The sequence below is a fragment of the Musa acuminata genome, chromosome BXJ3-11, assembly GCF_036884655.1.
Source record: "Musa acuminata AAA Group cultivar baxijiao chromosome BXJ3-11, Cavendish_Baxijiao_AAA, whole genome shotgun sequence".
NCBI lineage: Eukaryota > Viridiplantae > Streptophyta > Magnoliopsida > Zingiberales > Musaceae > Musa > Musa acuminata.
Window position 1 is genome coordinate 7,199,204 of NC_088359.1, and position 250,792 is coordinate 7,449,995.

Sequence of the window (250,792 nt, forward strand, 5' to 3'; positions counted from 1 at the left end):
TTATATATAATAATTTGAGATATAAAATAAATATGTTTTTAAAATTAAAGAACTTGATGAGAATATTTATCGTTTCTTCATCTGTGTTATAATATTTTATTATTATAACTCTACTTATATAAGATGTCGGATGAAATGATAGTATATCTCCATATGTTTGGAAAGTTAGATTCTTTGTTATTGTAATTATGATTTTTTGTCATAAATTATTTCAGTTATTTTTTTATTCTTAATGAAGATATATGGAAAGTCTTTCAAATCATATTGTTTGGTAAACTAGTTACAATTACATGCTCATGGTGTTGACAATATAGTTTGAAAATATTATTTGAAGTATTCTTTCTATCAGCCAAGTCAAAGCTCTTGCCTGTTAGTGAAATTAAATAATTTATATTTAAAATCATGAGAATACTAAATGTCATAAGTAGTTCTAACAATATAATATATAATTCTTTTAACAAATATGATGTTTACTAAAATTATGTATAAACCTAGATACTATATCAATAGAAAATATAATATATGGTTGAGTTTGAGTTAGATTAACTAAACCTCCAACCAAGCTTTTATAGTATTTTACATTTGTTAAATATATATCTTTAAATTTTAATTACACATTTACATTCCTAGGTGTTGCGCTTTATAATTAATCATATTAAAATTTTTAAATATATCTATTATATATTTTCTTTATGAAATAAAATTTTCATTTGATATTTGTTTCGTCACCAACCTAAGAAAAGAGTATAGTAGATTGAGATCTAATATTTTAAATTTATTTATCTTATATTTTTTAAATTCTATCATAAGAGAGACGAACATATATATATATATATATATATATATATATATATATATATATATAATCATCAATATAAAAGAAAACCATAAAACAATTATATTTACCTTTCTTTTTTAGATAAAAAAGTAAATTTATTATTGCTCCTCTTAAATCTATTTTGATGAAAATAAAAATTAGTTTTATTGTATTATAACCTTGGAGCATGTTTAAGCATATAAAGAATTTTCTTTAGCTTATACGCTTTTTCTTTGTCTTTTACCTTCAATAAGTGAGCAGTTAAAGCCAAGAATATCTTTTATTTAAAAATGTATATTTTTATATCAAATTGATAAATAAGTTAACTTAAGTGAGTAACCAAAGTCAAAAAAGTTCTTATGGTTTTAAATCTATCAATTAAAGAAAAAGTATCATCAAAATTAATATATTATTGTTGTGAATATTATTTTGCTACAAGCCTCTCATATTTCATTCTTCTTAATTGACTTAGATTTTTATTTTTATTATTTTTTAGTAAAATCTAAAATAAATAAAATAAATATTGAATCATAAAATTATGTTAGTAATATGAATTTTTTTTGGAGGGGTTTCATCTGAGAATCATACGATAAATTTGAAATGCTATGAGGCAACTTGCTAAAGCTATATCTATTACTTGATTTTGTTAAGTGTATAATTTTATTAGAATATAAATTTATTTTTTACTAGTTTTCTAATTTCAACTTTCTCTTCCATCAAATATAGCATATAATAAGTTTACTAATAATAGGATTATATAATTAATATACTTTGGATTATAAAAAATAACTAATTAAAATATATTTTTTAGATGTTTTATCAAGCTTATGATGGTTTTGTAAATTTAACAAAGCATAAGTAATACAATAAAAAAAATTTAAATGACTATAATTTTGATTCATAACAACTTTTGTTGATAAAATATTCAACAAATAAACTACTATTACAATTGTTTGTATCTAAAACTAACTTAGAAAATACTTTTTCTTAAACAAATTCTTATCATTTCAACAATAGTATGATTTTTCTGTTCAGCTATACTATTTTACTTTAAGGTATATTATGCTATCAATTCCCTAATAATATTATCTTCATCAAAAAATTGAACTGATTATATAAGAATTCATAACCTTTGTTTATTTGAAGTGTCCTTATGTATATGCTATTTTATCATTTCAAAAGTACCTTAAATTTTAAAAAATTATCAAATATTTTATATTTTAATTTTAAAAATATCTAATTTATGAGTTTATAATCATCAATAAATAATAAAAAAATATTAAATTTTACTAAATAATTTTAAATTTATAGATCCACATAGATCAACATAAGTTAATTCTAGACAAGTAGATGCTATTTATACTTTTTCAATAGGAAATAGTTTTTTTATCTTATTTGTCATAAATACATCTTTTACATATATCAAGTGTATTAATTTTAGATAATTTAATTTAATTTTTTTTTTTGCTTAACAATCTTAAACCTGTAATATTAAGATGTTCATATCTTAAAAATCATAAATTAGATATATTCAGTTAAGTTGCACTAACAGTATACTTTTAAATATTTGAAACATTAGATGAAAATATCTTGTTTTGAGTTATGCAAATATTTACTATAATCAAATTAGATTTCTTATCTTTAATAGTACATGAACCATCCTCAAATATAACTAAATACTCATTATTCATCAATTGTCTAACACTCAACAAGTTATGTTATATTTTTTATAAAAATAAAAAAAATATTATTAAGATGTTTTACCTTCTCTCGACTTGTCTTCGTCTCAATTATTTTATTCCCTTCTACTTAGATTTGATTGTTATCTAAAAGTCTAACTTTTAAGTTTCATTAAGATCTCTAAACATTGATCTTATGTCTGATATATAATTAAAATATTTATTATTTAAAAATTAAATATCATCTGAGATTTATTAACTTACGAATGAATTATAAATAATTTACTAGTTTCTTTATTTTCCTTCACATAGTTTATTTGTTTTTCTCTTTTCTAACAACTTCATGTGATCAAACTGTTTACAATAATTTTTTGGCAATATGACTTTATGTGATCAAATTGTTTATAAAAGTGGCATTAGATTTCAATCTTATATATTTTTTATCATAATTTGATTACTTTTATTTATCATGCTAATTAATATGTCATCTTTCTCTTTTTCTTCTATTCTCTTTGTTTGTTTATTTTTCTATTCTCTTTGCTAATCTTGTTTATTTTTCTATTTCTTCTTTTGAAGTCGAAGATGCCCTCTTAACTTATTTTATGTGCTTACAAGAAATCCATTAGTTTATCAAATAAAAAAATTAGATAAATCTTTTAACTTCTCAATTACAATGATAAAATGATCAAATTTCGAAGTTAAATTATTTAAAACTTTTGTAATAATAATATGATCATGAAGATGTTCATCATAAAATTTTGTTTGATTAATTAGTTCAGTCACTTAAGAAACAAATTCTTGCACTGATTAATTAATTTTCATAAATAAAATTTTAAATTCATAATGAAGAGTTTAAAATTTTATCGTAATTATTTTGGATGAGAATTAAAATTTATTTTGAAGTATTAACTAAACTTGTTTTAACATTATAATTGTTCTAATTCTTGAGATAGTCAGTCTCATGTATAGCTTACTGAATGAAGAACAATATTTTTGAGTCATTCTTTTTATTTTTCCTCGACCTAATTTCTTGTCTATATATCTATTCTCTATCAAATCATGAAAATCCTAAGATTTAAATAAGTTTTCATCTTAATATTTTAAAATTTATATCATTTACTCGAGAAGATGAGAATAATGGATTAAAATAATTCAAAGTCATAATACTTAATTCAGATTGAACTTGACTCTCATACCATAAATATTGAGGACGAAAAAATAACAAAAATAAAATATAAATTAAAAAAATATTTTGAATCAATAAAATTAAATTAATATTAATTAAGTGATAAAATTAAGAACACTTATAATATATTCCAATACATACACTTTACTTCATAAACCATGATCATATTTATAGAACATAATGATAATTACCTCATATCTCATATAATTTATGATTAAGTATAATAACTAACTTCTCATATCGTAAACCACCTAGATAAATTACTCAAAATATAATTAAAAATATTTAAAATATGATGACTATCTAGGATAATTATCTATAGATCAATTATTAATTATTCCTACGACATGGTCATCGATATATGATTGCACCAGTGGTGATCGCTGCCCGATCGACGGCCCGTGAAGGTCTTGTCGGGCCCACCAATGGCTACTTGCTCAGAAGGCATGATGGTGATCTCTTAGGAAAGTCTTCGTCCCATATGTCTAAGATCCTTATGCCAACCCAATAAGTACCTAAGAGCAACTTCAACCCTTCTCTCTCTCTCTATCTCTCTCTCTCTCGGGGACAAAAACTTCGGTTTAGATTTCCTCGGTTAGAAGAACTTAGGCAGATTAATCTATTGGTCTTTGCTTTGTGTTTATCAATGGCCTAATTAATGACGGTGAGATGGACTGTAGTTATCTTAATACATACATACATCATATAATATATTGGGTGGCAATCGGAGGGGGGATTTGGGGGAAGGCGTGATCCGTTACGTTCGGTGGATGAATCGGGCAGCATTGGGAGTCGCGGCTTAGCTTGCGGAGACTTGTTCGCCTCCTTCCTTCGATTAAGATCTTGGATTCTGGACCGTTTGATTTGTCCGCTGGAGATGTGGACCGTCGTTAAGACCGTCTTTTTTGCTTGAATTTTCGTGTGCCGGACTTGCACGCAACTCTCAGCCTATGTGACGTTGGTCCACAAAATTGCAGACGCCGCTGTTTCCGTTGACTGAAGGTTCAAAAATAATAATAATCGAGTGACGTGGTCTCTCAGGCGCCTGACACGTTGGATCAATATGCGGGTCCCCAGGTGGATATTTTTAGGGTCCAAAAGTTTGGAATGCCATTTGGGTCCGGCGAAGAGAGGTTGAAATGTCAAATAAGATGGGTGCGATAGCGGAACGGAGACCACACATATATGAATACACAACTTGACGGGCCAACTAATTTGTTGGGAAGAAAGTAATAAATAATTGAATTCAAGAAATTATCCAAAAATCAATCAACTCATGGCACATATCTCAAAGTGCGACGGGGACGATCCCGATCGGAGACGGAAGCAGTAGGGGATGCAGGCAATTCGAAACACGAGGTCTGATCCGGATCCGAACTAGTCTTGTTGTGATGGCGCGTGGACTCGGTCTCGACGGACGAAACGTCCAGGTAAGATCGCAGGTGGACAGCTTCATCCCCCCGGTTCGATGGACGGAAATCCCTTTACTAAAATGCCCTTAATTCTGTGACTTAACTACTGAAATGCCGCTTCAGGCTTACCTGCTAGTCAAATTAGCTTACGTCAACAAATCAATCATAATTGTCTCCTTAATCATATTCTTTATCATGTTTATCTAACTCTTGTGTGTATCATTAATTTTTTTCATAATACAATGAGCTACAAAAGGTTTATAATTATTATAAGTGGTTATACGTGTTGTTTTGTAAATATTAACAACGTTAAGTCCGTTTTATAGACCACAAAGTCTTCTTCCGCGACCTCTTTATCCTCTTTCCTTCTTCCCCAATTCCTCCTCTTCGTCCAATCCCCCAAATTGACCTCCTTTTCTTCTTCTTCACCTGAATTCCAATTCGATTCGAGGGGGCGAATCCGTAGCGGCAGCATCAATGGATTGCGAGCCGGAGGAGCTCCAGTTCCTGGGCGTCGTCGGCATCTACCGGGAGGCGGCCAAGATCCTGGCGGGGTGGCGCCGCCTCTTCGTCAAGATCGCCGGCGCCCTCGTCCTCCCTCTTTCCATCCTCTTCTTCGTCCACATCGCTATTTCCCACCGCCTCTTCTCCACCATCGACTCCGACGAGTCCGCCCTCGATGACGCCCCCCCGGGATCCACCTCCGAGTCCTCCGCCCTCCAGCGGCTCGTCTCCGACTGGTCCGCCTTCCTCCTTTTTAAGGGTTTCTACCTCGTCGCCCTCCTCGTCCTCGCCCTCCTCTCCACCGCCGCTGTCGTCTACTCCGTCGCCTCCATCTACACCGCCCGGGGCGATCTCGCCTTCCGCAAGGTGCTCACCGTCGTCCCCCGCGTCTGGCGCCGCCTGATGGTCACCTTCCTCTGGGCCTTCCTCGTCCTCCTCGCCCTCAACTCCGCCACCATCGCGCTCCTCGTCTTCATCCTCCTCATGGGTGGCAACTCCTCCACGGGCCCCGTCCTCACCATCTTAGTCGTCATCCCGCTCTACCTAGTTGCCCTCGTCTACGTCAGCGTCGTCTGGCACCTGGCCAGCGTGGTCTCCGTGCTGGAAGACGCCCGCGGGCTGGAGGCGATGCGGCGGAGTCGACGGCTGATCCAAGGCAAGCTCTTGACGGCGTCGGTCATCTTCGTGATGCTCAACCTCGGCTTCGGGCTCGTGGAGTGGGCCTTCCGGGGGCTGTTAGTGAGGGGGAGGGGCGGGGGCCCGGGGCTTAGCCTGGGGCTGGGGCTGCTTCTGCTGCTGCTGTTGTGCCTGGTCATCCTCTTCGCTCTGGCGGTGCAGACGGTCGTCTACTTCGTGTGCAAGTCGTACCACCACGAGAGCATCGACAAGTCGAACCTGGCGGACCATTTGGAGGCCTACTTGGGGGAGTACGTGCCATTGAAGTCCCAGGACGTGCAGATGGAGCAGCTCCGTGTTTGATGCAGAGCTCCGGGGAACGTCTCTCCCTTCCTCTTATCTCTCTCCCTCATGTTACAGCTTCACAGCGCATTCACAGTAGCAAACAGAATTGCATTACTCACATTTATATTTTGTGCTTTGACGTTCCATAATCGTGTGATGAAAGGTCTTTAAATATTTTTTGCTATTATTCTGCAATGTGGATTAAACCTTGTGCAATAATGCGGATTCCATGTCTTCATTGCCCGTGAAATAATGGGTGGCCGGGCCAAGATTTGGTGCCCATAAACCTGTAAATGGACCGGACCGGACCGGCTCGGCCCCATATAAGAAAAAAGATGCTATATATATCACATGGGAAGCACGTGCAAGTATATGAACTGATGGATTTTTTGTTTCTTTAGGGTAGTTCTTTTAATTAATGGAGAATTGGTTGTGAAGAAACGAATAATAGTCGGAAGTAACAATCAATTTTAATTAGAAAATTTTCTTAAAGTGTAATTTCTTAGATAAGCACGAATTTTCGAGAAATAAAATTACCATTCCCAGAGTAGGATGAGACACTGAGACAGAGTAGACATTTTATAAATACCCCCGAATTCACCCGGCACGAGGTGGTGTTTTGTGGTGGGACCGACCGTCCGCCGGCTTCCTCTCTCTCTCTCTCCCCCCAAATTCAAATTCCCCTACCCGACGAGTTAGTAGGGTTGTTGGCTTAGCACGATCCGATCTTTTCCCTTGCGTCCGTCGTCTTACCCTTATGATTGTCTCCAAATTTCGTTGTGCGATCTGTTGCGGTGTTCATATGTGGATTGGGAGCTGAGGAACTCGTCCGAAACCCTTCTTTCGACGAAGGAAAATATTAGGGTTCGGTGGTGGCTGTTGAGAACAGGAACTGTAATGGGTTTTTGAAGCCGCAAGAATCTCCTTGCCAAGGTTTGATCACTTACAGGAGGCGGAAGCGTGCAAGGTCCGGGCCGGATGCGGCTAAGGTGAGGTGGCTTTTGTTCATTCTTTCGCTTCTTCAACATAAAGATCACCACATCGTTTTCCTGCGTATTTTTAGTAATTCCATGAAACATAATCACAGGGTGGGCCTTTGATTTCTTTGCTCCCGTATCAATTTGTTCTGATGCATTGGAAGACACGACATGTCAATGCGATGCTCTAATTTCCGTTGTTTATATATTTGTCATTGTATTTGTTTTCACTGTTTTGATTTTATTTTCGATGTGATCGGAGGTACCACCCGGCGCTAACGGTCAGCAGCCACAACAGTACAAACGTGAAGCCTCAGGGATGACATGGTGCACTCAACATGATACCTCGGACTCGGATGGGGCGACTATCTGCTCCCACGTTGTCCGAGACCGTACAAGACGATACCGTATAGTACAAAAGGTATGAACCAACCATTCGAGGAGTCGGTGGCCATTAACAGACCATGTATGCATGTATAAAAACCAACCTCCTGGCTAGCGTTAAGGGTTGAATTTCGAACACTCAAACTCTCCGTAACACCACCTAACATTGACTCAAGGGTTGAGTCAAAAAATTCCCCTCTTGACTTCGGTTTCTGTGCAGGAACTCGACGAGGAAAGAGCGATAACCCGACGAGGGAGGAAGAACAATTTCTTGCTCTACCTTGGATTGATTCTAGAGGCAAAGCCTAGACCCAACCTAACGTCGACCACCCTCGTTCGAGCAGTCACATGGGTTCACACTCGGGATCGAACTAAGTCATGCTGATCCATCAGCTATGACATAAAGTTACTCAACACGATGCTTTGCAATAATACATTAATATAAAGGTGAAATAGCATGGGTGGTTTTAATCATGATAGGATGAAGAGATCTATTCAAGAAGTGGAAACCTACGAGTCATTCATAAAAAGGCATAGCATTTTAGTTCTTACTCTAAACATTGAAGGATGATGTAATCACGCGTGACCTACAGGCTAAAGGGGCTGACTAATGTTCATTAGGGTTCATTGGTGAACTTTCATTCTATAGTAATTCATCTGTCTCTATATTTCATTGTAAAAATAGCACAAGAGAAAATATGCTATTAGCATGCATGCTTTATCTTAGCTTTTGCTGATTAAGTGATCTGTTAACAGTGTACATGGATATGTAGATCTTGGACGTACCTTCTTGTAGAAATAGGGATATTGAGTGGAACCATGGGGAGATAGTTGACGGTAAAATGCAGAGACATCTATTGTGAACAAATTTTGAAACTTATACATCCTGGAGCTGATTACAATATTTTGAATCAGCTTTAGTGAAAAATCAATATCAAAAGCCAAGTTGTTTTTAGACAGCTAATGAACAAAGTTTGGTGGAATCAAAGCTGCCTCTTCTCCATCTATAGCCACTGTGAAGAAGATACCAACACTATTAAGTGTGAAAGAGCTTTCGTTGACGTTTTGATTTCAGAAAAGTTTGCATTATTGTGTGATTTTTTTAAAATGTTTGAAGAGATAAAGAATTTTTTTATTTTTTATTTACTCTAGCCTTATTGACTCGAAACTGAAAAGTGGAGATTATGAACAGTCACCAGAATTTTTTAACCAAGATGTTCGACTGGTAATAATGCTTACATATTTGTATTTCTGCATCCACTTTACTTTCATAGACATTGTAGTTAGCCATGTTGATTTTTCACTTGTTTTTGGTTTGCATCAGCATTTGTAATCACTTCCTCACTTGCTTAGGCATCCTGATTTCCGAAGTCTGCTGTTAGTTTCAATTTGTTGAAGCTCTATTTATTCTCATATCATTCAAGCTCAGGCATCCTGATACCATGTCATGTTTCTCTACATCTAGTGTCTTCTCTACATATTTGGATTTCTGGATCTATCTTGGATCTATCTTGCTTTTATAGACCTTGTAGTTAACCATGTCGATTTTACATTTTGGTTTTGTATCAGCTTTTGTAATGACACCGTCACATGCTTACAGCATCCTGATTGTCAAAATGTTCAATCTTTTCGGCTATTTGCATCAGTATTATGTTTCTCTGCATCTAGAAGTGTCTTCTCTCTTCTGAGAGGGTTTGATCTGTCACTCAATCTCCACGAGTACCAGAATGTGTCATGGCATTTAAAATAATGCAAAACAGTAGTATTGTAAGAGATGTATATCATGTGTCTAGGAAAATTCATGTCTGTGATTACAATGCATGCTAGTTCCTGTGCCTCTGGATGGCAAGCACCGATTCACACTTACAACTAATAACTTTGGAAAACTTAGCCCATTCACATTGGATTACAACCATTCACACTACATGGGATTTTGCGTGTCAACCTGTAAATGCGAGAGGCTTATTACCGGATTTAACTTAAAAACATATAAAAACTTAATAAGAAGGGCGAGAATAAAAAATCAGTTTACAATATAAACAAAAAATATAAATTAAATGAAAACTAGATTTTATAGTGGTTCAGTTGTCCCGACTTATGTCTACTCCCGATTCCTTTTCATTCGAGATCATCAACTTTTATTATCGATCTTTTTTTCAATGGGTAAAAATCAACTATCCTTATAACTCTTTCTTCTTTTCATAGGCTCAGGATAGGATAGAAGAAAGATTTACTAACTAACTTTAGAGAGATTATAACACTTTTTTCTCAAGTATATTTTCCTTATTTCTACTCAATTTTGTGTTCTTCCAAGCAGAAATAACTAGTGTATTTATAGACTCCAAATGACTTCAAAAATAGAGTCAAAAAGGTTTCATCCTAGGTTTCTTGGATCCTAGCAGTATCACTGCCTGCAACATTGACACTGGGCGGTACCACCACCCAGACTGGCGGTACCATCTCTTGGCACAGTCTGAGAGACTATGTCTAAGCGGTACCATCGCTTGACAACTTGAAAAATTATTTTTTTGACTTTTCCAACTCATAAGTGGTTTCACCTAACCTTGGGTGACCGAATGAACCTTTCACTTGGCTCAAAACAGTCCCAACTTAGGCCCAATGGGCCCCTAATTGAGTTAGCATGATAACATCAAAAACTAACTCAATTACGACCTAATTACGACCAATTAAGACAATCGATTATTGTTGAATCTCGGATTTTGATGATGAAGTCAATTGTAATTTGTTTGATCTAATCTATATGTTGAGAAAAGTGTGTAGGATTAACTACGATGACAATAAGACATAAAGCAGGTATTGTGCCGGAGTCAAGATCAAGATCTCATTGAGAGTTCGAGAGTTCGACGGAAGTCCGGACGTTCTGTCATGGACAAACTTCTATACAGGATGTTTGATGTAATGCTTATGTCTGTCCGTGTCTTTTAGTATATTCATGCTCTGCACAGTATGTAGAGGGACGGTCGAAGGCTTAATAATCCCATTTTAGTTAGGTTGGTGGCCGCTTTAGGCTTGTAAATAAAGGTTGTATCATGTGGACACGTGTGAGAGATTTTTGATCTGTAATGGACCATTTTGACCCTTTATTGTGCAACTGTTCAGAGCTTGTAAAGTCTGTTTGTAATTTGCATTGTCTATGAAGTGTTTTTGGAAATGTTTGCTTGTGGATCCCGAGTGAGGCGTTTTCTCTAACCCGTTTTCTCTTTTGTGGGTCCTAAGGAACCATGGGAGGCTTCGAGGAGGCTGACCTTTGTGGATGGACACGTAAGGGTGCCGTGCGACTTAGGCAAAACTAGCTAAGTTCGTGACAGTTCGTCGGAAGTTCTACGGGAACCAACCGAGAAGTCTAGGAGCTTGCCATAGAATCTCGTCGGAACTCACCAAGAAAATCATCGCAAAGTCCAGGAGCTTGCCGGGAGTCCGCCAGAGCATTGCCGAGAGTTCGACGGATGTTCGCCGGAAGTACGTCGGAAGAGCAATTGACGCATCGGAACAAGAAATGTAGTAAACATGTCTTAATTATCGTAGTTAGAGCATAAATTAAGTTAGGATTGGGAGGTAATTCCACTAACTTAATTAAGGGCCAATTTGGCCCTTAATAGGGCTGAATTAGGTCGAATTGAGCACCCAATTCAGCCCCTGAATTCTTGGCCGGCGATGGCACTGCTTGGAAAGTAGTGCCCTAGAAAATTTAGGCGGTGGTACCACTGGCAGTTATTGCTACCAGCGGTGGTACTGCCCCTATCAAGTGGTGGTACCTTGAGCGGTAGTACCGCCTAGTGTCAGGTGTCAGGTGGTGGTACCGCCCAGTAATGACGGTGGTATCGTTAGGACCCCGGAAATCCGGGATTAGACACTTTTGGCTCAATTTTTGAAGTCATCGGGGCCTATAAAAACCCCACCCTTTTTTGCATGAAAGGGCACGAAAGTATTGGTTTAATCTTGTATTCTTAAGTCTTAAAGTATTGTAAAAGTTAGAGTTCTCTTCCTTCATCTCTTAGTCTTGTAACCATCCAAGAAAGAGGAGTGAGACTTGTAAGGGTTCATTCCTAAACCCGGGAAAAGGAGAAAGTGATGTAAAGAGGTGTTCGGTCTTCACTTATTGAAGAAAGACCTTTAGTGGATGTCGGTGACCTCGTCGGAGGAGGAATTCGAAAATAGATGTAGGTCACATTGACTGAACCACTCTAAAATTCGGTTTGCATTTACTTTAAGCAATTTACTTTTATAGCAAACTGCCTCTCCTTACTGTGCTTTTACTATGCCTACATACGCTTTTAAGTAAACACCTTCCGAGATCGGCTTTAATTTTACGAAAGCTTTCAAGTTTAAATTCTCTTTGAAACGGATTGAATCGAAGCCATTTTCGTCGGAATCAATTTTAATCAAAACAAGTCTTTTGAAATCGTGAAAGTTTTTCACTACACTAATTCACCCCCCTCTTAGTGCTGCTCTTGATCCTCACAATTACAAGACTATAATTCTATATTATTCGACATGTCATTGGTTCATCCGACGCTTCGTCTAATCCTTCAGTGCATCATCCTCTCCTTCGACGTATTGCTTAATCGGCATGTTGACCTTCTATAACTTTTGATCTTCTTGGCGAAATGTCTAATTCTTCAGCCCGATGCTCGAACTCATGGCATGAAGTCATTCTACTGACATGTTGTTCGATCATTCGGCTTGACGTCCAATCTCTTGACATGTTCTACTTCGACTTAACTTTCGATTCTTCCTGCTTTAATCGAATTATCTTTCCTTAATCGAGGTTAGTCTATATTAGATCTTAACTTTATCAATTGATTTTATCATTAAAATCCGAGATTTAACAATCTCTCTGTCTTTTTTTAATGACAACTAATTGATGATAGAGTTTAAACTAAACTTTTCCTATCAATATGACATATTGAAATAAAGTATCATTCAAATAAATGATAACCTTCAAATCCAAGTTGAAACGATTTTAATCATGAATCATATCATATGCAATACATCATATGCATCATCATAATAAAATTATGAGTATTGCATACATAATCATAATTTCAAAAACATCAAAGTGCATCATGTTAGGATCAAGAGCACTAAGAGGGGGGGGGGGGGGGGGTTGAATTAGTGCAGCGGAAATCTTTCACTATTAAAATCGAAAGCTGCGTTCGTTTGATAAAAACGATTTCGATGTAAAAGCGGATTCTAAGATTACTTTAACTTAAGATTAAGCGAGATGACGTTAAAGTAAATCTACGAAGGCAGTTTGCAGTTTATGATAAAAATCAGAATGCAAGCGCAAACTGAAATGCGACGTTCGTACGATAAAACAGGTTTATGTCTAAATGACAATTTTGAGGATACTGAACTTTGAGATACGTTTTATAAATGCGCAGAAGGCAGTTTGCAGTTATGATTGAAATCAAAACGTAAACGTAAACTAAAATGTAATGATCGTACGAAAAAGCTGATTTACGTCTAAACGCAGATTCGGAAAGTTATGAACTTAGAAACTCGTTCGTAAAAGCACAGAAGGCAGTAACTATTTAGGAGGTTTGCAGTAAAGATAAAATGCTCAAAGTATATGTAAACCGAGATTTAGAGTGGTTCGGTTAATCTTGACCTACTCCACTTTTGGCTTCCTCCACCGACGAGGTCACCGACGTCAACTAAAGGCCTTCCTTCAATAGGCGAAGGCCAACCACCCTTTTACAGTTTCACTCCTTTTGACAGGCTTAGGAGACAACCCTTACAGAAATTTTCTCTCCTCTCTTTACAACTCAAAACTTTGAAGAACAGAGGGAGGAGAACTTTTGGCCTTTACAACAATTTTGAGCTCTAAGAATCACAGAAAGATGTCAAGATTTCGAGTGTTAGTTGCTACTTTCAGTGCTGAATGGGTGGGGTATTTATAGGCCCCAACCAAGTTCAAATTTGGAGCTCGAAAACTGTCAATTCCCGGAATTCCGGGATCAAGCGGTTGCACCTCCTGACTGGAGCGGTTGCACCGCCTGGCAGAGCTCGAAGACTGAGCCTCTGGGCGGTGCCACCTCTGTCAGGGGCGTTTGCACCTCTCTGCCAGAGCTCGAAGACCGAGCTCAGGCGGTTACACCTCCTGACTGGGGCGGTTGCACCGCCTGCCAGAGCTCGAAGACTGAGCCTCTGGGCGGTGCCACCTCTGTCAGGGGCATTTGCACCTCTCTGCCAGAGCTCGAAGACCGAGCTCAGGCGCCCAGTCGGGAGAGGTTGCAACCGCCCAGTCAGGAGAGGTTGCACCGCCCAGTCTCGCTTGGAGACTGAGCCCAGGCGGTTGCACCTCCTGGCTGGGGCGGTTGCACCGCCCAGTCTCCCTGGGAGACTTAGCCCAGGCGGTGCTACCTCCTGGCTTGGGCGATTGCACCTCCCACAGCAATCAGGGTCCGAATGGGTAGATCCATTCGGCCCAAATTGGGTCTTTCAGGAGCCCAATTGTCCCAAGATTAAGCTAATGGGATCACCTCCCATTTCCAACTTAATTATTGTGCTAACTACGATAAATTCTAAGACAATTTCTGCAGCTTGCTCCGGTGCGTCAATCGCTTCTTCTGGCGAGTTTCCGGCGAACTTCCGTCGATCATCCGATGAACCCTCGGTGATTCTCCTGCGGACTTCCGGCAAACTCCTGGACTTGCGACGATACACTTGGCGAGTTCCGACGAGCTTCTTTGGCAAGCTTATGGACTTCTCGGATTCGTTCCCGTAGAACCTCCGACAACTGTCCAAACTTCCGTCGAGCTCTCGAACTCCCAACGTGATCATTGTCATGACTCCGGCGCAACTCCTACTGCATGTCTTACTTTCATTGTAGTTAATCCTGCACACTTATCTCAACATATAGGTTAGACAACAAATGACAATTGACTTCATCATCAAAATCCGAGATTCAACACATCATCATAACTTCTTTCCCTTTGTCATCAACAAAAAGAAGAAGTGCAACTATCAAGTTTTTTGAAACATGTAAGTTTTATATTACTTTAAAATATGCAAGCTAGCAAGTTATAGAGATATGCAAATTTAGTAATTTTTGCTTCTCTTGAGATGTGCAAGCTAGCAATTCTTGCTCTTCTTTTGAGATGCCTAAGCTAACAATTTTTTGCTGAGATGTGCAAGTTTAACAAAGTTTTTTCTCTTTGAAATATGCAACATAGCAAATTTTCTTCTCTTTCAAATGTACAAGCTAACAATACTTTCTCCCCCTTTATTATTATCAAAAAGAAGGAAAGAATATAATATTTTAATTCTTTTCTCTTAAATCAATTTTCAAATCATGACAAAGATAAATAATAAAGATAAATTTACATCAATATTTTAATTATAAAAAAAAAAATCAAGTAATGAATACTAAAAAATCCATGTATCATTTTTAACAAATCTCTTCTTTTGTAAATAGAAGGAATGATAGGAAACAATCTTGATTCAAAAAGAACTCTTAAGTAATAAAAATCAAGAAATCAAGATTATGATCCAAAAAAATGTATAAGAAGAGTTTATGTATTGAAATTTAACAATCGAGAAATCTTCTTTTGGAAGATTTAAAAATTTACCTAAATTTAATATTAAAACCAGTATTTTTGGTTTTCTTGAGATGCTATCAATTTTCTTTCCGCCCTTTGTCATTGTAAGAAAGAAAAAGAGAGGAATAATACAATGATGTAATTCATTTACTTCTTACATCAATGCTCTAAGCATGGTATATAACCATAAACACAAGGGAAGTGTACAAAAATTTACATCAATGATTATCACATGAAAGATATCAAAGATTACGAAAGATCAATACAAAAGATCATCCGTCTTTTGTATTTATCAAGAAAAACTTCAAAACATAAGAGATCAATTTGATTTTCAGTACAAAGGAGGCATAATGAATTTCAAATTAAGAAATTAAGATTATAATTTGTATAAATCTCCTCTTAAATAATAAGAAGGAATGATATAAGAATACGATATCTTGATTCAAAAAAAATTTAAGTTATAATTCTGAGAAATCAAGAGAAAAATCATCATTCATTTAGATAATACTCATCTTTAATAAATAACGAAAAGAAATCTTGGGAGATCAAAGATCTTGATTCAAAAAATCTCAAGTATAAAGCCGATATCATAAAAACGTTGGTTTTGAAAACTTTCGCTCAATATAAAAAAATCATTTTGTTAAAAGTCGATATCGGAAATAAGCTTGACTTAGAGTGCACGTTCTTAAGCATAGTGAAATCAGTTTGTAATGAAAGTAAAGAGCTTAAAGTAAATGCAAACTAAGTTTTATGGTAGTTCGGTCATCGTAACCTACATTCACTCTCAATTCCTCTTCTGTTGAGGCCATCGGTGTCCGCTAACGGTCTTCTTTAATGGACGAAATCCAACTACCCTTCTATAGTCTTTCTCCTTTTCAAAGGTTCACGAGAGAACCTTTACACCATCTTTTATAAGTATTTCCTCACACGCCTCTCTTAGGATTATCACGAAGCTCTTGGATGAGGGACTCTATACTTAAAAGGGTTTACAACCTTGGAATCATAGAGTTTTTTCTCTCTTTTCATGTGTGTTCTAAACAAGAATTTGTGGGGTATTTATAGACCTCAAATGACTTTAAAACTTGGAATCAAAATTCAAATCCCCGAGTTTTCGAGGTACTAGCGGTACCACCGCCTGCTAGTCTGACACTGAGCAATATCAACACCCAGTCTAGCGGTACCACCACCTAACATACTGATACTGGGTGGTACCATCGTCCAATCTGACGGTACTATCACTTGACAGCATGGAAAAGTGTGCTCTTTACTTTTCTAACTCATTGGTGGTTTCACTTAACCTTGAGTGACCGAATGAGCCTTCCACTTGGCATAAAATAGTCCTAACTCAGGCCCAATGAGTCTCTAATTAAGTTGGAATGGTTACACCCGAAACCAACTCAATTACGACCTAAACTAACTCGATCTAGACAAATTATCACGAATCATCTATTGTCTGACATGTCATTGGTTATTCCGGTGCTTCGTCCGATCCTTCGACGCATCGTCCTCTCCTTCGACGTATTGCCCAATCAGTATGTTGACACTCGTAACTTTCGATCTCCTTGGCGCAATGTTTGATCTTTTAGCCCGATGCCCGAATTCACGACACAAAGCCTTCTGTCGATATGTCGACTTATCCTTCGGTCCGACGTCCAATCTTCTAATATATTCACTCTGGCCTAACGTCCAATTCCTCCTACTTTAATCAATTTGTCTCTCCTTGATCAAAGCTAGTCCTGTGTTACTCAAAACGCAGATTAGATCACAAACTCATCAATTGATTTTATTATCAAAATCCGAGATTTAACAAATTAGTACTTCGTAAAACTTATGTCGATTCGGAAACTTCATTCAATAAAGTTATATCGGAAAGATGTTTAACTTTAAAACATACGAAAGCGTAATGAGCGTAGTGAGAGTAAGAAATCAGTTTGTAATGTAAATGAAAAGCATAAAGTAAATGTAAATCAGATTTTATAGTGGTTTGATCGTCCCGACCTACGTCCACACCCGATTCCTCTTCACTCGATGTCATTAACTTTCATTACTGATTTTCTTTCCAATGGGCGAAGATCAATTACCCTTACAATTCTTTCTCATTTTCACAAGTTAAGGTAGAAACCTTCTAACTTTAGGAGGAAGAGACTCACTAATTTTAGAGATATTATAACATATTTTTCTTAAGTATATATTTTTTTTTTATCTTTTTACTTAATTTTATGCTCTTTCAAACAAAAATAGCTGAGACATTTATAGACTCCAAATGACTTAAAAAATGGAGCTAAAAAAGGTCTCATCCCAGGTTTTCTAAGTCCTAACGGTACCATCGCCTGCAGCATTAACACTGGGCGATACCATCGCCCAGACTGACAATACCACTACTTGACACATTGACACTGGGTAGTACCATCGCCCAGTCTGGCGATATCACTGTCTGATAGCCTGGAAAAGTATGCTCTTGACTTTTCCAGCTCCATATGTGGTTTCACTTAACTTTGGGTGACTGAATGTACCTTCCACTTGGCCCAAAACAGTCCCAACTCAGGCCCATTTGGTCCCTAATTGAGTTAACATGGTAATACAAAAAACTAACTCAATTACGACCTAACTACGATCAATTAAGACATAACTGATTACAAGACTAGAATTTTATGTTGTTTGGCATGTCATTGGTTCATCCGGCGCTTCGTCCGATCCTTCGGTACATCGTACTCCCCTTCGACGTATTGCTCAATCGATATGTTAATCTCCCGCAACTTCCGATCTCATTGGCGTAATGTTTGATCCTTCGGCCCGATGCCCGAACTCATGGCACAAAGTCCTTCTGTCAATACGTCGATCGATCCTCCGGCTCGATGTTCAATCTCCTGACATGTTCCACTCCGACCTAATTCTTTCTGCTTTAATCAAATTATCTTTTCTTGATCGAAATTAGTCCTGTGTCACTCAAACACGTATTAGATCTTAACTTCATCAATTAATTTCATCAATTAATTTCATCATCAAAGATTTAACACCAGACATTTTTTTAGTGTGACATCCTTCGTTATCTTTGCTTCAAATTGTAATTTGTAATTTGTAACTTCACCATTTGCTTAAAACGTACTTATCTTGCAGAGACTCGTCAAATGGATGTTTGTAAGAATAAGTCTGTGGGAGCATATCCCACAATACAGTCCAACTGTTGTGGATCAGATTGTTCCACAAAACCTGCTCGAACAGAGGCATCCAATCTATACAAAGTGTGGCACTGAAGCAAACGGTGAATGCAGCATCATTTGCATTTGATGAAAGGCAACTTGCCGTTTCTCCTGCAGTATACCTGCTATCAAAGATATTCCGACTCGGATACTCGTGTAGTACAAATGGTAAGAACTCTCCTGATCCAGCCTCCAATTGTTCTAAGAAAGGTGGCTTCCTCCAAAACTGCATAGTCTGTGACAGACTTGAAGTTTCTTAGACACCGGATGACCTTGATGAGAACCGCAGTAGGATCATACAGCCACCGAGTCTGGAGAAAGCTTGATGTCAAGCATGCAGTCCGAAGAGAGGCCACCAGAATTGTGGAGCACTGACGGCCATGTCATTCTTGTGCAAGATATGTGGAACATGTGAAGACCAGGATAAAAGATTCTTAGTATGTGGTCACACTTGCTGCCCTTACAAGTGCTACCATAGCTAGTCCACAACGACAGAACAAACCATGTTGGTATTGCTCGTCTTGCCTCTGCAGGATTTGCCTTTGTGATAAGGATGATGACAAGATGTTCTTTGCGATGCATGTGATGAGGCCCATCATACTTATCGCATGAAACCACCACTTGCATCCGTATTGTGCTCCTTGCAATGTTACTAGAGCAAGGGAAGGGAGGAGAAGATGGGAGCAGTGGATCATGCGGCAGCATAGGAAGAACAATGAAGGCTAACACAGTCTAATGGGACCATTGGTGGGTCAATGAAGTTACTACCGAGTGCTGCTAAAAAGCTGAGCCCAGAGGAGAAATTGGCTACACGGCGATGACTCCGATGTAACTGTAGATTGTTCGAAGGGAGGAGAAAGGCCAGCTTAGCGGCTTCTCAGTATCCTTTGCATGGCATCAATAATGGCAGGAAATTTCTCCAGGATTTCTCTATTATCTCTTTATATTCTCTATCTATCTTTAGGTTATTTGTCAATCTTTGTCGAATGATTAAGGGAAAAAAAAAGAGAGGAATATAACAAAATAATATATATTATATTATATTTGTTCGAGTTCACGGCAGTACCGAAAGCATGTTCCCGTGCGGGAGTACACAAGTCCTTGCTCGTTCGGGTGCTGTGGACACAATCATTGGTGTGATGGAGCCATCACTCTATTCGACGGTGATTCAACGCTTGGGAGCATGTGCTTGCACTGTACACTTGCTTTTACTTGAGGGCAATAAACAATAAATATATTACAGTCCGGTCAGCAAAATATTGAATTGAAAGAAAATTATGATATTAAATAAGAAGGATCTGACTCAAAACATAATAAGTTTAAATTTAAATTAAAAAAAACTTAACATCATAGGATCGAATACCGATAACGAAAGATGTTAATGCCTAAATCTTTATGCTTATAATTAAATAAACTTCAATGCATAAGGATCAGCTCATGCCCTATCTTACATGTCTGTGTGCAGAGAACAGCAATAATTTTATTGGACTATTAATGTTGGCTTGTCATGTCAGGAAGAGCCCCCCGAAGCCCTCCTTGCTTTCTGCCTTGTATGTCTGTTGGTGATGATCCTCAGGAAGGACAACCCAGGCAGAGTGAGTAAAAGGATCACTCTTTCCTCTGCCTGTTGGCATTCCGCAGCACAAAACCAATGGGTTTGGGGTGGTGCAAGAGAGATGTGAGAGAGAGAGATGCAAAAGCTGCATCACCCACACTTGGTTCAGTCATTATTCTTTTGTATACATGTATTATTATTCCCTGTGGGAGATGGTGGGCTTGTTCTGTATTCACCGGTGGGTAGGTCCTTTTGTGCAAACACACAGGGTGGTCAGAGGGGACAAAAAGGTGCCCGCCCTGTGAAGTGGCCCTCCACTCCCAGTCCCACAGCATGAGGCCGCAACCCCACTCATCCCTGGGGATGGCCATGTATGGACTAGTCGCTTGTGTGTGTGCGTGTGTACTTTGATTGTCTGTGTGCTCCCTTTCTCTAACACTTTTGTTAGAGAAAGGTGTGCCATGCAGTCAACACATTCATCGGATTTGCAATGCAAGTGTCAATATAATATGTCAATCAAGCATGGCTTGCAAAGGGGGTAAATAACAGTAGGGTTGCTTTTCCTGCTCTTTCACTGCTGCACTTTACTGTTGACACTAATGCATGTCTGCCTGCTATGGTTAATTATTCAAGCAAATTTAGCATATGGATATACGAGCTTGTTTATTCACACAGCATATGAACAGAATGCTTTGTGCAGGAAAGATAGGGTCATTCAAAAAAGAGAAAGGAGAGGTGCTGATGCCCTCCATTTCCTGGATTCCAACTTTGAGAGGATAAAAGTGATATGCCATATGCCACTTTGAAGGCATCGTTTGATTCAAAATCTGATCCCTGGCAAAGCTGAAACAAGCTACCTACAAACCTATCCATTGCAGGCTTGCTCTAAAGTTATTGACCCATCCAACAGTCAGAGAGGGAGAGAGAAAGAGAGAGAGAGAGAGAGAGACCCAAACACCTGTACGACAGAACCAACCCAAAAGCAACAGTCATCCTCACTTCCAAAAAGCTTCATTGATAAGCCTCCATCCCCATCCCCCTTCCCCTTCCAACCACCACCTTCTAACTCCCTAAAAGCCACAGAATCCGAGCTGATAGAACCAAGGTGTTCCTTGGCCCTTGGTTGGTCCACTCGTGGAGCCACTTCTGTCCTCGGTATCTATACTCCAACAACAGCTCCATCATCATCTCTGTCACTGGCTATGAGTCCCTTCTTCTCTTCCGATATGACTGCCACCTCCAAGGTTGTCAGCTTCTTCGCCCTCAATGCCTCCACCTCCCAGTCCGTCTTCAGAAGCACCACCGCCAGCACCAGCACGACGCAGACCGCCTGCGCCGTGAAGAGCCCGTACCATAGCCCGCCGAAGCCGACGCGGAGCTGGAACGCCAGGCCGACCGCCACCGGCGTGCCCACCAGGTAGAAGGAAAGCAGGTTGATGCGTGCCCCGACGGCCGGCCTCGCGGTCCCACGCAGCACGCCGCACCCGGTGGTCTGCGGGCAGTTGCCGAGCTCGCACAGCCCCACCAGCGGCAGCGCAGCCGCCGCGAGGCGCAAGACCGACGCATCCGCCGTGAACAGCTTCGCCCACTGCTCCCGGAAGGCGGTCGTCCAGACGACGTTGATCACGCCGATCACGGCCGCGCAGCCGAGCGCCACGAGTGCCGCCGTCTTCGCCCGCTTCGGCCGCCCCGCCCCGAGCTCATTGCCCACCTGCATCGAGCGAAACAAAAACAGACCTTGACGGCATTTAGCAGGCAGAAATCCGAGCATCAATCTGAAAACACGTATCAAAAAAGCTTGGGATTTGATGTATGACAAGTGATAAAGGTGGCCAATAGAACAGTGTCGGGGAGGCGAGGGGGGGAAGAACGAACTCGAAAGTCCCCACGTGGGCGAGCGAGCTGACCACACTACAAGTCCTCTCTTTCATGGTGATTAGAGACGGCCAACACGATGTTGCCCGATATAGTAAAGGGAAAGGGCAACACTGGCGGTCCGGTGCCCGCCGGAACAAGCTAAAGTTAAAAGCCAACAGGTACCGAGCACGACTTCCGAGGGGAAACGGAAGGAAGAAGGTGGGGGCGGACTTACCCTGGTGGAGACGCAGGCGGCGAGAGACATGGGGACGGTGTACATAAGGCTGGTGGTCTGGATGAGAACGGCGGTGGCCGCCACGGAGGACGTGGGGTCGGGCAGGTAGCCCGCAAGCACTGTCATGATCTCGTACCACCACCACTCGAGGCAGACACCGACGCAGCTGGGAAGGGCGAGGCGGAGAACAGGGGAGAGGCCGCGGAGCGCCAAGCGCGACCATCCCCCCCAGCTGAGCTCGCAAGCGCGCGACAGACGGAGGTAGGCGAGCAGGAAGAGGGCCATGTTGAGGTTGGTGACGACGGCGGCGAGCGCCACACCGGGGACGCCGAGGCGGAGGACGAAAACGAGGAGGATGTTGAGGGGGATGTGGAGGAGGACGGCGGCGGCGGTGCAGGCGGCCATGGGGCGGGTGATGCCCTGGGAGCGGAGGAAGACGCGGAGGGGCTGGAGGAGGGCGTTGGTGAGGAGATCCGGGAGGGAATGGAGGCAGTACGTGGCGGCGGCGGCAGTGATGGCGGGGTCCTGCCCCAGGGCGACGAGGATGGGGCCGAGGTTGACCCAGAGGACGGCGATGGGGACGGCGGCAAGCAGGAGGAGAAGGATGGTGCGCTGCAGAGAAAGCGAAATAAGCTCCCAGTTGCGGGAGCCATAGGCCTGCGAACAGAGCGGCTCGAGTCCGGACGCGAGGCCGAAGAGCACCGAGTAACCCGTGATGTTGGTGAACCCGATAGAGAGAGCGCCGCCGGCGAGCTCCAGAGGGCCGAGTCTTCCCAGGCACACCACCGACACCATGGCCCGCAGGTAAACCAGGCAGTTCATGGCGGTGATCGGGGCCGCCATAGCCCACAGCTCCCGGAGCTCCAACGCCACCGGCCTCCACATCCCTCCTCCTCCTCCTCCTCTACCGCCTCCCCCTCCTTCCTCGACCTGGTCCTGTTCTCTCCCCTTCGCCATGACAGAGCACAAAAAGGGTCGAGAGAGAGAGAGAGAGGAACGGAGGGGGGTTGTATCGGTTCCGTCCGTTGCTTTGAACGGACGCCAACAGCGTTTGGTCGTTTAAATAGACGAGGGGTCGCAAAAAAGAGCGGTCACGTTAACTCTAACATCTTACGATCACCAACGATGACGCGACGGGACGCACGGGATCTTAACCTACCAATTGCTTTACGATTCGTTTTGATGTTTATGTCAGAAGGATTGGTTTCGCTATCTATCATCATAATAGTCAGTCATGCAGATATTTTGATGTTTTATGTCCTGCACGGAAACATTTATTCGACTACGAGCGCATAATACGCATGAAGATAATATTTTGTTTAGGAAGTTGGAGTGAAACCTGCGACAAGCGGTGACTTTAATTTACGTAAAGAAACAATAAATAGATTATGAAGCTCGTCATGCCTTCATTTTGTAATCAATCTATTAGACCTCATTTGTTGTTCGGAAGTTTTGGTTGTCTTGCGATCGATCTATTCAACCGTCGTCTTGTGAATGGTACATCGGGAGTTGTCCCCCCGCTCTCACAAAGAACCGCATAAGACGGTGAATCTTCAAGCATCCGTCTCTGTGTGGTTGGTGGTGGCCATGGCAGGATCACCGCCCACTGCGGCTACACCAAAGAATGTGAGTTGTTGCAGGTGGCCGGTCATCGACAGCTGTGGCAGGTCAGGCAAGCAGGCAGTCCGTCGCTGTGGCAGATGCCAACAGCCGCCTGTGCCGTTGCCAGGCCGGCAAGTAGCAGACAGGACCGGCGCTGCTCCTCGCCGGTTGGAGAACACCACGAGGATGTTGCTGCTCTGATGCGGCGGTGGAAGGTGGTGGTCCCATGTCTTATTGTCTCCGTTGAAAGAAGATAGATGCTTAATAAAAGAGGTGATATATATATATATATATATATATATATATATATATATATATATATATATATATATATATATATATATTCAAATTCCACAAATTCCTTCTTTCCGCCACTGAGCAATGCGTCATGGCAGAATGGTCCATCAGCCTTCTCCCTTCACAGGAGACGATCATCATCGCATTGCCCTCAAAGCATCACTTCAAGCTTGGGAGCTTCCGCCTAAAATCACCAACTAACCGTCCACTTTCCACCCGCATCAGGCTTTGGTGAAGCCCTCTTCCAACTACGTGACCACCTTCTTCTCACCCATGGCCTCGACGACCTCGAGGGTTCCTCTACGTCGAACACCTTCATGTCCCTCCAGCTCCTGCAGCGCGCTGTGGCCCTCTTCCGCTCCCTCCACCTCCCGGACGACGAGAAATGGCAGGATGAGTGCATGGACGAAAGCTCGCGACTTTCGAATGTCTGCCACGTGATCAAGCTCGGCGTCTCGGGCATGGAGAATTACTGCTCTGCTGCAGCTGACATGATCTCCTCGCTCGACCAATGGCGCCACAACCCCACTTCCTGCCTCACTCAACAGGCCTCGATTGGCTTCCAAGCTCTGTTCTTGTACTCTCCTACGTATAGTAGCTCAATTCATATCCTTGGGCTTGTTAAGGTGTTGTGGGCGATCTGTATGAGCCAGAGAGAAGCCATGAATAGAGCAGTAGTGGAGACGAGGATCGAGCCCATGTGGCTCCGCTTCGATGACAGGGCGTCGTCTGTGGAATTCGGATACAGTGGATTCAATGGCTTCAGAGGCGTGCTCTGCCGGTTGAGGAACGCCAGCTCTCTCTGCTCATGATTTTGCTATGGGGATCGGTCAGAATTCATGGTCTCCGTGGCGAGGCTGCAACAGAGGGTGGCTGATGGGAGGGAAGGAATGGGCGGCCGAGTTCCAGCAGGCGAGAGATGGAAGAGAGCTGGAACCACGGGACGTGGATCAGAGATCGCCGGAGGAAGCCTGGAGCAGAAGGTGGAGGAATCGAAGGGGTGGTTCGGAATGCCGAGGGCTTGAACTGAGAACCTCGTGGGAGAAATGGATGATTAACGATTTCTTTGATGAGAGAGATTGTGGAGGGAAGAAGGGAAGTATTGGATCAGGCAGGTAGAACCGCCGGAAGCATACGAGAAAAGGAGGCTTCCTTAGATATTTAGTGTTTTTAACTTTGATGAACGAAGACCGCAGAAGAAGGGACCAAACAGGCATTTCGTTGCGTCAAAGATAAGAAAGAGAAAGGGACCTTTTCTTCTCTTCTTTCCACTATTTCTTTTGTTTTTTTGCCGGTGGTGATCAGCTGCTTTCCTTCTTTCAGGGGAAAGGTGAGGTTGTAGATTAGCACTACTTAAAAAAGTCGAAAAAGGAGAGGCATTATTGGATCCGTGGGAACTTTTGTGAGACCTGATGCATGTCCGACGGATGGAGATCGTGATGAAAACAGCTTTCTGGGGGTAGCAGAGTTGGGGGGGGTTGAGATCCTTCCTCCACTTTGAGAGGTCAAAAAAGGAAGACGTGAGAGCCACTCTTTCTTTCTTTCTTTCTTTCTTATAGGATCAACTTAAAAAATCCAGGAGACAACCGAGCGTTATTATTGAGGGAAGATGAGAACCTTCTATTTCCGCAAATCTCAGACAATAATGCTCAGTGATTGACGAAACAAGTGCACAGATGTGACAGGTAAAATCTTGAAGGTTACATAAGATTCGGTCGACAGTGATAACCACCAAATATGCTGTTCAAATCAGCAGGAGAATTCAGCCAGCCATATCGATCCTGCTGCACTCACGATCACCAGCTTAACAAATCTCAGTGGCACCCTCCTTTGAGGGAATAGCAATAGCTTAGATCTTCCACACATGTAACGATACTCTTATCGTTGCAAAGACCAGACATTAGCAAGTTGTATACTCTCGTCGAAAGCAGGTAGGCTTGCCAATCGACCAGCTATTTGTACAACCAAAGCGGTTGAATTAGAGTCTCTTTTTCTATAGTGATCCGTGGATATGTTGAGGGTAGAAAGGTGGTTCAAACCAAAGACTAGATCGTCAGGAATAGCCTCCTCTTTGAGGTTTCAAAGGAAGCATAAAAATTATCGAGTAATGAGCATGAGGACAACCAACCTACAGGTGGGAGGGGATTATTCGATTTGTTCTGGCTCATCTATGGACACCCCAAAAGGTGCGCAAAAATCACACCTTCAGCCTACCATAGAATTTCTGCTTCTCCTGAGTAGTCTGGAAGCGCCCATGTCCGAACTTGGAAGAAGTATCGATGAACTTCAGCTTGATCTCCTCGAGGGCCACGCGGGAGGTTTGCTTCAGTAGGGATTGACGAAGCGTAACGACCCTCTTTTTCGGCCCCACACAGCAACCCTTGATCATGAGATAGTCATCTTTCACAATACCATAGTGCGGGAATCCACCCATGGGCGTAATATCTTTCTCCGTTCTGTTCCACAAGCCAAAAAGAAAATTAAGTGTCATACTCATTCTTCGCTATATCTATAGACTAAATGCATCTTAATGCAACAGAATTGAGATGACATGGGCAAAAATACCGTGTGCCAATCAAAGACAACTGAGCATTGCTCAACATTTGACTTAAATGTTTATATATGAGCATCTGTAGGAACACCTTCTGAGAAAAAACTTCAAAATAAAGCAAAACAGATAATAACAAAAGAGTATAGAAATAACCTGTCAAACTCTGTAACAGCAGTGTGTGACTCATCTCCAGCTTTACCAATTTTGTATATCTTTTTGTTCATTTCAGTACGGTGGTGGTAGCCATTCTGTCCAGCACGGGCTACAGTGTAGGATACCCTGGCAGGATGCCATGCACCGATACAGGCAACCTTGCGCAGTCCCCTATGTGTCTTGCGCGGGAGGCGGGTGACACCCCAACGAGTCACCACACCTTCGTAACCCTTACCTTTGGTGACACCAATAACATCGATCATCTCATCTTTCTGAAATACAGCATCAATGGGGATTTGCTTTTCAAAGAAGCTGTATGCATAATCCACTTTCTGCGCCACAGTCCCTCCATTAACCTGGATCTCCATCAGGTGAGCTTTTTTCTGTTTCAGACCCTTCATCTTCCTTATCTGAGACAAAGAACAGGGCAGAGAGAATCATAGGCCAAGTCTAGTAAACCAGTAGCAGAAAACAACAATTTCAAGCTGATCTTTATCAATAATAACTGACCCACCAGCACTCTATGCTAAATCACCATTTTCAGCCATCAAATGTCAAAGAAAACAGAATGCATGAAATTCAATAAAACACATCATATCCCCTACAACAAAGTCTTGACAGAAAGTTCATTGGATTCGCAAAAACTATAGAACTCTTCTAAACATGTTTCATATTGCTAAAAGAATATCCATTGCTCAAACACCTTATGCTTCTCGTTGCCTCTACCAAACAAAAAAATGAAAGACACTACTCAATATACATTGTTATCCGTACTCATAAAAAATCAGAAGTTATCAGGATGTTCCATGCAAGAATGAGTTTTAGCTCAGATAGAGACAAGTAGAAAGCTAAGTTGAGATCGCGACGTCAGTTTCTGAAAAAACATGTTTGGCCTTAATTTACTTCACAGCTTAATCTCAACAAATCTGCTGGCCTACAACCAAGAAATTTAATCACAATGATCTTGTGAGCATATTCTTTAAGAAGGCAGCATCCCACTTTTCATTGTGATGCTCACAGCTGCTGTATTTATGATGTACAATAACTGCTAACTAAAAATGCACTTAACAAGGGTAGTTTGGTAGCCATAAAATAAATGCATATCAAGAAAGCACTTAACCAAAATAAAACTGATAAATAGGTGAATCATGTCCATTTGATTAACCTGAGTGTGGGCCAGAACACGGATAACAGATGCATATTTCTTCATCTTTTCCAGCTGTGTCTGAATCTCTTTCTTTCCCTCCTCACTTTCATATTTCTTAGAGTACTTCGTAAAAGCCTTCTTCTTGCTTTTGTACCAGCTCTTGTAGAATCTCCTCCTTACTTCCTCACTGAGATGCTGAGCCCATACAGTATTAAGAGACCGAAGACCCCGTGGAGTCTTCACATAAGCAACAACACCAACAACAACCATTGGTGGAGTTTCTACTATGGTCACAGCCTCACATGTCTCCTTCTTGTGGAGCTCTGGAAAGAACAAGACGAAATAACAATGCAAGCATCAGCATATGGGTTTCCAGTTGAAGATCAACGATAGTGTACAGAAAGCAACAGGTTAGAAAAAGCAGACCACTCGCAATATTGACAGAAATTGGCATGATGCTAGAAGTGTATGATCCAATGGATATAAACCAAAGGAGACACAACTATAAGTGTATGCGACTCCTTTTCTTTGTGTATCGAGTACATCAATATGACACTCGAAGACAATGAGTAAAATGAACCTAAGCATTGATACTGGTCAACTGTCTTAAAATGGCACTATGCTAACAAGGAATTAGCAAGAAAATTGATGATAAATTATCTCAAAAAGCTTTTTACTTATCAGACTCCATTTTTCTCAAGTTTTGCAAGCCGATTTGCAGTTAATTCAAGGCTCAACAAATATAAGTTCAATTTCAAAGCATAGAAAAATAAGCATGCTCTGACTAAAATCTTCTGGAAACATGATAGGCTATATAACAAAATTAGATTAATGAACACGTACTTGACCCTGGTTTGTCGACCTCACGTACAATGTGAGTCATTCCAGACTTGTAACCAAGGAATGCGGTCAGCCTGCAGGATTTAGTTGGGTCATCTCTGGGAAAGGACTTCACTGCATTGAAAAATCACATATAGTATTCAGAATGTCAACTTGGTGTATCACCAATGGAAGCAATCAAAATTAAAGACCAAAACCAATTCAGTTAAGCCTACAGCCTACATAAGAAACTTGTTGAAGTACACTGGACATGAAAGCCAATAAAAATTAGCAGAGAACATACCATTTTTAGATAACAATAGAAAACCTAATATTATTAGGCATTGTGTTTTTGCATGCTAAGGACAAACTTCAATATAGCTAGAAAACATATTAGATATTCTGTGTACAGCAGAGAATAATCAGCATAGAATTTGAATGTGCCAAAATTTTAAAGGACACAATATAGGAAAGAGAGACAAATAACATGCATCAAAATCTGACCTTATCCAATCTAAGACATGAGTATCTAATCATATCTCACATAACCACTGCTAATCCAATTCTCAACAAGATATTTCCCGATCCAGATGTGGGTTAAATCCATCTGCATTCTAACATTTTGAATAGCAATCCAAGTACTAAAGTACCTAAAGTTACCAAAAAACATTATTGTTGTTTCCCAGGTATACTATAATTACCACATTTTTTTTATTCTAATACTTGCTTGTAATTTTCCAATAACAAGAAATATTGTCATTGAATTTGAGAAAATTCCTTACGAGTTGGTTGCTGAAAGATATGTTTCATGCATATCATATACAATCTGTATCCAAAATCCATCATCATGCACTACTATGGTATCAGCTTTTTAAGAAAAATAGTTGTAAATTATAAGATCTTTCTAACTTCTGAATTAAAATTCACGAGCATCTAAGAAATAAGTTTACAAGGTTAAATGAAACTTACTAAGATGGAGAAATGGCAACGATGACAACAAAACCATCAATAACAATAACCGCCCCAGTCGGGAGCAAGGGATAAGTGAAGTAATACCAAAGAAATTAGACGGCACGAGGCGTCACAAAACAAGAATGTGAGACAGAGTGATGCAAGATGGTGGTCGCATTCCGCAATACCTTTTCCACGGTGACGAGACGCTCGCTTCCGTGGAAGAAACCCAAGCGACCCATGCCTTGGGTGCTCAAACTTTCGGTGAGACATCCTCCTCACTCACCTAAAATCAAATCAACGAACACGAGTATGCCATCAGAAGAGTTCGATTATGCGAGACCAACAGCACCAACGAAAGAAATGAAAAGAACAAGATCGGCATCCTAGAACTCAACAAGTGTTCTCCCCGAAACATTCATCGCCACAGATCCAATCATCACAGTCGAAAAGTACACGAAATATCACGTCAAATAAAAAGAAAACAACGAAAAAAGAAGAACAATCGAACAGAACAAGCACCGAGATCGGAGGAGTGCCATCAGGTTCCTTACCTCCGGGTGACCGTGGCCGCACGGCTCTACGAACCCTAGCGAGCGCTTATATAGGGGTGGCGGATGCGGCAGGCGAAGCTCATCGTAGAATGACGATAACACCCTCCTCGCTTGCTGAATTCCCAAGCGCGTCATCTGTGGGATCATCGTCATCACAAATAAACGAATCTCGGCGTCTGACACGGCACAGGATTGTTCGTGGCCGTTGGATTCGAGTGGGCCGCATGCCACCGCAAGTCGGGTTGACTTCACCTGAGATCCGAAATTAAATAAAAAATGAGACTGCAAATCGCGAATCCGATTTCGAATCCGGAATCGAGTAAGTCCACATTTACATCAAATATTTGTCTAGTATCTATGCCTGATCCGATCCACTAAGGTTATTGGACTCGAGAAAAGGATCCATTGATCTGATCCACTAATTGGGACACACTGAAGGAAATGTGCAAGAAAAAAACCCGAAATATGAGGCTTTTTACTGTTTTCTTCTTTTTACCACAATGAATGGACTTGAAAATAAATCCAAAATCCATTTAATTATATTGGAAAAAAAGAAGCAGAAAATGAAAGAAAAAAAAACATGAAAATTTATACAATTTGTGTGAGGAACTCCAAAATTCCTAAGACATCATATAATAAAAAGACTCAACACGCCAAACCCAACAAAGGATTTTTTTTTTTTTTTCGAAGTCACAAAAGGAAAAATACACCAAATTAAACATCAAGCCAATCCATTCAATTTGACATGTTCTTCGCGTACTCCAAACAATCTTAGCACTTGCAGAAACCGGCAAATCCGACGTCGCCCTCCTTCCATGGGGCTGATGGTTGACATTACTTTACAGTGTTCTTGATTTCCACCTTCCCGACTGTGTTGGATTCTTTCGCTCGTGCTTCACTGGTTTTCTTGGTTTCCGTCACCGCAGCTGTGTTCTCAGTAACGGTGGTTTTGGTTGCCACCGCGGCCGGCTTCTCGCAAGCGGCCGCTGCAGGTCTCTCGACTTCCACCACAGGCGGCTCCGTCTTGGAATGTTGCTCGACCACATGCGCAGCTGTCTCCGTTTTGGATTCGACATTTGCTGCAGGTCGCACTGCGTCTGAAGGCTTTTCCTGTCGCAACCAACAGAATTATCTTAGTATGGATTGTTTAGGCTTCAAGCTTTGCAAATAAGCCCTGTAGTTTCTACCACAGTAGTTGCCTTCTCATCTGTTATGGTGCTTGCTGTAATCTCGTCTACTTGTTCCTCAGGACGCTCTGTTTTGGATTGCTCCGTGGGAGCAGCAGATTCTTTTACTTCTACCTGTCGACAAAGATCATCAAGGAAAAAGATACGTGAAGAACCTGAAGCCTCATGCGATGAGAAATCACATTCCAAGTTAGATACAAGTTGACGCAAAATGAAGCAAATCACATATATTAATGCACCGGAGAGAAGCCCAATTCATGGTGATCTCGAGAATAACTGTACCTCTTTCAGAAGGAACTCAAGAGACTGGCGACTGTTCTCCCCTTCCACTTCACCGTAAGTTTCCGCTTGCTTTACGTCGACCACTATGGCTTCCTTCCCCTTCGTCTCAGTTGGCTCGGTTTCCCTCGTCACAGGCGCGTTTGTTTCCGCCTTCAGTACCTTAAACCTCGATGCACACGCACCCATCTCTCTCTTCTGTCTCTCTGTTCGTCTCTGTAAAGGAAGACGAGGAAGGACACGGGCTGTTGGAATGGTGGATTTCTCTGGGACTGGTGCCTTTATAACCCGCCTTCCCAACCACCGCTGTTGGTGCAGTCAGCGGACGCTCAAACGTGGGTACGATTATTGATGCAACTATGGCTGTCTTCAGCCTCTGCATCTCCATGGATGAACAACGGAAGAGTCCCGAGGTGTGGCGCACGAACAGCTCGGATCAGGCATCTCCGCCATGGATTGCGGGGGGTGGGAATCACATCGCAGCGAATGCATCAGTTGACGAGGTGGTGACGGAAGATGGTGATGCGGCCAGCTCGACCATCTTCCACGTTGATTGTGTGCGATGGCCAGCTGCTTCTGCCAACGAGTTTATGGTGTTGATGGGTAGCTGATCATATTAATTCGCATTATAGCTGTGTGAAACATATTATTATTCAAGTGCATCTCTTGATCGAGTATATTAGCGGTGAGGTTTGATTTAATCTTTGATGAAATTTTGTTTGGGTTTCATGTGCATTGTGAGAAGTCAACATTTGATTTTGATCCTCATTAGTGCGATCAAAATTATCCGTTTTGTATATGCCTTTTCAGGGTTTAAGTCAATATATGGTCATCATTTGTACGATCTTGTAAATTCATGAGAAATCATTCATTTTGGGTATGCTCGTACGATTTAGTTCTTTCGAGACTCGTGAACCTCAAAAGATATCTTTAAAGATAAGAGTATCTTAGTCCTTGGTTCCCTTATTTCTTAACCAAATTAAATGTCCTTATCAATGCTTCCCCCTAAATGAGCCACTGTAATAAGTCAACATTTGGTCATGACGCTCCTTCTAGCGTCAATCTAATAAGTCAATATTTGATCGTCATTTGTATGATTATGTAAGTTGAGCGTCAATGTATGATTTATTAAAAAATATTGATTGATGATCTTTTATTATTAAGGATCGAAAAAGTGAGTTTAACCCGTAACTTAATTAGCTTAGATTTTTTACTTTACTTTGCATTAATATCGAATCTTCTTATATATGTTAATTTTGATTAATTTGATTTAAACTCAAATTGTATTATGGAAATCTCAATCATCTTGAGTTGATTTTATCGGTTTGAATTAATTTCGGTGAGGAAAAGTTAATCCTAAAATCATTGATTAGATCCAAACTCACATTGTTGTATTGATTTTTCAAAGCCAAGCAGACTGTTAAACCAGAGGGTAATCAAAAGAAGGAAAAATCTTTTATTTATCAAACTGAAATATGATTTCCAAGTGCTTTATCTAATCTAATGGCGGAAAAATGCAAGAGCTTCATCTAATCTGTTGATCAAAATTGATTTGGTTGTCACACGGATTTGACTGATTTTGACGGAATGCATGCGAAAAATCTGCAGAATCCATCCTGCTAAATTATCTGCATGCACGCACAACTGGGCATGCAAAGCCGGTTGGACTCCGTACGTGTCTCGCTGTCAATTTCGGCCCCCTTGCATGCACGTAGCAAAGCAGCAATCTTTTCGGGTCTCCCCTCTTGAGTACAGCCATCGTGTGGATCCTTCTATGGCATATATTCATATCCATTACCCACCAGCTATGTACGTTCACGAGGAAATCAAACACGGCAGTAGGAGTTTATCTTCCCGCATTCTGTCACCAGCTCTCTCGTATGGACTGAGTTAGAGAGAGAGAGAATCCAGAAGACTGATGGCGGCAGCGGAGAAGCTTCCTGGTCTGTGGAATCGATGAGACAAAGCAGCTATTCATGTCACGGTCCAATGTTGGTCCTAGCTAAACCCATGCATCTTCGATTGCCACCTTCTCCTCTTGGGATGGGATGGAGCAGAGGAGTTAATTGCCATTAAGAAATCCTCCTCTGGGATTGTAACATCTCTTTTTGGTTCATGGAATCAAAGAGGGACGAGAATAACTGCATTGAGTCGTATCATTAAAGAGCTTCCTAATCAAGATTGGTCAAAAAGAGAAACATCTCCATTCACCGCCTCCTCGCCTTCCTCCTTCCGCCCATGCTTCTGGCATCCCCGTCTTCCACGACTTTCCTATTTCGTCACCTAATTCTCGGTGTTTGGAGGGATTTGATGACGCGCCGTTGATAACTTGCTATAAAGATCGGATCTTGATGCGGATGGGGCCTTGGAACCGACTTGATTGCCATTGGGAGTCCGTCTTTTGCTGCTATATCTGTGTTCTCTTGAGGGTTTAGATGAGGGGTTTGATGCCGATCTTTGACATGTTCCTCCGTGGAGATTAGGACTTGTGAGTAGTGTTTTCTTCTTGATTTGTTCTGTTCTTGTGCTTTTGATGCCGTTTTATTTCGATTTTGGGCTGAAATCAATTTCTGTACCTTGATGGCCTTCTTCTTCCTGTGCTCGTTTTGTGGATGAACAGAATGGCTTTCTCTCGCTTTACATCTTCGGCATCGAGTTCTTGACGCGCCGTTCGCTCTCAGCGCGCAGGATGGCGTCGGGGAAGAGGACCAGAATCCTGTCTTTGTGTCTTCTTCTCGGCCTCGTCTCGGTCGCCTTGGGCGCCACGGACCCCGGCGACTACCAGGTTCTTGATGAGTTCCGTAAGGGGTTGTCCAACGCGGAGCTCCTCAAATGGCCGAAGAACAACCAGGATCCCTGCGGCTCCCCGCCCTGGCCTTACGTCTTCTGCGCCGGCTCTCGGGTCGCCCAGATCCAAGCCAAGGACCTGGGATTGGTCGGCACGCTCCCCCCCGACCTCAACAAGCTCTCCATGCTCGTCAATGTCGGCCTCCAAGGGAACAACTTGACCGGAGCCCTGCCGTCGTTCAAAGGCCTGTCGAGTCTGCAGTACGCTTTCCTCGGCAACAACCGGTTCGATACAATCCCCGCCGACTTCTTCGTCGGGCTCGATAGCTTGCAGGTTCTGTCGGTGGATAGGAACCCTCTGAACCAGAGCACGGGGTGGACGCTGCCGTCGGACCTGGCGAACTCAGCCCAGCTGACGAACCTGTCCCTCATGGAGTGCAATCTCGCAGGTCCGCTGCCGGACTTCCTCGGAAACATGCGTTCTCTCAACCTCCTGAAGCTGTCTTACAACAGTCTCACCGGCGAAATTCCGGCGAGTTACGCCGCCCTGCCATTGCAGGTTTTGTGGCTGAACAACCAGAAGGCGCCGGGGTTGTCCGGCACCCTCGACGTGGTCGCCTCCATGACCTTCTTGAACGATGTTTTGCTTCACGGGAATCAGTTCACGGGGCGGATCCCGAGTTCCATTGCTGCCTTGACTTCCTTAAATCGGCTGTGGCTCAACGGCAACCAGTTCGTCGGACTCGTTCCCGCGAATCTGACGGGCTTGCCGCAGCTCCAATCTCTGCATCTGGATAACAATGCGTTCATGGGGCCGATCCCCAAGGCCAGCTTCAGCGACTTCACCTTCTCTGCCAATTCGTTCTGTCAGTCTGCGCCAGGAGTTCCCTGCCCGCCGGAGGTTGCTGCACTTCTGGGCTTCCTCGACGGTGTCGGCTACCCACCGAAGCTCACGAAATCTTGGTCGGGGAACGATTCTTGCACCGCTTCTTGGATGGGCATATCTTGTGCTGGTGGCAGGACTGCCATCATCAATCTGCCAAACTACCAGTTGAATGGCATCATCAGCCCTTCCCTCGGAGAATTGGATTCTCTCGCTCAGATTCTGCTGGGAGGCAACAATCTCACCGGCACGATTCCTTCGAGCCTGACAAGCTTGAAATCATTGAAGTTGTTGAATCTCTCTGCAAATGACATCTCACCACCCGTTCCTCGCTTCCCTGCTGGCGTGATGGTCATTCTTGATGGCAACAAGTTGCTGGGCAAATCTACTCCCGGCAGTCGTTCCCCGTCAGGTAGCTCATCGTCCTCTGCCGGCTCAAAGACTTTGGTCGTCGTCGTCGTTCCAGTCATCGTCGGGGTTTTGGTTGTGCTCCTAGTCATTCTGTTCCTCCGCTGTCGCAAGAACTGGAAGAAGACTGCACCGGCCGCCATCGTAGTTCATCCCAGAGACTCCTCCGATCCATACAACTTCGTCAAGACCGCGGTTGCAAGTACCGCAAAGAAGATCAGGTTTGCCAAGGAACTCCGCAGCAACGACGGCAGTGGCGTCGTCGAGGAAGGGAACCTGGTGATATCGGTGCAGGTTCTTCGTGCCGCGACGCGAAACTTCGCCCCCGAGAACGTGCTCGGCCGGGGAGGGTTCGGGGTGGTTTACAGGGGAGAGCTGCATGATGGGACGGCAATAGCAGTCAAGAGGACAGAGTCCGCGGTGCGGAGCGACAAGGCGTTGGACGAATTCCAAGCAGAGATTGCGGTTCTTTCAAAGGTCCGGCACCGTCACCTGGTGTCTATACTGGGCTACGCTGTGGAAGACAACGAGAGACTCCTGGTGTACGAGTACATGCCTCAAGGGGCTCTGAGCAGGCACCTCTTCCAATGGAGAGAGCACCAGATCGAGCCTTTGTCATGGAAGAAGAGGCTGAACATTGCACTGGATGTTGCCAGGGGAATCGAGTATCTTCACAACTTCGCTAACCATTGCTTCATCCACAGGGACCTCAAGTCGTCAAACATACTTATCGGTGATGACTACAGAGCCAAAGTCTCAGACTTTGGCCTCGCCAAACTTGCTCCTGATGGCAAGAAATCTATGGCGACTAAACTTGCAGGAACCTTTGGGTATTTAGCTCCAGAGTATGCTGGTAAGTGCTTCTTCTATCATTGTCCGTGAGAGGAGTGATCCGAGAACTGTTCTAATCCTCTGGCCATGGTTGGATCAGTGACCGGGAAGGTTACGACCAAGGTTGATGTCTTCAGCTTCGGGGTGGTGCTGATGGAGTTACTGACTGGTCTGAAGGCTCTCGATGAGACTCGTCCTGATGAGAGCCGCTACCTGGCGTCCTGGTTCATCAAGATGAAGAGCAGCACGGAGAATCTCAAGAGCATCATCGACCCGTCTCTTGCCATCACGGACGAGGCCTTCGACGCTGTCCGCGCGATGGCGGAGCTCGCGGGTCACTGCGCGGCGCGGGACCCGTATCAGCGGCCGGACATGCGACACTCGGTCAGCGTGCTCGCGCCGCTCGTCGAGAAGTGGAGGCCCGTCGACGACGATCAGGAGTGTCCGGGGACGGACATCTGCCAGCCGCTTCTCCACATGGTGGAGGATTGGCAAGCGGCGGATGGTGGTTCGAGTGGCAGCTCGTTGAGCCTGGATACAAGCAAGGCGAGCATCCCGGGGAGACCTGTCGGGTTTCCGGTGTCCATGGCATCCGCGGACGGCCGGTGAATGACTCCATGCATCTTTTTGCTCCGTTCTTGATCCCTCTGCTCTTGCTTTCTGATAACAGTTTCTTGGTGATTGATTTCTTTGTCGTCGTGAGATAGAAACAGTGTAGATGGCTAGAGAGGCAACCGATTCTTATAATGTTGCTTTGAGACGAGCAGCTGCCAGTGGTTGCTTGGCATTTGATGATCATAATTGTTTTTGTTTGCACGAGAAACAGGATAGTTATGGCTTCTTCCTCGCAATTGCAGTGAACGGGATAAAGCTTACGGTTCTAAGCCCCTCGAGCAATACAGCAATCAATCAGAAAGAGAATAAGATGATGGATGACAATGCTGTGGATTTTGGTTTATCCTTCCTGCTGGGATAATGGGAACATTCGATTAGTCTTATTTAAATTGATTTTGTATCAGTAGAATCTATTTTATATAAAACTAGAATTCTTAGAAATATTGGAATGGGAGTAAAATGAATTTATGGATAGAATCAAATATACAATATTCGGTAACTGGGATCAATCAACACATTTTTAAGCCTTTGTGCCTTATTTTGTGCACAATGTAAGGTTAAAAGCAAGCTCTTACAAATATTACTAGACGATGATGCTTTTGTGAAAGGAAGATTGATGGGCACAAAAGCTGGTTCATACTTCAGCATCCGAGGCTTTCGTCTCTGTCACCATTATTATCACAATAGGCACAATAGCATCAGCAGTTCAACATGACTGTCAAAAAATTTTATTTTGTACACTAAATAAGGAAACAGAAGAAATCAGGCTCTGCAGGGATGGTATAATCCTCCAAAACTGCTTAACTGATGTGCAGGCATTCAACCAGTTTATGGGGTCAGATCTCCAAAAGATGGTTGATCTCCAGAGATAATCTTCTTCTGTGAAGCCGAATCCGGTTGTAAATGGGGTTTAAAGAACTGTAACACCTGCTCATAGACTGGTTTCTTGAACTCCACTGCCTGTTAAGGAAATGCATATATAAAGTGTCAGATTCAAAGCTCCTCCCATCAAGGATATAGCAGGGATGAAGGGTTGGTTCACCCACGAGTTCAATTACTTGCTCTGGTGTCATCCACGTCCATTCTCCGAATTCTGGTTTCTCAGATCCATCCCCAGAGAGATTAATTTCTTCTTCCTTCCCGGTGAATCTAAATAAGAACCTGCATTTCAGTGCAGATGTAGCCAGATGAAAGGAGATCACAATCACTTCTTTAAGGTTAACAGGGAGTTGAACTAGTCTTTTTTTTTTTTCTTCTCTCTAAAGCTGACTAAAACAAGGCAGCAAAACAGGATGAATAAACTACATACAGACTATGGAGCGGAGATCTTTCATCTTAATTAAATATGTTTTATAGAAAAAGCCATCTATTTAAGAGCACCCCGGTGCCTTAAACAATCAAGGTATTCAAAGATGGATTCTCTGGACTCTGATACCAAGTTATACGATGACTAACAACACAAGTCATATCATAATCGGCACACTATTCATAGTGCAAACATCATGTAGGCATAATATACGGTTCACACCAACTCTCATTTATTAGCCATGCTTTTAAAATGGCTCAGCCGGATGATCTTTCTAAAAATATCAATCTACACAAAATATTATCTTTCGGCCAAAGCTACCAAGTTATCCGGCCAAAGAACAGCAGTCACATCTGATCAGTTTCTATCAAACTCAATTTGAACATCCTATTTGCCTCAGGTAGATCACCTTAATTCGCTGATGGTACATATCATTGCAGAATTAAAGTGCTCAACAAGATTTATGCAACCCATCTATTAACCTCTTTTTTTTTTTTCTGCCCAACCCATCTATTAACCTTATTGGCATATCTGCGTTCGTCTTTCTGCTGCAACAGAGTCGAAAGCGTTCTCGAAAGCAGATGTTGATTCTTATTTCCTCAACACCATGCAAGATGAGAGAAGCCTAATATCATTTACTTCTACTCAGAACTATTTTTTATTCTAACAAAACTAGTCAAAGAATTTTTAATGATAACTTTCAGTACATCTCTTTCGTGAGTAGAGTTTGCTTTGATCGTCTCGAATATCCCTCCAAAGTAGTATGGCAATTTTCATCAACAATTTCCCATCACCTCCGAACAGAGATGCTATGGGTCCATTTTTCCCAGCATGCATCTTCCAACTTTAATAAAGGAAAACATTAGTTTTTCATTCATGGTGTTATACAATAAGAATTGATGGTGACTTAAAAATTGAAGCTTGTGCGATCCTAAAACTTGTATCTTACAAGCACAAGGTTAGAAGTTTATGAAGAGGAATTACATGCTTACCACTTTTGTGCTTGACCTTTCCAATCTGTTCCCCATTGTTTGTTTAGTTTTTCTCTTACTTCCGGAGGAAAATCATAGGTTAACCAATAAGGGACCTGCAAAAGAGACAAAATAGGCTAAATAGCTTGTTGGGAGCAACCAACCTGAAAACAACTCATAGAATTCTGTAGCATATGGGGATCGTCACATGACATCGTAAATGACTCTTTAGTATCTAAGCGGGTGTCACATCCGGAAATTTTTTTTTTTTTTATTTCCACACTGGCCAAATAGATAAACATCACTTTATTCATCATCTATAACCATTTATTACAATTCATTTATTCATCAAATTACAAATAAAAAAGTAAACATAGTGATGTTAACTTCAAGAGTCATCCTAGTGGCTCTACCTAGCGGTAGAGGAAGGTCCACTCTCCACTGGAATCCGATTTAGTACTAGAGGGAGGCTGCTCTGAAAATCAAAAACAAAGAAAATTCAGCAACGCTGAGTAGGAACCCCAAAAGTCAAATCAAGATAAATACATGACCAAAATTCAATCAATCATCCCATTGGCGTATATCAAGTACCCGAAGGAGCACTCCCCCAACAGCGGATGGAGAGGCTTTATCCTACGGGATGAGTTTGTGTTCTCCCAACAGCGGATGGAGGCAAACTCATATCACACTCCCAACAGCGGATGGAGTGGTGTCCCACACCCGCCAAAGTGGGGACACGTTCCTCCCAACAGCGGATGGAGGAACCGTCCAGCCGCCACGTCTGATGGCCCGCTAATCCTCGAAGGGAATCGCCCTACCTGCTCTTGGCAGGAATATAATCTCACACTGGTCATATCCATTTCGGGATGAAATAACATATTTAAAACATCTCTTTCAAAAGTCATCAATATCAAATAATATAAATTAACCCTCAATTGACTTGAACTCTAGTTTAATCGATTCAATTGAACTCGATTTACTAGAGCCTAACTGAACTGATCTCTAATCCTTATTTAACTGGTCTGGAACCACCCTAGACTAGTATAATTTAGACTAGATTAAGTTCAATTTAAGTTAAACTAACTTGAATAAGTCAATCAATTCGGAATCACCCTGAATTGATCTAGACTAATCAAGTATAGTTTAATTCAATCAATATTTGGGCTCAAGTTCAACAATAATATTGGGCTAGATTGAGCCAGTCCATCTATTGGTCATGTGCATTATACATGATTGAGCATGCATTACATAAAACTGGCCCAGCCTTGGCCCATGGACTAGTCATAGCATATACCCATTAACAACATATATGAAAACATAATAATACGTTAAAAGATAGATGAGGAGAAAAGTTTTAATACAAAGAAATAACATTCTCAATTTGACTAGAAATCATAAGACATTAAAAGAGGGACTAGGAGATAAGTTTTAACACAAGGAAATAGCTTTCTAAATTCAAATAAAAATCATGTTTTCAACACATAAAATTTCAACATATTCTAGTCATATTTTAAATCATTCAGAATAATATATTTTAAATTTCAGATCAAAGGATATCAAAAAGGGATTTTAGATAACATATTCTAGTCTAACAAGATTTTAATCCAGATAAGATTAAAGATAAACTGTAATACAGAAAATATATCATATAAAACATATACCTTTTTAACATATTTAATTCTACAATAAAAACATTAAACATGGGTCAAAGAATATTTTGAAAACTTTAACTGATTACTTTAATACAAAAAAATTTGACATTTAAAGAATTGATACACATTTTTCAAACTATAAAACTTTCAACATTTAAAGAATCAAAATAAAAGCTAAAACTTTTAAGAAAGGTAGGGAAACCTACCTCTTGTCAATAGGGTGTAACTCCTCGTTCTCTTGTCAACATGGTGTAACTCCTCGTTCCTCCCGCTGCTAGGCTCGACTAGGTGAGGAACGAAGGAGAGAGATCCCTCCCCTTTAAATAGGAGGAGGTGAGCCTCTATTAAGGGAAATAAATTTTAATTTTCGTATTTATTTAATATGAATTATTTTTATTTAATATACTAACAAATATGATATCATCATATTTGGAATACTTACTAGTTATTTCCTTAATTCATATCAACCAACAAGGAAGTAGATTAAGATTTCCTTAAATTATAATAACAAGTAAGGAAAGAAAATCAATTCCTAACTTAAATATTTGATGTGATTACATTTCTCCCCTCATATAGGAAATTTGGTCCCCAAATTTAGCTTACCTTAATAGAATAGATGAGGATACTGCTCTCGCATATCTTATTCTCTTTCCCATGTTGCCTCTTGGTCTGAATGGTGTTGCTAACAAATCTTTACCAAAGGTATAATTTTGTTCCTTAGAACATGTTCTTTTCTTTTCAAGATCCGGGTTGGTTGTTCTCTAAAAGTGGCATAATCTCGTAATTGTAGAGGTTGGTAAGATATGACATATGATGGATCCCTGATATATCTTCGAAGCATTGACATGTGGAATACATCAAGGATGCTAGCCAAAGCCGGGGGCAATGCCAATCTGTATGCTACAGGCCCAACCTTTTGTAAGATCTCAAATGAGCCAATAAATCTTGGGGCTAACTTTCCCCTTTGACCAAACCTCATAACTCCATTGGTTGGCGACACCTTTAAGAAGACGTGCTCACCAATTTCGAACTCTATATCTCTTCGTCTTCGATCTGCATAACTTTTCTGACGACTTTGAGCTGTTAATAATCTTTGGCATATAATTCGAATATCATCAGCATCTTTTTGAATTAATTGAGGCCCCAAAAGCTTCCGTTCTCCCACCTCATCCCAATATACAGGTGATCTGCACTTTCTTCCATAAAGAGCTTCAAATGGAGCCATCTGTATGCTAGAGTGGTAACTATTATTATAAGAAAACTCAATTAGATGCAAGTACATATCCTAACTCCCACCAAAGTCCAAAGCACATGCTCTTAAGAGGTCTTCAAGAGTTTGTATTGTCCTTTTAGATTAGCCATCAGTTTGGGGGTGAAAAGCTGTACTAAACTTTAACTGCGTGCCCAAAGATTTTTGTAGACTTCCCCAAAATTTAGAGGTGAATCTTGGATCTTTATCTGAGATAATGCTAACTGGCACCCCATGATATCGAATAATTTCTTTAATATATAAGCTTGCTAGTTTATCTAATGAATACTTCTTGTTAATAGGGAGGAAGTGAGCAGATTTAGTAAATCTGTCTACTATTACCCAAATTTCGTCATATCCTTTCACAGTCTTGGGTAATCCTGTCACGAAATCCATAGTGACTTGCTCCCACTTCCATTCAGGAATCAAAATCCTTTGTAATTTTCCTGTAGGTACTCGATGTTCTATCTTCACTTATTGGCATATCAAACATTTAGAAACAAATTTTGCTATATCTCTCTTCATACCACGCCACCAATAGTTTTGGCATAAATCTCGATACATCTTAGTAGTCCCGGGATGGATGTTAAATTTTGATCTATGTGCCTCATCCAATAATTGCATCTTTACTGGATGGCTTTCGGGAACACAAAGTCAATTGTGGAATGTAATAGAACCATCCTCGGCTTGGAGGAATTCAGGTCTAGATCCTTGAGCTATGTCCTTAACTATCATTTGAAGATATGTATCTTCCTTTTAACTTTCTTTAACCTTTTCCACCAAATATGATTGTGCCATCAGACACGCAAGAAAACATTTATTTGTCTCCGATAAAAGTTTAAGTTTTAAGTCTGCCAACTCCGTCGTCATAGAATTCCTTTGAATATTCATATAGGCTACAAGACTATAGGTATTTCTGCTTAAGGTATCAGCAACTACATTAGCTTTCCCAGGATGGTAGTTGATATTAAAATCATAATCCTTTAGAAAGTCCAACCACCTTCTTTGTCTCATATTTAAATCTTTCTGTGTGAAAATATATTTGAGACTCTTATGATCTGTGAAGATTTCGAAAGTCTGTCCATATAGATAATGCCTCCAAATTTTCAGTGCAAAAATGATAGCTGCTAGTTCTAAGTCATGAGTAGGATAGTTCTTTTCATGAGGCTTTAATTGCCTCGATGCATAAGCAACTACCCTCTCGTTTTGCATTAGAAGGCAACCAAGCCCTTGTAGTGAGGCATCACTATACACTACAAAACCTTCTCCCCCTGAAGGAATCACCAAGATAGGAGCACTGGTTAATTTCTTCTTCAATTCTTGAAAACTCTGTTGACATTTATCATCCCACATGAATTTTATGTTCTTTTGTGTCAATCTGGTCAATGGTGCTACTATTTTTGAAAAGTCTTCTACGAATCTTCTATAGTATCCAACCAAACCTAAAAAGCTTCTAATCTCTGAAACATTAGAAGGTTGCTTCCATTTTATCACGGCTTCAATCTTATGAGGGTCAACAGATATACCAGCACTTGAAATTACATGACCGAGAAACATAATTTCATTGAGCCAGAAGTTGCTCTTGCTTAGTTTGGCATATAGTCTCTCTTGCCTTAGGACTTCCAAAACTATCTTAAGATGGTGTTCATGCTCTGCTATGCTTTTAGAGTAGATCAAGATATCATCAATGAACACAATTACAAATTTATCAAGATAAGGGTGGAACACCCTATTCATAAGATCCATGAAGGCAGTCGGTGCATTTGTGAGTCCAAAAGGCATTACTAAGAATTCATTATGACCATATCTTGTTCTAAAAGCAGTTTTTTTTTTTGTACGTCTCCTTCCCTTATCTTTAGTTGATGATACCCAAATCTTAAATCAATTTTCGAGTATACCTGAGTACCTTGAAGTTGATCAAATAGGTCATCTATTCGGGGAAGGGGATATTTATTCTTTATGGTCACTTGATTGAGTTGTCTATAATCGATGCATAGTCGCATAGATCCATCTTTCTTTTTCATAAATATGATAGGGGCACCCCAAGGTGATACACTGGATCGAATAAAACCCTTGTCAAAATGCTCTTGGATCTGTTTCTTTAACTCCTCCAACTCAATTGGTGTCATTCTATACGGAGGTTTAGAAATAGGTGCAGTGCCAGGTAGAAGATCAATTGTAAATTCAATCTATCTATTTTGTAGTAGTGCAAGTAGATTTTCGGGAAAAAACATCTGGAAAATCCCGTACAATGGAGATGTCCTTTAATACTGGCTTCTTATATTCTTCTCCAAAAATAAAGATCAAGTATCCCTGACATCCTTTGAGTAATAATTGAGTAGCACTCAAAGCTGAAATAATATAAGGGAACTTTTCCTGAATCCCAATGAACTTGAAAGATGGTTGATCTAAGGGTGAAAAAGTAATAGTCTTCCGGAAACAATCGACACTTGCATGGTATGTTGAAAGTCAGTCCATACCCAAGATAGCATCGAAATCTTGAAATTCTAGTATAATAAGATCTACTAGCAAATCATGACCTTTAATAGTAATAACACAGTTTCTATATATCTGATCAACTGTCAAAGAGTTTCCAACTTATTATTTGTATGAACACCTCTCCGAGTGCGTACACTAGTAGCATTGCGACCATGAGCACCCCGAGTGATAAAACCACTAATATTTGGAATTGACCCTATTACTCTTATAATAGGTTAAAGACAATCATTGGTTAAAGTCAATCAAGGGACCTAATACACCTACAGGCCCTAGACCATGCTCTGATACCATAAAAATTGTCACATCCTGAATTTTTTTTTTTATTTTTATTTCCACACTGGCCAAATAGATAAACATCACTTTATTCATCATCTATAACCATTTATTACAATTCATTTATTCATCAAATTACAAATAAAAAAGTAAACATAGTGATGTTAACTTCAAGAGTCATCCTAGTGGCTCTACCTAGCGGTAGAGGAAGGTCCGCTCTCCACTGGAATCCGATTTAGTACTAGAGGGAGGCTGCTCTGAAAATCAAAATCAAAGAAAATTCAGCAACGCTGAGTAGGAACCCCAAAAGTCAAATCAAGATAAATACATGACCAAAATTCAATCAATCATCCCATTGGCGTATATCAAGTACCCGAAGGAGCACTCCCCCAACAGCGGATGGAGAGGCTTTATCCTACGGGATGAGTTTGTGTTCTCCCAACAGCGGATGGAGGCAAACTCATATCACACTCCCAACAGCGGATGGAGTGGTGTCCCACACCCGCCAAAGTGGGGACACGTTCCTCCCAACAGCGGATGGAGGAACCGTCCAGCCGCCACGTCTGACGGCCCGCTAATCCTCGAAGGGAATCGCCCTACCTGCTCTTGGCAGGAATATAATCTCACACTGGGTCATATCCATTTCGGGATGAAATAACATATTTAAAACATCTCTTTCAAAAGTCATCAATATCAAATAATATAAATTAACCCTCAATTGACTTGAACTCTAGTTTAATCGATTCAATTGAACTCAATTTACTAGAGCCTAACTGAACTGATCTCTAATCCTTATTTAACTGGTCTGGAACCACCCTAGACTAGTATAATTTAGACTAGATTAAGTTCAATTTAGGTTAAACTAACTTGAATAAGTCAATCAATTCGGAATCACCCTAAATTGATCTAGACTAATCAAGTATAGTTTAATTCAATCAATATTTGGGCTCAAGTTCAACAATAATATTGGGCTAGATTGAGCCAGTCCATCTATTGGTCATGTGCATTATACATGATTGAGCATGCATTACATAAAACTGGCCCAGCCTTGGCCCATGGACTAGTCATAGCATATACCCATTAACAACATATATGAAAACATAATAATACGTTAAAAGATAGATGAGGAGAAAAGTTTTAATACAAAGAAATAACATTCTCAATTTGACTAGAAATCATAAGACATTAAAAGAGGGACTAGGAGATAAGTTTTAACACAAGGAAATAGCTTTCTAAATTCAAATAAAAATCATGTTTTCAACACATAAAATTTCAACATATTCTAGTCATATTTTAAATCATTCAGAATAATATATTTTAAATTTCAGATCAAAGGATATCAAAAAGGGATTTTAGATAACATATTCTAGTCTAACAAGATTTTAATCCAGATAAGATTAAAGATAAACTGTAATACAGAAAATATATCATATAAAATATATACCTTTTTAACATATTTAATTCTACAATAAAAACCTTAATCATGGGTCAAAGAATATTTTGAAAACTTTAACTGATTACTTTAATACAAAAAAATTTGACATTTAAAGAATTGATACACATTTTTCAAACTATAAAACTTTCAACATTTAAAGAATCAAAATAAAAGCTAAAACTTTTAAGAAAGGTAGGGAAACCTACCTCTTGTCAATAGGGTGTAACTCCTCGTTCTCTTGTCAACATGGTGTAACTCCTCGTTCCTCCCGCTGCTAGGCTCGACTAGGTGAGGAACGAAGGAGAGAGATCCCTCCCCTTTAAATAGGAGGAGGTGAGCCTCTATTAAGGGAAATAAATTTTAATTTTCGTATTTATTTAATATGAATTATTTTCATTTAATATACTAACAAATATGATATCATCATATTTGGAATACTTACTAGTTATTTCCTTAATTCATATCAACCAACAAGGAAGTAGATTAAGATTTCCTTAAATTATAATAACAAGTAAGGAAAGAAAATCAATTCCTAACTTAAATATTTGATGTGATTACAACGGGAATCCTTATGTGCAAGTGAATTATGATAGTTGCTATGGATCACATCTAGTAGTGATAGTAAATGGACCACCTGTTGCACATGTACAGCAAGCTAGATTGTAACACCCCGATTAGAGTCTCACAGCGGAAATGAACAAGACCAAAAATAGCTTATAAGGGTTCGATGAGTGTATTACTATCAATTTCAATTTAAGCATTTTGATCAGTTTGTTAGGTCAAACGAAGTTGATGCGCTCGGGTCATGACATAGATAACCTTTTTTTTGCTAGCCATATAATCTGCCAAGTTGATAGTCCAAAATTAACTAAATCCACAAGCTCAAGCATGATCAACTCCTCCAAAAAAGGATTTAAATCTAACCAATTGATCCACTTACAACAAAAAAGAAAAGGAATATATACTGAAGAAATAAACTAAAGTCAAAATTCCAAAAGGAAGCAAGGATGTGACTTGTCTCTTCCTTCTTTTGCTGGTTCTAATTAACAATCGAATCCTGATTTGATAGTTGATTTGCAAAATTTAAATGCTTCGGAGTTAGATTTCGATACTAATACAACTTAACCAATTATGATGAGATTCCTCATAGAGAGAAAACAAACATATTATTTCAATTCGTTTTTGAAACTATTCCTTCTCTCTCAAAAAAATAGTAAAACACACATTGTATTATAAGTTTCCAACCTCTACAAGGATTTCTGCCGATGTAACTCCCGTTTCTTCTTTCAACTCTCTAAATGCGGCAACTCTGGGATCTTCTTCTCCATCCACACCGCCCTGAGGGAAAATAAATTCACATAAGAATGAAGAAATTGGTTCATAAAATACAAAAAAATAATAATATAACATATTAGAATATCTCTAAATCTGATGCCACAACTGAAGATGATTATTCGATCATCCATTTAAAAGTTTTCCCTTTATGTAGGTTATCATGATATTAAACCGAACTGTCATTACAGAGCATGAACAACCATAGGTGGCTTACCTCCTCCATGATTGACATATGCATACCCATCAAGTATCGAAGTTCTTTCTTTAGATCACACTATATTTTATTTTTCTTCCCCTTTTTTGTAAACAAGTATAGTAAATTATCCAACAAGAAAACAGCAATAGCTTAGCATGATTTCTGCAACACAGAAACCCTAATCTCTGGCATCTCTTTGGTCAATCATCTATACTAACCGAAGCCTTCAGTTCTTGGAAATTAGCAGATCAAGATGAGATTTTTAGCACAACCGCAACACCTATCTACCATAAAAAGAACCATCAAAGCATGGTTGCTACGAGCACCTGAGGCATTTGCCACGCGCCGGGGATGTCGAGCCTCGAAGCCGAAAAGATCTGAAAGAGTCCAACGATCCATCACAAGAATTCGCGAAGCAACGAAGAGATCACGGAATCCTGCAGCAAGGTATACCAAAGGCCGGACCTTGTTCTCGGGATTGACGAGGCAGATCCCGACGTTTCTCCGGTAGCCCGGGGGAGGGTTATCCATGGAGGCGGCGACGAGCTTCGAGGGTTTCGCTGACGGACTCGCAAATCTGACGAACCTTGGAGGGCAGGTGGGGGAGACGAGGGACCTATTGATCGCGGGCCAAACGAAGAGGACGGGCCGGCGGCCGAAGGAAGCAACCACCATCGCTCGCGCCGCCACGGCCGCAGGGTCGGCGTAGGGTATTGGACTCGGATGCTCGATGTACCAAAATTACCCTTCTTCGTAATTACATAATTACCCTTACGGACCAAATGTGGTCTGATTTAACTCCAAATCTTTCGTGGCGAGGCGAAACGCCGTGTGTTTGTGATCGGTTTGAGCTCAATTAGATCCATGAGACTGTTGCCAGCGTACGCATTCGATCTGTGTCCTAAGATTCTCATCTCTCGATTATGTACGATACGTTTTCCTCAGGCCAACACACGAAATTGTCTCCCGAAGTACAACAAGAATTTTTTGTCCTACATCAATGCAGCCTCTGCAACGTGATGCTCGAGCCCTCTACGGAATGGCCAGCCTACATACAGCCTTTGGTGGGCGGCGAAAAGGAAGAAGGTAAGGTTGCATCGTACGTGTTCTCCTTTCCTGATTGGCCATAATGCGTGGGGCCCGCAGATTCTGTCATCTAACCGCATATTTTGAGCGTTTGTAATAAATAGTACGCAGACATGCATAGCGAGATATACTGGTAAATGACCGGTGGTTGAGTCTAATCCTTGGTGCGTGGCTGGCGGCTTCTTTTAGCTTTTCTAGATGTGACGTGGGACATCAACGCACCGTCATCCTCCCCAACACGTCTCTCTCTCTCTCTCTCTTACTCACAAACCTCCACGCCTTCCGCATCAATATTGATATGGGACCGACCATATTTCTACTGATGGTAATTAATAGCAGTAATTATTCTCCCAATAATTAATGGAACACTGATTTATATATGATCGGCTCGTGTCTCTTGCAACGAAGAAGAAAGAAGATGGGCAAGCATGCCATGATCTGTCGTCCAGCATTGACCACACCGACTCGAATGGACTGTCGGACGTGGAAAGAAGTCTTGCCACGACTCTCGACCCACCGGTCGACGACGAGTGGCCCACTGGTTCGATCGAGACCCACAACCAAATTTTGATTCCGATCCCCCCCCCTTCCTTTATGTTACCTCACAATGACACACCATCAGACTTGCCATGACCGTGATTGCTTCCCAGTTAGCTAGCCTGAGGGTGGGTGCGATGTTACTTTACCGAGAGTGTGTTGACTGTTGACTGAGGAGATCAATTATTAAGAGGGTATTTAGAACATCTCACTTGATGTCTGTTCCCATGTTACATGAACATCTAAATTATCATCGGGATATTGGGGGAGTTCAGCTGTCACAGTTGTAGGAATCACTGCTTCCACCAAATGCTCTCGATCACGAGGTTGTCACCTCCCGTCCCTCGTGGATGAAAATGAATTAAAATACATGTACTCTTATTATAGATTTATTTTTTTTTTTTAGAATTTTAGGATTTCAAGATGATAGTTTTTTTCCTCTTTAATTGCATTAAGAGAACAAAAAAAAAAGCGTCTAATTAATTTGGAAGGACCACCACCACCACAAGCGGCCACCACCATTGACGCATGCACACTTCTTTTTAAGCATCACATCCTGTTGCGCTTCTTCACCTCTCTCTCTCTATCTCTCTCTCGAGCTTGCTGCGGCACCACCATGTCGAAGAAGGACTGCGGGAACCACGGGGAGCACAAGCGGCACAGGCTGTTCCGCCAGCTGTTCGCGGCGTTTCTGCTGCTGGTCATAGTCGCCCTCCTCGTGGTGCTCATCGTGTGGCTCGTCCTCCGCCCCACCAAGCCTAAGTTCTACCTCCAGGACACCAGAGTCGTCCAGTTCAACCTCACCACCGGCGTCGGCCTTCTCACCTCCGTGTTCCAGATCACCCTCTCCTCACGCAACCCCAACGGCCGCATCGGCGTCTACTACGACCGCAACGCCGCCTACGTCCTCTACAAGGGCCAGCAGATCACCGCCGCCACCGCCCTCCCGCCCGGCTACCTGGGCGCCAACGACGTCATCGTCTGGTCCCCCTACCTCTTCGGCGCCGCCGTCCCCCTCGCCCCCTACCTCGCCGAAGCCCTCTACCAGGACAAGAACGCCGGCTACATCCTCCTATACCTCCACGTCGACGGCCGCCTCCGCTGGAAGGTCGGCACCTGGATCTCCGACCACTACCACCTCCAGGTCAACTGCCCCGTCTTCCTCACCGTCGACAGCAGCAACCACTATGGCGACGGCTCCGTCCCCTACTTCCACTTCCGGCAGATGACCTCCTGCACCGTCGATGTCTAGATGCCCTCTCCTTTACCTCTTATCATGACGTCGTTACTGACGGTCGTTTGGGACACTTCGTTTTCTTTTCCTTTTTATTTTTCCTGGTAAAGAAAATAGCATAATAGCTCGTACGTATATGGTCACGAACCTTCTCGTTACTGTTCTTCAATTGTAATTATGGGGAGTAATGATCGGGCATATGGACGATGAAGAACATGTTGTGTCTCGATTGATTTCTATTTTCCTTCGGAACTTTGTGCATGATTACAGGGAGGACTGGCTCACAAGAAACGAAGAGGGGGTGGTGGAAGTACACCAAACGCTGGACAAAGAGTTGGTGGCAGGGCTATGCCACTTTTATTAGCCTTTGCGTGCAGATTTCTTTTCCAGTTAGGTGTCGGTCCGTCCATCGGTTTGTACATACATAAGCGCATACCACATGTTGAGATGCATAGAATTACAATCGTTGGATGCTTCTGTTGACCAAAGATAAAAGGACTCGCCATCACACAGACATTGCAGATGGCTGGTGATCGAATTTGTTGAAAGGTCAATTCAAGAGGACGAGAAAAAAAAGTCTGAGAGGACATGGAAGGGGATATGCATCATCGGAAGGAGAGGTTTATTGGACATCTCAAAAATATTGTCCGGATATAATTATATTGCATACATATTGGGGGAACTTATTACCTAATCCAATACCATAATAAATAATTTGAATGTAAGTATATATACACTATTGTCTGGCCCACTCGAAAGCTTGTAAAAGAAGGCTTTATTGTGATCTGTTTAAAGTTGAGATATTAGTTATATATACACATCGCCACCTGCTAAGTTACGAGTCCGCACTCTCCTTACCAACAATGGCGTCTTCCTGAAGTAAGTTATTAAGTCCATCACCGTCTTCTCTAAACCAAATAAACTGCTAGGCCATAAGTTCGTACTCTCTTTCGGGTCTTATGTAGGGGTTTATTTGCAGGAATTCAAGCAGAATATTAGTCCTGTCTCAATTACTCTGCATGTATTTGATTTTGATTTGTTGAGATTGTAATACAAACTAGCCTTTTTCTTGCAATGCTTTCGACCACCCACCCAAACGAGCACACCGATATGCTTTCATCTTAATGCATTGTGATTCATATGGCTAATCGTTACCATTTTTAACATATAAAAGAGATGTCTTTACAAGTTAATTAGAGAAATATTATAATTAAATTTATATCAGTGCAATTAGGATCCACTTGCTTTTCCATTTTAGGCAATATTATACTGTGCACACAACCGGCAGTTCTCAGCTGATCTCCGCATTGTGTCGTCGAGATGATTGGATCAAATCTGAGCCTGAAGTCCTATGCATTTTTAGCTTCATCACCCACTACATTGTTTTCTTCTTCAGTAATTTCTTTCTCTATGCTTTTGTTTCTAACATGATATCAAAGCCTAAGGTAGGAATTGAAGATGGATCGTGCAGATTGGACTTGGGAGGACTCCACTGCAGCTGCCTCCCAACCGTCCAGTTCTACCTTTGGTGCACTTGTCGCAGAAAATATCACCACAGTTCCTACAGTGATGCCTGCGATTAAAAGCTCCAAAATCTGAACCACACGATGTGCATTTGCTTACAGCTTCATCTGGAACCCAGTGATCTTTCTCCTCATTAGCAGGTTTTATCAAGCTTCTCCGCCATACTCCACTGCATCTGCCTCCCAACCGCAGCAGCCTCTCAAATCTCAACTCGTGGACCGTGACTCTATCTCAGTCGCTCCACCTTCCGTCGCTGCTCCCACCGTGATCGTACCCGACGTCGCCATCGGGATCATTGCGTCGGCCTCCTTCGAAGCTGAACAAGGGCCACCACGCCATGCCCTCTTCTCCTCCTTCTCCTCCCTGCACCGGCGGCATTCTTTACTACCGCCTTTTCTCTGCCTCTTCCTACAGAAGCAGAGCCGACGTAGCCTCACAATTGCTCCCCGGCCAGTGACCTCTCCTTCTCGTTCCCGCATCTCGCTCGACTGAGAAGTGCCGCTACCGCCATCCTTGCCGCACAGCCATCACTGCCTTCCTGCGGCAGCAGGAACAATTGCAGTTCTTCTTCAACGATCCTCCTCCAGGAACGAAGGAACTGGGACGAGCAACAAGCTGCACCGCACCAGCTTTCGCTGCATCTGCTGCTACCGCTTCTCTCTGCATTGAGGCCGACGGAGCTCCTCCACTATAAGCCTAATCGCTGCAGATTTCTCCCGCTGCAGTTTCCTTGAGCATCGCTGTAGCTTTCTATCGCTGCAGCTTCCTAATCGTTATAGCTTTCTCATCTACTGTAGCTTCTGCCGCAGCCACAGCCGCTGCATCTCGCTTCCCTCTATCGCAGCCGCAGCCGCAGCCATAGCCACAGCCACAGCCGCAGCTGCAGATATCTGCAGTAGCAGTAGCAGTAGCAGCAGCAGCAGCTACTCTTCTCACTCATTTCCTCCCCCATTTCCTCTGTCTTTCGTGAAGTACTACTCTCCCATTTCCTCCACCTTTCGTGAAGTACTGTCGGAAAAAAAAAAAATTCCGATGTCTTCGTTATCTTTTTATAATATTCTAGTTCCTATTGACTTACCGTTTTTCTACCCGACTTATCTCCGTCAATGCTACGCTAATCCCTTTCGAGTTATCAAAGGGTTGCAATTATACGTCTTGACGGGCTCAATTTTCTAATCTCTTATTTAGATACGACTTGCTAGGCTACATTGACGGCTCCTTCAGTTGTCCGTCAACCATGCTTAACATTCCCGGAGAACTTAGTCCAATACCTAATCTAACTCACAAACTGTGGCTACGTCAAGATCATCTCATCCTCCAAGCTATTCAAACCTCAGTTGCTGGATCTGTCGCTCCATTAATTTCTGCATGTGTGACTGCTACCGATGCATGGTTTAAACTACAAACAACCTTAACGAATCATTTGCGTACTCGCAAGCTCAGTCTTCTATCCAAGCTGATGGTGACCAAACAAGAGGAAAGCACTATCACTGATTATCTACAAAATATCAAAGTTATCATCGATGACTTAGCTTTGATAAGTCATTCCCTATATGATGAGGAGATCATTATCCATACCTTAAATGGTCTTAGAGACGACTATAAAGAATTGGCGGCTGTAATTCGGGCACGCGACTCGCTAGTCTTCTTTGAAGAACTCTATGACAAGTTGACTGACTATGAGATATATTTGAAGCGTGCCGACAAACTGCCCAGATCGTCTATCACAGCTCAAGTCAGTTATAAGTCTAAGAGGAAGAACACTCGGTACTCTCTGAATATCACCAAAGGTATTCTTGATCTTATGAGTCTCATGCATCACCCCCCTTATCCTCCTAATCATAACTTCTCGCAAAGTGGCAACTCCAATACTCATCCACCTTGGTATCTTGCCCCTTCAAGCCAACAACGATGGGTCGTCTGCCAATTGTATGATAAAATCGGACACTCCGCTAAAGTTTGCCGGTCTTGACCTTGCCTTCTTGCTCCGTCACACTGGCCTCAAGCAAATCTCCTCACTACTCCGACAACTAGCCGGCCCAACTGGATTGTGGACTCTGGAGCCTCCCATCATATCACCTCTGATCTTCATAATTTGTCTCTCCATAATCCCTATGGTGGCGATGAAGATATCATCATCGGTGACGGTAAAGGCCTTCGTATAACTCATGTTGGTTCCACAACGCTTACTTCTGATACTACCATATTTACACTCGATGATGTTTTATGTGCCCCTAATATTAAACGCAATTTCATTTCTGTTTCTTAATTTTGTAAAAATAACAATACTTCAATTAAATTCTTTGTTGATTCGTTTCTTGTTAAGGACTTGAGCACGGGGGCATCATTGGTCCAGGGCCCGAATAGAGGTAACATTTAATAATGACCGTCAGCTCCACATATAATCCAGCCCACTATTCATTCTTCCGTTGCAGCTCCAATTGATGTATGACATCGTCGTCTTGGTCATCCCTCGTCCCTTATTCAGCAAAAATTACTTTCTCGTTTCTCTCTTCCTATTTTTAAATCGCATAGTTCTATATTGCATTATGATGCATATCTTAGTAATAAAAGTCATCGACAACCATTTGACTCATCTTCCATTTCCACCTATAAACCATTTGAAATTATTTATACAGATGTTTAGGGCCTTGCCTCAATCCTGTCTTTTGATAAATTTAAATTTTATGTCATTTTTTGTAGATTACTTTACTAAGTATACATGGTTATATCATTTTCACCATAAATATGACGTTTCGACTATCTTTCCCACTTTTCGAATGTTGGTCGAAAACCACTTTTAGTCTACTATCAAAATGGTTTACTCTGATGGTGGCGGTGAATATCAAGCCCTGGCGTCCTATCTCTCAGCTTGTGGTATCCAATACCTCAAGTCTCCCCCGCATACCCCTCAACTTGTTGGCTTCGCCGAACGCAAACATCGGCATATAGTAGAAACTAGGCTCACACTTCTCCATCAAGCCTCCATGCCTTCAAACTTTTGAACGACAGCCTTTCAAACTGTCGTCTACCTTATTAATAGAATGGCTATGTCAGTCTTACAATACCAATCCCCATTTGACATACTATTTCATAAACCCTCAAACCTTCATAAACTCAGAGTATTTGGTTGTCTATGTTATCCATGGTTGCGTCCCTATGTCTCTCATAAGTTAATATCACAATCTAATCCTTGCGTTTTTATAGGTTACTCTCTTGCACATAATGCTTTTCGCTGCTATAATCTCCACGCTCACAAAATTTGTATATCACGTCACGTTATTTTTGTTGAATTTGTCTTCTCTTTTCAAAACCATACCTCTCCTGCCATGCAAACCACCTCATTAGCCATTCCTCATTGGAGTATACCTTCGATCCAATCGGACGAGCCTCCCATGACATCCTCCAGTTCTGATCCACACTATTCCACTCCTCTAGTTTAGCAATTGCTCATTCCTTCTATTCCTACTCCACTTCTTTCTTCTCCGACTATTGGGGTACTTGGTTCAGGATCACAATTGTTATCTTTAATTCCTTCTCGGCCAAGTGAGCCTCCTGGCGCACCGCCATGTGTGAGGAATATAATTCCCTCCTCCACAACTCAACATGAGATCTAGTACTCTTTCATCATACACAAAACATCATTGAGTGTAAGTGGGTTTTTCGAGTTAAGCGGAACCCCGATGGCTCTATTGCCTGATATAAGGCACGCCTTGTCATCAAAGGGTTTCATCAAAGACTTGAAATTGATTTCACTAAGACATTTAGTCTCGTTGTTAAGCCCACTACAATCAGATTTATCTTGAGTCTGGCCACCACTAAGGGCTGACAATTACGCCAATTGAATGTTAATAATGCCTTTTTACAAGGGACTCTAACTGAAGATGTTTTTATGCAACAACCTTCTTCTTTACTCATCCTCAGTATCCAAGACATGTCTGCAAACTTCGAAAAGCTATTTATGGACTTCGTTAGGCTCCAAGAGCTTGGTACACTGAACTTGGCTCTTTTCTAACTTCAGTTGGCTTTCTCAACTCCAAATCTGATTCCTCATTATTTTTGAGACAACACCATAGCGACACAACATATATATTCTGGTATAATCAAACAATTGGCAAATCGATTCTCGCTCAAAGATCTAGGACCCATGAACTACTTTCTGTGTGTAGAGGCTACGTTCACATCTCTCAGTCTCTTTTTGTCACAAAGAAATTACATTCAAGATTTATTATCCAAAACACACATGCGGGATGCAAATGTAGTTACAACTCCTCTATCTACTAGTGGCTCTCTCAAATTATCTAATGGAAGTCCTGCTATGGAACCCACTCAATACCAACAAGTCGTTATTTTCCTACAGTACTTAGCTCTCACCCGTTCCGATATCTCATTTGCAGTCAACAAATTATCATAGTTTATGCAGAGGTCGTCTACTATGCACTGGTTTACGATCAAACAAATCCTACAATATCTTAAGGGGACCCTCAATCATGGTGTCTTTCTTCGTAAACACTCTCCACTTTAGCTTCATGCCTTTACCAATACTGATTGGGTAAGCAACTTTGATGATCAAACTTTATCAGTTGGAGTTCTAAGAAGCAAAAGACAATCGCATGGTCTACAATTGAAGCTGAATACCGTACCATCGTCACTGTAGAACTCAATTGGGTCATAAATCTGCTCAAAGAACTCAACATCAACTCCACTCCTATAATATATTGTGACAATGTCGGAGCTACCTATCTGTGCGCTAATCCAGTGTTCCACTCCCGCATGAAACATATTACTATCAACTTTCATTTTATACGTTGATTAGTTAGTTGACACACTCACAAAGCCTCTCGCGATAGGAGATAACGGTGCTAGATCCTGCAGTGAACTCCTGCAGTCAAACAAAGTACTAAATCCTTCCAAGCTAAGGGCACGTCTTCCAACCAAGTAGGAGAGTGGATCTGGCCCTCGGAGGAAGCCATCTATTTAGGGTGCCATATGGGAAGGACTCTGGTCTAATCGCGCCTCGATTTGTGAATTGAAACCAAAGGCGCCAAAGGCGGTTTAATTTAACATAATAACAATAATAATAATAATAACTACCACCACTATAAAAGGAGAACGGAAAAGAGGGTGCATCAGTTGCGGTGTTCTGTTACTCCAAGAAGTTGGCTATCGGCGAGACTCCGCCCCTCTTTCTTTCTTCCTTCATCGCTCGTCGCCTTCTCCCTTTCCGAGGGAGAGCGAAGTCGCCCGCCGTCAGGTGATCTCCCCGACTCCCTCTCGTGTTCTTTGTTTTCCGTACGGCCTCCGACTAGCCGATGCGCGCAAGTGGTTTGTGGATTCTTGATGAAGTTGATGAACGAGATCATCTCCAATTGATCTTCGGAACGAAAAGATCCTTCTCGTTGATCTTGTTGCTGTTGGATTGCGTAGATCGGGCGTCTTTTGCGATCTTTCTTTCTTTTTTTACCCTTGAGTTTAGGGTTGTGATTCCGACGCTTACTTATCTTTACTGTTTCTTCCTGCCCATCATCGGGTGATTTCTCGGACTCCCTTTCGCGTTCTTGGTTCTTTGTACGACCTCGGATTTGCCTGTGCATGAAAGAAGTTTGTGATAGTCCCGATCCATCTTAAGAACTTCCCCTGGTACCGTGTTAATCGTGTATGTTTCTGATCTCCCTCCTTTTGCTTGCTGGAGTTTACGACTTCAATTTTCGACGTATTCCTTTCTGTATGCTTAATTTATGGTTTCGATCGTCTCAAGAACTTAAAATCTTGAGTTCTTTTAGAAGTTCAAGAATAAACCAAGCAAATGTTGGGCGTAAGGATACCGTCGTGATCATTATGCTAAAAAAATATTTCTTACTAATTGGGAATCTTTCTGACCCTGCTTCGTAGAGTCGATCTCTAAGTGATTCTTAACCGTTATTATTAAATATTTTATTTAATAATAATATAATCATTTTTATTAAGTTCATTATTCATTATAATCAATTTTATTATTAGTTTAGATATTTTAATTTTTCATTCTAAATATAATCATTATTATTAAATATTTAATATCATTAAAATATTTTATTATGGTCCAAACGTTATAAATTTGAATTAATTCTTGAACGTTATGAGTTGATGAAAATAAATGTTCTTGATGAGAGAACATCTATATAAATGAGGATTTTAGTTTGTGGGCTCAACATTTCTTTGAAGTTAAAAGGATTTCTTACATCATCTAAAACGAGAGTTCTGTGTCGAAAAGTACCAAAGTTCAAGAAGAAATCATTGCTAAAATTTTTGACAACAATGGCCGGAGGTACTTTCGTTTCCGCATTAGTTTTATTGTGTTTCTATTATAATGATTTAGAAACATATTTTGGTATTAAAAATATCTAACATTTGATATCAGAGCCCTCTAACCTTTACCTTGATATGAAAGAATTTTTATTTTTATATCATGAATATAGTTTTATTTTAATTTCTTTTTTAAACTTCTTGATATATTTCAAGTTAAAAATCATGAGAATATAACTTTTAAATATTTGGAGTTAATAAAATATTGATATTATGTATGCATATTTGGTTATATTGATTTATGCTTATGAGTTCATTTTATATGTCTAAAATATCTAGTGATTCATATAATCTTAATTAATTAAAAATTAGTCATAATATTTTTAATTAACTAAAATTATTTATACAGTTAAAATAAGGATCACATAAATAATTAGACATTATATTGTGACTAATTATATTTAATATAATAATTATTATCCTATAAGACATTTTATTATAGTTAATATAATTAATCAAGATAAAATATCATATTATTTTCATAATTTATCCACAAGGATTATGAATTGGAATATAATTTGATAGTTTTATCATAAAGACTGAATATATTTGAATTAAGAATTTAGCCCACAAGCAATTTGTATATCATGAGATTAATATTTTTTTGGCATGTTTCACATTGGTAAAATATGTAATTTAAATTATTAAGTTTTAAATTTTGACATAAGCATTTTGATTTTATGTAGTTTCTCAAACTGTTAATTTCTGATGTGATATTTTCAAACTTAAGGTTGATAACTATAAGATATGAAAGGAGAGAGTTCTTCTTCATTTAGGGTGGATGAATATTGATTATACTATTAGGAAAGACGAATTACCTATAATCACTAATATCAGTACTTCAATTGAGATCGCGTTATATGAGCGATAAGAGCGATTCAATCAGTCCAGCGAGATGTTTATCAAAACTAAGATAACTGCTGGCATACATGGTGACTAGCATGAAAAAGTTCGAGACTTATTATAAGATATTGATGAGCAATTTTTCACTTCGGAAAAGACACTAGTAAGTACTCTAATAATGAAAATTTCATCCCTTAGACTCACCAACACAAAGGGTGTGCATGAATATATAATGCAAATACGAGATATTATGACTCAACTTAAGAAACTCGAGGTTAATATGTCAGAATATTTCCTAGTGCATTATATTTTAAATACTCTTTCCCATCAATATGGGTTTTTGAAGATTTCATACAATACACATAAGGATAAATGGTCAATCAATGAATTAATGATCATGTGTGTTCAAGAAGAAGAGAGGCTAGTGATGGAACTGACTGAGAGTGCATTGGTGGTAACCACTCGTGGGAAGAATAAAATTGATAAAAATCAAGCCAATTAAAATGCTCATCACCCCAAGCATCAAGAAAGAAGCAAAGTGTTTCTTTTATAAAAGGAAGGGACACACTAAGAAGGAATGTACAAAATTTCAACAATGGCTTAAAAAGAAAGGTAAACCAATCTCGTTTATATGTTATGAATCTAATATGGTTAATGTTAATATTAACACTTGGTGGATTAACTTTGTACAACAATTCATATTGTAAACTCTTTGTAGGGTATGCAAAACCTAAGAAAGCCAGTGGGAAGTGAGCAAAGCATCTTATCAGGAAATAAGATTGGTTCACATGTGGAGGCAGTTGGAACATGCATTTTAACTTTAAGTAGTGGTTTTATTTTAAAATTGAAAAAAACTTTTTATGTACCAAGTTTCTCGCGAAACTTAATTTCTGTTTCCAGACTCATACCATTTGGGTATTCCTTTAATTTTAAGGACATATCATTTCATTTATTATATAAATCTGATTGTGTTGAGAAAGATATTTTGTCTGATGGTCTTTACCGTATTTTATTACAAAATAATGATACTCAAATTTCAATGCATGTTCACGCTCGCATTAAAAGGTGTAATATTAATAAGGACTCCTCTATATTATGACATCGGAGATTATGACATATCTCCATAGAGAGAATTAAGAGATTAGTTAATAATATGGTACTTAATACTCTTGATTTTACTAATTTTAAGACTTGTGTGGACTGTATTAATGGAAAGCAGACTAATAAGTTCAAAAAGGGTGCTAATAGGAGTTCAGACATATTAGAGATCATTCATACTGATATATGTGGACACACATGATCAGAAATACTTTATCTCCTTTATAGATGATTGCTCACGATATATGTATATCTATTTGCTTTATAACAAAAATGAAGCATTTGATGCCTTCAAAGTCTTTAAGGTTGAAGTTGAGAACTAATGTGGTAAGCAAATTAAAATTATAAGATCAGATAGATGTAGAGAATATTATGGTAAATATACTGAAAATGGATAAACACCTGGTCCTTTTGCTAAGTTTATTCAAGAACATAAGATTGTTGCCCAATACACTAAGTTTGGTTCTCCAAACCATAATGGTGTTGCAGAAAGAAGAAACCGAACATTATTAGATATGGTGTGGAGTATTCTTAGTAACTTCAATCTTTCTAAGTTCTTGTGGACTGAAGCACTAAAGACGGTTGTGTATATATTAAATCGAGTTCCAACGTTCAAAAGACACCATTTGAATTATCGAAAAGTTGGAAACCGAATTTGCGACATATGCATGTTTGGGGATATGTCCGTTTGAGGTCAAAATATATAATCCACAAGAGAAAGAAACTGGACCCGAGGGATATTAGTGGGTATTTCATTGTATATACTGAAAAGTCCAAAGGTTACAGGTTCTATTATCCATATCACACAACTAGGATTGTGGAATCAAGAAATGCTAAAATTTTGAGGATGACATTATTAGTGGGAGCAATCATTTCAGGAACATAGTTTCTGCACATGATCATATAAAATCTTAACTTTCCACATCAAATGATAGATTGACTATAATTTATAGCACTCCTCAAGTATAAACTAGTGCTGAACAACCAATAATTGAAATTTCACAAGTTGTTGATAGTATTCTAATAGATTAAGTAGTTTAGGAATTACAACAAGCTCCTTAACAATTGGTTGAACCACAAGTTCCTCATGGAAACATTGATACAACATTAAGAAGATCTATTAGAAATAAAAGATCAACAATTCACAGTGATTATGTTATATATCTACAAGAATCTAACTATAATATTGGAGTCAAAAATGATCCTGAAACATTTTCATAAGCCATGAGTTGCAACGAATCAAATTTATGACACGATGCCATGAAAGAAGAGATGAATTCCATGATGAGCAATGGAGTTTGGGATCTTATAGAGTTGCCTAATGAAGCAAAGGCTATTGGTTGCAAATGGGTCTTTAAAACTAAGAAAGATTCATTAGGCAACATTGAGAGATACAAGGTAAGACTTGTTGCAAAGGGATTTACTCAAAAAGAGGGAATCGATTATACAGAGATATTTTCTCCTGTATCTAAGAAAGATTCTCTTCATATCATTTTGATATTGATTGCTCATTTTGACCTTGAGTTGCAACAAACGGATGTAAAAAATGGTATTTCTTAGTGGAGATGTAAAGGAAGAAGTTTATATGAAACAACCTGAAGGTTTCTCCTCTAGTGGTGAACACTTGGATTATAAGCTTAAAAAGTCTATATACGGTTTAAAATAAGCCTCTCACCAATGGTATTTTAAATTTACGAAGTGATTTCTTCATTCAGATTTGTTGAAAATCTCATGGATCATGCATATACCAGAAGGCCAGTGAGAGTAAAATACGTTTTCTTGTTTTATACGTAGATGATATTTTACTTGCAACTAATGATAAGGTTTTGCTGCATAAGGTGAAACAATTCCTTTCTAAAAATTTTGACATAAAGGATATGGGTGAAGCATCTTATGTCATTGGCATTAAGATCCATAGAGATAGATCTCGACGCATTTTAGGTCTATCACAAGAAACCTATATCGATAAACTTTTAGAAAGATTTCGCATGAAGGATCGTTCACCAAGTGTTGCTCTCATTGTGAAAGGTGATAGGTTCAATTTGAACTAATACCCAAAGAACAACCTTGAAAGGGAATAAATGAAAAACATCGCATATGTTTCTACCGTAGGAAGCCTTATATATGCTCAGGTCTGTACTAGACCTGATATTACATTTGTTGTAGGGATGCTAGGTCGATATCAAAGTAATCCAAGTATAGACCATTGGAGAGCTGCAAAGAAAGTGATGAGGTATCTACAAGGAACTAAAGATTACATGCTTATGTATAGGTATATATATAATCTAGATGTGATTGATTACTCAGATTCAGACTTCGTCGGTTGTGTTGATTTTCGTAAATCAACATCAATTTATATTTTTATGATGGCTGGTGGAACTATTTCTTGGATAAGCTCTAAGCAGACCTTGACTACTACTTCTACCATGGAAGCTGAGTTTGTTTCCTGTTTTGAGGCTACTTTGTATGGTGTATGATTTAAGATTTTTATTTCTGAACTTAGAATTATGGATTCTATTTCTAGGCAATTAAAAATTTTCTGTGATAATTCAATTATTGTGTTTATGATTAAAAATAATAAAAGTGAAAGTCGAAGTAAACACATCGAAATTAAGTATTTAACCATAAGAGAACATGTAAAAGAAAGAAAGTTATCATTGAGCATACCAGCACATAATAATTTTCATTGTATTGATGCTATATTGTTTTTTCCCGTTGTGGATATTCATCTACCATAATGGTGCATCTATGTTCAACGAGAACTTTTAGCAGCTAAAAAATTTACTATATGGAAAATTTTGAAGGTTGATGAATGTTGAATAACGAAAGATCCATGTTATGTTACAGCCTGATCCCATTATTCACTCTAAATTATACATTTTGTCCATTATGGTAACCCATGTTGGGGCCTCTCCAGCTTTCCCTAGTTATACATTTTGATTGCAATCTGCACTTGCCTCGTCTACCTTCAAATTTCAAGCCCTGCAATAAAACCCAGCTTTATTTTTTTTCGATTTCTTAGTTATTTTCAGGTTAGTTCTCGTTACCACTATTAGGTAATAGCTTTAGGGAGTCATAGTATGTGAGTTTCAAGAATCGTACTCTGAATATGTTGTGGGTTAGTTTAATTATATCTTTGTTGGTAGTTTTTTCTGTTTAGTTCTCATTGCTTTGTTGGTAGTTTAATTATATCATTCTTTCAAGAACTACATCAACGTTTGCACTAGACATGCAAATGATGTTCGACGTTTCCCTATTGTTTCAGTTAAAGATTTTGGTTTTATTTTTACTATTATCAACATCAAGAGGCCTTGGAACATATCCCGTATTAGTTTGACCTTTTGACAGATATGGGATCCCACATTTCTTTTGAGTTGGGAAGATGGTAAGTTATGTCTAGAGCATTGGCGATTGATGATTGGAACTCTGGCTATTATAAAAATTGCTATAATCCTCATGGCTATTATAAGAAAGGTTGATAGGATCCTTTTTACTATGATTTAAGCAACTACTAGAAAACTGACAATTTGATCTAAAAGAAGAAAATTCGGATTTCTTATCATAGCTATCTAAATGTAATTTGTCTTAAATTTTAGTCGCCATGAGTTTTTAAGCAGAACGAGAATTTGTTTCTCTCTATCGATATAAAGCCTTTCAGACTGGATGGGAAAAAAACCAAAGGAAAAACCCTTATATCTTTCCAATTATTTTATATCTTTTTAGCTTAAAACAGCAACAAAGGAAAAGGAGGTTTGCAGATCAAAGGGAGAGCTCGGGGAGGACGCGCAACAAGGGTCTCCGTTCGCGCCCGAGATACAAGATCAAACGGTTCCCCTGAACTTCCGGCTCCCCTCTTTGGACGCATATGATGGCTCCACTGACCCAGCGGATCATGTAGCCGCTTTCCGTGCCCAAATGGCACTGTATGAAACCTCTGACGCTTTGATGTGCAGGGCGTTTCCCGCGACCCTGAGGGGGCCAGCTTGCACATGGTACAGCAGTCTGAAGACCGGGGTGATCGCCTCCTTTGATCAGCTCGTCAAATACTTCAAGCTTAACTTCTTAGCCTACGCCCGACCAAAACCAACCGTCGCACTGCTCCTCGAACTCAACCAAAGGGAGGACGAGCCCCTCTCGCATTTTGTGAATCGCTTTACAACACAAATCCGGGGGTTGCTGGACGCTCATCCCTCTTTGTTAGTGCAAGCGTTTATGACAGGCCTGCGACCTTCCAGATTCTGCTGGTCCCTCGTGGAGCGACCCCCCACCACAGTACCAGATATGCTCCAGCGGGCTAACCAGTACATCGCGGCGGAGGCCTGGGTGGCCGTGAGGAGAAGGGATGACTTTCGGTAGCAGGCTCCATAGAAGAGGTCAAGCACCCGTGGTGGCCATCCGATGTAGTCCTCATGAAAAGAAATCTAGGCCCTGCCTCAGTCTCTTTCGAGCGAAGGTTCAGTATCTACCTGACCGCCTCCCGACTCGCGATTAGCCCCAACCTAACCCCTTTTGTATCTACACGACTCGGCCGCAGCCTGCCTGAGCATGTACCTCGGCTGCCGACGACCCGAGTACGCCTCTGCGCACCCTGCCTGCCTGAGCATGTATCTCGGCTGCCGACTGCCCGAGTACGCCTCTGCGCAGCCTGCTCAGCCGACTGCCCGAGTACGCCCCTGCGCAACCTGCCCACCTGCGTCGTGCTCCTCGGTTGCGTGCTTCCCGAGACCACACCTGCGCGGCCTGCCTGCCTACGTCGTGCTCCTCAGCTGCGTGTTGCCCGAGACCCCTACCTCGGCACGTCCTGCCCGCTTGAGCTACTCCTCGGCCGCAGCCCGCCTGCGCCGTGCTCCTCGGCTGCGTGCTGCCTGAGGCCCCTACCTCAGTGCGGCCTGCTCGCCTGAGCCATATCCCTCGGTCGCAGCCCGCTTGCGTCGTGCTCCTCGGCTGCGTGCTTCCCGAGACCCCTACCTCAGCGCGACCTGCCCGCCTGAGCCATATCCTATTTGCGCGACCAGCCCACCTGCGTCGTGCTCCTCGGGCGCGTGTTGCCCGGACCACACCCGCGCGCGCTGCCTGCATCGTGCTCCTCGGGCGCGTGTTGCTAGGGACCGCACCTACGCACCCTACCCGCCTGCGTCGTGCTCCTCGGACGCATGTTGCCCGAGACCACACATGCGCGGCCAGCCCGCCTGCGTCGTGCTTCTCGACCCCATGCTTCCCGAGACCACACCTGCGCTGCCAGCCCGCCTGCGTCGTGCTCCTCGGCTCCATGCTTCCCGAGACCACACCTGCGCGGCCAGCCCGCCTGCGTTGTGCTCCTCGGCCCCATGCTTCCCGAGACCACACCTGCACGGCCAGCCCACCTGCGTCGTGCTCCTCAGCTCCATGCCTCTCGAGACCACACCAACGCGACTAGCCCGCCTATGTCGTGCTCCTCGGCTCCATGCACCACAGCCTCCACTCGGCTCAAAACCGAAGCCATGCCTCGGACCCCCCTTTACAGCATTCGATGCATAACTTCCTTCGGGGGGAGAATATGATGAGGGTAATAATTATGATAAGACTCGAGCTGACGTCAACTGCCCCAGATGACGCCTCACGCCTTGATCGACCCGATAGCACCTGGTCGAATGGATCGGAACGCCGATCGAGGCGCATTAACGACCTGCTCATGCTCGATCGTTCACGCCATGCCAACACCAGTGTCAAACGCTACCAGGAATACGAGCCTGCCCCCTTGCAAGCGGGCACATCAGGAAACAGTAAGCTTCCCTATAAATACTCTCACGAGAAGAAAAAAAGGGAGACAACTTAGCTAAACAAACCCCCTACGACTACTCCACTAACTTGATCGTCGAAGGGGTCAGGTCAAGCTCCCGACCCGACCTGTGTGCAGAGACGAAGACGGGGGCGCCTCCCATCGCGTGCCCAGGTGAGGAGTCCCCTCCCCGAGGAAACGGTTGACCCGTCGCGATCATACCACCGCAATTGATCACCTCATCAGTCTCAAAGGTCGCCCCAGGAAGACCCCCAATCATTCGGACCCGAACCCAACCGCGTCGACCCCGAGGCCACGACTTAAGGTTGTTTACACCAACATCTCTCAACTCTTAATTTTTATTATCCTAAAAAAATTTGACCTCACATCTAGGATTACGTCCCGGATCATTAGATAAGAATCCGAAGAAAAAAATTGACTATTTTGTTTGATTTGACATCACACCTCAAAAAATAATTTTTTTTGATTTGAAAAGAAAAAAAATCATTTTTACGAATTTATTTGTGATTTCTTCGTCACAAAAATTTTCTTGTCACATTTGATAGGTAAAACTTTTCATTGAAAATTGCATATCCAAATATAATTGGGCACAAATTCAAGCTCTTTTTTAAATTAAGTTTTAATATGTAATAAATTTTTATTATGAAATTGGATTTAACCTTGAGAAAATTTGATTTAACCACTAATTATGTACTTCTAAAATATTTTTTAAATTTCAAAAATATTAATTAAACACAAATCTTTGTTCTTTAATTAGAAGTTTTAATTAAATCGAATTAAATCCGATGGCCGAAAGAAATTATTGATATATCAAATTTAAGTTGAAAAACCGGTATTTGCTGCCCAATAGGGTCTCGAGGGAGCTCTAACTCGTACCCATCTTACTGTGCAGCGGGAATGGAACATTAAACAAAAAGATAGTGTATTAGCACTAACACAACACAGCAGGACTCCGTTAAAAATAGTTCAGGAAAAAAATGAAGCCAAAGAAGCAAATGGAGCAAAATCATTCCCGACTGCTTTTGAGTGAAAATAACAAAGGAAGACTGACGCAGTAGCAGACGAATACATGCATACCGCCGATAATTCAAAACGCATGCACACAAACACCAAAGGAAGATTCCCAACGGCTTGTCCCGCATGTAAACGAAATACAGATGAACCAGCCTTACTGCTTTGTACTGCCGATACTTCAAACACAGAAAACACCAATTTTCGAACAAAGGAAACATACCAAACAGTGATCTTCCAGTTGGTCACCAGAGAAGGTTATGCATCACAACCATAAAAGTCATATGATGGAATTTGACAGTACAACAGATGAGGACAATTGCTTCAAGATTTCCATTATTAACTAAAAATAAAAAGCTTTAAGAACTAATAATCTTATGGTCCCCAAAATAAAACAAGCTTATTGTACCCAAAGAAAAGTACTCGGGAATGCCTTTTCCCAATATAAAGAGAGATGATCCTTAAATGAAAAGTAACATCATGACCATAAAATATTTCAACAAGTTCTACCTGGACACGTGGGAAGAATGAGAGACACTAGTGGTGTAATGAGTCATGTAAATGGACAAATAGATCTCAAAGGGACTTTGTTGCATGAATAAACAAACAACAATATCCACTGCCAAAACAAGCATGGCTAGAAGGTCAATAAGGGTCAAGAGACCATACATCAACGGCGAATCATATGCCTAAAATTTTGTTGCAGGAGTTTGGCTCAGTTTAAAATATGGATCAGTTAATGTGTTCACGCTCTATCAACCCAAGTATAGCATTTTGTATAAAGTGCAAATTATAAGAGAAGAAAAAAAAGAGGAAATTAGAAATGCATTTCATCATATATATGATTAAAGGATTTATCACAATCTAACAACTTTCAGGTAAGACTAGACATAAACAAACACAAATTGAATTATAAGTGCACCTATAATTACAATGAAAACCTGTTAGTTAATGAACGATTATATCATGTAATGGATAATTGAGTCACACAAATTAAAAGATCCTCTATTCAGATTTATTGCTACAAAGTCACGGATTTGCGAGCACAACTGAAGAACTCATTGATTTTTCAGATTTGGTGCCCTCTAATGTTGCAGACTTGGAGGTATAGCTGAAGAATCTCTCTCGATTTTGTATACTGTAACTCTCTTCTTATGTATCCTCTAATCTAGCAAGTCAAAAGTTCTAAGTCCCATAATAACATCACAGATAAATCACATTAATGCCAATTAATATTGTGTCATATGGATACTTGTAAGAGATATTCGGTCTGTAGTTGATCATTTTGACCTTTTATTGTGCAATCGTTCAAAGCTTGTAAAGTCCGTTTGTAACTTGTGGATCTCGAATGAGGCACTTTCTCTAACTCGTTTTCTCTTTTGTAGGTCCTAAGGGACCATAAGAGGTTTCGGGAAGATTGACCTTTACGGACAGACACGTAAGGGTGCCGCACGACTTAGGTAACCTGAATATCCATACTACGACAACTATGTGAGTTACAAGAAGCTCATATTTGAATATCCATCACAAAACTTGCTACCGTCATGAACCATGGACGTGGCCCTTTGTTCTGATTTTTATTTGCTCAATATATCGATCAATCTCTTCCAAGTGCTCTCCTCTCGTCTCTACCATTTGTTAGGGTAGGGGCGCTTCTGTCAGTCGCACTTGATCCGGTACATGATATTGGACATCTATGACTAGTGAATCATGAATGATTCATCTCACTTGTTTATTATGGCAAGAAGAAACTCTCAACCTCTTAGCTTCTTGAACTCGACGCCATTATCTACCATTCACAAGCAGGTGAGCAAAACAATCACGAAACCCTAGTTCTTGAGAAGTAATTTCCCCTAACTAATTGTAAGCATAAAAATCTGTAATTATGCTATGTCAATAATGCAGAATTAACCTACATGCCAGGATTGAAATTCAATACATAGATCTATACGATGCGTACCTTTTGATGCCATCCGTTCAGAGATCTTGTTTGATCTGCTCAGCACCGTGATCCAAGATTGCTGCAGGCTCCGTCTTTAATCCGATCGCGCTGCGGAATCTGCAGGAAGTGCGAAGAGTAGACCCTTTCTCCTCTTTTCCTATCCTTTCACAGGATCACCCAGATTGATGGATTTGGGGAGAGGGTTTTGGGGAGAGAGTCGAGGAGAATAACTGAATTCCTCAACGGAGAGATGCGTAGATGAGATCTCAGAAGATTTCCTCCCATCAAGAATATCTCCGAGGAATCGTTCCGTAGTGGACTTAGTTTATATTGGCTAAAATATCGCAACGGAACACAATTAGTTATTCTATCTTATTCAATTATAAAGGGCCACATATTCTAACACTAATTACTTCACATACTCCAAAGATCATTTAGTTACAAGAAGATATCACCATAAAAGAAACGCAAGATAACCGTCGATCGATCAAAATATATTACTACAGAAATTTTTTGAAAGAAAGTTCCTATAACGAAGTACAACGTGGATCCGAAGCAGACCTCAAAGAACGAAGAACATCGTTGATCAGAATAAGCGAAAACAGCACGAAACGATAAAAAAATTATCGAGCCCAAAGAGAATCATCGTTGTTCAGCATATGAGAGAATAGCGTGAAACGATAAAAAATTATCGAGCCCAAGACGATCATCGTCGATCAGAATAAGAGAAAACGGCGCGAAACGCGATCAAGAATTATCGAGCCCAAGAAGAACAACGTTGATCAGCAGAGCGAAACAATCAAGGATAATCGATCCCTAAAGTTTCTCAAATGCAAAATCCCACGAAGAAGCAAACCCCAGGAGTTGAAGATCATCATATAACTCGATCGTTCAGTAAGAAAGAAACGGCGCAAGAATCATCGATCCGTAGAAGAATACATCGGAGGGAACGATCCGTGGAAGAATAGGAGGCGGATCGAACCTTGAGAGTCGTCTTGAACCTTAGAACGATGCGATACCAGCGAGGAAGCTTTACTTCCTCACAAGAACCTTGGGCGGCGAATTGCACGGGAGAGGCATAGGCCAAGAGGTGGAAGCAGGGTTTGGCTCCTCCTGGTCGTCCGCCCTCGAATGCCTTCCGCTTCCCAAACCCACAGTAAAGCAAGATGTCTGTTGTTGCGGTTATTTATAGGAGAGCTAAAGCTAATCTCGACCGTTCATATATGCAGGATTAATAACACGGTGGTTAGCGGTTGCGATTATTTATAGGAGAGCTAAAGCAGATCTCTACCGTTCATTTAAGCTATGTGATGCAAACGACGGATTTAACGAAAGCATATCTCTACCCTCCTTTTAAGCAGCGATATAAACACACTGATTCACTCCAGAGAGCAACCTCGATACAAGCGGGTTGCAAGGGCCCACGCTGAGATCTGCAGATATGGGCCGTCGTATTATATTGGAGGAAACATTATTGACTTGGATTCTCATTTTGCCCTTCGCCTTCTTATAAATGACATGTTTAAAATTTCAGAGGTAAACTATGCCACCAAATTACTTCCCACCCTTTTTTGCAAGAGCTTGCGTACGCTGATACACTTCCACTTTTTAACAATTACAAAATTTTGTAAGGAAATAGAAAGAGTATATCCCAATCAAGCATCTAAGAGATTACCTATCTTCTCCACAAGAGAGAGAGAGAGAGAGAGAGAGAGAGAGAGAGAGAGAGAGAGAGAGAGATAGAGAATCACCAAATTTGTACATAATGATTTTGTTAGAAATATATAACAAAAGTTTAATGATCATTTATTGTTTTAAAGAATTATTAATTCTAAATTAATTGTTCTCTTTTCTTTTGTCATTTGAACTTATGTGAAACTATCACCAAGCAAACCAAACATGGCAAAGGGCAAAAATTCCCCAAGATATAAACATTTCACAGCTAGAAATAACTAAAACACATTAATCACGAAGACGATACAAATTAACTCCATATATAATGCTACCTTAATTACCTTAAGAGTCACACCAGAAATCAAGAATCTACAGTGAATAAACCATGCAGTATAGGGAGAGCTCTTATGCAGTCGGCGGAGTCCAGCATTTAGAAATTCTGCATCACGCAGGCTTAATGGAGCTTTCATCGCACAGGCAAGAAAATGTACAAAGCACACCTCAACGAAGTTTAATAACAACTTATCTTGATCTGCATGATGGAAGAGTGATGCCGCCACAGCAGGCTGCTATTATTACGTACAGCAACAGAGCAATTGCAACTGTCAACACAGCTCTGCAGTGCCACCAACGGACAAACAGTTGGTATCATTAGAGTGGAACATTGACCAAGTCTACAAAATTAACCTACATAAACCCAATGGGCAGCAGCAATAAAATGCTTGTGAATGGAAAACAGTTTAAAGCTTGTAAATACATAATAAGCAAACATATGCTCTGGTCCCATCTCGATTAAGTGATCTAGTCAGACAGATGTTACCTCTTGATCCGGTCAGCCGTCTTCAGAACTGTATGCTAGCAAAACCATAGAGACCAACACCATAAATATTTTGGCTATTGGTGGAAGAACAGTCTTGAATTTTGACTTACCATTAATGCAGTACATAAGCCATTACTTGAGGGGCATCAACCCTTACACAACGAACTAATCCAACACTAGTATATAACACAAATCCATGGACTTGTTAAGGCCTCTAGTACAATGTGCTGGTCAAAAACCAGCACACAGCCCTACTCACAATTTAAACCTAGGCACCACAGCTCTCAATTAACAGTTTCCATGGACTATAACTATACTCACAAGACAAGATTATAAGAATGGTGCCATCCAGGAATCCACCACTTGACCAGTCAATCCATCTGACCTTTCACTGCCTCATGAAATAATGTCTCTCTAGAGTATCAAAGTTAATAATATTCAGTATGGATGTACAGAATCATAATGTTAAATCCAAACCCCAATTGCTGGTGTCAAACGACATGATAAAGACCTTAAGCTCTGACTTCGTTTCCTAAAGATGAAAAGAAAACCTGACCAAAATAGTTTCATATGGACATATTTCAACAACCAAATGTAAAATATTAACACTTTGTTTCCTAAACACATGAAATTAAACCTGAACAACACAGTTTCATAAGGACATATTTCAACAACCAAAGGAAATTATAAACGCTAGTTTACAAAACTATCATATGACCATCTATCCTTAATGATCCTGACATCACACCAGCTTTCTAGATTTTAAATGGTGATTATGTGCATTCAGATTTTGTGAATAATGGCAAGATCACCACAACCTATATGGAGAAACAGAATCAACTAATCAATACTTCCAGTTCATAGATCCACATTTTGAGCCTTCGACTACTCATTCATTTTCAAGAAAAACTCAAATGCTATATGCACAAAGGGCACTGATTCTAAATCATTCAGAGGAAATCTCAAATATACTTTCATTTGCTCACCTTAATTATATCCTAATTATCCAAGGAAACTGCAAACTAAGTCAATATTGTTAATTCTGCATTTTCTTACAAAAGATTTTGAGCAAGATGAAGCTTCAATCAACTTTTACATCTTTGTTCTCTGACACAATTATATGACACAAGTCAGTGAGTCATTTTTAACAAACCGGAGAGACAAAAATGTAGTGAAATTACCAACAGTAACTGTTATGCAACAGTAGCTTTTACACTCCTTCAACTTCTTATGCTGCAGTAACAATAACCATAGGAGAAACGAAAAGAACTCAAATTATTTTCAACAATCAGATCATCTGGATCTATTAATCAGTGAAATTACCAACCACAGGTTGACATCAAGTGAAGGCCTAGTCCGTAATAAAACTGATAGAAATAGACATCTTTTCAGTTATTTATTTAGTGAAATAAATTCAATTAACACAATTTTATTGGCATCATCACCACCACCAATAAGTTTAGACATATTAACCACACAAGAAACAAAACTTGGTTGTCAGGTTATAAAGTCCTCATAATTGTTAAGAAAAAAATGTAAATGTGTGAAATAGTTCAAGCATAGGGCTCAAATTGAATATTAGACACTTACAAAAGCTTGGCATTTTTCATCCACAGAGCACGCCGGAGTCGCCTAGATTGCTTTCTAAAATGAAAAGCACTGTCTTGCATTGTAGCAGTTTTGTCAACGAGAAGTGAAATACGATCACCTCTGTCCAATATCTTATCAATATTGTCCACCATGATAGTGTGTATCTGCAAATTTTTGAAGTGTCATAAATTTGACTAGCACATATCACAAAAGAGGATCAACTAAAGGTTGAGGATAGTATAAAAATGAGAAATGATTTGTAAGAAAATGGACAAAACTAATGCAAGATAATACAGAATTCCTTCAAAAATAACAGATAAATTCATTATATGTCTACATAAACTAATGTGACATCAAGCCCCAAATCCCTGTACTTACGGCAAGACTATAGTATCTCTGGAGGGCAACTTGATACTAACAAACACCAATGCTATATAAAATAACAGATGAATTAAATGCCGATAGCAACTTCAACAAAACAAACATAAAGTAAAAAATATGTCAATTACCAATCTCACATCAAATACCATCATACTCACTTTTTCTTGAGTCATACGAAAGAGCTTAGCTGTAGCGAACGAAGTCAATTAAATCATTCTAGTTGAATGAGCCAGATTTAACCTTTCAATCAATGTTTAACATGAAATATTATGCAACAACCATGCCACTAAGAGAATATGTTCCAAAACTCATATAATTCCAAAGACAAAATTACAAATTATGGATTCATTGTAGTCATGTTTATTATGCACAGAAATTTTGAATAGGAAGGAAAAACAAAAGGTGAGAGGATAACAAAAGAGAATTAAGGACTTATTAAAATAAGAATCACAGGATAAAACCCCTTTATGTTTAAGTAATTGACCATTTAAAAATTGAAACTGAGTGTTTTTCTGCAACAGAAAGGGATCACATTACAGTTGCTTAGTTATCTATCAACTATCAGCTATCACATAGTCTTATGTCTGTGCACCTAATAACAAGATTAACATTTTAAAGGGAACATAAATAACATTAATCATCGGAACAGTAATCGGACAGCTACCACTTTTTAAGAAAACAATATATTATAAATAAATCTTCAAAACTTGCCTCACTAACTTCACCTCGCACACGGTTAAGTGTGTCTGCACTTGGGTTGCTTGAGAAGAATTCCATCTGCTGATGTAACACTCTGGAGAACTCATCATTCATTGCATAAGCTAGTGCAGAATGGGCAACTCTGCCATAATTCTTCATGAATCTCATGTGAATGTCCTCCAAATATTGAAAAGGAACCCGCCCTACAGCAAAGCAGATGAACACCCTCTAGTCGAAACAAAATCCAGAGATGATAGAACATAAAGGCAGAACATAAATGACACAGAGTAACTGAAAATAAATTTTGACACATAAAACACAAAGTTCAACTGCTTTATGTATAAACTATAAACACCCAGAAATCATTGCTAAAATAAACATCTCTAAGTAACTCGTTAAGAAGAAAAGGACAACTGTACTCTCTACCCAGGTCTGATCAAAGTTTCATTAATTTATCCTTCTCACCATGGAATCTATGGATATGAAGCATGGATACAGACATTGGTAGTAATATGATATGATAAGAATACACCAATATATCAAATCATGAAAAAAAAAATCAGGAGTTAGCAATTGCAAAATTAAATACTTTTATATGACAAAGCTTGGAATTTGTTTGTAGCGTTAGAATGTGTAGTTATATATTATGATAAATAGCAACAAATAACTAGCACGCCTCATGTATTCATTATTAATGGGTTAAGATCTTGGCCAACTTAGATACACTGCTGCTAACAGTGTACGACTACGAATACATACTACTAGAGATAGGACCAGCTGTGCAAAGCAGCCCTCAACAGGGTCCAACAACACCTGAATTTGGCTGACCAAGTCAACATCTTGGACTGCTTGGCTGAGGAATAAGACAGTTACAGGGTCAGGTCCAAACCAAACCATGACAAAAAATGAGAGGAAATAAAGACCAATGGTGAAAAATCAAAAGACAGAGTAGGAAGATTAAACAAAGAACCATTGTCTGACCTGTGGAATGCAAATGTCAAGTCCAATCTCCCATACAAAATAGCATTGAATTATTTAAAAATCAACACAGCCAGCCCTCAAGCAAAAAGAGAATTCTACCATCAGGAAGGATCAAAAGACCGGCCACCAACAACAGGGCAGTATAATTATTTGGGAAAGGAAAAGACCTTTCCTATCCCATTTCAATGTTAAAATGTTTGTATGAAAACTAATCTTATTAACTACAATTTGGGATACACCTTTATGCACTTATTCACATATTTGCAACATCTCCTAATATGTACTGAAAAAAAGTTAAATATAAGAAGGGTTTTCTATTGTCTGCTTCAAAACTTCCAATCATGCACTCAGCCAAACTGCCAAACAACATAAAAAAAACCCCACCTAACAAGCTGACGTTACCATAATTTTACCTAAAATAAATGACTATATATATAAGCATGCCCTAATCCCACTAACATTAAAAACCTAATCTCCTACCCCTCCCCAGTAAGAATAACAAAGAAATTATAAATACCTTAAGCTTGCATGGAATTATCATGAATCAAATACTACAATAATTTCCTTCTTTCTTCCATTAGTTCTTACAGTTGAATATAACTGCGATATACTCGTTGAGCATCAACCATTCGGTTTCATGATCAGTAATCTAAGGTTATGAACAAAAGAACAAGATTCTTATTACTTGCAATAAAAATAGGACCCAGCAAACAGATTATAACCCTAAATACCCCACACCCCTATATCTCAAACAGAAAGAGATCATCAAGAAACACCAATTTTCTAACCAAGTGTCAAAATCACACAAACATATGGATGATATAAAGGAAATGCGAGAACATGAGCCTTGAACTCACTCCCGAAGGTCTCGTTGGCCATGCACAGGAAGGTGATCCCATCAGACCTGAGGACGTGGAAGATGTACCGATCCTGGGAGAAGCAGAGCCTGGAATCGGAGTCCGGCGGCAGCTTCTCCAGGATACGGCGCGCGAGGGCACCGACGTTGCCGGTCACGGCCGCGAACTCGGCGAGCACCACCGTTCCCCTCGCCACCACCGCGTAGAGGATCGCCATCTCTCTCTCGTCGAGGTCGCCTTGTTAGGATTTTTTGGCAAAGGAAACGCCCTTCTTTAGCCACTGGAGAGTCAACCTCCGATGGCTCGTCGGGGGATAGGCGTTAAAAGTGGAAAGTCTCTTTTGTGAAAAGATAATTATTACATTATAACCGAGGCGAAAATTCTCCCATTCCATGCTACTACGAATCTTGATGATGATAAGCACACCTCGACACGCATCTCAACACAGCACGGAGCAAAGATGGGTTAATGCTAGCGCGAATCTTGATGATGACAATCACACCTCGACGCCCATCTCAACGCAGCGCGGAGGAAAACTGGGTTCATTCTAGCGCGAATATTGATTATGGTAATAATCACACGTCGACGCGCATCTTAACGCGGCACGGAGGAAAGATGATTCATGCTAGCGCGAATCTTGATGATAATAATCACACCTCGACGCGAATCTCAACGCAGCACGGAGGAAAGATGATTCATGCTAGCGCGAATCTTGATGATGATAATCACGCCTCGACGGCCATCACAACGCAGCACGGACGAAAGGCTTGTTCCGTGATGGTGCGAATCTTGATGGTGGTAATCACACTTCTGTGCCCATCTCAAAGCACGCTGAAGATGGCGTTGGTTAGTAGGGTGGCATGGGATGGTTTATATAATCGTATGAAAATTTTCAAAATACCAAAAATATTTTAAAAAAAAATTATCCTATAATAACACACGTAAAAGAGCTTTTTTTTTTTTTGTAAAATCCTTCAAAAAAACTTTTCTTATTCTTACTTCTTTTGTCACTTGAATCCCCCCTATGGAAGGAATATTAAGTGAAAAAATAAAGGTAAAATGGAGAGATCTTCAAGAATAGTCAGTCATGTAGAAAATGTTTACATAAATATAATTAAAGTAGCTTTATTAATAGATGTTCTCCTCTGAATCCCTTTAATCACCTTCTATGTTGCATTAACTATGATTGGTGCATGGAATCTTTATTGAAGAAAAAAATAATGGATTTTTTTTTCTAGTTTCCAAGTAAAGACTAAGAGATACCTTCAAATTTAATAATTTGGGCCATGGAATTTGATAAACTATTATTCAAGGCAATTTGAGAAAGGACCGCATGTACTAAATTGAGGCTTTGTTGGATAGAAAAAGACTTGGATACAAACATAAGATTAAAATTCCATCATTTTCAATCTAAATATAAGCTTGAAATTTCTTATAAATATTTTCACGTGTACCTCTCTAAATCTAATATCGAAAATATATGAGCACTTAGAATGTTTTTCCTCTATGTCATACTAATTATATATTTTATAGAATAATAAATATTAAATTATTTATAGAATAAATAAATCTTAAGTACCGAGGGATTGTTTCCATGCTTTGACATCTTTGTCCTTCGACTAACCTTATTCTCCAAATTAATGTGGTCTACAAGATCGATAAAGAGTATTCAACTCTTTATCGAACAAAGAAAATAAAATCGAAATGAATAATGAATAAAACAACTCAAAAAAAATAAATATTCAAGATAAAACGAACAGATAAAGATCTTTTAAGCGATCGATCGAAAAATGTTCGTCGTTCGATTGATAAAAGAGTATTATTCCCAACATCCCCAATTTGACGTGCTGAGTCAAGCCAACGTGAAGTCCACACCGAGCAGGGCCCGAACCTGCGAGAAACTTCCAGGGGTGACTCGGCATACGAGCACCATCTCGATCTACGGGCGATGACCATGCATGAACCTAAACTAGCCAACGGCGCAATCCTGCACGTGTGCAACACTAGGGCCGACGGTCATCATGCGTCGACTCGCCACCTATGGGCCAAACCGAATCCCTCGGACACGTGCGTGAGCCACCGCGCAGCCAGTTGTAACCAAACGAGAACAGAAACGAAAACCGACCGCTCCAAGTGGAAAGCTCGTCTCTCATCCAAAGCGCAAGGGCGAGACTCGTACACTGCATGTAGATCGTGAGCACCGCCGCCACCAACGGTGGAATACGAACGTCTTTTGCTAATCCACTTGCACGACATACTGTCCGTCATTCATACACGATGAAGAAGAAGCCTGTACAATCTACTTCTATTTCAGGCAAGACATGCTGCTACTTGGAGAAGGACAGGTGATGTCATGGATGCTCTTCCTTTTGGTCTCCCGGCTCTTGCCCGCGTTCTGGCTCTGCCGGATGAAGAACTTCTGCGCGTGGCTGGCGACCTGCGTCGGCGTCCTCGTCTTCACCGCCCACCTCGAGATGTTCCTCCAGTCTCCCTTTCCGTACTTGCTCAGTCCTTCCAAGAACAACCTACACCGCAAACCAGTAATGCGGGCTTTAGGTTGAGCCCATTTCCGTGTTCAGCAGGTAGATGTGCTCACCGGTGTTCCTCCTCGGTCCAGGGGACACCGCGCTTACGCTCCTCCCTCCTGGTCCTGGCGGTCGGCTGGTTGCCTTCCGCCCCGCCGTCGGAGCCGTCGAGATCCCCGCCGTCTTCGTACTCGCCCCAGCACTCGGGGAGCTCCACCATCCCCCGCTCGATCATGTCGCAGTCATGGACCAGCGCCTGGTAGCGCTCCCACGCCTCGGCGGCGCTCCGCCCCGGTAGCTGCTCCGCGATGGCTGACCACCGGTCCGGGGTGCCCTCCGAGTACACCACCAGCGCCGTCTCGAAGAGCTTGTCCTCCGCCCGCGACCACGGCCGCGGGACCCCCGCTAGCTGCTGCCCCGAGAACATGCTCGCCGAGTTGCCCACGGAAGCGAGACGCTACGGAGTCGGTGGGTGTTTGGCGAGCGCTGCAAGCGGATATATAATGAGAGGGTGGTGGTGGTGGGCGAACACGTTTAACATCATGGGCGCGCCGGATAAGTCCACCACTCTGCCGTCGTCGCACACGTGTCTGTTACGTCAATCATAATCGACACGAATCTGAATTCTCGATCGGACGGTCACGATGCGAAAATGTTGACATCGAAAGTACGAGGCGACTACGGTTTGATCCCAAGTCGAATCGAATTGATAGAATAGAAGGTCCGATTTATATGTTCAAAAATTACATATAAATCATTATGACTAATTATCATTCGATCATCAGTTAAAATTAAAATACTAAATGGCGTTAATATCAACTAAAACATTATATAAATATAAGAATACTGGGGTTTCTAAATGGATGTCATCTTTATTTGCCTTGGACGCATGAAGGTGAATGACGCCAACGAGCCAATGTGGTGGCGTTAGATGATGCTGACAAGGATACTTTTTAGAAATATGCTTCAGTGGATTTGGATGTGTTGACTGGGAGTATTTTTTATAGTTTCATAGTATTCGAATTGTTTGAAGAGAGGAGAAGAAAGTCCAATAAGGATTCGATTAATCTATAAATGTCTTGTTGGCAAGAGAATGTGACATATAGCTCTTATATTTTTCTATGACATATCTATGTAGAGTAAAAGAAAGAAATAATAAGAAAAATATGATGTAGAAAGAATATTTGTGTTTACGATTGACTTAAGAGAAACCCATAATTTAATTTCGCATGAGAAAGAATTTGATATTAAGGATAGTATATCTATCTTGCATTCATTATTTTTAGATTTACATTTAATTATGAAAAGAACACCGATGCCTTGTTAGATATATAACTAATCTTTTAGGAACCTTCCTTTACAGTATCATAAGGTGCTTTTCTCCAGTTCTCCAGAGATATCATCAAGATAGTTTGAAGCAATCCATTTCTATCGCAGTGTTTTCTTCATGTGCTAATTCGACTCTCTTGATTCATGCATTGTCCGGAGAGCAGACATGACGCGATCTAATCAAGTTGGAATATCTTCCTATATATAATCTCCTCTAACCACGTGAGTTTTTTCTACATGAATAGTTTATGTGGGTTTTTGGTTGTGGTCATCATTTTTTTTTGTCTTAATTATGTAGGTGGATAAGTGCAGAGATGGAAACGCAATCACATTCTCATGCGGATGATTATTCTATGATTGCAAGATTAGTTTATCTACCTGTTGCATGGGCTGCACATAATCATTGGAGGTCAAACTTTGCTGCTGCAACACCATCAATCCTTCTCCATTACGAGGATAATTATGTGTGCCTCACTTCTCTCCATTAACATCGTTGCCTCTGAATGATCCTGTCGTCATCCTGTCCCTTTCTTTAAGAAAGGATGATTGGCATCGAATCTATAATACTGACGAGAAAGAGTTATCGAGCTCAGAACTGTAGCTAGATTTCTTGCATTGGTCGAACTGATGGATGAATCTCTCGTTGTCGTGGGAAACAACATTGAGCCGTGTCCTCGGGGCCGACGCGGCTCGGTTCGGGTCCAGACGACGGGGATCTACTTGGGGTATTACTCGAGCCCGCTGAGGTGGTCGGGTGCGACGTCCGATCGGGATGGTGTAGCCGCCTCCTCCGGGCAGGAACTCCTCGCCTGCTCGTTCGGCGGGGACCTTCGGGTTCTCACCTGCACAAAGGTCGGGTCGGGGTGCTCGACCCGACCCCTCCGACGATCAAGTTAGCAGATGTGGAGGGGGTTTCAGATGAAGAAGTGTTTTGTATCTCTCCCTCCCCCCCCCCCTCTCTAATGAACGAGAGGATATTTATAGGGAAGCTTATTGTTGTTTGATGTGCCCGCCTGTAGGAGGCAGGCTGGTAGCGTCTGACATGGGCGTTGGCGTGGCGTGAAGAACCGAGCCTGAGTAGGCGTTAATGCGTCGGTCGGTGTTTCGATTGGTTTGACTGAGTGCAGTCGCGTCGATCAAGGCGTGAGGCGTCGGCTGACATCAGCCGAGTCTTATCATAATTACTATCCTCATCATATTCCTCCCCGGAAAGAAGCTATGCGTCGGTCGTTGTAACGGGAGTCCGAGACATGACTTTAGCTTTTAAACGGGCTGGCCGCGAGGGCGCGGTCTGAGGGAGCATGGAGCCGAGGAGCACAACAAAGGCGGGCTGGCCGCGCAGGTGTGTCTCGGGCAGCATAGGGCCGAGGAGCCAAGGAGCTCGACACAGGCGGGCTGGCCACGCAAGTGTGTCTTGGGGAGCATGGAGCCGAGGAGCACGACGTAGGCGGGCTGGCCGCGCAAGTGTGTCTTGGGGAACATGGAGCCGAGGAGCACGACGCAGGCAGGCTGGCCGCGCAGGTGTGTCTCGGGGAGTATGGAGCTGAGGAGCACGACGCAAGCGGGCTGGCTGCGCAAGTGTGTCTCGGGAGCATGGAGCATGGAGCCGAGGAGCATGATACAGGCGGGCTGGCCGCGCAGGTGTGTCTCGGGAGCATGGAGCCGAGGAGCTCAACGAAGGCGGGCTGCAGGCGTGTCTCGGGTCATGGGGCCGAGGAGCCAAGGAGCACGACGTAGGCGGGCTGGCCGCGTAGGTGTGTCTCGGGGAGCATGGAGCCGAGGAGCACGACGCAGGCGGGCTGGCCGCGCAGGTGTGTCTCGAGGAGCATACGACCGAGGAGCACAACGCAGGCGGGCAGGCAGCGCAGGTGTGGTCTCGGGCATCATGCGGCCGAGGAGCACGACGCAGGCAGGCAGGCCGCACAAGTGTGGTCTCGGGCATCACGCGACCGAGGAGCACGACGCGGGCGGACAGGTCGCGTAGGCGTGGTCTCAGGCAACATGGCCGAGGGGTGTGGCTCGGGTGGTAGGTCGCCCTATGGGGGGCTCGGTAGTCTACGGCTGAGGGATATGGAGAAGGCCGAGGGACACGACTCAGGCGGGCAGGTCACGCTGAGGTGGACTCGAGCCGAGAGGCCGCCCTAAGGGGGGCTCGGCAATCTACGGCCGAGGGATATGGCAAAGGTGGGGAGTCACCCTGAGGTGGGCTCGGCAGTTAACGACCGAGAGAAACAGCTCGGGTCATTGAATATTTGCCAATATCGTTCGGAGGTCGTGGCGGGGTGTTCGTCACAATGGCCTCCGCACGAGGGATGTTCCCCCGAGGCTTCGGTCGGGTGTGACCTCTCGGTCGTGGGCTCATCTGAGCCGCTCGGGTGATCACCCGACATTGCGGCCCTCCTTCTAGCGCCAAAATGTTGTGGGAAACAACCTTGAGCCATGGCCTCGGGGCCGACGTGGCTCGGTTCGGGTCCGGACGATGGGGATCTCCCTGGGGCGTTACTCGAGCCCGTTGAGGTGGTCGTGTGTGGCGTCCGATCGGGATGGTGTAGCCGCCTCCTCTGGGCAGGAACTCCTCGCTTGCTCGTCTGGCAGGGACCTTCGGCTTTGCACCTGCACAAAGGTCGGGCCGGGGTGCTCAGCCCGACCCCTCCAACGATCAAGTTAGCAGATGTGGAGGGGGTTTCAGATGAAGAAATGTTTTGTGTCTCTCCCTCCCCCCCCTCTCTGATGAACGAGAGGGTATTTATAGGAAGCTTACTGTTGTTTGATGTGCCCGCCTGTAGGAGGCAGGCTGGTAGCGTCTGACATTGGCGTTAGCGTGGCGTGAAGAATCGAGCCTGAGTATGCGTTAATGCGCCTCGGTCGGTGTTCCGGTTCGTTTGACCGAGTACAGTCACGTCGATCGAGGCATGAGGCATCTGCTGATATCAGTCAAGTCTTATCATAATTACTATCCTCATCACTCATGGTTTTTAAGTGCTTCACTAGAGGATTCTTAGTAATCTATTAGGATGAGGCCTTGAAAGATAGTGACAATATAGTGTTTTTGTGGATGAGCGTGTGGAGGAACATATGCCATATGTACTCTACTATCTTAAAGCGGGCTATATGCAAAAGGATTAGAAGATGTATGTGGGTGAAGAATGGGCATATCTGTGTGCCGTTAGACTATGGGCCGAAAAGCCGGCCGTTCTAAATGTGTACGTTTTTAGGGCCAGAAACCCTTCCTCTTCGTGGGTCGCAAGACCTTGCAGGGATCCCCCGGCCTGCCGAAGGCGACGAGCCCGCGGAAGAAGAAATGGAGGACAAGCCCGACGGTCCGGCGCGCGAAGAGGGGGAGGGCGGAAGGACGGATGGAGAAATTGGAGGGGAAGGGAAAGGAAGGCGGGGACGACGATGTGGTGGAGGTGGCGACGTCGACAAGGAATCCGCGGCAGCATGCATTGGTCCCGAAGCTCTGTACGTCGTCCGTCGAGATGTTTGATTCCTTCTCAGAGTGAATTCAGGTGTCTTCTTCTACTTTTACTTTCTGAGTTCAATTGTTTGGTTAGATATAAGAGTCTTTTACCTTCAGTTACGCATATGCATATGAACCAATATGGGCAAAAAGGAATACCGTAGTCTTAAATAAGCAAAACATAGGCTTAAATGAGGAGTTTGGTCTTAAATGACAGCAACGAAGATATAAATTTCTAATTATTTGGGTTGGAATTTTATATAGATTTTTATTGCTCTTGAGCTTTGTAAAATTTAAAAAATCATATTATTAACAAAATTAGGAGTATTTGAGTCTTTTTTAATATGTTTAAATAAAAAAATTAAGTCTATTTTAATTTCTTCTCTCATCGTAACCCTGCTAAGTTCAAATTGATGTAAATTTATAGACCACAAGTAATATGACCTAATGATGTCCAGTGAAACGAGAAGGAATGGCCTAACGTTAGAATTAGGAGAACCATTAATAGAATTTTCCTGGTGATCGACTTATGTTCAATCTTTGGTCATGTTGATGCATAATGTAGCACAATATTATCCACCGAGTACCTCTATATATATGTATATATGTATATATGTATATATAGCAACCCACCGAGGGAGAGATCGTTGTCTCGACCTAACCTGACATCGATCTCCTTTGTTCAAGCCGTCGTATAGGCAACTCTATGCATTCGGGATCGGACAAGTCATGCTAACACTTCGACCACGGCATAAGGTTTTCCAATATAGGGTAATCGACCAATGAATGCAACAAGTGACGAGGGGGAGATGCGATAAACCGAAGATGAAGGTTAAGGATAAAAATTTTAAAAAAATAAAAAATATTTTATAAAAAAAAATAAATAATATAAACTAATTGAGAAAAAAATAAAAATAAGAGGGGTTTTTTTTATGAGAATTTGCCATGATAAAAAGAATAAGTTTTTAAGTCGAAAGGGACTAAATATTGCCTGAATATATTCTCGTGGGGACCTAAAGACATAAATGTGCAACTACAAAACAAGGCTCAATAAAAGCTCGTTAGCTACCATTCAATCCCTTTTACCCACAGGAATATCCAGCGTTCGACGAAAAATCACGGAGAAATGAATGACAAGAACCCTAAAATATAGAACGAAAAGAAAGAACAAAATTAAGAACATAGAATTCTACCAACCCGCTTCGATCGCACCAAACAGGAGACAAGAACTATGGCCCAGGCCACGCATCCATCAAATTCACGCGAGTTCGGAGGACCACTTCTAGTGATCCAAAACTGGTGCAATCATGCATCCTACGTGCATGAATTTGCACCATCGGTCTTCCCTGTTGCTACTGTGGAGGTCCAGCAGCAGTACGCTTGTGCCTCGGATGCAATGGAACGTATGCACGAGGTGTACATGAGCAGCTTATCCCCATTGTGCATTATTGGTCTTAAATTGTGGCCGACGGTCCCATCTGTCCCCTCTTGCGTGGCTGTATCTGAAGGAACTCCCGCATGTGATTCACATCTTGATTATTTACACGTGGAAAATTATGTCTGGTTAACATATATAAATAAATATATGCAAATCATGCATCCTACGTGCGTGAACTTTCACCTTCGGTCTTCCCTGTAGCCAACGTGGAGAGCCAGTAGCAGTACGCTTAGTGCGTCGGATGCAATGTAACATATGTATGAGGTGTAGACGAGCAGCTTACCGCCATCGTGCATTATTGTTCTTATATCGCGGACAACGGTCTCATCTGTGTCTTCTTGCGGCTGATGTCTGAAGGAACTTACGCGTGTGATACACATCTTGATTATTTACAAATTGGAAGTATTGAAATGCTATTCATTTGAGTAAAGAATTATGATAATGAGGGGGAAGAAGTGGATGAATAGAAGTTTCATGTGGTGCACATCTTGACCTTAGTTTGTTTCAGGATTATTAAGTTGATCATGTGTGTAGACTATTATTGTTTCTTTGAAGAAAATAAAGTCTCCAAAATGAACAGCTATTCTTCTACATGTGATTCGCTTGATCAAAGTAAATCGATTATACTGTTCATCTGCCAAGCGAACGGATTGAAGTTGTTCGCCTTATCAGACCCGTCAATTACATCTGCATGATTGATACTTTGTCACAGCCGACAAGATGATGTAGGGGTTCTATGATGTGTCACAGCAGTAGGGACGTAATTACGCCAGGCATTCATGTGATAAAGATCTCTTGCATGCGCCTACATCCCCCGTTAAACACCTCAGCTTCCTGTAGTAAGTCTACAGCAAGTCACCTCCAGTCCATCTGTTGCTCGAGTCGTCCACCATTCTTTCTATCGGCACTGGGGATGAAGATTCAATGTGATAATGAGATGCCGTGAGTCGCAATCGAGCTCAGTAGAAGCCGGTGACATCGAACGTTCGTTCACATCTCCGTGTACCGATGTGCGATCTGAGAAGGATCAATGTGTGTGTTACTACTATTCTCGAATTTTGAGCACTTCGATTTATAAGATATTGATTCTTGACAACCATATAAGTTCATAGCATTTCACTTTCAATCATGCGCTCATGGAATCCAGAAGGAATTGCAGCGTCTGTAATTCCTGACGAACATATAAATAAAAAAGAGTTATGACTTGACTTCGGGTCATCTTTTTTATTATTTATTGCTGTTGAAATGATACAAAAAGAGTATTCATGACAATCGGACACAGACAAGGTGAGTGTGACATGAACGAGACGAAGTTAGCAGCAGGTTCCATCTCATCGGTCCTGATCATGAATAATTCAACATGGTGGGTCCAACAAATAATTAAGCCAATAAAGATCCTCGTCTTATTTGTGACTCACCTCGACTATCGTTTGCATGGTGATCATCATATGATGAGAATGGAATCTGACTGCTATAGTATGAACTATGAACTATATAAATATAATAATACAATGCATCCTTCGTTGACGAGAGACATGTGCTTCACGTGTTGCGAATTTCGTCATTCTTTCTTACAGCTTTATAAATGAATAAAGGGAAGAATAAGACTTTTGTCTCCCCGAGTTGATGTACTTAACACTTTCTCATACGGATTGACTCCATGAATCTGAGCTTTTAAAGTCTTGGAATGAGGAAGAATAAGAATTTGTCTCCCCAAGTCGATGTCCTAAACGCTTTCTCATCCTAATCGACTCCATGAATATGATATGAGGTTCTCTTAATTTCCATATCGGAGATGTCATCTTTTGAGATAACCATGTAGGGTGAGGTAAGTCTTTGGGAGGATACCTTCACTGGTGTGAAGAGATATCATGTGGTTACCATTCACCAAGCTGGTAAAAGCCCCTCCAATTATTGGAGTGCGTGGTGGGTGCCCTGCCACCTTGTTTCTACTTGCCAGTGACCTTCTTTTTCTTCGGTACGTTCCACATGTCTTCTTGTCTTCATCCCTGTGATGGAGCTTCAGATGGGAACACAGCCTTGAGTGAGGATTCTAATTTATCATTTTCTTGACTTGAAGGCTTGCAGGCCAACCTGTCCTTTGGAGACAACTCAGTAAAGCTTTTTGGACATTTAGGCGGCCACCGTTGGTCTGTGCCTTTGCTCTTCTGCCCTAACAGAGCTCGGAGGGAGGGGTGTGGTTGCCCGCCTGCACAGAGTTGCTCAGAAGAGCTGATGCTGATGTGCCAAGGATAATTGGGGAATGCTGAGGGAAGATTTGATTGCAACCAAATAGACCTTCATCAGCCCATCAAAACATTCACATGATATTGCCACCATAACCAGTGATGATTATGACCTGCATGTCATCACCAATTCATTTACAGATCTACAGAACATCAAAATAATGTTTCGTCCTACCTGCTCGGATTTCATGAATATTTTTGGATTCCTCGAAGGTTATGGAATCTTAGTATGAAAAGATTTCAAAACAAATTATAATTAAGATTTGATCATTCTATAAATATCTCATATATTTTTAAAATTTATTAAAAAATTAGAAAATGCTTTGAATATTCTTACATTTTGAAAGAAAAATCAGGAGAAATTCTTCCAATTTTTACGAGAAGAATGTATACCCAAAGTTGTGTCTTAGTATAATGCTATATATCGAAGAATTTTATTATCCTTGGTTCAAACACAAGTTAAGAGTGTTGATCCACATAAATTATTTATTTATTTGTGTTCGCCTTATGGATTCTTTTTTAGTCTTTCCTCTATAGTTAAAAAAAATCTTCATTGTAAAAAAAATTACTTTCGCTGTTATATAGAATTTGGGGATAGCAACTATTAATATAATACGAATAAGGGAATAAGAAACTTTAGGAATATGTTCATGATTTATCTTATCGATTTATATCGATATATCAATAAATTATCATTACGATATATATTAAGTGGTATCAACATATCGACACATGAAACACATCAACGTACTCATATATATTATTAATATTATTTTTTTAATATATGTCAGTTACATGGAGTGTATGTTATGACATGATAAATCTTAAATATGTCACCATCTGTGATCGTTGAGATATGATAGATATTATATGGTTTAAAAAAAGAGGCAGGCACATGCTGAACATGCAAAAGCAGCATTTATTACAAGCCAACTTGAGGAGAATTTTAACCTTGGAACTTATCACATGCCATCTAATGGCATTTTACTGCTTAGAACAAGAAAAAAAAGGCATGTCAACTTTGCAGATGGTTGACTACAGGAAATGAGAATAATTAGAAGCACAGCCACTGAGCAGCTATTTTATCCACCTAAAGGCCAACAGACATGCAGCCACACAGACACAATACTTGTGGGAAAGAAACCTGCAAAATGAGTAGGTAGAAAGTCCTGCAACGTGGATCCCATGGCATTTTTGCCCACCGCTCAATGTAACCTTTCTCTTGCTTCTCTGGAGAATGACTTCCACTCAAGTAGAGTTTCTCGAAGAACTCCTTTTTTGAGGCCACAATACCTCAGCGTATGGTATTGGGCATTGTCACCAGTAGATATGGTCCCATTGGCCAAGAACAAATACATGCCACATCTCTCTCTCTCTCTCTCTCTCTCTCTCTCTCATATGTCCACTGATCTGTACAGTTGCTCTGGTTATATTTAAGAAAGAACCTGCTATAACCCGACTATCTGTCATCTCCACTCAAGACTTGGCAGAGTAGGGGAGAGGGAGAGAGAGAGAGAGAGAGAGAGAGGAGGAGGAGGAGGAGGAGGAGGTCAGGGTCATGGAAGGTACTATAAGCACCTCCCACAGCTTGGCCAAACTTTGTGAAAGCTACTTTACTCTTAGGCACATTTCAGTAGGTTCATACAACACTGGTGTTTGCAATGCAGGCAGTGTCTCTACCAGTGTGGTTCGCTACGTCGACCGAGCCTACGACCTCCTCTCTTCCCTGTCGACGGCCGAAGCGCTGAGCCGGGTCGCCGCGGTGTGCGAGGTGGTGAGAGTGGGGGTGCTGGTGCCGCTGCTGAAGGTGGCCGTCGTCCTGTGCTTGACCATGTCGGTGATGCTGGTCATCGAGAAGCTGTCCATGGCCATCGTCGCCCTCTACGTGAAGGTTTTCCGGCGCACGCCGGAGAAGATCTACAAATGGGCGCCACTGTCGCAGGATCTGGAGCTCGGCTCTCTCTCCCACCCCATGGTCCTTGTCCAGATCCCCATGTTCAACGAGCGAGAGGTAAGTCTTCTCCCGACCCAAGCCACTCATCATCATCTCTCTCTCTCTCTCAAGCACACACAGAGACACGAGCCACAATTTGTGTGTTGTTGCAAGTTCCTTGCAGATACGATACTGTAGCTGTGGGCTGTGATGCACACTGGGTGGTGCCACTTGTCGAATGGAGCCCACGCATGTGAGAGGTCACATCACCCCGGGATAATCTCAGGGCTGACCCAGTGCTTTAAAGTGGCTCCTCCTCCGACATGATCGGTGGTGGATCATGGATGCTTTTGGTTTGCACCCGCGTGACCCACGAACTGATGCTGTCGTATATAGTGCACCGCCACCATCAATGTGATGGATGGTGCAGAACAACTGTCCATGCTCTGCAAATGGTGTGAAGACCTCTGAGTCCATAATTAATGGAATCTGTGCGATCTATACCAGTAGGACCGTAAAACACACAATTTTTCTCTCTTAGGTTTTTAGGTCAATTATCGAACCTAAATCATAAGACAACTGGGCACCGATTGCCATATCAGATTTGAGAAATGGCTGCTTGCAGAGGAAGTAGTTGACCAAGTGGCTTACAGTATGAACTGTTGCTTTGTTCAAAAGAAAGGAGAAAGGAAGCTGTGTCGGCTATCGCAAGGAACTTACTGGTGCACCTCAAACACTATAATGAGAAGGCACATTGCTTGGTCACTGGTGGATCTTTCTTTGCCCCACCATGGTGGCCAAATGTTGTCTGACATTAACATATGTAATCTGAACATGACTTTGCCCCGTCTCATCTGGATCTGATCTCTTCCATTTTATATCAGTATATTGGCTTTCTTCACAGATCTTTACCCCACATGTAGTACTTTCCTGACAGGCCAGGTCATAAAGGACCTAGTTGACCTATAATTATTCTCAATGACAGTAAGAAACAAGTTATCATTACTGAGTGAGCTTCATGAGAGTCCCAAGTCTTCCAATCACATGACACATTCATTTAAGCACATTTGCTTCAGCTGATGATGTTGCAGTTTGCTGGAGAACATTTCACAGTAAGGGAGAAGAGCAGGGTTGGTGGTTTTAGGCCATCTAAGACTTCTATCCTTTGGCCTATCTTCCATTGAAAGTTTAATCCTTTACCCAGTCGTATGGGCAGGATGTCGACCAGAGCACATGGGCACCGCCTGCACTCCGCAGATTGTTGTTTTGTGCACATGATTCACACTGGTGATGGAGATATATCAATTGCTTCCACTATAGATGTGTATGATTGCAGTGCAGAAAAAAATAGATAGAGAGAGAGAGAGAGAGAGGTCGTACATTGGTCTAGTCAAGGTCAATCGGAAAAAGAAACGCTTGAGAGATTGGGTTCATATAAAGAATACTATATTTCTCAGAACATAAGACAAACAATGCCCATCATTAAGTATCACTGTATCAGAATAGAAAAGGAAAAGGAGATACTCTATCTAACATTAATTCTTTAATTTTTACTTAATTCTGTCAGTTTTTCCACATTCTGATTGATATTTTTTTTACTTTTTGAGCTTTCTGATAAAGCACAAGCTGAATCATGCAGGTTTACCAGATCTCAATTGGAGCAGTGTGCAAACTGGCATGGCCGCATGACAGACTCATAATACAAGTCCTTGATGATTCAACAGACCTATCAATTAGGGTCAGCTTTCCTGCTCTTTGAATCATGGTTAATTTGAGACTGTGAGCTAACCACAGATGCATATGCGAGATCATTATGATTTCTACTTTGAATTTTACACTTTTTAGGTACTTCCATGAGGTTGAAGGTCATTTATATGATGTATCATGATAAATGGGTATTCTCATTCTGTGTTGTCTTATAAAACAACATGCCATCAATTCATTCTTTCTGATCACCTGCTGTGGCTGAATCATAAGGAGTTCTACATTAAGATCATGACATGATAAGTATTAGTGTGCAGGAACTGGTGCAAGAGGAATGCCAGAAGTGGTCCAACAAGGGAAGAAGAATACACTACATATCAAGGGACAACAGAAATGGATATAAAGCTGGAGCTATGAAAGAAGCAATGGATCTTGACTATGTGAAGAAATGCGACTATGTGGCAATATTTGATGCAGATCATGAGCCCCCAACTGATTTCCTTTTGAGAACCATCCCTTTCCTCATGCACAATCCCGACGTTGCTCTTGTTCAAGCACGTTGGAAGTTTGGTAAGTTTACTTATCAGCATCAGGATCTTCTTAGCTTTTGTGCATCGACAGTGAAATTGGATAGTAAATGTAACATATAAATTGTTTATAAACTCTCAATGATATCAACATTGGCACGCACTTTTCTTTCACTTTTGTCCAACTCGGTTTTTCTCTCTTTCGATGCTATTCCTAAGATGCAGAATTCACTCTCGACATCTTGATTGGCTTATTTTCCATGGTTTTAGAGCATACTGACACTGAAAAAGAAAGACTCTCATTTGCACCAACTATATCATCGCATTTCACTGAGTTTAATGCTACACTGAACTCTTTTCATTGCTCCTGCAACATTGGATTTTGTCAGACAAGTTGACCTCTGATTCTGTGCAGTGAATGCCAATGAATGCATAATGACAAGGATTCAAGAGATGTCACTGAACTACCATTTCAAAATGGAGCAACAGTCGGGTTCATCAACCATGGCATTTTTTGGATTTAATGGTGAGTTTTATTTTTGTTCTTGCAGTAGAAGAAGAGTAACGAGTGATAGTCATGATTTACTGATTTCTTTTGCATTAGGAACTGCCGGTGTTTGGAGAATCCAAGCTATTAATGAAGCTGAAGGCTGGAAAGAGCGAACTACTGTGGAGGACATGGACTTAGCAGTTAGAGCATCTCTTCAAGGCTGGAAATTTGTGTATATTGGAGACCTTAAGGTTTGTGTATATGTTTTCTTGGCTGCTTTCAAGAATGAAAAATCACATTCTGAATTGGATTTCAAGAGGATGAATTGACAATGCACACAAAATGCACAAAGTTACTGATTTAGGATATGGCATAACATAATTGGTTAAATGAAGTTCTATTAGGCCCTTGTAAATTACAAAATCTCTGAATCTTGATTGAATTTTCACATTCATGCAATACTAAGTTTATAACACAAGACAAATAAAATTTAGGAGGCGAAAACAAAGTATCAGTAGAATTTGCGGGTCTTCCAATCGCTAAAACATATTTTCTTCAGAAGGTAATCTGTGAATAACATTGAATCGTTAGTGATTAACATGTTTCTGTATATGTGTTTCCAGGTTAAAAGTGAACTACCAAGCAGTTATAAGGCGTATCGGTATCAGCAACATCGTTGGTCCTGTGGACCTGCAAATTTGTTCAAGAAAATGACAATAGATATTATAATGGCAAAGGTCAGCTCAATCTACTGAATATAAATGGATGACGAGTGCCATGATTGTGTATCTGTCTTTTCTTACTATGACTAATTATCATACAATCGTATGAACAAATTGCAGCGAGATTCTCACATATTTAGCTTAGCGATGTCCAAAGCGTATGATTTCTCATTTGCTTTATGTGGCTTTCTGCAGAAGGTGTCTTTGCTGAAGAAACTATTTCTGCTCTACAACTTCTTCTTTGCAAGACGAATTATATCCCACAATGTGACCTTCTTTTTCTACTGCATCATCATTCCATTTTCTTCCTTTTTCCCTGAAGTAATAATCCCAAAATGGGGGGTGTTCTATATCCCAACAGTCATCACCATCCTCAATTCAATTGGAACTCCAAGGTTTGATACCAGGCATAAGTTCATCTTTACTGAGCCATGGCCGAATGGTCGCTTCCTCTCTTCATCCTGAAGTGGTTCAATTTTTACAGGTCTTTACATCTCATTATCATCTGGATATTTTTCGAGAACGTCATGTCCTTGCATCGATGCAAGGCTGTCTTCATCGGTCTATTTGAAGCAGGGAGAGTGAATGAGTGGGTCGTCACAGAGAAATTAGGGAAAGCATTAAAGACCAAACAAGTTTCAACAGCTGCCAAGAGAAGTTCAAATAAGTTCTGGCAAAGGTAATTCTGATGACAGCATCATTACCATGAACTCAATTTTTTTCTTTGCGACGAGACTCATGCTTAACTTGCAGTCTTGCACTACTTCTCTTGTTGCTCACAGGTTTCTTTTCTTGGAGCTGGGAATGGCAGTAGCCCTCTTGATATGTGCATGCTACAACTTCATCTACAGATCAAACCAGTACTTCATATTCATTTTTCCTCTCTCTCTCTCATTCTTCTTGATGGGTTTTGGTTTTGTGGGCACTCACATTCCAGCAGCAAAGTAGCTGAACATAGCTTCGACATCACATTTGTCCTCCTCCATTTCATTGTTCCTCTCTTCTCTACACAAATTCTTTCTTGTCATCCAACAGCTATTTTATGTATTATTTCCATGAATAAGAGGCCAATCCAGCATCATCATGGGGGAGAAATTAATTGACTCCAGGGAGAAGGATTTCGCTAATGGCTGAAAGTTATAGGCTGATTGCATGAGCAGTGCAGAGTTATGTTAGAGCTGATTGCATGCAGATTTAGGCTTATGTTCTCTTAAGAATAACACCCTATAACTCAGCCACTGAAACACCAGTGTAACTGTTCTGTTTAGTGAGTAATAATATATCAGTTCATTCTCTTATGTTGTCTTGCTGAGGAAGTGATCAGCCGATGAACGATTTGGAGCCATTTCTCCTATCTTTCCTCTTTCTTTCTCTCTTTTTTTACTGGGCTTGCGTAACTGAGGGAAGAAACAGAACTTCACAGTCCAAGAGATTGTGAACCAACAACAGTCTCTTTGCTTGTCATTTAGCAAGGAAAAACTGTAATCAAATTATTAATTTAGGTATATATATTTTTTGTTAATAAAATTTAGAAAATAATTATTCAATAAGGTGAGATTATTTTTTAATAAATTAAATTAAAAATATATATTAAATAAATTTAAAAATAAAAATTTAAAGGATTCACCTCCTTCTACTTAATAATACAAGAAACAAGGAATTTCATGCTGCTGAGAAGAGATAGATTTCTTGTCTTTCTTGATAAAAATATTTTTTATTTTTTTAATATTTAGAATTTTTATTTTTTGTATTAAAAGATGTTATAATTATTTATGATATATGTAATTTCTGATATTTTCTTCTATTCTTTTAAATATCTAAAATTTATTAAATTAAAATATGTTACGATTATTCATATTATATACAGTTTCTAGATTTTTTTACATTAAAAATTTTATTTTAAGATTAAAATATATTATAAATATTTATACTATGCATAGTTTTTTAAAATTTTATAATATGTGATTTTCAATATATTTATATATTAGTTGATTAAAGTATTATTTTCTTCCTTATGTAATTTTATATGTGATTTTCAGTAGATTTATACAATTTTATCTGTTTAGTTTGTTACTATTTATTATGTGTTTAATGATGATTAGATATTTGATTATAATTCCATGATCCTATAATTCAATATTGAGAGAATCGATGAGGATTTAGGTTGAGATACTATAATTCAATGAGATGTTATAATTCTTCTATGATGCTATAATTAAAATATATTCGACCCAACCCAACACGAGTAGTTATGTATAATGCACATGAGCTATGGGCTAGCTTCGTGTGGTGCATACCCCGTTATATAAAGTACACATGACTAGTATATGAGTTAGTCCAACAACATTGCTAAGTATTATATAGTTTAACTCATTGCCCTTATTTTGTTTTGTTTGATTCAGACCTAAACAATAATTGAACCAAATTAAATTAGTCAGTTTAGATCGATTGAAGATGATTCCAAATCAGTTTAATTTATTTAAATTTGTTTAATCTAGATTGAATCCAATCTAATCCAAATTATATTAGTCTAAGATAATTTAAAACGGGTTAAATGAAAATTAGAGCTGATTCAGTTATGTTCTAGTTAAATCAAGTTCAATTAAATCGATTAAATTAAGATTAAAGTTAGCCGAGGACTAAGTGATATTATTTAACATTAATAATATTTGAAAAGGATGTTTGAATGTATTATTTCATATCAATATAAATATAAACATTATCAGTATGAAATAATAATATACATGGTTGAACAATTCCTTCATCCATTATGGGAGGAATATATTCTTACTTTGACATGTGAGAGATACAGTATCATTCGTTATTGAGAGCATAATATGAGTTTATCTCCATATATTCAAGAGAATACAAACTAATCCTAGAAGGTAAAGACTCTTCATCCATTATCGGGAGAGTGCTCATTCGGATATTTAATCATATATTTATTCTAAAAATTCCTATTTAGCATTGTTAAAAAAATTTAATTTATTTTTTGATTTTTAGAGTAACCTTCCAATAGTATTAGTTGGGATTCTAGTATAAAGTAGACTTTCTTCTATGGTTTGGATTTATTTTGAGCTGAGTTTTTCAATAAAGGGACTAATTTTGACTTATATTTTTTATAAATAAATAAATTATAATAAGTATTTATAATTTATATATTAATAAAATAAATATTTATTTATTTGACTTTTGATATATCGATGTAAAGATAATCTGATGAAAAAAAAAAATTCAGGATGCGATAGAAACACGATGAGATTTGTCAAGAAGAAAAAGCATTAGAGATACTGCAAAGTCATGTTTTCATAATTGTCTATGTTGATCTTGACCAACAAAGTTGCGTTGACCTTATCACCGTTGAACTCTAACAAGTAGATTGAGATGTGTTGTTGATCATGAACCAGTGAATGCAAGGTTTGCTGTTTGCTTATTTTACCGCCATTTTGAACCCAAAAAAATAATGAACATCAAGATATTGCTAGGGAGCGTAGTAACCTAATGAAAGAATTTTACTGTTTTCTCAAAATAATCTCCATAATCATCGTGGTTAATTTTTTTAAAGAATAATCATCATACAAAATATCACATTTAATCTCCTGAGTTAATTACAATTTTTTTTATATGGTTTAAAAGATGTCAATTAGTTTAGTTGATAAATACTATGGTTATTGATAGCAAAACTTATATTATTTAGATTCCTATTTACTATTTTAATATTAATATAATATTGATACTGTGATTGTTCTCCAGCTCGACATTTGTCACATCAGCACTAAATCAAAATGATAAATATCATCTGAATCAAACTTGATTGGAAGAATGTTACCCTTAAATTAAATTCATACAGTTGAAGTCTCTTATCATATTAAGTGACTCTCCTTTAGGTTTCTCTCTAATTCAATATGTTACAACACAATTATCGAGTTCGAATCTTTAATCTCGAAGATGGTAACATAGATCAGATCGTATCAATTTTGACGCAACAAATCAATGACCGAATTTGATGCGAAAAATATACAATATATAATAATATATTTGAAATCATATTAATGTAAATTAGAATTTTAAATATTATTATATTAATGATCAGCCACAATGATATATATATATATGTGTAATTTTCTTATCTCTTTCTTATATGACATTATATTTAAATATAATAAGAGGGATAAATTAATGAGTATGTATATGTGCAATTTTGCCCGTATAAAAATATCTACATTATACTTGGTATGTATTCTACACGCGTAGCTTTGCTTACCATACATATAATCTGTGCCTTCTGCCTCCATGTTCTTCTTGGATGGGATCCGCAATTTGGGACCCGCAGCAGAGTCTATCATATTATCTTGGTACTGAGGAGCGCAGGCTGACGCTAACCCTCCTCTCCGAGCCGATCGACGCGATCGGAGAGGAGATCGACGGTTTCGGACCTCTTGCGTCTCGATTCGACGAACTGGATCCTGGGTTTGTGCTGTCAAGACAACACTTCGCGTAACCCTTGTTGTTCGGATCCATGGAATCCTCCGCTCCGCATCGGTTTGACATCTTCGAGGTCTTCGCGAGATACTGCGGTGAGTGGGATCCTTCTTGACAGATTTGGTTTATGGACCGTTGTTTGGTGTTGTAATTTGGGAAAAAAATCGCTCGCTCCCCGATGCGGGAACGTGGTTCATCTTTTGGAGTCTTGTGGGGGCAAGATGACCTGTGGACGCAGAATCGAGTGCTTTCGTGTTGATTTGTATATGAATCCCGTGTATTACCTGGAAAATTTTGTCTTATAGGAAGCATTCTGGCCCCGACTCGGATATCTTTCTTTGTGAAATACTTGGAAAGAAGAGGGGTGGCTGTGCTGTAAATCGTGATATGAAGCAATCAGCTTCTGATCGTTTCTCCTTATGTTAGTTGGCGTCTATTACTACTCTTGTTCACTGATGGAAGATTTTTTTTTTCTTTTTAAGTGTACTTACTATCTTGGAAGATTCGAATATGTCAATACTATTCGAGTATGCTTATTCCATAGTGATTTTAATTCGAAAACCTGCAATTTTGAACGTAAAGCAAGAAAAAAAAATTTTGATTCTTGAGTATTTCTGGTCATAATTTTTTTAGTGCAATTTTCTGAATAAAAAAATTGTTTTTTCACTAATATGGACTGTATGACATTCTTATGTAGATATTGTGTCGAATAATGAACTTTCAAGCTCAAAGGAGCTGTTAGCTATGCTTTTAAGATCAATGGAGTATCGGGGGCAAACAAGGTTTGTTTCTTTGGGATGCTTAAGATTTTCTGAATCAAATTGAAGACTTGAAGCTACTCTGTTTGTTGCACTTCTTTTTAAGATCAATGGAGTATGCATGTCTCATTCCCATGTATGCATTAGTTTTTTAACATCAAATGCAATTGTAATATTTCTGGACATGCCATCTATCAATGCCAAGTACTTAGCACTCAAATCCACTCCATAAATAGGAGTCACCAACACCAGGTACCCATCTGATCACATAAAAACCATGGGTTGAAGGAATTCATGATTACCTCGTAGACTCGATTTGAATCAATAATCATCTTTGCAGGGATTTGAAGCTGACACATGCCATTTGGTAAAAGCTTTATTTGACACCTTTTTCACAGAATTGAATGACATATTGGTACTCAAAACCTGTGTATCCCAGGGTTTGGATTCATCATTGTGGGGCCTACTGCGTTTTTATCATTCCATACCATATAAGAATACCTTCATCCTACATGGCATCTTGTATTTTTTTCTCGTTTTATTAAGTTTTCTAACCTGTTAGTAATACCTTGGTTGGACAAGCTTCGGTTTTCTCATATTTGCATGTCTTAGAGGTCCAATCACTTATCCACAACAAGATTAAAAGATCTGTTTATAAAAGTCTCGTTTGATTCTCTGGTTATCGCAAGCAATAGACAATTTTAAAATTCTTTGATTAAGCATTTCAAAACTTCTGTAATGTATCTTCTGAATTTCTCATAGTTATCCATATCAAGATCAATGTAACCCATTAATTTGGTGTTGGCACTGTGGTTCACCGCCATTGACTGTGTAGTACAGTAGAGATATTTAATCCTAACAGTGCTGGTAGAAGTGGATACCCATCGTTCTTGTACTTAAAAGAGAATATTCTAGAAGTGACCATTTTGGTGCAATGCAAATCTGTTCTGCAGTAGCATTAGTTATTTTATTTATGCTTCACTTTCTTTCTAATAAATTTCTGGTTTTTGATTTAGGGAGACAATATTCAGTGACATCTACAAGCTCATGACATGCCTTGACTTGTCTGTGAGTGTGGATTTATAAGTGATATCCTTTGTATATCGCATTTCTGTTTGCCATTTTAATTTTTTATTGCTTGTAATGATTTTGTAGGCCGATTCTCTTAAGTTCAGTTGCTTTTATGATTTTGTCTTCTTCATTTGTCGTGAAAACAGCCAGAAGAATATCAGTAAGATCATTTCTGTGAACTATTTTGAGTAGCTATATTTGTAACTTGGTGTTCTTTGCCATGTTGTACATTATCTGACTCTTTCTTTCCACATATTTTCAGCTGTGAATAGGGCCATAACAGCATGGAGGTTGGTTTTGAATGGAAGGTTCCGTATGCTGGACCGATGGTGTAATTTTGTTGAGGTATGAAAATATCACACATGATCACTACATAAAAGTTGCATAGACCTTCAATATCGTCTTTTGGCCTTTCTTTAGTTGGTCTCCAAGACATCAGTGTTCAATATGCTGTTTCATTTCTGAATATTCATTATCATTCTTTTTCTCACTTTTGAATTGTAATTTGTTTTCATGTTCTGCTAAGTGAATGCAGTTATGAATTACATATTGGCATGTCCATCCTTAGGACATTTGGTGGTGTTGCTCAAAAACTATGTAGGACAATCATGAAGATAAACCTTTACCAATACTTCAGTTGAAGTGCAATCTGGTGGTATTTATAATTCCTAGATGCTTTGTGAAAAAGTGCTGGATTTGGTTACTATGCCATCTAGAAGCATCTTTATTGCATTGACCTTGAGGTGGTAACTAATTGAGGACTAGTTATTGTAAATCAGCAAGGCAAAGGATCTCTAGTTCAATTATACGTTCTTGGAGTGCATAAATGCATGCAGAAAAAGGGGCTTGAGTTGGTTTATATGATTGTCAGTTGAAGAATTGATTTTCTTGTAGGAAACAATGGAACCAGGAAAATCTAGAGTTATTGAGAATTCAAAACTAAAACTTATAATTTTATTTCAACTGAACTTATGAGGACATAAATTGATTCATTGGTAAATGACATTTAAACTTTGTGTGCATACATGAAGAACAATACAAGGAAAAGATAAAACTGGATACATAAGCTCAGATTTTACCATGTTATACATTCCTCTAGTAGCAAATATACAATACAAAGGTTTGTTTGTAAAGTATATTGAACTTGAACTCTGAGCTAAATGATGGAATTTTAAATATGGGAATAAAGTGCTATCTTAAAGTAAGCAAAGTGGAAGTGGTTTTTTGTCTGGAAGAGTCTAAACACACTCTTATTTATGAGAGAACTTGTTGGTAGTCATTGCATTTAAGTCCTTGACTTTTCCTTTTTCATTTTGATTATTGAGCTCAGAAACACCAGAGGCATAATATATCTGAGGATACTTGGCAACAACTCCTGGCTTTTAGCCGATGCGTGAATGAAGATCTTCAAGGCTATGATCCAAGAGGTAAGTGTATATTAGTATCATCTTATCTTGGTATAATTATGGCAACAATGCTGTTTAAACTCTGTTTCCCACGTGCAATTTGAAATAATTAAGCAGGGATAATTCATTTTTTTATTCTTTTAGGTGCTTGGCCTGTTCTTATTGATGATTTTGTTGAGCACATGTACAGGTTTGTCTTTTATGCATATTATGTACTATAAATGATTTCATCTTTTACATGTTGGTATATTATTAGGCTTACATCATATGATTGGAACTTCGTTTTGTATTTCAATTTCAGCTGTCTGGATTATTGGTATTATGCTTATTTAATGGTACATGCTACTATTTAATAGTATATTTCCATTTAAGCTGTCTTTTTTTGCATATTATCTACTGTCATGTTGCTACCCAAGTCTGACGTTACATGGATATGGAACTGTGAGATGGATTATAATGGACACTCTAAGCTCTCATACCTGGCATATGAACAAGAATTGCAGTTCTTTGACTCAAATAAGAGCTTGTTAACCCAAATATTGATATTGTTATCTTTTCTCTTCATATTTAGGTTTTATCTAACAAGCTTTGGAAATTTGGTCATTAATCTACTCAAGCAATGGCATTACAGTGACAAGAAACCATAATTTTCCAGCTATTTTCTGTTGACTATATGAATCATTTTCTATCATTAAGCCAATATTGTTATCTAGATATCCATGTTGTTACAGACTGGCAAAAATTGTGTTGGTTATTAGCTACCTAACAAAATTCTCTCCTTTTCCAGGCTTGATGTGCAGTTGTGAAAAACATTTAACATACACTCACTAGAGTTATATAGCTGACACCAATGTCCAGAACAGTGGAAAATATCAAAAGTAAACCAAAAAACAAACACTTTAGATGAACCCTAGAACAATGGTAGCTTTGGGGAAGAACATAATTATTGGAGGAGATCTGTTTCTTCTTGGCTTAGAATGGAAACCACAAGAAGTAGATATAGGTCAACCATTGGGTTTGGTGGTAAGTGGCTTCAAGGCATCAACAATCACTAGGTCCATTGCTGGAGAGGACTTACCAGCTTGTCCTCTCTTTCTTTTTTTTAATTTTGAAAATCTCTCTTTAGCAAGTTTCAGAAGATTAGGACCACATTCATGATGAGCCATGGGATTGCAATTGGACTAAGTTATTTGGATGACAATTGGAGTGTGTGCTTCTTTTTAGGCTGAGAAAGTTACGGATGTTGATATTGTCAGGGACTGACTTGAACATTTGGTGACTTAGCCAAAACTAGTTTGGCTAATTGGAATCTGATGAGGTCAATTCGGTCCCAAGTTAGTTCGAAAGCTAGAGAGCCAAGGCCTCATATATTGCCAAAACTTAATCCTCTAACTGGAGTCGCCTTTTGAGATCCACCCGAAAGAATAAAATCATATGGGGCACACTCTAGTGCAGACTTACTCCCACACCAGTGATGACATGTGGTGGACATTATTAGATGTCACCCACCAAAGGGTCCAAAGAGGCACTAACACCCTAACGTGGGGCTGGAAAGTCAAAAAGCTATGGCCTCATAGTGATTCAAATGTCACTCTTCTCCAAGTGGTGTACTTTGTGGTTTGAACCCAAGAGGGAAATTGTGCAGGGCCCACTCCAGAGATGACAATTTTTCACAGGTTAGAGTAATCACACTAGTAATGCTGGTGATGGACCTCATCAATCTCTAATAAGAATTAATGTTCTGTGTTATGGTTGGTCTTGACTGTTATGAGTTTGGGAGATTTCATTAAAAATTGATGCTCTCAGTGTCAGATACGACCCAACTTATCCTGGATCTGTTTTAGGATCGGTCAATCTTGTAAAACATGGTTTTCGGAGGACTTCTTTGCCATTTATTAGTGGCAAAAGGTGACCCAGTCGTATCCAATGATACATCATCTGAATAAGAGGACAATAAGGAAGAGTACAAACCACTTGAGGGCATTTTTGTATATGTACCTTGTGAATTAGGCATATGCATATATTCCCTTGTAGTCTAGATAGTCACGCCATTGCCCATTCAAAATGGTTTATGTATATTAAGGAATCCCCTTTTAGTTAACTTCTCCAAACATTAGATTTTTATCACTAACCGGGGAAGTATAGCCATGAAACATTTTGTATTAAGAAATAGAGAAAGTTTGACAATAAGTTGTGACATGTTCCTTCAAATCTTACGTTCCATGCCAACCATGAGGTTTAAATTTTTATGTTAAATAAAAACAAGGATATAACTCAGATTAGTGAAAACCATATGTGGAGATTGTATAGAGGATTATACATGTAAATATGATATTATTTTTTTTCGGAAGAGATGCAAATGCTGACTTTGAAATTGTGTATGCACAAATATAAATAATTTCAGGGATTACTATATAAATTGTTTACTTGCATTAAATTAGCTGAAAGTATTTTAGGGCAGTGGTGCGAGTAGAAACAGATAATGAACCATGATGACTTTATCAGAAACAATAAAAAATTATTTGTGGCTTTTAGGTTGACTAGTTATCCTGCATTTTGTAGAATTCATTAATTAACAAAACATAATGTACCTGAGTCTAAATGTATAAAGAATCATGTACCTGACATCAGATGTTGTAACTGATGGATTCTTTATCATGAATATCTTGAGAGCCAAGGAAAGAGCAACCCTGCTATGGTGGACTAACAAGTTCCTGGCTATTTGATTATGTCTTGGTGGGAATTATTATTTGAACCGTATATTATAAAATAAAATAATTTCACAAAATTCCATTAAATATCTTTGACTTTCTTGATTTCAACAAGAGTAGTGTTATAATCAATGAGCTAATTATCTGTTAAAGAAATAAAGATGTTCCATAAGTTTTCATTTGAATGTATAAATGTGTCTTCTTGATTGCTGCTTTAATCAAGAGGTGGTAACTGTGTGGAAGGGGATGACTGTAGAACTGAAATTTTAATCAAGTGGTGCTGGTTGTAGATGCTTATCTAATTACTCTTTTGTGGTTTTAAATTTTTAATACGATCGAGAAGTTATTTTTAGCAGTCGGGCTAGTAATGAGTGAGGCTGCAGTTTACATTGCTGAAGCTCTGCGCTGGTTTTATCTAGCATTGGCAAATCTTTTAGGGAAGCTTAACATGACTTCTTGTAATATTCTTACGCATATGTGGATGACTCTGGATATAGGTGTCTGTTAAATAATCAATTTGCAGGAAAACTGTGCAGAAATTCCAAAACATCAGCACATAGAAATATGGATACTGTGTTTAAGTGATATGGGACTCTGCATGCAAAGAAATGAAATAGAAGAGGTACACAATGATAAGAAAACCATTCCGACGCTTACTAGTGAAGAATGAGTATAATTACTGGCCAACCATGTTTGGCTTAGTTTGTTGGTTTTGTTCTGATATGCATGCAGTATGTTTTTTCATTTGAGTTTACTACATTTGAGTTAGCACTGATAATTTCATCATGATTCTTGGACTGTGCAACTCAGTTATTCCTCCCTTTTTAAATTTCTTTACTTATCCTAATAATAATCTGCTGTCGCTTGTCTGTGTGTAGATTATCTGATTCGTTAAAATTTTTATGCCATGATGCAGCATCAATCAATCCAATGATTGCAGCTCACAGGATATATGTTATTGTGGCAATCTAGAAGCACAACCCAGCATATCCAACACGTTTAGTGGTAATAAGCTCAAACTTTATGTAGAACTGCAAGATTTTGTATTGTGTGTCTGTGTGTCATAATGTCAACGGTAGCAGTAACAGAACCCCTTATTGTGACTCATGTTCCCATGATTGATGCATTGTTTTGCAGGATTGAATTTGCACCCGGGGTCAAAGAGAAAAAATTCTGCCGATTTTGAGGAAAACGTTGATGAAGTTATAAAATCTCAGGAGGTCTCGAAATCTTCGGACTTTTTGGCACAATCCAAGCGACTAAAGCAGACTTCTTTTATCGCCAACACTGGTCATCCGAATTCTGATTTATGTATGAGCATGGTCGATGGTACGTCAGACTACCAGGATGGAATGAATAAGATAAGTTTTCAAGTACCAGTAGGACCAGTACATACCAACCGGTATTCACAGGTTCAACCAAGTCCGCGTACCAGACCATATAGATCAGTGCGGGTCGGTATTTGATTTTTTTAATTATTTTTTGGTGTTATAGCCATCGGCTACCGAAACCGGTTTGATAATCTTGAACATAATTCACGCAATTGTCTTCAAGAATGGCTTTGTGCCGTGGAAAATGTCCTGTTTTACGCATGTCTATTCTCGGTCACTGTCGCAAGGTATGCCATTGAAGTTCGTGCTTTAACCATATGTTTCCTTTTGTAACTGTATGGCTACAGTTTGTTTTTCTTTTTTCCCTTTTTTTTTCTCTCTTACCGTATTAATTGTTCAAGTTGTCATCGTAATTTGTTTGAAATAAGCCTGTCGGCCATTATAAGTAGCATCATTTTCTCGTCGATCTGACTGCCACAAGTATATTAATAATATGGAGGATGGTTTATGATTTAAAAGGTATTGATGGAAGTTTTCTGACATTAGAATGATATAAGAGAAAATTAAAAGTTTTCTACAAACATTGCAACTTCATCCATATGTTGCAACAAATTCAATCCATTTAATTCATTGTCTCCCTTACATGCTTTCAAGTGTCCGAGAAGGGTTTCTTAAAGCTCAGTCTCTCTCTCTCTCTCTCTCTCTCTCTCTCTCTCTCTCTGTGTCTGTGTATAGGAATTAGGAAACAATTTTCTCCCAAAAAAAAAGAAGCAACAAAATTGAAGTATCCAAATTTATTCATTCAGTATAATATATGGCAATTGCAAGAATCCATCTAATGGCAAATGTCAAAAGAAGCCAAGAAGATTCGACTTGTGAATATGATCATCGACATCGCCGATCTATTCTGGTGGCTTTGGAGTGTGGCGGTCATTAGCACCTGATCCTGGATAGTCATTGATCTCGATGTCCATCCTCTGGATTTTGGCCTCTTCATCCTCGTTGATAACCTGCATCAGTCGAGAAGATGATAGGTTTAGTTCAGAGAATACCTTTTTCATTCAACCCTAAACCAGTCGAGAGTATGTTGTCTTTGACAATTCTTCCTGCCATGTTCGCATCTTCAGCTCTTATTCTTGTTGGTTGATGGTTTTCATCGAATTCATGATATGCAGCAACAACAAATCTGCTCATCAAAATTATCCGAATGCTAGAATATATATAGGCCTTGAAGGTTCACTTACCTGAACCGCATCACCAACGCTCCTGCATCCTCTCAGCATTCTTCCATCCCCTGGAGGACACAGAAGAACAAATCATGAAGAAGAAGAAGAAGAAGAAGGATGAGGTTGATGTCTCACGACAGGAGTGGGGATTAGCAGAAGATGATCACTTGTCGATGGAACTGCATGAGATGCAGCGATAAGGTGAGCCAAGGCCAAGGAGATCAACAGCAGACGAAGGCTCGTCATCCCCTTCGTATCCACCATTGCTGCCGCTCCAGTAGCAGAGCCACCAGGGGATCCTTTTATTGTGCGGCGGCCATAGGTGGACTTGCCGTCAGGGATTTTGCTGCTTTGTGACAGATTACTTATCCTTCAACTTGGCAAAGTCAGAAAAAAGAAAGCTGTGTTCCACCTTTAGAGATGCAATGCAGTTTTGGATTGACATGCTGATCTGTAAAGCCAATACGGCGAGGAAGTGGACATGGGATGCAAGCAAGTCAAGGTTGCGGGAAGAGGGGATGCACCGGTTTTTAAGTGCAGCGTGACACGAGAGTGATGTGGTCACTGATGTTTAGGGTGACATCTCTATAACAGCACGCAGCAATATGATGAATCCAAAGCCAAAAGAAGATCTATTGTGATGGAGTAGAGGGAGGAAATCTCGTTCCCATAACGGATTAGAGAGAAATCAGGTGATGCCATAAGATGCAGATCACTTTACTGCATCGTCTTTCGTCATCGTACATGTTGAATTCAAAGGGAGCTCCAACTTCTCTGAATTCCGCCATTTTTTGTTGGAATACTAATTTTTGCAAGCACTCATCTCGATGGCTTATTCTGTAAGGAGAAAAGAAACATATCATCTCCTTTGTGGTGGTAGCATTCCGAGAGATGTTTACATCAGGAGTTGCAACAATGCACAAGGTTTTTAGTGGTCGTGACCATCCACTTTGGAGGAACAAGGTTTAAATGAGTCGGCCATTGTCGGGTGGAAAGACGAGTCGTCGGTGTGCAGAAAGCACCATTTTTGTTCATACGAAGAACTCATGTAGAAACATACTACCGTATGTACTACTACCTGGTGTCCAATAAATGATAGATCGTAAGATCTCTTGTAGTTCAATCCAAGGTTTTCAATCTCAGTTTAGTATCTGTTTTGGTCGTCTACTGAACCAGCATGTACGATACAGTATACTTTTATTGTCTTTTTATTAGGCCTTAGCTTTTCGATTCTTCGATCAATATGATACTAAATGTGTCTTTTATCGGAGTTTCATAGTTGGAGAGTCGAGACTTTTTTGGGCTTCACATTTACACCGATCATCACTGTATGAACCTTTTGAGTTGTAAGATATTATTAAATGCGGGATAAGTTATATAATGATGAACTTGAAAACCTTCTTTTAGGAGAACAGTCACAGTTGACTTCTTTCTATGTCAGTCTCCCACTCTTCAATCAAAATAATATTAAGTATGATCTCATATATGATACTTCCCAATATTAGAAACTTGAAGTGGTTATTGGATTCGATAGCCATTGATATCATCACTAAGCCAATTTACATAACTATAATCCATATTCTTCCTCAGTTGCACTATAGGAGAAGATATTTCTCTCACTAAATAATAGAGTGGAAGCCCAATCTTTTTTTATATCTCAAAGTTACCTTCAGCATTATCATTCTATATAATTACAAGGGAGAGAGGTTTCAATCCAAAACACATTTGAAGGAGGTAAAAAGAAGGTTAGGAATATACTTGTCCTACAATATATATATATATATATATATATATATATATATATATATATATAGGCAAGGCAGAAAAGAACACAGCAGAAGAAAATGATCAGAGAGAGAAAGAGAGAGAGAGAGAGAGCGAGAGAGAGAAAGAATTTCCACTTTGTTGTATGCCACTTTCATTGCCAACTGGTGCAATGGATTTGTTGTATGACACTAAAGTCCGATGGAGTTTGGTGGAGGCACACATCTCATGCCATTGGTCTACACCTGCTTAAGGTCGGAGAATACCACACACCAGCAGCTGATGGCTTTGTGCTGGTCTCTGTCTCTCTCTCTCTCTCTCTCTCTTTCTCTCTCTCTCTCTATCTATGTAGACAAGCCAAGACAGGAATCCTTGTTTCACATGGGCGCGCACACAAAGCTGTTTGCTCGAGAGAAGCTTGAACAAGGAAGAGACATGATCCATGTGTTCTTCCTTTTCCTCATGTTCTGAGACTCAGAGAAACATAGCTGTCTTTCTCATGGTCAAGTGATCTTGTCTCTCCCTGAGATTTCTTTTCATTAATCCTCTCTGTATTCAACACCTTCATGTGGAAATGTTGGCATTGTGTGCCACCATCTGATCAGAGGTTGAGCAATTTGTCTCATCTTAAAGAGCATTCAATCAGATCAGATTCCAACCAATGGCTTACCAAAACTCTCTCTCTCTCTCTCTCTCTCTCTCTCTCTCTCTCTCCCATACTTGTCCATTATGAAATCGAGACCACTAAAATAAAAAACATAAAGACACTAAGATGCTTACAATTTTTTCTTTTTGGGATGAGAAATTAGACTTTAGAGAAAGGAAAAGAAAGAGAGACTCAAGTGCAATGCATGGGGCTGCCCAGCTAAACTACCAGACATATATCCATGAGTCAAGAAGGAAGGCTCCAACATAACTTGAATCTTTCTTTAAATATTAGTATATGTTGGGAAAGAGATCATGATGCTAAAAGAATGTAGAGACTCAACAATAAAATACAAATCCATAGTATTTATATTATGTCCATAAAAATTTAAATGTTTTTACTATATGAGAATAAACTATAAGTATTCTTAAAGTAAATTAGACAGACTCAAGAACAAACCTCTTATGCATCTTCTTAGATAAATCAAAAGAATTTCTTTCCTCTCTTTGGATAAACTTTAAAAAAATACACAAAAAGTACTTTTTTTTAATATATCCTTCCTCTAGAGGTACATATAGTAGTTGTAGAACTAAATTACAAATTTTCTTTCTTTCACATAAAAGCCTTTCTATATTTATATATATATTTTCCTCCTTTTCATATTCTTCCGCACATGAGGATCACTACTAACATCGTTGTTGGGTAAGCTATTCGAGAGGATAGTGAAGCTAAAGGCAAGGACGAAACCGGAGGGAGGATGACGAAGCTTTAACTTCAAAAGTTACCCTTTTGTAAAATTAATATATGTGGACAGTAAGGATCGAAATTATCTTTTTATCCTTTTTTAGCATCATTTCTATACGTGACAATATGTGCGACATCTTTTGTCAGTAGAGTCAACAATGTGAAAAAAAAATAAAACTAAATGTTTCACTTTCATAAGTATAAGGATGCCTTCAAACATGAGAAGAAATATTAACATCGACATTACAAAGTTTAGTTAAATTCGAAATTAGCCATCTTTTCAAAAAACCCAAATTTTTTTTTCAAAAAATCATCCCATATACATTTTACATTAAAATTTATGATTGTAAATATTTCATATATATATATATATATACATATCCTTAAAATGATTATACAGATGAATTATTTATTTTCCTTACTTTTTCTAGATAAACTCCAGGAGCACTCAATGTATTTTTTACGTTTATTCCTAATAAAGATCCAAAGATACATAAGATATTTATAGAATAATTATTTTAAAAAAAATCATATAAAAGTCTTTCTATACTTATATTTTTTTATTCTCCCAGCTTTGACTTCATGAAACTATATATAAAAAAAAACCTATATTAACCCCAAAAATATATCTCACTTTTTGAAGTAAAAGAACTGCTTTTCCCCAAAAAAAAAACCAAAAAAAAACTCAAAAGAATAAAGAGAGTGCTCCCTAATTGTGACACATGATATCCATCAAATCAGGGTACACAAGCACAAATATACAACAAAATGTTGAGGTGCAATGAACACAAAACATTAACTTCACATAAATTTGTCCACTATCAAGAAATCAAATATATGAAAGCTTCATGAAAGAAACCAGAAAGTTTGAAATTGCTTCATGGACCAAAATAAATTAGCAGTCCTTTTAAGAAAAGGAAGTCTTAGCTGTTTGATTAAATTGGGCAAATGAAAATATCAGGAAAAAGAAAAGGTAAAAATGTAGTCAAGCTAGAGAGAGAAAGAGAGCAGAAAAAGGTGATGAATGAATGGTATTGAAGGGAACAAAAGGTGTGTGAGAGAGAGAGAGAGAGAGAGAGAGAGAGAGAGCCTGCATACTTTTCTTTTGCCCTTTCCATTTATTTGGCCATGGCTCACATAATTAATGCTCTAAACACAACACCAAACTCATCTGATGCATTTGGTGCCACGAGCAGAGGATCGAATGCTGGCCTCCCATGGCCATAAAGGTAAGTCATGGCTCGGAATCCCCATTGCCATACCTACGTGGAGCTCCTCCCCTTGTTCCTCCGTTAAACCCAGAGGTAGGTTAGGAAGGAAGTCGCAGAGAGAGGAGGAGGAGGTGGCCGAAGACGACGAGAGTAAGCAGAGCATTCGAACAGGGCAGAGGGAGATGTCCGAGCTCGGGGACGCCGCAATCAAGCTCTTCGGCAAGATCATCACTCTGCAGTGCGGCGGAGATGAGGAGACGGCACTGCAATCGAAGGTCTTCTCGTTGAATCGGCTACTTATATGGGTATGCGTTCGTCTCTCTCTCGAGAACAGACATGATCATTGCGTCTCCTTCCAATTTCAGGATTTTCGAGAGGAAGAGAATGCTCCTGAATCATCGGACTCGCAGGAAACTAACGAGCACGAATCGATGAGGAACTCGACGCCCGAAGAACGACCAAGTGATGCAGGGGGTTGGAAGGAGAAGGCGGCGAGGAAGCCGGAGAAGATCCTTCCTTGTCCTCGGTGCAGAAGCTCCGACACCAAGTTCTGCTACTACAACAACTACAACGTCAACCAGCCGCGGCACTTCTGCAGAAACTGCCAAAGGTACTGGACCGCCGGCGGCGCCATGCGGAACGTCCCCGTCGGAGCCGGCCGACGCAAGAACAGGAACACCTCTCACGATCGGCACGTCGTGCTCCGTTTTGGCTCCGACGCCGCCGGAAACAATGGCGATGAGCAATCCAGTAAGGAGTCGGAGGGGACGGCGAGCTTTCCAGTTCCGTTCTACCCCGCTGTAGCTCAATGGAGTTGCACCGTTCCGCCTGGAGCTTGGAACACCCCATGGCTGTCCCCTGTAGAGTCGTCTTCTCCAGAAAGCAGTTCTCCCACCATACGCAAGCGCTCGAGGATGGATGATCCTGAGGAAGCTGCGAGGAGCTCGGTTCTCAAGGCCTTCCAGCGCAAGGTGGACGTCAAGGATCATGGAATGGAGGCACCATTGCTGCTGCATGTCAACCCTGCAGCTCTCTCACGATCTCTCAGCTTCCAGGAGAGCTCCAAGAGGAGTGCTGCAGTAGGAGAAAGAAGAAGTGGTCTCTACTGATGTAGGAGGTGGAATGGTTAGTCTTCACTTGGATTATGAGAGGAAGGAAGACATCAGCCGAAAGGAATGAGAGTTTTGCTTTGATTCGTTACTGATTTCTGTATCTTATGAGACGGAATGAGATCTAATTCTTTTGAGGGCCAAAAGCTTCAGGCATGAGAGTGGAAATTACTGTTACATCCTCTAATTAACAATGTTGAGCATTTTGATTAGTATACTTTAAAAGATCACATTGATATCAAAATATTTAACCCAATTTCTCCTAGTATCATCGATTCTGAAAAATATTACACATACAAAAATAATGCTAAAAAAAGGATAAAATTTTTTTGATCCTTGAAACTAAAAGTGTTGGATGGTATAGGAAGAAATAAAATGGTGCAAGAGATGAGGATCGTCACCGACGTCATATTAGGATAAGCTATCCAAGAGAATAGCGAAACAAAAGAAACGAGACAATGGAGGAAATGAGGATCACCACTAACACCGCCGTTGGGTAAGCCGTTCGAGAGGATAGTGAAACTAAAAACGATGACGAAATCGGAGGGAGGATGACGAAGCTTTCATAGAAGTTACCCTTTTGTGAAATTAATATCTTTGGACGATCGAAATTATCTTTTATCCCTTTTTAGTATCATTTCTATACGTGACAATACGTGAAAATTATTTATTTTATTATTTGTATGTAATAAATCATGAACATTGACAAATTAAAAGGTTTAGCTAAAGTGTAAAACTTAAATATAATTATTTTGGATAAATTTATTTTTGTAATCATCTCAATACATTGAGCCTTGTAAAAAAAAAAAAAATTCCTGAGGTAGCAATTTGTTATTCACTCAAATTAGTGATTCATAAAATTATGCATTCATAATTTGCTAATATGTAGTTCTTCTAACATATCAGCTTGTCTTTTTTCTTAGGCATAAGATTATGCAGTGTTCCACAATCAGAGAAATGTATAGAAAATGATAATTAAAGCATACAATCAAGTGGGTTTTTATCTTATTTTATACTCAACCATATACATACCAAAGACAATAGTTGACGTTATTATATGTTTCAGCGCAAGTATTTTTCTCTTATGAGTCAAACATAAGATGTTTGCATCCTCTAAATTTCATGTATCCATATTCTATGGATCAGCCCGTGAGGCCCAATCCGTGAAGGCAAATACTTCAGAGATACGTGGCCACACGACCCAACTTATGGGGCCCATCCACATAAATCTCGGAAAAGATCTCTGAGCTTCGGCTGTTAACTTCAAGAATCTGTGTTCATTCTCATCCACCTTGTCAGATCGAGGAATGGCCAAACCAAGATTGGAACCTTAGCTATCAAGATTCGGATGATTCCAATTTTGAGAATATAGCACATATGATGTGAAAGATTCTGGGTTTTTTATTTTTTCTCTTTTTCCTCCTAATCTTCTATTAGATTCACAACCATATGTAATTTTTTTTTTTCAAGAATTATATTGGAATAATATTTAGTGAGCTGTGTGTTCGAAAATAGTATATATTATGACTGGATATGTTACAGCAACTCGACTGCATTGCTAAACGAATGAATCCCAACATCCGCTTGGGATTCTAATTGTTGTGTGGGATGTTACATTCGAGACATCGCCATGGAAGGATATCAAACTTGCATAGTGATTCAGGCTAAGGTATGTTTCATAGGGGGCCGATGTTAAACTGTGTGTCACTGATATCATATCCGGCCGGACATCTCGTACTCACGTTCCTGTGCTCGCATGGCCCGCATGTTGCTCTACACATTGATTGTATCCTTGTATGCGTCTTCTCGCTCACCTTTTCCATCTCAAAATGGAACATGATTGACGAGGTCTCGATCGCAGTGGTCCATCACAGTCTTGACCTTTTGTCCAAGCTCGGTCCTTGTCACAGTGATCAGTGGTACCACGTTGTCCCCATCGAGCTTGCATGGACCAGAGGATTGCGTGGAAAGAACAGGAGGGAGAGAGCGAGAGATCAACCGTGATGTTTGGCACATCGAGAGATCGAGTCACGCATGGAAAGAGTTTCCATAAAGGAAATGGGGAATCTCTGTACATCTTGCGACTCCTCCAGTGGTCTCTCCATCGACCAGTGTCATATCGGTATGTTGTGTCTGTTTCGCCCTACCGTGATCGTGAGTCTAATGTTTTTACATTGCTGAGATGAAGAAGATGTGCAGCGTTTGGTTTGGGGGGCGTAATCATGCGGCATCGTGATGAACAGTGACGGGTTTTCCAGCCGTGTCCCTCAGGTTCCTACTTAAGGATGTTTCCTGCAGACAACAGGGACGAGGGAGAGGGTGGCAGGTCCCAGCGGAGCAGTGTGGAGGTGGTGCAGAAAGATAACTAGGAACGCTTTCTTCGACGTCGACTTCACATCATGAAGCTGCTTGGAAGAAACAAGAGAAGTATGATTAGAGTCAACTGTTGGACATGGTGTGCAGTTTGCGTTCCTGTTCCACAACTAAGCATTAGTTGTTCTCACATGGCTTGTCATCGGCAACCTCCACACTGCTAACCCCAAACCAGAGCCATTAAGTGCCGGCCGTGGATCGAAGTGCTTGAATTCGTAACTTAGAACAACAAGAACTGGATGGAATAGGAAGAAAGATTTTTTTTTTTTTTTTTTGATCTTGTCGAGAGGATGAATCTTGATACGATGAAAATATTGTTCATCTCTTATCTAAGTCAGGAACTAAATTGGAGAGTAAATACATATTACATGCATGCATAAATTGCAGGTTTGTTTCTATGTAATTCTTGGAAGCGGATGTGCCTTTCATCTCCCACAAACTCAATAACAGTTCTTTACCGAATACAATCTGCCAAACAAAGTTTCACTAATGGCATAGGTGTTTACTGAGAAACCCACCAGAACATGAACATTTTTATTTGAGCAATTCATTACCTTGTGCTTAGTGTGCTGAAAGAACAGTTGACATTTCATAACTCATAATTGCTTGTCATGACATGTTGCCATCAGGAAGAAGAAATGTGCCATTTCCATATGCATTGGTTGTGGCCCTTCTGTTCTGGGTTGCATGGAAGAACTCAATAGCGACTGTGCTTGCATAGAAGTGCAGAAAAGTACTTCCAGGAAAAGCTCAGCTTTTCATTTTAAGAATCTCTCTCTCTCTCTCTCTCTCTCTCTCTCTCTTCATGTGATCAGAAGAACGATTGCTTTTCTTTCCTGCAATCCGAATGGTCGATTGATCTCTTTGCATACGCTGCATCTCCATCGACCATCAGTCTTATGGATCATGGCAAGTGGCTCCCACTCCAAGGAAATCTATGAAAGGTGGTGAGACACTGGTGCTCTCGGTGAATGGTGGTGATTCAGTAGAGGAAACTCTTGATATGTCAGAGTGGTAGCATGTTGCCGTCATCAAGACGGTCGAGGAGTGAAACCTCGAGGAGTCATCTGCTGGTCCACCCCAGAACACACTGTTGTTGCTACAGAACCCCGTGTTACTAGGGACATTGCTTCCTGCAACAGAGCCAACCAAACAAGGGAGAAGATTATTAGTACTAGCCAAAATGTTCTCCCAGTTGATATTGGAATCACTTATTATCATTTATCTTTTCTCTTCAAGAAAACTATACTTGATAGGAGTTGCTGGATGAGAAGTGAAATCATGGGCATCTATCACTAAGAGAGAGAGAGAGAAAAAAAAAAAAAAAGGCATAGAGGCATCAGTTTCAGCTTCTCATTTCGAGCCAAGCATATCGATAGGACTTGGCTTCTCATCAATTTTTCTCATCTTAAGACAAGGAAAGGAAATGCTGATGTAGACGATGATGATAGTACTGAGACATAACTCACCTAAAAGGAAATCGTAAGACCCTTCCTCCCCACTGGTGTTCAGTGTGGCTTCCTCCAATCTTTTGAGCCTCCTCTTCCTGCAAGCACTTGATTGCTCCCTGTACTTTCTGGCCATGAGCACATGCCAATGGTTCTTCACGGCGTTGTCAGTTCTACCAGGGAAGAACCTGGCAATCATAGCCCATTTGTTCCCGTACAGTCTGTGAGCAGCCATCAGCTTCTCCTCCTCCTCCTCGCTGAAGGCCCTCCTGTTGATCCTGGGGTCCAACTGGTTGAACCACCTCAGCCGACAGCTCTTCCCTTGAGCCACACCAAGCAAGCAAAGCACAAAGCAGCAGATCAGCACAAGCCATCGCCATAGTTTGACTAATGCGGAAAAGGCAACTTCCATGGAGCTTACCTGATCTACCATGTAACTTGGCAGCTATGAGCTTCCAGTTCTGGGGGCCATGGAGGGCTACCAGTTCTCTCAGCTTGCAGTCCTCTTCGGGTCTCCAGTGACTCCTAGCACAAAAGCTCGACTGACCACCGCCCTCATTTGCGGTCTCTCCCGATGCGTTGCCTTCTGCAGTGGCATCAGCGTGGCTGTCACCCACTTCATGTGGTGAACGGCTATCCACCGCAGAAGAAGGATTCATGGAGAGAGAGCTCATGAACAGCATATAAGACTCAGCACAGCACGAGTGTTATATATAGGAGATGGTCACATTGGCTTCTCCACTGTCCCAACAGTTTTAGCAGTTACCTCCTCTTCAACGAGCTTGCAGACTCCGTGGCGCACGTGTGGATGTCCTACTACCGCACGCTCGAGTTGAAGGCCTGAATCCAGCTATATCGATGCTTGTCTGTGTCTTCCTTGGAAGGGGTAGGTGTCTGGTAGTAGGAGCTCTGCAGAGGCATACGCCCACATTTCTTGTCAATGGCACGGCCTGTCTCCTGTTTCAGAAAACCTCAACTGGGACAATATATTTGCACGCCAAATATTCATCCCAAGAACTTTACCGTCCCATGTGGTTCTCTCGTAAAGCTGACCTGTCTATCCACAGCAGCAGCAACAACGAGATGCATCTTTCTGCCAGAACAAATAATGGAAGGTACCCTGTGGAAGATAAGTATCGATCAGGTCCACTTCCATTCATCTTTCATGTTCTTTCCCTTGGTGCAAGCTCCATAAATGACATCTGTTGTATATGGATGATCAGGAGCTCCAATCATGTCCAGAAAATAAAAGGAGGCACCATTTCTTTCTCCTGCCCCTTTTCCTTTGTTATATTGTGTACTTTGTTAAGAGAAAGAAGGTTGAGAATTCAAGTCCCAAGTACCCACCAAGAAACTCGAATGCATCCTTTTCCTTCCAAAACCCTAGCAGTCACTTGTAAGTTGTCAATCCATGTGTGTTGCTTATCAAATGTAAAGCAACCTTGCAAACATTGTACTTGCTTGTTAGTAGTTAACAATATTCCCATCAGTGCAGCTTAGCCAAGAACTGGTGACATTTTAAACCATGGCCCAAGCAACAGCCTGCGTGACAATAACTTGACTCTTGATTCCAAATCCCTGCTTCTTCCTCCTCAGTTGCTTCAGTAACCTGGAGCACCAAGTTTTGCATTCTGGAGCCTAAAACTGTACATGGATTGTCAACAGTGGAAAGCATTGAAAGGTTGTACGGTGTCAATATATCCGGAAAGGAACACTACAACAATAGCCAGCTGAAGAAAACAAAAACTTACAGCTTAATAAGTCCATGATGGAGCATTGACTGTAGAATTATAGGAAGAAGACACAAATTTGTGGAAGGATTTTGGAGCTCGAGCAAACGAAGCCAAATGTACATCTGTTTAGGCTGCACAAACCAATGGCGAACAGTAAATGTACAAGGCTTCCATGCAGAAGTTGGCAAAACGTAGGCCACAGTTGATGGAGAAGCCTGCATTGCAGCATGCATGGGAGCACAAAAGATCATACATCCAGTAACAACCACAACACCAATTAAAATTCACTGTTACATCTCTGTTTTCTTTTTTTTTCAAAAAATAATAAAAAAGTGTAATCCTAAACAGAAAATGATCAGGATCAAATACTTAGGACCACCTTCACAAGAATTTGAACTTCACAACATATTGTTTATCTGAATTTATCAGTTGTCTATTTGTTTTCTCTTCTTCATCCATAACATTTTTTTTATATCTGGGCATACTTGAAACCAAGGCTTTCATGCATGCAAAATTGCCAGCCTTGGTGTTTAATGTGAAAATGCCTGATTTCAGCAGAACTTGTCACAAGCGATGTTTGAATTAATATCCAGCTAAGAAATGGAAATAGTGATGCAACTTCGCACAATCCACACCACTAATGTGTTAACAGTACAGTTGAATGCGTGGCCGAACAGGAGAAGAATAAGAATGGTCCAGGACTGACATATGTGGTGGAAGTGGCATGCATAGAAGATAACAAGCGTGACAAACCTGTTCTTTTGGGTAGAATACTAATTCACGTCAGCACCTCTCCATCAGTTATGCTTCCATGCTAACAAACTTTCAAGTAATGATGTTGTAGAGCATTATCACCTACCAAAAACCAAAATATAGAAGCACACATAAGGCCCAGTTAACAGCTTCTGCAATAATTTCACTCAAATCACTTCACTGCTCAAGTCCATAGCAAACTAATACTACTAGGGAAGCATGGTTTTAACAATCCTACCTGTGAGACTTGGCTTCACCATCTTTTTAGCCCTGGATCAGATATAAACAGAAGGATGGGAAAAACGTCTCACCCTATGAAGAACATCAACTGTGACAGCATATTGCATATTCTCTATGGATGCACGAAGCACATTACTCTCAGGCTCCTTCATTTTCCCGTCAGGACCAAGAACAGGCTGAAGATGAATAATCATTAGTTATGAAAACTGACCACAAACATAATGTGGAAACAAACCTGTAAAGTACCCTCCATTGCAGAAGGATTCACAGGAAGGTAATCCGTGCATGATATTGTAAATTTTACAATCCACACCACTAATGTATTAACAGTTGTGTTTCCGTGCTAACATAACTGCACAGTTGCATCAGAATTTACAATATCTAGTATATCAAATTTTACAGTTGTAAAATTTTTTTATGAATATATGCTAAAGTTTTAAAACAAATACAAGATTAATACAATAAAAAAATTAAAGTCCAAAATACATATAACAGAGTAAAAGTTCTGACTGCTAGCTGCAGACTTGGTCTGCTAAAGCTACTGAACAGTCAGTGGCACTATGAATAACTGACGCGTTGCCGAGGAGCCTATAAAGCTCGGGGACAATTTTCTTTATCATTTTTTGTTCATTTATAATTTACGAATATTGTTCCGTTGCAAGGTTCACACTTCTCATGTTTGATTCTTAACTGTATAAATAAAGGAGGGATACATAACATTTTATCATTTTTACATTGGCATGATCTACTTTTTTCATTTGTTTATTTTTTTATTTTATTTCCTTCGTGCAATGTTGTAGCATAATAATGTGATTCAAAAGAGTGTTGAAGATGATTTATACCACCTCGTCGCAGTACATTTGTGCATAATATGTCTCGAGAACTTCGAACAAGGAGAAGAAGAATGTTACCATGCGGTCACCTCTACTACACGGACTATCAGCCCGAAGCTGCCCTACTTGTAGGTTCTACATGTAATATATGTGAAAGTTAATTAGATATTTTGGGCTAAAAGAATTAGATATAGAGATTGCATGTAATTCTTTTAACTATAAGAGATTATATGCGGTCTCTATATCTAATTCTTTTAACCGAAACATCTAATTAACTTTCATATATTTTACGTGTAGAACCTACAAGTAAGGTAGTTTTAGGCTTCGACGATGTCCCACCACTTACAGAAGCAATCCATGTGATAGAGGTGACCACATGGTAACATTCTTATTTCTCCTTGTTCAAAGTCCTCGAAACATACGATGCACAAAGTACCTCGAGATGAGGTAGTATAAATCATCTGTTGCACTCCTCGAATCACATCATTATGCTACAACCGAAGGAAATAAAATAAAAAAATAAATAAATAAAAAACTAAGAAAAAAGTAAATTATGCCATTATGAAAATGATAGAATGTTATGTATCACTTCTTTATTTATACAGTTATGAAACAAACATGAGAAATATGAATCTTGCAACAGAACAATATTTATAAATTATAAATAAATAAAAAATGATAAAAAAAATTATCGTTGAGCTTTGTAGGCTCCTTGGCGACACGTCAGTTATTCATTGTGCCACTGACGACCCAATAACTTTGGTAGATCAAATCTACAACTAGCAATCATAACTTTCACTTTGTTCAATGCATTTTATACTTTAATTTTTTATTGTGTCAATCTTTTATTTGTTTTAAAACTTTAGCATATATTCATGGAAAAATTTACAACTATAAAATTTGATATGATGCTAGATATCTTATAATCCATATGAGCACCTCTCCATCAGTTATGTTTCCATGCTAACAAGCTTTCAAGTAATGATGTAGTAGAGCATTACCAATTACCAAAAACCAAAATATAGAAGCACACATATGTCCTAGTAAACAGCTTCTGCAATAATTTCACTCTAATCACTTCACCGTTCAAGTCCATAGGCAATTAATACCACTAGGGAAGCATGGTCTTAACAGTCCTATCTGCGACTTGGCTTCACCATCTTTTTAGCCCTGGACCAGATATATAGGTCTGGTGGACCTGAATGGAGACAGTTATTAGAAATCGTGGAACCAACCATATGGTTTTGTCTTTCACCTCCACAAAAGTGGTCTGGAATAGAGGATGAATGGGCTCTGACATGAAAGGACACAGGATCGAGAAGCTGCAGTGGCAGAAACATGAGATTTATATTGGCTCATACTAACTGCCATGTGAATTGGAGGAACTGGTAAAGGATGAAAGCCCTAGAGTTCCATGGAGAACCAAAGAAAAGTCAGTCCAAATTGTAGCATAAAAGCAGATGAATATATCCTTTGTACTCATGACATTGCAGTTGAGGCACCTCCACTAACCATGATGAGATCAGGGTGCAGATGATGAATCTGGTAATTCAGCCCAAAAGGTCCATGTAGAATCAGAGCAAAGTCAGTCTAAATTGTAGTGCAAAAGTAGATGAACATATTCTTTGTACTCATGACACTACAGTTCAGATACCTTCACTAATCATGATGAGACCAGGGGTCCAGAAGCAGAATCTGGTAATTCACTGAAACAACTCTCAGTTGATGATATCAGAACATATTTCACTAACATCACTGGTTTGTCAGATGGTATGTATCCGGATCCCTAAAGATTCTTTAGGTTCCAGATTCAAATTCTCATTATGGAACCTCATGCGCCCATTGCTTCTTAACCCTTGCGACAGTTTCTTTTCCATCATCTAGGATCTAATCCATCATGTCGTGCCTTCAAAGAAAAAGGAAAGAAAATACATAAACACAATATAAACTTACATGGTTAGTATAAGCACATATATATGCTCTTATGTTGTATATGATATGCTCATGCAAAGTTGCAAAAGTAAAATGTTGTCAGTTAGCCAACTAATTCTTGAATTACAACAAAAATAACCAAAAACACATCTTTCGTCCATTTCTTTCCCTCTTACTATCTAGAAAGTCTAGAAACCTGGAGGGGAAAAAATATCACATCAGGCGGATTAACTACAAATACTCATGTACTTGGAAACCACCAACAAGCTTACGTTTCAAGTACCTGCAAAATAACAGTATAAGAAAGAAAAAGAAACATGCTAATGAAAGCTCGATATCAACATGCCTATTCACCCTCACGGCCAACTAAATGTCAATCAAACAATAAAGTGAGACTAGAATGCTCAGCAGCCCACATGACTAGAAAGCTGGTTTAACATAATTTAGTGCAAACGAAAGCGAACACCTGTTAGGACCGTTTCGACACTAAGAGGGGCGGGTGAATTAGTGCTTTCGATAAAATCGTCGGTTTTGAAATATGCTTGACTTGGAGTAAGTGAACTAAGCAATTAACTTAGAGAGTAATAGCAATCAAAAGCAGAATGTAAATGCAAACCGAGTTTATAGTGGTTTGGTCGTCGTGACCTACGTCCACTTCCGATTCCTCTTATGTCAAGGTCATCGACGTACACTAACGATCTTCTTTCAATTGACGAAGACTAACTACCCTCTTGCAACTCTTTCTTCTTTTCACAGGTTTAGGAGACAACCATCTCACACCTCTTTTAGAATGATTATAAAACTTAAGGAAGAGGAGGAAGACAGTTAGTACTTTTTCAAGACTTCTACAACTCAAAATTTCAAGACTTTTGTTCTCAATTTCATGCATTGGCAAGCAGGAAAGTGTGGAGTATTTATAAGCCTCAAATGACTTCAAAAATGGAGCCAAAAAGTGTCTCATCCCGGGTTTCCGGGGTACTGGTGATACCACCGCTAGTGCTGGGCGGTACCACCGCCTGCTCCCCTGACAACTGACGGTACTATCGCTAGTCTGAGCGGTACGATCGCCTGACAGAGCCTCGGAGACTGGGCTCTAACGGTACCACCTCCTGACAGCATTAACTGCCGATGGTACTACCGCCTAGACAAGTTCTAAGAGGCCGAGCCTCAGGTAGTTCCACCGCCTGACGTGGCTCCGGGTCACTGAATGGGCCAAACAGTAGGCCCAATTCAGGCCCAGTTGGCCCCTAATTGAGTTAATAGGGTTACACCCAAACCTAACTCAAATTAAGACCTAACTACGATGATTAAGACTTAAACAATAACAAAATAAGAAGCTAAGTTGTCCGGCACATCATTTGTTCATCCGAACTCTTGACGAACCTCCGACGCATTATCTAAACCTTCGGCGTATCGCCTAATCCATCGACATGTTGACTCCCATAATATCCAATCTTAATGCAACGTCCGATTCTTCCGACCCGATGCGCATTTTTTGACTCTAGCCCAACGTCTGATTCTTCTTGCTTCAATTGTTTTGCCTTTTCATGATCGTGGTTAGTCCTGCATCACTTTTCTCAAAACATAGATTAGATCATAAACTCATCAATTAATTTCATCATCAAAATCCGAGATTCAACAACACAAAAACAAACTTGCAAAGCAGAATGAATAGAAATTTCCATAAAGAAATGTGACAAATGCATCCTCAAATTTGCTTGATTTTCCTTTTCCAAAGAATGTCATATATCTCCCTACATCATTTCCTGACTCTGTATCTAATTGTCCTTATGATCGTCCAAACATGCTGAGTTTCAAACACCTTAGTGTCTCTCCTGGACATAAGTTTGATAATATAGATGCCAAGTTTATATATTTACTAACTTTCTTTTAAAACTCGATGCTAAAAGAAATTGTCATACTTACCTATGCTGAAAGCACTCTATATTGAGAATTTGAATTCATTAAAGAAGCCATGGTTGGGGTGACAAGATAACACAGTCATGAGCAAACATCAAAATGCACAATTAAAAGAACAAAAATGAGTCTAGGTTGCAGCTTAAGTCTGAGGTACTCTTCAATTTGGTCTCTTGCATAGGAAGTGGTGTCAATTGATGATTCTAAAAGCTACCAGAGGGCCTACCGATAGATGAGACAGAACCATCAGAGGCAGCAAAGTGATGGCTTTCAAGGGATTCACCTCTCTCTCGACTCCTGCTACTTGTACTATGCGATGAAGGAAATGATCCATTACATGCAATTCTACCATCACCATGAGACCCAAAAGAGACAACACTTGTGATCAGAAACCGAAGTCCCATCTTGTCAACAAGAGCAGCGAGAAGCTTGAGTTCGTTGGCAAAAATGGCTCGTTGGATTGAGGCCCTACATGCAATTACTTAAAAGGCCCCTCAGAAATCAATATTCTCTGCTTCTTGTCCATTTACAGCAAACAGAAGCAGAAGAGGGTGATATCAAAATAGCCTCTTGAAATTGCAACACGTAGAAATGAAGCAATCAAAACCCTCGATGCTTTGCTGCTCTAACGCCAACACCAACAACTGCAGCTTAGCAACCAAAGAAATGGTGCAGTTTCCTGGATATATCCAAAATCAAGAAGAGAGGGACAAAGAATAATCCTAGAGATACCCCGAAAGATTAATCTAGCATAAACAGGAACTCGAAACCAACCAAACAGATGAAAACGAAGACATTAACAGAAACCCCTTATGCCGATCTCGATTCTTTGAGTTCCCTAAGCTCTAACAAAAATTCAAAATCAAGTAATCTATACAAGTCCAGAAAACATCAAAATCAGTATATAAATATATATATATATGTATATATATATACTTTTTTCCATTCTGAGGGGAAGAACTTACACAGGATGTCGACGGAGAGAATGGAGCAGTGAAGGAGTGAGACAGCGAACGGAATCGGAATAGTAGGGGAACAGAAACGAATCGCGTGGGAGTATATAAACAGCGCCAGGTTCGGAATGGGATGGAGGGCAAAAGAAATATTCTTCCACTAATACCCTCCAAGGAAGGGTGAAATACCAGTAATATAATAATTTATGGTATAAAAATTAATAATTATTTGATAATAGATTTTGTTGTAAACAAAATTGATTAATTAATATCGTATTAAATGCGTCATTCAACTTCAAGACATTACTTCATAATAATGAATGTCATGGGGAGAGCATATGGTAAATTGCTTGAGGTGGATTTGAGGGTGAGGAGGCGCCATTTATTATTGATTAGAATAACTTTCTCTTTATCATCAACAACCGTTAAATTGTGCAGTTTGCATCTCAACATTAATGTATGTGATTACCAGTGATCACATACAAACACCTGACCAAACACCAATTAAATTAGCGAGGATGCCGATAACACTTGCATCTCAACTTCATCATCAGCATTTCAAATATTTTTTACTAACCTTTCCCTAATCCTGTGTTTGATAAAGTAGAACGAAAAAGCGCTTGTCATTGAGCTAACAGCAATTAGTCAAGCAAACAGAGAAGTTACTAGGATGACCGTTGAGCTAATTTTGCAAGGGCATTAGTTCGTTTTTGGTGATGATTACCAGAATTTTTCAGTCATCGCGGGCGAACGCTCTGCGAGCAAGAAAGATATCAATCTAAACAACTCTTCCATCAGGAGAGAACATGGGGCGGCCATCTAACAAACAATTGGTTTCACTGGAGGAATTTGCACGACCTTGAACATGTTGTTCAAGCCATTTAATGTGTGCAATCTAAAGGACGTCCTCTTGAAAGAGGAACCAAACCACTGTGTACTATATATACCATTGCTGAAAACCACATTAAAAGATTTGGACCCATTTAGCTCAGAACAATCTAGTGCAATCAAATAACAAAGTTGCAGAATCTCCAAACAGTGGGTTGAGACAGCAGAACAAAATAGGGAGTGCCAGGGTGGATTTAACTGAGTAGCAAACTTAGAAATACCTAGGAGGATGTCCGATGAATGGTGCGCCCCTGGCCGCAGCAGGCCTTGGCTGAATACCATACTGGGGCATCTGTTGTGAAGCTTGGACATAACCAGCTGATGCAGTGGGACGGGCAGCTGAGGCTGGGTACGGTGCACCAGCAGATGGACCAAATGGCTGGCCGGGGAACGTCCCACCCATCGACGCATAGTTGGCCTTATTTGGATCCCAAGAAGGCATCTGTCTGTTTGGAAATGCCTGTTGCATGCCCAAGTTGCTAACAAAGGTTCCTGCCACATGAGGATTAGCTTGCAAACCAGTGGAAACAATAGTCACGGAGGAACCTTGTGGCACTGCAAGTATCCCTGTGTCAGCAACCGTGTAGTCCCTGCTCTTGTCACTATATGCCTGAAAGTAATGCACATAGAAAGTTCATGTTAACATTAGAGAAGAATAGAATATGAGATTATGTCGTATGGATTAATGGCGGAGAACAAAGGGTGTTTGCTGATGGTACAAAGATTAAATATGATAAATTGATTTTACAAGGAACTGAACATTCTATAAGCAATCTAGTTTGGAAGATACGACAAGTAACAAATAAAGAAACCATATTAATGTTTTCATATTTTGTTTCTGGACTTCCCAAAAGGAAATGAATAAATATTACACAAATGTCTCAATTTCCAAGTTTCTTGCTTGATAGAGCAAATTGAATGAAATAAGAGCCAAAGAGAGTCTTTAAATGATATCCTCAGTTTTTTACTCTATATAACCCATAAACATTATAGATGTACCTTCACGTTGAGATCCGTATGACGAGAGTATGACAGATGAAGCTTACAATAGCCACCATCATAAATGCAATGTCCCTCCAAAGCCTCTTTGGCAACTGTTGCAGTGGTCACATCTGATAAAAAATGAAAAGTGATATCAATTTCTCTAGCAGACAAATCCTTGAAAGAAATAATCTTCTTTGTATTTTGTAGGAAAACAAAATTGAAAAATACGTACAGAGAAATTTTGAGACATCAAGGCCGGTGAAAAATAGCATTTCAAAGAAAATATAGAATTCTGAACAAGAAAACTACTGTTGTTCAAGTCAAAATTCCTTCTGCTATTTTCAGGAGTCACAGCATTTAAGTGTTAAAGTGAAACTACATGCTTGATGTCCAAGGTGAATTCAAGCATAGAGAGAGAGGATGCAAGATTAGTACGGTTCATAAATAAAATCAGAAGCTAAACTAAAGGTTACAAAAAGCACAAAGGTGAAATCAAACCTCGAGGGACGAGGACACCATAAGATGAATATGGTCCATATCTAGAATAAACTACGACATAAACAGAGCATAGTATCCAAAAGAAGGGAGAATTTTTAAAAAGAATATGGATGAATTAACCAACGAGCATGGTTATTTTTAATGTGATAATAACTTGGTAACTCATGTGATAGGGAAAAGTGATCCTATCTAGTGAGAAGAGAATGGGCAAACAAAAACTTCAAAACAATCATAGAAGACTTTTTTTCAACTATTGTTAATTGTCACATCCTTTCACAAAAGAACTAAGGAATTTCAGGTTCATTCATCTCCTACCATAGCTTCCTACGGCATCTTCCAGCTTATAGTGAACAACCACAAACTCCAAACTAGTTGTCTATAAGAAAAGCTATCTTGACTGCATACACTCAGCAGGTTCCTGACATACATCTAAGTCATCACCATCTTCCACACAGTCGTAAACCATGAAAAGTGTTCCAACTCTATCCAATATGGGATTAGGCATCCTCAACCGACTCTATCCTCACCATTTGAGAGTCTAAGACCTCTTCGCTCCATCCATCTCAAACTCCCACAACCAGTATAATTAGCAAGAAAACGTCCTTTTTTTCATTTTTCTTTCCTGTTAAAATTGCCAGCAGCCTCTGCATCACATGCCCCGCTTTCTATATTTCAGTATTGACCCTATTTCCACCTCTACTCCAGCTCCTAAAGTATCCATTGCTGCACTACCCAATAGGTGCGAGAGGATGGTGATGGCTATTCCACATAAACTCCTACAAGATCAAAGGGCCAAAGGGCAAAAGAAACTAGACCATGTTTTGCCATATTTATCTGATCTGGATTACAAACAGACACAGTCAACTCAATTCTCGCCCAGATCAATAGATCACCAGAAAAATCATTCAAAGTCAGCCAGGAGAAACTAATTCAAACCATTCGAGCCCAAAATAGGTAATCATGGAGAGGCAAGAGAGAAGCAGCTACCAGTGTCATCAACAACCAGCAAAAGTGCAAGAACATAACAGAATTGAACATAAGTCCAGTGCCACCGCCTCTGCACCCGGAGATGAGAAACAGCAAGGAGAGAAGACAAAGAGGGGGACATGGAAGTGACTTCTGTGACTTAAGCACAACTCCTTTGATTCTGTATTTTCAGATTTTTGACTATGCAATATTTCAAAAAAAAACACACATAAATTTGATGGGTAAGCAAAATATTTTAGGACATATTCTTTTATTATTTATAATTTACCTTTATGTTATAAGAAAAAGCAAGTTTTGCTTTTGTTATCTAAAATTTAGAACATGAACAAGTCCACTCGATCCCCATGGTCTCAAATGGCTCAAATCTTGCTTCATACCAGTCGAGAGCTCATAGGAAGTACAGGGAATATGAAGCTGATCCCAATCATAGGAACCTTTGATATGAAGAAAAAACAAGTAAACAAAACAGGTCTTCAAAGATAAAAACAGAAAAATTTGGAGCTGATGTTTCGAAGGCGAGAAAATTTGAAGTCAATTGAAAGAACTACTGAAGTATGCAGCACACTAGAGGAAGTAGAAATCCATAGTTTAGGAATTTTGAGAAAGAAAAAAAAGAAAATTTTGAGAGACGATAAAAGGGAAAAAAGATATAGGTATTGGAAATCCAGAGGAGAATGGAGAGAAAGGCACATTAACCAAGAGAAAAATTATTCTTTTTTTCAATTCCCAACATCCAACCCTAACAAGGGCCACATAATAACAGTTCATATTATTCTATTCTCATTAGGACTCTTGAAAGAGAAAACATATTAGCATGAAAGGAAAATAACCAAAGAACACAGCCAATTACGGTGATATTAGAGAGTTCGAGCTTTGGCAGTCTAACAAGATTATGTTAAAGTGCCAATATTGAACCAAAATTTTCTTTTTTAGACTCTTGCAAGACTACTAGTAGGCCAATACAGGAAAATATGGATGAAAATAGAAACAAAATGGATGAAAGGGTTAGCTTAAGTTTAACACTTTGAACCTCGACTGCATCTGGTTCTAAGCCAGGGACAGTGGGGGAAATTGGAAATCATAAGGGGTAGTGGAAGTGAAGGCGCTGGAAAGAGGTGTACATTTTTTGTTTAAAGGTCCTGGTGCCAAACATCTCCTACATCTTTAAAATATAAAACCATTTAATAAAGGAACTTTCCTTTTGCAAAACTAAATAAGGGCATATAGTTCAGCAGAAACCTCCTACCTGGATACTGAATTAATGCCTGAGTTCCACCATTTTTCTCAAATATTGCAATTTTCTGGACAGTACCAAAAGCTGAAAACACCTGAATGAAAAGCTCGAGTAAACTTCGCATTGTTATTTGACACATAAAACAGAGCGATAGGAGAAATGTCTCACTGTGTGAAGAACATCAACTGTGACAGCATATTGCATATTCTCTATGGACGCAAGCAGCACATTACTCTCAGGCTCCTTCATTTTCCCGTCAGGACCAAGAACAGGCTGAAGATGAATAATCATTAGTTATGAAAACTGACCACAAACATAATGTGGAAATTTTGAAATGCGGAACCAAACCTGTAAAGTACCCTCGATTGCAGAAGGATTCACAGGAAGGTAAGGGTTAGTGAAATCCCTGCATGATATTATCTAGCATCAGATCAAATTTTACAATTGTAAATTTGTCCATGACTATACGCTAAAGTTTTAAAACAAATAAAAGATTAACACACTAAAAAGTTGAAGTCCAAAATACATAGAACAAAGTGAAAACTGCAAAATATAATATTTGATGGATTGATAAGAGCTTCATTTAGATAGCACGTCATAAAGATAAACGAAAATTACAACAACAATGACAAGCCATAATGTCCCAAAGATTTGTGACAATCTAAATAATGATGATGCAGGTAGGTACAACAGACTTCCAAGAATAAGCAGTGCACATCAATAGAAACAATCTAGGACTTCACATGATACAAATTGAGTGGGAAAGTAAATCACCATACAACTGTTTCAGTTACGAGATTCCAGACCTCCATCAAACATAAATATATGCCAGAAACTGCAAGAATGTGCCGAAGCCAACTGATATAGAACTTTTTAGCCTGATACTTACGATGGTGTTTCACATTGGCCATTGTCATCTAGCTGCTAAAGGTCACAATTAGGACTTTGTTATATAATTTGTCATATACTGTTAAGAAGTATGTCAAGTTAGAGGGACTAACAACAAATCTGTTTCAGATAACATACAAGACCTAACTTGCCTTTGTATTATGCTAAATCTAAATTAGTAAAACATAAACATCCAAGTCTACAAATATTACATGTCCATCATGGTCTAATGGGTAAAAAAAAACAACAAAACAAAAATTGTCCAGTGTGGTTGCTGCATGAAGATACCTGCTCCGATGGGACTGGAATTTGATATTTAAATCTGTATGTGCAGAAAAAGAAATCCGCAAGTGGCAAGATGTAACATGCTCTGGAAGCAAGTACCTGCAGTTCATGAAAACACAATATGCTCAGCAAAAAAGCGGGAATGGTGAGGAGAGAGTGTGACAGAGGGAGAGAATGTATTGCTTCTTCCAAATGTGTTCAACTGACAGAAACTGAGACAACCTTGGGATACTTCTTCCATCCAAGGCATTTCTAGCTTCTGAAGCAGTTGCTGCATCAGTGTACTGGATCAGAGCCTAAGAAAAAAAAGGGAAGCATAACAATGAGTTGCAGTCCTAAATTCATGTCCAGAATAGTGAGCAAAATACACTACCTGAAAACCAGCAGCCTTTTCAAAAGTAGCAATTTTGTGAACATATCCGAATGCAGAGAACACCTGAGAAAGAAGATGAATCAATACTCCTAGAAAATAAAGGAATGATGCTATGGTAATCAAATGACATCAGGTCAGATGGAAAATGAAGCGATCTCATTTGTAAGTGCAGAATGGCACCTGTGGCACAATGGCCTTCATCATGACTCCAGTGGCAACATATATGAGCAAATTTTTACTTAATGATATGAACATCATGCATGGACCAAATTATTACTCGCTGCTTCGACAAAAGAAAGACAAATATAACTATCCTCCTTAAGCAGAATAATTAGCAAATTACATTATTAGTAGAAGAAAATCTTGATATCTAACAACATAAAAGAATCATATCAACCAATAAGAAAATATTAAAAGTTTTTGAGAAATCCTAGGGAGTGGAAGTTTAACCTCCAAAAACAGCTTCACACACAAGGTGAGTGTAACCTACAACTTAACGATGATGGGAAAAAGCAGTTAGAGATTAACATTCATCAAACAGTAAGATTCAGAGACTCATAACAAAATAGTCAAAAGAATGAGATAGTAAAACAAACATGGTATCTCTCCGAATGTAGATGCTGATAACGAGATATACTCCGTGTTAAAATGGACCTGGTAACCCATTCAGAGCATGTTACAAGAAGTCAAAGAAGTAAAACAAGATTAGCTTCGAGACACATATCACATCAAAAAAAAAAATCCCCTATATCATTTCAACTTTAAGACCATCCAAATTACTAGAAATGCTTAAAGCGTACACAAATTTTTATCTTAAATGCAATGACAAGATTTTAAATTAAAAAAAGTAAGTCACTGGACTCACCAAATGAATAACTTCGATGCTGACATCACCAGCTTCCACGCCCTCTATGGTAACGAGCAAAACATTCCCAACAACCTCACCGGAGGCCTTGTTGTTTACAATTTCTTGCCTGTTTGAATATTGTATGTAAACAGTTTTGCCACGAACTTGTGCAGGTTCAGATGAAGATGCATAATATGAGATCATCGAGATTGCCTGATTAAGTTCCGCCTGAAAGAAGGTGTCAATAACCAGTTTGGGCTATCATGTTCCGAAGACAATGCAATATCTAAATGCTCTTTCTAACAAAGCAACAAATATGTGGAGGGGGAAAGGCAACAAGTACCACAAGAACGACAAGAACCTCATATAAACAGGTAATATTTATCCTTCTTCTAGAAAAGGAGTGCGAAAACCAAATCAAGAAAAGGAAAACAAAAGCATAAGGAAGAAACTACATATATCTCCTATAATGAAATATGTTATTTCCTACCAAAACGAGTATAGAATGCTTTAGATCAGTTGGAGCTAAAAATGTCAACCAGGCCACTGCGATATCATAATCCCAAGTACAAAAAGCATGATTATAGCCCACCAGAATATGGCAGCAAGAAAAAATTCTCAAGCATGTCTTGTGGTTCCAAATTTGGCTCATCCCCATCCTTTCGACAACCCATATACCGTGATAGCATTCGATATGATCCATCAAGGACACATCGATTCAGTATCAGAAACCCTTAAAAGCAATCTCAAGTTTGCGATATTCACCGAAACATCCAAGAAATGGATCCAAGAAGACCAGTTTGCGATCTTCACCAAAAGTCTCAAGAAACGCATCAAACAATCAGGCTCCGGCACTTACAAACTCAACAAAGGCCTGGTTGTGATTGGCGCCGACGTTGCATTTGGTGTTGACGATCTTGCCGAAGGGCTTGCAGAGCTCGACGAGCTCCTCCTCCGTGCACTCCCACGGCAGATTCCGGAGGTGGAGCACCTTCGACGGCGTCTGCGTGTACCGGAACTGCGGCTGCCCCGAGGAGGACATCTCCGAGCAAAAGGTTGCGGAGACGCCTCTCCGATCTGCCTCTACGACGATCAGATTTCGACGGACGTCAACACGAAGTCGGAGAAATCGGCAGGATTTTCTTTGAGGAATGTCCAGCCAGGTTAGGGCAGGGATCGGGGAAGAAGAACCGATCGATAAAGATATCGAACCTATTTATCGGATGACGTTTTACCTATCTCTTCTTACAAAGGTAGATAATTTAAGTGCAAATTTCCCAAATAAAAAATAAAAATAAAAGATTTTATTGGAATAATAAGATTAAATATTTTTATTTTTACAAATATAAAAATCTCAATTTAATTTTTGAAAGTATAAAGATCTAACTAATTAAAGGATAATATGTAATTACGCATGATTTATAGCGTAACCAAAACTAAATCCTATATTTCACAAAGAAATATAGGTAGATAATTGAAGTGCAAATTTTCCAAATAAAAAATAAAAATAAAAGATTTTATTGGAATAATAAGATTAAATATTTTATTTTTACAAATATAAAAATCTCAATTTAATTTTTAAAAGTATAAAGATCTAACTAATTATAAGGATAATATGTAATTACTGATGATTTATAGCTTAACCAAAACTAAATCCTATATTTCACAAAGAAAGATTAATTTTTGGCTCCACGTTAATGTTTATGGTTGGTGTACGGGCCCCATTGGGCCTGCGATAGCAGTAACCCGACATGCCCCCATTGATTCCTAAGATTAAGATTGGAACTTGATAATATGAACCTAATCACAAAAATCTTTCTTATTTAATTAGGATAGCATTATACATTAGGATTCCAAATCAAATCATCTATCTTATACAATACAGTTCTTAACCCAAACTTGTCTTACATTTAAATCTCATATTCAAAATTATTTATTTATTTATTTATTTTTTCTACTATTCTCCTTTTTTTTTCTCTCTCTCAGTATTATTATTATTTTTCTATCTTCCTTGGTTCACTCCACCTCTCTTTGTCTAGGAATCATAAGGATTCAAAGTTTAACTCGATAAAATTGATTATTCATCGTCACCGTACGTCGACTAATTATTATATTATATTTATTATTAAATTACATATTTGTCTTTGATAATAGCTCAAAAGACATTTGTTGTTTTATTTTAGATTACCCAAAAAATGTCAACACATTTTACTTTCAAATTCATATTTTAAAACTATTGATTTAACTCAAAAGTACATTATTTTTGTTTAACCTTAATAGTTCCTAACATCTCTTTTTTGGCTTTTTAAATTACATTACAATACTCATTCTTAAATACTATCAACCAAAACATTAACATCCTAAAACTTTTGATTAATGAGATAATCATAGTTTGAGGGTGGAGGGGTAGAATCACTAAAAGTAAAACACATTGATCAAATCATCATAAGCATTCATAGGTTTGAAAAAGAATTTTAGGATATTGACATGTAAGAGGTAAGTCCAAAAGAAGGAGATCTCCACATCATCATTTGAAGATATAAAAAATAAAAGATTTGGATTCTTACATTGTTTACCTTTTTTAAAAAAAACACCTTAATAGTTCTCAACCTTCTTTGCTTGTAAAATTACTTGTGACTCATTATTAAATATAATCAATCAAAAAATTAATATTCTAAAATTTTTGATTAATTAGATAATCATAATTTGAGGGTCAAAAGAGTAGAATATTGATCACTATAAGTAAAATATATTGGTCAAGTAATTGTAAGCTATGTATTGATGAATTAAGTAAATCTAAGTTGAATCTATCGATGAATTAAGTAAATCTGAGTTGAATATTAGATTTTGATGATGAAATCAATTGATGAATTAATGATATAATTTATGTATTAAGAAAAGTGATGTAGGACTACTTACGATTGTGAAAATGTAAAATAATCAAAGAAGAATTGAACGTTGGGTCGAAGTCAATGATTGGGCATCGGGTCAGAAGAATCGGGGAATACACCGAAAGTTCGAATGATGCGTTAGAAGCTCATCGGGAGTTCGTTGAAAGCTTGTTGGAACATCGTCGGGAGTGCGCCGGAAGTTTCGTCGGGATTTCGGATGAACAATTGACGTGCCAGACAACTAGGATTGCTTGCATTATAATTATTTAACCTTAATTATCATAGTTAGGCATCAATTTGAGTTAGTTTAAGGAGTAATCCTACTAACTTAATTAGGGGCTAACTAGGCCCGAATTAGGGCTGAATTGGGCCTGTTGTTTGACTTATTCAGTGACCCTTACTTGGCTCAAGTGGTAGCACCGCTTGAGGCTCGACCTCCCAAGCAGTCTGGGTAGTGGTATCGCCAACAATTAATGTTACCAAGTGATGGTACCGCTAGAGTCCAATCTCCGAGGCTTTATCAGGCGATCGTACTGCCCAAACTGGGCGGTAGTACCGCCAATACCTCGAAAACCTAGGATGAGACCATTTTGTCTTCAAATTTGAATCCATTTGGAGGCCTATAAATACTCCACTCCTCCCTACTCGGTTAACACATCAACTGAAAACAAAAATTGAGGAAAACATTGTTGTAATCTTGTGAGAATTCTACTCTAGCTCTAAGTGTTAATTTCAACTTAAGAGAGGGGTGAGTGGCTCGTAAAGATTATCTCCTAAACCTGTGAAAAAGAAAAAAAGATTATAAAAGGGTAATTGATCTTCGTTCATTGAAAAAAGATCGATAATGAATATTGATGGCCTTGACAAAGGAGGAATCGAGAGTGGATGTAGGTCATGATGACTAAACTATTATAAAATTGGTGTGCCTTCTCTTCTTTGTCTTTTTCCTTTATATTGCTTATTGATTTGGCTACTCACTCCACTTCACACTTTCTCTAAGTTCAAACACATTTCTTTTACGATTTTATCGAAATGATTTTTCTAAATACTCTATATTTTTATATAAGTACTAATTCATCCCCCCTTTTAATGTCGATTTAATCCTAACAGTCGGTATCAAAGCCAAGGTTTTTCTTATTTGGTTTAACACCCATGAGAAATAACTTTTACCGACAATCAAGAGGGTTTTTTTATCACTCGTCCTCCTATATTTAATGGGATATACTACACGTTTTGGAAAATTAGAATAATAATTTTCTTGCTTTCTATGAATTTTAATTTATAGAACATTGTTGAAAGCGATTTTGAAAAGTCTTCCAAACCAATAAACGAATAGAATGATTTGAAGAGGAAAACTTTTTCTTTGAATGCTAAAGCGATGAACGCTTTGTTTTGTACTCTTAATAAAAATGAATTTAATCGGATTTTTATATGCGAAACTGTACACGAGATTTGACACACACTCAAAAGCACACATGAAGGTATAAATAGGGTTAAAGAGTCAAAAATTTATCTTTTGGTTCATAGCTATGAGTTGTTTCATATGAAACAAAGCAAGACTATTGGAGACATGTACACCCGTTTTACGAATGTCATCAATGATCTAAAAGTTTTTGGTAAATTTTTTTCTAATTTTGAACTTATTAATAAAATACTAAGATCCTTTCTAAAAAGTTGAGATCCTAAAGTTATGGTAATACAAGAAGTAAAGGACATGAACAATTTTTTGATCGAAAAACTTATTGGGTCTTTGATGACATATGAAATGACATGTATTGCATATGATGAACTTAAGAACAACCTTTTAAAAAATAAAAAGGACTTGACACTTAGAATCAAAGAAGACCACTTGAGAAAAAACTCAAGTGACGATGATAATAATGACTTAGCGCTTCTTACAAATTTTTTTTTTAATTTTTAAAAAGGAACAAAATAAAACAATGATACTAAGGACAAAAGTGAACTAAAAAAAGACCAAATAACTTGCTATGAATGTAAAAAGTCAGGATACTTCAAAAATGAATATCTCAAAGTAAAGAAGAAACTACCAAAGAAAAAAAAACACTCAAAACTACTTGGGATAGTTGAACTGCATCCTAAGGCAAGAGCCTACTAATAAATAAGAAGTTGTAAATTACACATTAATGATATTTAGTAATGAGGTATGTAATTCAAACAAATCTTCTTTATCTTATGATGAATTATTTAATACCTTTAATGATTTTAATTTAGATAGTAAAAAATATAAATTATTAAAAAAAAGAGCATACTTCTCTTGTTAGTGAATTTGATAAATTAAAAAATGATGATAGTACGTTAACTCTTTCCACTAAGTGTGAAGAGATATATTCACTTAAGAAAGAAAATATTTTACTACAAGAAATATTAAAAAAAATTAATATAAGTAATAAATCTCTAACCATGATCCTTATTAATAATGATTATGTTCATAGAAAAGAAGAAATTGACTTTATGAGTAACACTAGCAAAAGCTAACTATCTTCGTTAAAGGACCTATATTACATGTTTCACCCGGAAATAAATATAATTTTTGTGGTAGATTTGGACATTATGTATATAGATGTTCATTTAAAAAGTATAATCTATATAAATTAGTTTGGGTTCCTAAAAGAGCCATGAATAACTAAATGCTAATAGTTAAGATAGGTAGATCTATTAACGAGAGACCCAAAGTCAAATAGGTACCTAAAAGAAACTCACATTTCTTATAGACATCTCTACGATCGAAAGCTAAGAGCAAAAATAAATTTTTGATAGTAGATGCTCAAGGCTTATAACTAGAGATCCAACATACTTCACAAAGCTCACTAATCAAAACAAAATAATTTTAATTGAAGATGATTTATATTCAATGAAATTATACTTAGATGATTTTATATTATGCATGAGGATTTGAAGTAATGATGATTTAAAATCTTATGTTTTAGAAATATATGTTATACTTTTGATCTTGATGATTTTTTGATAAATATTGTCTTTCGGTTTTAAATGATGATGCATAGTTTTTGTATGGAATACTAGAGTATACTAGGTATCAAAATGAATTAAAGCTAAAGAATCTTACCTATTTTTAATCTTATAGGAAACTATCTATATTGCTTTCTTGGATTTCTCAAAAAGTAATTTTAATGATGAATTTGAATTTATTTTCATATAAGATGATATGTCGGTGTTTACAACTTCAGATGTATACATGAAATAATTTTCTTGATTCTCGAGAATATTTCTCTAAACAAATCTTGATTCTTTTACCTAATATTTTTTTAATTTATTTCTAAGTTTTTTATTAATTATTCTCCTATGATTTTTCCCTATATTGATTAAGGAAATGATTTATCCAAATAAATCATAGGATATCAGACTTTTTGATGTTTTTGACTTGAATTGTATTATAAATTTTTTTATATTTATGATTTATATGTCTCATGATATGATTTAAACATTGATGTATAAGGATAGAAAATTATTGACCTGCACATCTCAATAGTACTGGGAAGCTTGTTCTTTCGATAAGTAAAATGTGATTACTTGAATGTTAAATATAAGATTGGTATCATCCGCTTAAACATGGTTAAATGTTAGCTTGAATATTATTGATATTGACTTAAATGTTAGTACTACTGAAATGTTAAATATGGTTGTTGGATTGCTAAAAGCCAAATGTGGATGAAAAAAAAGGGAAAACTCTAATGTGTTGTACTCCTTAACCTTACACTCTATAATATACTTTTTAACGTTACGTGCTTTTCAATATTACTATGTACTTCTTAATGATATTATAATACATATAATTCTTTAAGAATTAGGCATGTTAAATCTTCCGAATGCATGAGTTCCCCTTATACATTTTTTAGATTTTTTAATTTTTAAAAATTAAGTTTTTCTTTTTAAATTGAGATAGTTTCCTATCATTCATTTTGTAATTTACAAAAGTAAAAATTTTATTCATAGACTTTTGGTATAGTTGATCTTTTATAAGATCGATCATTTCTATATGAATCCTTCCTCTTTTTATTTACAAAAGTAGAATCTTGATTCATGGACTTTCAATACTTATGACTTTCAATACAAATAGGAGAAAGAAACTTGCTAGCAACTCAAGAAACCAAAAAATGTTAGTTTGCACATCTAAAGAAGAATCAAAAGTGCTTGCACATCTAAAGAGAAGTGCTAACTTGCTCATTTCAAAAAGCAAGTTATTTTGCTATTTTACACATCTCAAAAGTTGCTATTTTGTGTAACGATTATTATTAAATATCTTATTTAATAATAACGTAATCGTTCTTATTAAGATTCATAATTTATTATCATGAATTTCTTCATTTATTATGGTTTAAATGATTTCAGTTTCTTATTCTTTATGTATGAAACTATTATTATTAAATTAAATATTTAATATCATTAAGTTCTTCATTATGGTCCAAACGTTACAAATTTGAATTAATTCTTGAACGTTATGAGTTGGTGATAATAAATGTTCTTGATGGGAGAACATCTATATATACATGAGGATTTTGGTCCCTTGGCTTAATCATCTCTTTGAAGCGAAAGGCTTTCCTACACCATCTAAAGCGAGAGTTCTGAGCCGAGAAGAACCAAAGTTCAAGAAGAAACCTCTGCAGAAATTCTTGGCGACAATGGCTGGAGGTACGCTATTTCGTTTCCGCATTAGTTTTATTGTGTTTCTATTACAATGATTTAGAAACACAAGTTGGCTTCATTAAAATTTCTTACATTTGGTATCAGAGCCGAATGACCTCTGCCTTGATATGAAAAAGTTTTCATTTTTATGCCCTGAAAATGATTTGATTTTGGTTTCTTCTTGCAAACTTGTTGATATATTTTGTTGAAAATCATGAGGAAATATCATTTTCAACATTTTTAGTCGGTAAAATGCTCATATTATGTATGCATATTTAGTTATATTAAATTATGTTTATGAGCAAATTTTTTTTTTTATGTTTAAAATGTCTAGTGATCCATATAATCTTAATTAATTAAGAATTAGCCACAACATACTTAATTAATTAAAATTATATATAAAGTTAAAATAAGGATCACATAAGTAATTAGACATCATATTATGATTGATTATATTTCGTATAATAATTATTATCCCACATGATCTTTTATTGTATTTAATATAATTAATCAGGATAAAATATCAGATTATTTTCATAATTTACCCACAGGCATTATGAATTGAAATATAATTTGATAGTTTTATCATAAAGACCATATGAATCTATTTGAATTAAGAATTTAGCCTACAGACAATTTTTATGTAATGAGATTCATATTTTTGGCATGTTTCACATTGATAAAACATGTAATTTAGTCTATTAAGCTTCAAATTTTGACATAAGCATGTTTGATTTTATGCAGTTTCTCAAACTGTTAATTTCTCTAATATTCGATGTGATATTCCCGAACTTAGTGGTGATAACTATAAGATATGGAAGGAGAGGGTTCTCCTCCATTTAGGGTGGATGGATATTGATTATGCTATTAGAAAAGACGAACCACCTATAGTCACTAATACCAGCACTCCAACTGAGATCGCGTTATATGAGCGATGGGAGCGATCCAATCGACTCAGCGTGATGTTTATCAAAACTAAGATAACTGTTGGCATACGTGGTTCTGTTGACCAGCATGAAAATGTCCGAGACTTGCTAAAAGCTATTGATGAACAATTCGTCACTTCGGATAAGGCACTAGCAAGCACCCTTATAATGAAATTTTCATCCCTTAGACTCACCAACATAAAGGGTGTGCGTGAGCACATAATGCAAATGCGAGATATTACGACTCAACTTAAGAAACTTGAGGTTAATATGTCAGAATCCTTCCTGGTGCACTATATTCTGAACACCCTTCCACCTCAATATAGCCCTTTTAAAATTTCTTACAATACACATAAGGATAAATGGTCAATTAATGAATTAATGAACATGTGTGTTCAAGAAGAAGAGAGGCTAGTAATGGAATTGGGTGAGAGTGCATTGATGGTAACCACTCGAGGGAAGAACAAAACTGACAAACATCAAGCCAATCAAAAAGCTTATCAACAGGGAAAAGGTAAAATACCACCCCAAGCTGATATCAAGAAAGAAGCAAGGTGTTTCTTTTGTAAAAGAAATGGACACATGAAGAAGGAATGTACGAAATTCCAACAATGGCTTGAAAAGAAAGGTAAACCAACCTCATATGTATGTTATGAATCTAATATAGTCAATGTTAATATTAACACCTGATGGATTGACTCTGGATCAACAATCCATATTGCAAACTCTTTGCAGGGTATGCAAAACCTAAGGAAGCCAGTGGGAAGTGAGCAAAGCATCTTATCAGGAAATAAGATGGGCTCACATGTGGAAGCAATTGGAACATGCATTTTAACTTTAAGTAGTGGTTTTGTTTTAAAATTGGAAAGAACCGTTTATGTACCAAGTTTCTCACGAAACTTAATTTCTGTTTCCAGACTCGTACCATTTGGATATTCCTTTCATTTTAAAGACACATCATTTCGTTTATTATATAAATCTGATTGTGTTGGGAATGGTATTTTGTCTGACGGTCTTTACCATATTTTATTACAAAATGATAATACTCAAGGTTCAATGCATGTTCACGCTGGCATTAAGAGGTGTAATATTAATGAGGACTCCTCTATATTATGGCATCGGAGATTAGGACATATCTCCATAGAGAGAATTAAAAGATTAGTTAAAGATGGGGTACTTAGTACTCTTGATTTTACTAATTTTAAGACTTGTGTAGACTGTATTAAAGGAAAACAGACCAATAAGTCCAAAAAAGGTGCTAATAGGAGTTCAGACTTATTAGAAATAATTCATACTGATATATGTTGTCCAGACATGGACATACATGGTCAGAAATACTTCATCTCCTTTATAGATGATTACTCACGATATATGTATATATATTTGCTTCATAATAAAAATGAAGCATTGGATGCCTTCAAAGTCTTTAAGGCTGAAGTTGAGAACCAATGTGGTAAGCAAATTAAAATTGTGAGATCAGATAGGGGTGGAGAATATTATGGTAGATATACTGAAATTTGACAAGCACCTGGTCCTTTTGCTAAGTTTCTTCAAGAACATGGGATTATTGCCCAATACACTATGCCTGGTTCTCCAGACCAGAATGGTGTTGCAGAAAGAAGAAACCGAACATTATTGGACATGGTGCGGAGTATGCTTAGCAACTCCAATCTTCCTAAGTTCTTGTGGACTGAAGCATTAAAAACGATTGTGTATATATTAAACCGAGTTCCAACCAAGGTTGTCCAAAAGACACCATTTGAACTATGGAAAGGTTGGAAACCGAGTTTGCGACATATGCGCATTTGGGGATGTCCGTCTGAAGTCAGGATATATAATCCACAAGAGAAGAAACTGGACCCGAGGACTGTTAGTGGGTATTTCATTAGATATGCCGAAAAGTCCAAAGGTTACAGGTTCTATTGTCCATCTCACACAACTAGGATTGTGGAATCAAGAAACGCTAAATTTCTTGAGGATGATGTGATTAGTGGGAGCGATCATTTCAGGAACATAGTTTCCGCACATGATCATATAGAATCTCAACCTTCCACATCAAATGATAGATTGGTTATAGTTCATAGCACTCCTCAAGTACAAACTAGTGCTGAACAACCAATCATTGAAATTCCACAAGTTATTGATAGTATTCTAATAGATCAAGCAGTTCAGGAATTACAACAAGCTACTGAACAATTAGTTGAACCACAAGTTCCTCAAGGAACCATTGGTATAACATTAAGAAGATCTACTAGAAATAAAAGATCAGCAATTCCTAGTGATTATGTTGTATATCTACAAGAATCTGACTATAATATTGGAGCCAAAAATGATCCTGAAACATTTTCACAAGCCATGAGTTGCAAAAAGTCAAATTTGTGGCATGATGCTATGAAAGAAGAGATGAATTCCATGATGAGCAATGGAGTCTGGGATCTTGTAGAGTTGCCTAATGAAGCAAAGGCCATTGGTTGCAAATGGGTCTTTAAAACTAAGAAAGATTCGTTAGGCAACATTGAGAGATACAAGGCAAGACTTGTTGCAAAAGGATTTACTCAAAAAGAGGGAATCGATTATACGGAGACATTTTCTCCTGTATCTAAGAAAGATTCTCTACGTATTATTTTAGCATTAGTTGCTCATTTTGACCTTGAGTTGCAATAAATGGATGTGAAAACATCATTTCTTAATGGAGATCTAGAGGAAGAGGTTTATATGAAACAACCTGAAGGTTTCTCCTCTAGTGTTGGTGAGCACTTGGTTTGCAAGCTTAGGAAGCCTATATACGGCTTAAAACAAGCCTCCCGCCAATGGTATTTTAAATTTCATGAAGTGATTTCTTCATTCGGATTTGTTGAAAATCTCATGGATCAATGCATATACCAGAAGGTTAGTGGGAGTAAAATATGTTTCCTTGTTTTATACGTAGATGATATTTTGCTTGGAACCAATGATAAGGATTTGCTGCATGAGGTGAAACAATTTCTTTCTAAAAATTTTGACATGAAGGATATGGGTGAAGCATCTTATGTCATTGGCATTAAGATCCATAGAGATAGACCTCGAGGCATTTTAGGTCTATCACAAGAAACCTATATTAATAAACTTTTAGAAAGATTTCGAATGAATGATTATTCACCAAGTGTTGCTCCCATTGTGAAAGGTGATAGGTTCAATTTGAACCAATGCCCAAAGAACAATTTTGAAAAGGAATCAATGAAAAACATCCCATATGCTTCTATCGTAGGAAGCCTTATGTCTGCTCAGGTCTGTACTAGACCTGATATTGCATTTATTGTGGGGATGCTAGGTCGATATCAGAGTAATCCAGGTATGGACCACTGGAGAGCTGCAAAGAAAGTGATGAGGTATCTACAAGGAACCAAAGATTACATGCTTATGTATAGACATACAAACAATCTGGACGTGATTGGTTACTCAGATTCAGACTTCGCCGGTTGTGTTGATTCTCGTAAATCAACATCAGGATATATTTTTATGATGGCCGGTGGAGCTATTTCTTGGAGAAGCGCTAAGCAGACCTTGACTGCTACTTCTACCATGGAAGCTGAGTTTGTCTCCTGCTTTGAGGCTACTTCACATGGTGTATGGCTTAAGAGTTTCATTTCTGGGCTTAGAATCATGGATTCTATTTCTAGGCCATTAAGAATTTTCTGTGACAATTCAGCTACTGTCTTTATGGCTAAAAACAATAAAAGTGGAAGTCAAAGTAAACACATCGACATTAAGTATTTAGCCATAAGAGAACGTGTAAAAGAAAAGAAAGTGGTCATTGAGCACATTAGCACTGAATTGATGATTGCTGATCCTTTGACTAAAGGCATGCCACCTCTAAAATTCAAGGATCATGTAAAGAAAATGGGACTTAGTTCCACTTTGTAATGATATTGAAACTCATATATATTGTGAAATTTTCTCATTTATGTGCACATTATTTTGAGAAAATATATTGTTACTGGACCAAGAATAAACATAAGGTTTATTCATTAAGTAATATTGCCATATTAAGATTAAGAAACTAAATACATCGTGATACATGGATGATAATACTCGCTTTTAGAGGACTTATCGTTATGATTCATGTATTTATTTCTTAAGAAAGTTGTTCGAGAAAGATTAATTCAAATTATTAAGATAAACGTATGGACCAAGTGGGAGAATGTAACGGTTATTATTAAATATCTTATTTAATAATAACGTAACCGTTCTTATTAAGATTCATAATTCATTATCATGAATTTCTTCATTTATTATGGTTTAAATGATTTCAATTTCTTATTCTTTATGTATGAAGCCGTTATTATTAAATTAAATATTTAATATCATTAAGTTCTTCATTATGGTCCAAACGTTACAAATTTGAATTAATTCTTGAACGTTATGAGTTGGTGATGATAAATGTTCTTGATGGGAGAACATCTATATATACATGAGGATTTTGGTCCCTTGGCTTAATCATCTCTTTGAAGCGAAAGACTTTCCTACACCATCTAAAGCAAGAGTTCTGAGCCGAGAAGAACCAAAGTTCAAGAAGAAACCTCTGTAGAAATTCTTGGCGACAATGGCTGGAGGTACGCTATTTCGTTTCCGCATTAGTTTTATTGTGTTTCTATTACAATGATTTAGAAACACAAGTTGGCTTTATTAAAATTTTTTACATTTTGTTCAACTTCATTTGCTAGCTTGCATGTCCTAAACGGATGTAAAACTTAAGTACATGATCCAAATATTTATTGAATCTTTCTTCTTTTTATTGATGATAAAGGGGGAGAAATAATGAATATTTGATATCATGAAATGATGGATAATATCATGCCCAAAATAATATTAATTTTGGTATCATGTATGAAGTAATAAATAGTTAAAATTTTAATATTTTAGTATCAAGTATGTTATGCCTAAAATGATATTAATTTTGGTATCATACATGAAATGATGAATGATTTAGTATCATGTATGTTATGCCCAAAGTGATGTTAATTTATTTTTGGTATCATGCATAAAGTAATGATGAATTATAATATTTTAAAATTATACATGTTAAATTCGGATGAACAATTGACATGTCAGACATCTAAGATTGCTTGCATTGTAATTGTTTAGCCTTAAATATTATAGTTAGGTATCAATTTGAGTTAGTTTAGGGAGCAATCATACTAACTCAATTAGGGGTCAACTGGGCTCGAATTACAGTTAAATTGGGCATGTTGTTAGGCTCATTCAGTGACCATTCGTTGGCCCAAGTGGTACCGCTAGGGCTGGTAGTGGCATTGCCTGAGGCTCGGCCTCCCAAACAATATAGGCGATGGTACCGCCCAGACTAGGTGATGGTACCGCTCAGACTATGTGGTGGTACCGCTAGAGCCCAATCTCTCAGACTTTGTCAAGCGATCATATCACCCAAATTAGGCGGTGGTATCACCTAGTTTCAGTCTACAAGCGGTGGTACCATTAGTACCCAAAAATCTAAAATGAGACTGTTTTGTCTTCAAATTTGAATCTATTTGAGGCCTATAAATACTTCACTCGTCCCTGCTCGGTTAACACATCAACCAAGAATAAAAATTGAGAAAAACATTATTGTAATCTTGTGAGAACTCATCTCCTCTGGCTTTAAGTATTGATTTTAGTATAAGAGAAAGGTGAGTGGCTTGTAAATGTTATCTCTTAAACTTGTGAAAGAGAGAAAAAGATTATAAGAGAGTAGTTAATCTTTGTCCATTGAAAGAAGATCGATAATGAATGCTGATGGTCTCGACGGAGGAGGAATCAAGAGTGGACGTAGGTCACGATGACCGAACCGCTATAAAATTATTGTGCCTTCTTTTTTTTTATATTTTTCATTTATATTGCTTATATACTCCGCTTTACATTTTCTCTAAGTTCAAATACATTTTCGATATGATTTTATCGAAACGATTTTTCTAAATACTCGACATTTTTACCTAAACACTAACTCAACTATTTTTATAAATACTCTTAGTGTCGATTTAGTTAACAAAGAGGTTTCAGAATATTAATATTCAAGAGATCTACTAAAAGAGGAGAGGATCCCTATATCATAATATATATTATTCTATAAAAGATATGAAAGCAAAATATTCAAATCCCTACCTTTCTCTATCACGGTAATACCCTAACATAGTCTTTTACTCTTTTTTTGTTTTAAGTCATGCTTTCAATTCCAATGAAGGAAGAGTAGATGATGGATGCGAATATAAATAGAGGGGTGCTACGCCTTAAAGATCTCCCTCATAAATTTATCTTAATTATATATAATATACCATCTCTTCTTAAAATCCCCCATAATTAAGATATATTACACTACCTCTCCTAAAAATCTCCTTCACGATCCTTTCTCATTAAAATATATTACATTACATCACTTAAAATCTCCCTCATGTTCCTCTCAGCTAATTAAATAATTTTTGATATTTTCAGTTTGTAAATATTATGAATTTGTTTAATTTCTTCAAAATTTGATGTTTCCATGTATTATTTTGTCACATATAAACTTATAAATTAGTCTGAAACTTATTTTGAAAGCTTTATCTAAAAAAAACACTAAGTTTAGACCAATTTGCATTATTTTTGGTTATTCAAAAATAATGTAACTACCCCTATACTTTCATAGAATGCTTTGAATTAGTCTGGACAGAAATATAATTTTATTATATTTTTAAGATTTGAATTAAAAAAATTTTCTGATGTTTTTAGCTTGTGAATAGTCTATTTTTAAAAAAAAAATTCAAATTTTGACAAAATTTGATGCTTCCATACAATGCTTTGTAATATTTGGGTATCTAAATTTTATTATGAAAGTTTGGTCCAAAAATAATCAAGATTTAAACCTAGTTACATTATTTTTGGGCTATTCAAAATAATTGAATTGGGTCTGAACCTTATCAAAACAAGCCCAAAATTTCACCAAACCTATGAATTGGTCCTATTAGGATAAAAATATATTTTTTTTTCTATTTTTGAGATTTTAAATGATAATTTTATGATATTTATAGCTTGTGAATCATCTAAAAAATTTAAATTTCTCGATATTTTGGCAAAATTTGATGCTTTCATGAGGTTTCAATCATATTTGAAATTCTTGGTACAAAAACATCAAGATTTAGGTCTAATTATATTATTCTAAAAATATTTAAAAAATTACATAAATGAGTCTAAACCTGGTCAAAATAAGCTTAAAATTTTAGCAAACATTTGAATTGGTCGCAGATAAATAAAAATATATATTTTTTCCATTAAAATTTAATTTTCAGTATATTTTGGATAAATTTAACATTTAAGGATAAAAATTATTTTTAAAACCATCTTTAAAGGCTTAAAAATAAAAAAAAAATAATGGTCATATAGACATTTAAATGTATTTTGAATATTTAATAATTTTATGCTTTGCTTTGATTTTTAAAAAATATAAACATTGTTATTATATTATTTTTTACTTGGTAGTCAATAAGATTTTTTTAATTTATTATTTATATTTTTGTTTACTTTTAATAATTTAAAATAATTATATATAATATTTTTTTATTAATATAAATTGATATATACTAATAAAATATTTATTTATTTATTTTAAATCAGTCTACGTTTTATGTGTTGGTTCAATGGATGTGATGCAAATTTTCAAGAGGAAGACAAAATGTGTTGAGGTTTATTTTTTGCCATTTCGAGAATTTGGAATTCTTTATGATTTTTCTTTTTTTTTTTAAAGAGGGCACTAACTGGAAATTTCACAAAATATAACATTTTTTCTACCGAATTTTCCTGTTATTATATGATGTTTTTTATCTATCCATTCTTACAAAAGATAACTTAAATACCCTTATAATGTTTAACATAGCAATATATATTTCCTAAATCCTCCATTTATATTTATATTAGTCAGTACATTATGCCAAGTCCGATCTTACTTCGACGAATGGCTTAAATCAAATGCTACTCACAAACGTAAATATCAAATTCGCTCAATTCCACGAACATATGATTCATTTCGAGAGGGGCTTTGAACTCAAAAAAGATCAATGTTAGATATCATGATCATAAATAATAATAACAAAAAAGACATCAATTATTATGTAATTACTATATATTAACAAAAAGAACTACTAACAAAATTGTTTCATATGAGAACAAAATAAGCACGTGCAAGTCACGTTCGTTAAACGTTTACTTTGACTAAAATGCCCTCGCCATTCATCAATTTCCCGTGGAACTCCTCGCTGCGGCCTCTGCCTTGCATCGCAAGAAGCTCGAGTCGCGAGCCTTTTATAGTCGCACCGGCGGACCCAAAGAACCCAACGAAGCGTCCGCCGTCGCTGCCCGCTCTTACTCTTGTTTCTTCCCGGCCCTCTCAGATCCGTTGAGATGTTCCTCACCAGGTGAGTCTCCTCTCCCTCGCTCGTCCTTCGAGCAGTTTTTTCCACTAGTAGTTGATCGATCGCTTGTTCCTTCTTTTCCCTTTCGGGGTTTTTGAATCGAAGGACCGAGTACGATCGAGGAGTCAACACCTTCTCCCCCGAGGGAAGGTTGTTCCAGGTCGAGTACGCCATCGAGGCCATCAAGGTTGGACCTAAATTCTTCTTCTGCTTTTCCTTTTGTCCTTCTTCCTGTCGTTCCTTTTGGGATCTCGGAGCCGATGGCTCCTGGATCTTGGGGGTGAGAGCTCCTGGGATGAAATGAGTTTGATTCTGATGGCAGTTGGGCTCGACCGCCATCGGGTTGAGGACGAAGGAAGGCGTTGTGCTCGCGGTGGAGAAGCGTGTGACATCGCCCTTGCTGGTTCGTTGATTACCCTTCATTTTTCGTTCGGGTGTTCCGCTATGGACTTCAGTAATTTCTCTTTGCTAACCGTTAATTTGTGTAACTAGGGTTTAAATGTGTGTAGGTTTTGGTTCCTTTTCCTTGTTGAATAAGATTGACTTGCATCTTATGCGAATGTCTTGTTAAGATTAGTGCTCTTAGAACTATAAATATTAAGGTACTCTGCTTCCATGAATTTTCTTCTTCTTTTTTTTTTTGTTATTTGATGAATTTCTTTCCTTAGAGGTTGCCGGTAGGAGCACAATAACTCTTTAGGTCCTGATCTCAGTTAGTGATGTAAGTCAACGGGCTCTTGGTTGGTAAAGCAACTTGGTCTTGCTTAGATCAAACCACAAGTGAAGACATTAAAGGGGTGAGGGGAAATGAAGTTCTAGTCCTTGAAGGCGCAAGGATGAGATAAATGGGTACTGTGAATATCATGCAGAGATTAGTCTCTGGTTTTCTGTGTTCTTGACTTGGAGGGACATCCTTCTTTATGGTGATTCGGCTTTAGGTTGGGGCAAAGCAAAGAAAGAGGTCATCGTGTCAAACATTACAGATGAGAGACATATGGGAGGGCAGGTGGGGAAGGGTGTTTTCAAGATACTGAAGAAAATGGATGTGTTGGGATTGTAAAGTTGAATTTGCAATTTTTTATTAATTGTCTAGACTATCTAGTTAGTAGGTGACTAAAACTTTGATATCTCTGCTCTGATATTGGTAAAAACGTGGATTGTTCTCTCAGTATACAAGATACAAGTTGTTTTTTGGATCATAATGAAGAAAAAAAATCTAAATCATGTTTATAAACAAATAATATTAGGTCCAGTTTTGATATATCAAATTGGACCGGATTGATCTGATCAGTCAAACAATCTCTTGTTCCTAATTTCACTATCACAAAAATGGAATAATAATTATTTTGTCCATAAAAAATTAATGGTACAAAAATGAGGTAGAAATGAATTAATCGCTTAAGGTGTCATCCAGAGATGCTCGTTAGATGAGATGTGACTATTAAATAATCTGAACCCTAATGGTTGTGATTTGTTGCCTAAGAAAATTTTATTTGAAAAGACTTGAAAAGAGACTCAGTGGTTCCTACTTTGAATAGTGCTAGTTCCCTCAATGGAACTCGGTGGGGAGGGAAAACCATGTACCTGTGCACTAATGGTTGTGTTTTATTGCTTCTTGTTATTTTATGCTGGCAGTCAACCGATTCATTCTTTGCAGGACAGGAGTTATTTCTTCAACTATATTTTATTATGAATTGAAAGCTTAAAGTTGCTCTTTTCTGAAGCCTTGGCAAGAGAAATAGTTGTGATGTTGAGTTTCTTGAGTCATGATCTGTATAACTTTTTAATTTCCTATTTTGCCCTCTCGGATCATGTACAGTTTACACAATGTTCGGTCTTGTATCTACTGTTATTCAAGCTCTTGCTTTTTTTAGTTTGTGATTTCGGGACAGTTGTCATCTTGGAAGTAACTAAAAGTGCCTAACAATGGCAAGAACTCCAATTTGATGTATCCAACTTAGTGAGGAAATTAATTATTAACTACTGAGGCCCATTGGCTGATTTTAGTAGATCCGCTCTTTGTTGAAAAAATTCAAGGACCTAGATTCAAGCAGCAAGAACGAATTTATTATAAACTACTATATTTATGACCTTTTGTATTTTTTTACCGTTGACTTTGTATCTTATTTTTAATCCATTTTACTTTGAAGGAACCAAGCAGTGTTGAGAAGATTATGGAGATTGATGAGCACATTGGTTGTGCAATGAGTGGATTGATAGCTGATGCACGGACTCTTGTAGAACATGCTCGTGTTGAAACTCAGGTCTCATTTTCTTCCCCCCTTTTTGATGGCATCTAAGGCACAGCTGATATGACCTATTGTTACTGATTGAATGACTTTGTATTACCAGAATCACAGGTTTTCATATGGTGAGCCAATGACGGTCGAGTCAACTACCCAAGCACTGTGTGATCTTGCTCTTCGATTTGGTGAAGGAGATGAAGAATCCATGGTTGGCATCATTAATTCTTTTTCCACCAATTAATTTCCTAGCAGTCTTGATTTGGAGATGCAATATGTTTTTTTTTTTCCTGGCATTCCTGCTATGTTTCTGCAAGTGAAAACTTCTTGGGTTGACATAACCAGTTGAAATCACCTTTGAATTAAGTTTTCCTGCTAACCCAATTGAGAACCTGTCATGGCTGTCAATGTACTGTAAAGCAGCTTCTTATGCGGGCAGTCAATGTGCTATGCAATTTATAAGTCATAGGCATTCACTGGATTGGCACGTGTTTGATGATCATTTTAGCCTTCCCTATCTTTGTAGGTGCCCATTCAAGATAGTTGGTTGTCCCTTATTGCCTAACAAAGATTCCAATCATGTTTTTCTGTTGCTTGTTTGGTCCGCAATTGTGTACATCATGTACAGTACTTCTGGTGCACTCACTTGTTGGTCAAGTTTCTTTTCTTCTACAGGTGCTATGGCACCTTGCAAGATTTAAAAGTCAGCTAACTCCCTGCAGGCAGGTAGTATGGGAGTGTCATGTGATTTGGTGAAATATCTGGGTCTGTGATGATATATATGCAGCTGCATATGTGGTTTGTTTTCAAACATTCTAAATCAAACATAATTGAGCACTGACAAAAATATATACTACTGACTACTGAGTTTATACAATCAGCACACAAACATATGTTAAGATCAAATTAAGAATTTATGGGATTCTACTCGTACTCATTTCAAAAGCTGTTTAAGTGATAAATTATAATAATTAATGTTATATTATAATGGATCACTTTGTTAGTATTAAATAGTAGTAATAGCAGACACAATAATAATTATGCAATGTTGTTCTTATGTAGGTGAGCATATGCAGTAATGCAACCAATTGAAACTATATAGGCCTCATGTGAGGTGGTAATATAATGGTATCTACTATCTACATATGTGGCCTTATAGATATGTTTCTAGAAATATTGATGAATGTCACTGTTGCTACTATCTTGTTATGCTAACCTGTATAAATTAATTCTAAACTTTGATAAGCTTTTTAAAGCTGTTTAGTTTATGAAATAGCAGCTACACCCTCTTTATCAACTAGCTTTTTATTCATTACTAGGAGTTCCCTGTCTAGGCTTACATGATGTTGAAGGTGTCAATATCTAGTTAGAGAGTTCTTTATGTATCTGCAAACCTGTGTAAAGTATATTTAATATTGTAGATAGTATACTCTGTCATTTTATATCAACCAGCAAACTTTGAACTGATACTAGTAAGCTTTTCTGCAGTCACGACCTTTTGGAGTCTCTCTTCTGATTGCTGGTCATGATGAGAATGGACCCAGCTTGTAAGTTCATTTTACTTGTAAAGGTTTTGCAACGAAAGTTTTCATGAATGCTTGGAAAATGAGACCATCCTGTGTGGTTATTTTCTGACAATTTTTGTTCTATCTAGTAATAGATTTATTTCTTTAACATTTTTGGCTTCTCATTATGTCTGTTGGTCTGTTAATAGTGACTAGCTGACATTTTCATTTATGTTAGAAAATGCATGGCTCTTTATTCTTTTATCTTTAGGAAACATGATAAATGCTCTATTACTCATAAATTTTCGCTTTGGGAGATACAATGGGATATTTTGCAGTGGATTTCCTGCTGGTGCTCAAATTTAGGCTTCCATTCAATAATGATGGCAACCACAAAATAATTCTGATCCAAGGGTGTTTTCTTGGTTAAACATAGACAGAATAAGGATACCAGGAATTTGATCATGTCCTGTTTTACTCCACACAAATTTTTTTCGACATCGAAATTCAACCAGAGAACGTGTATTTGAACTAAGGAAAGTTTCATAACTGGAAGTCTGAAATCAAGCAATTAGTTTTACATATAGCATGGAATATTGTCTCTTTAGGGGATCTACCCTTTATTCAAGGTGAGGGATGCCAATCAGCTCAGAGAAGCTTGATAGATTTACCCGTAAAGCGAAGTTGTTATGTAAGTAAGCTGATGTTTCTAACAAAAATAGGAATCTTTCAAATAGTGGTAGAATTAAATTTGATTCCATCTAGAAAGAAGTTGACTTTAATCTGGACCTCCTATGGTTTGAGATGCTTTATTTTCCAAGAACAATCAAGTGGATAACTCAGAACAGATGCTCCATTAAAATTGCAAAAATCCATACGTGATTTGTTTTTGGGTGTAAGATATGGCTTATTTAGTTGCACAAGTTCCTTTTATTTATTTAATTTCATATTTAGTTTATATTAGGTGGGATGGTGTTACATGCATTTTTTTTCTATTCAGTGCTATTCCTTTGTCCAAATTCTGAAGATTATGCTTGTAGAAAGAACTGCTTGCCTGCCTTCTATGAATAGTTGCAGTTGAACAAGGATTAGACCTGTATTAGGAGAGAGAGCTTTGAACTTGTCATGAATTGCAGGTACTACACAGATCCGTCTGGTACATTCTGGCAGTGTAATGCAAAAGCAATCGGGTCAGGATCCGAAGGAGCTGATAGCTCTCTACAAGAGCAGTACAACAAGGTATCAGAAATCAGATTTATCTATATCTAGTTTGGTTGACTATTTTTCAGACATTTACTAGCTAAGTGTAGCACATAATTTATGTGTCTTGAGTTTGAATAACCTGTTTGTGCAGGACTTAACCCTTCAAGAAGCTGAAACTATTGCTCTTTCCATCTTGAAGCAAGTCATGGAGGAAAAGGTGCCCTATCTTTGGTGTTTTCTTTGGCTAATCTCTTTCCTTCATTACTTGATAATTCTTATGTACTAAAGATAATTTGCATGAACAGGTGACCCCAAACAACGTTGACATTGCAAAGGTTTCTCCTACTTATCATCTGTACACACCCACTGAGGTTGAAGCTGTAATTGCTCGCTTATGAATGCCGTGCTTGTCATCCATACACACCTTCTGAGCTCGGGGTTGTCGATCACTTGCTTATGAATGTTTTGAATACTCTGTTAATTCTATTTAGCATTTAAACGATAACTTAGTCGGACCTCAACTCGATTTTTCTACTTTATCTTCTCTCTTATTTTCTAAACTGCCCAGCCATTCTGAGTTGGAACACATTGATCGGGAAAGATCAAAGCAAATTCTCGTGCTTAAGCAATTAAGCAGCATTTGTCTATTATACATAACACTGGAAGCTAGGAGTCATGTTTTGACTAGTAACGTTAATTCACTGCTCATGGTTTGTTATCTTTAGGATTTCACTGCTTAGCCAAATTTCATGCTCATACTTGGGGTCTCTTCGGCCTACTTTGAGGTATCATTTCGGTCTTGATTAAGTTCTTTATCGGGTTTATTATTTTCATTTTTTGCGCTCAATAATTGTTGACCGAGTCAACGGGAGTCTTCATTTTTAACTAGAAAAACTGTCGTCTATGGTTATGTGCTCTAGTGATGATAGATACTACCTATAGGAAAGAAAGATAGTTAGGGACTTTGATTTCTCTTCATCTAAATCCTAAATTATTTTTACCTGTCCTCTGATATCATTTGCATCTTACCTAAGAAATTCCGTAACATTTCATATTATTTAGTTTATGAGACCGAAAAGCACAAACATTCCAAGAACAAGAAGGATGTCTAGTTATTCTGCCTTGTTGCAGCACAAGAAAGCCATGGAATGGGATACTCTTACTTAGTCCTTAGTTCTAGCGATGTTAACCTTTAGCCTAGTGTGGGCTTCAGTCACGGAACTCTTCCATGAAAGCTTCATGGAACGCCTTGAGCCGGGATATGATGGCGGGGATTTTGTCCTCCTGCGGCAGGATCGTGCATCTGACGTGCCATGTTCCGGGGACCTATAAAAGAGAAGAAGACCAAGCTCAATGACACCCAAACGACAACTATTAAAGTCGAGCCGAGCTGGAAACAAGCTCACCTGCCCAAAGCCGGATCCAGGAACGACGACGATGCCGGTGGCGTCGAGAAGACGTCGAGCGTAGAATGCATCTGGTGCTGCATTAACTGCTTTGGCAGCTGCGAAAGCCTTCTGTGGTAGGCGCAGGCGAGGAAAGAGATACATTGCGCCCTCTGCTTTGTTGCAGCTCACGCCCTCTAAGTTGTTGAATGCATCTTCCAATGCCTGTACTAACACAGACGGAGAATAATCTTCAGAAACTTGAAACCAACAAGCTATTCTAACCAGGTTTGATAAGAACTAAGGATCAACATGATACGACCTTGGCACGTCTAGCTAGAGACGAAAGAATCCCATTTTTCTCCGCATTGAAAGATTCATATGATTCGTCTCCGACCTGCAGGCTCATCATCCAAGTCATTATGTACGATTGCAACCTTATAGCTGTCATAAACAAGATGGAGAGAAACTAAGAACACTCACCCTTGGTGGATTCATAACAAGACTGGCAAGGATTTGGCCGGAGATGTTGGAGCAAAGGTTTACGGATGCCACCTTGTAGATTTGTTCTCTCACTCCGGCATTAAAGCCAGTGACCTCCATGTACCCGCCCCTTTTTCCGCATTCTCCATAGTAACCTGATGCAGACAAAACAAAAGAGAGAGAAAGACAATTAGTCTTGAGAAAATACACTGAAGAATGTTCACTTGGAAAAAGAATACGTGCTTACCTTTAGAAACAGATTGAAATGATACCAAAGGGATCTCATCATCGCTATATCCCATGGATCTTGTGATCTTCTTGAAAGAGTTGAATTTCTTATCATCGACATATATATTTTCTTGATATACCTGCAACATTTTGGTGCATTGTGGCCAGGATCACTCCAATAAGGAAAATTTTATTTCTACAATCCCATCTGATACCTATTAAAATTCTGCCAAAACTTTATAAGAAAAGAACAGAATTCATGATAAGCATGTAATGAAAATGATCTGCGACACTGAACTCACCTCGTCTGCCAGAAGGACCAGCCCTTCATTCTTGCAAAAGTTGACTATCTCCCTTTGGTTTTCCTCTGCAAGAACCTGAAAACACCAGAAGATCTACTAAATGAAGAGAGATATCTCAACAAAAACCTTTTCCTGATGGTACTACAAAGAGTAGTCCAAACAATCAGTAGAATAACCTAGTAAAAGTCCACCATTATCCAATGAAGAGCCTCAAGAAAAGATAAGAAATGATAATTTGGACAGTAGAGAAATTTGTGTTTGCTGTTACGGATTAGGGGATAAAAATTTGCATTTAGGGCAATGAGTCCTTGATCATGTCATTGCTGGTATAATCACAGAAACTTTCTTGGACCTCTGGCCAAAAGATAAAAGCATCATACTGTTATTAGCTTCACTGTTATTAGAATCAGTCTTTTTTAAATTTATTTCCTATGTTGTATGTGATATGAAATCTTTCACATGATGAGAAAAAGGAAAAAGTAAGATGCTGCCCAAAAGGCATCCAGTAATGTTGCATGGTTTATAACAAAATATGAAGAGAAACAAACCTGTCCGGTGGGATTGCCTGGATTTATCACGACTAATGCCCTCACTGTGATCCCCTTGGATCGAGCATCTTCCAGTTGTTTCTTAAGCTCTGAAATCTCCAATCCCCATCCTGTTGATTCATCAAGGTAATACGGAACCTGACCATAGCAATTCTATCATTAACTAACTTTAACTAGATTACCAAAAATATAACTTGCTTCGAAAATATGAGTAATTACAAATTAAACTTTCTGACAAACATCAACAGGAATCTTATAGAGTTTGCATCACTCCATATTTGCCTATGAACCATAAAAATATAGCTTATTGAAGATAAATTTTGGGAATGTGTTTTTCTTATCATTATAACATAGTAGAAAATATAGCAACTGATTCAAGACTATATGAACGAACATACAAGAGAACCACCATGAAGGGCAATGGAAGCAGAATACAAAGGGTACTGAGGAATGGGGCACAAAATGCCATCTTTCTCAGATCTTATTAACAACTGCATCATCATGTGCACCTGAGGTGAAAAAAAAAGAGTAATCAGCATGAACAGCAATACCTCCCATCTTTATCATGTAAACAACTGAAAGATAAAAGCTCAAGCAAATACCGCAGGACTTGCTCCATCTGTTAGGAAAATATCATCTGGATTGGCAGGAAAACCATCCCGATCAGCAATTCCAGCAGCAATTGCATCTCGTAAACCTTTGATACCCTGTCTAATTAATAGTTCTTAGGACCATGCAGTGAATAGAGATGAGAATATTTCTGCAAGAAATAAAAGCATGTTCTTGCCTGACTATGGCTATATGCTCCTGTAGCCCTACCAGGAATCACATCTAAAATCTGCCATGCTCTTGCTATTGCATCAGCACTGCAGTAATGTAAATATTGCATTACGTAAATATTTTACCCATGTATCCGTACGTTAACTTAAAGCATACATCTAATGATCTGAGTTGTAAGTTGCATACCTAGGCAGAAAGCAAGTTTTACTTAATTAGTTAGTTTCCAACATGCATAGGAGGTAGGTAATAGATATCAGCCCCAGTATTTTAAAGCAGACTACCATACATAATGTTGACACTAACAAGAACCTTAGCAAATTAGTGTTCTAGGAGAAGATTTTCTGACACGTGTAGTTCTTCAGAATTATGTGCATATCAGGTTGCACGACTTGGATATATGGTCGAAAATATCCAGGAGAAGATTTTCTGACTTGTGTAGTTCAATATAAATAAAGCTGGAAATTTCATTGTGTTATACCATTGTAATAAGAGTTACCTGTATTTACAAATTAGTAGAACCGGGAATTCTGCAAGATGCTACTCAAGTTGCTTGGAACAAAGAATAGCATGGTGTGAACTGTTATAGGCAGACTGACGTAAGGCAAACCATTAAAGCACTAATTTATGACTCCTGTGCACATTGAATGAACTGTTTGGAAAAAAGCAAAAAAATAATACTGCATTACTTCTGGCATAATGACTCCAGAGGGAAGTTTGTTCCATCTCAGAGAATATTCAATGGAAACAGAGACAAAATACAATAGCCATAGCCAAAGACTAAAGTTCTGGCATAGCATTGACAGCACATGACACCCAAAAGGGAATGTTGTATTCCAGTGGACTTAGAATGATTTCGTTGAATATTAGTACATGCAAAAGTACTGTTCAAATATACCTGAACAAGGCGTGAGTTTCACTTTTGTCCAAAAGAGATGGATGGTCACACAGCGCAAGAACCTGAAATAGGAAAATTAAGTACCAGGGACAAACTAAAGCTAACTAAATTAGTCAAAACAGTTGTGTGTACAAACACCTCACGGAAAAAGGTAACAGGATGCTGACCAAGAGACTGAGGATTCCCAATATTGCAGTACAGTATCTGCCAGTTCAATTTGGAAATTTCAACGATATTAAGAGAAAAAAAATTAATAAGTACTAAACAAAAAATTAGAATAAGAATCACTCCATAACAATATAAATAGAAAAGCATCAAATGTATTGGAGATTAAGATGAAATCATGCTGAATATTTATAAATGAATAACACGGGGACTGAAAATTATGCGCACCTCATCGAAGGGATGGGACCCTGGTTTGTCTTGCAGCTCCTGTTGTAAGCGCTGGAATTGGAACGAGAAACAGATACATCAGTTCTTTAGGCAATGTAATTGCAGCAGATCAACATACTTCACGGATTATCATCTGCACCATGTCCTAGTCGAGATTCGTCTTTAGAATTGAATATAATAGCAAATTGTCCTAGTATAAGTGTGTTCTGACCACCACAACATAAGAGAGAAATTTTGAAACCAATTTAAGCCACTTTGTCAAAAAAAAATTATGCATCATGTTTGCTACAAATATGCCAATATCACAAATCAACTCAAATGCCATTGTCCACCTTAGCTTGTTTTTAGAAGACCAAGCGGGTTATGGTCCTAGCTCAAGGAAAGTTTAATGTTTAGTCAGATAAAGGTCTAGTAGCATTACATGCAAAAGTGAACAACCCTACCGAACCAAGTATCATTTCTTTCTGCATATATAATTTAGAACGCCACTAATACGAGAGTTTAAAGAAACTAGAAGGTAATCATCAAGAATCTCCAATCAACAAATGATGGATGGTTGCACATACAACGTCATGTATAAGTTAATGACCTTCATTGTGACAAAATATACTCAGGTATTATTAAATGGCAAGACATCGGAATGCATAGTTGTTTGCTAAAGTAGAAACAAAACAGGCATTCAGGAGGCCTTCGAAATGTCATCAAGCAACCGGAAGGAAGATATGGCAAAAGCTGTATGCTTGGTCGCCCAAATTCATCATACGATTACAGAAATGAGATAGCATAATACATACAACAATATCTTTATTTATGACTAGGAAAAAAATAAGTGAAGATATGGAATGAACATCAAAGAGAAATGAAGTACCTGCGCATGGCTAACAATCTCACCACGAACAGCATACTCACATTTTAAAACCTGAAATAAAAGAAATATATGACTTGATTTATGTTACCGAGACACATACCACCTATTAAAAGTTGCAAACTGCAAAGTATAACCATCCAGAGAGCAAAATGTATAGACAAAATTTAACATGGAGATTGCAAAATGTGTGGGCATTATCACATGAGTATAGCTAAAGATAATAATAACCTGTAACTGCTGCTGCAGTTCGCACTCACATCAATCAAAAACCAAAGAAAGAGAGATAATAAATAACCTGCTATTGCTACTGCAGTGGAACCAAAAATTTCTTAAACAACAGAAGGAATAGATTAATAAAATCCACCAAATGGGAAGCACAGATCACTTTCGCACTCGCGTCAAACATCTGAAGAAACACCTACAGTTGTTGCGTATACAGTGAACAGCCAGAAGCAACCAAAGAAGGAGGTCCTGCCATACCACTTACAAGAGGAGGAGAATCTTGTGGGTGTTGGAGGGGGTGGGGGGCCTCATCAAACAGAAGAATCCACTTAAGGGAATAGTCAAAGCTGACTCTTTTAGAACCACAATAACAAGCAGTTCACTCGAAAAATCATAACACAAAACCAACTTTACCTAACCAGCACGAAAACTGGGCGACGATCAAATTTTAGCTGCGAAATCGACGGATGAAGTGATCGAATCGACTCAAGAAGGCATCTTTACCGATCAAATCGACGAAATAACCAACCTTTGGGTTGATCGTGTCGACAGTGACAACACCAGCAGCGGAATCCATGGCGGCGGCGGCGGGGGGTGAAGAACAGAGGAAAGCAGAAGGCGGAGACCGCGAGGCGAGGAGCGAACCAAAGAGCAGCCTTTTCGCTCTCTCCGTGGCAAATCGACGCATTTGAAGGACTCCGCCCCTCCGCACACTTGCCCTCCCTCCGATGCCCCTCCCGCTTGTAAGAGTCCCGCCCACAGAATAACCATCAAACCAAACAAAAAGGCGGCACCAAGAATTGTTTGATTTATCCGAGAGGATGAGCGTTCCAAGAACGCCCACAGAGTCAAAAGTGGTCTCTTTACGCGAGAACAAACGGGCACGCCAAGTGTTGGCTAAAATGCCAACAAGTCCCGATACTTTAATTACCTGCACTGGTTCAGCTCTTTGTGCACTGTCGACTCAGCCCTAGATTTTGGGGGCAAAAGCTACATGGCCAGTCTGCAACTCGAGTCGGTGATCTACTTGCTCTGTAAACCTATCGCATTGGATCAACAATGCAGGTTGACGTTGGAGCTCTCCGCGGGTTACCTTCCAGCCCTAGATCGGCCCAAAGTTGCATGGACAATCTGCAATGATCTGCTTGCTTTGTAAACCTATCAGATTGGAGGAATCAATAATAGTAGATGTCTGTGGATTATTATTATTATTATTATTATTATTATTATTATTTGATCTTAAAATAAGTAACAATAGCAATCTATTGTTCATTCTTAGGAAGATCCAAATAATAAGTAAAAGGAAAATAGGGTGTCATCAGGAAGCTCCAACCAAAGACCTCATTTAGCAAACAGATGTTAGTGATGCTCACATAAACAATTGTCATCACATCACCACCATGAAACTTTGCTGATGCTTACAAAGACCATAGTTGGAGCTGTTTGACCAACCCATCATGGAAGCAAGTGCAGTAGCTCCACTTACCAAACAATGCCACTTCCAACCAATCTCTCTCCACATCACTATTTTCTTCCATTAAATTTCCTCATTTCCTGCACAGTGTGAGGTACAAAGATGTCATTTCACTATATTAGTTTTAATTATAGTTATAATATTAAAGTTATATTTATTCCAACTGATATTTATATTACTTGTCTTTGATACCTTTCTTCTAACTCTACACTTATTATCCCATACGAGCATTAGTTTTCCTTTAAGCAAGAATGTGTCATAGGTCATTTACCTTAAGCAGATTGTTCCATGTAATTATCTTCTAAATTTAATTTGATGGCTTATGCGATCATTTATTATGTTATGGTTGAATATACAGATATATATACACGTTTTTCATTTTAATGATAAAAAATATTATAAAAATTCGAATGATACATTTATAGAAAATTTAAGAAAAATAATCTCTCTCTCTATCTCTCTCTCTCTCTCTCTCTCTCTCTCTCTCTCTCTCGTGACAGTATATGAGACGACGACACACACGCAGGACTTACACTTCCATTGCTCTGCTGATTCTCTCAAAAAGAGACTGCTTTACTTGCCATTTCTTTCATTACTGAGCTCCTTCGAAACTACAATTTGCGCAGGAATCTTACGAGGAGAGTCACAAGACGGATGTCCGGAACAGAGCAGTCGACGGGAGGCGTTGGACGGTTGTCCCCGATGACGACCACCGGGATCATGGTCGCAGCGGTGGTCGCCTTCTTCGTTCTCTTTGTCCTCGCCTTCTTCCTGTACCTCCGCGCCAAGTGCTACTGGGGCGCCATCCCCGTCGCCGCTGGCACCCGCTTGGCCTCCTTCGCCGCCACGCGGCCGGGCGGCCTCGACGCTGCTGCCGTCGCGGCGCTTCCTTCGGTGGTGGTCTCCGCCGGGGCCTTGAAGGAGAGCCTGGAGTGCGCGGTCTGCATCTGCGAGCTGTCAGAGGGCGACGCCGCACGGTTGCTGCCCAAGTGCGGCCACGCCTTCCATCTCGAGTGCATCGACATGTGGTTCTGCTCCCACTCCACCTGCCCGCTCTGCCGGACCTCGGCGGAGCTCGTGAAGCCCGAGAGTGCTGTTCCCGGCGCTGAATCGGTTCCCGGCGATAGTCACTCCGTCGAACCGTCGCTGAATTCTGCGGCAAATGTGCTGTCTTACACGTCAGAGGGTCGGGTCGCCAGTGGAAGTTTCGGCGGACCGGAAGGGAGCTCAAGCACTTCTGGCTCTTCTTATGTGAGGTCAGAGGACGCATTGGTGACTGAGATGCCGAGGACAACGGTGGATGGCTTCCAAACTCCGTGCTCGCCATTGCCTGTGGAGAGGACTCCTGATGAAGAGATCAGGTCGCCGACAACACCGGCGTTGAGGTCATTGCGGAGGCTTCTGATCCGTGGTAGCAGGATGGCTGATGCTTCCTGTAGTCCTCGAAGATGTGATATCGAGCAGGGAAGACGTCCGCCAAGTCCTAAAACAGCGACGAGTTCATGAAAGGCGGCCTGATGCAGAAAAAGAGCGTTCTTCCCCCACTGGAACAACTGAAGGTTTAGCATCTAAATTTCCACTAGATTCGTACAGGATTTAGTGCATTTTAAGTGTTTGCAGCTGAGGATTCTTTTCGTGTTTACTTTTGTATGTTGTTTTGTTTATTTACTTCAATCCATGTTGAAAGTTTAAAATTTGGGTTTTCTGCCTAACAAGATCTTCGCTATCTATTGCTCACTAATTCTATTTGTTCCTTCCTGCATCGATATCGATCTTAGTTCTGCAATATTATTGAATCTTGTCGATTGTACACTGGGAAGATGAATTTGGTTCTCTTGCTCTGTTGTGGCTTTTGTGGATTGTTGATTGATCACTGTTCTTGCCCAGAATGCTCCTGAAATCTACAAAAGTCTAGCAGTCTTTGTTTCACTGCATCTTACAACCATCAAGTTCATGTTTCAACTTAGATGTGGAATATGCTTCTGCAAAAATAGACTTAGATTTTTTATGTGTGTAAGCCGAATTATACTGCTGGGTTTGAATCAAACGTTAGTACTTGTTCGTGTTCTGATTTCTGGTGAATCCGAATTGCACGTCGCCGGGAATGCTAAAGGTTGATTTTGAACTAGGAGAGAATTGTTCTGATGGTCTAACTTGCATATGTAGTTTATGTAAAAGCCATAGAATTACTCTGAACTCTGTAGCTAATTTTTTTATCGTTGTGGAAATACATTGAACTACTGTTTGATAGTATAAATCAAACTAATCGAAATCGCTAACAAGAATGAAAGAGATAAGTAGCTTGAATGAGACTTGACAATCGGATAGGAAGGCGAGAGGGATATGTAAGCAAGGGACCCTTCTTTCCTCATTACTGGTACTTCAATTGATCTGGATAATGGATAGGAACTGGAAGCATTCATTGCGAAATCAGCTCCTTTAGGAAAATGTGCATCCATCTTTTAGTTTTGCATCTGAGAGGTGTTTGGTCTTCAGAGATGACTGCTGCTTGATGTTAATTCTGAGACAACCGCCATTTAGCAAATGTAAACAGTTCTATCATAGTTAGCTCACTTATTCTCATTAGCATATTACATGATTTGATGTTGATCGGTTGCCGCGGATGGTTTCTGTCTGATGATTTTTCGCTATCATGGCTGATGTTGCGTGAACCTAATTTCTGTAGTCATCCGTTGAGCAACCAATCTTCATCACCAGTTGTAGATACTTCTGCAGGTAGGAGGGAGGCTGGTGATGGCTTCTTCTATCGACAACGACTGTCGTCTTTGCTTCTTTGTTTGTAGCAAACCTCCTTATTCCTTTTTCCTATGAAATTCCTAGGATCTTTATGGGTGCAGCCCTTAGTAAAGGCTATTGTGGCCGCGGTCTAACTGCTCTTTATCGCTCGTCGTAGTGTTCTTCGTATTTTCGACTCATTGTTCAGCTCTTGTCTTCGTATTTTCGACTCATTGTTCAGCAGCTATCAGACTTGTATCATTTGGTTACATCAATTGTTCAGATTCTTTTTGCTCAACCGAGTCTGCTACAAGTTCTTGATTAGCGGCATTGCAAATTCTTGATTAGCTGCGTTTTCACAATTGGCCACAAACATTTTTCCAACTTGTGCTTTTAAGATCTGATGCATGCTTATGCCTGATCTGGACAATGAACAAGCACCTTTTTCTTATCCAAACTGCTTTAGATCACAGATTGCTCTTCTCTTGAACCCTTAGCTTTCTGAATTAGCATGTTGTGTTCCAAATTTCTTGCTCCTTTTTCTCTTTCTAGAAATCTAATACATTCCAATTGTACTTGTGTATGAGCAACTGACATCATTGTTCTCGTGTGCAGATTCTCATATGTTTCTGAAGCTCTCTCAGATTCTTCTGTGCCAATGGGGGGATTAAGATGGAAGATGTATGTCCACTCTGAAGCAGAATCTGTTCCCACCTAAAAAAGGTGTTCCATTCTCTCCAAGATATCACTCTTGGAATATATCCAAAGTGAATGCTGAGGAATGTAGGTCCACTTGCAACACATGAGCTGGAGGACATATCCAGGGAAAAGAAAGATAAGAATTTGCTGTCTCCTGACAGTGACTGTTCTGTGTTGCAGAGAGAGAGAGAGAGAGGCACTCGAGCAGTACAGAAGATTACAGTCTCTTGATGATAGAAACTTCACCATGCACCATGTGTATGGCAAGTTCATGAACTCCACAACCTTGCAGCAAAATATCTCCAGTGGAAGTAGACATCTCCAGAAAGACCAAAAACAAAAGACAAGCACAAAGCAGGGAAACATCTCTCGAGTGTCTTGTTGAAGCACAGAGCACAAGAACTGGTCCAGATCAAAAGAGGCTCCTCCCAAATTGGTGCCCACTGACAAAGATCTCTCTTTCAGTGGGCAACAGTCCATTCCCTCCCAGGGAACACTGCAAGATGGGCATGGAAGGCAGCTGCCCACCATTAAGTTCATTCTTGACCAAGGATTCGATTCATCTGACTGAAACCAGAGGGGAAATTGTGTTAGTGTTTTCTAAGAAATTACAAATAGTTATTGCTTAATAATGAGACATTGAGGTTTCTGTAACATCTGTGTTTATTTTACTTGAAGAAATAGTAGATGAGAGTTCTGCATTGCCTATGTTTTTAGTTAGGAATTAAGTGATCATCTTTTCCATATGACATTTCTCATTTTCAAGGAGTGAAATCATTCTTTAATATGTGATTCGGCATGATTTTCAAATCTTATTCTTTCTATTTTTGTTAATTGGGTTGGATTTTTTTTTTGTTTTGAGTTTTTACACCAACAAATTGTCAGCTACAAAGAGAAAACATAAAATATTGTGAGTTGTTTTGGGAAAACACACCAATTGCCAATGTTTTGAATCACAAAAATAATTCATTCGACCTATTTATCCTAACCAAATTGATTATATTTTTTTAATATTCATAAGTAATTTATGTTCTACAAATGGGATATATATATATAAATATATAATATAGTGAAAAAAAAAACTTGATGTATGCCACTTTAGATGTCCTTTACAAGTCCAAATAATGGTAAGAATTCTAAGAGTCCTTTATATATATATATATATATATATATATATATATATATATATATATATATATATATATTAAATTATAAATAATAATTTATTTAACCATGAGATATATGTTATATACTACAATTTGTATGGGCAAATATGCTATTTCTAAGTTTTTGCAAGGATAGATATGTAAAACTGTCTAAACTAAATTCTAAATGTGAAGAAAGAAATTACTATTTATAATCTTATTTAAATTTTTTTAATATTTCTAAACTATTTCTTCTAAATGAATGTAAATTATTTTCTTCTCTCTCTCGTGACGAGCGAAGTTGGATGACATCGATGATAAAGGGTAGCTTATAGGGTCGACATATTGATGGTGATAATCAACAATGAGTAATGTCTTGACAATGACGACCCATATCGATAATAAATGATATTATTTTCAACTACACTTACAACAAGCATGGAGGGGTTATTATATACGATAACAAACGAAAAGATAGTAATTGAAAAAAAATATTATTTTAACTGTAACAGTAAAAGGAATATATATATATATATATATATATTTTAAAGAGATAGTAAAAGTAAAAAAAAGTTCGTAAACAGTAAGTTTCGATGAACAATGAAATTTTAAGCTGCATGGAAACTCCAATTCAGAAATCTCAACGTGATTGAGCTAAATCAACAAAATAACACAAAAATCACATCAGAAATAATCATCTTCTCCACGAATTCCTTTCTATACAAATCTTACTGTATTCCATGTGCTAAATCTTCATCTGCGTCATTTTAGCTCATTCATGAACTCGGCGGCGGCTTGGGGACCGGAAGACATCCCTGCTCGACATCACCAGCCATCCTGCTTCCGCAGCTCAGAAGCCTTCGCAGCGATCTCAACGCTGCTGCCGTCGGCGACCTGAGGTCTTCCTCAGGGAGCCTGCTCGGAGCTTGGAACCCATCCACTTCTCCCCTTGTTATCTCTATCGCCAATGCCCCCTCCAACCTGCTTGCAGAAGAGACTGAAGCAGAGCCCGAGCCTCCAACACTGGCCCGAGACAAATTCGCCGGGGAGTGAGACGATGACCCCCCCGCACGCGCATCGGAAGCAACGGCTGCGGTGCTGTTATCAGCGGTCTCGGGCTCGTCGAGCACGACCGGGCTCCGGCAGAGCGGACAGGTGGAGTGGGAGTAGAACCACATGTCGATGCACTCCCGGTGGAAGGCATGGTTGCATTTGGGCAGCAGGCGCGTGGCCTCGCCTTCCGCCAGCCTGCAGAGGCAGACGGCGCACTCCACGGCCTCCTCGAAGTCCTCGGGTCGGAACGACACCGACGGGAGCGCCTCGATGACGGCCGCATCGAGGCCGCGTTGCTGCGGGCCGACGGCAGGCTCCGCGACGAAGACCAGGCGGGCGCGGCCGCGGCCGGAGACTGGGTTGGCGCCGTTCCACCGCTTGGCGTTGAGGTACAGAACGAACACAAAGATCAAGAGTATGAAGATGACGAGCACTGCTGCGACCATGAACCCGGTGGTCGTCGCCAGCGACAGCCCACCGACGACGGCCGTCGACTGCACCGTATCGGACATCGTGCTTCGTCTTCGATCGACGGAACAGGAGGCAGAAGCTTGTACGAATCAAGAAGAGACGAATGGGGGTCGTGAGGCTTGGCATAGTGTGGATAAGTAGGCAAAGGAGGAAGTAACCCAACCGGAGCATGTGGGTGTAGGTGGGAAGGTCTGACCTCGCAGTCGCGGCCGCCGCAAGGTACATGAACGGGAAAGCCGGTGGGCGATTTCCTGCTTGTCCTGTGTCTGGTCAATGAGACATGTGACGGTTGGTGTCCTTTGACTAACACCCTGGATCATCCGACATGTAAAAATAAATTATTATTTTTAATTTTTTTTATGAACGATATACTATCGATAATATTTATAGAATAATAAAAACTATTTTAGTAGAATATTTACTACTTAAAATACATAATAATTTTCTTAAAATTATAATATCTAATCACATATAATTTTTTTCTCACAATTCAGGTGTGATTAGTGTAACCAATTAGATAAGAATATTTCTTCTTCTTTTTTTTTCAAGATGATCAGAATATCCCTTATAAAAGTAAATTTGTTACTTTAAATCAAAATGTAATTATATATTATTTTTAAAAGAATATCTTTTAAGCTTTTAGATGCAAGCAATTGTTTCTCTAATAGTCGATTCGGACATTTAAGATCCTCAATTTATGCCATTGTTGTTAATGTTAATCTAAAACGTTAGATTAATACATTTTTAATAACAGTTAAATTTATTTTGTTTGTATTTAAAATACAAAATATAGAAAATACATATATCATCGAATCGAATCAAAAGAGGAAAGAAAGAAGGGAGATTCGTTTCTTTCGTTGCGGAGGAGCAACTTCGAGACCAAACGCAGACGCTCCGACCTCCTCTCCCGACTCCATCATGGAGCCTAACCCTAAACCTAATCACGGGATCTCCGCCTACTACCAGACGCGGGCGGAGCACCACGCCATCATCAGCGGCGACTGGCTGTCACAGGCCCAGGCTGCGGCCGCCGCTGGTCACCCTCCCGAGGGACCGCCTGCCTCGGCCGCCGCCTCGAAGCCCTTCAGCGTCATCGATGAGTTCAACCACTGGCGTAGGAAGCCCGACCTCGCCGAGGCCGTCGCCGCCATCATGGCCCTCGTCGCCGGTATCCGCTCCAGCGACGCGACCACCATGATGGAGCTCGAGATTGAACTTAAGAAGGCGTCAGACGCGCTAAAGGTTCGACCTTTCGGGTTTCACATCCGCTCCTCTCTTCAGTTTATGAACCGTTTTTTTGGTTTCTTGCCACTATCGTTGGAGTTTCGCTACAAAATTTGGTCGGGATGGTTGATTTGATTCATAGAACTCTCGCCGGTTTTGGGATAATTATGATAACCGTTCTCTATATGTTAATGCTGATATATAATTCGCTTGTAAATGTGGAAGTGGGATCAGAGCTGATATATGATTCGCTTATAAGCCGTCCTGCTTTAAGTTTTCTTCCTATTCACCCGTTTTTGTACTTCTTTTGCTAGATTGTGCATGTCTGGAATTCTTGAATCGTATAATGAGTACCTGTTGGAACAATTTCTGATAGCCTAGTCATGACTTCCACGCAATTATGTGGAATTGAAAGGCCTACTTTAGATTTTGCTTTAGGTGTAAAATTACAATTTTTAAGAGTAAATAAATGGCCGATCTATATAGTATTCACTATTCAGGACGCTATGAAAAATATTGAAAACAGATTATCGAACAAGTAGATGCACCGCATTTGGTACCAGTTGACTCAGGCTCAAGTTCCATTTAGGTTTATATTTACTGTAGTTCATGTGTAGGGTTAGGTCATCTTAAGTCTATGATTAGGAAGTCATCCCACCGTCTCTCTCGAATATATTCTTTTGTTTATTATTATGATGTGTAACAAGGTTCCTAGTTAGGAATGTAACGTGAAGAACTTCAGATGACAACCAACCATAAGGCACTTAAGATGTTACAGAATATTGTCCTTTATAATATTTGAGATATGCATGAAACTTCAAAGAATTTTTTCTATCAAGATTTAGCTCAAAATAAATTGAGGGTATTTACTACTAGAGATTGTAGTTGACTAAATTCTTTATCTAGGAAAAACCTTAGTTTAGACTAATTCATGGCCAAGGATTATATAGATGTTCATATAATCTGAGTACGAGATTAATGGTGACAGTGATTTTGGATACCTGATCCAATAAGTTTAAGATTTGATGGAGGTAAAGTTAAGAATGTAGGAGTTGAACTTTGCCTGGTTCAGTTTTTCTTTTTTGTTATTCTTGTGGCATCTTTTGTCATAATTTTGTGGACTCTTCCAAAATTGCTTTAGCAGTTAGCTTGCCATTTTTTTGGTTGATATTCTCGTAGCTTTTTTTTTTGCTTGTTCTTCCTAAAAGGATTACCAAAATTTTCAGATATGGAGCATGTATGTCGAGCAAGAAGCAGACATTTTTATGTTCATATAAATACTCATGGTTTTAGAATGATAAATCAATGGACACAGATTTTTTTTTTCTGAGTAACTTGGCGACAAAATGCTTAATTTTCTTCTCACTTTGCCTAATTTAAATTGTAATTGTTGTTGATTTCATTGCAGTATCTCTTGACATTGAATTTTACCAAACTACATGCTTATTTTACAGTCGTGGGACACAACTTCTATATCATTATCAGCTGGTTGTGATCTGTTCATGCGGTACGTAACCCGAACTTCCGCTCTTGAATATGATGACTTTCATGCTGCAAAGCTTCGGTTGATTGAGCGAGGGGAGAAATTTGGAGAGATTTCCTTGAAGGTACATGATTTCTATGTGTTGTCTTCTATTTTAATCCTTGCTCAGTTGAAGCTTAATTTGACATGAACCTTGCAAGGCACGCCGGACGATTGCAATGCTTGGTCAAGATTTTATATTTGATGGTTGCACAATTTTAGTTCATGGCTTTTCAAGAGTAGTCTTGGAAGTTCTGAAGCTGGCAGCATCAAATAGAAAACTCTTCAGAGTCTTTTGCACAGGTCCATCTCGAAGAAGCATTTTGACTATATGATTATTCACTGGAAGCCTTAACTTCAACAAAAGAAATTCACATGTTTGTTCTGTTTCAGAGGGAAGGCCGGATAAAACAGGATTAAGGTTATCGAAAGAACTTGCAACACTAGGAATTCCTGTTAAGCTTCTAATTGATTCAGCGGTGGCCTATGCAATGGATGAGGTTGACATGGTACTTGTTGGGGCTGATGGAGTTGTTGAAAGTGGTGGCATTATCAACATGATGGGAACATATCAAACTGCATTAGTTGCTCACAGCATGAACAAACCTGTTTATGTGGCTGCTGAAAGTTACAAGGTCTGTTTTTCATCTATATCAACTTTTTAATTTTTTTATGACCAGTAATTGCATACTTCAAGTTGAAACCAGGTCTTGGTTTTTTTCATATTTTGGTTTCCTGATTATACTAAATTGCTTTTGTCAAACAACTGTACGTTTTCCCACTATAATGTTGGATATAAGCAAGACAGAACGAACTATTCTGGAGTTAGAAATGGGATACCAAACATTTTATAATGTATGATGCTTACGTTGAGGACTAGATGGTCAAATTTGGAGCCATACTTGTGCTTTCCTAATTGTGTCATGTGTAAAAGCTCTAGTCATACCCCACGCTTTTCATGATCAAGGTACCAGGACAGTTTCAAATGTTGTACATAAATAATATGGATTTTCTTAAAGGTTATAATTGTGGATGTTTGTGAAGAATTTATGATATACGAATGTTCATCTTCCACTCCATGATGGAGTGGACATCATTGGGATTTAGCTTGCGGTTGTCATTTTCCTGTGTATTACACAGGAATATAGGAAAATTTGTTTCTGTGGCTTTCATATATTATCGAATTTTCAATTGTTGTGTGAAGTCTTGAAGTTTCCTCCTGTGTTAGACCACTTATCTAGATTACTGGGTATGTTATGTTTCTTCATCTCCAAGTAATTAGCTTTATAAGGATGGTTTTTGGATAGCTCTGTTTTCATTCTCATGATTTATTGTCTGGTGGTTGTTAATTTCTTACAGATCTCAATGACGACAAAAGATCCATATAGTTGACCTCAGATAGTTGGGACTTACGGTTTTATTATTGTTGTTGTTGGTGATTGTTAATTTCTTAAAATGTTTTCAGGTTTTTTTACTTTATAGTACAAGTGAAGAGCATTTAAGGAATATAATTGAGTAAAAGGAAAGATTATTGCATGCCTAGTGCAAACTAGCTTATGCTAAAAAATTTTGGCTTTGTAACTCCATTTGACTTCTGCTGTTGCAAATTACACGAAACTCTTATTCTAGTTAGTAGAAATTTATATTTATGTAAACCGACTGGTGTACTGGGATATGGGGTACTATAAACCAAGTTCTGTTCCCACCAACATAGGAGAGGAGTTGCTCCAATGTGGTACCTAATATGATAATTAAATGACCTTTTTATTTTCATTTCTATAATTTCAGACCACATGGTAGAAGGATCCATGTCTGTTTGTTCTAGTGATCATACAAAGACTTACATTTTGTTGGAAAGCAAATAAGTAATTTCTCATGCTTCTTTTTTTTTTAATTTCCAAGTGACATTAATTACTCTTTTGAAGACTCTTAAGTGGTTATATTATTTAATCTTCTTTATTATTTAAAGGATGCCAATTAGTTTCTTTTCCCTCCTTTCTTGACATTAAATTAGAAATCGTGTTCTTCCAAGGTGACAAAAACATTGCTGAACTCTTTTTTTTTTGGTTATGATGATGTGCAGTTTGCGCGGTTATATCCCTTGGATCAGAAGGACCTAGAACCTGCTCTGCGCCCGATAGAATTTGGTGTTCCCATCCCAGCAGGTGTCGAGATCGAAAAATCCGCAAGGGATTACACCCCACCGCAGTACCTTACGCTGCTTTTCACTGACCTCGGAGTTCTGACACCGTCTGTCGTGAGCGATGAACTTATTCAACTCTACCTCTGACTTCTGCTCAATTGATTATTTGGTTGAGCTAAGCCTAAGCAATAATACTTCAAGCTGCTGAAGAAAAGGGCAAATCTACCTGTTCATCCTCCAAATAACTATAGTAACTTCACTGGGAATGCAGGTTTAAAGACTCTTATATGCTTTTTCTGAGCAAAAGGAGATTCACTGATTTTATAGTTCCAAGTTTTGAATTTTTGTTTTCTTCAGCATTTATGCCATTATGATAACTTGTTGCCTGTTGTGACTTCATGATGGTAGAAATTGAGAATAATTTGTGGAAATGCGTCTGAGAAATGCAAAACTAATTCTTTCTTGAAGCATTACATTAAATTGTCTGTATAGATGTTCCTCTCTCCCCTCAGAAGACACCTCGAGGTCTTCAATTAGTCTCTGCATCCCTCTAAATTGGCAGCAACAAGGGCCCGTAGATGGACCAGACACAATGCCTTTGGAAGAAGGAATGTTGGATGGCGAAGCTCAAGGGGCGAGCAGCTCGTTCTAACTTCACGGTGGCGGACGCGAAGCTTAGATCAAAGGCTTCCCCAAAGAGATGTATGTCTGTCTGAGGAGATATTCCCCGTGAATACTGCTCCCCTCCTTTATACCTCACCATCTTCCTTAAGAGAGGGCATTATTGGAGTTCGATATCTCAGCGACACATGACACAGAAACAACACATGAAAGAGTTCGACTAAGTGGATCTTCAGAACCAATCTTCTTTTATCCAACTGATACAAGAGGAACATGCTGGCGTCTTTCGATAGAGGTACTATCTCTATGGAGAACATGTGGTTATCTTCAGGTACAAATAATCTCATATGTTAGGCTTTTCCAATCACTCTGAGAGACAATGTCGAAGAGTTGTACTCCCGCCTTCCTCTCGCCTAAAAATGTCTATCGAGCAATTGGTGAAAAGAATTTAAACTCCATCCATTTCATCAGTAGCCAATGTCTCCAGAAGTTTGCAACAACATTGCTAGCCATCCAAGAAGGCAAAGACGAGTTCTGAGCTTGCTACATCTCCAAATTCAATGACAAGATTCTGATCCTCGTCGCTTTATGGTCATCCATACTTTTTACCAACTGCTTAATATTACCATCATTCCTCAGGTTGATAGCCAAAAAGTCTTCGGTGAAGCTCCCAAACCTACTTCAAAGGGCGATACAAGACTTAGTAATTAAAGACCTCGTGTTGAGACAAAAAAAGACAATTCTAAGAAGTGACATGAAATTAAATAGTCTTCTTGAGTTCAACCTCCATCATCTCGTGAGGCCCGGACATCTTGGTTGTATGCCCAAGGTTGGATCTTATTTTAAATTCAAAATATACTCACATCACTACTCACCAAGTTAACAACCGATCAGAATGATTGCACCCTCAAGGCGTTTGTATTCTTCGAAATGACTATATATTTAAGATGATCATATGCTAAAAAATAATTACATCCTAAAAAATAATTGTGTTATTTGAAACGAGCAAAGTCTGTCGATCACATCTTCAAGAAAGGTCATATCCTCATCGTGTCATCGAGTTGGTTGCATTGTTAAGTCAAGTTTGCCCTAAAGACTACTACACCATCAGAACAACTATGCTCTCAAAATGTTGCTTCCTTCAAATGATCACTTTCTCAAGTTATGCTCTTAAGTCGAATGCATCAAGTTGATCGTGCCTTTGAGACGCCTAAAAATCGGTCTCTCCTTCAAATCATCCTCAAATTAGTCCTAAGTTGATCACAACTTCGCATTAGCTAAGTGCCTTTATGTCGATATCAATAACTAAACCACAATAATCTAAGGTTACATAGAATCACTCGAACTTGTCTTCATATGATTTAAAAAAAATCTGAAGTATTCGATGTGATCAAAAGTGTCCCCTTGAATGTGATATGTCGACATGGGACAAAAGAGATGTTGAAGAGCCTAAGGTAACTATAATGTCACTTTGCACATGCTCAATAAATAAGTATATGAAGTAATCTATACAACCAAACTTTTGCTTAGAAAATAATAAAAAAATTAAAGTACCTAATATGTCTTTAACCAAGCAAAACATTTCTATGCTCTCGATACGTCCACTCAAGACATAAGCATCAAAACACTCGTGCATCCTAATTAGTCCAAACATCCCTTATGCCTAATATGTTCATCCTGGATGAAGGTATTTAGAGTACCCTCTAATTATTTTTTATGTAAGCAATAATCGTCAAGATCCCAAAATAGATTTTGCACTTTGGCCAGGACAATCTTAATCTCAAAGTGCAATGTTTTCATTCCGAACTGACTAAATTCAATTCAAACGCTAAACACCGTAGGAGTTTTTTTCACTCGTAATAAACCAAGACTAATTTAACTATCAGAATGATCTTGTCAAATACACTCTAGCATAATATTTTGAAAAAATTAACTGAAACAAGATATAGGAAGTTAGACACAAGCATTTTTTATTTTCCTATTTGTCTTGACTTCCACATCGCACCCCATTAAGAATAACTTCTTAACTCTTCTGAGTGAGACAATAATCGAAAAAGATGATCAGATTACATAAATTTCATCATATTGGATTGATGATCAAAATTGATAATAACATGTGCATTCTACATTTCGACCCGACTAAATTCAATTCAAATGCTAAACACCTTATGACTAAATTCAATTAAACTGTTAAAATTATCTTGTCAAACACACCCCATTGTAATCATTTTGAGAAATTAACTAAAACATGATATAGGATTTTAGATATCCCGAGTGAACTTATGTCTCCGACTCCCGAATCGCATTTCTTTAAAGGATTACTTTCTTAACTCTTTAAAGGATAATTAAAAAAATAAATAAATTTATCAATTTTACCGTATTGGGTTGATGATCAAAATTAATGATAATGGGTGCACTATACATGCATAGATCAAAAAGGCAAAGATCCTCTAACGAACATAAAACTAAAGTCCCCCCTTTGCCTCTAAGCCTCACATCTGCGGATCATCGACTTTCGAAAAGAGGGATATTTACCTCTGGCTTATCTCACCCCTTGTCGGCTCCTAAGAGATACCGGTGTGGGGTTTTGGATGGAGTCCTCCACATTATGATTCAAAAAGGGGTTGGCAGGAGAAAACCAAGGATCTATTTTGGAATGATAATGAGAACTATTGAAAAGATTAAACCGGTATTGCCTCACCTCCTCTGTATCCAAGAGTGGCCATGGCGACGAGCATCTCCCGATTTCTCTACGCTAAATATCGCCCTTTCCACTTTGGCACTCCTTCCATGAATCTGATTCCTCTCGAGTGTCGAGAGGTCTCCCCACCCCACTGTATTAACCGCAAGTCTTAAAGAAGGTCTCCTCCACATGACTGTGACCAATGTATCCAAAATAGATGTGTGGAATGATCCCTCGAGTCACCTTATTCCCTTTTAACGAACCGCCAATGTTATTTAATATGTAAGTTAAAGTTGTTTCTGTTTATGCCGATCGATTTGTCCCCATTTGGGGTATCTCGTTCGTTTAAATGTTTCCGGAGGGACAACTGAACCAATCCGAATCACGTGCTTGGAAGACCCCTCGTCGGAGCCAAGAACGCACCCGCGAACCAGGAAAACTTGTACGTCCGTCGAGCAGGGATTCAAATCCCCCGCGTCGACGATCCAGGAATATGGAAGATCGAAGAGACACGAGGGCGAGCGGGTGGACGTCAAGGTTGATCATCACACACTAAAAATTCGCTTTTCTTCTTGCGTTTGGAACAGCGGTAGCGGAAGCAGGAGGTCATGAATCGGATCGGAAAAAGTAAGAAAAAGAAGAAGAAAAGAACCGGCATGGATCCAAACCGACGCCCGAGCGTAACAACGAACGAGGCCCATCTCGCGTACTCAAAAAAATCCCGCTGCCGACCCGCAAAAATCCCATATTTTCCGTTTCTGGTTAACCAATTTTTGGATTATTTGTTTGAATTTTTGTCCTTCCAACCTTGTTCGGTTTAGTTGGTCTCCGCATTTGGGAGGCTACTTTGATTCCGATTCGGGCGTGGGTTTCTATATATGTACTTATGATGATCTTTAAAAGGAGGTCCGAGTCTGGTAGGTTTTGTTTCGTCATTTTTTCGCTTTACTCTCCGGTTGCCCTTTTGTTGGTCGCCCATTTTTTCATCTGGGAATCTGGGGGCCCGTCAAATCCCTGGAACTTTTGCTATTTCTGGTGGTCTCTGGAGACGATTGAGCGGAAAGTTGGGATTTTGGCGGGGAATTTGCTTTGTTGGTCAAAGAATTTAGGGTTTGTAGATTTTGTTTGGGTTTCTTGGATAAGAGAGTTGGAATAGAACCGGTGCTTCTCCGTTTATCCCACATTCGGGTTCGATTGGAAGTGGGTGCAGAAGGTATTGGTTTTGAGAGGACGCTGAGGTAGCTCGGTTGCTATGCATTTGATGACATAAAAGAATGATGCATCAAACTCACGGTTTCTCGAAGCAAACTTGTAGACTCGTTGCTGTCTTATGTGGGAAATTTACTGGCAAAAGAAATGAGGTAAAACGACAGCATCCATATCCCTTTCCTGAGCTTGTTTCATCAGGTCGCCTTGAGGTTGGTATTTTCTTTGACGTTCATGTTATGGTGTTCTTTAAGTTCTATACTATTGATTTTGTTCACTGATTGATTGTGTTCCGGTGCAGGTTCATACACTTGTTAATCCATCAGTGGATAGTTTCCGTGAAGCTCAGAAGTCACTGAAGCCGAATATCTTGTACTTTCAAGGGTCTCAGCTTGAGAATGAGGAAGAAATAGGCACACTTGTTTGGGGGGACCTTGATGTGTCCAAGCCCGATATGTTCAGTGCCCTCGTTGATCCTCCATTACCGACAACAGTAAGCAATATAATTATCCAAACTGATATTCAGTTTCATTTATCTGTATTACATGTGTGTTTTGAATTGAGCATTAAAGTTTCTGAAAACGCTACATCAGTATCAGGAGAACACTGCAACAAACTGAATAAGTCAATATCTTCCCTTGTGTAAATCATTCTCTCTCTTGCATACTTCATAACCATTCATTGAAAATTGATTTTTTGGAAGTGATTATCGGACATCTAGTGTTGTTAAAAAGCTGCAGTTTGGGGCATGCTTTTGTTGTTAGATGCTTCAAAGTGTAGCCTAGGATTTAGTTGCTCTGTGCCTCATGTGCACATTCATCCGCTGGACTGGTGCTTCCTATGCGATCCACCTTGGTGCCATCCAGCATTGTGCTTGTGCCGGGCATGTGCTGTGGTTTTCTGTAGAGTGCTTCTGTATGTGTATTGTGTGGCATATTTTGTTGTGGGTATAATTGCTATCATCTTTTAAAGCTGATGAAAATATCTTCTATTTGGCTGCATTTTATCTGATTTGTACTGATAAAGGAGGTATTTATTTAAACATTTATTTTTGTTTTCCATGTTGTGGAAGATGTTTCATTTGTTTAATTATATGATCGAAATGTAGTCTCAATTTGTTTTATCTTTTTCTCATAATACAAGTGATACTTGTTTGTTTTCTGATGAACATTAATTAATTTTTATCCTGTATGTGTTCATGTCTGACTTGTGATGATGGGCGCAGGTTTATCTGGAGGTCCCCAATGGTGAAAAAATCGCACAAGCACTACACTCAAAGGTGGAATGCTATAAAAAATTATACAATTTCATGCATGTTCTTTTGATTGGTGCTATTGAAACCTTGACTTCTGCGATTAAGGAACATGCACTACTTATGTTTCTGTATCTGCTCACTTATTAAATAGTCCATCGTTTATTTTCTAATGCTTTATGTTTTAAGAGCTGATCCAATAGTGTCTACATGTGGATGAAATACTGATTTTAGCATTCTTGATTGTCAGGGGACTCCATATGTGATATACTGGAAGAATGCAGTCTCATCTTACACAGCTTCTCATTTCCGCCAGGCATTGCTGTCTGTTTTACAAAGGTATAATTTTGTGCTTCCACTTCTCTCTTTGAGTAACGAAACTTGCTGAATGTCATGGTTAAGCAATTTCTGTGCAGTTCATGTAGCCACACATGGGATGCTTTCCAACTTGCTCATGCATCTTTCCGCTTGTACTGTGTACGAAATAACTATGTTCTCCCAGATAATGGGCAAAAAGAAAGCAGCAATCATGGGCCACAGCTACTGGGAGATGCTCCTAAAATAAATATTTTTCTTCCAGATAGAGCTGCAGAGGAGGGTGAAGAAACCTCATCCGATTCTCTTCCTGTGACAAAAATTAATGATGGTGATGTGGATATGAGGTTGCTCATTTGCGGATTACCTTGCACGCTGGTGAGTAGGGGCCTTTTATTTCTAGAAGTAATATTTGTGTCCCAGTTGTTCCACAGTTTTAATGTTGTAACCACTCTTTTCAGGATGCATGTTTACTGGGTTCTTTAGAAGACGGCATTAATGCCCTTTTAAACATTGAAGTAAGTATCATGACTCAACGACTGCTTTTTTCTTTTCCTAATGCTTAATATGTCTAAGCTTCTTGACAAATGATAACTTGTTTTATCTTTAAATGGATGATTTCCTTTGACAAGAACCACAAAAGTTCAGCTAAGCCTAGTTGCAATATGCTAATTAGCTTTTGCTTTCTCCAGGTTTGCCACCTTTGTGATTTCATTCCTTTCCTTTCTCACTCGAATCTTGGTGAATATTAACATCATTAGGTTCAAAATTTTAACAAGACAAGTCTGTATTTTTAGTTGAAGTGAGAAAACACAACTTCGGAGGATATTTCCAAGACCTAATTTACTGTTTTTCCCATCAACTTATTGTTCTCAGATGACCGAGTTATTTCACAAAGTTAACCAATTTTTATCAGTAGTTAAAAAAAAACAGTTTTCACAATTTTACAAAACCTTAGCAATTGTAAGAAGATGTTATTTATCACTTTATGCACTGCACTTAAAAAAAAATTAAGTCATGGATGTCTTTTTTAATCAAAACATTCTTGATATCCTAGAAGCCTTGCATTTACAATCATGAATTATAGATTATACATTCTTAGAAGCATTTTTGTGCATCTAGATTCTATTGGGACCTTCAGACCTAAATAGACATATATTAAGAGGCATTCCTACTAGCCTTATCACCTTATCTTCAATAATCGAGTATTTAAATTAGTTGTTTAAATAATAAATTCTCTGCTATCGTTTAGCTAACATTATCTTATTGTTGCCTCAGATTCGTGGGAGTAAACTTAATAATCGAATGAGGTATGTCTACTATCCCCATACTTATTCTTATGAATCATTATTATTGTATGCTTGATGGTAGTGTAACATTAAGGTTGTTCCATTGTGGCCTTGCTCCCGTGGGTTTGAAAAGTGAAAATGACCTCCCTACATACTTAGGCCCAAGGTTTGTTGAACTTGCTGGTTTGGTATCTATTGGTACACAAACCAGCCCAAACCTGGCGTTGCCGTCTAGTATTCTATATATAGTATATATTTTCTTTAACTAGGGTTAAGGACGGGGATGCAACTCCTCATGCTTGCAAAGAGACCTGATGACCAATGCTCACATGTCTGCTCATCATCCATCATGCACCGCCCACCACGTGCTGCCCACTGGCCACCACCTGTTCTGATATACCTTCTTTCCTCCATGCCACCTCCTCCTTTTTTTTTCTTCTTCTTTCTCTTCTTCCTTCTTCCTCTTCCTTTTCCCTCCCCTAAATGGTTCGTGATATTGTTTTGGCATACCGACACACGATATGCTAGAATGGATCGGAACCATACCGATTTAGCCATGGATCGACACAGGTCTTGTTATACCCTGCTCTAGCCTTACTTGAATCTCGAGAAGATTATAAGTGCATGAAACATAAAATTTTGCACGAAGCAGTAATGTTCAATTACTGCATTTCCTCAAACATTTTATACATCTCTTACAATAATGTTCAATTACCAAACCTACCTTCACCTTGAATAATCACGAAGCAGTAATGTTCAATTACTGCATTTCCTCAAACATTTTATACATCTCTTACAATAATGTTCAATTACCAAACCTACCTTCACCTCAAACATTTATCATGCTAGCTTCAAACAATATCTTTAGGATTTATTTTAGCACAAATGCCTAATAAAAAATAAGACTAGTTCAAAAGAAAGAACATAACAATACATTAAACCGATATGTTTCAATTACAAAAGTCCATGTTATGCAGAGTATAATACCAATGAAAAGGATTAACAAGATAATAAGGATATTTTCATATAGAAAAGAAAATTTGCTCATAATAACTGATTTATGTCTATTGTATGTTTATCATATATTGATGCAAAACAAAAATTATCATATCTATGAAAGTTATCTTTGCATTTACTTAAATCACACTTCCACAACACATATTGTATTATAAATATCTATGTTGCATGTCATATAGTAATATCAATTGAAAAAGAGCAAATCATATTTAATACATGCTTAAATTCTATATTGATGCATCTTATTTTTCTTCATTTTTTTTTCATGTCATTATTATATTTTTTATATATTCTACTCTATTTAGATAGGAAAATAGAATAATTATGCAACTTAGATATGTACTAAACTCGAAGGAACAAGTCTCACCTTGTGGACAACATTCAACAATCTCAATAGGTTTAAAACTATCTTATGTATCGGGTCATGGATTTACCACTTGACAATATAGATTTTAGTTGTCTGACATGTGAAGGATTCAGATTCAATCTGGGTTTAGCTTCAAGGTTCGTCGCAAGTCTGATGTTGAAGATATAAAGAATCCAACGGGTGATCATGTTAAAATTACATTTGGATGTACTTAGTAAGGGTCGTATCACTCCCCTTTATTATTTGTCTCCCATTGTGTTTCGACATACGGGGGGGTTGGGACATGATATTATACTTAAAAAGCAAACTGACCATGTAACCTATTATGAGTATATTTGGCATGTGGATCGGTTTTGATATTATCAAATGATACTTCATGGTCGGATTTGACCGCATCTTCGTTGGGAGACACTTCATTAGTCAAACTCGATCGCGAGGTCATCAAATGATACTTCATGACTAGATTTGATTGCATCCTTGTCAGGAGACTCGGTCATGTCATTGTCGGATGATGCTTTATGGTTGAATTCGATCGTATCACTGTTGGGAGATGCATCATGATCGGATTTGGTCGCGTCGTCATTAGATGATGATTCATGACTGGATTCGGTTATATTGTTGTCGGGAGATGTTTTATTGATTGCATCATTGTCGGGAAACACCTTATAGCCAGATTCGACTGTCTCATTAAAGGATGATACTGCATGGTTGAATTTGGCCACATCACTATTGGGAGACGCTTCCTGGCCAACCTTGGTCGTGTTGTCATCGGATGATAATTCATATGCACCCTTTGTCGCTAAACAGGTTGTGTGGTGGGCATGATTATTCATATCTGCTCGTGCGATCTATTGTCTGTTATTTTAGTGGGTGTGGTACAACACCGTCACCAGACTTTCTGATAGGTCTTAGTGCGTTACCTCTTTTGATATATATGCTTTGAGAGAATTGACATCAAGTTGAAGCTGATTGCAGTCAACTCTTCCGTGGAACTTTGATCCATAGGTTGGAAAAGGCTTGGATGATATGGAGTCCTGTGCCATTAGTGGGATGTTCCTAGGTTGTGTGGGGACTTGCTATGCGATGCCTTTTGCAATGACTTAACTGTTTTGTGAGAACAGAAGAGGGAATGAACATTTTTACTTGGATCATGACAATGAAATTTTTAAACAATTGTTGGTCATATCTAATAATTTTTCTTTGTATTTGAATGACATTACTTTGCTACAACAACTGATGGATTGTGACAAAATGCCTGACAGTGTCGCACCTCCTCTTCAAGATGGGCCACTTTCTGATGCTGTTGTTACCATGCGATGTGATCTCACAACTTGTAGTTCCACACACACTTCCATCTTAGTGTCTGATAGTGTGCAGTCATTTCTTAATGATCAGGTAAAACCTTAGCATGATTATGTGCCTTTGAAATTGTTAGACTTTTGTATCTAAGACACTTTCTCTTAATTTGCAGGTATTGGAAAACCACATAAAAAATGAACTTATTGAGAAGAGTCAGCTAGTTCATGCTGTTCCAGATTGTGACCAAAACAAACCACCTCTGTATGAGTCTCTGCCTTCAGTTTCTGTTGCTTGTGGGGCTTCTGCATTTGAAGTCCAGATGAAGGTTCCATCTTGGGCTGTTCAGGTTAATATCCAATTTATTTATGTCCCCAAACATAGATCTGTAAGTTTGGTGATCAGTTATAAAATGATGATTTGCTGCAAACTTTAGTTCTATCTGGAGCTGAAATATGCTTACTTTCTGTTCCTATGATTATTGCATGTGCAAGCTTCTGTTGGTTCTGGTTTTTTATCAATTTCAAAAGCGTTTATCTGAAATGGTAAAAGAAAATAATATTTCATGAACCTTTGGCTTTTTCTCATGGTCCTATTTGCTGAATGCAATATATGCATGTTAGCACATGATGACTGCATGTCTGATGAAGCCTGTGGTACAGGTTTTGAAACAGCTAGCATCTGAAGTCTCCTATCGCAGCTTGGTCACTCTTGGCATTGCGAGTATACAGGGTATTCCAGTTGCTTCTTTTGAGAAAGAAGATGCTGATCGCCTTCTTTTCTTATGGAATAGACAAGGGAAAGAAATTATCTTCCGACACGAATTGTCTTCTCTGCCTCCTTTGTCTTCATCTGTTGTTACAAAGAGGTCCAAGACTTTTTCCGAAGCTAAACCTATTGCCTTTAGCCAAACCATGAAGGAAAATGGGATTTTTCTTAATGATGTTGAGGATGCCAAGAAGGAAGTTGCTTCATGTGAAGCAATTCACATACTCTCATTTTCTGGTCGGAAAAGATTGAAGGTTGCTACAATGAAGCCTGTTCCATTCTCTCGACAGCGGATGTTGCCCTTAGGCATTCAGGATGATGTGCCGACTGCATCTTCCAAAAAGAATAACACTGTCCGTGTTCCTTTGACACCTAGAACGTCCATGTCAAGTTCTTTTCGTCCAAAACAGAAGATTGTACCTCAGAATCCTCTGCCACTGAAGAAACATGGATGTAATAGATCTTCGATTCAAGTTTGCTCTGAAGTAAGTATATGCTACATGTTTGGGCCCAAATGGGGTTGCATATCCTATCTTATCTCCCTTTTCATTGTAATCCAGGTAGAGTTTCTTGAGGATGTTATGCAGTTTCTGGTCCTTAGAGGACATAATCGGCTTGTTCCCCAAGGAGGAATATCCAAGTTTCCCGATGCTGTACTCAACGCAAAGCGCCTGGATCTGTTCAACTTGTATAGACAGGTCCTTTTGATTTTTTTCCCAAAAAACCACATTTTTGCGTTGGTCATATGCCTTCCTACATGAGAATCTCAAATTATGATTCATGGATATCCCCTTCTGCAGGTAGTTTCAAGGGGAGGCTTCTATGTTGGGAATGGCATAAACTGGAAAGGCCAGATTTTCTCAAAGATGCAAAACTATACAGCTTCAAATAAAATGACTGTAAGTTATTATTTTCTTTTAATTAACTAGTTAATGTTGCTATAGGTTGCAAGAGGAGTGGATTGTAGCTGTTAGAAATTTACAATTATCACAAGATACAAGCCAGTGCTTTGGGCTCTATCAGAACATATTTATCACAGCAATTATTGGCCTAAGTGCAGTTCCTTCCATTTATGTATAAGATTGGAATGAAACATGGTTTGGCCTTCTATTAGTTATGCTTTCAACCTGGAATACCAATTTTATGGAAAATAATCGGTCATTCCATAATGTAATTAAAATATAGTTCAGTTTATAACACTAAGGCTGGTTGTCTTACAAACTGATACTTATGCACTTATGGCTGGGTTATGACTTGTTATCGTCCTAAATTTCAAATTTATTCCTGGACTTGTATTATATTGAAACTGTGCATACATGAACCAACTAAATTTCCATTTTTTGTCCTATGGCTAACTCCAGGGTGTTGGAAATACATTAAAAAAACATTATGAAATGTATCTTTTGGAATATGAACTAGCACACAATGATGTAGACGGAGAATGTTGCTTGTTGTGTCGCAGGTAAGCAAGCGCTAATTTTCTTACCGCACTGTGTTCTGCTCCAAAATCTTGACATTGTGGTACCCTGATTCTTCTACAGTAGTGCTCCTGGTGATTGGGTGAGCTGTGGCTCCTGCAGCGAATGGGCTCACCTTGGCTGTGATCGACGTCAGGGTCTTGCTACTTTTAAGGTTCTTCTTCCTACGTCTACAACCTAATATCACATGATGCATTAACGGTAGAAGACTTTAAAATCATGCGTCATTGCGTTGTTTCTTCATGACAAGTAGTTTTTGGTCTCTTAGACTTAAGAGTTTGATCACCATTAGATCAGTATCATGACCATGAAATCTCACATGTAGCTTGTGCTTTTCTGTGTTTCTGTGGCAGGATTATGCAAAGACAGATGGGTTGGAATATATCTGCCCAAACTGTAGTGTAAATGACAGGAAGATGAAGTCCCAGAAGGTGGCGAAGTGATTTTCCGATCCCTTAACTCTTCCACGGCACAGATATTTTTTTTCCTTTTTTTTCTTGTGCAAGAGGGGAGCCCCAGTTTTATCAGGGGTTATAACATGTATTAATTCCTAGTGGTGTTTGCCTAAGGCTAGGAGTCTGATATCTAGATAAAATACATAGGGGAAATGCAAAAAGGCAGTAGTTTCACATCTTTGCTGATGAACATCAACTTCTTTTTTCTTATCATTTTTTCATTAGATGCAGTTTCAGATCAAGTTAAATGTATTTTGGACAAAGATGTGACAGAAATGGAAGGAAATTATTTTCCTTCAATTTTATTGTGGGAAGACCCTGTTTATCCTGTTGCTGCTAATAAAAATATAAATATTTCTTAATTACCATATTAAATTCGATGTGGAATAAATTTCTTAGAACAAGATGAGCAACATTTTTTTTCCCTTAAAAAGGATAGTCACACAGTTTTGGGAATGTAAAATGTGTTTTATTACTGGTTGTTTTGTACTTTTCTTTTTAGATTACATGAGGAATTATTTCAACCAGTCAAGTTAGCATTGACCTGGATTATTTCTCTTTGATTTGTTCTTGACTTCAAGGCATTTGGATCATGGGTTCAAATTTCCTTGTTTTACAACTTTTGTATAGATAGATCATGTGTATGATTCGAAATAAATAAAAAATAAAAATTATGATATTATGTATCATTTGTATTGCAGAAATAAGAATGTTGAGATAAAAAATTATTTTTATGTATAAATAATTAGATAAAATAAGATTAAATCTATTTAAGATGATATATATATATATATATATGTATATATCGATACGATGAAATAAATATTATTAATGGAATGAAAAGAGATAAAGAGACATAAATACAAATTTAAATACTATTAAGATACCTAAATATAAACCTTTATAGAATTTAATTTTGTAAAAAATCTAAGTAACCGGGCATAAACAATTATGACTATAATGTTTGTTTTTATTTTATATTTATATATAAATATATATTTTAATATCGATAAAAGATTCATGTGATCGATCCTATTAATAGATTTATATCTCAAGGGTTAGGTAATAAGGACTTGCCTGGGTCTTGTTCTATGGTATCATCATGTAGTAAACATCAGGAGATAAATAAAGGAAAAATTAAAATGTCACTACTTTCTACTTGCACACCTTTTTATCATCTCTCTATGGTCAATACCTACCAAATCATCTCTCTATGGTCAATACATACCAATAGTAGAAGTCAACAGCTTCCCAATGCTTATCCCCCATCATTTTCTTTTCCGCCAATAATATATTATTGGTAAATAATAATTGTGATTTGGATCTCATTTAAATCTTTCTCATGTCATTCCATCATACACTTCAAATCTTCATCTTAATCCACTTCACTTTACAACCATCCTTACTCTTTTCTTTATTTATTTTTAAATATTTTTAAATTATTCGAAATATAAATTTTTTTTCTTCCTCCTCTTTTTCTTCTTCTTTCTCCTCGTCTCGTAAGAGGATGGTATCAAGAAGGTGCACGAATAGGGTTGGACGATGTCAAGTGACGAGCAATATCAATAACAAATAAAGAGATAATAAGCAACATTCCTATGTTAAGTATCGATAATATAGTAAGCAAAGAGATATTCAAGGAAACGTACGAGTGATGTACACATTGGATTGAATTAGTGATGATGATATTAGCAAGGAGTGATGTTAGTGAGGATGAAATAAGGGATTATGAGAAAAAAAAATTAAAATCTATATTAGTGAGATTGTAAGTAATAAAATAATATTATATTATTTTTTAAAGTTATTGATAGCAAGAGGATTGTCACTTAGTAAAAAAAAAGAGTAAATAGTAGTAGGCTTTTTTGGAAAAAAAAAAATATATACAGCTTAAGTGTATGAATTTTATGATGTTATTAAAATTAGCTTTGATGACTTTTATGCATTTATTAGAGTTTAAGTGGCACAATTGGTGCTAACAAAATATATAAAATGTCTGAAATAATGGTCATATTCATCCCACAGTCGAAAAATGTTACTTAGGTTCATTCATCACATGCATTTTTAACCCTATACATTTATATTTGGCATGTAGTTAATTAGTTAACTTTGATAATAATGCCCTATGCCAATAATGACTTTTTGAAGTATTTATATATTTGATAATTTTAATTCAAATTAGTAATGGTAACTATAGTCAGCAGTGATTGTCCTTAGTTTTATTGGATGGATATTAATGGAAGGGATATATTTTGAATAATAATAATAATAATAATATTAGGATATATAATTTTACAAAAATAAATAAGCTATATTCATACCTTTTTGGCAATAAAAAAAAAAAATTAGCCTATACTCTTTAAAATTCTACTATGGTCATTCTTTCTCTTGGTCCAATTCAATATATTAAGAATTGGTAAATTAGAAAAAAATTCTATATGCCATAAAAAAAAACACAATCCAAGTATTTGTTTTAGAATAATATTTAAGTATATAAAAATAAATTTTAAATTTTAAATAAAATTGAAATTTCAAATATTTTATTTATTATTAATATAATTTTTTTTATAAAAAAAAGTCTGTACTGTCTGGAATTTGCTGAACCAAAATATTATTCTAAAATGCTATTAATATATATAATAAATACAATGAAAAATAAATCGATTAGATCGATCCATAAGGTATATAATCAGGTAATATTTTAGTTATTTTATTAGAAGATATTTTAGATATTATGATAAATAGGAACGTTCTAAGAGGTGTTTTTTTCTTGAAATTTATCCAAAAAAGAAAAGGAATTCGGCCACTATAATTTGTGTTTATGGATTGGACTTGGGCCGTTCTTTTGGGCCACATCCATAGCCTTGTGAGACTAGTTGGTTCTCTCTCAGACTATTCCATACCTCTATTCGGAGGCCAGCAGCCGAAGAAGGTAAAGGGAAGAGCTTTACATCAGGAGGGGAAGGACAAGGCTCTTGTTGATGCCAATCGAGAATAGCTCTTTGGGGCTTAGGGTTCTTGTAGGATTTCCTATCGCCAACTTTTGGCCGGACTGCGGATCCATGGCCCGCTAGAGAAGGGAGCGGCGGCGGCGGCGGCGGAGGAGGAGGAGGAGCAGGGGGGAGATGGGGGTGTCCTTCAAGGTCTCGAAGACCGGGAAGCGGTTCCGTCCGAAGCCGACGCTGGTGCAGGAAGAGACCGGCCTATCGGGAGAGAGCTCTCGTGTTCTCGTTCGTACTGGGTCGAAGCGCGAGGTTCGGCTCCTCCTTCCTTTGAATCTCCTGCTTGTCTTGCGTTTTTCGTCGGTATATTCGCGTGGATTAGCTTATCGTTGGTTGAGACTGGGCGATTCATGGTTCTTGGTTTGCTTTGAGGGTCTTTTTTTTGGAGAAAAGACGGGTTTTTGGCTGCTCTTCGTTGTAATATTTGCTGCTTTCGTGTTTCTGTGCCTGGTAGCCGCTTGGATTTTGCAGTCCTTTTGTACGTTTTCTGGTTCTGACCAACCCTACAAGACTTCGAATCGGGGGTACCTGTGATCGCGATCTGGCCCGAGTTTGTTGTTTTATCGATGGTTATGACTTGATGTATCGCGAGTTTGAGATCCATCCTCAGATACGACGATTTTCTGGGCTGGCTTACGCCTGGTTGCGCGCATACAAAACCCTTCTTTTTTTCTTTTCTCTTTTTTGATTTAAGTTCTGTTATCTGGAGTTACATAGTTGCTCTTTTTAACATCCTGGCCTTAGTGTTGAGAAGTTGCTATATCTCGAGTTTGAGATCCATTTTCATATACGACGATTTTCTTGTATGGCGTACTGTTCTGCGCATATAAAATATTCTCTTTCTTTTTCTTACTCTTTTTTTGGCTATATATTGTTCTCTTTTCTGTTATCTGGAGTTGAATAGTCTTTTTTTTTTCGATTCTGCCCTTTTAACATCCTTGAGAGAGAAATCAAATTCTGGAAGTTTTCAGACTGGTTTAAAGAAAGAGAGAAAGCTTTTACTTTCATATCTGGCCTTTTGCATGCTTTCAGCTTGTTCATTATTCAGTTCATCAAAATCTTAGACCAAACTTGGAGCAGTATCTTTTTTTCTATTTTTAACTAAACTTCCTGTTGCTGACAGCAACACGCCCGATTTAGCTCCAACACTAAGCAAACCAGATTACTGAGAGTTTAAATCAAATCGAGTTTGCTTTTTTTTTTTTTTCTTTCCTTTCATTAATCAGAGAAATCCTTCACTTTCTAAGGTCTCCAATCATATTTATCAGTCATATTTATTGAAGTTTCATACTTATTATTATTATACTTAACTTTTTCTTGATCTACTTCTTTCTTACTCTCTGTTAGTTGTCTAAAACTTACTGATGTTGAGCATTTGGTTTAATTGTGATATCAAAACAAACTTTGTGGCACTCTGCTCTATATTAATGACTCATCTGAAGTTGTTTTGTTTTGCTTATTTGTGATGACACATGCTTTAGTTGTGTACCAGAGTCATTCGGTCTTGTTAATATTAAACATGCTCATTTATTGAGGCACCTAATGTTCTATTGACCTTTTGTAATTGTATACATTTTCCAGCATATTAAATGACTGCTTTTTTGCCAATGATATTACTTTTATATGGCATTGCTGCTTCTGGAAAGCAATCTTATATCTTTATTACTCTTTTTTCCCCCTAAAATATCCTATATTGTAGGTTGATATCCCTGAGGCTGTAAATGGTGTTGATCATCTATTGCCAGGTAATTTTGATTAGTAGTTATTGACCATTAACACAAAATTTATCAGTTGTAATAAGCTATTTCATTTGTTTGAATACTGTGGCAGAGCATGAGGTCTCTTTTACCTTGAACCTTTTTCCGAAGGGATATTCCATTGGGAAACCTACTGAGGTTTGTTAAAATTAGAAAGCAAACATAATCTAGATCTCCGTGTGTTTATTTTCCATTTGTCCTTGTTGCATCTTTTATTACAGTTTTAATATCCCAACTTAATTTCCAATTTTCAGGTAGAGAATGGTCAAACTCTACTTCAGGATGTGAAGTCGTTGCATCCATATGACAGGGCATCAGAGAGCCTTTTTTCTGTAAGTATAAATTCTGCAAATACGAAGTCCTTTTTGTGCAGTTCCATTTGTGTGCTTACCCTTCTTTCTTTTTTAATTAACTGAAGCTTTATTTTGGGCTGCTTTACTGCTACAATAAAATCTCTTATGAACAACCCTAGCTGCTTGTCTTGATCCATGTGCTGCAATTGACTTGGTAAATATTTCAACATGGTATTAAAAAATGCATTAATATTATCCAAATCAGTATGGTAATGATGTGAGATATTCAGTTTTGCAATCTTTGACATTGATGGTATGACCAAAGGCTACTCTGTTCTTAGCTTAGCTATAAGGAATTAGGTTGCCCGGGCTTGGGCTTGGCTAAATAATTTTGTCTAGCTTGTAACTTTATAATCTGTATAAAAAGTTCGTTCGATGCAAAGCCTGAATCTCTAGTTCCAGTTTCTGTGAATTCTAGAATCTGTACAATCCTGGCAAATGACATGGGCCATTCTTTAGACTAAAATGAAGCAAGCATCTAGGTTTAGGCTGCAGATGAGTATGTATGCTGAAGATATCTGTGGGTATCTACATGTTGATGTTTATTTGCATACAGTATGCTGTTGCTTTTTCTTTAAAATTTGATTCACGAATTGTTTATCAACAAGTAGTTAGTTTTTGCGTCTAATTTTTACTGACATTTGATTGAAAAAAAATTGACAGCTCTCTCACAGTCAAAACTGTGCTACACCTAACCTAACACTGACAAAACATAATGTAAAAAATTGAGGATTTAAATGTGATGCTGTAATGTGGTTTAGAAAAGCATCTTTATTTCAACATACAAAAAGCTCACTCCCTTCTTTACTTCTAAAGATGAGATGTCATGATTACCCAACGTCAATTTCATCCCGATTAAATGCAGCACAAGATTTCCTTGTGTTGTATGATAAAGATGCAGCCAATCTTTACTCAAATTCTATGCTTGTTTTTGCTTATTTTCTTTGTTTGAGACATCTGAAATAGTCCATTATCATATCCTCTTTCATCTTGATTAACATTGATTCCACTTACCTTTTTTATTATGTGTGTTGTTCTTGGAGGCAATTGAGTCAGGTTGGTTACCAGGAGACATTCTTGATGATATACCTAGCAAGTACTTTGATGGGGCCATTGTCTGTGAGGTAAGCAATTCCTGATTTTACTATGTTTAACACTCATTTGTACATTGTGGTACTTGCAATGTAATTGATTTTGGTGGTTTTTCAAAAAGTTTGTTTGTTTTCTTTATGGTTGCCTTCTGTTTGTGATCATTACATATGGTATGTTGACTTTAGAATTGACTAGATCCATTATCATTATTGTAAGTGTGGTTGACAAAGTGATGGATCAAGTTTGTCTGTATGCATACACTTTAATTTCATGTACTCGAGGGGACTGCCTCTTTCATACCCCATCTGATGTGCTGGTTGTTTTGCGTTTACTATGTGTTTTTTCTTTTAATTATGAGTTGGCCAAGGGTTGAAGTTTGGTCTAAAATGATTGGCGCTTGGCAATGGGAACTTTGGCAAAGTTTTGCATTTCCTATTGTGAAACCGATCACTTCTACTGGTCAGATGGTTAAGCTCAACATGGCAGTTGGCCCTTTTTTATCTTTAAACTCTGGGATTAAGCTTTTTTTATATTTTTATGCTTACAATGAGAAATCAAGTAAATTGATTTATTATGGTTGACTTTCGTATTACAAGGATTTATAAGGTTAACTTTTTACCTAAAGAATTATAATTTACTTATTTGTCTTGTCATGGTGACATTTGCTGTATTTGAATTTGACTTATCATTTCTTAAGGACAAACATGGGTCTGCATATTCAATTTTATTTGAAACTGACCTATGATATCTTAAGGACAACATGTGATAAATTTCTAAACTTGGAACCAAGATAAAAAGCTCATTATTTAGCATATCATCATAATACTACTCTGAACAGTGTGGTGCTAGCTATAACTAAAATCTGAACAACTTTCTACAGTATATGACAGATTTATATGACTTGTTGGCATCATGATCTCATCCTCCATGGATGCTGCTAATCCCAAGAGAAGTTAAAACTAAGCATGAAAGAGGTCACTCAAAAGAAAAGGAGAAGAAACTGTTGGGAATGATCTCTTTCTTATTGGTTTCGGTTTTAGCACAGTGTAGACATCCAACATTTTTTAAACTTTGGGGGGCTCTAGAAAAAGGGAATTTGACAAGCTTTATCATAGTGAGCATCTTGATGTCACATTCAAGCAATGAACCAACAGAACAAAACCTGGTTTTCAAGCATCTACATTTATGAAAACTTAGGATATTGTGTTTTCTTGCAAATATTTTATCAACACGAAGTCCATAGTTTGAATGTCTTCACACACACACACATGTTTTTTGTAGATTCTCTTTTGTAATTTTGGCCTAAAAGTTGCAACCACTTGTTAGTGTCCCAAAGCAACTGATTTGTGACTCAAAATGTTCTGTTATTTGTTTTCTACAAGTTAACATAAATTCATATTTGTCGTTTTCTTTTTGTTTCTCTTTTTGTGGCTCCCTATACCCTTCTTAATTTTTAAAACTCCTGTTTGACAAATGAAACCTATATTTCAATGTCGGGCCAAATTTGAAACTAGAATAATGCTGTATACTGTATATTTGATTAATGGTATTTGACCTATCATTAAAGTGACTATATCTTGTCTAATCCTCTTGTGTCATGACCCGGTCTGATGAGATAATTGATCTATCAACTTTGTTTTGCCTAAGCCATTGGTCAAGATATTTAAGTTGAAGTTGATAGTAGTATCCCATCAGACCTTTATAAGTCAATCTTAATCTTGCTCACTTCTGATATGAAACTGACTGGGGTGTTACACCTTGACCTTGCTAAGCTTGTGGAACCTAGATCTGCATAACTACAAAGTATATAAAAGATAATTTGAATGGAACTTGATTACTTCTCTATGGAACATATCCACCTAGGAGGCAGCTCATGGCTTAAACAATTTTAGTTGGTATTATGACTGAACCTTATCTGTTTTAATGGTTAGCAGTAGGTGACATGATAACATGTAATTTGAGAAGGTTGCCTTCAACCCTGGTTTCATAAGGCCAGGTTTGGTTAGAAAATCACCTTATTGCTATTAATTTACAACTGTTGTCCTTAACTGTTGAAGTCATAATATTGCAAACACATTTATTTGGTTGCTTCTTTGAGTTTGTTATGGCTCCTAGTGAACTGTCAGGTTTTAGAAGCAAATTACACCTAATACATGTGATGCATCGGTGCCTACTGTGGCTAATGGATTGGGTAATTCTCAATTATTCGTGAGTCATGTGGTGAACAATTACCTGACTGGGATGGATAGAAGAAAATCTGTGCTTTGTAAACTTTTAGTAATTTTAAAATGCTTTTGGAGAATAACAAACATAAACATGATCACTGTCAAGCCTGTTTCCTTAATTTTAAGTTTCTTTAGAAAAATAAATCAACAAAATTAAATTATTGCAAATGTGCCCTATGTAGCATCTGCCTGATTTTGTATAAAGACAGTTATTACTCTATGCAGGTACGGGACTATAGAAATTGCACATCTGAACAAGGAACTGTTATTTCGGCTTCCAATGTGGTTCCAATTTTACATAAAGTGCGATTAAGGATGTCACTGGAAAATGTTGTTAAGGACATGCCTTTAATAGCTGATGATTCTTGGACGTATAGTGACCTCATGGTGAGCATGCCATTTTTTGTATCGTCAAAGAGAACATTCTCAGTACTGAGTCATGAACTGATATTGTTTTGTTTCACAGGAAGTGGAGGCACGAATTTTGAAAGTTATACAACCACGTCTTTGTTTAGACCCTACTCCAATGTTGGACAGACTTTGTAAAGACTCTAGTGCTAGTAAGGTATTTTGAGTTAATTAAAGATCACTTCAGCTATGTGACACAGGTTACTTATGTTTCCTCAAATTTCTTTTTGCAGCTTAATCTTGGTATTGGTAAAAGGAGGAGATTGCAACAAGTTTCTGAAGTGACTATTACTAACAGTATCGAAAATTCTGAAAAGAATACCTGCATTGATAGGATACCCATGAATGCTAACTGTGTAGCAGGAGGTCCAGGAACCCAAATAACCAATGCATCACTTCAACAAGTTTATGAGAACATTCCCATGCAACATGGATCAAGTGGGATTCCATCTTTCAGACCTAACACTTATGGACAGGAAGTCATCAGAGCTGCCTTGCCGTTGCCTTCCCAGTCCAAGCTTCAACCAGCTATCAACTCAGCTACTGTTGCACAAGATCATGCATCTGGACTTCCAGGCAGTTTTTCTGGGGTTAATGCAAAAATGTCATCATCTCAGAACATGATGAGCTCTTATACTGACACCATCGGAAGTAATTCTCCTGTTTCCATGAAGCGGGAGAATCCAGATGCCCAGTTGACATCTATGGCAGCAGCCATGAAGAGACAAAAGCAGACACCAATAGGACTAGATGGCATTCAGCAGCAGCAGCAAACAGGCCCTCAATTGGTTGGACTGGCAGGTACAGATATGCAATGGAAAAACCAACTTTTACAGTCACAGCTAGACATAAAGGGGATTCAGTACTCTTCTACTTTGGCTGGTCAAAGATATCCTTCTTCCGCGATAAATAATGTACCTAATCGTGAGCAGGGAACATCTTTTTACTTTAATCAACAAGGTATGAGATTTGGTGCTAAGGAAGAACAGACAGATAGGCAAGAACTTGAGAGATCTAAAGATGCTCTGGACTCAGATAACAGTGCTCTTGATCTGCAACAGTCACGAGCACATTTGCTGCAGCACTCATCTATGAGAAACCATCCTCCAACTGCTGTCCAGTGGACGAATGCACGACCAGTACCTGAGAAGGACATGGGAAAGGATGATGCACTTCAAAGGAGGAAATCAGTGCCCAGTCCACGAGTCTCTTCTGGGCCCATGGTTCAGTCGCCAGTGTCATCAAGATCGGGAGAGATCTCTAGTGGTTCCGTAGGTGGGCAGTTTGGTGGTGTCGCAACAGCTTCTGCTATGGGAGTGCAAAAGGATAAGTTAGCAGCAAATACTAATGCTGCAATTGGTGCCCCTTCTGTGACTTCTAGTCCCAGTGATTCTGTGCGACAACACCAGACCTCAGGGACTGGTAAACGCAAACAAAATTCAAAGACACCAGCTGTGAGTGCAGTTGGATCTCCTGCCAGTGTTAATAATGTGAACTTTCCACTGATTGCTAACAGCCCGTCAATTGGGACTGCACCTGTGGGAGATCAAGTCATTCTTGAGAGATTTGCAAAAATTGATGCGGTAGCCCAGAGGTATGTTTATAATTTGTAGTGATTATTTTTCTTGTTTTTCACACTGCATTTATCGTGGTATTTAATTCAAATATTTGGTTCTGTTTTAATTTCTGCAGTTTGTGTCTTATCTTTTTCCATGCTAATATTTCAACAGACTGTATATATATAGTTTAGGAGCACATGTGAGAAAACATTGGACATATGTACGGAATCATTTCTTCAATAGTTTCCACAAGTGCCACTGTAGATATTAGGAACATCATTTCAGAACGTTTTGGATTTACATGAGTGAGTGACAATGTTGATGTCAGTAAATTGGTCATTGCTAATTTGTTCTGCTTTTGGCATCAGATACCAACTCAATATCAAGAAGAACACAGTCGATGAATATCCTGCAAGGGAACCAGTACAGTATTCAACTCAGCAACTTGCATTTTATCTCTCTGACTCATTCAATTGTGAAGATTTCACAGACCAAATAAAACCCATGTCGAAGTCTCTAATTGGTGGAACAATCAATACTTATAAGGCCAGAACAATGAACTTCTTGCGCAGTGAACGGCTGTATCAAGGTTTACCTTGCTTAAACCTAGCTTCCTGGAAGCTAAAAACCAACAAGCTATTCTAAGCTGACAACTGGTTTTTATAGTTTGCTGATTTGGAATACTTTATTCTTTCTAGTTCCTATGAGGTTGACGATGACTGAGAAGCCCTTTGATGGCACGGTATCAATGCAGTATGGATGTGTGGATGATTCTGATAGTCATGATTACCATCTGACCTTGTCCACAACTGTGAGTTCCCTTCTGCTGGGTCCAATTTCATACATATTTGACTTGAACTATTTCATCATATCTTATATATTGCTACTTGTATCAGCACCATGCAGATTTGCTTGCAGCACAGTTTGCTATACTGGTAAGTATTCCAAGCAAGACCTAGATGTTGAATATCTGATTTTCAAGTCAATCAACCCAGATTATCAAACTCCTGAGTTTCTTTTTATTTAGATGGACCGTGATGGATATCAGAAAACTGACGATCAAATCCGACCTGTACCGATCCGCATGGTTGCTCCTCCAAGTAATTTGGCCCCAGTTTCAGGAATAATGTCAGATGGCACTGCATCTGAAATGAAACAAGCAGAACTAGCTACAGGTCAGCCACTGCAAGTAGCTGCCCCAGCTGTTGCCAATGGTGTGGGACCTATCAATTCTTCCCAAAACCCTTCAACCAATCCAAGAATGCTGACATCTGCAAACAACAGCCAGGCACTGGCGATATCACAAGGTTATATCCCAGGCGCTGCTATGCCTGCTAGGATACAGCAGGTCGATCAATCTTTGCTTCAACAGCAGCAACAGCAACAGCAGCTGCAGCAGAATACACAATCACAATTGCAACAACAGCAACAACTTTCAGTCAGTCATGTTCAGAGGTCATCTCCACTGCTCACGACAAATCCAATCTCTCAGATAATGGGTCAGGCGTCAAATCTGCAGATGAACACTAATCAGATGGTAAACAGCAAGCCGACTCCTCTGCAGCTACAGATGCTGCAGCAGCAGGCACAGCAACAGCAACAACAGCAGCCACAGCTTGCAAGGAAGGTGATGATGGGGCTTAATCCAAATATTAGCATGGGACACAGTGTGATGAGTATCGGTGGCCTGAGCAATGTCATAGGCATGGGTGGTGTCCGCGGCATATCTTCCCCCATGGGGCCTATTTCAGGCTTGGGCAACATTAGTCCCCACCAGATGAACCTTGCATCTGCATCCAATTTCAGTCCTGGTCCCCGCTCAAGTTCTCTTTCACCTGCCCAAGCTGCTGCCGCTGCAATGGCAACAAAGCTGAGGATGGCACAAAGTAGAGGTCTGTATGGTCAGTCTGGAATTACTGGTATGGCAGGAAATACCAACCAGATGCATCCAGGTTCGCCGGGCCTGTCTATGCTGGGTGCACTGAACCGAGCAAATATGAGCCAGCGGGGTGGAATGTCACCTATGGGTCCTCCTAAAATACCTGGAACCAACTTTTACCTGAATCCTCAGCAGCAGCAACATCTGCAACAGCACCTTCAGCAGCAACAGCTACAGCAGCAGCAACAACAGCAGCAGCAGCAGCAAATGCAGCAGCAGATAAGCTCTCCATTGCAGCAGCCTCAGGTTGGTTCTCCACCAATGGTGGGTTCCCCAACAGCCATGGTGATGCAGCACCAGCAGATCAGTCCCCAACAGATCGGCCAACAGACTGCAATGAGTCCCCAACAGTTGAGCTCCGGTGCATTGCAGCACATGAATAATAGTGGTAATCCTGCAGCTGCACCGGCGAGTCCGCAGTTGAGCTCCCAGACCCATGGCTCTGTTGGTAGCATCACAAGCTCCCCCATGGAGCAGCTGCAAGGTGCAAATAAGGCCGCTTCAGCCGGCAATGTATGAGTTCGTTCAGATGGGAGTGTACCCATGATTGATTAATCTTCCTACATATTGCATAGAGAGATGGTGTTGGCAGGGATCGACGATTCAACTGTTAACAGCTTCAATAAGCGATTGGAATCTCTTCAAACTGCATGTAAATAGCTTGTCTAGTGTATCACGGGTTCATGTATGCTGTGAATTCATTGGACGAATTGGGAAGAAACAATGATGCCTGCTCTGTATATTAAATTATGCTTTGTGACACTCCGTTATATTTTGCCTATAAAGATATTGGTTTGAGTTGCAACTTCCATTTCCAATGGAGTTTTCCATCGTGTGAGAAGGGGTGATAACCTATAACATAGGTTTACCTCTTTATAGAGGGGTTGTTGTTTCAACCCTTACCAAACATGTCTAAACATGACAGTAATAGTTGTGTATTATGGTTATCAAACTCCAATTGTTTGGAGTGTTAAAAGAAACATTTGAAGTATCCTTAGAATCAATCCCCTTAAAAAAAGATTTTTTTGTTTTTGAAAAATCAGCTCATATGGTAGTTTAAATATGGTATTATTCAAAGTCTATTTTAAGTTTTTTTTTATTTCATTTAATTATGTATAATATTTCTATTTCAGTTATCAAAAGCAAATTCTCTCTATTTCATTCCTATTATCCTTATTCACTATATTATTCATTATATATGCATATTATGTTTTTAAGAAAAATATTCTTTGTTGGAGTTCGATGTTCGGAGCCCAAATGTTCGTAAACGGATGTTGCACATCCGTCAAAAGAATCCGACCCGTTTTCTCTCTATATATTTGGTGTCGCCGGCCTTTCCCCCCACTTTCTTCTCGAACAGTAACGTCAGATCGGGAGCGGCGGTGGTAACCGTCGCCGAGGCGGGGTCTGATATCGGGCCTCTGCGTCTCCTGGATCCATCGCGTCAGGAGTTCCTCCCTTGCCTTGGAGGTGCCTTTCTTGGGCGAGCGCGGCCTCTCGTCCCTCCTCGGGCTGCGGAAGGCGTAGGCCCAATGACCTTTCCCCCTTTGCCGCCTCTGGTACTATGCGATCGAGCATACCCCGTTTCTTTAATATTTTCTTCTTTCGATGTCTTCTTTACGGTGTGTTTTCCTTTAGTTTCTTGGATGAACACTCGCATCTCGATGTCTTTGTTTGAACTTGTTGTGGTTGGCGTCCAACAAGCCTTGACGTTCTTGATTTGTTTGTTGGCAACGGTTGACGAGATTTAGGTTTGCGATTAGTTAGTGCACATGGAGATTTGGGTTCGAGATTGGGAGTTATGTGGCATATCTTCAACATTCGAGCATGTTACCAAGAATGGCATATCTTCACCATTATCTTCAGCATGTTACAAAGAAGAAATAATGGTGCGGTGAGCGTGGACTACAGACCACGCTTAAATAATGGAATATCCGCACCCTCCCTCTTTCACTAGACTTGGCAACTAGAATATCCGCACCCTCCGGTACTAATTCATGATCCTCCCTCTTTCACTAGTCTTGCTATTTGCGGATATTCCATTGCCAACTAGAATAGCGCATAAATAATGGTGCGGTAACTAGAATAGCGCATAAATAAGTAGCGGAACTTCCAGAAATTTGTAAGAAATGATAAGCACAAAGAACTAGTGAAAGCTTAAAATGCTTACAAAAGACTGGATAGAGACTCTTAATTTCCTCAAGTAGAACTCTGGTTTTTCGATCGTGTTCTGCAAGAGACTGAACTAGGAAATATATAGAGGGAGAGGTGAGAACCGGGTACTCATTGGGTCTCATCGTATTCTTATCCTTTCACCTGATATATTTCTAGCTCTTCTTAGTGGCAAAGGAAAGCAGATTCCTTTGTACCATTACTACGAGTGGCTCGCCGAGGCTCAACTCGTCTTTACTTGGTGGCGAAGGAAAGCAGATTCCTTCATACCATTATTAGTGACACTACGAGTGGCTCCCCGAGGCTCAACTCGTCTTTTCTTGGCGGCAAAGAAAAGTAGATACGCTCCAGCTATTGTAGTGGTCCGCCATGCTCCTAAAGGCTGAAGCCGGTTGTCCTTTGTGAAACATCTTTTGTTAACGCCAAAGCTCTTTCCAGCTGTTGTTATTGCTGGAGGACAACTGGTAGCCAGTCTTTGTACCAGTTGTCTTTTCCTCCACTCCTTTTTTGATACTCTCTTGTCTTCATTGAGTGGATGTCCCTGAATTGCTGAAGTGCCTCACATGCTTGTCGGGCGGCTTCCTTTTGAATTGCTCCGAGTCTTCTTTCCGCGAGTCCCATCTCATTGAGTGGGAGTCCTCCTGGCCTTTGCATTCTGGATTTGAGCTTATCCAGTTCTTGTTGGTATTGTGTGAGGAGGTCACCTGGTTTATTAGTTGACTCAGGTGCATTGTTGCCCTTGGATTCGGCTGGGCTTGAACCTCTTGGGTGGCTTCTGTTAGTAGGAGTATCTGTTCGTTCGACCATCCTGAAATCAAAATATTTATTAGTCAGGATAAAGAGTCGGCTAGAATATTACTGGTCCCTTCGATGTGCTCAAATTTGACTTCCACGCCGCTTCCGGTAATGTAGTCCACAAAGGCCATCCACTTGACCCTTGAGGGTTTGTTTTGGGCAGACTTGTTGAAGAAGCTTATTATTGCTTGACAGTCCGTTCTGATGATGATCTCCTTTTTATCAAGAAAATAAATTTTTAACGCCTCCAGAGTTTTCATGACGGCATGCATTTCAGCGTCTATGGTGGACTTGATTGGACTATATTTTCCACTAGCGTAGGCACATATTTTTTCCGTATTTCTGGGGTCATGTTTTTGTTTTTTCCATTTACAGATTCCTCCCCATCCTTCCATGCATCCGTCTGTTTCAAGTATTATGAAACAGTCTTCTGGGGGTACCTCTAGATCTGGGAGATTTTGTACCAGGTTTTTGATGTCTCTAATTAATTTCCAATCCTGTTCGTTTAGCCTTTTCTCTCCGGTTGGGCTTGTTTTTTAATATAACGGGCCTAAAAGCCTGCCCAGGTTGGGTATATAGTTTCTTGCATAGTTTAGGATTCCTAACCACGATCTGAGGCCTTTCTTTGTAGTGAGATCTTCTTCTTGATAGCCAATGATCCTTTTGATAATATAGGGTTGTAGCTTGATTCTAGAATTTCCCAAAACTGCCCCGAGAAATTCAATTTCTCTTACCGCAATTTTCATTTTTGAAGGGCTTAAGACTAAGCCGTTCTCCTGGCATATCTCCAACATTCGAGCTAAGTGCTGTGTATGGTCTTTTTCATTCTCTGAGAAGACCAGAATATCGTCAATATATACTGCAATGAAATGTCCTGTGCCCCTGAAGCAGGTGTCCATTTTCCTTTGAAACACGGCCGGGGCGTTTTTGAGACCAAAGGGCATTGCCAGCCATTCATATAGTCCTTCGGGGACCCAAAATGCGGTCCATTCTATAGAATCCGGGTGCATAGCAACCTGGTGAAAGCCAGATTTTAAATCAAATTTTGAGTAAATTTTACTATTGCTGACCTTCTTAAGGATGGTGTTGATGCCGGGAAGGCTGTATTGATCTTTTTCTGTGATGTCATTAAGCCTCCTGTAGTTGAAAACCATCCTCTCTTTTCCTTTCTTTTCAATTCATGTTATGGGGTCAATAGTAGTTCCAGAATTGACAATTATGGCAGTAGTTTGGTGCTTACTTTTGCTTGGCCTGATGACCCCAATGTCCAATAACGCTTTCACATGCCTGGAGAAAGCCTCTTTTGCCTGTGGTGTTAGGTGTTTCAGTGGTTTGTCTTCTACCACAAAATCTTGGTTTTTGATCTCCAGTTTGTAAGTTATTTTTTTCTTTCCCCAATGTTTTAGGGGATCCTCCCCTATGTATCCTTGGGCTTTCAGTTGGTCCAATAGGCCTCTGAACTTGGCCGTTATATATTTGTCGCTTTGCTGAGCTTCTGCTGAATAAAATACTGCCTCTTGGATCTGGATATAATTATCTTCCTCTAGGTCCAATTCTTCTATTGCTACGGCTGTTGGGATGTAAGGCAGGGTGTTGATAGTTGTTAGGTTTTTATAAAAAGTAACCATGTTACCTTCAATCCTAACTCCTCCTTGCATTGCCCTGATAAAGTTGCATCCGATTATCATGTGGATGTTGTCTCCTAATTCTATTGCGAAGGCATAAGTATAGGGGATTCTGAAGGTATTATCCCCTATTGTCATCTTACCTTCCTTTAATTTCTTGTTCGCAGTCGTCTTCGAGGAAATTCTGCTGAAATGTACTGTGTAGGGATTTGCCTCCATTGCATCGTCTAGTGCAGCGTTCTCGTCTATGCAGCAGGTTGTTGCTCTAGTATCTAATATAGCATTAACTTCGAATCGCGGAATGTTTAGTATTTCTATTTGTACCTTCATGTTGAACATCATATTTTTGGCCTTTCTTGGGCCGCTTGCCTCTTTTGTTTTTACTGATAGGACCTTCTGGGTTTCTTCCGCCAATAGAACGAATGCTTCTTCAGTTTCTTCTTTGTTTTTTAATTCCAGTATTTCTCTTTGTAAGTCAGCCCTTTCCAGTCTTAGTCTTTCGACCTCCATGGCTTCTTGCTCAAGCTAGCTGTATTTTTCTTTCCATTCCTGTACTTCCTGTTGCAGGCGTAGGTTTTCTTGTGCTGTGGTAATTGCTTGGATATGCATTTCTTCAAGTTCCTTGGTCTTTTCCTGTCCTGATTCTAAGGCCATTTTAAGTTTCCTAATCTCTGCTTCACAATGGTTAATATAATCTTGCTATTGTTGAAGGAGATTTCTTGGTTCGTACCTGACTGGTTCTTCTTGTGCTACAGGAGTCCTTTTGTCAAAGTAATACATGCTGCACATCCCACATTGAGGTGATTTTACACAAGGGGCAGTGCCTCCTGCGTCTTCTTTGAGAGACTCGTTTGCAGCAGTTGCACTTTTCTAGGTTTGCTGGTAGGTCCCCGTTGATTTCCCACACATGGTGGCATTCGGCTTGGGTCTGGGAGACTTGGACCCTTGCTTTGTAGCCTGACTCGGGTCCTATCCACCAAGTCCTACTATCTTCAATTAGTGCAAAAATTTTTTGAGTAAAAGAGTGGATACCATATTCTAGGTTTTCAACGTCTTCTCCTTCAGATATGGAGTAGATGGCATCACTCTGGTTTTCTCCTTCCTGTACTGATAGAATCTCGTAGTCTTCAGGAAGCTCAAATTGTTCAAACATCGCTACCCTTTTGATATTCTTTTTATCATTTGGGCATTCCCTTGCGAAATGTCCTTCTTCGCCACACAAGTAGCATTTGCACCTTTTATTTCTAATTAGGTGCTTTCTCTTCTCAATCCTGGCATGTGATGAGTGGGGTTTACCTTTATAAGTAGTGGATCTTCGTACCCCAAATTTCCTTTCCAGTTTATTGTAGTATCCTGGGATTGGCATCTCACTGCAGAAAGATAAGTCTTTTAATGCCATTTTGAATGCAGCATCTTTGCATTCTGCTTCTAAGTATTTGTAGGAGAAAAGAATTCTTGGGATGACCCCTATCGTATTTCCCCTGTATTTAGCTTCGAACGCTCCCTTTATCTTTCTTCCCAGCTCTCCAGGCATCTTTGACCATAATTTTTCCAAGAGCTCTGGGCTTGTGAATAACCGTCCTATCTTGGATGCAAGCCTTATATAATCATTTAGGAATTGTATAATGTATTTCAGGTTAGTGCAGGATAACCTTTCGAGGTCTCTGTATGCTTCTTCTTGGGCGGTTGTTGATCCCTGAAATGGATCTTCTAAAATAAATATTGTTCTTAGTTGCGAGAGGATATTCTGAGTTCCTCCCGTGCCATCAGCGTTGGCCATCAGAAGTTGGTATTCCTCTGGATACGCCATTCGCCATTGTATCAAGGCTAATTTTTCAGATTCGCCCAGTAGGTTTTCAATAAATTCCATTTTAGCCTGTGGGTCAGTAAATCCTTGAAGGGAAACCAAATTCTTTGTGATAGATTCCCACCTCATGAATACCTCGTCGAACATTCCCAACTGGGATGGGATTATGAACATGGCTCCTTGTTGCTGGAAGGCTGATGGAAGGTTCCAAGCTTCTGAAAAATCTTTTGCTTTGAACCTTGGTTGCCTTGTGTAGCCTTCAAAGGTTGGTCTTTGGCTTGTAGACTCAACATTTACTGCTGGGGGTAATTTGCTGGCCCCATGGTAGTATCTGTCGGTGGTCTATAGTTTGAGACAGCGGAGGATGAGTATATCTGCTGAGATAGTCTTGCTAGTTGCGAATATTCCATTGCCAAGTCTTCCTCCAGGCTTGCTGCTACTACTTCTTCTTTGAATTTTTGGGGGTATGGTAGTTCCCGTTCCCCACCACCTTCTGAAACGTGATTATCCTGAAACCAATAGTTAAGGTTATCACGTAATTCCTCTATTTCACCTTCGTTATCGTCGGATAGTTGGATTTTGACAGCAATTGTTTGGCTTCGGATTTCCTCTTCATCGCTGAATGTTTCGTCATCAGCGGTGTTGTAACTGATCCGGCTTGACGTGGATGCTGCTTTGTAGTTGTCGAAACTTATGGATATTCTTCCATCTATCAGATTGCGGCTTCTCACTTCAGATGGCTGCATTGGTATTGAGACCTGGGTCGGTCGAATTACCCAGTCTCTGCCATGTATTTCTGTTGTGGAGTACCTTCTTCCGAGGAGAGCCCGGACGCCATGGCTTGTTAGGTAGTCCACCACCCCTGAAACCTCATAAACAAAGGCGACATTCGGGGTATTTGAAAGTCGCCCTACCATCCCTCGGGTGACGAGCAAATTAGCTTCACCATTCCGCCATGTGTCATATCCTCTGGTGAGGATTGAGAGTTGAATATTGCGGTAAAAGTCCCTTATTGTCATCATGATGTCGGGGATTACGTAGACCAGCTGACTCCCTCGAGTCAAGTCTACTTCCATGGTGGCAATGATGGACCGATCATCCATCCATCTGTTGTCCCTAAACACTAGTAGCGCTAGTGTTCCTTCTTCCTGTCGATGCAGGGTTTGCAGCCGTACTTGTAGTATTCCTAGGTGGACATACTGCATTCTACTCCTCTGAAGCCTTTCGTAACTTTCCTCCATGATGAAGGATCTGTCCTCTTGGTTGTTTGTAACCAGCATGGCTTCTTCAGACCTGTGAACATATACCCTGTGATGGATATCGTCCCTTCTTGAGTGGTATAGCACCTCAGCTGGTGCTATAGTAGATCTTTCACGCATAGATAACCTCAGTTGTGCCTGAGGGTCTATTTGTTGTTCTAGGATATGTTGGGTGGAGATTGAACCTCCAAATAATCTTTGTCCTACTCGCCTTGTTGCTTGGCGAGCGTTAAAGATCCTGCGTTGATTTCTCCTGTAATCTCGGATTTGGTCTTCGATCAAGGGGGCAGATGTGGAGACTTCCTGAGTCCTGGTTGTCATTTCTGAACTTGTTTCAGGATCTGTATAGGATCTTTGAACACCAAAATTTTTCCTTTGGCCTCTTTAGGTCTTTCTGAGGGACCTAGGCTTAAATTGGAGAGCTTTGTTATCATATCTTCTGGGATGCTCTGGGGTGGTCCTGTCTTAGCTTGCTGAAGCTCCCTTATGTTTTGTAGTTCCGTTCGTATCCCTTTTATATCCTCCGCGATTTGTGTGAGGAGTTGGATTTGTGTGTTGTGCTGTTTAATTACAGCTGCTTGGTGGCTAAGGGTCCCCAGGTAATCGTTTGTTTTGAGAAATCCTAAGGATGGGGGATCGATAGGCTCTGTGGCTTTGAGGGCTTCTTTGTAGGATTCGGTGTTTTTGGAGAACAGATAGTTCATCCAAAAATTTGCTTTTCTATCCTTGATAGAAGTTGTTCAACCCTCTGCAGCTTTTGATTTAAGCTTTGAGTTAGTCGAAGAGCTTCTTCTTCCACAAGTTTTGGTTGCTCGGAAATCTCTGCAACCAAATTTTGCACTTCTTGTTTCGTGAGAGGTCTATTTTCCGAGAGTAAAGCAGTGAGGGTTTTTATGGAGTGCTTGAGTCCTTTGATTTCTCTTTCTAGACTATGATTTTTCTCAATAATGGCCTTGAAAATTTTCAAATGGACTCTACTAGACAGGCAGATTCTGTCGTAGATAACCGAAAGATTATGGGCTAGTTCTTTTCTTGTAGGATTTATGGTTTTAGCAAGATCAAGGTAGTCAAGCTTAGAGGTATGGGAATTAGCATACCATTGTTGTATAGCTTCTTCCCATCTATCAGACATCTATTTCAAACTAGGGGATCATGAGCCTTTCTTCCCTGTTCTTTTTGTTTCGTTGCTTCACCTTTTCAGTGTGCTTACGGGTCTCCTTGCCCTTTTGACACCTTACGTCTATTAGCAATTTCACACTTGGAACAGAAAGTACTAATTCATGACCCTCCCTCTTTCTATAGTCCCAATCCCCAAGCTCTGATATCAGTTACTAGAATAGCGCAAAAATAATGGTATGAGAGCGATTTTTAGGAGATATAGGTTCTTGACCTTCCCTTTTTTATTATGATTTTTTAGATTTTGGGATTTTAATGTGTAGAAGTTGTTGGATCATGTTTAGTATTATTTCTTATTTTCAGAAATTTTATGAGTTATTTAGATATAAAAAATATGATGTCTATGCGTGATCCTAGCATGAAAAATGTAATTTACAGATTAAATAATAGATTTTATCAAAGTTATACAGTAGATTAACATGGTTTTCTTGTTTTAAAATTCGGGTCTATTGATTTATGAGAATTTTTAATTTATGAAAAATGATTTGCAATCTAATAATCAATATTCTGATTTAGATGTTTAATCATAGTTTTCTGATATTGGTATATGTTATGGATTGTTATTTTTGTTGATTTTTAATTTTTGTTGAAAAAATATATTCGATTAAATTCAACTTAGTTAGATGAAATATATATAAAAGGATATGCATACCATGTCTCTTTTCAATATTGGTCAATGTAAAGACAATTCATCACCTGAGGTCGAATCCCACTCTTGTTACTTAAATTCTTTATTAAAAAAAAAAAGAGAAAGAATGCATATCCATGACTTGAAATGAATTATTATCTTTTTCAGTCACATTTAGGTCACAACTGTACGAGGTATGCAAAATCAAGGGACTTGAGTTGAGATCAACTACTTGTTTACAGCTTGAGAAACTATAACAAAGTTTGTGCTTTATGGTAGATTTCTTACAGCTTTTCCTTTCATGCTGTCACAATCATTTGTTTCATCTTGCACAACTTGCTCCTCTTTCCTATGCTTTTCAGCAATTCACATATTCTTCCTTCCTTTGGGGAGTTCCTATCATTTCAGTCAACAGCCAGTGAGCATTAGATCCATGGTGTCAAAAATTTTCTGACTTGACGTTGGCCTTGAGAATGCAAATGTTATGATAGATTTTTGGGTTTTTTTTGACAAAGGGGATTTTTGGGTTTCTTTTGACAAAGGGCCTTGAGAATGCAAATCTTCTGGGGGCACATCCCTTCGTTGCAGCCTCTACTCAAACAGGTTTATTATGTTCGCCAATTTTGAAGCAAGAAAGCGTTTTAAAGACCCCTTCTGAATTTTGATAACCGTTGGATAAAAATAAAAAATAAAAAATCTGCACCAGTAAAAATGTTTGGGTAGTTTAAAGCACCGCACCCTATCCAATTCTATCCAATTCTATCTTGTTTGCGTCCTATATAAGTGCCTATGGGTATTTCTTACCCCTGGGTTTGGTTACTGGCTCCCGTGTCTGCGTTGTGGTTGGTGCTACACTGGGGGCCACATCGGATCTTCGCGCGTAGTGGGTCTGCGCAGGCTGCGTGACAACCCACATCCTGGATTCTGCTCATCGCGGTCTCCCTTATGCGGCTGCCGTGCAACAAAGCGGTGGGAACGACCTTCGATTCTCCTCAACGATCTTGGGTGGGTCAATTCGATTTTCTTTTTAAGACAACGCTTTGACACCCTACTGCCGTCGGCAAGTCTCCGTGATTACCCATTTTTTTGAAGGCTACCTCGGCACTCACTTCCATGCCGTAGGCAAGAACACTGATGAGACGAGCTTTGAATCAATTGACATCAATCTTTCGAGGCGGCCGTAACACCACCCACGGTGGCGGTACCGACGAGCTTCGATCGTTTCCAGGGGGGCGATACAACGCCTGACTAATAGTCTCGGATTCTGCTCACCGCCGATGGTGAGAATGAGAAAGCATGTTCGTCCACGTGTTCTAATCAGGTGAGCCATGTTGAGAATAACCTGCACACAGTCATTACAGATTTGCCATGTACCAACAGAATAATGACTACAAAATTTTACAGGCTCCCCACGAAGAAGAATTGATAGATACCAAAAATACCCATGTAGAGTTGGTTAGGAGGCGGCTAGGACGGCCATCACATCGGACGCCTTCAAAACAATGTAATCTGCACCGTCAGCACCCTTGAACTCGCTTCCTGCATATTTGGAGTACATGACAGTGCTACCCGGGATGATCTTCAATGCCCTTCTATTGCCCTCCTGATCCAACGGCCCAGGGCCAACCGCAATCACCTATTATTACATTCAGGGCAAACACACGAGGTAACAGCATTTTTAGTAGGTACGACATGCAGAAAATAATCCCTCCAATAAACTCCGACATATTTCTACATGCAATAGTGTCATCAGATAAAAAAAATGTAGCATCCTAATGATATGCCTTTCTCTTAAAGTGGAAATCTCACCGTCCCAATGGAAGGCTTATCTTTTGTGGCCTCAGTCAATAGTAAGCCACCAGCGGTCTTCTCTTCAGCTTCTGCAACCTAAGATAGAAAAAAAGAAAGACATGTTGATCACTAATAGCACAAGGATTTCCGCAAACTAATCTCGATCATAGTTCCAATATTATTCAAATAGCTTGAGAGCAATGATGGTGTATTCCAACTATCGGTGTATCAGCATCAAAACAGAAGAGGGGATCGATCCCACAGTGAAATGTCCCTATATATTATTGTGAGATGATTGTAAGAAAATCCAGAGCAAAGGTCATGCAAGTGTTACGAGAGTATTTTTACCAGAGTCTTAAATTGGGAGTAAAAAAGAATGAAAAACAAAGAAAGACAATGAAGAAAAGTTCAAGAAAAATATCATGCCACAGTTGCTAATTCTTTTAAATTCAGTTTCCAAAACATTGTGGATGAGGTTCAACAATCTTCCCGCAAAGATAGGCTTGTACTTCAAGTTTCAAGCAACATTGGCATCAACAATTAGGGGAACCAAACACCTTTACCAGCTTTATCTCACATAAGTAATCCAATCTGAGTATATGTCATGGAATGAACCTCTCATGTGAAGGTCAGATCGCATGGCATTTGAACCTAGAAGCCCCAGATACCGGGTTGCCCTTCTTACAGTCACTAGTAAGTTGCTCAATAAGTTAAGCAGTTGTTTCAAGATGCTGCATTGGGAAAGAGGGAAAAGAGAGGAAGGGTTTTTTTTTTTAAGTATACCATGGTCGGGATTGGACTGCAAGCAAAAAAACTGTATCCACCAGAAGTAAGTCTTGCAACAAACCTTGATTAGAACTCGGTCGTTAAGTGGCTTGAGGTCCTTAATATCATCAGTATCAAGAATACCCATGATGTCATCTTCCTTCAACAAAAGATGCTTAGAACCATTGAATTCAAGCTCTGTTCCTGCATACTTTGAGTAGATGACCTGTTTACCAACCTACAACCAAATAAACACTGGGCGTCATCAAACCTGAGGAACAAGATGGTATGCTAAAGACAAATTATAGGTACGAGGAAAGATCAGGTATCCGATTACACTATTTTAACTAGTAAAACAACAAACTAACACCCTCAAGTATCCAACGACAATGATAAACTGTCGAGAAACTAGTGTAAATGAACTTAGATAAAAGAAACATATACAAGTCGAAGCAAGATAGACTGTCGAATAATACAAAATTTAATCTTTTAATCTTGTAATATGGGCCCTTGTTTTCCAAATCCAGATTGTGAATACACCGAATGCAAATGCATTCGTGTAAAAATATCACTCTTTCTAAAAGTCTAATGTTGGAGGCCTCTGAGTGGAAAATCTTCCAAGAAGACATGAGAACTAGTACAACATCAAGAACAGGATATTTTTGTTACTAAGATGTACATTGCAACTCTTGCCGAAACTTACAGGAATGGCCACATACAATGGCCTTGAGTGAAATGGAAACAACAAATTGTCAAGCGAAAGAGATACCTCGACACTGATGTTTATTTCCTTCTTCCCAATTGTTTTGCCTTCTCCAACGGCAACAATTTCACCCCCTTGAGGTTTTGACTGGGCAGTCATTGGAAGCAGTATGCCTCCACTGGTTTTCTCCTCTGACGACTTGATCTTAACTAGCACCCTATCACCCAATGGCTTGATGGATGAATACTGCAACAACCATGAAATCCAATGAAGGGTCTTAAAGAGTAAAAAACATATCATTCGTTCACAAAAGGTGCATTTAGTCCTGCTTGATGACTTATCAGTTCAGAGACATAAATCAACAAGAATGCAAAGGCTTGAAAAGGGCAGCTAATGCACCTGCAAGGCGCTTACCACCTGAATTGCATATGAGAAGCATATAGCAAATGGCATTTTGTGTGGTGGACAAAGACATGGACACAAATACTTTTCGAGATCGCATATGAGGTTTGCATGCAAACCAATCCACAGTGTCCAATATTCCCAAAAAAAGTGCTCCCATTAACTTCCAGAAACAAGAAAATAAGAAATACAGAGAGACGTACAAAAAACATAACCATACTCTCTTCAACTTTAGTAAGTGAAATAATAATCAAATAGATACTGAGGTTAACTTATATTGGTAACCTGCAATCGATACAACCACAATAATTGATTCCCAGGATTGTCAGCCTAGTGATGGCAATAACAAAGGACTAAGTTCTTACGAATATTAACACCTCATCAATTTTAAAAGACAACAGATGGCTAAAAGTTAGAACAAAGCAACAGAATTGACTGATGGTTGAGTGACATTACTGAATTGACTTCCCCCGGGAACACTACACTACACGGGGAGAATGATGATGGATTATTAATAAGCAAGAGGCTCCTACAAAATTCAATATTTGTCTGTCTTACCCTACAAGCATAGAGATTTTTTGTTGTGATTTGAACCCTGATTACCTAAGACACAAGGAGAAACTTTACGGTTGTACCAAGTATAGCTTTTCCTTCATGGATTAAGGAAAATGTGCAAAAGCTCAATTCGCCTTTGCCATTCCATAAGTATCTTTCTCCTTGCATATTGCAAGAATCTCTATGATAAAAATGAATTAGAAACAGAACATGTGACGGAAGGTTTTCCTTCATCATCAACCCCATGCTACACCATAAGGAAGATATTTCTCATATGATACACAATGATCCCCAGAATTGATGTTCTTAAGCAAGACAACTGTGGCCCCTACATTATGAGACGTACCATAAAAACAATAACATTTGAAATTTCTTAAAAGACAAGTAATATATTTATGAACAAACAAACCTTCCAATACTAACTACCATAGGGAGATCCAAATAAAGACCAATTGCAATCTCTGATGCCAGCTCAGTCGTCATTAAGAGTCACCGTTCGTCTAAATGCCCAACAACCCCACCCAAACGCTAGAACCTAAAAGATCAGATTTTGTATACCTTGGGAGCGATAACAGTGGCAGCCTTGACAACGAGGGCAGGAAGGCTCCTCCGCTTGAGCCCCAAACCAAGGGTTCCAACAGAAGAAGAAGAAGAAGAATAAGAGGAGGAGGTCCGGGTGGCCGGTGGCGCGAGGCGAAGGCCTTCGAAAGAAGGTAAGCTCCTGGCTCCTACTCCGCATCCGAATGGCTGCAGCGCCGCCATCAGTCCACCGACAAATGCCCACCAGAAAGCAACCTGAAGCAAGCGAAACAAGATTTAAAAAAAGAAGAACAAAAAAATCAAAACCCTTCCAACAATACTCTTCTAGCGAATGAAAAAGCAGTAAGCGAAGAAATCGAATTAAACCATGAAAAAGAGAAGGAATCGAAACCTTGAAAGAATTTTTCAACAAAGAAAGCCAAAAAAGAATCTCAGAACATACGATCGTAGAGGGCGGCGAGAGGAGCGGGAGACCGAAACCCTAGAACGAGCGAGCGGGGAGCCGGCGGTGTTTTATCGGAGAAGCAAAGATTGTGTGTGGTATGGACTGAGGGTCATGTAACAAAACGGTTCCTTCACCGAAGAGGGGAGCGACCGACAGCGGAGGTGTGCGGCCGTGAGTGTCTTGTAATGCGACACACAAGTTCCGGCCCGGGACCAAGCAACGCACGCGATCGAGTCTATGAGAGGATTCTAGAACGTGGTAGCCACATTAAATAATGTTTTCAGAAGTAAACAAAAATATATTTAAAAAAAAGCGATTTATTTTTCCGACACCATAATATTCATTTGATTCAAGCATTCCATAATTGCATATACTCACACCCATTCAGCAATAACACAGGAGAAGCATTGAATCAAATTTAACATATGCGTACCTAATCCTTCGTTCTCGTCGTCGTGGGAGGCTTCGACACAATAATACTCACACGCATGTCAACGCAATCCTCGAACCGACGACGGAGTGGGTATATTAAAAGAAGAGATTGCCTTCTCAGAATGCCCCATCAGAAATCCAACGAAACAACTAGAACGATGTATAAGAAGACAATATAGAACGCAAGAATCCCAGGAAGTCTTATCATGACTTCACCAACAACATTCATGTGTACATAATTTTGCATTGATACAATCATAAACGCAGATGATATGGGCGGCACAAACCAGATCGAGAAATAATTTAAGCCAGAGTACAGGAGAAAATTTTAAGAACCATAAAACAGAAAAGCTTCAAGATGCTCAGTGACTCGACACGTATTGGAGACCACCGACTGCTAGTAATACATGAACTGCTGTGCTGCATTAACGTTTTGAAACCCACCGTCGTAGATGGCTTGGCTGGCACCTGCGCCCATCCCCATTGCCGCTTGCTTCAGAGCTTGCTGACTCTGGGCATACATCAACGCCTCGCTGGCAGTCATCTTGCCCAACAATGAAGCACGATCATAACTTAAGAGGTCTGTTGCAGTGAGTCCAGAGAATGAAGCAGAGGCAGGCGGGGGCAGTGGCGTAGAGGCAGTTCCTGGTGGAGTTGGTTTGCTGCCCCAAGAACACTGAAACACAAACCGAAAAATGCACTAGATATACAGTAGAAATATAGAACCTACTTTGTGTATAGTAGTGGTAAATCTACACAAAATGAATGCAGCACAAAGAAACTACAAAGAAAAGTTTCACTTCAATTATATGTCACTACAATGACATAAGTAGAACGCGACTTCTAATAGTCATAAAAAGAGGTTGAATCCATAGAACAACAGCAACCAAAATTACAGCATCAACAGTTAACTTCTTTCAGGCGGCAAGTGAAAGTTTCAATTAGTGCATGTGTACCAATTGCTTGTAGATTTGTTGATGTATGAGACCATTGAGCCTACAAAGCACAAACACCTCAATGTTTGCCATGTCCATGTCGAACACCCACACATTGTCAGATACTTGAAAACACATTAGGACGCTTGTATCTGCAGTTAAACATGTTAGCATATGATATAAATGGACTGTATCATCTATTGAAGACCTCAAGACATCAAATTATGGGAATATGTATGTAAATGGGACACTCTTCTGCACACTAAAATTTTGTATCCATGCCTGGAAAATTCTTGTAAACATTTACAATTAAGGTGATTGGTAATCGTCTTTTGAATAAATATACATATGATACCGATAGGTTGCTTTAATTTCTACAAAGTATAAAATAATAACATATGAAACATATACATATATTTATTGTCATGTTCATGCCATCTTCTCTCCTAGTTTTTATAATATTTGCAATAGTATATGTTCCATGTTCCATGGAGGAATGGTGAAGAGTAGACCCAGTTGAGGACTTCTGTAACTTGGAAAAAATAGGAGTGGTCTAGGTTTTCACCGAGATGCAAGAGAATTTTTGCCACTCGTTTATAGTATAATTTAATAACTCATAATCACACTGGTTAATTTGGCCAACTTTTACAACTTTGTTGTATCCAATCTCATTGTGTCTCATCACTGCTCTAGAAGTTATAAAGCTAGATAGATTTAGCATCATAAATAAAAATCTACTTTGACGGATGAGATGTATATTTAGAAATGGTATGTGGGTTAGAATACCTAGAAGAATTGATCCCCCTCAACCTGAACCAGAACCAGAAACACCAATCTTTAGGGGTAATTTGTATTTTGTTCAGTTTACCTTTTTTTTTTTTTTGCGCATATCTTGTTTAGTCTATGAATGTTGATTTTGATCTTAATGTTTGTAAGATTTACATTGCACTTTATCTAGTGGAAGCTATAATGTGCTAAGTGGATGTTGTTATTTATAATATTTTGAGTTATGCTCATCATATTTTCTGAGGTATCTTTGAGTTTTGAGTTCTTTTTGAAACTTGAACTATTATTTGTATGAATGAAGAAAAATTTGCTACTTACTGCTTCTCTGAATTCCAGTTCGAGTTGGTAGAAGTTCTCCAGCCCATGAGTGTTAATTAATCTAGGAGTGAGGATATATCTGTCAAGTGCTATCCCTGCCATTCAAGGGATCTTGACACAGTTTACTGCAGACCAAGCTAGATGCCTGTATTGGGTTCTTCTCCTAAACGAAACTAAGTAAGAAAATTGCTCAGGTTTGCAGAAGAAGATTAACGCAGCTTCTCTCAACCAAAGCTTGATTCAAACTAAAATAAACAATGAAAACTAGTCTTGCCAAACCAACCAAACCAATATGTTGAACAGAAGAAACAACAATTATTACAACTTAATGTCAAAATTTTGAAACATTCAAGGTCCTGATGCTAGCAACATCATATATATATATATGAGCAAAACTTTAAATCTCATAATGGGGGGTCAGTTTTAATAGACCTATCAAACCATTATGATACCAGTCTACTAGATGGCACACCTAGATGAACAAGATAATCAGAAGTTCAAAACATTCAAAAATGAATGTTCCACTGGAATAGAGCTATATACGTTGATGCTACTACTTGGTCAGGCCGGTAAATACATACACAACCAATATTTAAAATCTAATTTCAGAGTAAATTAAACCAGATAATTCAACTACCTTGATTGGCTTTCCACAAAGAATTCGACCATTCCCCATTTGGATAGCCAAAGCAGCTTCAGAATGATTACTGTATCTCACAAAACCAAATCCCTTGTCACGTTGTATGCGGACTTCTTCTATCACTCCAGCACCAAGGGAATGGAAATGGCGGTGGAGATCAAGTTGAGTAACCTGCATTTTTACACTTTGATGACTCAGAACAGAAAAGATAACCTCCCCAAAAGTAAGACCACAAAAACAATGATATATGCAACTTATAAAGCCAATTAAGATGTGATCAAACAAATACGACAAGCTCTCAACATTGACTAAACACATTAAGACAAAGTGCAACGATATCCATCAATAAATCAGTATAAGCTTTGTAACATGCTTCATATCAAAAAAGATACTAAAACTGGAACATGTAAAACAGATAATGGAAAGGGACAAGTGATCTCTGTTCATGCAACAACAACAAGAAAGGTAGAGAGAGAGAGAGAGAGAGAGAGAGAGACGCTTGCCTCGTGAGCAAGGTTACCCACATAGACAGTTGTGAATTGTGGGTTACTCTCTGGACCATCATCGTTTGTGTTCTCTTGCCCATCTTCTACATAAAAGAAATAATTTAGTACGTAAAAATTCAAATGTCATGCTAGATTCCAGCATATGCTTCTTAATTACTCAGCTAAACAATGATCATATAACTAAAATTCTCAGACAGGTAATTATCATTAACTTGAAAAGAAAAAGTGGCTTCTTGTTTTACAAAGTATAAGATGTCTCATATGGACATAAAACAAAGAAGTTACAACTGAACAAACAACTAATATTCAATAGACTAGAAAACAACGATTAGGATGCATTTGTCCACAATAGGTATATAATGTTGATACCCATTATCAAACAATAAGATATCATTCAAATGCAATTGCGCCAGTTCAAAAGTGTCACCCACCAGCAGATGCATTTGCTAGATCCACCACACTCTTGGAATCTGAATTTTGTTTGTCTTCACTAGCATTAGCTCCCTTGGTAGCCCAGTTACAACGGATCTGCCGACTGCCAAGCCACTTGCCTACACAATGTCAGGATAATACTGTTCAGAACAAGTTTTCAACTTTAGAACTAGAACTTGAAGACAGATGACGATCACAAGATTAAATTATAGTGCTCTTATTTTAAGAAGCACATGGTTAAATGCACATCGAATAGTTTTGCCTCATTAATCTAAAGACCACGTGTATCATGAGCAATGAGCATCAGCTTTCAAGTTGCTGAATTTTTAGCAACCAGTAGACATAAGCCTGACCATCAAGCCAGCAGCCTAAGGCAACTTCATCAATACCTTACTAAAAGTGTAATGCTAGAAATAACCAAAGACCAACATACCAGTTAAGTCATTTATCGCACTTTGAGCATCCTGCCAAAGAAATAGTCAGAAACAAAAAGTGGACAAGAATTGTACACCGGAAACCCTAAATCTGATTATCAACTGGTCAACTGACCTGTTGATTCCTGAAAGAAACAAAACCAAAGCCTCTTGAACGCCCAGTTTTTTGGTCCCACATGACCCTCGCATCTCTATAAAAAGACACCGGTCTAGGTGAAATCAAAGATATAGAAACACTTTTTCCGAATAAACATCAGGGAGGAGGTAACTCACTAATTATCTCCATATATACACCACAAAGATCATCAAAATAAATCAAAATAAACTAATTATCTCCATATATTCAGACACAATGCACAATATAAAACAAATACGTCATGAAGGCTTACGAGCAGCTTGGATACACAGAAAAGCAGGCAAATAAGGTGGCATCTGTAACTTCAGGGCTAAGATCACCAACAAAGATGTTGTAATGGCCTGTAAAGATGCCAAATAACAAATCATCCAGAAGTCAGTGACTTCCATATCTGCATTGGAACATAATCTTTGTAAAGGAAATGATCTGAAATTGAACCTGATGTGTCCTCTCTTTGCCCACTGGCATATGCCCAATTAACTTTAATGGGTTGGCCAAACCTGCATACTCACATGGTATAGTCATGGCAAACCCTACTAAAAAAATGACAGACAATAAAACTAAATTATCCAACTCACAGCTGCCTCCCATTCAGTGCTATGATTGCAAGTGCAGCTGATCGGCGGTCATAATAATCAACAAAGCCAAAGGATGACTGTAAAATCAAAACAAAATGACAAAAGTAAATCACACTTCAACTTTAACTTTATAGAACATGAATTCAAAGTGTACTGTAATGCACAGAACACATTATGCAATGTCATAAAGGAGGTATCATGCTAGTGTAACAATCATGCAAGCCAGACCATATTGCACTGCACATGCAATAGCCACACTTCAATATCAATGTATAAACTTTAAAGGCTTGTGGCACCTGATCATATCATGCCTTTAAGTGACAGGCATGGGCACAATATGAATGGCAATTCCAAGTGGGTAGTATCAAGCAAATAGCTTGTTACATACGAAGTTGTCAAACCCAGGTACTAACATCTCTTGCAGCTTAAGTGATGCAGGAGCAATTTGGTTTATATTTTATTTGAATAAATTTTATTAGTAGAGATATTTTGCATATGTCATAAGTTGTCAAATGACAACATCTACTCAAGGCAAAGAAAAAGGAAACAAATGCAGAAAAGAGTGTAAGAAATCAAATTCGTTATTGATTGAAGATTGCAAATCTTGATGAAAGATTTTAAAGATTCATCTCTAGGAATATGGAAGTCTATCAATTAATTTTTCGTATTTCTGTAATCTTTTTTTTTTATTCAACTTGAGCATATAAAAAGGGGCTAGAACATAGTAATGCATGAATTAGAGATTCAATGAATCGTATTTTTGTCCCACCTGGTGTGTGAGCAATGTGATGCCACAATTATGTTTCCGATGATATGATTCCATCGTCCACATGTCATATGTGCGAAGATGCGAAGCCTTCATCTTGGGAGTTCACTCTTTGAGCCAGAGCGAGTCTAGTAGTTATCCATTTGTTTTCCCACTATTTTTCAGTTATTATCTTTCTATTCTTCTCTTTTGGTTCCTCTATTATCAATAAAAAAATCCATTACTACTCGTCCTACATCACTAAGCACCTGGTCTCATGCCTCTGATGCAAGGCACACTTAAAATTACAATCAATTTTAATGTAACTGCATTAAATTCAGTGCTGCTGAAAAAATTGAAGCTACTTATGCAATATTTCTCAATTTGCATGCTGTCATACATATGATGGTATAATCTTGAAGGAATTTGATAGCCTGAAGCAAACAATTCCCAGCACTACAGCCATTGGAACTACTTGCATTGTAGGCCACATAATTGGTTGCCACAACGAAGGTGAAGTGGGATACTTAGCATACAACATTAGCAAAACAAATCCTGAAGTTCAAACCAGGACAACAGTTATAGAGCAAGTGACAAACATCACACAGCCAGAACTAGAACTGGTCATCCAGAATAAAGGCCAAAGGGTTGAATCACAAGAGCATTTTTTTTCCAACAAAGAAGATTTTAGCAATCACTGTTCATAATATGGCTCAGGAGAAATTTCTCATAGTAGTTTGCAGCATAATACCAACGTTTCATGATTAATTAGTGCATATTGCTTCTTCCAAATGTTGAGGGGTACTTTGATACCAACGCGACAACAATAATGCGTAATCCAACCATTATTCTAAAATACAAAAACTAGAGTTTTACGAATCAAATATCCAAGCGCTTCCACAACAGAACTGTGTGGAAATAAGAAAGGAAACTGACCTTCTCTTTCCTAATGAGCTTGCATCCTTCAACAAGGCCCGTACTTTGGAAAACCTCTTGAAGAAGAGCCTCAGTAACCTGAAGATGAACATTGCCTACATACCTGCATTTATACATAGAGAACAATGCATGAAAAAAATTATATTATAATCATCATTTAAAGCTAAAAACTGTGAAAACACATTCTCAACATCCTCAGTGAACATTAATGATTGCAGAAATTCAAGAACTCTTGCAGTCTAATTCGCATATTATTGTAAAAACACCCTTTCAGTAGGAAGCAAGGTTTTCTTTCCGAAAGATGACTGAAAAAAAGAATGAAATAAAATGAGTCTTGCAGTTGCAAAAAGTGCCATCTATTGGAGAAGGTACAAATAACGATGATTATAAAATCTACAAAAACCAGCATCACACTTGCAAAAGAAAAAGTATTTAAACAACGAACAAGCAATAAGACAGAACCCCCCAATACACATTGTAGAAAGAGAATGTATATAATGATGCAGGAAATGAAAAGCAAAGCAAATGAAGCAAATGTTCTAACAATACTCACACACTGCGACATGTGCTTGGATCAAATCCAGGAGGCAGATTCCCACTTAGGACAGGCTCTATCTGCAAAATAGAAGTGTGAATAAACTGTGTAGACAAACCAAAAGAAAAGAACATAAAAGCCCATAGATGCTAAGAAAGAGTTCTTATATATATATATATATATATATATATATATATATATATATATATATATATATATATATATATATATATATATATATATATATATATATATATATCGATAAAGCCATACCTTGATAAGTGCAAAAAAAGAAAAACAGTCAGGAGTCCTAAAAAGCATCTAAAAATGCTCTCCCCTAAGTTTCAACATCAGAAAAAAAAACATGCTTTCCAAATACAATAAAAATGGACATGAAAAGCTAAAATAAGATTTAAGTTCGAAAACAAGTCTTGGATGCTTGAAACCCCCCAGACAGGTGGGACCATCAACTAAACCTAGTAGAACGACAAATTTTGAAGTAGCTTTAACGTTGCCGTTACAAGGACTCCTCCCTCGGCATTGCCACGACAATTGAAATAAAAATAATAACAATATTACAAAATCACAGCTTAGCAGATTTCAGAAAAACAAAAACGGAGTTTTAATATTCATCCTCCATATGGAAAGAAATACTCGGAAAAGAATTGCCCCAAAAAAGAACGGTATGAAAGCCGCAGATATCCAATCTTGATAAAGAGATTGGTGATATAAGTATAACACAAGACTAACCACTGCAAAGTTCAATCCAGACCCATGAAAGACGGCCATGAAGCAACAAGGTATAATAATAAAACACAGCGCTGGAGATTAAACATTCCTGAAACCCAAATTAAGGTTCCAGAGAGAAGTAATAGGAGTAGAGCTAATGAGAAAACGACAGTGCAAAATAACCCGCAAGAACCCTAATTTTCAGAACGCCAAATAGAACCGCCTCCAAGAACCCGCAAAAGAGGGAACAACAAATAATGCGAACAAAGGACCCCCCGAAACTCGTAGTTCGAGTCAAGAAATCCCTAATTTCGCGACACGACGCGAGACTCCCCGACCTCCAGCATAAAGGAAACACAATCCACCGGCGAAAGGGGGGAGGGAGGAGGACCTGAGGGGCGGCCAAGAGGCCGGGGTGGGGGTAAAGGGACTGTTGCTGTTGCTGCTGCTGCTGCTGCTGCTGTTGCTGCTGGAGGAGGAGGGCTTGCTGCATCAAAGCCTGCTGCTGCTTCAGCCTCTGCTGCTGCATCGTTCCTTGCCCTAGGGTTGTCCTCCGGTACCAATCCGATTCGTGATCGATCGAATCGAGATGAAAAAAAAAATCGGAAAAAGAAGAAGAAGAAGAAGAAGAAGAAGAAGAAAAAAAAGAAAGCCCTCGAAGTCGAGGGAGAAAAATAGAGGAAGAGGAGGAAAGGAAGCGAGCGATAGGGCTCGGGAAAAGGAAGAGGGAGAGAGAGAGAAGGGCTTCGCAGGCGAGTATTTAAAGGGAGGAAGGTAAACATATCGAGATTTCAGTAAGTTGCCCACCGTCCTTCCTCGTGACTCGTATCGTGTCTCATCGCACATAGTGACAGAGGAGGGGCACGATCGATGTTTCAGCAAGCTGAGATCGCTCCGCCTCGTAGCATTTGTCGCGTTCCAAAATCAATCCCGGCCGAACTGATACGTAATAATTCCCGGGTTGGGTTGGGTTGGGTTGGGTTGGGCTAATTCATACTTATTCAACCAACATGAAAATATAATATAATTACATCAAATTAAGTTTAATGTTTCAATATTAATACCTGAATTGATCGATAATTAAAATCTTAATAATCTCATATCATTATACTTTGCTACATGCATTTACTTGTCATATCCAACACAAAAAAAATGGATCGAGAAACTCCAGGTTATGAATTATAAGAAGGCTAAACAACTTTTAGATTTCTGATATAAAAGATCTCCAACTTGTTCATCATTTTGGCACTTCATTGCAGAATCATTTGCATCAGCAGATTCTTCTTCTCACCAAGTGGCTGACTTGTGGGCAGCTACGGTTGACCACAACCGTGCAGTGGTCAACTCCAATGACAAGTTTGTGATGAACAAGGTGATGATTCAAAGAGAAGTTTCCCCATTCTACTTCATGTTTTCTTGATTCCCTCACCAAATCTTTCCATATAGGTCATGAATTCCCAGTCAATCTGCTATGATGGAAGCCTCATCAGACACATGCTTGACTCTTCTGCATCGTGAGGCATCTTTGTTTAGTATTAGATGGAGATAATAATGGAGTTTAGGTGGTCCTCTTCATAGAATATGAGGAGACCCACCAAGTAGAAGAGGGGAATCCAGGCACATGCACCAAACATGAACACTTCATTGAACCTGTCACCTGCTAATTTTCTCTCAAAAGTTCAACACAAATAATGTTACAGACCACCCATTCATACAAATTGTTAGCGAAAACAATCTTTGTAAGAGTAATTTGATTCTCACTCTTCAAACAGAATTCATTTTATCTCCCCTGCTTCAGAGAAATTCTGGTAATTGACAATAGATGGCTAAAGCCGACAATCAACAGAGAAAACAGTAGGATTGTGTTTCCACAGTTTGAAGAGATAATTCCATTCAACAGCCACAATTTATTTCAGCTTGCATTAGAGAACACCATTCAAGGAAGAGAACAACATTTCCAGCTACTGGGATTTGAAACCTGTTCAAATCACAAAAATAGATGTATATACAGAATGTTTCTTTCTTTGCTTTCTGTCCTGGAGCAATGAGCTCCAGTTCAAGAAAGAAGAATTCTGTAATCTAAGCGATCAGTGACAACATCCATGAATCTAGTTTGGAAAAAGGAAGCAAGTTCCTCAAAAAGGAAGTGATCAAAGCTTGTGATTGAATAATTCGCTTCGAGCGGAGAAGCATCCAGGATTCTATCTGTTATACTCAGAGCTTGGACTGAGGCTGGGAATGGAGAATCGAGGACCCAAGCCGAGCCATGATTTGTTGTCCTCTCGATTAATCCCCAATTCGGGAGAGGCAGACACTTGATATGGTGATCTTGCATTGATCCTGAAATTTATTTAGAGGTTACGATCAAATTTGGCATATTTCCTTTTCTCTGGTAAATCATGAGGCAAGAATTACCTACCGATCCTTTCTCTTCTCGAGGAACCGTTGGAGTGAAGCTTTTCTAGCAATAGGAAGATCTGCAGTTCAACAAAGCGACAACATCAATGCGTTGTAAATTTATGAACTTGCTATCTATCTTAGAACGGATCAAACTCTGGATTGGACAACAACAAAGACGGATTCATTACCAGGAAGATTAGGCTGTGCTGATCTCGACATGTGGACCTGGGGAACCAGTGAATTGTTGGCAGTGATGGGCACCAAGGTCGAAGTTTGATAGGAGACGGAGACGGATCTTGAGCTCACAGAGTTTTGTGATGCTGAGTTTCCCTTGGTTGCTAGCTGCATCAGATCCTTGGCCTTCTCGGCTGGGAATTTGTCAAACACCAACACCTTCCCTCCATAGAAGATGGTAAGTTGGCCTCTTGCTGCCTCCCTGCAGTAGTAGAAGCAGCCACATAAATGATCAGGTCACCTTCAAATTTCTCGTCATGGTTGATGCCCAGATTGCATTTCCTCCGGTGACAGATGACGAACAACCAACATCAAGATGATTTTTTTTTTTGTGTTCTACGATCTAAAGCATTTAATCTTGTGCGCTTATACATAATATCAAAGAAAGATTAAATGGTGGATCGAATCGATGTAGGGCATTTTGTCAAAAGCAAAGGGTTTTCTTTGAGTGGGAGGAGTTCGGAGGAAAAGATGAGACCTGGCATCCTCCAACACAGCGGGGCCAAGATCAACACTCTGGGGGAACATCTCCTTGGCGCCGTCCTCTCCCCGGCAGAGGTCCGCCCCAGGGATCACGCTCATGGTGGTCGGAGGCCGAACCGATTCCGATTTGCCTGAAAAATCGGATAAATATATCAAAAGAACGGAAAATTACTTAGATTTGGAACGCTGGGAAAAAGAAAGCTGAGATCATTGGCAGATTTCTCGAGAAAAACCCAAAAATCCTGAAGACGAACAAAGGAAAACCAAGATTCCTTTTTTCCGGGAATTTCTCGTTTCAACAGAAAAGAACGATCAGCGCGAAAAGGATCGATATTTACGAAGAAACCGAGTTGGGGCATCTCAATCACATACGTCCTCGATCCGACGAAACATACGAAATTAAAGCAGGAATCCCCAAAATTTAAATGAAGAAACCCCGCAAGCTCTCACCTATAGCGGCGTCTTGGGCGATCCCGAGTCCAAGGTCGGCGATGCTGCCCTTCTCCTTGATGTACTGGCTCAGGAGAGTGCAGGTCACCGCGAAGTTGGTCCTCCCCTGCTTCCGCCCCGCCTCGGCCATGACTCCTCGTTCCACCGTCGAAGCAATCGATGATCCACGATCACCCTTCTGCTCCGGAAACAGGCACGGATTCGCCGATCACCTTCTCCGCCCTTTCCACTCTCACGATCCAACCCAGTTGGGGTCGCCGGCCATCCTTCCCTCGTCCGCCTTTGTTTATAGTGCGGCATTAGAGCACGTGATTCTCGCGCATCGGCGAGAAATAAAAAAAAAATGATATTTACATAGAAAACAACTTTGCATTTATATCCCGCTGAAGTCACCGATCTCTGTAAAACGTCCCTCGAAAGTTCATCTTTACATATACACCCCGTAAAGATCCAAAATTTGTACATCCTTTCTAGAAAGTATAATCGATGTTTTATGTTCTTTAATATCAAGTAAATATAAACCCCTATCGGCTCCATTACTGAGATTTATTTAGTTTTATATTCGATGATTCAAAATTTTGCAAGGATAGATAGCTATATGTATAAATCAAAACGAATTTAATCTAAAAAAAAAGAAGAAGTGGCAATGGAAGCACGAGGTGGGTATGGGTTGGCCCTACACAGAAAGAAGGAATATATATATATATATATATATTAGTATGGGAAAGAAAAGAGTTATCTATTATTAGTATGGGATGGGGTGGGTTGGAAGGGAAGGGAAGGGAAGCGAAGAGAAACGTGGAGAACGTGGGTTTTTGGGGGGAGGGAAAAGCGCGTGGGAATCTTGAGGCGCGCCGTCCGCGCTTCCAACGGCGAATGATGCAATCACGGGCGGCAGATGGGGAGGGGACAGGGTAATTAATTGAAGCCACAGCTGGTGAGCGGCGTGACATCGGCGGGGACAGGCTGGAGACAGTACTGTTAATACAACAATATAAGATATATATAAAAGATTAAAAAAATAAAAATAAAAATATTGTTCTTCTAGGAATTGCCTCTTATGTTGAAGTCAATGTTGGAACCCTATTATCTTAAGTTGGATAACACAATAAATGATTGCGTTTTTTAAAGAGGACTTGGGACCCCAAACAAATAATAAAAAAAAAGGAAGAACCCTATCCACTTTTGGGAAGATATGTAGCTGAAAGTTTCTCGAGACAAACAAAAAAAATGAAAGAAGGAAATTGGCAGGCAGCATAAAATCAAAAAGATCTCCAAGAGATAAGGGGTACCAGCAAAGTGTGTGGCGTACGTGTAGGTTCCAGGAATGGAAGAAGGAAATGACTTGTGGGTGGATTAGATTTGACGCCCAAATCCAAGCTGCACACCTGCAAAATCTGACAAAAAAAAACATCACACATGGAGAGTCATGACCACACCTTTATATAATAAATCTTTTTCATGATTAATGTTCACTACAGCTTGCAAATGCAAATGCAAATTCTTCTCTTATCCCTTTTGATCACATCAGAGTATCCTTGAATTGTTTCTCATGAATAAACTGGCTCAAAATTTATGTTTGAAAATACATTTTTTTTTAAATGTGCATTGAAAATCTATTATATATAGTTTAAATTTAAATTAATATTTGATACATTTTTGTTATTGCTCACCTGCAATAACGTGTGCGTATATATATATATATATATATATATATATATATATATATATATATATATATATATATATATATATATATATGTTCATGATCTACTGGTGACCACCAAAATCAAATTCCAAAGAGAAATATGATAGCATCATATGATGTCGATGATGTTATTAAGCCCATAAATCAGCAAAAAGAACTCACGACATTTGCATGAGCTCATTTGTACAGATTAATAACTTCTTCACCTCACAGGCAGCTGATGAAAACATGAAGATCACCATTACATCAGGAAGTCAAAAAAGATTGGATGCGGTAATTAAGAGGAACAAGCCAAGCCTAGTATTTATCAAAAACACAACTCTATATCTCATAATCTGTGTAGGTAACATTTTGTTGTATTATTGAACGCTTAACTAACCGTCCATTCTCATCGTACCGGTCAAGGCTGTCACATGGTGCTGGGAAGATTGGACCGACCGCATATCCCTCTACATAAGAGCAACGGAAAGTTCGCTTCTTTTTGTAGGAAAGACCAACCTGCATATCCTGGAAGCTGATGCCTCTCACAAGAATCTCCTTGCTGCCTTGGATCTCGACTGGAATGCGGACATTATGACCATAAACTCCACGGAAGGTCAAGTTCCTGATTGTCGGAATGGCTTTGGGGTCAAAGCCATCATCAGGGTGCTCATTGTAGTCGGTCTTGATCACGATACCAACACTCAAATTATTGAAGGTTAGGTTGCTATAGGAGATGTTGTGAATGTATCCACCCCTCCCAGGAGCAGTCTTGATCCTCACACCACGCCGTGAGTCCCAAACAAGGATGTTTTCAAATTTGATATTCGAGATGCCACCAGACATCTCACTTCCTATTGATACTCCAGCACTGCAAGGTGCGGTAGGAGATACGTAGTCAAACCAATTAGTCTCAGTGCAATCAGTAAATCATAAACAAAAGCATAATATGTGTGTGCTAGGTTTATGCTGTGGGTAAGATTAAATGAGGTCAAGTAATTATGAAACTTCAGTTTAGGTAGCTCGTAGATCATATTGTTTATTGACCATAATTCATAAACCCAGTCACCGTTAAAAAGTAGATATCCACGAATAAACATCAAAATGATACATCCCACACCCCTTCAGGGATGATAATATGTCATAGCATTAAGATTCCAGATTTCACTAACAACACACATGGTACATTAGCTTTTTTTCTTATGTTTTGGTAAGTTTCAGTGGCGAACTGTGTTGCATATGAAGTCAACAAGCAACAGTTAATGCATACATGACTAACTAGTAGAGTTGTATGCAAAATGGCTTACCTCATCTTGGAGCGTAGAACAACATTCTTAACTAATATGTTTGTTGATGGTCGTCCATAGGCAATTCCATACCGGTCCCAACCACTCTTAATTGCTATTCCATCATCACCTACAGAAATGTAACTGTTCTCTATTACCATGTCCTCACATGAATCTGCATAGACAGTCCACCACAATCAGAAGCTACAAGTTGTAGATGCATGTCCAACGTAAGAAAAAATATCTATCTACATTGCTAAGAGTTAAAACCTGCGGTATCTCGAAACTGAAAGACATTAAATAGTTAACTGAAGAGAGTATTACAGCAGCCTACAGAGTATATAGAATAAGGGACAATTTTAAAATAACTTAAATGTTGAATTTAAAGCAAAATTTTAGGTTCCGTCATGAGCTTATACTATGCTATCATTTAACTAAATATAGCTATTAGGGAGACAACATTAAGGTGAAAGGGATTAAAAATTTAAATGACAATGTAGTGGTGTAAATTGACTTGACTTACTGCACTCAGTATAACAAATCCTAAATTTTTGGTCCATAATACATATATTGAACTGAGATGCAGTTGAGAAACGAATGAAGGTAAAGAATTAGGAACTCATAGATCATATATCCAGCTGAGATGCATGTTTTTTAAAAATAATAACAAAATTAAAATGAACATATTAAAAGCTTAGGAAGGAAGTTACCAGGATCTATGCCATCTGTGTTTGGAGCATCGTAAAGGGGGGCCATAATTGTTACATTTGAAATAGTAACATTCCTGCAGTCATAGGGATGTAGTGTCCAAAAAGGAGAATCTTGTAAAGTTATATTAGAAATTACAATATCTCTGGACCACATAAGCTGCACAAGAGGTCCTCTGGTGTGTTCCAGAAGTCCTTGACGATATCTTTTCCACCATGTTTGACCTTGTCCATTTATGGTACCGTTATATCCTGAAAACACCTAAAAGAATGCATCAACCAAAGAAAGCTAACAAGACGCTCAATAACTAAAAGGAAAAGTTTGATTTGGTATGGGGTGAACAAAGGGAAGCAGAAGCAATTAAAATTTTATGCTAATAAAAAATTAACTGAAATATGATAGCTTAATCTGTTTCTTTTCTTCTTTATCCATATTTGAAAGTAGACCATAAGCACATAAAAACTTTTTTTTTTTTTTTAACTTTTGTTTGCCTGCAAGTAAGGCAAAGCTACTTGATAAGTAATTGGAGGACTATCCAATGGTGTCCCCTTTGCTCCCTCACCTCTCGGATTGCTCGTCTTATCCACAGGTAAGCAAGGCAGGCGATGGGTAGAAAATATGAAACAAGAAAGAAAAAACAAATGGTCTGATCTAGTCACTCATTTAACAAAAGGAAAAAAAGTGCAGGAAAACTTATCTATACCATTCATTCATCTGTACTCCAGTCACTCAGATTTTGTATTGCAGTGGCCATGCACTAATAAAGACCTCTCGAGCTATAAATTTAATTTGAGTGATTACATAAAAGATCAATACTCTCCTCACTCTCAGTGACCAGGTTACCTGAACCCAAACAAAAATGAAGATGTATTTACTTATTGCTCTAACTGTAATAAAAGGATAGAAGATGTAACAGTTAAAAGGTACAACATATCAAATTGATTGACCTGTTATAACCACATCCCGAAGATTTTGTCCATGAATCAGACTTCCGTATCGAGGCCCTTTCAATTCCCTCCCCTGTCCATATGATGGCAGTGGAGGCATTAAGGTCCAATGCTTATAATCCTGTCAAAGAGCAAAAATGAACCTAATTAAAGTTAATGAAGGTTCCAGAGATGCCTATTTTATGCTCTGCGAAAGGATTTAACAGATGTTGATGTTTTATTCCTTCCAAATTATGAAGGGAGAGGCAGTGAAGCAGCTGGCGTGAACAATGAAGGCAGCAACAACATAAACAAAGAAGGTAAAGAGAGGCATCATAATTCGAGGGAAAGAGAAGAGGAATCGAAGTGTTGTCTCACCTCAATTCCCATAATCACGGCCCCTTCGGCGAGGAACAGGGTCATGTGGCTAGTTAGATTAAAGGGACCAGTGAGCCACATTCCCGGTGGTACGTTGAGCTGCCCGCCGCCGCTTCCCCCAAACTCCATGATGGCCTCCACCGCTTTCTCAAATGCCTGGGTGTTCAATGTGACACCATCCCCGACTCCCCCAAAATCCGACAGATTGAAGACCGTAGGCCGGAGCCGGGGGCACGGCCTCGGCGGCGGCGCCCACCGCCGCAATAACCCGAGGCGGCCGACGGCGCCGCTCTGCCACACGACGACCGCGGAGAACAGCACGGTCCACAGCACCGCAAGGAGGGTACGATGCGACAGGAGAGCCACGAGGAGTCGCCGCCGGTAGCGGTGAAGGTGGCGGAGCCTGGCGTCCTGGGAGAGCATCTCCGATTCTCTACAGGAGTCGGCGAGGCTTGCACCGACCGAGAGGTCTCCGCGAGAGGAATCGGATGGGGAAGACAGGTGGAGGCAGGATACGAGGGCTCGGGAGAACAATTAGAGGAGGAGGGATAAGGCTTTCACCAACCCCGTTCCAAAATTGCGGGACTTGGACTTGGACTGCCTTGTGGGGGAGTGTGATGGAGCAAAATAGAATGTTCTGAAATCTATGGAAAAGAAATAAACAAATAAATAAACATATTCATGCCCTTACCCACAAAAAAACAAAAAACAAAACAACAAAACAAAATCATTCGAACAAGAGATCGAACGGTCAAGATGTTATTGTTTTGGAGATCGACGGTCAAGAACTGATGGCATTGTCTCAAACACTCCATTGTATTCGAAATGGTGCTGTGATTTATTTAAAAGATAAAAAGAAAAAGTGAAGGTTGAGCAAATAGGATAAAGTCTTGCTCGATAAGATCACTGCTCCCCACGGCCCCTTCCTTGCTCAAACACTCCATTCTCTTGTTGTTCTAAAGCTGTTTTCTTTTGTTAATATCAGATTCGGGTGACAATGCAAGTTACGAAATCCATCCGATAGCCTGTTTTCCCAGATTGATCACATCTTGGGAATTTCCATTCCAAGATGAATTTTGTATTCCCTCAAGTTGGCTTCTCCAAGTCAAATTCATAAAATTAAGATGGAACAAAAACTCCTTGGATATTGAGATATTGAATTCAAAATAAACATTTAAAAAATATTTTGGATGGAACCATACATGAAAGACTATTATATATAGAGAGAGAATGACAGAGAGAATATTTCTCTCCAACCGGCGCTTCTACGTATTTCATATCTTAACATTTTGACCAAAGAAAGGATGTAAACTTTGACTTGGATATGAAAGATGGATGATGTACTTTTGAGTTACTGACCTGCTCATGGCATTGGCTAAATATGCTGAACTCTGGGATTCCCGGAAACCTTCCAACTCTTTTTATCTGCAAAAAATCATTCAGATGAGTCTAAACATTAAAAAAAAAAAGAAAAAAAAGGCTACCCGTTCGATTGCAAGTAATTTTTTTTCATTCATCTCATGAAAATCATTTAGAAACCTGATCGTGAATTATAATGAGAAAGAGAAATGAAGCACACCTAATTTTCAACTTTATCATCAGAACTAGCGGAGGAAGAAGGGAAGAGAAAGATGCTTTCCATGGCCACTCTGATACAACTGCAATAAAAGAAGGGAATGACATGCTTTAAGCACACCAAAATGGTAATGAACATGAACTAGAGAAGGTGGAGCTTGCAATCGGCCCACATAAAGGAACTCCATTCTTTTTCTCACAACCTTTCACATCCATTGCATCTCTTTCCACTTGCTGAGCCTGTTGAAAGTACATAACAATCTTGTCATGGAGACATAATTCTTTCCAGTAAATGATGAAACATGCTACTTCAATCTTCAAGAATGTAACATGATTATAAACCAAACGTATCATAATTATCTTGACCGTATTAGCTGGACCCTGGATAACTGAGCCTGAAAAGAATTTGCCATGCAAAAATAAGTCACAAAGGATGATTTTTTGAGCTCCACTAGAAATGCTCCATGACTGTAATCTGTTAATTCTTATGATGTTTCCTAGTAGAAATGCTTCTCATTTACTCACAAAAGTTAAGCATAAGTGTCTCCACACGTTTATGCAAAAATTACTGCAAGCAAATTTATGGTTAATGGTTAGGCTAGAAAAGTCGTATCAACGATAAATGTTAATGCATCCATCCTTCTGTGTAAGAAATAGCAGCTATGCTGTTACAGCATGCACAGAAGACGTTTGGAGAAACGGATAGGGAAAAATATATATATGAAAGCAGTGATAAGAGAAATAATAAATTGGTAGTGGATGGAGGTCACCGACCATCAAATCTAAAATTTCATTCAACTAATATTTCTTACTACATCGCTCAACTTCTATCAACAGTGTGCTATAATTTAAGGGACCTGAATGACATGATGAGCCAAACAGAGCTAAAACACAAGGCTTCTCTTTTTGGCATAAGATCATAAGTAACATCTATATTTTCCGAGAGTAAATTCACAATCACTTTACGCTTTCCTAATTGAGCCCCTACCTTAAGTAGGATGCGATCATCAATTTTAGGGAAATGGGCCTTTGAAATCACTACAAAGAAAAAGGGCAGCTCAGTCCACATGACACATGCCAATGCAGGGGCCTTATCCTTGTAAGCACATTGGTTTCCATCACTTGAAGATATAAAATCAAGTAACCTAAAGAATTAATGATAGGAAAAGTTAGAGGTAGAGCATCATGACACTTAAGGAAAAGACTAGCATACCAGGCTCAACCTATATGGTAATTTGGAACCAATCTATATTAATTTGGACTCGAGTATTTAGACCCCAAACCCTCTCCTACTTGACCACAAAATTCTTCAATGTGGCAAGACTCTTAAGTTACAAGATGAAAACAATCTGATAAAAAGGCATGTAAGAAGAAGAATAAGACAAAGATACAAATCTAATGACAAGTATGGCAAAGGAATCTAGAAGTAGCATATATGTAACCTTAATAATGCCTCTAAAAACATGTACATGAGCAGATGATAAAATTTGTTTTAACTAAGTAAAAGCACTCACCCTTCTAATCTCTTCAACCGAGACATTTATTGGATCGATCGGAAGATTCTCCCCTTCCAAATCCTTTTGGATTTTGAGCAGTATATAAAGAAACAAAGTGGCATCAAGCCATCAACAAACCAACATGTTAACAATTAAGTATTAAATGAGATAACCATACCAATTCTCCTACTAAGACGATATTATCCCCACGGATCACATATAGACCTAGAGGGATATCACAGTACAGATCTCCTACAATTACTTGCTCACAAGCACCTTCAACAACCACACTCGCTGTAAACAATAGACTACTACTATTAAACACCTCATATTGTGAGAGTATATGCAATCCAGTTTACAAAGAAAGGATAGATGATCACCAAATTTGTCGAAAGAGCGAAGAATCCCCATAATCTTTTGCCCATCAAGTAATAACACAAGAAGAATCTCAAACGACAATCAGAAACCTGCTTCTAGTCCAAGAATTCCAACTGTTTGAAACAGATAATCAGATAACTTGGAGAGGACAATTTAATGGATGCTTGCTTAACAACAGATGAATAAGATGGAATACACTAAAAAGAAAAAGAAACGAAGGTGCTATTGGATTGCCTGTCTTATCAGAAAGATGTAGGAAAATACTCCAAGCAACACAATCACTCTCCCTAAAGAAAAAAAAAGATCACTCTTCTTAAGTTAGTAGAAGAACAAATAAATACATACGGCCACCTCCTTTTGTAGGGTCCTCTTTTACCGTAGTAAATCCACCTGGTGATTGTAAATATCTCATTTGAGATTGCACAGCACCCTTTAATGAATGCCTGCTACTAAGTTTATTTATCCGAACCACAACAATAAAGGATACTTTGAAGGTCCATTTTAGTGTGGATAAAAGTGACCAATAACCACTTAGTAAAAGACCATATAATATACCGATAATGCATCGAAACCTACTCTCAATGACTAAATTTTCACAAGAAAGATGGCAAACAAGATCAATCCACAATGTATCTAAAAAGGATATTTCTGAAGCATAAAAATCTTTGGATATAAATAATAAAATTAAAGTAACCACAGGAAAACATGAAACCTAAGGGCAATGTCGTTAGATACAAGGAAACTGGAACTTGCAACCTCAGAACGAATGATAAAATAGAACAGATGTAAATAAAGAAGGTTCAAGATTTTAAACCTAATAAACAATCAAGCATTAAGAATTTGCCTCTATCTGTTCATCAAAACTAATTATAAATTTTCAACAATAAGGCAAACCGGCTAAATTCAGCTCAAGAGAGGAAGACAAAGGAGGTAATAGCAAGTTCACCATCGAGGTAGCTTGCAAGAGAGATCGAAAAGACATCTTCCGGTCGAGCCCACGACATCGCGCTCCAAACCTCTTCGGCCTGTTAAAAATTCGGCGATAAATCCCCCAAAATAGCATTGAGAGTACAAATTCCAAATTCTACACGGACTCACCACCCCCAGCTACGTCTCTACCTAAATCTCCTTCGAGAAAGAGAAACGCAATGATTCATTCAGAGCCCTAGCCCGATCGCCACCGAGAGCAGCCACCAGTACCGGCCAAACTGCTCCCAGATCGAGAAGTAAAGATCAAGTTCAAGAACAATTGTCGGAAAAACCTGTTAAAAGCGGAATAATTCTTTCCTCTCTGTGTATCAAAATAGGTTCCTCATCAAAATATCAATTTGATATCCAAATGAAAATATCAACCAACACAACATAAATAATAGAGCAAAAATTAATCACACAGTGAGACCAAATCTTTTAACGTGGAAAACCCAACGTGGGAAAAACCACGGGACCGTAATCCACCTGAAACTTCCACTATCAATAATGATAACATGTTTACAGTAGATCTTCTCTAGAATAACTAGAGGATCAGAATAACATCAAGATCATAGATCTTGCTCAAGAATAACATATTTCATCATATAGGTATACGATGGATCTCCTCAAAAGAGAATTCTAGGTCTCACAAAGTGGATATCACAGGAAAGTACCTTAGAGAGGGTAAATTATAGATACCGTTAGGATTGTAGAGTTTACTGTAAGAATTCTCCACATAAAATTTGGGTCGAAATTGACAACGTTTAACCATAGATCGTCAAGCAGAAAACTCAAAAACCTAATCTTTCTTTCTCTATTTCTCTCTTCTCTGCACGGCGCCGCACGCTGCAATCTCTCTGCGCACCTAATTTTGCCGTTTCTCTCTTGATTTCTTTGATTTGGGCTCATGGCCCAAATTTGTCAAAGCTCACATATGGGTTGGATCTAACAATTCTCCCCCTTCAGCTCATATGGTGGGTTGTATCAAGCCCGCTCTTCGCCTACATGCTTCAAGCTTCTCCTTAGGCAAAGACTTTGTCAACATATCTGATCCATTCTCATTAGTATGCACTTTTTCCAACTGTAATTCTTTCATCTCAAACACATCATGAATCCAGTGATATCTCACATCAATATGCTTAGATTTAGAATGGTATGTTGAATTCTTGGAGAGGTGAATGGCGCTCTGACTATCACAGTAAATAGTATATACTTCCTGTTTCAAGCCCAATTCCTGTAGAAACTTTTTCATCCATAAAGTTTCCTTACAGGCTTTAGTAACTGTTATGTATTCTGCTTCTGTGGTTGATAGAGCAATACACTTCTGTAACTTAGACTTCCAAGAGACAGCTCCTCCTACAAATGTCATCAAGAATCCCGAAGTGGACTTCCTGGAAACAGTATCACCTATCATGTCTGCATCTGTGTAGCCTTCTAACATAGGTTCATCACTGCCAAAACATAAACACAACCTGGAAGTACCTCTTAGATATCTTAATATCCATTTCACTGCTGCCCAATGTTCCTTTCCAGGATTAGAGAGAAATCGACTGACAACTCCAACTGCATGAGCTATATCTGGCCTAGTACAAACCATAGCATACATCAAACTGCCTACTGCAGATGAGTAAGGCACTCTAGACATTTCTTCTTTTTCTTTCTCACTTGTAGGACATTGTTTCGAACTCAGCTTGAAATGACCTACAAGTGGAGAACAAACTGCTTTGGCTTTACTCATATTGAATCTTTCAAGAACATTTTCAATGTAAGTCTCCTGAGATAGCCAAATCTTTCTTTTCTTCCTATCACGAAGAATCTTCATGCCAAGTATTTGTTTCACCGATCCTAAGTCTTTCATGGCAAAAGACTTACTTAGCTCTCTTTTAAGCTTTCCAATTTTTCCAACATCATGGCCAACAATCAGCATATCATCAACATATAGCAGTAAAATAATAAAATCATCATCTGAAAATTTCTTCATAAATACACAATGATCAGATGTGGTTCTATCATACCCTTGGCTCATCATAAATGAATCAAACTTCTTGTACCACTGTCTAGGTGCCTGTTTGAGTCCATATAAGTTTTTCTTAAGCTTACATACCAGATTTTCTTTTCCCTTGACTTTGAAACCTTCTGGTCGCTCCATGTAAATTTCTTCTTCTAAGTCACCATGAAGAAATGTTGTTTTTACATCAAGTTGCTCAACTTCTAAATTCAAGCGGGCAACCAAACCAAGAACAACTCGGATAGAGGATATTTTCACAACCAGAGAAAATATTTCTTCAAAGTCAATACCTTTCTTCTGACTGAATCCTTTCACAACTAGTCGTGCCTTGTATCTCTGTTGTGAGCTATTGCTTTCGGTCTTCAATTTGTAAACCCACTTATTCTTGAGAGCTTTCTTCTCTTTAGGCAACCTTACCAAGTCATAGGTGTGGTTCTCAAGCAGGGATCTCATCTCTTCTTGCATGTCTTTAACCCACTCATTCTTATTCTCATGTAGAATAGCTTCTTGGTAAGTTTCTGGCTCTCCCCCGTCAGTAAGCATAACATACACATGTGGAGGATATCTGGTAGAGGGTTGTCGCTCTCTAGTAGATCTTCTCAATGGAATCTCAACTGGTGGTGGAGGTAGCTGTTCAGTTGGTTCAACATCATCAACTGTAGGTGTATCATCACTGGTATTCTCATCACAATCTTCTTGTTCATCTCCCCCATGATCATCATGAACTACAGGTGAAGGAACTGGACCCAAACTCCAAGGAATATAAACAGAGATTTTTGGCTTCTCAATATTATCACCATTATCAAACAATTGATCTTCAAGAAACACAACATCTCTGCTTCTAATAATCTTCTTGTTCACTGGATCCCATAATCTGTACCCAAACTCTTCATAACCATATCCCAAGAAGATACATACTTTTGCTTTACTATCAAGCTTGGACCTCTCATCTTTGGGAATATGAACAAATGCTTTACACCCAAAGACTCTCAAATGATTATAAGATATATATTTTCCTCTCCATACTCTCTCTGGAACATCACCTTGCAGAGGAACTGATGGAGAAAGATTTATCAGGTCAACTGTAGTTCTAATAGCCTCCCCCCAAAATGACTTTGGTAACTTGGCGTGAGAAAGCATACACCTAATCCTTTCTTCAATGGTTCTGTTCATCCTTTCTGCCACACCGTTCTGCTGAGGAGTTTTAGGAACTGTTTTCTTAAGCCTGATACCATGGAACCTGCTATAATTCTCAAAAGGACCCCTATATTCGCCACCATTATCTGATCGAATACACTTTAGTTTTCTGCCAGTTTCTCTTTCAACACTAACATGAAACTCCTTGAAAGCATCGAGTACCTGGTCTTTAGATTTCAAAGCAAAAGCCCACACTTTTCTAGATTGGTCATCAATAAAAGTAACAAAATAAAGAGCACCTCCAAGAGTTCTAGTTTGCATAGTACAAACATCAATATGAACTAAATCAATAACATATGATCTTCTAGATGATGGATATGTCTGAAATGCAACTCTATGTGTTTTTCCAGCTAAGCAATGATCACAAGATTTAAGAGATGTACCTTGCAACTCTGGTAAGAACTGCTTTCTAGCAAGAGTTTGAAGTCCCTTCTCACTGATATGTCCAAGCCTCTTATACTTTCACCTTTTTGAATTGCATTAATCTCTCCTTTGTGTAGCTTAGCTTCCATGACATAAAAAGAGTTAATCTTCTTTCCTTTTGCCACAATTAGAGAACCTTTAGTGAGTTTCCATTTACTTTCACCAAAATAATGTGCAAAGCCCTCATCATCAAGTCTACCTGTAGATATCAAGTTAAGACGAATATCTAGAACATGCCTTACATCTTTGAGTATCAATTTGCTCCCAATACTGGTCTCCAAGCAAATATCTCCAATACCCATAATCTTAGATGTACCATTGTTTCCTATTCTGGCATTATCAAAATCACCAGCAGTGTAAGATCTAAAGAAATCACCATGAGAAGTGACATGAAATGAAACACTAGAGTCAATTACCCAATTACTGTCCTGAGCTACAAGGCTAACACAACCTTCATCACAGACAATAGTGATATTACCTTCAGCAGCAATTGTATTAGTCTCTTTCTCATTTTTCTTCATTTCATTCTGTTCTCGCTTCCAAAACCTACACTCTTTCTTCATGTGACCTGGCCTGTTACAGTGCAAACATTTGATATCTCTTCTAGACTTGGATCTTCCTCTATATCCATGTGGGTTTCTGTTATGACTTCTTTCACGTCTTTCTTGTTTTTCAGTAACAAATGCCCCAGAAGAAGATTCACCATGTTCTTTCCTTCTAGTATCTTCATTTAGTAAACTGTTTTTAACCATATCTATGGTTAGAGTCCCCTCTGGCGTGGAGTTACAAATAGTCACCACATATGTTTCCCAACTTTCTAGTAAAAAGCTGAGAAGTAATAATCCTTGCATCTCATCATCTATATTCATTTTCATAGCAACCAACTTGTTTGCAAGACTCTGAAATAGGCTTATGTGCTCAACAATGTTACCATCATCTTTATACTTCAAATTTACAAGCCTTCTGAGGAGAGAAATTCTATTTCCCACTGTCTTTTTCGCAAAGAGGTTTTCTAACCTTTGCCAAACAATATCAGCTCTGGTTTCATCTGAAATATGCTCATGCAAGTTTATATCCATCCATCTTCTAATATAGGCAATAGTTTTTCTATGTTGAACTTCTCATTCTTCATCGTCCATAGTAGAAGGTTTATCTTTAACCTTGATGGGCTTATACAAATCTTTGCAATAAAGCAAATCTTCCATCATACGCCTCCAAGTTGAATAATTTGATGAGTTCAATTTAATCATACTATCAGACTCCATTTTAATCACACAAGAAAAACTAGCATCAAACAACATGTTGCTCTGATACCACTTGTTGGGAAAAACCTATTAAAACGGAATAATTCTTTCCCTCTTTGTGTATCAAAATAGGTTTCTCATCAAAATACCAACTTGATATCCAAATGAAAATATCAATCAGCACAGCATAAACAATAGAGCAAAAATCAATCACACAGTGAGACTAAATCTTTTAACGTGGAAAACCCAATGTGGGAAAAACCACGGGACCGTAGTCCACCTCAAACTTCCACTACAATAATAATGATAACAGGTTTACAATAGGTCTTCTCTAGAATAACTAGAGGATCATCAAGATAATAGATCTTGGCTCAAGAATAGCATATCTTCATCATATAGAATGGATCTCCTCAAAAGAGAATTCTAGGTCTCACAAAGTGGATGTCACAGGAAAATACCTTAGATAGGGTAAATTGCAGAACAACACCATTAGGATTGTAGAGTTTACTATAATGATTCTCCACATAAAATTTGGGCCGAAACTGACAACGTTTGGCCACAGATCGTCAAGCAGAAAACTCAAGAACCTAATCTTTCTCTCTTCTCTTTCCTCTGCACGTCGCCGCACGCTGCATGCTGCAATCTCTCTGCACACCCAATTTTGTCGTTTCTCTCTTGATTTCTTTGATTTGGGCTCATGGCCCAAATTTGTCCAAGCCCACATATGAGCTGGACCCAACAACAATAACGACGAATCGTACTAATCCAGCAACTCGAGATCCACCGAAAAGATGAAGACACGAAGGGCACATTTCTCTTCCCTCTTTGAATGGGATTCAAGACAAAAGAGGGCGGCCGATGATCCAGGATCCGACCCGACGACATAGGTATCCTTGCATAGACGGATCCGAACCGAACCGACTCGACTCCTGATAATTTCCATCTCATCTCTTCTTCGTGATATGGATAGCCACGTGTCTTTAAGGGTCAGTGATGAGGCAAATTAGATCACATGACAACATCATAAGAATAGGGCATTAAAGGCTGGATCTTTGCTGTCACTTACTTGTTTCCCTTCCCAAAGCCAGCAAAAGGTTAGTAGCGTGTGCACAAAAAGAGACAAAGGTCCCCATAATAGAGTGAGTTCTTCAATGCTGTGCTGTTCACTGCAAGACACTACTGAATGGAAAAGGAAAACCAACAGGTAAAGAAAGCCCACAGCAGAGCTGCAACTTCATCAGTGTGTAATTCTGGTTTTGATCTGCACTTCATGATTAATCCTTCTCTTTGTGTTGTGGTGGCATTTTCACAAACACAAATCTTTTATCGGAAAAAAGAGGCCTTCAGTTTTCCTTTACACTTATTTTTCATTACATTGAAAAACACAGTTACACAAGTTCGATCACGAGATTAATCGATTACGTAATGATGCGGTAATCACCAGAACGCCTCGACGGAGACAAAGAGGTGCGCTACTTTCTAGATCTCAAGAACAATATCTGCAAGGCAAGAGGAGGATATACTTTCTTATCGGTGCCGGATTAAGCATGTAAGATTATGAAAATGGAATGCGAGAAAGAAGGATCTCTTACACTCGGAATCCGTTTTAACCCATTTCCCTGCCTGCACTTGTTCCATGGATTTGTTGTCCGAGTACCTCTTCTTCATTAATGTTGGAGCGGAGCTTTGAGGGTATATCTTCTTTGTAAGAATGGCCTTCAGAATCTGCTATCGAGTACGATGATGAGAAATACGAGTCTAGAAAGCTGATGTGAGTGAGTTAATAGTGTACCTTCTCGACCGAGGGTTCAGCGATCAAGCCGCCCTTGAAGCTTCGAGTCTGTTGTGCGAACCCACGTCCACAAACAAACCTCTTCTTGAGAAGAAACGAGAGCGATTCCTTTTTGATCGCAGTGTAGTTGCACGATAACGCATCTTCCAGTTTGTGCAGTACGATCCTGGTATCGGGGGACAGGTCGCCACGGTTGACGTCTTCCGAATTCTCGAGCAGGAAGCTCGTGGCTTCGTCAGCCTCCGGGCGCAATGAGCCACCGAGGAATCTGTTAGCTTTGTCGTCTTTGGCAATCTCTGATCCATGAGCGCTAGATTTCAGCTTTCGGGTCAGTAGCTTCGCCAGCTCTTTTTGTAGTTCCTTCGCTTCTTCAATGGTGAAGAAACAAGGCAAATCTTCTGAAGTATCCAAGTAGGGATCATCATGTCTTTGTGGGTCTTCTTTCGTATGCGCGTCGCCGAGTGTCCCGATCGCCAACAATGTATGCAGGCAGTTGCCGAGTTCTTTACGAACATCCGGGATCGAAGCACCTAAGCAAACAAGCAACTCAGCAATAACATCAGTAGCATCTGATGTCAGAACAAGAAGAATGGAACTTTGCCGGGATCATTGATGGTTGTTGAAGCAACCAACTGGTAAAGGCAGATAGCTAAAGACAAATTGTCACTCACATCAAGTGACAATTAATGCTGAACCACCACCCATCAGAAAAAAAAAGGGAAAGACTAAAAGAGAGTGAAGCAGCAATCATATGAAGCATCACTTACGAGAAGTGGAACTCGAACCAGCGTCGAATCTCTTCCTCTCCTGGCTACTGTTGAATTTATTTTGCACCCAACTCAAAATCTAATGCGCAAAACAGCCACAAACTCAATGCAAGCTTTGATGATAACATGAAACTCAATTCAGACTCGTCGTTATAAGACATTGGCTTTTACCCTCATATTTCCCAACTAGCTTGACCGTCAGTGAGAGATCACCACAGCAAAGAGGAACAAGTGCGCATAACATAACCAACCTTAGACTAATGGAAACATCAAGCTCCAGAATGCTTCTCTTTCTCGTCCGGGCTCGTTGAGAAGAACGGGAGGTTTAAATAGATTGTGAGAAAAAGTGCTACAGAATCCCACATGGCCACATCCTAGTGGTCGTAGGGCGTTGCCTAGGATTCAAGTCCCTAGGCTAGGCTAGGCTGCTTTTACATCTCTTTTCACCGAATTAGCAGTGTGCTCTCGTCTCTATCCCTGTGTAGACTCCATTTTTGGATCACAAGGGCAACAAAGTCATTGTAATGTCAGGCAGAAGGGCACGTCGGCCTTTATATACCAAGATTTCTAGCACTGGCAAATGAAGTTGATGCGGTGATTACTATAGTATGGTACGTGATTTGTATGAGTAGCAGGAAACGGGAAAGCAGATCTCGTCGTCTAATGCCTGCACAGGCTTTAAGCCCTTGCGGTCCGTTCTGGCACTGCAAATCTAACACTAAACATTACTCTTAATGTGGCGTCGTCACCCATACATCACACTTACGATAAAACCATCTCGTTGTCACTTAATCGAAAAAGATGCTCTATAAAACTGTTTGACTGTTGCGTGACATGACCTAGGTCTCACGTACACCGTAGGCATATGGGTGTCACATCATGGCCGCTCGTCCGAGGGCCATTTGCAGACAGGCAGGCCGCTCACAACGTTAGGCCTGCTTCCCTAATTGCATACAAATACTGAACCATCGTAATGAAAAGGTTTATGAATGCCGAAATTAAAAGTACAGAAACGGAAAGTAGGGATACTATGGTTGTGGGGAGACCTATCGATGCATTTCACAAAGGTGACAAGGATTAGAAACAAACCGCCCCGCCCAATAATGCAGCAGCACAGCAAGTCGGCAGGGAAGGCTGTGAGAACATGGAGGGATGCGTGCATGTCTCACTCGAACTCGACTGTCAATATAGCCACTCCAGTTCGATGAGGTGTATTATTGTCCTAACTGAGACCGTGACTCGGATGGATAAAGGAAACGAAAAATGACAATGAATAAAATGCCAATTATCTTAACCTATATTTGACTACCCAATTGTGGCCATATGTCAATTATAATCTAATTTAAATGAGTTGGATGGACAAAGGAAACCGAAAAAATCTGACCTTCGATTAAGAATAACGGTGAATAAGACACCAACTATTTTACATCTAAATCACTTTTTTTAATCTATTTTAATTATTGTTAAGTTAAATTTTGACTGTCCAAGATCAAGATTGATTTGAATCCAATTGATTCCTTTCTCCAAGTAAGTCCCAAATTGAAACTTTACTGATCCGAGCCGAATCCCTAAAAATTTAGGTCGAGAATATTTTCGATAATATCTCTACAATGTTTAAGTTCATAAATCGAACTATTCAAACATGTTAAAAATCATGTGTCTAAGACATATCTATTGAGCACCTTCTATAGAAGTCTTCTGAAACCGTTACTTCTGTATTGCATATTGTTCATGGGAAATATGATGTGTTGATCTCAGGTATAAATATCACTGTGCTACAGGATAAGATAACGTTCAAACATATACACTAATCATACAATGTAAGATAATCAATTTGCTAATTGAGATTGGCACTAAGGGGTCAAGCACCTAAGGTCGAGGTGTCAGTCACCCAACCATCAATCACTAAAGCATCGACTATCTAGCATCAAGATTCGATCATCTAACATCAAGGTATCAATCATATCATGTTATCCACAACAATTATAATAAAAATATATCCAAATCTAATTTAAGTTAATCAAAAATAATTATTTTTAAAAAATTCGATTCATTTTCATTTCCATTTCCATATCACCTTTGTGACAGTAACTATTTGACTCATTGTCCTCGCCTGAACCATTTCTTAATATGGGTATGGAAACTAATAAGCACTAGATTCCTTCTTACGTCAGTTATGCTCGGACCATACATACCCTGAATTCAGGCATACAGACAGTGAAGAGTCTTACAGCATCGAAGTAATGTTCATATATATATATATATATATATATATATATATATATATATATATATATATATATATATATATATATATATATATATATATATATATATATATATATATATATATATATATTCCAATATGTGTTTTTTTAACAAATAGAGAAGAAATATCTTACAGCATTGACCACAAGATGTAGGGACCTACTGGAAAGTCAGAAAAACCAAGGGGCGCTGTTTACTTGAGAAATGTAATTAAAATGAGATCCAAGTGGAAAATAATAGAGCAAAAGAGAACGTGCCACTCTTGTAATCAATAAGGTTTAACAAAGGGAAGGGACAGGAGAGACAAACAAGACCCACTGAAGAAATGTAATTAAAATGAGATCCAAGTGGAAAATAATAGAGCAAAAGTGAACGTGCCACTCTTGTAATCAATAAGGTTTATCAAAGGGAAGGGACAGGAGAGACAAACAAGACCCACTGAAGAAATGTAATTAAAATGAGATCCAAGTGGAAAATAATAGAGCAAAAGAGAACGTGCCACTCTTGTAATCAATAAGGTTTAACAAAGGGAAGGGACAGGAGAGACAAACAAGACCCACTGAAGAAATGTAATTAAAATGAGATCCAAGTGGAAAATAATAGAGCAAAAGTGAACGTGCCACTCTTGTAATCAATAAGGTTTATCAAAGGGAAGGGACAGGAGAGACAAACAAGACCCACTGAAGAAATGTAATTAAAATGAGATCCAAGTGGAAAATAATAGAGCAAAAGTGAACGTGCCACTCTTGTAATCAATAAGGTTTATCAAAGGGAAGGGACAGGAGAGACAAACAAGACCCACTGAAGAAATGTAATTAAAATGAGATCCAAGTGGAAAATAATAGAGCAAAAGAGAACGTGCCACTCTTGTAATCAATAAGGTTTAACAAAGGGAAGGGACAGGAGAGAAAAACAAGACCCACTGAAGAAATGTAATTAAAATGAGATCCAAGTGGAAAATAATAGAGCAAAAGTGAACGTGCCACTCTTGTAATCAATAAGGTTTATCAAAGGGAAGGGACAGGAGAGACAAACAAGACCCACTGAAGAAATGTAATTAAAATGAGATCCAAGTGGAAAATAATAGAGCAAAAGAGAACGTGCCACTCTTGTAATCAATAAGGTTTAACAAAGGGAAGGGACAGGAGAGAAAAACAAGACCCACTGAAGAAATGTAATTAAAATGAGATCCAAGTGGAAAATAATAGAGCAAAAGTGAACGTGCCACTCTTGTAATCAATAAGGTTTATCAAAGGGAAGGGACAGGAGAGACAAACAAGACCCACTGAAGAAATGTAATTAAAATGAGATCCAAGTGGAAAATAATAGAGCAAAAGAGAACGTGCCACTCTTGTAATCAATAAGGTTTAACAAAGGGAAGGGACAGGAGAGACAAACAAGACCCACTGAAGAAATGTAATTAAAATGAGATCCAAGTGGAAAATAATAGAGCAAAAGTGAACGTGCCACTCTTGTAATCAATAAGGTTTATCAAAGGGAAGGGACAGGAGAGACAAACAAGACCCACTGAAGAAATGTAATTAAAATGAGATCCAAGTGGAAAATAATAGAGCAAAAGAGAACGTGCCACTCTTGTAATCAATAAGGTTTATCAAAGGTAAGGGCCAGGAGAGACAAACAAGACCCACTGATTCAGCACACTAACGGAGAAGAAACCATGAGGTTTCTGTCGAATCATCCACACGGTTGATCATGTTTCTCACTGCTCCAAAATTCGGGCATTCCAAACAAATACGGACACCAGCTGTTGGACCGACCGACCATCTCCAACCACGGACCCACATGAGGTTATAGATGAAATGGGGGTCACAAAATCAGGGGAAAATCCAAACCCCAAAAGCTGACTGAATCACTCACCGACAAACGTAATGTACAAGCTCCTGTCAGCATGAGTTCTTGCGAGGGTCAGCATATAGCAGTTTTGACCCTAGTGACTTTCCACAACCTTAACCCTGACCACCCAAAACAACAGTGTCACGGGTGGCACTGGCAGGAACTGCAGGATCTTATTTTTGTGGGACCGACTCGTGTCGGAGTTGACCCATCCGGAGAAAACAGTCTTAGCAGCACATTTAAGCATCTGCAATTCGAGATCTCCATGGGTTTAATTGAGCATTCAAACAGTTATCTCGATCTGCTAGATTAACCTTTAAAATTCCCCCCGTGTGTTTTCCACATCCCTTACCTCTATATAGCAAGACTTGGGCATGAGTAGTTCACATCATACAACTTAGTACCAAGGCCACTAAATTATGATAAACTATGTTCTCCGTTACTCAGCCTATGTCAACGGTCTTTTATGTCGTATATTAAACACGCAGGTAGATAGCACATGATAGAAGGTCATAAGGGAACTTGAGGTACTAGTTTAACATATGATGAATGCTTGTAACAGAAATTAGACCTTTATCTCAGACAAAAAGATGGAGTTAACAGATAGGTATAAACCAGTCTGTTACGGTTAAGACTCATACGGTTGACTTTCAATGTGATCAATTATCTGGACAAGAAGCATGGAATGTGATCAATTATCTGCTTCATACATAGCAAGAAAGTTAACTAAAACATGACAATGAACATGAACAATATTTTTTCATACACAAAACAATAATTTGTAATCAAAATATGTCAAAATAATGTACAGAAAAAAGACAGAAGTGTTGGAATTAAATTTGTTCAAGTGTCATAAAAAGGTTCATTGCATCAAGTGGGAGAATCATTACATCAAGAAGAAAAGATGGATTAGAAGTCTATAGAAGGATAAGTCAAATTGGTTATTGGTTCTTGAAAGGGTTTCTTGAAAAAGAATGATTCATCTTGAATACAATTAATATAATGTATCTTTGGGGACTATATAAACCCCATATGTTGGGTCATGAGTGTAAGAGAGTTTCTGAAATTGTAAAAGAGTTTTTCTTAAGAGAAATATAGAAGATTGAAAGCTTGTCCTACTCTTCCTCTGTTTGATATCTCTATCCCCTCTTCCTATCAACATCAACATTTGGTATCAGAGCATAGGTTAAGCTATGGCTTCTTCCTCAAGTGTCATCCAACTCCAGATCCCCAGATTGACAAAAGAAAATTATGACATATGGTGCATCCAAATGAAGGTTCTTCTAGGCTCCCAAGATGTATGGGAGTTTGTAGAAGATGGATTTGCTGAACCAAGTCCAGCAGAAGAAGGAGCAATGAATGCAGAAGGAAGAAAACAACTCAAAGAAAGAAGGAAGAAGGAGAAAAATGCTTTGTTCACAATCTACCAAGGCCTTGATGATACAATGTTCGAGATCATCGCTCCAGCAAATACTTCAAAGGAGGCTTGGGAAATGCTTCAAAGAGCATTCGGTGGTGTTGATAAGGTAAAGAAACTTCGTCTACAAGTTTTACGAGCCGAGTTTGAAAAACTACAACAAGGTACTTCTGAAACTATTTCTGATTACTTCTCAAAAATCATTTCTATTGTTCATCAAATGAGACGAAATGGTGAACAAGTAAATGATCAGAGAGTAATAGAAAAAATATTGAGATCTCTAGATCCGAAATTTGATTTTATTGCTGTTGCGATTGAAGAATCTAAAGATTTGGAAAAAATGTCTTTAGAAGAACTTATGGGTTCCCTTCAAGTTCATGAACAAAGGATTACAAAAAGAGGAGAAGAGAAAACTATGGAGCAAGCACTACAAGCTAAGTTTGCTCTTGAAAATAAAAGAGAATCAAATTCTCAAAGAGGAAGAGGACGAGGACAAAGAGGAAGAGGAGGCAGAAATCAGACCAATCAAGAATCTCCAAACAGTGAAGATGTTGGAGAAAATTATAGCCAAAGAGGCCGAGGTTATGGTCGAGGACGTGACCGAGGCCGTGGACGTGGCAGAAACTCTAAAAGGTCTGAAATACAATGCTATGTTTGCAAAAGGTATGGACATTACTCTTATGAATGTTATTATAATCATAACAATCAAGGTGATAAGGCAAATTTTGTTGAGGAAGAAAAGAAGGAAAATCAAGTTTTGCTAATGAGTTATGAAAATTTGAAAAATGATCAGTCTATGACATGGTATCTAGATACAGGAGCCTCAAATCACATATGTGGTATCAAAGAGCTATTTTCAGAAATAGATACAAGTTATTTCGGGAACATTACATTTGGTGATTTGTCTCAAAGACCAGTAAGAGGCAAAGGTAAAATTCTCCTTGAACTTAATAATGGCAAGGAAGTATGTATTTCAGATGTTTATTATGTTCCTGATATGAAAAATAATATTCTAAGCTTGGGACAATTGCTTGAAAAAGGTTATGAAATTGAGATGAAAGATATGACTCTCTCAATTCGTGACAAGAATAAAACATTGATATCACATATGAAAATGGCAAGGAATAGAATGTTTCCTCTACATTTGAGTATTTTTGATCAATCAAATTGTTTTAAAGCTGATATTGAGGATATTTCTACACTTTGGCATCTTAGATATGCTCACTTAAATTTTGAGGCTTTGAAACTTCTAGAGAAGTATAATATGGTGACAGGAATGCCAAAAATTGATCGCCCAGCAAAATTGTGTGAAGTATGTGTCATGGGTAAGCAAGAAAGAAAGCCTTTCAAAGTGAGAAGGACAAAAAGAGCATGGAATCGACTTGATCTGGTACACTCAGATGTTTGTGGCCCTATTAATCCAATATCACTTGGAGGAAGCAGGTATTTTCTTACATTTACTGATGATCATAGTGACAAAACTTGGGTTTACATGTTAAAAGAAAAGAAAGAAGTTTTTAAGCAAATTCAAAGAATTTAAGGATTTGGTTGAAAGACAAAGTTGTTGTAAGATTAAATGTTTAAGAACAGATAGAGGCGGTGAATATATATCAAATGAATTTGAAAGTTTTTGTAGAAATAATGGAATTCTACATCAATTCACCATGCCATACACACCTCAACAAAATGGTGTCTCGGAAAGAAAAAATAGGACTATCCTTAATATGGTCCGATGCATGTTAAAGGAAAGAAAAATTCCGAAAGAATTTTGGGGTGATGCTGTTGCTTGTGCAGTTTATTTGCTTAACAGGTTTCCAACAAAGCGAATTGGTAATGTTACACCAGAAGAAGCATGGAGCTTACAAAAACCAAGAGTTGATCACTTAAGGATTTTTGGAAGTGTTGCATTTGCCAAGATACCAGAAGAGAAGAGAACAAAATTGGAGGATAAAAGTCAAAAATGCATTTTGCTAGGTTATCCAGAAAATTCCAGTGGTTACAAACTCTACAATCCTATCACAAATAAAGTTGTGATGTCAAGAGATGTTGAGTTTGATGAACAACAGATTTGGAACTGGAAAAGTGATGAGCAGCATAAGAAAGCTGTAGTTTCAGAAGAAGATGATATAATACAAGCAAGCACCGAAGTTGCTTTGCCAGAATCATCACCTAGGTCACATGATTCAAGAAGTCCAATTATAAGAAGGACAAGACCTATTCGGGACCTATATGATGTGACTCGAAGGATCGATACTAACAATGATAAACTTTCTTTATTTTGTCTTTTTGCAGGATATGATCCATTAACCTTCGAAGAAGCTTATAGAGATGAAAAATGGCGACAAGCTATGAATGAAGAGATTCATGCCATTAACAAAAATAATACATGGGAGCTTACTACACTTCCAGAAGACCACCAAGCTATCGGTGTTAGGTGGATCTTCAAAACAAAAAGAAATGCAAAAGGAGAGGTGGAGAAATACAAGGCCAGATTGGTTGCGAAGGGATATAAACAACAATATGGGATTGATTATGAAGAAGTATTTGCGCCAGTTGCTCGATTGGAGACAGTAAGATTAATTATCTCTCTAGCAGCTCAAATGAAATGGAAGATTTTACAAATGGATGTCAAATCAGTATTTCTTAATAGAGTTCTTGAAGAAGAGGTATATATTCAACAACTTCGAAGAAAAACTTGGCATGCTAGATGGAACAAGTTTAAGGGGGGAGAATGTTGGAATTAAACTTGTTCAAGTGTCATAAAAAGGTTCATTGCATCAAGTGGGAGAATCATTACATCAAGAAGAAAAGATGGATTAGAAGTCTATAGAAGGATAAGTCAAATTGGTTATTGGTTCTTGAAAGGGTTTCTTGAAAAAGAATGATTCATCTTGAATATAATTAATATAATGTATCTTTGGGGACTATATAAACCCCATATGTTGGGTCATGAGTGTAAGAGAGTTTCTGAAATTGTAAAAGAGTTTTTCTTAAGAGAAATATAGAAGATTGAAAGCTTGTCCTACTCTTCCTCTGTTTGATATCTCTATCCCCTCTTCCTATCAACATCAACAAGAAGAATGTCTAATGAAGTGAAAGCATATTTTTTAAAAGGTATAATGAGGATTGAGAGCATCATTTTTTTTCTTGTTTAATAATTAAATATCAAAAAATAGATACTGAGTTGCTCAAGTAATCACCAATTTACGTGCACAATTTCTGTCAAAGATCAAGTGTCAGGAATCAAGTGTCCTTTTCTTCATTATGACATTTAAAGTGGAATCCGCAAGAACAAGTTAAAGCATGCTAAAGCTGGTTCTATTCGTCTACAGTGCTACTTCGCAATATAAAATAGCCAGATCTGTGAAAGATAAAGAACTATAAAATATTGACGGAAGCAGTTGTACCATGTCTAGGTGACAGAGAAACAGCTCCTCCATGTGGACCCATTAAGACTCCTCCACACTGTTTGACCCTAAATTATCCCTCGAGATGCACATGGAATATAAAAGAGACCCTATTAGATTTGTAGGGTTTAGACACATCACACAATTAAGAATAGAAGGAAGATGGCATGTGATTTGTTGAATTGCTCTCCATATAATTTTACGGACCAATGCACCTAGAAAGTGCAAAAAAAAATGCTTCCCTGAAGTGGAAAGATTACAACTGTCCTTGGGATCCACCATCCTTAAATATGTAAGCAATTCGACATTTTCATCCTTGGGGATGACGTACCATGACTTTTTTACCATCAACTTGAAAATAAAATATTCAAGATTTTCATTCACGTATGATCTAAATAGTGCTCAGCAACGATAACAGAACGTACCAATTGTAGAAACAAGAAGCTGGAAGCTACATTAGTCATGCATCTCCATGTAAAGCAAATCTCTTAAACAATAGATAAAAAGGGTGGCATCTTAATATATCTCAAATTACTTTTCTCCAGTCCAGCTATCTGCAAAATATTATTGGTAGTCAAGTGCCAATGAGTTTGGCACAAAATTTCAAAACTTAGCAGCTACTACACTATTTCTATGGTTTCAATCATATAGAAAAATGTTCATGATACAATGAATTGTTGCTTTTCTTTCCATTAACAATTGTAGGAATAAGCTAAAACATCACAGAAGTCTTAACCAAAGCAAGGATAGCATTGCACTATAACGTTTGTGTAAGGTAAATGGACAAATAATAACAATAAAGTCAAGATTAACTTTCAATGAAGTCAAAAAAACTTAAAGCTTTCCAGAGCATTGAACCAACAACTGCCTCAGAGGTTTTATTTATGAAAGGAAGAAGTATACTCAGAGCTGGTGGGATAATTTGGGACAGTATGCCACTTCGGTAATTATCTCACGTTTAACATGGTCAAAAGTTACTGCTAAAAAAGCAGAACTTCACTTTTAACAACTGTGAGAAAAACTTTAGTACAAAAGGCTTACACAGATTCTTCAACCTTGACAAAGGTTGTTGTTCTAGGACTCTGGTGGACTTAAGAGATACAGTGCTCACAAGCACATACATGCACAGAAATTTGCAAGTGTGTTAGTTTGTACACTTTTTGACATAATCCACCCCATCGATGTCTTAATCTGGTCAAAATCTTGAATCTGATCCTATTCATTTTCATTTAGGTCAACCTGTTAGGTTTCTTGGTTTACTCAATGGATCAGATAATTGTAGGACAAAATTTTAACACCTGCCGTCAACAACAAGTATCATATAAAATGATTTAAGATCAACATGAAATATTTCAATGTTAGGATGGTACATTAAGTATCACTAAGAACTGATATTTTGACATTTTAAAGGCCCATGCAATGGTCCTATATCAATGTGAAAAATAGTAAGATATACATATAGTAGGAATATTTACTGATGAAAAAGGTTTGGACAAGTAGGAACATGGTTTCATGTGATTCAGTGTCAAATGCTGGCTATTATGCTTAAGAGATTAATTTCAAGGAGTCACTGATCATCAGCCCTTAGCTTGACTAGTTTGTAACAAACACCAAGTTAGCCCAAACCATTGTACATGCTTGCTAAAGTTTTAAGTTTGACTTCTGCACGAGCTAGCAGGTGTTAGCATTGGACACATAACCATATACTAGGGCTGTATACCGAATAGATAGGACCTACATATAGAAGAAGCATGGTCATATACAATACCAGACAATCCTACTTGTATGGGTGTATAAATCAATTATTTTGTCAAAGGTCTGAGAGTTCAAACGAAATTGCTCAAAAATCAGAAATCAAAGTCAAGATAAAGTAGATGGCAATAGCTAAGTACCGTTGGTTTCAAATACTTAATCTTTCTATATCAGGCTTTACAATTTCGCTTTATTCATTAAAGATATTCAGTAAATGAAATAACACCATTCGATCATAATCCATCCCTCATGCTTTTTTTACTTACGATGACTCTGGATGCAACTTTGAACGGTTTCACACCATTTGATCATAATCCATCCCTCATGCTTTGTATGTATCACAAGTTTGTTTGATGCTTTTTTCCTTTCCTTGTAGGAAAATTTTCTGTGGGGTATTTATTACCCACAAACTATTTAAAATCTCTTTTTCTTAGTCAATATATCACCTTCTTAATGGAAGCATAAGTGTCCATTCTTTCTATGCATAGTCGTTCAACAAAAAGCACACAGCAAATAGATCCAACGTATGCCATATTGGGATCGATGAAAAAAGTGATTTCAATCAGCTAAAAGTGTAAACATTTCAAAGCCGTATGATGCATTCATATGAACAAACCTCATAAATTTGACCGAACTGTAAAGTCAAAATAAGGGCATCGCGTTCCCATACCCTCACTAAAACCGAT

At 38.9% G+C, this 250,792-nt stretch overlaps 26 protein-coding genes, 4 long non-coding RNA genes and 1 pseudogene across 49 annotated transcripts; 14 read left to right on the top strand and 17 right to left on the bottom strand.

Moving 5' to 3' along the window:
- Positions 1-5,453: 5,453 nt before the first annotated feature.
- LOC135653375 (uncharacterized) lies at positions 5,454-6,732 on the top strand. The gene has a single exon (XM_065175293.1). The coding sequence runs from the start codon at positions 5,572-5,574 to the stop codon at positions 6,574-6,576; it is 1,005 nt and encodes a 334-aa protein (XP_065031365.1). The 5' UTR covers positions 5,454-5,571; the 3' UTR covers positions 6,577-6,732.
- A 529-nt stretch (positions 6,733-7,261) lies between these two features.
- On the top strand, positions 7,262-8,794 carry LOC108951732 (uncharacterized). The gene is made up of 3 exons (XR_001976257.2): positions 7,262-7,547; positions 7,798-7,956; positions 8,140-8,794. It is a non-coding gene; the product is annotated as an uncharacterized LOC108951732 (long non-coding RNA).
- Positions 8,795-18,612: 9,818 nt separating this feature from the next.
- LOC135652350 (PHD finger protein EHD3-like) lies at positions 18,613-19,586 on the top strand (annotated as a pseudogene).
- A 1,367-nt stretch (positions 19,587-20,953) lies between these two features.
- On the bottom strand, positions 20,954-23,349 carry LOC103970756 (protein DETOXIFICATION 54-like). The gene is made up of 2 exons (XM_009384669.3): positions 22,332-23,349; positions 20,954-21,950 (listed from the first exon to the last, which is right to left on the bottom strand). The coding sequence occupies exons 1-2, from the start codon at positions 23,286-23,288 to the stop codon at positions 21,399-21,401; spliced, it is 1,509 nt and encodes a 502-aa protein (XP_009382944.2). The 5' UTR covers positions 23,289-23,349; the 3' UTR covers positions 20,954-21,398.
- A 2,934-nt stretch (positions 23,350-26,283) lies between these two features.
- Positions 26,284-30,460, bottom strand: LOC135582541 (large ribosomal subunit protein uL3-like). 2 transcript variants are annotated; one of them, XM_065175352.1, is made up of 6 exons: positions 30,406-30,460; positions 30,040-30,137; positions 28,925-29,035; positions 28,100-28,404; positions 26,935-27,344; positions 26,284-26,686 (listed from the first exon to the last, which is right to left on the bottom strand). In XM_065175352.1, exons 2-6 carry the CDS (start codon positions 30,122-30,124, stop codon positions 26,428-26,430), a joined length of 1,170 nt encoding a protein of 389 aa, XP_065031424.1. In that variant the 5' UTR covers positions 30,125-30,137; positions 30,406-30,460; the 3' UTR covers positions 26,284-26,427. The 2 variants fall into 2 exon arrangements, with proteins under 2 accessions (XP_065031424.1, XP_065031425.1); XM_065175353.1 differs by having other exon boundaries at positions 30,374-30,422.
- Positions 30,461-30,871: 411 nt separating this feature from the next.
- On the bottom strand, positions 30,872-32,108 carry LOC135653407 (uncharacterized). Its single transcript, XM_065175354.1, has 3 exons — positions 31,875-32,108; positions 31,593-31,706; positions 30,872-31,515 (listed from the first exon to the last, which is right to left on the bottom strand). Exons 1-3 carry the CDS (start codon positions 32,058-32,060, stop codon positions 31,240-31,242), a joined length of 576 nt encoding a protein of 191 aa, XP_065031426.1. The 5' UTR covers positions 32,061-32,108; the 3' UTR covers positions 30,872-31,239.
- Positions 32,109-34,130: 2,022 nt separating this feature from the next.
- Positions 34,131-37,538, top strand: LOC103970963 (receptor protein kinase TMK1-like). Its single transcript, XM_018820096.2, has 3 exons — positions 34,131-34,359; positions 34,492-36,802; positions 36,881-37,538. The coding sequence occupies exons 2-3, from the start codon at positions 34,561-34,563 to the stop codon at positions 37,387-37,389; spliced, it is 2,751 nt and encodes a 916-aa protein (XP_018675641.2). The 5' UTR covers positions 34,131-34,359; positions 34,492-34,560; the 3' UTR covers positions 37,390-37,538.
- A 306-nt stretch (positions 37,539-37,844) lies between these two features.
- Positions 37,845-49,041, bottom strand: LOC135653132 (nudix hydrolase 26, chloroplastic-like). Its single transcript, XM_065174656.1, has 6 exons — positions 48,777-49,041; positions 48,638-48,688; positions 48,026-48,118; positions 39,694-39,788; positions 38,442-38,556; positions 37,845-38,355 (listed from the first exon to the last, which is right to left on the bottom strand). Exons 1-6 carry the CDS (start codon positions 48,984-48,986, stop codon positions 38,224-38,226), a joined length of 696 nt encoding a protein of 231 aa, XP_065030728.1. The 5' UTR covers positions 48,987-49,041; the 3' UTR covers positions 37,845-38,223.
- A 1,451-nt stretch (positions 49,042-50,492) lies between these two features.
- On the top strand, positions 50,493-51,407 carry LOC103970760 (NDR1/HIN1-like protein 1). Its single transcript, XM_009384675.2, has one exon. The coding sequence runs from the start codon at positions 50,551-50,553 to the stop codon at positions 51,184-51,186; it is 636 nt and encodes a 211-aa protein (XP_009382950.2). The 5' UTR covers positions 50,493-50,550; the 3' UTR covers positions 51,187-51,407.
- Positions 51,408-64,890: 13,483 nt separating this feature from the next.
- On the top strand, positions 64,891-65,331 carry LOC135652351 (uncharacterized). Its single transcript, XM_065173194.1, has one exon. It carries the CDS (start codon positions 64,891-64,893, stop codon positions 65,329-65,331), a length of 441 nt encoding a protein of 146 aa, XP_065029266.1.
- A 2,323-nt stretch (positions 65,332-67,654) lies between these two features.
- On the bottom strand, positions 67,655-71,373 carry LOC135652196 (uncharacterized). The gene is made up of 2 exons (XR_010502085.1): positions 70,690-71,373; positions 67,655-70,041 (listed from the first exon to the last, which is right to left on the bottom strand). It is a non-coding gene; the product is annotated as an uncharacterized LOC135652196 (long non-coding RNA).
- Positions 71,374-71,650: 277 nt separating this feature from the next.
- LOC103970761 (vesicle-associated membrane protein 714) lies at positions 71,651-77,036 on the bottom strand. Its single transcript, XM_009384676.3, has 4 exons — positions 76,710-77,036; positions 74,884-75,074; positions 73,792-73,955; positions 71,651-71,997 (listed from the first exon to the last, which is right to left on the bottom strand). The coding sequence occupies exons 1-4, from the start codon at positions 76,924-76,926 to the stop codon at positions 71,904-71,906; spliced, it is 666 nt and encodes a 221-aa protein (XP_009382951.1). The 5' UTR covers positions 76,927-77,036; the 3' UTR covers positions 71,651-71,903.
- Positions 77,037-78,964: 1,928 nt separating this feature from the next.
- LOC135652419 (transcription factor DIVARICATA-like) lies at positions 78,965-79,697 on the bottom strand. The gene is made up of 2 exons (XM_065173333.1): positions 79,306-79,697; positions 78,965-79,234 (listed from the first exon to the last, which is right to left on the bottom strand). The coding sequence occupies exons 1-2, from the start codon at positions 79,659-79,661 to the stop codon at positions 79,015-79,017; spliced, it is 576 nt and encodes a 191-aa protein (XP_065029405.1). The 5' UTR covers positions 79,662-79,697; the 3' UTR covers positions 78,965-79,014.
- Positions 79,698-89,086: 9,389 nt separating this feature from the next.
- On the top strand, positions 89,087-94,381 carry LOC103970765 (probable glucomannan 4-beta-mannosyltransferase 11). The gene is made up of 10 exons (XM_009384678.3): positions 89,087-89,272; positions 89,375-89,718; positions 91,280-91,378; positions 91,662-91,914; positions 92,287-92,397; positions 92,476-92,612; positions 92,985-93,098; positions 93,279-93,478; positions 93,568-93,762; positions 93,866-94,381. Exons 1-10 carry the CDS (start codon positions 89,266-89,268, stop codon positions 94,029-94,031), a joined length of 1,626 nt encoding a protein of 541 aa, XP_009382953.2. The 5' UTR covers positions 89,087-89,265; the 3' UTR covers positions 94,032-94,381.
- A 3,026-nt stretch (positions 94,382-97,407) lies between these two features.
- On the top strand, positions 97,408-105,160 carry LOC103970965 (defective in cullin neddylation protein AAR3). Its single transcript, XM_065175370.1, has 9 exons — positions 97,408-97,660; positions 98,263-98,347; positions 99,340-99,391; positions 99,479-99,554; positions 99,657-99,739; positions 100,725-100,821; positions 100,945-100,990; positions 104,428-104,516; positions 104,649-105,160. The coding sequence occupies exons 1-9, from the start codon at positions 97,603-97,605 to the stop codon at positions 104,975-104,977; spliced, it is 915 nt and encodes a 304-aa protein (XP_065031442.1). The 5' UTR covers positions 97,408-97,602; the 3' UTR covers positions 104,978-105,160.
- A 461-nt stretch (positions 105,161-105,621) lies between these two features.
- On the bottom strand, positions 105,622-106,445 carry LOC135653412 (uncharacterized). Its single transcript, XR_010502410.1, has 3 exons — positions 106,236-106,445; positions 106,087-106,136; positions 105,622-105,852 (listed from the first exon to the last, which is right to left on the bottom strand). It is a non-coding gene; the product is annotated as an uncharacterized LOC135653412 (long non-coding RNA).
- A 3,923-nt stretch (positions 106,446-110,368) lies between these two features.
- LOC135652248 (cyclic dof factor 1-like) lies at positions 110,369-111,637 on the top strand. Its single transcript, XM_065173068.1, has 2 exons — positions 110,369-110,708; positions 110,799-111,637. The coding sequence occupies exons 1-2, from the start codon at positions 110,397-110,399 to the stop codon at positions 111,540-111,542; spliced, it is 1,056 nt and encodes a 351-aa protein (XP_065029140.1). The 5' UTR covers positions 110,369-110,396; the 3' UTR covers positions 111,543-111,637.
- A 2,897-nt stretch (positions 111,638-114,534) lies between these two features.
- LOC103970967 (transcription factor CSA-like) lies at positions 114,535-123,805 on the bottom strand. 6 transcript variants are annotated; one of them, XM_065173604.1, is made up of 9 exons: positions 123,737-123,805; positions 120,577-120,828; positions 120,435-120,464; positions 118,088-120,326; positions 117,850-117,951; positions 117,115-117,311; positions 115,785-117,007; positions 115,385-115,684; positions 114,535-115,048 (listed from the first exon to the last, which is right to left on the bottom strand). In XM_065173604.1, the coding sequence occupies exons 7-9, from the start codon at positions 116,044-116,046 to the stop codon at positions 114,813-114,815; spliced, it is 798 nt and encodes a 265-aa protein (XP_065029676.1). In that variant the 5' UTR covers positions 116,047-117,007; positions 117,115-117,311; positions 117,850-117,951; positions 118,088-120,326; positions 120,435-120,464; positions 120,577-120,828; positions 123,737-123,805; the 3' UTR covers positions 114,535-114,812. The 6 variants fall into 6 exon arrangements, with proteins under 6 accessions (XP_065029676.1, XP_065029677.1, XP_018675918.2 ...); XM_065173605.1 differs by having other exon boundaries at positions 118,088-118,265; positions 118,325-120,464; XM_018820373.2 differs by lacking the exon at positions 120,435-120,464 and having other exon boundaries at positions 118,088-118,265.
- Positions 123,806-124,688: 883 nt separating this feature from the next.
- On the bottom strand, positions 124,689-131,919 carry LOC135653197 (polypyrimidine tract-binding protein homolog 1-like). 4 transcript variants are annotated; one of them, XM_065174859.1, is made up of 12 exons: positions 131,568-131,677; positions 130,922-130,936; positions 130,727-130,835; positions 130,458-130,515; positions 129,862-129,924; positions 129,711-129,784; positions 129,492-129,587; positions 128,664-128,721; positions 128,484-128,588; positions 128,328-128,409; positions 125,612-125,724; positions 124,689-125,222 (listed from the first exon to the last, which is right to left on the bottom strand). In XM_065174859.1, the coding sequence occupies exons 3-12, from the start codon at positions 130,750-130,752 to the stop codon at positions 124,824-124,826; spliced, it is 1,074 nt and encodes a 357-aa protein (XP_065030931.1). In that variant the 5' UTR covers positions 130,753-130,835; positions 130,922-130,936; positions 131,568-131,677; the 3' UTR covers positions 124,689-124,823. The 4 variants fall into 4 exon arrangements, with proteins under 4 accessions (XP_065030931.1, XP_065030929.1, XP_065030930.1 ...); XM_065174857.1 differs by lacking the exon at positions 130,458-130,515 and having other exon boundaries at positions 130,727-130,936; positions 131,568-131,919; XM_065174858.1 differs by lacking the exons at positions 130,922-130,936; positions 131,568-131,677 and having other exon boundaries at positions 130,727-130,891.
- Positions 131,920-147,446: 15,527 nt separating this feature from the next.
- On the top strand, positions 147,447-153,091 carry LOC103970768 (proteasome subunit alpha type-5). Its single transcript, XM_009384683.3, has 9 exons — positions 147,447-147,604; positions 147,707-147,788; positions 147,924-148,004; positions 149,752-149,865; positions 149,954-150,055; positions 151,333-151,391; positions 152,486-152,588; positions 152,704-152,769; positions 152,858-153,091. Exons 1-9 carry the CDS (start codon positions 147,591-147,593, stop codon positions 152,948-152,950), a joined length of 714 nt encoding a protein of 237 aa, XP_009382958.2. The 5' UTR covers positions 147,447-147,590; the 3' UTR covers positions 152,951-153,091.
- Positions 153,092-153,589: 498 nt separating this feature from the next.
- LOC103970769 (alanine aminotransferase 2) lies at positions 153,590-159,734 on the bottom strand. The gene is made up of 15 exons (XM_009384684.2): positions 159,186-159,734; positions 158,435-158,485; positions 157,567-157,617; positions 157,312-157,377; positions 157,174-157,235; positions 156,286-156,364; positions 156,101-156,205; positions 155,897-156,007; positions 155,499-155,636; positions 154,951-155,025; positions 154,668-154,788; positions 154,421-154,575; positions 154,260-154,334; positions 153,959-154,162; positions 153,590-153,878 (listed from the first exon to the last, which is right to left on the bottom strand). The coding sequence occupies exons 1-15, from the start codon at positions 159,342-159,344 to the stop codon at positions 153,762-153,764; spliced, it is 1,569 nt and encodes a 522-aa protein (XP_009382959.2). The 5' UTR covers positions 159,345-159,734; the 3' UTR covers positions 153,590-153,761.
- An 886-nt stretch (positions 159,735-160,620) lies between these two features.
- Positions 160,621-163,619, top strand: LOC135652794 (RING-H2 finger protein ATL3-like). The gene is made up of 2 exons (XM_065174031.1): positions 160,621-161,689; positions 163,482-163,619. Exon 1 carries the CDS (start codon positions 160,785-160,787, stop codon positions 161,634-161,636), a length of 852 nt encoding a protein of 283 aa, XP_065030103.1. The 5' UTR covers positions 160,621-160,784; the 3' UTR covers positions 161,637-161,689; positions 163,482-163,619.
- Positions 163,620-163,685: 66 nt separating this feature from the next.
- Positions 163,686-166,515, bottom strand: LOC103970771 (RING-H2 finger protein ATL3). The gene is made up of 2 exons (XM_065174032.1): positions 165,443-166,515; positions 163,686-164,132 (listed from the first exon to the last, which is right to left on the bottom strand). The coding sequence occupies exon 1, from the start codon at positions 166,273-166,275 to the stop codon at positions 165,487-165,489; it is 789 nt and encodes a 262-aa protein (XP_065030104.1). The 5' UTR covers positions 166,276-166,515; the 3' UTR covers positions 163,686-164,132; positions 165,443-165,486.
- A 549-nt stretch (positions 166,516-167,064) lies between these two features.
- LOC103970970 (uncharacterized) lies at positions 167,065-171,590 on the top strand. Its single transcript, XM_018820407.2, has 5 exons — positions 167,065-167,476; positions 168,913-169,065; positions 169,142-169,283; positions 169,374-169,615; positions 171,064-171,590. The coding sequence occupies exons 1-5, from the start codon at positions 167,153-167,155 to the stop codon at positions 171,268-171,270; spliced, it is 1,068 nt and encodes a 355-aa protein (XP_018675952.2). The 5' UTR covers positions 167,065-167,152; the 3' UTR covers positions 171,271-171,590.
- A 385-nt stretch (positions 171,591-171,975) lies between these two features.
- LOC135652393 (uncharacterized) lies at positions 171,976-174,625 on the bottom strand. Its single transcript, XR_010502119.1, has 2 exons — positions 174,446-174,625; positions 171,976-172,420 (listed from the first exon to the last, which is right to left on the bottom strand). It is a non-coding gene; the product is annotated as an uncharacterized LOC135652393 (long non-coding RNA).
- Positions 174,626-175,388: 763 nt separating this feature from the next.
- On the top strand, positions 175,389-184,007 carry LOC135652902 (AT-rich interactive domain-containing protein 4-like). Its single transcript, XM_065174221.1, has 15 exons — positions 175,389-175,845; positions 175,935-176,126; positions 176,859-176,912; positions 177,136-177,224; positions 177,302-177,578; positions 177,662-177,718; positions 178,479-178,510; positions 181,136-181,268; positions 181,345-181,518; positions 181,832-182,422; positions 182,498-182,635; positions 182,738-182,836; positions 183,299-183,399; positions 183,479-183,569; positions 183,769-184,007. Exons 1-15 carry the CDS (start codon positions 175,702-175,704, stop codon positions 183,856-183,858), a joined length of 2,262 nt encoding a protein of 753 aa, XP_065030293.1. The 5' UTR covers positions 175,389-175,701; the 3' UTR covers positions 183,859-184,007.
- A 2,787-nt stretch (positions 184,008-186,794) lies between these two features.
- On the top strand, positions 186,795-197,007 carry LOC103970773 (protein PHYTOCHROME-DEPENDENT LATE-FLOWERING). Its single transcript, XM_009384688.3, has 12 exons — positions 186,795-187,121; positions 188,569-188,614; positions 188,700-188,764; positions 188,881-188,958; positions 190,023-190,103; positions 192,522-192,683; positions 192,763-192,861; positions 192,938-194,298; positions 194,632-194,852; positions 194,962-195,074; positions 195,160-195,198; positions 195,291-197,007. The coding sequence occupies exons 1-12, from the start codon at positions 186,993-186,995 to the stop codon at positions 196,719-196,721; spliced, it is 3,825 nt and encodes a 1,274-aa protein (XP_009382963.2). The 5' UTR covers positions 186,795-186,992; the 3' UTR covers positions 196,722-197,007.
- Positions 197,008-206,973: 9,966 nt separating this feature from the next.
- LOC135652387 (20 kDa chaperonin, chloroplastic-like) lies at positions 206,974-211,075 on the bottom strand. Of its 2 annotated transcripts, none has more exons than XM_065173261.1 (6): positions 210,812-211,075; positions 210,439-210,675; positions 208,990-209,169; positions 208,303-208,458; positions 207,474-207,551; positions 206,974-207,300 (listed from the first exon to the last, which is right to left on the bottom strand). In XM_065173261.1, the coding sequence occupies exons 2-6, from the start codon at positions 210,640-210,642 to the stop codon at positions 207,121-207,123; spliced, it is 798 nt and encodes a 265-aa protein (XP_065029333.1). In that variant the 5' UTR covers positions 210,643-210,675; positions 210,812-211,075; the 3' UTR covers positions 206,974-207,120. The 2 variants fall into 2 exon arrangements, with proteins under 2 accessions (XP_065029333.1, XP_065029332.1); XM_065173260.1 differs by having other exon boundaries at positions 210,863-211,073.
- A 383-nt stretch (positions 211,076-211,458) lies between these two features.
- LOC135653065 (oligouridylate-binding protein 1-like) lies at positions 211,459-219,751 on the bottom strand. 2 transcript variants are annotated; one of them, XM_065174515.1, is made up of 12 exons: positions 219,399-219,751; positions 218,297-218,358; positions 217,744-217,846; positions 216,063-216,139; positions 215,923-215,984; positions 215,738-215,825; positions 215,464-215,539; positions 215,348-215,378; positions 214,914-215,033; positions 214,480-214,565; positions 213,974-214,147; positions 211,459-211,973 (listed from the first exon to the last, which is right to left on the bottom strand). In XM_065174515.1, the coding sequence occupies exons 1-12, from the start codon at positions 219,534-219,536 to the stop codon at positions 211,695-211,697; spliced, it is 1,296 nt and encodes a 431-aa protein (XP_065030587.1). In that variant the 5' UTR covers positions 219,537-219,751; the 3' UTR covers positions 211,459-211,694. The 2 variants fall into 2 exon arrangements, with proteins under 2 accessions (XP_065030587.1, XP_065030586.1); XM_065174514.1 differs by having other exon boundaries at positions 214,480-214,562; positions 219,399-219,750.
- A 1,143-nt stretch (positions 219,752-220,894) lies between these two features.
- On the bottom strand, positions 220,895-222,848 carry LOC103970778 (protein TIFY 10a). The gene is made up of 5 exons (XM_009384697.3): positions 222,575-222,848; positions 222,120-222,255; positions 221,596-221,843; positions 221,427-221,484; positions 220,895-221,347 (listed from the first exon to the last, which is right to left on the bottom strand). Exons 1-5 carry the CDS (start codon positions 222,702-222,704, stop codon positions 221,209-221,211), a joined length of 711 nt encoding a protein of 236 aa, XP_009382972.2. The 5' UTR covers positions 222,705-222,848; the 3' UTR covers positions 220,895-221,208.
- LOC103970777 (probable polygalacturonase) lies at positions 222,716-229,265 on the bottom strand. 9 transcript variants are annotated; one of them, XM_065174744.1, is made up of 9 exons: positions 229,139-229,217; positions 228,919-228,984; positions 227,560-228,203; positions 227,203-227,323; positions 226,258-226,506; positions 225,569-225,722; positions 224,781-225,132; positions 223,867-223,971; positions 222,716-222,854 (listed from the first exon to the last, which is right to left on the bottom strand). In XM_065174744.1, exons 3-9 carry the CDS (start codon positions 227,980-227,982, stop codon positions 222,807-222,809), a joined length of 1,452 nt encoding a protein of 483 aa, XP_065030816.1. In that variant the 5' UTR covers positions 227,983-228,203; positions 228,919-228,984; positions 229,139-229,217; the 3' UTR covers positions 222,716-222,806. The 9 variants fall into 9 exon arrangements, with proteins under 9 accessions (XP_065030816.1, XP_065030814.1, XP_065030813.1 ...); XM_065174742.1 differs by having other exon boundaries at positions 223,887-223,962; positions 224,680-225,132; XM_065174741.1 differs by having other exon boundaries at positions 223,887-223,971; positions 224,680-225,132.
- Positions 229,266-250,792: the final 21,527 nt, after the last annotated feature.

What these genes read in the sequence shown, in the direction of transcription:
- LOC135652248 (XM_065173068.1), top strand. Translation starts at nt 110,397, where the DNA reads ATGCATTTGGTGCCACGAGCAGAGGATCGAATGCTGGCCTCCCATGGC. An exon ending in AGACGGCACTGCAATCGAAG is followed by an intron (nt 110,709 to 110,798) that starts GTCTTCTCGTTG and finishes TTCCAATTTCAG; the next exon opens with GATTTTCGAGAGGAAGAGAA.
- LOC103970769 (XM_009384684.2), bottom strand. Translation starts at nt 159,344, where the DNA reads ATGCGTCGATTTGCCACGGAGAGAGCGAAAAGGCTGCTCTTTGGTTCG. An exon ending in TGGTCCTTCTGGCAGACGAG is followed by an intron (nt 154,789 to 154,950) that starts GTGAGTTCAGTG and finishes AAAATGTTGCAG; the next exon opens with GTATATCAAGAAAATATATA. An exon ending in CTCTAGCTAGACGTGCCAAG is followed by an intron (nt 154,163 to 154,259) that starts GTCGTATCATGT and finishes GTGTTAGTACAG; the next exon opens with GCATTGGAAGATGCATTCAA.
- LOC135653065 (XM_065174515.1), bottom strand. Translation starts at nt 219,536, where the DNA reads ATGCAGCAGCAGAGGCTGAAGCAGCAGCAGGCTTTGATGCAGCAAGCC. An exon ending in TGCGATAAATGACTTAACTG is followed by an intron (nt 215,034 to 215,347) that starts GTATGTTGGTCT and finishes GACATTGTGTAG; the next exon opens with GCAAGTGGCTTGGCAGTCGG. An exon ending in TTTGTGGAAAGCCAATCAAG is followed by an intron (nt 211,974 to 213,973) that starts GTAGTTGAATTA and finishes TTTGTGTTTCAG; the next exon opens with TGTTCTTGGGGCAGCAAACC.
- LOC103970761 (XM_009384676.3), bottom strand. Translation starts at nt 76,926, where the DNA reads ATGGCGATCCTCTACGCGGTGGTGGCGAGGGGAACGGTGGTGCTCGCC. An exon ending in GGCCAACGAGACCTTCGGGA is followed by an intron (nt 75,075 to 76,709) that starts GTGAGTTCAAGG and finishes GCTTTGCTGTAG; the next exon opens with GGCGGGTTCCTTTTCAATAT. An exon ending in ATGAAAAATGCCAAGCTTTT is followed by an intron (nt 71,998 to 73,791) that starts GTAAGTGTCTAA and finishes GTGGCACTGCAG; the next exon opens with AGCTGTGTTGACAGTTGCAA.
- LOC103970765 (XM_009384678.3), top strand. An exon ending in AATTCAATTGGAACTCCAAG is followed by an intron (nt 93,479 to 93,567) that starts GTTTGATACCAG and finishes CAATTTTTACAG; the next exon opens with GTCTTTACATCTCATTATCA. An exon ending in TCAAATAAGTTCTGGCAAAG is followed by an intron (nt 93,763 to 93,865) that starts GTAATTCTGATG and finishes TGTTGCTCACAG; the next exon opens with GTTTCTTTTCTTGGAGCTGG.
- LOC135653197 (XM_065174857.1), bottom strand. Translation starts at nt 131,750, where the DNA reads ATGTCCTCCTCGGGGCAGCCGCAGTTCCGGTACACGCAGACGCCGTCG. An exon ending in GATGGAAGAAGTATCCCAAG is followed by an intron (nt 129,588 to 129,710) that starts GTTGTCTCAGTT and finishes CATGAACTGCAG; the next exon opens with GTACTTGCTTCCAGAGCATG. An exon ending in ATACGGATCTCAACGTGAAG is followed by an intron (nt 125,223 to 125,611) that starts GTACATCTATAA and finishes CATTACTTTCAG; the next exon opens with GCATATAGTGACAAGAGCAG.
- LOC103970967 (XM_018820373.2), bottom strand. Translation starts at nt 116,046, where the DNA reads ATGCTGTTCATGAGCTCTCTCTCCATGAATCCTTCTTCTGCGGTGGAT. An exon ending in CAAGTTACATGGTAGATCAG is followed by an intron (nt 115,685 to 115,784) that starts GTAAGCTCCATG and finishes GTGTGGCTCAAG; the next exon opens with GGAAGAGCTGTCGGCTGAGG. An exon ending in GTCTTACGATTTCCTTTTAG is followed by an intron (nt 115,049 to 115,384) that starts GTGAGTTATGTC and finishes GCTCTGTTGCAG; the next exon opens with GAAGCAATGTCCCTAGTAAC.
- LOC103970965 (XM_065175370.1), top strand. Translation starts at nt 97,603, where the DNA reads ATGGAATCCTCCGCTCCGCATCGGTTTGACATCTTCGAGGTCTTCGCG. An exon ending in GGTCTTCGCGAGATACTGCG is followed by an intron (nt 97,661 to 98,262) that starts GTGAGTGGGATC and finishes ATTCTTATGTAG; the next exon opens with ATATTGTGTCGAATAATGAA. An exon ending in GAGTATCGGGGGCAAACAAG is followed by an intron (nt 98,348 to 99,339) that starts GTTTGTTTCTTT and finishes TTTTTGATTTAG; the next exon opens with GGAGACAATATTCAGTGACA.
- LOC135652387 (XM_065173261.1), bottom strand. Translation starts at nt 210,642, where the DNA reads ATGGCGGCGCTGCAGCCATTCGGATGCGGAGTAGGAGCCAGGAGCTTA. An exon ending in CCACTGTTATCGCTCCCAAG is followed by an intron (nt 209,170 to 210,438) that starts GTATACAAAATC and finishes TGGTTGTTGCAG; the next exon opens with TATTCATCCATCAAGCCATT. An exon ending in AAATAAACATCAGTGTCGAG is followed by an intron (nt 208,459 to 208,989) that starts GTATCTCTTTCG and finishes ATTTGGTTGTAG; the next exon opens with GTTGGTAAACAGGTCATCTA.
- LOC103970760 (XM_009384675.2), top strand. Translation starts at nt 50,551, where the DNA reads ATGTCGAAGAAGGACTGCGGGAACCACGGGGAGCACAAGCGGCACAGG.
- LOC135652351 (XM_065173194.1), top strand. Translation starts at nt 64,891, where the DNA reads ATGGCACTGTATGAAACCTCTGACGCTTTGATGTGCAGGGCGTTTCCC.
- LOC103970771 (XM_065174032.1), bottom strand. Translation starts at nt 166,275, where the DNA reads ATGTCCGATACGGTGCAGTCGACGGCCGTCGTCGGTGGGCTGTCGCTG.
- LOC135582541 (XM_065175352.1), bottom strand. Translation starts at nt 30,124, where the DNA reads ATGTCTCACCGAAAGTTTGAGCACCCAAGGCATGGGTCGCTTGGGTTT. An exon ending in GTCTCGTCACCGTGGAAAAG is followed by an intron (nt 29,036 to 30,039) that starts GTATTGCGGAAT and finishes TTTTCAATGCAG; the next exon opens with TGAAGTCCTTTCCCAGAGAT. An exon ending in GTGTTCTGGCCCACACTCAG is followed by an intron (nt 27,345 to 28,099) that starts GTTAATCAAATG and finishes TCTTTGTCTCAG; the next exon opens with ATAAGGAAGATGAAGGGTCT.
- LOC103970963 (XM_018820096.2), top strand. Translation starts at nt 34,561, where the DNA reads ATGGCGTCGGGGAAGAGGACCAGAATCCTGTCTTTGTGTCTTCTTCTC. An exon ending in TTTAGCTCCAGAGTATGCTG is followed by an intron (nt 36,803 to 36,880) that starts GTAAGTGCTTCT and finishes TGGTTGGATCAG; the next exon opens with TGACCGGGAAGGTTACGACC.
- LOC135653132 (XM_065174656.1), bottom strand. Translation starts at nt 48,986, where the DNA reads ATGGTGGTTGCTTCCTTCGGCCGCCGGCCCGTCCTCTTCGTTTGGCCC. An exon ending in GCGCGTGGCAAATGCCTCAG is followed by an intron (nt 48,119 to 48,637) that starts GTGCTCGTAGCA and finishes ATTTTCCCTCAG; the next exon opens with GGCGGTGTGGATGGAGAAGA. An exon ending in CAGAGCAAGTAATTGAACTC is followed by an intron (nt 38,356 to 38,441) that starts GTGGGTGAACCA and finishes TTTCCTTAACAG; the next exon opens with GCAGTGGAGTTCAAGAAACC.
- LOC135653407 (XM_065175354.1), bottom strand. Translation starts at nt 32,060, where the DNA reads ATGGGTGCGTGTGCATCGAGGTTTAAGGTACTGAAGGCGGAAACAAAC. An exon ending in TTGAGTTCCTTCTGAAAGAG is followed by an intron (nt 31,707 to 31,874) that starts GTACAGTTATTC and finishes CTTTGTCGACAG; the next exon opens with GTAGAAGTAAAAGAATCTGC. An exon ending in ATGAGAAGGCAACTACTGTG is followed by an intron (nt 31,516 to 31,592) that starts GTAGAAACTACA and finishes TGGTTGCGACAG; the next exon opens with GAAAAGCCTTCAGACGCAGT.
- LOC135652794 (XM_065174031.1), top strand. Translation starts at nt 160,785, where the DNA reads ATGTCCGGAACAGAGCAGTCGACGGGAGGCGTTGGACGGTTGTCCCCG.
- LOC103970756 (XM_009384669.3), bottom strand. Translation starts at nt 23,288, where the DNA reads ATGGCGAAGGGGAGAGAACAGGACCAGGTCGAGGAAGGAGGGGGAGGC. An exon ending in CCGCCTGCGTCTCCACCAGG is followed by an intron (nt 21,951 to 22,331) that starts GTAAGTCCGCCC and finishes CGCTCGATGCAG; the next exon opens with GTGGGCAATGAGCTCGGGGC.
- LOC135652419 (XM_065173333.1), bottom strand. Translation starts at nt 79,661, where the DNA reads ATGTTCTCGGGGCAGCAGCTAGCGGGGGTCCCGCGGCCGTGGTCGCGG. An exon ending in TGGACCGAGGAGGAACACCG is followed by an intron (nt 79,235 to 79,305) that starts GTGAGCACATCT and finishes TTTGCGGTGTAG; the next exon opens with GTTGTTCTTGGAAGGACTGA.
- LOC103970970 (XM_018820407.2), top strand. Translation starts at nt 167,153, where the DNA reads ATGGAGCCTAACCCTAAACCTAATCACGGGATCTCCGCCTACTACCAG. An exon ending in AGGCGTCAGACGCGCTAAAG is followed by an intron (nt 167,477 to 168,912) that starts GTTCGACCTTTC and finishes CTTATTTTACAG; the next exon opens with TCGTGGGACACAACTTCTAT. An exon ending in CTTCAGAGTCTTTTGCACAG is followed by an intron (nt 169,284 to 169,373) that starts GTCCATCTCGAA and finishes GTTCTGTTTCAG; the next exon opens with AGGGAAGGCCGGATAAAACA.
- LOC103970777 (XM_065174739.1), bottom strand. Translation starts at nt 227,982, where the DNA reads ATGCTCTCCCAGGACGCCAGGCTCCGCCACCTTCACCGCTACCGGCGG. An exon ending in TCGGGATGTGGTTATAACAG is followed by an intron (nt 226,507 to 227,202) that starts GTCAATCAATTT and finishes AGGTGTTTTCAG; the next exon opens with GATATAACGGTACCATAAAT. An exon ending in GTTCTACGCTCCAAGATGAG is followed by an intron (nt 225,133 to 225,568) that starts GTAAGCCATTTT and finishes CGCACCTTGCAG; the next exon opens with TGCTGGAGTATCAATAGGAA.
- LOC103970778 (XM_009384697.3), bottom strand. Translation starts at nt 222,704, where the DNA reads ATGGCCGAGGCGGGGCGGAAGCAGGGGAGGACCAACTTCGCGGTGACC. An exon ending in CGCCCAAGACGCCGCTATAG is followed by an intron (nt 222,256 to 222,574) that starts GTGAGAGCTTGC and finishes CCGATTTTTCAG; the next exon opens with GCAAATCGGAATCGGTTCGG. An exon ending in GCTGTGTTGGAGGATGCCAG is followed by an intron (nt 221,844 to 222,119) that starts GTCTCATCTTTT and finishes CTACTACTGCAG; the next exon opens with GGAGGCAGCAAGAGGCCAAC.
- LOC135652902 (XM_065174221.1), top strand. Translation starts at nt 175,702, where the DNA reads ATGATGCATCAAACTCACGGTTTCTCGAAGCAAACTTGTAGACTCGTT. An exon ending in TTTCATCAGGTCGCCTTGAG is followed by an intron (nt 175,846 to 175,934) that starts GTTGGTATTTTC and finishes GTTCCGGTGCAG; the next exon opens with GTTCATACACTTGTTAATCC. An exon ending in CACAAGCACTACACTCAAAG is followed by an intron (nt 176,913 to 177,135) that starts GTGGAATGCTAT and finishes CTTGATTGTCAG; the next exon opens with GGGACTCCATATGTGATATA.
- LOC103970768 (XM_009384683.3), top strand. An exon ending in AAGGAGATGAAGAATCCATG is followed by an intron (nt 150,056 to 151,332) that starts GTTGGCATCATT and finishes GCTTTTCTGCAG; the next exon opens with TCACGACCTTTTGGAGTCTC. An exon ending in GATGAGAATGGACCCAGCTT is followed by an intron (nt 151,392 to 152,485) that starts GTAAGTTCATTT and finishes CATGAATTGCAG; the next exon opens with GTACTACACAGATCCGTCTG.
- LOC103970773 (XM_009384688.3), top strand. Translation starts at nt 186,993, where the DNA reads ATGGGGGTGTCCTTCAAGGTCTCGAAGACCGGGAAGCGGTTCCGTCCG. An exon ending in TGTTGATCATCTATTGCCAG is followed by an intron (nt 188,615 to 188,699) that starts GTAATTTTGATT and finishes ATACTGTGGCAG; the next exon opens with AGCATGAGGTCTCTTTTACC. An exon ending in CAGCACAGTTTGCTATACTG is followed by an intron (nt 195,199 to 195,290) that starts GTAAGTATTCCA and finishes CTTTTTATTTAG; the next exon opens with ATGGACCGTGATGGATATCA.
- LOC135653375 (XM_065175293.1), top strand. Translation starts at nt 5,572, where the DNA reads ATGGATTGCGAGCCGGAGGAGCTCCAGTTCCTGGGCGTCGTCGGCATC.